The sequence below is a fragment of the Megascapheus bottae genome, chromosome X (genome assembly GCF_031878675.1).
Source record: "Megascapheus bottae isolate mThoBot1 chromosome X, mThoBot2.hap1, whole genome shotgun sequence".
Taxonomy (NCBI): domain Eukaryota; kingdom Metazoa; phylum Chordata; class Mammalia; order Rodentia; family Geomyidae; genus Megascapheus; species Megascapheus bottae.
In genome coordinates, this window is record NC_143547.1 from 83,590,830 (window position 1) to 83,879,187 (window position 288,358).

At 38.5% G+C, this 288,358-nt stretch overlaps 3 protein-coding genes and 1 non-coding gene across 5 annotated transcripts; 2 read left to right on the forward strand and 2 right to left on the reverse strand.

Annotated features, from left to right (window-relative positions):
* Nucleotides 1–496: 496 nt before the first annotated feature.
* Xiap (X-linked inhibitor of apoptosis) lies at nucleotides 497–47,725 on the forward strand. Its single transcript, XM_090325594.1, has 8 exons — nucleotides 497–610; nucleotides 871–999; nucleotides 27,143–28,045; nucleotides 29,008–29,107; nucleotides 31,662–31,740; nucleotides 32,398–32,440; nucleotides 41,116–41,316; nucleotides 45,145–47,725. The coding sequence occupies exons 3-8, from the start codon at nucleotides 27,175–27,177 to the stop codon at nucleotides 45,336–45,338; spliced, it is 1,488 nt and encodes a 495-aa protein (XP_090181720.1). The 5' UTR covers nucleotides 497–610; nucleotides 871–999; nucleotides 27,143–27,174; the 3' UTR covers nucleotides 45,339–47,725.
* Nucleotides 17,734–17,865, reverse strand: LOC150041473 (small nucleolar RNA SNORA51). Its single transcript, XR_016533950.1, has one exon. It is a non-coding gene; the product is annotated as a small nucleolar RNA SNORA51 (small nucleolar RNA).
* A 44,352-nt stretch (nucleotides 47,726–92,077) lies between the features above and the next one.
* On the forward strand, nucleotides 92,078–227,140 carry Stag2 (STAG2 cohesin complex component). 2 transcript variants are annotated; one of them, XM_090326370.1, is made up of 34 exons: nucleotides 92,078–92,666; nucleotides 140,986–141,126; nucleotides 146,495–146,573; nucleotides 150,854–151,018; nucleotides 155,140–155,236; nucleotides 161,693–161,769; nucleotides 164,737–164,941; nucleotides 166,811–166,962; nucleotides 170,923–170,996; nucleotides 171,673–171,796; nucleotides 172,727–172,825; nucleotides 172,911–172,990; nucleotides 175,540–175,647; nucleotides 178,299–178,410; nucleotides 180,664–180,781; nucleotides 181,578–181,681; nucleotides 183,424–183,516; nucleotides 183,634–183,723; nucleotides 184,840–185,043; nucleotides 188,092–188,162; nucleotides 188,466–188,553; nucleotides 188,648–188,728; nucleotides 190,249–190,341; nucleotides 191,201–191,375; nucleotides 195,817–195,956; nucleotides 199,046–199,147; nucleotides 201,932–202,080; nucleotides 205,048–205,176; nucleotides 208,024–208,247; nucleotides 210,979–211,168; nucleotides 211,258–211,368; nucleotides 214,782–214,908; nucleotides 217,311–217,388; nucleotides 223,089–227,140. In XM_090326370.1, the coding sequence occupies exons 2-34, from the start codon at nucleotides 141,083–141,085 to the stop codon at nucleotides 223,110–223,112; spliced, it is 3,807 nt and encodes a 1,268-aa protein (XP_090182496.1). In that variant the 5' UTR covers nucleotides 92,078–92,666; nucleotides 140,986–141,082; the 3' UTR covers nucleotides 223,113–227,140. The 2 variants fall into 2 exon arrangements, with proteins under 2 accessions (XP_090182496.1, XP_090182497.1); XM_090326371.1 differs by lacking the exon at nucleotides 211,258–211,368 and having other exon boundaries at nucleotides 92,079–92,666.
* A 21,929-nt stretch (nucleotides 227,141–249,069) lies between these two features.
* Nucleotides 249,070–250,447, reverse strand: LOC150041475 (actin-related protein T1-like). Its single transcript, XM_090325844.1, has one exon. It carries the CDS (start codon nucleotides 250,253–250,255, stop codon nucleotides 249,122–249,124), a length of 1,134 nt encoding a protein of 377 aa, XP_090181970.1. The 5' UTR covers nucleotides 250,256–250,447; the 3' UTR covers nucleotides 249,070–249,121.
* Between the last annotated feature and the right edge of the window lie 37,911 nt (nucleotides 250,448–288,358).

Sequence of the window (288,358 nt, forward strand, 5' to 3'; positions counted from 1 at the left end):
TTTTCTGTATTTTCATTTTTGTTTCAGGCTGTACTCAATGTCCCTTTGTGATTTCTTTCATTTTTCACTGCTTGGAAATATTCTACGTATGATTTTGGTGAAAAGGCCAAGACGTGATTGAAGTAATTGTAATAAGTTATCTACGTGATACTGGGATATATAACCTGTCTGGGCCTCAAGTTTCTTCTCTAAAATGGGTTTAATAAGAGTGACTACCTCACAGCGTTGTTAAAATACAACAAAGAACATGTTGCACTCGCAGCACAGTGCCTGGTAAAAACGCCCCATGATCATTCCTTTCCTCAGTATTTTCCATCCATTTACCTTTATTCCTACTCTGGAATTCAGCAGGTAAAAAGGATTGAGGACAATTATGTTTCAGTTTGAAGAGGAAAAACGCTTGAGTTAGGGGCGGGGACTGGGAAAGTACTATTGCGCATGTGCAACCGCTCCGTCAGGTTTTTGTTTCGAGCTGGGGGGGGCGTGAATGGGGGAGGTGTGAAAAGAATTTTTTTTCTTGCTCCCCCCCTTCCGGCTCCGGGAAGTGGCGGGACCTTGGCTGTGCCCTGAGCGGGTGTGGCGCTAATCTAGGGACACTGGAGCCTGTAGGGTAAGTTTGAAAATGGCGGAGAGCTGAGGGTGGGGGGAGGAGCTTTGCTGGGCGGGAGCCTGACCTGGGGTGGGGGGGAAGGAGTTGGTCAGGGCCGGGCCCTGGCCCAAGAACAGAACGGACACTACCGGGTGTCGCTTTGAGGCCCAGAAGTGGACATACTTTGTGCCGGACTCTGGCTTCTTTTTTGGGGGGGGAGGGTGACGGACCTGCTGCTCAGCGCGTGAGGGCGACAAAGCGATCTCCGTCTTTTCTCTCAGGCTGGAACGCGGCTGTTGAGTGGAGTTGACATTTGGAGATCCGGACCCGGGCCGCCCCTCCTCCGCGACTCTCCCCCCAGAACCGAGCCGCTCGCTCGCTACTGGCGATTGGGACTGACTCGAGGCGCGGTGGGTACTGTTCCTGCAGGATTTGCCCCCCACTTTTCCTCCCCTCCCCGCCTCCCCTCCTCTCCCCTCCTCTCTTCTCACCCCTCCTTCCACTTCCGTTCCCGCGTTGCTGGGGTGGGCGGGAAGGCTGCGCCCGCCACTGGCTGGGGAAGTCTGTGGGGCCCCTGGCGGGGGTTCTGGGACTGGCCTAGGAAGGCGTGGCGTGGGGGTGGGTGGGTGGGTAGTTCAAGGCCCTTGGGTCTCCCTTAAACCTTGTGACAACTAAGGTAAAGAGAGTCAAAGAACATATATATAATCAAAGGGGACTCCCTACTCTTCTTGTCCCCAATCTGCTGCCTGTGGCTTCTGTGGTGCCCAGTGGTATGTGTCTGGCAAAGGAGTGTGAATCAAAAGAATTGGGGCCAAATTGCTTCCGGAAGAGGACATTAGCGGGTAATTCTTTGCAACCTTCTCTTGCCCTACTCAAACCTACCCAATGCATTCTGTAACACCAAATGGCAATAGACTTTCCCTTTCATTACTTTTAACTGCTCAAAACAATTCAGTTTTTGGAGGCCAGGGGTTAAGGAAGGAAAAGGATGATTTCTAAAATTTAGGAATACCCCTGTGCACCTCCAAACGCCCCCAACCTCCCAAACAAACAAAAAACTCCCAATCCCTGCCAAACCATTGTAAAAAAATCTTTCAGATTTTAATAATCCACGACTTTCCATCCAAACATGGTTGCCACTACTGTCACAACTAAGCCTGGATAGTTAGTGCCTACAAATTTACTCTTGATAACATTATGTATGGGAAATGTTTCTTCTCTTTTTGTTTCATTGCCATTTGTTCAAGAGAACACTGTTAAAGCAATTTTAGAGTTATAACATCTTATAGAATTGGAAAGGATCTTTGCCCAACTCTTTCGTTTTAAGAAACAGATATGTAGGCTCTAGATTCCATGACTTACCAGTTGTCTAACTTCCAGGCCACCACTCTTCTGCCATTGCTTCACATAGCCTCCAAACAAAGTTTTAAATGAATTTGGTTTAACAGTCCTAAAAACTGTACCACTCTGTATTGAACATGCACGGAAAACTAATGCTTGAGGATTTTTTTTTCTGCCATTTAAGAAATACAAATGGATTACAAACATTTATAACCAACATAGGGACATATGCCTATGTAATTAGCTCAAAGGATTTCTTAGAAAATACACAGAGAATAATACTATTGGGAACTTAAAAGAAGAACAAGTAGATGAGAATCTGTACTTTGTACTCAAATAAGGTGTGCTGTGTGTTTATTTTTTTGCCAGTCCTGGAGTTTGAACTCAGGGCTTGCACGCTGCCCTTGGACACTTTTTGCTCAAGGCTAGCACTCTACCACGTGAGCCATAGCACCACTTGCAGCTTTTTCTGAGTATGTAATACCGATGGTGATTTTTTTAAACCATCAACAAGTATTGATTTTGAAAAATTGATTATTGAAAAATAATTCATTTTGCTATCATTTCTCGGTGCCAGTAATAGACTTTGAACTCAGGGCTTAGGAACCATCAGTGAGCTTTTGTGTTCAAGGCTAGAGCTCTACTACTTGAGCCACACCTTCACTTCTGGCTTTTAGATATGAGAATCTTACAGATGCTTCTATCCTGACTGGCTTTGAATCAAGATCTTCACATCTAGCCTCTTGAGTAGCTAGTCTTACAGATTTGACCCACCAGTTTTAAACTGAACATACATATGTGTAGTACCAGCATAAGTATGTATTACTGGTATGTACATATATTAACATATATATCATTGATTTGTGCTTTTAGCTGACATCAGGCTTGATTACTGTCTCATAGTTCTCCTTTGGATTCTATTGCTCTTAATGTAAGATGGTACAAGTGTTAGAAGTCTGTATTTTTGCAAAAAAAAAGGCTGTGTCTTGCTTATTGAATAATGTAGCAAATGATAAATATTAAATTATAATATTAAATCTGCCACCAAAAGAAATATGAATTATAGAATCTTCGTAGATAAAAATAATTTTTTCTTTCATGTACTGGGATTTGAAATCATCAGGGCTTAGTGCTTCTTAGGCTGTCATTCTTACCATTTGAGCCATACCTCCAGCCCCTTTTCCCTGGATACTTGGTTTATGTGCCAGTCCTGGGGCTTAAATACAGGATCTCATTGTTTCAGGACCTGAGCTCTGTCCCTGAGCTTTTCTGATCCATTGCAGCCCTCTGTCACTTGAACCACAGCTCTTCTTCTCAATTTTTGAGGATTAATTGTAGATAAGAGTCTCCAGGACTTTCCTCCCTGTGCTGGCTTTGAACCGTGATCCTCAGATCTCAGCCTCCTAAGTAGCTAGGATTATAGTCATGAGCCTCCAACAGGATGGCTTAAAAATGACTTTTAAAAGGGTAAGGGGTTGAGACTGTATCTTGGTAGCAAAGGGCTTACCTGTTATGTACAAGGCCCTGGATTCCATTCCTAGCACTGGTAAAAAGTTAACACTGGTAAGGTCCTCAGTGATTAGGAATTTCTGTTACCTTTCTTTTTTTAAAGAATTTATTAACATTGATTTTTACATCATATTTCAAATGACGTGTTTAACAAGTATTCAAGAAGGGAATATACAATCACTGGCATTTACATTTTAGAACATAATTAAAATCAGTCTGAGGATTTGTAAGTCATAGATACATATTAATCTATGTAATAAAACATTATGTCTATAGAGTCATAAATTTTTAAGTCTATGTAGTTGTGTTTACATTTCCAATACCATGTCCATAGCATTGGGTATGCAAATATTGAGACCTCGCTCTTGTACCGCTTGGATCTAATAGATATCTTTCTTTCTTTAACTAGACTAATTATAATTTAAAGATGAAAAAGTGAATTGCCTATAGATATATATCTGATTACTAGTGGAATTTGGGCTAAAGTCTTGGATTCTAGTTCAGCATCCCTTGTATTGCTTTCTAGTGCATTCAGTGTTTCCAGATAGCCTAAGAAAGTAATGCTAAAAGTTAAAGCCTTTTCACTGAGCAAGAACTATTGTAATTAATGTACTAGTAATTTGTTTAGTACTTGAAATGGTTTATTAACCTGAATGCTTTGCATACATTTCATTGTAAACATTGTTTTCATTCTGTTAAGTACTTGAAGACCCCAAATACAAAGTAGTAAGATTTCACTATTTTTAAAATTATACTCTCTATATACTCTATAGACATGTTATATAGATTGATATGTATCTATGACATACAAACCCTCAGCTTAATTTTAATTATGTCCTAAAATCTATGTGCCAGTGATTGTATACAGAGAAACCCTTCTTGAATACTCGTTTGTTAAACATGACATTTGAAATATGATGTAAAAATCAATGTAAATAAAATCTTTAAAAATATATATATTTTTGTGGGTCATAGGGTTTGAACTCTGAGCCTGGGTGCTGCCCTTAAGCTATTCAGCTCAAGGCTACCCTCCTACCCCTTGAGCACAGCCTCACTTCCAGTTTTCTAGTGGTTAATTGGAGATTAGAGTCTCATGTTCTTTAGTGCTAGGTTGGCTTTGAATTGTGATCCTCAGATCTCAGCCTCCTGAGTAGCTAGGATTACAGGCATGAGCCATAGCACCTGGCTAAAATTTTGTATTTAAGTATGGGAACAAACTACAAAAAACTATGGTATATAAAATAAACATCAAGAGAACACCGACTGTGTGTTCAGCATCGTGCTGGTAGGATTGCTGAGGTGAATGTGTTGCTGGGCATGGTGGTACATACCTGTGATCCTAGCGCTTAGGAGGCTAAGGCATAAAGATGAAATGTTTGGGCCAGCAGGGAGCCTGTGGCTCAGGCCCATAATCCTAGCTGTTGAGGAAGCTGACATCTGAGGATCTTGGTTCCAAGCCAGCCTGGATAGGGAAGTCCATGAGCTTCTTAGTTTCAGTTCATCACAAAAAGCCAGTAGAGCTGTGGCTGAAATGGTAGAGTGCCAGCCTTGAACTAGAAAGCTCAGAGGCAATGCCCACGCCCTAAATTCAAGCCCCAGGACCAGCACAAAACAAAGCCAAAAAAAAAAACCAAAAGCAAACAAAAAAAAGTGAAAGTAGGCCCAGGTTCGATTCCTTGGTACCACATCCATAGAAAAAAGCTGGAAGTGGTGCTGAGGCTCTAGCCTTAAGAAAGTCCAAGGACAGTGCTCAGGCCTTGAGCTCAAGCCCTGGATTGGCAAAATAAAAGTGAAAGCATTTGAGCCTGCCAAGTCTTCATAGTGAGAAACTCTTTTTTTTCCCATATATTTTTAATTGTAATTAATAGAAGGGTTACATGATATTTGCCAGATAGAAGGTGCATTAATTCACATACATTGATACCCTTTCACATGTCTTAGTCTCCATTTCCCTCCCCCACCCCCACCTCATAGTGAGAAACTCTTAAAAAAGAAAAAAAGCTGTGAAAAAAAGAGATGCCCTTGTCATTTTGAAGCTGGAAGATTATCATGAGCTGTCAATTCTTAAATGTTATCTGTCTGGGGTAATCTGGTAATAGTATTATAAAACATAATCTATTAGCACTATTTAAGGTCTTCATGTGAGGAGATTTGAGGACACAGAAGCAGCAGTAGTAAACTAAAAAATAAATGAATACTGAACTTAATAAATACCATGTGGTACAGCAGGAAGTACGCTGGATTGGATTTTAGGGAATTTGGTCTTTTGCCTTGACCTTTTTTTCAGTTAACTGGGGAACTGTTACTCAGCACTAGCTTTTTTGTTTTCTACAGCTTCTTTGATATATTTATTTTGGTAAATTTAAAATACCCTAAAAGTATACTAAGTATTTTCAATTGTAAGAGAAATGTGTATTTACTGTGGAAAATTGATGAAATTTGGAATTGTTTAAAGAATTAGGATCATGCTGTATGGATATTGTTTTCTCTTATTCAGTATTGCAGACTAATCATTTCCACTGTCATATGTCTTTCTCTCTTGTGTCTCCAAAGGTTTTAAACATTGATTGATGGTACAAAAAAGCCACACTTTTTACATATGGTATTTACCAAATCTACGTGGAATAAATACCTCAAAGGAACAAGAAATTGAGAATACTGTGGGGATGTAAGGTGGACTAGACATAATTTCTTTTTTTTTGCCAGTCCTGGGCTTGGGCTCAGGGCCTGAGCACTGTCCTTGGACTTGAGCCTCAGCACCACTTCCAGCTTTTTTCTATGTATGTGGTACCGAGGAATTGAACCCAGGTCTTCGTGCATGCTAGGCAAGCACTCTACCACTAGGCCAAACTCCCAGCCCTAGACATAATTTCTTTATTTTAATTATGGTGTAATTGATTTAATGTGATTTAATACCTTTTGATATTTGACTATGGTTTGGTATGCATTTTTGTTAAGGCTATCTGTGATTCACTTCATCACAATTGGGTTTTAGTGTACATCCGGAAGTGAGTCACAGTGAAAGGTGAGGTTTGCTTGTATAGAAGAGAATAGCTTCTTCTCATATGGTCAAAGTTCGAACAGAATGAATTAAGGTGGATATTTTAAGACTACTTGTTTAATAAGCGAGCATAGCAGATGCTATAGTTGATTTTTTAGTATCTGTAAATAGATATATGGGATTTGAACTTTTCTACTCCCTTCTGTATTTATTTTATTGACTTTAAAATTCAGGCTTTGTTCTAGGTATGGTCACTTAGGCCTGTAATCCTAGAAGTTGGGAAGCTGAGGCAAGAAGCATTTCCCAATTGGATGCCAGCCTGGGCTACATAGTGAAACTTGTTAAAAAAAAAAAAGTAGCTCTAGTGGCTCAAATTTGTAATCTTTCTACTCAGGAGCCTGAGACCTGAGGATCATGTTTTGAAGCCAACCCAGCCAGGACAGTCTATTAGACTCTTTAACTCCAGTTAGCCAATGAAATGCTACAAATGGAGCTATGGGTGGGTGGTAGCCTTGAGCTAAAAATGTCAGGGACAGTGCCCAGGCCCTGAGTTCAAGATCTAGCTCCCGCACAAAATAAATAAATAAAAAGGAGAGGAAAAGAAAAAAAGGAAAGGGAAAAACCCCCCAGACCTTTCAGCATATTTGCTGTGATTTACCATTCTTCTATGGCTTCAGCTTAGTTTTTTAAGCAAGCCTGAAAAGGAGAGGAAGCCCAGTATTTTCTTGTACCTCAGTGGACTATCCCTTCTATCAATAATTCTGATAGTGATTTCCTTACCTTGGTCTTAATTACTTGGTTTTATGTTTTTGTTTGGAGAGAGGGGGGGGGAGGAGAGACAGAGAGGTATTGATTGATTATACTGGGGCTAGAATATGTGGTCTCACTTGGCTCTTTTGCTCATGGCTGGGCTGGTGCTTTATCATATGAGCCACACCTGTTTCCCCCTTTAGAAAAAACAAGCTTGCTGTGTACTTCATATTGGCCTTCTGCTTGCCATCCTCCTTCCTCAGTCTCCCAAGTGCTAGGATTAGAGATAGGTGCCACCATGCCTAGTAGGTTTATTGGTCACATGACCTTTGATGAATAACTGTCAGACTCACAACTTCCCCATATTATATCTAAGAACTATGACTAGAATTAGATACCACACATGATGACATTAAAGTTGTAAGGCACACTACAAATTTTATTTATTAGCAAGTGTAACAATAAAGGAAAGGTGAACTATATAATTAGATAAGCCAGCGCTTAAATTTTGGAAATTTATAGTTTTTTCCGGCATGTTTAGTGGATTGGAACAATATTTACATGTAGCTGAACAGTAGTTATAATAGGAACTAAGGAAAATGAAATTTATAGATAGCATTTTGTTTATAGACATTAAATGTTGCACTATATTAGTGTATAGTCATGTATCATACAGAACACTTTTTTTAATATTTTTTTATTGTAATAAATAAAAGGGTTACATGATATTTGCCAGATAGAAAGTGCATTAATTCACATACATTGATACCCTTTCACATGTCTTGGTACCCATTACCCTCTCCCCAACCCCCCCATACAGAACACTTTTTCACTATTTACTGTGCCAGTGATAGGGCTTGAACTCAGAGCCTCATACTCTCACTTGACTTTACCACTCAAGGCTGTGTATCGAACACAATGCTACCAGCTTTTCAGTAATTAATTGGAGATAAAATGTCTCTTGGGCTTTTCTACTCAGGCTGGATTCCAGCCTTGATCCTTAGGCCTCTTGAGTAGCTACAATTACAGGCATGAGCAGCCACAAGTGCATAACTATTTTTCCACTTTTTTTGTTACTAGTGTTAGTTTGTTTTTTACTTTTTCACTTTTGAAATCCAAGAATATTTAGAGAAAAGATTTAAGAAATTTTTGAGTATATTGTAGAGAACAGAATTGTTTTCAGATAGAACTATTTTTTTTTTCTTGTGAGGGTGGAGGGGGGGAGGGTGAATGTTGGTCCTGGGACTTGAACCCTGGGCATGGGCATTGTCCCTGAGCTTGAACCCTGGGCATGGGCATTGTCCATGAGCTCTTCAGCTCAAGGCTAGTGCTCTACCACTTTGAGCCATAGCGCCACTTCTGGTGTTCTGGTGGTTAATTGGAGATAAGAGTCTCGTGGACTTTGGTCCCAGGGCTGATTTTGAACCGAGATTCTCAGATCTCAGCCTTCTGAATAGCTAGAATTTACAGGTGTGAGCCACCAGCATCTGGTTAAAACTATTTTTTTGTGGGTCATGGGACTTGATCTCAGCCTGGGAGCTCTCCCTGAGCTCTTCAACTCAATGCTACCACCCTACCCTTGAGTCAAGCCCCACTTGTATTTTCTAGAGGTTAATTGGAAATAAGACTCTCAGGTCCTTTTGTGCTCGGGCTGGCTTTGAACTTTGATCCTCAGATCTCAGCCTCCTGAGTAGCTAGGATTACTGGTGTGAGACACCGTGCCCAGCTAAATTTTTTTTGTTCCAGTCCTAGTGCTTGAACTCATCCTGAGTACTGCCCCTGAGCTTCCTTTTTGCTCAAGGCTTGTGTTCTACCTTTTCAGCAATAGTGCCACTTCTGGCTTTTTCTGAGTAGCTTATTGGAGATGAGTCATATGGACTTTTCTGCTTGGGCTGGCTTTGAACCACTATCCTTATATCTCAGCCTCCTCAATAGCTAAGATTACAGATGTCAACCAGTGCCCTAGGAACCAAGTTTTTTTGTTTTTGTTTTTGCCTTTTTTTTTTGCCAGTCCTGGGTCTTAAACTCAGGGCTGGTCACTGTCCTTGGGCTTTCTCAAGGCTAGAGCTCTACCACTTGAGCCACAACACCGTTTTAGGCTTTTTCTATGTATTTGGTACTGAGGAATTGAACCCCGGGTCTTCATGCATGCTAAGCAAGCACTCTACCACTAGACCAAACTCCTAGCCCAAACTAAGTATTTTTTTGCCAGTTGTGAGGCTTGAACTCGGGGCCTGAGCCTTGGACTTTTTTTCTCAAGGCTAGAGTTCTACCACTTGAGCCACAACACCACTTTGAGCTTTTTTGCTATGTATGTGGTACCGAGAAATCGAACTTGGGTCTTTATGCATGCTAGGCAAGCACTCTATCACTGGGCCAAACTCCCAGTCCCCTGAACTAAGTATTTTTATTGAGATAAAAGTGTAGAAGGATCTTATCAAGAACTTGGTTTAAAGGCTAGATGTGGTAATGCAGGCCTGTAATTTCAGCTCTCAGTATGCTGGGCTGAGTCAGAGGATCACAAACTTGTGATCAGCTTGAGCAAATAACAGAAATGAACTTGTTTCAACACTTGTTTGAAATCTAGACAGTAGCATGGAATAAAATGCTTCATTCTAGGATGTGGGCGTAGCTCTGAGAGAATACTTGCCTAGCATGCAAGAAGCTCTGGGCTCAGTAGACATTACTACAAAATAAGAAAAAAGAATACTTCATTCTGGGGCTGGGAGTTTGGCCTAGTGGTTAAAGTGCTTGCCTAGCATGCACAAAGACCCAGGTTCGATTCCTTGGTACCACATACATAGAAAAAAGCCGGAAGTGGTGCTGAGGCTCAAGTGGTAGAGCTCTAGCCTTGAGAAAGTCCAAGGACAGTGCTCAGGCCCTGAGCCAAGGCCCAGGACTGGCAAAAAAAAAAGAATACTTCATTCTGATTAATATCTAGAACAAGTATCATCCATCTATAAAGTCTTCCACTAGAAGAATCTCAGCATGGCATTTGTGGAACCATCTGAATAAGTACTGCATCTTAGTGTCATAATAAGTTATCTGTTCAAGTAGCAAAGAAGAGAGTAAGTTGCTTTTCATGTCACTAATCAACGTTGTGGCCTTGCTCAAATCTTTGACTTTCTTAATGCTGTAGTTTTTTTTGCCAGTCCTGGGCCTTGATCTCAGGGCCTGAACAGTGTCCTTGGGCTTTACCTCAAGGCTAGTGCTCTAACACTTGAGCTACAGCACCACTTCTGGCTTTTCTATGTATGTAGTACTGACGAATCAAACCCGGGTCTTCGTGAATGCTAGGCAAGCACTCTACCACTAGGCCCAACTCCCGGCCCTGGTTTAGTTTTTTTTTTTCTTTTATTTTTGCCAGTCCTGAGAACTGACGTCAGGGCCTGAGAACTATCCTTGGACTCTGCTCAAGGTTGGTGCTCTACCACTAGAGCCACAGCACCAGTTCTGGCTTTTCTATATATGTGGTACTGAGGAGTTGAACCCAGGTCTTCATGCATGCTAGGCAAGCTGTCTACCACTAGGCCAAACTTCCGGCCCCACTTTAGTTTTTTTTAATGAGGAAGGATGATAATTCTGCTGTCCTGTTTAGCACAAACATTGGAACAAATGTTCTTGTGAGTGTTTACAAAATATAAAGGTCCTTTTTTCAGTTTGCTTGGATTTGAGCTGGCTGCCCTGGATTTGAGCAGGTGAGGGTGGGTCACTCCTTTAATCCTAGCAACTCAGGAGGCTGAAATATGAGGATCATGGTTCAAAGTCAGCTTAGGCAGGAAAGTCTGTGATACTCTTGTCTCTAATTTAACCACCAAAAGAGCCATAAGTGATTTTTGTGTCTCAAGTGGTAGAGTGCTAGCCTTCAGCAAAAGGCAGCTCAGAGACAGTGTTGCAGGTCCTGAGTTTAAGCAAAGAAAAAAAAATGAAAAGAATATTAAAGGAAAACCAGCTCTGGTAACAGGTTAAACAAATAGCCACTTTGAACAGAAATCACTTGTTCTTTCACTTAATTCTGATAATGTAATGTCACAATTTTCAAATAAAAATTAATTATATTGGCAAGAACCCTTTTGGTTTAGATTTTTTTCTTCCCATATATTTTTAATGTAATTAATAGAAGGGTTACATTATATTTGCCAGATAGAAGGTGCATTACGTCACATACATTGATACCCTTTCTCATGTCTTGGTTCCCATTTCCCTCCCCCCCACCCCCACCACTCATCTTGTTTCCCCCCCTTCCCTATCCAATTTCAAATAACCAAATACAAATACATCCAATATATCAGATAACAAAGTGAGATACTGTAACAACATGAGATAACCAAGGGACAGCAAAAGAGATGAGAGATAACATAGTACATTAAGGACAACAATCACTCATTATATGGCTTTTGTTTCTATATCCTAGAGGTCCTTTCATTTAGCGTCATACTATATGGCCTTATGTATCTAGGTTTTGCTCTATTGCAAATCTCTGCTATGAGAGCCCAAGGTTTCTATTGATTAGGACAGATGAGGGACACCATTAAGCCTATGTTCCTTTGAGTCTGGCTTACTTCACTTAAGATGATTTTTTCTAAGTCTTTCCATTTCCTAACAAATGGGGTAATGTCATTCTTTCTGACAGCAGCATAGAATTCCATTGTGTACAAATACCATATCTTGTTGATCTACTCATCAACTGAGGGACATCTGGGTTGGTTCCAAATCTTTGCTATGGTAAATAGTGCTGCAATGAACATCGTTGTGCTAGTGGATTTAGTATGTCCTTGTTTCTGGACAATTGGGTAAATGCCTAGTAGTGGAATTGATGGGTCATAGGGGAGCTGTATGTTTAGTCTTTTGAGTAACTGCCATACTGCTTTCCATAGTGGTTGAACGAGTTTGCACTCCCACCAGCAGTGTAGTAGAGATCCCTCCTGGCCACATCCCCTCCAGCATCTGTTGTTATTAAATTTCTTGATCCTGGCCATTCTAACTGGAATGAGGTGGAATCTTAGAGTTGTTTTGATTTGCATTTCTTTTATGACCAGAGATGTTGAACATTTCTTCATGTGTCTATAGGCCTTTTTTTAGACTTTTTCTCTTTATTAATGTTGATTTTTTACATCATATTTTAAATGACAGGTTCAACAAACGAGTGTTCAAGAAGGGAATCTCTATTTACAATCACTGGGACTTAGTATTTAGAACTTAATCAAAATTGGGCTAAGGGTCTGTATGTCATAGAAACATTAATTTTAGAAAATAAAACATTATTTCTATAGAGTCATAGGTTTTTATATCTATATAGTTATGTTTATATTTCCATTACCATGTCCCTAGCTTTGGGTATGCAGTTATTGAGTCCTCGCTCTTGTACTCTTTGGATTTAATAGCCGCATATTAAGGATACCATGCACCTTTTGTTCCTTAGGTCTTGACTTGTCTCACTCAACATGATTCGCTCTAGATTCATCCACTTCCCTGCTAATGCCATTATTTTATCTTCTCTGTTGGCTATGTAGAATTCCATTGTGTATATATACCACATTTTCTGTATCCATTCATCTGCAGTAGGGCATCTGGATTGTTTCCATCGCCTGGCTATTGTGAATAGTGCAGAGAAGAACATAGCTGAGCAGGTGTCCTTATAATATCCTGGGTTATGATGTTCAGGGTAGATGCCCAGAAATGGTATGGCGGGATCGTAGGGAAGGTCTATTTTCAGTTCTTTAAGGAACCTCCACACTACTTTCCAGAGTGGCTGAACTAGTCTACATTCCCACCAGCAGTGTAGTAGGGTTCCTTTTTCTCCACAACCCCACCAGCAACTGTCATTGTCTGAGTTCAAAATCTTGGCCATTCTTGTTGGGGTAAGGTGGTATCTTAGGGTTGTTTTTATTTGCATTTCCTTTATGACCATAGATGATGAACATTTTCTTATATGCTTTTCTGCCATTTTAATCTCTTCTTCTGATAAGTCTCTCTTTAGTTCCCTTGCCCATTTACTGATTGATTTATTGGTTTTGGGGGGGATTAATTTCTTGAGTTCCCTGTAGATACTGGATATTAAGCATTTGTCAGATGTATTATTGGTGAATATATTTTCCCAGTTGGTTGGCTGTCTCTCTACTTTCACGACTATGTTTTTATCTGTACAGAAACTTTTTATTTTTAGGTAGTCCCATTTATTGAATCTCTCTCCTATCTTTTGTGACCCTGGGATTCTGTTCAGGAATCTTTTGTCTGTGCCTATGAGTTCCAGTGTCTCTCCTACTTTATCATGTAGCAGTTTCATGGTTTCTGGTCTGACGTTGAGGTCTGTGATCCACTTTGAGTTAATGCTTGTGCATGGCTTAAGGCTGGGGTCAATTTTTAATTTTCTGCATGTGGCTGCCCAGTTTTGCCAGCACCAATAATTGAATAGACTGTGTTTGGTCCACTGTATATCTTTGGCTCCTTTGTCAAATACAAGTTGCCTATAGGTATGTGATTCTATTTCTGGGTCTTCTATTATGTTCCACTGGTCTTCTGGTCTGTTTTTGTGCCAATACCAAGCTGTTTTTGTTATTATGGCTCTATAGTAGAGTTTGAAGTCTGGTATTGTAATACCACCAGCATTGCTTTATTTGCCTAGAATTGTTTTGGCTATTCTAGGTCTTTTCTTGTTCCATATGAATCTTTGGATTATATCTTCAATTTCCGTAAAGAATGTCTTTGGGATTTTGATGGGGATTGCATTGAATTTGTATATCAATTTTGGCAGTATAGCCATTTTCACTATGTTGGTTCTCCCTAGCCATGAGCATGGGATGTCTTTTCATTTCCCAGTGTCCTCTTTAATTTCTTTCCTTAGGCTTTTGTAGTTTTCATTGAATAATTCCTTTACATCTTTGGTTAAGTATATTCCTAAGTGTTTTATTCTTTTGGGGGCTATTGTGAATGGGATCATTTTCTTGATTTGGCCTTCTGTTTGTGTATTGTTGGTGTACAAGAAGGCTACTGACTTCTGAAGGTTAATTTTCTATCCTGCCACTTCGCTAAAGTAGTTTATTAATTCTAGAAGTTTGGGAGTGGAGTTTGTTGGGTCACTCAAGTAGAGGATCATGTCATCTGCGAATAGGGAGAGTTTAATTCTTTCCCTATGTGGATCCCTTTGATGTCCTTTTCTTGCCTTATTGCTCTGGCTAAGGGTTCCAGCACTATATTGAAGAGAAGTGGAGAGAGTGAGCATCCCTGTCTAGTTCCTGATTTTAAGGTGAATGGTTCCAGTTTTTCACCATTTAGTATAATACTGGCTGTAGGTTTTTCATATATGTCTTTCACTATTTTGAGGAATGTACCACTTATTCCTATTTTTTTTCTAGTGCTTTCAACACAAATTGATGTTGTATTTTGTCAAACGCCTTCTCCACGTCCAGAGAAATTATCATATGATTCTTATCCTTAGCTCTATTAATGTGATGTATTACATTTATTGATTTGCGAATGTTAAACCAGCCTTGCATCTGTGGGATAAAGCCTACTTGATCATAGTGTATGATTTTTTAAAATTTGTTTCTGGATTCTGTTGGCTAATATTTTATTGAGGAGTTTGTGTCTGTGTTCATTAGAGAGATAGGTCTGTAGTTTTCTTTTTTTGTTGGGTCTTTCCCTGGTTTGGGGATGAGAGTAATATTAGCTTCATAAAATGAGTTTGGTATTGCTCCTTCTGTTTCTATTTCTCGGAAGAGTTTCAAGAGTATAGGTGTTATTTCATCTTTAAACATCTTGTAGAATTCCACAGTGAAACCATCTGGACCTGGACTCTTTTTGGGTGGCATTTCCCTGATTGCTTCCACAATTTCATTGTGAGAGATTGGTTTGTTCAATTTGTTTACCTCATCGTTGTTCAGTGTGGGTATCTTTTAAAAGATACTTTGGTGGGCTGGGAGTTTGGCCTAGTGGTAGAGTGCTTACCTAGCATGCATGAAGAGCTGGGTTCAATTCCTTGGCACCACATACATAGAAAAAAGCCAGAAGTGGTGCTGAGGCTCAAGTGGTAGAGTTCTAGCCTTGAGAAAGTCCAAGGACAGTGTTCAGGTCCTAAGCTCAAGCCCAGGACTGGCAAAAAAAATTCTTTGGTAAATGCCTAGTAGTGGAATTGCTGGGTCATAGGGGAGCTCTATGTTTAGTCTTTTGAGGAACTGCCACACTGCTTTCCATAGTGGTTGAACGTGTTTGCATTCCCACCAACAGTGTAGTAGTGATCCCTCCTGGCCACATCCCCTCCAGCATCTGTTGTTATTGGATTTCTTAATCATGGCCATTCTAACTGGAGTGAGGTGGAATCTTAGAGTTGTTTTGATTTGCAGTTTTTTATGGCCAGGGATGTTGAACATTTCTTCATGTGTCTATAGGCCATTTTTATTTCTTCTTCAGAGAAGATTCTCCTTAAGTCTTTGGCCCCTCTTTTAATGGGATGGTTGTTGCTTTGGAGATTAGTTTTGGAGTGATTCAATTTTTTGAGTTGTTGATATATTTTAGATATGAGGCCTTTGTCCGTTGTTTGATTGGTGAAGATCTTCTCCCACTCTTTAGGCTTCCTAATTAATTTACTAGCTATGTCCTTTGCCATACAAAAGCTCTGCAGTTTAATGCAGTCCCACTTATCCAGCCTTTCTCTGATTTGTTGTAATTCTTGGTCCTTATTAAGAAAGTTTTGACCTGTGCCAAGGAGGCCTAGTGTATCTCCTATTCCTTCTTGTAACGTTTTCAGTGTGTCAGCTTTTACCTCCAGGTCTTTGATCCATTTGGAGTTAATTCTAGTGCAGGGTGACAAAGAAGGATCCAACTTTAGTTTTCTGCAGGTGCTTAACCAGTTCTGCCAGCACCACTTGTTGAAGAGGCTGTCTTTCTTCCATTCTATTTTTTTTGGCTCCCTTGTCAAAGATTACGTGGCCATAGGTTTGTGGTTTAACCTCTGGGTCTTCAGTTCTATTCCCTTGGTCTTCAGGCCTGTTCTTATGCCAGTACCAAGCTGCTTTGATAATTATAGCTCTGTAATGTAGTCTAAAGTTTGGTATTGAAATTCCTGCTGTGCTGTTCTTTCTGCTAAGAAGTGTTTTTGCTATACGGGGTCTTTTATTATTTCATCTGAAATTTTGAATTGCCTCTTCTATTTCTTTAAAGAATGACATTGGGATATTGATAGTTATTGCATTGAATTTGTAGATAGCCCTTGACAAGATTGTCATTTTCATGATGTTGATTCTTCCAATCCAGGAGCATGGGAGGTTTTTCCATGTCCTCAGTTCTGCTTTAATTTCCTTTTTCAGGGTTTTAAAGTTTGGTTTAGATTTTTTTTTTTGCCAGTCCTTGGCTTGAGCTCAGGGCCTGAGCACTGTCCTTGGATTTTCTCAAGACTAGAGCTCTACCACTTGAGCCTTAACCCCATTTCTGGCTTTTTTCTATGTATGTGGTACCGAGGAATCGAATCCTGGTCTTTGTGCATGCTAGGCAAACACTCTACCACTAAGCCTTACTCCCGCCCCTTGGTTTAGATTTTTTAAAGTGTTATTAGCAGCTATCAAATTACTATTTGAATAGTATTTTAACAGCTTTAGATATAATTCAAATACTATAAAATTAATTTAATATGTACAAATACAGCTGGAAACGTAGCTCAGCAGGTGACAGTGCACATTTTTATTACCATGTATGAGGCTGTGCATTTAATCCTTAGACCTACAAAAAAACTAAAACGCATTTAAACTATGTGTATCGGGCAGTGTTTTTAAAAATGTATTTACAAACTAGTACAGTCATCACTAGCTAAATTTATAGAGTATTTTCTCTCCAGCAAGAAACACAGTAACTGCCAGGCACTGATAACACTCTAGTAATCCTAGTTACTCAGGAGGCTGAGTTCTTATCACCATTCAAAGGCAGTCCAGGCATGAAGTGAAAGTCCATGAGACTCTTATCTCCAATTAATCACCAGAAAATTGGAAGTGGCAACTGTGGCTCAAAGTGATAGAGTGCTAGCCTTGAGCAGAAGAACTCAAAGACAGTGCCCAAGACCAGGGAAGGCCCCACACCGAGAAGGGGGGTTGTTTGAGGGGAGAGAGACTCCCTAAGCATTTGCAGTCTTTCCCCATTCTCTATCCTCCCTAGTTGAGTCAGCACTGAATCTACTTTGTGTTTTATTTATTTTAATGTTGCAACATTCTTTTCCTAATGCCTATTTTGGGTCATTGGCTCAGAGGTTTTAAAGGTTCTTAAATTAGCCAAATTTAGACGTCCTATGACATTTTCACTTAGAAAACATTCAAATGGTGGTTTCATAATGTTATGATTGTTCTGTGATGGGAGTTTCTGATCTGGATCATGTCTATGTTTGTACCACTTGCTAAGCTCACTTAATTAGAAGAAATAAAATGGTTCTTTCCAGACTCAAAACTGAATTTGTTTTACTTATCCTATGTGTTAAGAGTTTAAGGCTTTCCGTTGTACAGCTTTCACAGTGGCTCACATTATCTTCTATAGTAACATCATCTTCATCACTTTTTTTTTCCCATGTCTCCCCATTCACAATACAGACCGGGCACAGGGCCGGGGCTGAGGTGTATATGGGGAAGGTTTATTCTGCCTCCTCTTTCTATACAGTCAGTGTAAGAACACAGCCTGTGGTAAGCACACGGAGGCCCTTCATCAGTTTTTTTCTTGGCTCAGAATTTGGTTCAGTCTGTCTTACACAGTAAAAATGACTGCTATTAGTAGGTAGGCTAGCTGTTCCCATCAATGTTATACTGATTTTCAGGTTTTATTGTCACAAGGAGGTTACTGATGTTTACCATAATCATGTCTGTTAGTTGTTTGAGATGTTTACCTAAAACTTCTATACCATTAACTAAAGCAGAATATCATCATTAAAAATTAATACTTATATGTTGTGAGCCAGAACTCCTGAGAGTCCTAGGGAATATTTAGTGTTGTGTTTATAAAGATAAACTCTACAATTAGTTTCTCTACAATTAGAGAACATCTACATCTACAGCAGAAATCATAGGTTAGAAGTCCTGAGGTATAAGCTGGGCGGGGTGGCTCACGCTTGTAATCTTGGGAAGCTGAGATCTGAGGATCTAGGTTCAAAGCCAGCACAGACTCTCTAAAGAACCTGAGACTCTTACCTCAAACTAATCACTAGAAAAGGGGAAGTGGGGTTGTAGCCCAAGGGGTAGGGCTGTAGCCTTCAGTTGAAGAGCTCAGGGACCCAGACCTAAGATTTAAGCCCCATGACCCACAAAGAAAAAGAAGAAATCCCTAGGAGTGCTGGGTGCTGGTGGCTCATGCCTGTAATCCTAGCTCCTCAGGAGGCTGAAATGTGACAATCACCATTCAAAGCCAGCCAGAGGCAGGAATGTCTGAGACTTCTATCTCCAGTTAACCACCAGAAAATTGAAAGTGGCACTGTGGCTCAAAGAAGTACAGTGATAGCCTTGAGTGAAAACGCTCAGGGCCCTTGCCCAGGCCCTGAGTTCAAGCCACATGACTGACAAAAAAAATCTTGAGGCATATCAGCACTATTAGATATGGACTTTCTGTTGACAGAACAACATCCATGGTTTAAAACATTTTTTTCTCTATTTCCTTGGCCTCTGTCAAAGACACTGTTGCCTGTTAAAAATCCTAAATAATGGGTGGCTATTGAAACAGTTTTATGATGTTTATTGTCATTATTTATAGGCTATAATTCTCCTTGGTTGTCTGCATAGCTTACTAAAATGGCAATATTAGACATCTGGTGACCATATTGCAATAATACATAAACTTCTCAGAAATTTTAAGTTTTGCTTTTTTCTAGCATAAATCAGCAAGATTCATGATCAGATCTGCTGTTTACCTCCAGGACATGAGATGTCCCTGTCCTCAGTGGCCATGGTTTGTGCTGAACACATAGCTGCTGCTGAAGAGTAGCAGGCACTTTGACAAACTTGTTATCCCCGGTGCCTGCAACCTACAGACACTTGAGTCTTGGCCTTGACCCCCACTGCCTGCTACTGGCACCATTACTTAACCTTGGCTGTTACTTTATCTGAGTGATCTACCTCTTTGCTCTCTGCAACTTCCTCCACAATGAAGGAGGTACCTACATTAGATATTTCAGTAATAATACTATTTTGGAGAGGGGTCAGTTGTGGGGCTTGAACTTTGCACCTTCACCCTGTCCCTGAGCTCTTCAGCTCAAGGCTAGTGCTCTACCACTTGAGCCACAGCCTCACTTCCCATTTTCTGGTGGTTAATTGGAGATAAGAGTCTCACGAACTTTTTCTATGGGGGGACGGGTCAGTTGTTGGGCTTGAATTCTGGGCCTGGGCGCTGTTCCTGAGTTCTTCAGCTCAAGGCTCCCGCCCTATCCCCTTGAGTCTCAGGGCCACTTACTATTTTCTAGTGGTTAATTGGAGATAAGAGTCTCCTGGTCTTTAGTGCCTGGCCTGGCTTAAGGCTTTGAATCACAATCCTCAAATCTCAGCCTCCTGAGTAGCTAGGATTACAGGCTTGAGCCCCATGCCAGGCGTTCTGTAGGCATATTTTAAGCTCTCACAGAATATCAGCATAAGAAAATCTTCTAACCCCATCATATAAGCATGTACCATTGTTTGCTGCTCATTTTTGTGTCAGTGTTGGCTTTCACTGTATTTTTCCCAGCCACTGCTTCCCTCAAAATTCCTGACTGCCTTCTCTTCTCAGGGCCAAGGTTTTTTTTGATATCTTCCCTGCTTTCCTACCTTTCCATTTACTATATAGAGTCTGAATATGCTTGTACAGAGAAGCATTACATTATATATCAGCACACTCTATTGCACTCAGACCTTTTCACATCCAGAACCTTTTTTATCACCTTCCTCCAAGAGTCATGCATGCCCCATTTTTAAGTATTGTGTGCTGTCTGTATACTCTGTATTTCCTTACCGTTATTGAACTCTTTTACCCTTTCCCATCCATTTCTTTTGGTAGCTTTCTCCAACCCCAGGTTTCTATCATTTGTCAATTATCTTTTACTTTTTTTTGTCAATCCTGGGGCTTGACCTCAGGGCCTGAGTGCTATCCTTGGGCTCTTTCCTTAAGGATAGGGTTCTGCTACTTGAGCCACAGCACCACTACTGGCTTTTCTGTGTGTGTGGTACCAAGGAATCGAACCCGAGTCTTTGTGCAAGTACTCTACCACTAGGCCAAATTCCTGCCCCCAGTTATCTTTTACTATTTTTTTTTTTGTGGCCAGTCCTGGGAACTGAACTCAGGGCCTGTGCACTGCCCTTGGGCTTTTCACAAAGCTAGCACTCTACCACTCGAGCCACAGCACCAGTCCAGCTTTTTTATGTATGTGGTACCGAGGAATTGAACCCCGGTCTCCGTGCATGCTAGGCAAGCACTCTACCACTAGGCCAAACCCCCGGCCCATGTTTTACTTTTAACTTTTGTTAATTCTGTTTTCTCATGCTTCTCTTATAATGTATATGAATATATTATATATTTACATATAATATATATGTCTCAAATAGTTCTTAAGAAATGTCTGCTTTTCAAAATAATAAAATTTTACATCTTAGTATATAAATAACCCCTGAGAGAACAATGCCTATGTTTGTGTGTTTTCTCTTCTCTCCCTCCCTCTCTTCTCTCTCCCTCCGTCCCTTCTCTCTCCCTCTCTCCCTTTCTTCCCCCTTTTTCTCTCTCTTTTCCCCCTTTTTCTCTCTTTCTCTTTTTCCCCTTCCTCTATCTCCCTCCCCTTCTTCCCTGCTCTGCCTCTTCTCCCTTTGTGTTAAGACAGGCTCATGATGAAGCACTGCATAGCCTTGAAGATATGATTCTCCTGCCTTAATCTCCTGAGTGCTAGGATTAAAACAGCATCATGATGGGTGAAGTTTCCTCTTGAAAGCTTCAGATAGATTCCTTTGCTCCTGAATGATGGTGTTTTATCTAATATGATTTGAAATGAGGTAACCACTTGAACCTTACAAAATTATTCAAGCAATCGAACTTAGCTACCTCAGGAAGGTAATTTCATATATTCTAGATTATATTGAATGCTAGTACTTCAGCATAATTACAGACTTAAAAATGACTAGTCAGTCCGTGCTGATTTCCTTGCAGTTATGGTACTAGGTCATCTGTAGTGCAACTCAAGTCATTTTATCTTGCTCTTGATTGTTTTCAAGTTCTTCCTTTATACTGGTTATAATTACACTGGTTGAACTTAATTTTGCTGTTAAGCTACATAGAATTTGGATTCCTTTTCTACTTTACAGCCTTTAGACATCTTAAGGTAGTTATTCTATCCCCTCTACCCCTTTTCCTCACAGTTTTTCTCACTTTGGGATAAATATCTTAAGCTGTTCCAAATATTCCTCATATGATATCATTTCATCATCCTGTTAGCTCTCTAGGGATATTAAACTTTCTTGATGTCCCTTCTAAAATGTGTTTGGAACTGGAAATAGTATTCAATATGTAGCTGAATTGGATGTGGAAGTTGCACATCTGGACATTAATGTAGCCTGCGGTTGTAAGTTTTTTAGCAATCATGTAATGTTGGCTCATAATAATTTGTAATTAGCTGAAATCCCAAGGCTTTAAGTCTGGAACTTTGCCTTCATGTGACTTCATCCCAAACCAAGCCTTCATTTTCCTTTCTTATGTAACTAGTTTATAAAACTTTACCCTTAAATCCATTAAGTTTTGTCTTATTGGCTTATTATCCCTCCTTGGTGGTGTCAAGTCTTGGTTTAATTTTTGTTTATTTGTTCTAGTTCTGAAGCTGGAACTTAGGACCTGGGTGCTATCCCTGAGCTTTTGTACTCAGGTCTAATGCTCTACCACTTTGAGTCACAGTGCCATTTTTGGCTTTTAGGTAGTTAAAAATCTCATGCACTTTCCTACCCACAATCCTCAGATTTTAATTTCTTGAGTAGCTAGGATTACAGGCATGGTGTCTGGCTTAAACAGAACATTTTAGGGGTGGGGGGCCGAGAGTTTGGCCTACTGGTAGAGTGCTTGCCTAGCATGCACGAAGACTAGGGTTTGATTCCTCGGTACCACATACATAGAAAAGTCAGAAGTGGTACAGTGGCTCAAGTGGTAGAGCGCTATCAGTGATGAAAAAACCCACTTTTGGCTTTTTCTATGTATGTGGTACTGAGGAATCGAACCCTGGTTTTCATACATGCTCGGCAAGCACTCTACCACTAAGCAAAACTCCCGGCTCTAGTTTATTTTTCAATTAACACAGCACCTATACATATCTTTGGGGTACAGTGTAGAATCTCACTATGCAGATGTAATGTGGAATGATGGGCAATGTAACTGGCATATCTACTGCCTCAAACATGAATTTTTCTTTGTATTTCAAAATCCTGTCTACTAGCTTTTTTGAAGTAGCTAGCTGTGATCAACTATGGTCATCTACTGTGTTATAGGACATTAGGACATTATTCTTCCAGTATGATATTGTGGTACATGTCTATAATCCTAGCACTTAAGAGGCTGAGGAATGAGGATTATGATTTGAAGCCAAACTGGGCTACATAGTGAGATCTGGTTTCAAAAATCCTTATTGTGTTCAGGTATTTCCTGTTGCTTGATCGATCCTTTCTCTACCAATATCTTTCAGGCTCTGGTGACTACTTTTCTATGCTTCTGTGTGATCAAACCTTTAGCTTCTGCATATGGTGTTTATCGTTTTGTACCTGACATTTCATTTAGCATGACATCCTTCATTTCTATCTGTGCTATTGCCAGTGACTCAGTTTTATTTGTTTTATTCTGTACATAATACCATGTTTACCTTATCCGTTCATCTAGCAGTGGATATCTATGTTGATTCGATATCTTGCTTGTGGCAAATACAGTTACAATTAATGTCAAGTACAAATGTCTCTTTAATTTACTAATTTCAATTCCTTTGGATATGTATGTTGTGGTGAGATTACTAGATCATGTGGTAGATCTATCAAGTTTTTAAAATTTACTTTTATTTTTATTTTTTTCCTGTCCTGGGGCTGAACTTAGGACCTGGGCACTATCCTTGGGTTTTTCTCAAGGCTAGTGCTCTACCACTTGAGCCATAGCACCACTTCTGACTTTTTTTTCTGTGTATTGAACCAAAGAATTGAACCCAGTGTTTGTGCGTGCTAGGCAAGCACTCTACCACTAGGCCATACTCCCAGCTCTCAAGTTTTTTTGGGAACCTCCATGTTGTTTTTGTATGGTCAAATGAGTTTTCATTCCCTTTCTGAGATTCCTCTTTCTCTGCCTCTTCATCAACATTTTTTTTGTGTCTGTGTCATGGTGTTTAAACTCGGCCTGGGTGCAGTCCCTGAGCTCTTAAGCTCAAGGCTACCACTGTACCCTGGAGCCAAGTCTCAGTTCCCATTTTCTTGGGGTTAATTGGAGATAAGAGTCTCAGGTTCTTTTGTGCCACTCTACCCTGGAGCCAAGCCTCAGGTCCCATTTTCTAGGGGTTAATTGGAGATAAGAGCCTCAGGTTATTTTGTGCCAGCTGGCTTTGAACCTTGATCCTCTGATCTCAGCCTCCTGAGTATCAACATTTTTTTTCTTTGCCAGTACTGGGGCTTGAACTCGGGGCATGGGTGCCTGCTGTCCCTGAGCCTGTAGCACTCTACTACTTGAACCACAGCTCCACTTCTGGCTTTTTCTGAGTAGTCTATTGGAAATATGAGTCTTTTGGACTTTCTTGCATGGCTGGCTTCAAACTTTGATCCTCAGATCTCAGCCTCCTAAGTAGCTAGGATTACGGGGTGATCCACTGGCGCTTGGCTCCCAACATTTTTTATATTTATATATATACATATATATATATATTTTTTTTTTTTTTTGCCAGTCCTGGGCTTGAGCTCAGGGCCTGAGCACTGTCCTTGGACTTTCTCAAGGCTAGAGCTCTAACACTTGAGCCTCAGCACCACTTCCGGCTTTTTTCTATGTATGTGGTACCGAGGAATTGAACCCGGGTCTTCGTGCATGCTAGGCAAGCACTTTAACCACTAGGCCAAACCCCCGGCCCCTATATTTATATTTTTTAATTAATTAGTTGTACAAAGGGATTTCAATTCCAAAAGACAGGTTATAAGCACAGTGCATCTTGATCAGTGTCACTCACTTCTTCCATAATTTTCCCTCATCTGTCCCAATTCCATCCTTACCTACAAGTCACACAATTGTTATTATTTTAATCTTTCAGATAATAGTTTTCCTTTTTTATTTGTATGGGTATTAAAATTAGTGGGGCTTAAACTCAGAGCCTAGGTGCTGTCCCTGAGCTGCTGTTTTTGTTTGAGCTAGCGCTCTACCACTTGAGCCACAGCCCCACTCCCTCCTATTGAACTTTTTTTTTTGCCAGTCCTGGCCTTGAGCTCAGGGCCTGAGCAGTCCTTGGACTTTCTTAAGGCTAGCACTCTACCACTTGAGCCTCAACACCACTTCTGGCTTTTTTTCCTATGTATGTGGTACCGAGGAATTGAACCTGGGTCTTCATGCATGCTAGGCAAGCACTCTACCACTAGGCCAAACTCCCTGCCCCTTCTATTGAACTTTTTGTCATCCATTTTTTTAGTGTGTATTAATTGCACTAAGGCCATTTTTTGGGGGGTTGGTTGTGGGGTTTAAACTCGGCCTCGGTGCTGTCCCTGAGCTCTTCAGCTTGAGCCACACTGCCACTTCCAGTTTTCTGGTTGTTATTTTGAGATGAGAGTCTCATGGACTTTCCTGTGCCTGGGCTGGCTTTGAACCATGATCCTCAGATCTCAGCCTCCTGAGTATCTAGGATAACAGGTGTGTGAACCACTGTCACCCACCTTCCAAGGCCATTTTTAATCAGGTTATTTTATTTTTGCTGTTTGTTAGAGTTGTTTTTTTTTAGTATATAATAACTATACAAAGGGGTTTAACTACTTTCTTTTTTTCCTTTTATTTGGTTGGTCCTGGGACTTGAACTCTGGTCTTGGGCACTGTCCCTGAGCTATTCAACTCAAGGCTGGCACTCTGCCACTTTGAGCCACAGCACCACTTCTGGTTTTCTGGAGGTTAATTGGTTTTCTGGTTTTCATGGACTTTCATGCCAAGGCTAGCCTTGAACCACAATCCTCAGATCTCAGCCTCCTGGGTAACTCAGATTACAGGCGTGAGCCACCAGCACCTGGCTTACTGTTACTTTCATACAAGACTACATTATACTGTGATCAAATTAACCCTCTGTATTACTCTTTGTTTTTCTCATCCCCTGAGTTGTGACCATTCTTTCATTTGCATTAGACAATCATATACTGAAAAATGTATGGCAGATTCTGGAGAACCAGAATATGGCTCAAATAGTTTTTTTTAGAAATGTCCCATTGCTAAGTGAGTGACCACATGATCTGATTTACTTGGAACAAACATGACTGTTCCTTGTAATTATTAGTAGCCTCATTTTTCACTTTCAAAAGTATATAGCTTTAGGGGATAATTTATCATGCCATTTTTCTCATAGCTCAACTGACTGATTTTAGTATTTTATCTGGGTTAAACATTACACAGCTATAATTTAGCAGCACTAATGAGGCTGCTAAATTCTCTTTTGAACAGATTGTTCCTTGACCAGAAGTAACTGCAATTAAAGTCTTCTAATACTTAGAATTGTTCTCTAGAGGGCAGTATTTTGTGGTGAGCTTATTCATGTGTGTGTATTCCACTTACAAGTAAATGGATCCTTGTTTATGTATGAATATCAGAATCATTTGATATTTTAAAGAATATGTTAGGATCAATATTCTAAATATTTATTGCTAAACAAAAAAGTAAAAATAAAGGTGGGTGGTGGTGGCTCAGGCCTGTACTCCTAGCTATTCGGGAGGCTGAAATCTGAGGATCACGGTTCAGAGCCCACCCAGACATGAAAGTCCACGTGACTCTTGTCTCCAATTAACCACCAGAAAACGGGAAGTGGCACTGTGGCTCAAGGAGTAGAGTGCTAACCTTGAGGTGAAGAGCTCAGGCCCAGAGTTCAAGTCCCACAACCAACCAAAATAAATATATGTATTAAAATTAATTAATTTGCATTCTGAGTATTCATTTCTCTTTGAATGGTAAAAATTGAACTTTGATACCTTAAATGTACAATGACACATTATAACAATTATGCATACATTATAACAATTATGCATACACTTTAAGAATATGCCTGGCTTATGACCTTTCATGTTTTACATTATAGAGTTTACATGTTTAATACATATAATGCATTCTTTGCCATAGTTTTTATGTTTATATTAAATGAGTACTTAAAATTATTAGTTCTGTTTTACTTGCTCAAGTATTGTTTTCTTTGAAAGAGAAGATAGAAGGTTAGGATATGGTTCAATATTAGGGCACTTGGCTAGTGTGTACAAGGCCGTGAGTTCAAACTTTAGCAATGCAAAAAAAATTTTTAAGAGGTTGGAGTGTTGTCTAGTGGTAGAGTGCTTGCCTTCCATGCATGAACCCTTGGGTTTGATTCTATAGTACCATATCCACAAAAAATAGCCACAAGTGATGCTGTGGCTCAGGTGGTAGAGTGCTAACCTTGAGAAAGCCCAAGGACAGTGCTCATATCCTGAGTTCAATCCCCAGGATTGGCAAAAAATAAATTTAAAGAGAAAAAAAAAACAGGTGGGGCTTGTAATGTAGTTTAGTGGTAGAGCATGTGCTTAGCATTTGTGAGGCTCTAAGTTTAATTCCTAACATCAAAAAAGAAAGAGAAGCAATGGAAAGGCCAGATTTTACTTTAAGACTTGGATAATGTGGCAATCTAGTATTTAGAAGCAGAACATATTTTAACAATTGTATGGTTATTGTATGGCATCCTTGGATATGTTATGAGATCCCAATATCTAAAGTATGTTGCTTATGTTTCCCATTTGGGATTTCCTAATGTAATGTTCTCTTTTTAGGAAAATTGGACAAATCCCATTTTCAAGAGAAGATGACGTTTAACAATTTTGAAGGATCTAAAACTTGTGTACCCAGAGACACCAATAAAGATGAAGAATTTGGAGAAGTATTTAATAGATTAAGAACTTTTGCTAATTTTCCGAGCAATAGTCCTGTGGCAGCGTTAACATTGGCTCGGGCAGGTTTTCTTTATACTGGCGAAGGAGATACTGTGCAGTGCTTTAGTTGTCATGCAGCAGTAGATAGATGGCAGTATGGAGACTCAGCAGTTGGGAGACACAGGAAGGTATCCCCAAATTGCAGATTTATCAACAGCTTTTATTTTGAAAGTGCGGCACAACCTTCAAATCCTGGTATCCAAAATGGTCAGTACAAAGCTGAAAGCTCTCAGGGAAGCGGAAATCATTTTGCTGTAGACAGGCCTCCTGAAACTCATGCAGACTACTTATTGAGAACAGGGCAGGTTGTAGATATTTCAGACACTGTGTACCCAAGGAACCCTGCCATGTGTAGTGAAGAAGCCAGATTAAAGTCATTTCACAACTGGCCCGACTATGCCCACTTAACCCCCAGAGAGTTAGCTAGTGCTGGACTCTATTATACAGGTATAGATGATCAAGTGCAATGTTTTTGTTGTGGTGGAAAACTGAAAAATTGGGAACCTTGTGATCGTGCCTGGTCAGAGCACAGAAGACACTTTCCTAATTGCTTCTTTGTTTTGGGCCGCAATGTTAATGTTCCAAGTGAGTCTGACGTAAATTCTGATAGAAATTTCCCCAATACAACACATCTTCCAAGAAATCCAGCCATGGCTGATTATGAAGCACGGATCATTACTTTTGGAACATGGATATACTCAGTTAACAAGGAGCAACTTGCAAGAGCTGGATTTTATGCTCTAGGTAAAACCTTAACCAAGAAATAACTTGCTAGCTATCCTAGGTCTTTCTTCTAAAAAGTAAATAAATGTCTTTAACCCCTGACTTGGTAAATAGATATAAGCTGACATAAAATAATTTACCAGTATTAGTCTCAGAACAATTTCAAATATAACTTGTGTTAAAGTTTCAGAGGTTGATAAAGTAACTAAAATTTTGATGAGCCAAATAAGATCTATGAGAAAGAATATAACAGTTTTAGATTTTTTTTGTTGGTTGTGGGACTTGAACTCTGTACCTCGGCATTGTTCCTAATCTCTTCACCTCAAGGCCACCGCCCTGCCCCTTGAGCCACAGCACCACTTCCTATTTTCTGATGATTAATTGGAGATTAGAGTCTCTTGCACTTATTGGTGCCTGAGCTGGCTTTGAACCTTGATCCTCAGGTCTCAGCCTCCTGAGTAGTTAGGATTACAGGTGTGAGCCACTGTGCCTGGCTTAACAGTTTTAGATTTTAACATAAAAATTAACTAGGTCAGCCAGGCTATGGTGGTTCACACCTGAATCCTAGCTACTTCAGGAGCCTGAGATCTGAGAATCACAATTCAAAGCTAGCCCGTGCATTAAAGTCTGTAATTCTAGCTACCTAGTTAACGACTAGAAAACCAGAAGTGTGCTGTCTCAAGTGGTAAGAATGCTAACCTTGAGCCCAAGAACCTCAGAGACAGTGCACAGGCCCCAAGTTCAATCCCCAAGACCAGCACAGAATTTTTTTAAAAAAATTGTACAAGTCCTATTTTTAGTTGTCTTCTATAAAATACCTCAGTTAATGTATATATTTCCTCCTTAAATAAATAGCATATCACTCAGATGTAAATGTCTTCTTTTAAGCCATGATATTTAGATGATACAGATTAATTTTTAGATTTACATTTGGTATTTTGTGTATGTAAATGTACAAATACATTTCTCCTTGTCTATCTTAGGTGAAGGTGATAAAGTGAAGTGCTTTCACTGTGGAGGAGGGCTAACTGATTGGAAGCCTAGTGAAGACCCTTGGGAACAACATGCCAAGTGGTTTCCAGGGTAGGATATTTAATTGTTCATTCAGTAACCGGCAAGTTGAAGAGTATGCAGTGGAAAGACTTGAATTATTTTTCACCTCAACTATTTTTGCCTTCACTATGGCTTGAAATTCACACCAGGTTTATAAAAATGGGGTCACCTACTTTATAGCAAAAAAAAAGACACCTTAGCCTTCTTTGGTGACCAAAACACTCACTGCTTATATAGCATATCTAGAATTCATATAGTTCCTTTTTTTTGAGATTGAACTCAGCCAGGGTGTTGTCCCTGGGCTCTTTAGCTCAAAGCTAGCACTCTACCACTTGAGCCACAGCACCACTTTCATATGGTTCCATTTCTATTGACTTTTTTTTAATAATGAGTATGGAAGACCCAGGGTATCAAGCGGAATCCTTAAAAAGCCATCATAGTCTCATTGATTTTTTTTTTGTCTCTCTGTGGCTTCAACTGTCTGGCCACTGTCTCTGAGCTCTTTTGTTCAAGGCTAATGCTCTTCCTCTTTGAGCCATAGCACCAGTTCTAGTTTTCTGGTGGTCAATTGGAGATAAGAGTCCAATGGGAACTTTTCAACCTGGGCTGGGTTTGACTGTGATGCGCAGATCTCAGCCTCCTGAGTAGTGAGGATTATAATTGTGAGCCACCAGAACCCAAATGTCATTGATTTTTTTTATCAGTCCTAGGGCTTGAACTCAGGGGCAGGGTACTGTCCCTGAGCTTCTTTTGCCCAAGGCTAGCACTCTACCATTTGAGCCACAGTTCCACTTTTGGCTTTTTCTGTTTATGTGGTACTGAGGAATCAAACCCAGGGCTTCATGCATGCTAGGCAAACACTACCACTAAGCCATGTTCCTAGCCTGTCATTGACTTTAAGATCTGATTTTAAACCTGTCATGTTTTAAGGTCTTTGAAATAGGACTGTCTTGGTAGGTTATAGTGCAATTGGCACCAGTTTTAGGTGCTATCTAAAGAATTATACTTCTTACAGTCAGTGACATTTTAGGATAAAGTTCTGTAAGTGTCTCTACCATTTTGCCTCTTGTCCAAGCCGAGCACTGATGGCTCACAGCTATAATCCTACTTACCTAGGAAGCTGAGATCTGAGGATTGTGGTTCAAAACCAACAGAAAAGTCCTTGAGATTTGTATTTCCAATTAATCACCAAAAAGCTAGAACTAGAACTCTGGTAATGTACCTACTATCTGGCGAATGTAACAGTAACCCCTCTGTACATTACAATAAAAATAAAAAAAATAACTTTGGCTCAAATGGTAGAGTCAGTGGTCAACACATAGCCTCTGACCAGCCTTAAATTGTAAAATAAAATAGGTACACAAGTGGTAGAAATAGTATAAATTCGGGGCTAGTAGTTTGGCCTAGTGGCACAATGCTTGCCTAGCATGCACGAAAACCTAGGTTCAATTCCTAGGTACCGCATACATAGAAAAAAGCCAGAAGTGGTGGTGTGGCTCAAGTGGTAGAGCTCTAGCTTTGAGGAAACCCAAGGACAGTGCTTAGACCCTGAGCTCAAGCCAGAACTGGCAAAAAGAAAAGGAAAAAAAAACAAAGAGTACAAGTCATAATTATCATTTAGAAAGAAATTTTACCCTTAAACAACCTTAAAAAAGATTGATCCAAGTGTGATGGCTCATGCCTGCAATCCTAGCTACTTTGGAGGCAGAGATCTCAGGATTATGGTTCAGCGTGCCAGCCTGAGCACTAAAGATCATGAGACTCTTATTTCCAATTAACCACTAGAAAATGGGAAGTGGTGTTGTGGCTAGAAGGGTAGGGTGGTAGCCTTGAGCCTGTTCAAAGCCAGCCCAGATACTAAAGATCAAGAGACTCTTATCTCCAATTAACCATTAGAAAATGGGAAGTGGTGCTGTGGCTCAAGGGGTAGGGCCTGGTAGCATTGAGCTGAAGAGCTTAGGGACAGCAGTCCAGGCCCAGAGGTCAATCCCCAAGACTGACCAAAAAAAAGTTTGAAAGTGAGGGCTGGGAATGTGACTTATTGGTAGAGTGCTTGCCTAGCATGCATGAAGCTCTGGGTTTGATTCCTCAGTACCAAAAAGCTGGAAGTATTGCTTTGGCTCAAGTGGTAGCATGCTAGCCTTGAGCATAGAGAGGCTCAGGAACAATGCCTAAGATCTAAGTTCAAACCCCAGGACTGGCAAAAAAAAATCAATGTGAATATTTTATATGTAAATGGTTAATCCTATAAATAAAGCCTGTTAAGAAGATTAACTAGTTTAAACTTTGTAAAAAAATGTCAAGATATTAATGTCATTAACCTTTGCTTAAAAGTTGAAGGTTAAAATCTAAAAAAAAAAGTTGAAGGTTCTAGAGTTGATGTTTTGTTGTATTAACATTAGCATAAGTAGAAACATTTTTTAACTTGAAAATAACAGTTGGATAGCAAATTGGGTAGCATTTTACATTGTAACTCTTTAGAAATAAAAACAAATAAGTTAATGGAATTAATGTGATGGGATTATATCTTTGCTAATACTTTACTAATTTACCAGCTACTAAAGTTTAATCTTCCATTGTTTAGCTGTAAATATCTATTGGAAGAAAAGGGACAAGAATACATAAACAATATTCATTTAACCCATTCTCCTGAGGAGTCTCTGGTAAGTCTTCTATTTATAATAATATATTTTAAAATACTATATCATTTTCATGCAAAATGTATGGTTTAGTGTTGTAAACTAGTAATTTATGGTGTGCTTTAAAGGGAAAAACTTGAAGAGACCCTCTTACTCTTGACATGAAGGGAATTTGTGAGAAGGGAATTGGGATGAGCAGGTTGTAGTATCACTATAGATAGAAATAGGATTGAAAAATGAAATCACCCAAGTCTCTTCTTACTTTTCTGAAATTGAACCTTTGTATAATGTACTTTGCTTTCATAAGTACTTTTTGCTTGCTTTGTGGACAGTATTTAAAGTCATAAATGTACGTAAACAGATAGGATGAACTGGGGTTGCCAATGCATTGGTAAAAATATAGAAAGAACTAAGAAAGTGACGTTGCCACCTTGGCTTTGCCATTCTTTATTTTACCTCCATGCAGTTGTTTAATTTCCAGATTCAGCTTGTGATGAGATTGGATTAGATAGTCTTCACTTCCTTTTGCTCCATCAAGCAGTACTTCTTGTGAATATTCCTGGTTTAAATCAGAATAAAGCCAGTTTATGTCAAACCTAAGATTAATGTAAGTTTTCAAATTGAAGTAATTGTTTTTCTATCAAAAAGAATTTTTACTTATGAGTTACATTTCTATTTTAGGTAAGAACTGCTGAAAAAACACCATCACTAACTCAAAGAATAGGTAAATGTGCTTATTAAAATACAGTTTTAATTTGCTACCAATTTATTATAGTTGTTACTTATGGGGTGACAGAATAAGCAACATAATATTTATTACGTTCGAGTTAAGAATTTAATGAAATGCTTCATAGTTTTAAGTCAGATGTTTCTATATTAAGAATCTTAGTAGAGGAGCTGAGAGTTTGGCCTAGTGTTTGGCCTAGTGGTATAGTGCTTGCCTAGCATGTATGAAGACCTGGGTTCAATTCCTCGGTACCACATACACAGGGGGAAAAAAAGCCTGATATGGTGATGTGGCTCAAGTGGTAGAGCTCTAGCCTTTAGAAAGCCCAAAAAGCCCAAGGACAGTACTCAGGCCCTGAGTTTAAGCTCCAGATCTGGCAGGATGGCTCATGTCTGTAATCCTAGCTACTCTGAGGGCTGGGATCTGAGGATTTTAATTTGAAATCAACCCTGACAGGAACATTTCTGAGGCTCTTATCTCCAATTAACTCCCCAAAGCCAGAAGTAGAGCTGTTTCTCAAGTGGTAGAATGTTAGTCTTAAGCACAAAATCTCCGTGACAGGGCCGGGAGTTTGGCTTAGTGGTAGAGTGCTTGCCTAGCATGCACAAAGACCCGGGTTTGACTCCTCGGTACCACATACGTAGCAAAAAGCCAGAAGTGGTGCTGTGGCTCAAGTGGTAGAGCCCTAGCCTTGAGAAAAATCCAGGGACAGTGCTCAGGCCCTGAGCCCAAGCCCAAAACTGGCAAAAAAAAAAAAAATCTCCGTGACAGTGCTCAGGCCCAGAATTCAAGCTCCCAGGACTGGCAAAATAAAAAGTGTTATTACACTGAAAAAAATTAGAAAATAAAATGTCAGTGTAAAATTAGGAGTGATGGGCTGGGAGTTTGGCCTCGTGATGAATGCTTGCCTAGCATGCACTAAGACCCGGGTTTGATTCCTCGGTACCACATGTATAAAAAAAATTGGAAGTGGTGCAGTGGCTCAAGTGGAAGAGTGCTAGCCTTGAGAAAGCTCAAAAACAGTGCTCAGGCCCTGAGTTCTAGCTCTAGGACTGGCAAAAAAATAGGAGTAATGGTACTGACCTGTAATCACTGTATTTAGGAGGCTAAAGCAGGATGATGGTGAGTTCAAGGTCTTCCTGGGCTACAAAGTGAGTTTGAGCCTGATCTGGGCCACAAAGTTAGACCCTATCTCAAAAAGAAAAAAGAAAAGAAAAGCCAAGTGCCAGTGGCTCATGCTCCTACGTACTCAAGAGGCTGAGATCTGGCCAGCCTGGGCATGAAAGTGCGTGAGACTCATCTCCAATGAACTACCAGAAAACTGGAAGTGGTGCTGTGGCTCAAGTGGTAGAGGATTAGCCTTGAGCTAAAGAGTTCAGGGACAGAGCCCAGGCCCAGAGTTCAAACCCCATGACCAATGACGACAACAACAGCAACAACAAAAAAGTACAGGCTGTGTGCAGTGGCTCTCACCTCAGGCCCCTAACTACTCAGAAGGCAGAGGCAACAAGATCACTTGAACAACAGACTGGGCAGCAAAATGGACCTCTGTGTCTAAAAAAAGTTATATAGCCTGAGGACGAGGCTTAAATGGTAGAGCATAGTTACCTAGTATGCTTGAGGCCTGTGGATTCAATTCCCAGTACTGTAATACGATTAACAAATAAAAAGAGTTTTTTGTTTTTATTTACTTCTTTCAAAGAGGATGTCAACATAGCTTTTGGACAGTTAGATTTTCCATGTTTAGAAAAGCCCCAAAAGTTTTCCTTATCACCCCTTCTGTTAAAGTCACAAAAGTAAAAGAGATGTGTATTTCGTCTGTGAGGCTCCCTAAGGAAGCTATGGTGAAATCTTTAAAAGCAGAAAGTAAGGGAGCCATAAAAACAAATAGAAAGTGGTCAAAGAAGCATAGTGTGTTAAACAAAGAAGATATTTTTTTGTAGGTGTGCCCATTCTGGGGCTTGAGCTCAAGGCCTGGTTGCTTAAGGCTAGTGCTCTATCACTTGATCCACAGCTCTAGCTTTTTTTGTGTGGTTAATTGGAAATGAGTTTCCTGTACTTTCCTGCTGGAGCTAGATTCTCATATTCCAACTTAAGGTGAAGCTAGGATTTCAAAACAAGCCACTAGCACTTGGCTTCTTTTTCCTTTTTCTTTTCCTTTTTTTCAAATCAGGGTCTTGGTAGACCAGACTGACTCTGAATTTAAAATCCTCCTACCCCAGCTTCCAAAGTTCCAGGATTACGGGTTTGTGTCACCACAGCCAGGTTAAGAATATGTTATTAGCCAGGAAGCCCTGGATTCGATTTCTCAGTACCACATAAAAAAAAGCTAGAAGTGGTGCTGTAGCTCAAGTGGTAGAGCACTAGCCTTGAAAATGCACAAGGACAGTTCCTAGGCCCTGAGTTTAAGCCCCAGGACTGGTATCATCATCATCATAAAAGAATATATTGTTATCCTCACTTTTCAGATGAAGAAATGAGAGGTTAAGTAACCTACCTAATCCAGTCACATTATAAATTGTCAATTGAACTAGAACTGTAAACAAGGTCTTCTGAATCTTTTACCTACACTACAGATCTTGTTTTCATTTTAAGAAGCATGTTTCAAAAGTAGAAAGTTTAATTTAGAATGTCTAGTGATTCTTCACTCCTTAGGCTTATAGCATCATCTGTTTAGTATCTTAAGGATTACACGCAAGAGAGTTCTATGTATATTCAAAAATAGGTTTGAGGAATGCTACTTTGATATTTCATGTGGATTTTACAATGAACATAAACAATGAAATTTAAGAAGTCAGACTAGAATAAATTTATTCATAATGATTTTAGGGCTGGCTGAGGCTGAATAGTAGAATTAAACATGCCTAAATTCAGTCCCCAGCACCAAAAAGGAAAGAAACACTTTTTTTTGCCAGTCCTGGGCTTGGGCTCAGGGCCTGAGCACTGTCCTTAGGCTTTCTTAAGGCTAGAACTCTACCACTTGAGCCATAGAGCCACTTCTGGCTTTTTTTTTTCTAAGTATGTGATACTGAGGAATCGAACCCTGGTCTTTGTGCATGCTAGGTAAACACTCTACCACTAGGCCAAACTCCCGGCCTTTTTTTTTTTTGGTCAGTTGTGGGGCTTGAATTACAGGGGCCAGGTGCTGTCCCTGAACTTTTCTGTTAAGGTTATTGCTCTACCACTTTCACCACAGTGCCACTTCTGGTTTTCTGGTGGTTGACTGGAGATAGTTTCATGGACATTCCTGCCTGGGCTGGCTTTGAACCTTAATCCTCAGATCTCAGCCTCCTGAGCAGCTAGGATTACAGGCCTAAACCACCAGCACTCTGCTGGGGCCTAGAGATTTTGCTTGGCTTTACCACTCAAGGATAGCACTCTAATACTTGGAGGCATTTTCACATTTACATTCAGATCTTTAAGCCACTTTGAATTAAATTTTGTATATGTTGTCAAGCAGAAGTCCATTTTTTTTGCATATCAGCTAGTTTACACACAGTTTTTAGCAAGTTGAACTTGAGATACCTGCCAGATACCTAAGTACAAAGATACTAAAACCTGATCCTTCTAGCTACTAGAAAGATTGCACTTTGGAGCTCCAGGGCCTCCTTTATCTCATCCTACCAGATGGTTGGGATCATATACACCTATCCTCATGAAACTATGAGAGCCGCATAGATAGGATTACAGTCCAGGGCTGGCCTTAGGCAGAAAAACAACTAAAGTGAAAAAGGACTGAATATGTGACTAACAAAATTAAATGAAGTTTGTGTTGAGATAATTTGAAAAGGCCTAGGGGAGGGATTGGTTTGGGACATCTAATCTGGTAAGCAGAAGTAAAGCAGAACTAATTTCAAAGTCCAGAGATGGAAGAATCTGACTAGAGCTGCTCTCTGCATAACACCATCTAGTAATCCTAAAAGACAATTAAATTTAGCATCTCTAAAAACCACCCAGCCATTCAGACCAAATCTGCTCCTGGTCTTTTCCCTCCTATATTAGTTAATAACATCAAAGTTCACAAAATCTCCTAGTAATTTGAGTCATTCTAAGGTCTTTGTTCTCCTTAAGACATCTACTTTTAATTAACCAAGTCTGATGGATTCCTATCTTTTTAATATTGTTTGTAATTCACCCCCTTTCCATTGTTGCTGTGCCCATGCAGGCCCTTATTTTTCTTTTTTTTTCTTTTTATTTATTTATTTATTTTATTTTTTTATTGTAATTAGTAAAAGGGTTACATGATATTTGCCAGACAGAAGGTGCATTAATTCACATACATTGATACCCTTTCACATGTCTTGGTACCCATTTCCCTCCCCCCCCTTATTTTTCATAGGACTATTTTAGTCATGTAGGAACTGATGCTATCTTCATTATAACCTCCCTATAGAATTTTTCTTTATTGAAACACAAATCATAGTTTTTTGTTATTCACTAGGAAATGTTCCCTTTAATCAAATCTCTATAGCCCATTTTCTTGTCTGTTTTAGAAAGCATTCCTGATGTCTACGGACATTACATTTCAGTAATGTCCTACTTAGCAACTGTGAGGCCCTGACTTCATACACTGTGACACACACACACACACACACACACACACACACACACACACACACACACACACACACACACACACACACTACCCAGGGGTGAGGTAGGTTGCTCAAGGGTTGAGGGCTTGCTTAAGAATGGATGATGAGGCCTTGATTTCATTCCCTAGCACCACCCACACAAAATGTTTATTCAGTTAATATATGTACAATAGAGTTGTTTTCCATGTAAATACACCTATATAATCTTCCCCCTGATCAGGATCTAGAACATTTCTCCTACCCTGAATGCTTTATCAGCCCCCCGTTCCATTCAGTACCCCTTACTGGAGATTTGTTTTGAACTTACAAATGGAATCATGCAATATGTACTTGTTTGTGTCTGCTTCATTATTATGTTTTGCTTATCAGCTCAAGGCTACCTCCCTACCCTTTGAGCAACAGCACCACTTCCCTTTTTCTAGTGGTTAATTGGAGATAAGAGTCTCATGGTGTTTAGTGTCTTTAGTGCCTGGGCTGGCTTTGAACTGAGATTCTCAGATCTCAGTAGCTAGGGTTACAGGTAACAACCAATGTACCTGGCCTCTTTTTTTCTTTTGCCAGTCCTGGGACATGTACTTGGGGCCTGGGCATTGTCCCTGAGCTTCTTTTTTGTTCAAGGCTAGCACTGTACCACTTGAGCCACAGTGCTACTTGCAGCTTTTTCTCTTTATGTGATACTGAGGAATCAAACTTAGGGCTTTGTGCATGCTAGGCAAGCACTTTACCACTAAGCCACGTTCCTAGGCTGTTTTTGTTTTTCTTTCCTCTTTGTTTGCTATGTACTACTTCATTGTACAATTCATTCATCTGATGATAGGTATTTGAGTTGTTTCCAATTTTGAACTTTTATGAATAATATTTCTGAGTGTTTTTACGCATATCTAACAGAGATAGACACTTTTTTTTGGCCAGTCCTAGGGCTTGAACTCAGGATCTGAGCACTTAAGTGCACGCTAGGCAAGCACTCTACTACTAGACCAAACTCTTGGCCATTGGCACTCATTTTTAATAACAAGAGTGTAATTGATGACTCAGAATCCAGGTCTCTTTTTTTTTGGGGGGGGGGGTCGGTCATGAGGCTTGAACTCTGTGCCTGTGCGCTGTCTCTGAGCTCTTCAGCTCAAGGCTTACTGTGCCTACCCCTTGAGCCACAGTGCCACTTCCGGTTTTCTAGTGGTTAATTGAAGATAAGAGTCTCACAGACTTTAATGCCTGGGCTGACTTAGAACCATGATCCTCAGATGTCAGCCTCTTGAGTAGCTAGGATTATATGTGTAAGCCACCACGTCTGGCTCTAAGTCTCCTAAGCATACATTCTACATTCCTGTTTGGAGTGTCATAAGTCAACATGCAGCCTGTATCAGTGGTGCACCTATAGAATCCTAGTCACTCTGGAGGCTGAGATCTGAGAATCATGGTTTGAAACCACCCTGAGTAGAAAAGTCTATTATATTATCTCCAGCTAACCAACAAAAAGCTACAAATGGAACTATGGCTCAAGTGGTAGAGTGCCAGCCTTGAGCAGAAAAATCTCAGGGATGTCACCCAGGCCCTGTTCAAATCCCAGTACCAGCGCACATACCAAAAGGAAAGAAAAAAAACAAAAATGAGATTGTATTAACTTGTTTTATTTTTTTAGATTCTCCATGTCTGTTTTTACTAGAGATTTCAAATTCAGAAGTACATATATTAAAATATTTCATTACATTGTGTGTATGCAATTAAGTCCTTAGATTTTCAGTCATATTTGGTTTATATACTTTGTCACTGTATGATTTAGAATATCAAAATTTAGCTCTTCTGTTTTCTTCAGTCTGTCTCATAACTGATTAAAGCTTTTGACTTCACATTCCATTTTGTCTGCTATTAGTATATCTCCTGCTCACTCTCTCTCCTCTTCTCCCCCACCCCTTCTGTTTGCTGATACTGGGGGTTTGATCTCAGGTCTTCATGCTTTTTCAATTAGCTTTTTCATTCATAGCTGGAGTTCTACCACTTGACCCTTATCTCCAGTTATGTGTTTTTCTGCTTACTTGGATTTAAGAGTCTCATGGATTTAGCTGTGCAGACTAGCTTCAAACTTTAATACTCAGATCTCAGCCTTCTGAGTAGCTAGGATTCCAGGTGTGATCACCACGCCAACTCCTACTTTGTCTTTTGAGAACACTTGTTGAATATCTCTTTGTCCATCCTTTGATTTTCTTTAAGTATATCATTAGTTTTGCATTAACTTTTATGTGTTAACTATCCCAAGATCTTCAGGTGCCGAAACTAGCTGAATGCTAGGAAACTAGTACATTTCAGATCACAGACTGAAACTTCCTCTGATTTTGCAATTTTTTTGCCAGTCCTGGGCCATGAACTCAGGGCCTGAGCACTGTCCTTGGACTTTCATAAGACTAGAGCTCTACCATTTGAGCTTCAGCACCACTTCCGGTTTTTTTTTCTATGTACATGGTACTGAGGAATTGAACCTGGGTCTTTGTGCATGCTCTACCACTAGGCCAAACTTCCAGCCTCAATTTTTTTTAATGAAAATCCTTGTGTTTGACTTTATAACAAGAACTTAAAACATGTTTTAAGTATTTTTGATTAACTGTTAATGAACACAGTTAATTTGGAAAAGCAGATTTTTGAAGCACTTCTTTCATCACCATCATCATCATTATTATTTTGGTTGTGAGGCTTGAACTCAGGGTCTGGGCGCAGTTCCTGAGCTCTTTTGCTGAACTGCTCTGCCACTTAGCCACTTGGGGTTTTTTTTTTGCCAGTCCTGGGACTTGAACTCAGAGCCTAAGCACTGTACTTGGGTTTTCCTCATGGTTAGCACTCTACCATGTGAGCCACAGCACCACGTTACAGCTTTTTCTATGTATGTGGCACTGAGGAATCAAACCTGGGTCTTTGTGCATGCTAGGCAAGCACTCTACCACTAGGCCAAACTCCTGGCCAACCACTTTGGTTTTTGAGTTGTTAATTGGAGATAAGAGTCTCCCAGGGCTTTTCTGCCTGAGCTGGCTTTAAATATCAGTCTTCAGATCTCAGCCTCCAGAGTAGCTAGGATTATAGGTGTGGGCCATCAGCACCCAGCTAAAGCTTAATCATCTTTTTTGCCAGTCCTGGGCATTAAACTCAGGGCCTGAGCACTGTCCTTGGGCTTTCTCAAGGCTAGCACTGTACCACTTGAGCCACAGCACTACTTCTGGCTTTTTCTGTGTATGTGGTATTGAGGAATCGAACCCAGGTATTCCTGCATTCTAGGCGAGCACTCTACCACTAGGCCACACTCTGGTCCCCTAAAGCCCTAATACTGAATAAGCCATGATACCATAAAATGTATACAACATTTACAGTAAATTATAAAATTCTGGAAGGTATCTTTCAGTGATATATTTCCCCCTCCAAAATTATTCCAAAGCAGCATAAGTCTGGTGCCTTTTGGTTTTATTTACAGACACACACACACACACACGCACACACGTGCGCGCACACATATATTTTTGCTTTCTGCATAAATGTTTTTTCTTTAAAAATAATTTTATTGGGTGAACAAATGCAGCAATGGTCTTCATTGGACACTATGTTGAAAATGAACTACACAACTTCTACTTCTGGGTGGAGATGGGAAGGAAAAACAGAGAGAGCAAGGGAATGGGGTGACATTGTCTAAAAAGAAATATGCTCATTACCTTACTTATTTATCTGTAACCCCTCTATTACCTTTATAATAACAATAATAATTAAAAATGAATTGAATATTAAGGATTTGTACAAAGGGGTTTCAGTACCATCAGGTAATGAGATAATGTCACCCTTTCCTTCACTTTCTCTCAGTATTCCCCTCCCTTCCCAGAAGTTGCATAGTTCATTCTGTTTCTTTCTCTTTTTTTTTTTTGGAGTGTAACACAAGCTGACATCACACTGGTGATCCTCCTGTCAGTCTCTTTTGTTCTAGGCTTAAAGTAGTGTATTCTCACACTCAGATTGCTGTATTATTTTGTAAACTATTGTATTTAGTTGTGTTAGTGAAAATATTTGTTTCAACCATGTTCATTTTTTGTCCAATTTTCTTTTCAGATGATACTATCTTCCAGAATCCTCTGGTACAAGAAGCTATAAGAATGGGATTCAGTTTTCAAGATATTAAGAAAATAATGGAGGAAAAAATTCAGACATCTGGGAGCAACTATGTATCACTTGAGATTCTGGTTGCAGATCTAGTGAATGCTCAGAAAGATAATACACAGGATGAATCAAGTCAGACTTCATTGCAGAAAGGTACGTATGGCTGGTTTTCTTTCTTTCTTTCTCTCTTTCTTTCTTTCTTTCTTTCTTTCTTTCTTTCTCTCTCTCTCTCTCTCTCTCTTTCTTTCTTTCTTTCTTTCTTTCTTTCTTTCTTTCTTTCTTTCTTTCTTTCTTTCTTTCTTTCTTTTTTTTGTCAGTGTGGGCCTGGGCTCTTAAGCTCAAATCTAGTGCTCTGCCACTTGATCCTCAACACCACTTCTGGTTTTCTGGTGGTTAATTGGAGATAAGAGACTCATGGACTTTAGTGCCAGGGCTGGCTTTGAACCTTGATCCTCAGATCTCAGCCTCCTGAGTAGCTAGGATTACAGGCATGAGCCACTGTGCCTGGCCTATGTCTGCTTCTTTAAAGCCCAGAAATCCTAATATCATTTCTGTGCTCATTAATTTCCCTCCTCTCACTTCTTCCTGTTTTTATTTTGTGCCGTTCTGAGGCTTGAATTTAGAGATGACAGATATGAGTCACTGGCTCCCAGCTCACTTCTCCCTGGATATAAACATTTTTAACCTTTATTAATGAGGAGTTTCAAACATACAAAAAAAGATAGAAGACAATAATAAGCCCTCAGCATCAATGATTATTAATACTTTTCCAATCTTATCTGCTCCCCAACCTTTTTGGCTATAGTACTTTAATACCTGACTTCCTTTATATATCTATAAATATTTCAATATATCCAATAGATAAACATTTTTAATGTTATATTGTTATTAAGGTGTTTTCAGGTAATAGTCCATCTCTTTGGTTAATGTCAGGTTAAAGGTATTTCTAAATCTACACTTAATACTGTGTGTTATTCTGCTTAGGCTGCTATAATAAAACACTAGGTGACTTCAACAAAAGACATAGACATCTGATTCTCCCAGTTCTGAGAAGTTAAAAATCAAGTTTCTACATTCCCAATGAAGGCTTGAAGATGGCTGCCTTTTTATAGTGTCCTCACAATGAGAGGTGGTTGTGGAGGTGGGGGTTCATAAATGCTCTGTTCTTTCTTCTTCTGCTTGTAAGGACACTAATTCCATCGTAAGTTGTTACCCTCATGACCTCATTGTTGCTTAACAATGGTGATATGTTCTGAGAAACATGTTGTTAGGCAATTTCATTATTGTGTGAACATCATGGCATGTAATTGCACAAACCTAGATGGTATAAGCTAGTCACTTGCTGTGGCCTTTGAAATAATTAAGAGACTTGGATGTATGATATGAGGCTGCTGCTGGCATGGCATAGCATGCCCCGGTTTTCTAGTGGTTAGTTGGAGGTAAGAGTCTCATGATCTTTAGTGCAGGGGCTGGCTTTGAACTCCAATCCTCAGATCTTGGCCTCCTGAGTAGCTAGGATTACAACTATGAGCCAAAGCGCCCTGACAGCTCATAGCTTTTATTGTGTCCAGAAAGTTGTTTGTTGTGATTGTTATTGTTGTTTGTCCTGGGGTTTGAACTCTGGGCATGGTCGCTATCCCTGAGCTCTTCAGCTCAAGGTTACCACCCTACCCCTAGAGCCACAGCCCCACTTCCTTTTTTTTTAGTGATTAATTGGAGATAAGAGTCTCATGTTCTTTAATGCCCAGGCTGGCTTTGAACCTGATCCTCAGATCTCAGCTTCCTGAGTATCTAGGGTTACAGGCTGAGCCACTGCTCCCCGCTAGAAAGTTGTCTTTAAGAAGAAAATTAATCCTTTTGTCTAACCCCTCACAAGAGAAACCCCTGTGCCCAAGTGTGTCCTTATCTGGCTTCAGTTTAAAACCTATCACCAGGGCCCTTATGATCAAGGCCAAACTGGCTTACTAAATCTTTCATTAGTCTCCTTTCCTGCTATTTGCTGTTCAAAACGAAAGACCAAGCTTTACCTGTACACTTGTAGGCTGTATTTTGTTGGTTAGAAATTGACTTGCTCACTTCTCCTTGTTTTCAGGACCTTCCTCTCCTGGTTAATTCCTACTCCTCTTTAGGATCCAGTCTAGATATAATTTCCTCTAGTAGGCCTTCTTTTATGTGTGCATACATACACACAAGTGCACACTCACCTTTCCTGTATTCTTCATTACACCCTGTAATTACCTTTATCATTATAGCATATTGTAATTTCCTGTTTACTTGTGTTTGTGACTTGTCTATGATCTATTGAGGGTCTGAAGTTCATATATTTTTTCATTGTATCCCTAATGCCTCTAACTTCGTTAGTTTCAGCATTTGGTAAGAAAAATCATACAATTGTTTCGCACACTTATTTCTTGGGATATTAAAAAGACTACCACAAAAAAGGATCTCCATAATTGAACAGAGAAATGCATTGTATTATTCCCAAGCTGACTATATAACATACTGTATTGTACTGAGTATAATGGCAGTGATTCCTAAATACAGTGTGTTTTTAACACTAGAAATATAAAGTTGCTTAAAATGGCACTTCTCAGTGGTAGAATACTCACTTAACCTACAAAGGTCCCTGAGTTCCATCCCCAACACTGACAAGGGAGGAGGAAGACGAGGGGATGGCCAAGAGGGAAAGAAGGGAGGGAAGGAGAAAGAATTCAAGTTATTCGGAAAGTATTAGTATACAGTGATTACAAAGACAGTCAAGATATGTAGTACACTTGGAATAGTGCCTAGCACATAGTATTTATTCTGTTACTGTTGACTACTGCTGCTTCTATTTCAATTATATAGAACCAGGGAGCACATTTTTGTGGCATACTTATTACCATTTGACAAACCGTCTTTTGGAAAAGGCTAAGTTATACAAGCACTTCTGTGTTACCTATATATTCGTGATACTCTCTTTTTCACCCTGGCATCTTTTTAAATAGGACATGGGGCTTGAACTACAGGCCTAGGCACTGTTTTCTGGTGGTTAACTGGAGATAAGAGCCTCACAGTCTTTCCTGCCTAGGCTGGCTTTCAACTGTGACCCTCCATCTCAGCCTACTGACTAGCTAGGATTATAGGCATGAACTACCAGTGCTCTGACTTTTTCCAAACTTAAGGATGATTATCTAGTTCTCTACTACAGTTTTCTTTTTTCCACTCTTGGGGCTTGAACTCAGAACCTGGCCACTGTCCTTGGGCTTTCTCAAGGCCAGTGCTCTACCACAGCACCACTTCTGGCTTTTTCTGTGTATGTGGTACCAAGGAATCAAACCTGGGGCTTTGTGCATGCTAGGCAAGCACTCTACCACTAGGCCACACTCCCAGCCTCTACTGGAAATTTTTGTATACATTCCCTGCATAAATAACCTGAGAATAAACCTGTATAAAATGCCTGAGAATCCTAAATTCCTATAGTTATGACTATTTTAGTTCCTTTTACTTCCATGGTGCTCACATTCAAATACCAAATCTTATTTGTCCCACTGCAGAAATGTCCCTCAAATCCATGTCTTCCTGGAATTAGTCATGCCCTTTCCATATGCTACTTCTTTTACCTAATCCTTTCTTCTGTGTATGGCAGATTGCTCCCCATGTTTAAATGTCACTCCTCCACTCTCCTCTTTCCCTCTCCCATGATACCTTCTCCAACAAGCCTGCATAGAAGAACTTGTTCATCTTGTCTTAGAGTACTTTATACATACCTTTATTAGAGCACTTGTCGCTTTGTACTTTGTGCTTACCTCTATAACCTCATTTCATATACTCTGCCACTAGTGTGCTAGCTATTTAAAAAGAGAGGACATGTGTGTGTGAGTCATCTCCCATCTCCCACCACTTGAATGTCAGGCACACAGTAGGGGTTCAATAATGTCTCAGTGAATTGAAACAATTAAGGAAGTCTAAAATGAGCATATTTCTTTTCTCTTTGTGCAGAAATTAGTACTGAAGAGCAGCTAAGGCGCCTGCAAGAGGAGAAGCTTTGCAAAATCTGTATGGATAGAAATATTGCGGTAGTTTTTATTCCTTGTGGACATCTGGTCACTTGTAAAGAATGTGCTGAAGCAGTGGACAAATGTCCCATGTGCTACACAGTCATTACTTTCAAGCAAAAAATTTTTATGTCTTAACCTAGTACCACAATAGGCATGTTATGTTCTTCTTAAGTCCCTGATTGAATGTGTGATGTGAACGAATATTCAGTAATCAGTATTGAATTCAATTCGCATTTGCTACCAATTGGAAACAGATGTAAATACCATTGTTTTAGTTGGCAGTCTAAGCGTTGAATATCTGGATTTTCAGGTTATTTTGCTGTATCATTTATCCAGTTATTTTTTATTTTCATTCAACTGAAGCCCTTGACTAAGAAGCATTTAAGTGTAGTTGATCACAGTGTGTATTTGTAGCACACTAGCTTAGTTTCTATATATAAGTAAATCGATCATTTGAAATTTTCATTTATTTCATTAATAAGTGGAGCATTCTGTATGGATGTGGAGATTAGTGCTAATCTCCCCAGTCACATAGTTTATTTTGTATGAAATGGAATGAACTTTTCCACACGTGTACAAAGATAGAAGTTATCTTTAGCTGTTTGTCATTATTTTTTAGGCTAATCTTTTCTTTTAAAATTATAAACCCATGTGTATATGACTGGGCAGTACTGTGGCTTAACTCAGTGCTTTATGATTGTTAACAGCAGGCATTCTACTTCTTGAATCATGCCTCTAGCCCTTTTAGCTCTAGTTTTTATTTGGTATGTTTTTGTCTCACTTTCTATATGGGCCACCTTGGACCACAACCCTCCTGTTTACACTTTCAGCTGTAGCTGGGGTGTTGAGCATGTATTACTGGGCCCAGCTTTTTCTGTTGAGATGGAGTCTCACAAATTTTTTTGCCACAACTAGCCTGGAACTGTAATTCTCCCCATCTATGCCTCCATTGTAGCTAGAATTACAGGTGTGAGCCACTGGCACCTAACATGTATAAATGGTTTTATTTATTTTTATTTTATTTTATTGTTAGGGTAATGTATAGAGGAGTTACAATCACATTTATCATGTAGTGGATGCATTAATTCTCGCACATTGATACCCCTTCTCATGTTTTTGTCCCTCTTTCACCTCCACCCCCTCCCTGTAAATTTTTTTAAAGATTCTACTACTTCTAAAAGGATGTTTAATGATAGACTACCATTTAGATAACATATACTGACATGGAAAGATATAAGTGTAAATGAAATGACAAAATAATATGTATAGTGTGAGGTAAATCAAAGTATCTGTGTATTTTGGATGTGTATAGAACAAAATATTTGAAAAGATTATACTACCAAACTCTTAAATGAGATTTTTCTTTTCGGGGAGGGGTTGGGTCATAGTAGGCTTATAGTAGCCCTACACTCTCTGTTTTGTTTGAATTTTATTTTGTTTGAAATTTTGTGTGTGTTGCTTTTGTAATCAGAATTTTTAGGAAATATTTTACTGATTTAAAGGCTTAGGCATGTTCAAATGCCTGCAAAACTACTTATGGCTCAGTTGTTAGTTTTTCATAATCCAGGAAGTCAGGGCAGTTAACCTTTTTGGTGCAAATGTGAAATTCAAATGTTTCTGTTTTACCTGCTTTGTGGGTAAAAATTATTTCTGAGTGGTAGTTTTCTGACAGGTAGACCATGTCTTCTTATCTTGTTTCGAAATAAATATTGCTGATTTTGTAAGATGAAATATAAAATATGTCTCAGATCTTCCAATTAATTAGTAAGGATTCATCCTTAATCCTTGCTAGTTTAAGCCTGCCTAAGTCACTTTACTAAAGTATCTTTGTTAACCCAGTATTTTAAACATTTGTCTGCTTATAGGTAAAGTAGATGCATGTATGAACCCTGCTTGTAGTTATAGTGACAGCTTTCCTAGTTGAACTTCTCATATTGTTGTATCTTACTTTCATGTCAGTTTTTACTGTTAGTATGAATAAAATGTATATATAGAGAACAAAATGTTTAGTCATATATAAACACATATTGTTTTCTTAAGTAGTAATAGCTGTAAATGCTTGTTAAAAATTACCCTCTTGAGATTCTTAAAACCTTTAGGAAATTATGAAGTATTGACAAGAGAAGTATAGTCGCTTAAATATTTTAAGAACTTGAGTCAGACACCAGTGACTCAGGCCTGTAATCCTAGCTACTCAGGAGCCTGAGAACTGAGGATTGCAGGTCGAAACCAGCCAGGGCAGAAAAGTGTGTGGGACTCATCCCCAGTTAACTAATAAAAAGCCAGAAGTGGAGCTGTGCCTCAAAGCATTTGGGCCCTGAATTTAAGGCCAGAACCAGAAAATGGAAAAGAACTTAGTAAGAGTCAGTATGAATAAAATATCCAAAATTGACTTAAAAATGATTTTTGTTCTGGGTACCAGTGGCTCATGCCTGTAATCCTAGCCACTCAGGAAGCTGAGATCCAAAGATCACAGTTCAAAGCCAGCCCAGGCAAGAAAGTCTGTGAGACTCTTACCCCAATAAACTTGAAATAGCATCGTGGCCCAAATGGTATAGCACTAACCTTAAACACAAAGAGGTTCATGGACAGTGCCTGAGTTCAGCCCTGGGTCCAGAAAAAGATTCTTGTGAGAAACAGAGATGAGGGGCCGAGAGTTTTGCCTAGTGGTACAGTGCTTGCCTAGCATACATGAAGACCCGGGTTCGATTCCTTGGTACCACATACATAGAAAGAGCTAGAAGTGGTGCTATGGCTTAAGTGGCAGAGTGCTAGCCTAGAGAAAAGCCCAAGGACAGTGCTCAGGCAATGAGTTCAAGCCCTACACTAGCAAAAAAAAAAAGAGATGATGTATAGAGAAACAGAGATGAGTGGCATTATGTTGCAGAGAATAGTTTGAGAGTCAAACTATTACAAATTATATTTTTGTTGTATTTGCTAAGAGAAAAAAGTATTGCTATGTTCTAATAACCTCTGTGTGGACTCTACTTCGTTATTCGTGGTAAGTTCATTTTCAGCATTGCAGATTTAAATGGAATTAAGTAATGATGGCCTGATTTTCTGTTTGCTTGTTTATTTTTGTGTATATGTAAACCTCAGATTTTTTTCATGTGTGTGTGTGCACATGTGAGTGCATAAAAACCTCAGTTCTCCATTGCACTATCTTCTGTTTAAGTCTAGTTATATAATCATTAAGTTAAATGCAATCTGTATAGACTAAGCTTTAAACTTAAATTTATATTCAAAGCATTCTAAAAGGAAAGAAAAGTGTTAAAATTTTTAAAAATATGTTTCCCATGGCTGCGAGTTTGGCCTAGTGGTAGAGTGCTTGCCTAGCATGCACGAAGACCCAGGTTTGATTCCTCAGTGCCACATACATAGAAAAGCCAGAAGTGGTGCTGAGGCTCAAGTGGTAGAGTTCTAGCCTTGAGAAAGTCCAAGGACAATGCGCTCAAGCCCTAAGCTCAAGCCCAGGACAGGCAAAAAAAATATGTGTGCGTCTGTGTGCGTGTGTTGTGTGTGTGTGTGTGTGTGTGTGTGTGTGTGTTTTCCAGGACACTTCAGCTCCAAGTCACGTAGATAATCCAATGTACTTGTTGGCCAAGAACTCAAGGACTAAATTGTAACGTAGGCTTTTCCTGTTTGGGGAGCCTCAGTTCATTAAACTCTTCTTTTAAAACTTGTGTGTTGAGTTAAGCAAGACCTTTTTTTTGTCTCTATGAGTTGTGAAATTTAATGCATGAAGCTGATGTGGCTAGCAAGTTTATTTTAAGAATTGTTTAGAAATGCTGTTGCTTCAGGTTCTTAAAATCACTCAGCACTCCAGCTTCTAATCAAAATTTTAAAGACCTATTGGATTTTGTCTTATTTTCTTACTATAAAAAAAAGCAGTGGAATTTTTCCATGTAATTTTGCAAAAAATGGACCATTGCAAGGTCAAAGTGTAACGGGATCTAAATCCCCACCCACTGTTGTTCTTATCTACCTGTCAGTGTTCTTTTTCTGTATAAAGGTCAGTCTAGGATTTTTGAAGTCACCACTGTTTTACTATATCTAGTCAGTCATGTGAAGGTTAAAGGCATTTTGTAACAGTCATCTTTATTTGTAGTAATTTAGCATGCTGATCAAAAATTTTGTCTTCTGACAAAATTAGTGTCACATTTATAAAGTAAATTCAGGCTTATTATTTCATGACTGTATTACCTTTACTTCTGAGATTTGGTTTTCCCTCTGGTTTTTGGTTAAGGAGGTAGGGTGAGTGTAGTATGTAATATGATTTGTCTGTATTATGATATTTTCTTTTATTTAAATTTTGGCATTGTTTTTTTCTGTTTCTATTTTAGTGCATAACATTTTTGCATTGAATTTTGAATGGAAAGTACCACCGTACCATTGGTTGCCTATATTGTTTCCATTAGACCCAAATCATTGCTTTGTTTCTGATTATCCAGGTGTTGAGTGAGGAAATCAATTAGAGGAGTTAACAGAAACATCCTTGCCCTTAGACAAATGAGGAAATTTGACAGATGTAGTTCTTTGTAATCAAATCATTTCTTTCTCTGTGAAATAAGAATAATGACTCTCTTCCAGGTTTTGATCTAACCCCCTTATGCCTCCTGCCCTGACTTAGAAATTTGGGATAAAACTTAGAAAAAGTTCTTACATGATAACTTTCAGTTACAATTATTGATCTTGATTTTGTAAATTGTAATAAACAAATTGGTCAAAAGCCTTAGAAATATTATTCTTTTTACAAAATTTATACTTATTAATTCAGCTGAGCTTCTCTAATAGAAACTATTGACTTATTTCCACCTTTGCAATAATCATTTCAATTTGACTCCTCTCACACTATGCATTTCTTTCTCAGCATAATGGAATCACATTCAGAGCTGGAAGCTAATTGATCCCCCTTATTTTTTAGTTGAGGCAACTAAGGCTCAAAAAGAGCTATTTTCTTTAAATTATACAACTAATCAGTGTCAGAGTCCTGGTTGGGACTTAATTTAGAGGTGACAAAACTTTATCATCTTAAATGGATGTATCATCTTCCAGTTGAGCAATAGTGTACTAATTCTTGGGTAGTAAGATTCTATTTTGAAGGCTAAAATTTACAGATATCTTGACATTTGGTACATGCTATTGTGTATTATTAATGTAATGTTTAAATTACTGTGTAAGTATATTTTTAAAATTTCTTCTATACTTAGTAACATTTGCATTTTTATTTTATGTAACAAAAGCTTTACTGTAATTTCTTTTGATTTTGCATTTTTAATTATTGTCATATTTAACCTGACAGAATGACTGATTGTTGTCATTGCATTAGTATTGTGAATAGTCATGTGATAAGATACAGAATACTATGTTTGTGAATATAATTTTTTTCACATAGTAGGAATCTTTCCATCAGTATGGAAAACTAAGAAAATTACTTTCTGTCTGCTGTATGATCTGGCATTTGTTGTAGAGTAAAATTTATTTTTCTGTGAATAAAGCTTATTCAATAAAGTACTATTCTTTAAAATATTTTGTATTTGTTTCATTTTCTTTGAAAAATAAAAAGCCTATTTAAAATATTAAAATGGGTTGGAATCTGGGTGTGGGTGGCACATGTCTGTAATCCCAGCTCTGCCGGAGTTGTAAGCAGGAGGTTATGGCTGGCCGTAACAGAAGTTAGAGTTTATCTAAAATAACATACAGCTGGGAGCCTAGTGGCTTATCCCTATAATCCTAGCTACTCAGGAGGCTGAGATCTGAGGATCAAGGTTCAAAGCCAGCTCAGGCAGGAAAGTTCATGAGACTCTTACCTACATTTAATCACAGAAAAGGCCAGAGGGGCACTATAGCTCTAGTGGTAAAGCAGCACTAGCTTTGAGCAAAAGGATCTCGGGGAATGTGCATAGACCCAGAATGCAGCAAAAACAACAAAGTACAAACAAAAAGTAGTTTGTCTAGTACATCCAGGCCCTGGATTTGATTTCCAGCAAAGCAAAAGGAAGGACAAGGGAAAGAAAATGAGTAAGGAAAGGGAAGGAAGGGAAGAGAAGGAAATAGATCTGAAAGGGAATGCTACCCCTCTCCTCACAAAGACTGGCCAAGAAAGGATTTTTTTTTTTCTAAGTGAAGAGAGCCTGAGCATGTCAGAACAAGATAGCCATTCCCCTGTTCCAATCTAATGAAGGTTTTTAAGAACTATATTCCAGGGGCCAGGAGTTTGGCCTAGTGGTTAAAGTGCTTGCCTAGCATGCATGAAGACCGGGTTCGATTCCTCAGTACCACATACATAGAAAAAACCCGGAAGTGGTGCTGAGGCTCAAGTGGTAGAGCTCTAGCCTTGAGAAAGTCCAAGGACAGTGCTCAGGCCCTGAGCACAAGCCCAGGACTGGCAAAAAAAAGAACTATATTCCAGATTCCAGGTAGGGACTGGTTGTCTAGTCTTTGACAATATCATCACTGTTATCTGAGACAAATTAAGATTCCTGTCTTAAATGTACTCCATAGTTTTCCTTTTTTTTGCCAGTCCTGGGCTTGGGCTCAGAGCCTGAGCTCCAGCTTTTTTCTTCTATGTATGGGGTGCCGAGGAATTGAACCCAGGTCTTCGTGCATGCTAACAAGCACTCTACCACTAGGCCAAACTCCCGGCCCCATAGTTTTCCTTTTTTTGCCACTCCTAGGAAGAAGAAAGATAAAACCACTGGTGTATGTAATCTGAAGCTAGAAATAGGAAGCTGAAGCCTTTAGATCAATTTGATGTTTTCAAAAAATGAGTTTATCATCCTCACCTTTTAAAAAAATTTCCTTATCATTTCTTGCTGACTCAGTTCTGTATTAAACTGCCAACACTTGGAAGTCATAAAAGGCAATCTCTGAAAGTCCTTTCTATTTTTTTTAAAAAGTTCTTGCATGCATATACTCTGACCCTTGTAATGAGAATGCATCTTTTGTTCCTTCCTTGCTTAGTTCACGCTAGCCCTATACTGCTCATTACCATTAAACTATCCTTTAGTTGAGCAAGGAAAGAGTTAAGGATTTGAAGGCTCACTCATAAGTGCTAGTATGACAGCAACTGTTTGAAATTGTACAGAACAGATCTGCAGTTGTAGAGGGAGCCAGTTTCAGTGAACTGTAAGCTGTTCATTTGGAAGAAAGAATTTCAGAGTTGGAAGGAGTGTCTAATACATAATAATTAACAGTCCTGAATTCTTTATAATTCTGAAATTTTTATGTAACTGTGCTACAGATAAACAAGAAAAAAAAATCCCAGTAGGGAGAGGTGTTCGGTTCCATAGATCTTCAGAGTGGTGTTAAGTCTATATTTGTGGGTAGCTCTATTGTGGCCAAAATAAATAGCTTAAGATGTAGGTGAGGCTAGGATAGTTAGTGTATTTCAGTTTTTTTCCCCTATTCATTTTTTTTAAAACCAAAACCATTGGTTTACTTATAACAGATAATCTGGGCTTTGTATCGTTCTGCCTAGAAGGTGTGTGTGTGTGTGTGTGTGTGTGTGTGTGTGTGTGTGTGTGTGTGTGTGTGTGTTTGTGTGTGTGTGTGTGCACATGCGTCTCAAGGCTTGAACTCAGAACTTGGGCACTGTCCCTGAGCTTCTTTTGCTCAAGGCTAGTGTTCTACCACTTGAACCGGAGCTCTACTTGCAGCTTTTTTTTTGTATTTATTGGAGATGAGTCTCATGGGCTTCCCTGCCCAGGCTGGCTTCAAACCGTGATCCTCAGATTTCAGCCTTATGTAGCTAGGATTACGGATGTGAGTCTCCAACATCTGACTGCTTTGAGTATTTTTTTTTCCAGTCCTGGGGCTTGAACTCAGGGCCTAGGCACTGTCTTTGGGCTTTCTCAAGGCTAGTACTCTAGCACTTGAGCCACAGCACCACTTCTGGCTTTTTCTGTGTATGTGGTACTCAGGAATTGAACCTAAGGCTTCCTGCATGCTAAGCAAGCACTCTACCATTAGACTTTGCTCTCAGCCCATGCTTAGAGGGTTTTTTTTGTAAGTCATGGGGATTGAAAGCCTGTCCCTGAGCTCTTCAGTTCAAGGCTTCCACCCTACCCTACAATGCCTGGGCATTGTCCCTGAGCTCTACAGCTTAAGGCTACCACCCTACCCTTGAGCCAAGCCCCACATCCCATTTTCTAGAAGTTAATTGGAGATAAGAGTCTCAGGTCCTTTTGTGCCTGGGCTGGCTTTGAACCTTGATCCTCAGATCTCAGCCTTCTAAGTAGCTAGGATTACAGGCTGAACCTTGATCCTCAGATTTCAGCCTCCTAAATAGCTAGGATTACAGGCTCCAGCCACCACCCCCAGCTCATGCTTAGAGTTTTTAAAAGTTTTTTTTTGTATATTAGTTGTATAGAGGAGGCTTCATTGTGATATGTCCATGCACACACATACACATATGTATATATATAGCCATAAAAATGAAATATTTTCATAGTTTTTAAAAGCCTTACCATAATTAATTTAAATTCTAAGACATCATATGTAATATAATGAATGACAACAGCATAAAATAATCTTTTTCTTGGGTATATACTGGTTAACTTTAAGCTTATGGATAGATATTGGATGAGTACTTTGTAAATAAATAGGGAATAAGTAACCAAGATAAATCAAATTTTGATTTTTTTTCCTAGAATGAAATTTTCAGTGAAAGATTAGAATATAATTAATGTGCTCAAACACAAATCCTATTACAATATATAATTCTTATTTCAATGACCTTTATTGTACCAATATTATATGTGCAGGTGCTTATTTCTGTCGGTGCTAAGGATCAAAGACTAGCAAGTCCTTTACTGCTGAGTTACATATCAGCCTCTCAAAACATGTATTTTACATGCAACATTACAGACGTGTGTTTGTTACATAAACTTTTATTTGGGCAATAATTTTCCTTTAAATGTCAGTATTTTGCGTCTTTAGCTTTATTTTGTTACTAGGTAGTAGGATTTCTTTTTTAATTCCATTAGCTTATATAAGGGGCTTTGCATTTTTTGGCCGAGACATCAAAAATGTATTTTCTCATTAAAAACTGGAATTTTGTTTGGCAGAGATTAGGCTCTGCTTCTGCCAGATAACTGACAACTGTATTGAGGGAGGGGATAAACAACCGACTACATGAGAGCTTTTGTGAATTCCTTACTGATATTTCAAAGGAACTAGTATTCAAAATAAAAGGCTTCAGATCTCCCCCCATACAATTAATCTGAAAGAGAAAAATGCTAAAATAATTTTATTTTTCACTAAAGAGACATTGTACATAGATTTCTTAGTAGAAATTTAACAAAGGCTCATGTTAATCATTAAGTAAAGAGAATGACCTAGCTCATGTGGAAAAACCTGTTTTTTCTTTGAACTAGATTTTGTTTGATTATTAAAATGAATGTACTCTGTGCTGTACTTCTACCTTCCTTAATTTTCTGTTATAAACTTGTCAGATATATTCTATGTGATCTGTTAAAATTAGGTGAAAAGACCTATGTGAAATATGAGTTGTAAAGAATTATTTGCTTATTTATATGAATTAAAATTTGAACATTCGGGGAAAACAACTTCTGTTCCAGGTGGGGCAGGATTGCTGCAAGGCCCATCTGACAAAATATACATGAAAGAGATTCAAACATTAACTCTCTATATAAGCCTGAGAAATCATTCCTCTAATTAGAGTTTATTGAACTAATTATGGGTTAGTATCACAGAAAATGAAACAGTTGTGGACCAATGTCTGATTAATCAAGGGATGTGCAGTGATGAAATTCATTTATGAAGTTCTGGGCTATTAGCATACCTTTCAAAGCCCTTTAATTCTTTTATTTTTTTAAATACTTTCCTCTCTCTACATGGTTACTCTGCATTTAGATCATAAATATATCAGTATTTTGAGGCACCCCTCATGCCTGTAATCCTAACTACTCTGGAGACAGATCTTAGGATCAAGGTTCAAAACCAGCCCGGGCACAAAAGGACCTGAGACTCTCATCTCCAGTAAACCTCTAGAAAAGGGGAAGTAGGACTTGGCTCAAGGGTAGGGTGGTAGCCTTGAGTTGAGGAGCTCAGGGACAGTGCCCAGGCCAAGTTCAAGCCCCAGAACCCACACAAAAAAGAGAAGTATATCAGAATTTTGTCTTGTTTGTTCATTAATCTGTCTTTGGGAGGTGGGGGGAGGCACAGAAACGACGGGACAAAGGATGAACCAATTTAGTAGTGACACTCACTAGACACTATGGTGGAAAATGAACTACACAGCTCAGATACGCAGGGGAGACAGGAGAAAAAACCAGGACAGAATGAGGGAGAGGGTGATACTGTTCAAAAGGAAATGTACTCATGACCTGACTTATGTAACTGTAACCCCTCTGGACATCACCTTTACAATAACAATAGAAAGGAAAAAAAATATATGAGTAGTAGCATTGTGATTGGTATGTATCCAATTGTGCAAGTTCTATTCTTCAACTATGCCATTTAAGAGGCCTTCTTGGGGTAGGGAGTATAACTCAGTAGTAGAGCACATGCCTACCATAGAAGGCCTGGTTTCCATCCATGACTTCTACAGGCAGGTCAGCTCTTTTTCTTTTCTTGTCTTGTCTTTTTGTCGCACCCCCACCTCCTCTCTCCTCCTTCTTTCCCTTTCTCCTCCTTCCCTCTTCCTTCTCCCCCACCTCTCTCCCTTGTTCCCTTTCTCCTGTCTCCCTCCCCTCCCCTCCCTTCCGCTCCTTTTCTTCTTTACATTTGGTTCCTTTTTTCCCCCTGCCTGTACTAGAGTCTGTTAATAGGCGTCCTTTCATTATTGCTGAGCTTTCTTGCTTGTGGTTGGCGATTTACTACTTGCTTGCAAATTGCTGGTTAATTAAAGATGAATTCTAGCAGTCTTCACTGTCTAGGCTGGTTTCCAACTGCAAACTCTGGGGTCTCAACCACCGAATTCGCTAGGCTTAGAGGCATAAACCCGTGGTGACCAGCTCAGCTCTGTTTCCTAATATATTATGAAACAGATGGATTTTGAGAAAATAACTGAATTTTCAAAGAATCCCATGATACATGATATTGATTAATGTCTCTGAAACCAATATTCAAAGCACTTACCTGCAACCTTCCATGAGATCCCTCTAAAAATGGTAGTTTATTGTAAATATTGCAGGGAATGACATCACTGAAGAAAAGTTGGGTGACTTGCTCAAGATCATACAGATAAGTAGAGGTAAATCCATGACAGGAACCCACACATCTACTTTGGAATTCTTACTTTGCACGATTATGTCTCTCCTTTATTATATCCCTACCATCTCTGTAATTTATAGCTGAGTAACCCCAGACATAGAGGTTATATTAGTCATCTCAATCATACAGTGAATCACCAGTGAAGATATTCTTATAGTTAGTGACTGTTTCTAGCTAATTTTCCACCGAAATTAGCTAAATTGGTTGCCTCACTGTCTGACGCATATGTGTCCAAATCCAGCCTCTGTTTTGGATGTCAGGACCAAGCTAGCTGTATGCTACGAAACCATAAAACCAATTTATAAATGAGAAATCTATGTGTGAGATTCTTAAATTGCTTTAATCAACTAGAACTGAATTCTTAAAATAACTCAGAACAACAACATTTATGACTATCTTTCTGATCTCAACAAATTGGACATGGGAGCTGGAAGGATAATAGCTTAATGGTAGAGCACTTCTCTGGTATTCTATATGCCCTGTGTTTAATACAGGCCACACACACACACACACACACACACACACACACACACACACACACACACATGCGCGTGTGCGCGTGTGCGCCAAGAAATGAACAAGAGAATTTTTCACACTGGCAAGGAATACCCTGTAGGGTTCCTAATATGAACCATCTCTTACTAGTTCCTATATGCACAGTAATGAGCCCACTGTCTAGTCCATAAACAATGTTGATTTTTGTTTAGTATATAATACATGAGTGAAAGAATGTAAACTAATGAATAAGTGTTGAGTGGGAAAATCTCTCTACCCAAAAGTTGTGCATTAGGCAGGGTATGTAGCTTACTTCAAAGAGAGTGTTTACCTAGTGTAACTCTGGGCCTAGATGCTGTCCTTGGGCTCTTCAGCTCAAGGCTATCACCCTACCCCTGGAGCCACAGCACCACTTCTGATTTTCTGGTGATTAATTGGAGATAAGAGTCTCACAGACTTTATAGTGCTGGGGGGGGGGCTGGCTTTGAACCCCAATCCTCAGATCTCAGTCCCTGAGTAGCTAGGATTACAGGTGTGAGCCACTGTGGCCAGCTAGGTTTAGGGGTTTTGTTTGTTTTATTTATTTGTTTGTTTCATTTGTTTGTTTTTGCCAGTCCTGGGGCCTGAACTCAGCATTCTGCCATCAGTGTTCTCTGTGAGCACTAGGTCTCTTTGGACACATATTTAAGATAAATTTGGTCTTTATCCCACAGTTCAAGATCATAGGATGAGTTTTGAATTTTGTTTTTTTGCCAGTCCTGGGGCTTGAAGTCATGGCCAGGGCACTATCCTTAGACATTGTCAAGGCTAGTACTCTAGGGATTGAGTCACAGCACCACTTCCGGCTTTTTTCTATGTATGTGGTACCAAGGAATTGAATCCACGGCTTTGTGCGTGCTAGGCAAGCACTCTAGCACTAGGCCGCACTCCTGGCCCGAGTTTTGAATTTTTGAGCAGGAAACTAGTTAGTTGTTTTGTCAGTCACATGACTTGAAATTAGGGATCCTGTACTGTCCCTGAACTCTCTTGTTCAAGGCTACTGTTCTACCATTTTGAGCCACAGCACCACTTTTGGCTTTTTCTGTTTTTGTGGTAGTGAGAATTTGCATGGTAGAGTGCTTACTCTACCACTAAGCCACATTCCACATTCCCAGTCCCTAGTCAGTTTTTTGGTTTTTTGTTTTTGCCAGTCCTGGGGGTTGGACGCAGGGCCTGAGCACTGTCCTTGGGGATTCCTCAAGGCTAAAGTTCTACCACTTGAGCCATAGCACCATTTCTGGCTTTTTCTATGTATGTGGTACCAAGGAATCGAACCCAGCTCTTCGTGCATGCTAGGCAAGCACTCTACCACTAGGCCAAACTCCTGGCCCCTAGTCAGTTATTTCTTAAAACATTTTTTGAGGTATACTGATGGTTACCCACTGGGCAACCATCATCTGTTCTCAGCGTTTACTTGTGTTGGATGAAGTATAGGAGTCTCACATAGGTTCCTTTGTTAGTTGAAATATATATTCAAATTAAGTCACCTTGTCTAATGAGTTTAATGAAACGTTGTTTCACATCCTTCTTAGCCTCTACTATTGTTAGTTACTTAATCTTATTAAATCAAGCTGGATTGAATGCTTGCTCTGTATTCAGAAATTCTGTGACGTAGGATATTAGAAAATAAGTCTGCGGGAGTTGAAGGTGTAGCTCAGCAGTGGAGTACTTGTTTAACATTTGCAAGGCCCTACATTCCATCCCTACAGGGGAGAAAAAACAAAGAACAAAAGAATGTAAGTATGGGCCAGTCACAGGTGCCTCATGCCGGTAATTCTAGCTACTCAGTAGGTTGATATCTGAAGATGGTGGTTAGAAGCCTTCCTGGGCAGGTAAGGTCTGTGAGTCTCTTATCTCCAATTAACTGCCAGAAAACCAGAAGTAGTGCTGAGGCTCAACTTGCTGAGCACCTCAAGCAAAATTGCCCAGGGACAGCACCCAGGCTTGGAGTTCAAGCCCCATGACTGAACAAAAGGAAACAAAAGTTATTTCAGCCACACAACTGTCTTTAACTTGCCTGTTTAGCCAATGGGTAATGTCACATGAATTTTGGAACAGGATTGTGGAATTGTGAATTCAATCAAGTGGCAGGGCCAATCTCAACTATGGTTCTATCTTAAACAGTATCAGTAAAGAAAAAAAATCTGAGCCAGTTCTACCATTTTGAGAATGTAAGTACGACATGATCGAGTGCTGCGTTAGGCAGTCTAGACTATCATCATGATAGGAAGCCAGCGCCACAGCTGCTGGTGATGCCCAACAACAAGTTTCATGAATGTCGTGTCATCAAAGCTCAAGGACTTGCGGATGTTCCGGATCCTAAAACTTTATGAGTCTGTAATGATGGAGGACAAAAAGACCCACTTCAGTTAGTATACTATTAGACTTATATTTTATTTATTTAATGTTTTGCCAGTCCTGGGGCTTGAACTCAGGGCCTGGGCACTGTCCTTGAGCTTTCTTGAGGTTAGAGCCCTACCACTTGAGCCACAGCACCACTTCTGGCTTTTTCTGTGTATGTGGTACTGAGGAATCGAACCCAGGGCTTCGTGAATGCTAAGCAAGAACTCTACCACTAGGTCACACTCTCAGCCCTTAGACTTAAGACTTTTATATGTCTGTTGACATGTGTTTTGAATATTTTAATATGTTTCTCTGCACTCCGTAATAACTTCAAACAACTTCCCATCTTTTAAAGACTTAAGCTTTCCTTGGTCCCAAACAACAACAAAGTAGAAGCCAAAATTCATTCAAAGAGCTGCTCAAGCACCTCCTTTTAGAAATGCTCCATTAATTCAAATGACAAATCAGGAATAAGAGCAATTGAGTGAGTGATTCATGGTCCTTGAAGGTGCCTGGTAAGCTGTCATGGTTTCTTCGTTGGCACTAATGACCTCACAGAGTGGTTATGAAAAGTAATTAAAGTTGGTAATACACTTTGAGATCCATGGATGAATGATACTTTTAGAGGGCATAATTATACACTGTAGTGAGTCTCTCAGACTTACTTCTACTCCCTCCTCAATAGGTATTCAGAATGAAACAGTTCAGGTAGGGTTTTCCCTGTTCTCAGGTTACTATTATATTACTTATTCATCCATAGAAGCTACCTTCAAAAGGAGAAGTAAGGATTACTAAACTCTTTGGATTGTAGGATTCTGTTTTGGAGAGTGTAATTTTCCAGGTACATCTCTTCTTTCATTTCTCAGTGTGTGTGTGTGTGTGTGTGTGTGTGTGTGTGTTGTGTGTGTGTTTTCCACTTCAGTTGGCTAACTTATCTTCTCTGTGACAGCAACCCCTAAAACTTTCAAAAGATCAGCTAAGGCCTGGGCGCAGTGGCTCACGCCTGTAATCCTAGCTACTCAGGAGGCTGAGATCTGATGATCCAGGTTCAGAGCCAGCCAGGGCATAAAAGGACCTGAGACTCTTCAATTAACCTCTAGAAAATGGGAAGCAGAGCTTGGCTCAAGGGCAGGGTGGTAGCCTTGAGCTGAAGAGCTCAGGGACAACACCCAGGCTGAGTTCAAGCCCCATGACCCACACACAAAAAAGAAAGATCAGCTAAAGGGTTTCATTGCATCCATAAAGGAGGTGCTTCTCTTCCTAATTAATCAATTAATTTTTTGTAGTGCTGGGGATTGAACCTGGTGCATCATTGTATGCTAAAATAAGTCCTTTTTGAAATTTGCAGGGATTTCTTGTTTGCTATACTTACTGTTCATTTCACTCCTCCCCCTCCCTCACTCTTTGGAAACACTCAGCAGGTGAAATTCTTTAGATAACTCCACAGCAGGAGCAGAAAACGGATGCTGAAAAGAGAATATTGAGTTGTTCAATTAAGAAAGGAAGGTGACTGAAGTTAACCAAACGGGAAACAAGTGGAGAGATAAGAGCAAGGTGTTAGGGCAAGATCTCAGAAATGGAAACCTAGAACACAGCCAATTGAGAAAAGACTCATTTTGTCCTCTAAACCAGGAGTTCCTACACAATCCATCTGCCTTCTTGCCAGTATTAAGAGAGGGAAACAAGAGAATAGTAGTATTCCTCACCTCTGCAAGGAAAACAAAGAATGAACTTGGATCTTTAGTGGCATCTCTTGTTTTGTTTTAAATTTTTTATTATGGGGCCCGGAGTTTGGCCTAGTGGTTAAGTGCTTGTCTATCATGCGCTAAGACCCAGGCTTGATTTGTCGGTACCACATATATAGAAAAAGCCAGAAGTGGTGCTGAGGATCAAGTGATGGAGTGCTAGCCTTGAGAATGCCCAAGGACAGTGCTCAGGACTTGAGTTCAAGCCTCAGGACTTGCAAAAAAATTATAAAGGTGATTTATAGAGGGGTTACAGTTACATAAATCAGGTAATGAGTACATTTCTTTTTGGACAGCGTCACCTGTTCTCTCGCTCTCTCCCAGTATTTCCCTCCCATCCCCTCCCACAAGTTATATAGTTCATTTTCAACATGGTGTTTAGTATCACTGGCGCTTTTGTTCACTCTTTCTCCCTCCATCTCTGTGTCCTCTCCCTTACCCTCCTAAGACAAACAAGAAGAAGAGAAAAGGAAAACAGCAACAAAGAAAAAAAAAGCATCCTGTTACAATTTCTTCGTGTTCATTTAGATAATTATGTATGCATTTGTTTGTTTGTTTGTCTGTTGGTTTTGGGGCTTGAACTCAGGGCCCGTAAACTGTCCCTGAGTTCTTTTGTTCAAGGCTAGTGCTTTATCACTTTGAGCCACAGCTCCATTACTGATTTTCCAGTGGGGAACTGGACTTTTCTAACCAGGCTTTGAATCACGATCCTCATATGGCTCAAATGATAGAGTGCTAGTCTTGAGCAAAAGAAGCTAAGTTCAAGCCCCTGAACTGGCCAAAAAAAATTGAAGTCTTACAAGGAGTCTGTGCTGGCTGGAACTATGATCCCCTAATTTCTACCACACTAGTATCTAGGATCACAGAAGTGGGTCACCACACCTAGCTGCTTCTGTCTCATATAGTAATAATTATGAAAATTTGTCCTTCCCCTCAGAGGCCAAACATGGTGTATCGTAATTTGCTCCTACATGTAAATCTCATGAAGCAGCCTATAAAGTTACAGAAGGTTAACATTTATGGCTTATTTTTCCAAGTCCCAAGTGGCTGGCATATTCTAGGAACTCAGTAAATGTTTGCTTGTTTAATAAATGAGCATCAAAGCAAACAGCAAAAACGAAAGCCAGCACTAACCTACCCTTTAGGAAAACAACTAAATTCTGAAAGTGCTTCTTAGAAATCTCTACATGATGGCATGGTCATAGAGACCTATCTGTTTTTTTTGTCGGTTGTGGGGTTTGAACTCTGGGCCTGGGCGCTGTCCCTGAGCTCTTCACCTCAAAGTTACCACCTTACCCCTGGGCCTGGGTGTTCAAGGATACTACCTACTCCTTAAGCCACAGCACTATTGCTGGGTTTCTAGTGGTTAATTAGAGATAAGAGTCTCCTGGTCTTGTCTTTAGTGCCCAGGCTGGCTTTGAACCTTGATCCTCAGATCTCAGCCTCCTGAATATCTAGGATTACATGTGAGAGCTACTGTGCCCAGCTTGAGACCTATCATTTCTTTGAGGAAATTTGGGAACATTTCAAAAGTAAAAGAAACATGAGGGAATCAACATTTCTGTGCAACTTTTTTTTTGCCAGTCCTGGGGACTGAACTCAGGGCCTGAGAACTGTCCTTGGGCTTTCCTCCAAGTTTGTGCTCCACCACTTGAGCCACTGAACCAGTTCTGGCCTTTTCTATGTATGTGGTACCGAGGAATCGAACCCAGGGCTTCGTGCATGCTAGGCAACCACTCTACCGCTAGGCCAAACTCCCGGCCCTCTGTACAATATTTTGAGAGGCCAGGTAGCCAACACTCATCATGAAATTACAACTGCTTACCTTTTTCCTCTTCTAGCTTTAGACCCAACATGAAAAGAGCTACTCTTTGTTGTGCAACCACACAATGCCTCCACTATATGCTTTCAGTCCTCTGCACTTTTGCTCACAGCTTTCCTTCTGGTTTCTATTATCTTCATAGAGCATTTCTATTCCCCCTGCAATTGCCAGCTTTTCTTATCCATTGCTGCATAACAAGCCTCCCCTAAACTAAGAGGCTTGAAACCACTTCATGATTTTTCAAGGTTGTCTGGGTTGGGTATGCCATTCTGCTGGTCTTTACTAGCTGACTCTTGTGGTTCCATTCAGTTGGTAGATAATCTGGATCCAAAGCTCAATAGAGAGTGTCACATTTGAGCCAGTCCTCCACATAACCTTGTTTTTGGCCAGAACTGGAAACTTGAACTCAGGGCCTGGGCACTATCCTTGGGCTTTCCCAAGGCTAGTGCTCTACCACTTGAGCCACAGCACTACTTCTGTGTATGTTATCAAGGAATTGGACCCAGGGCTTCGTGCATGGGAGACAAACACTACCACTCAGCAGCACTCCTGCCCCACCCCCTCCTCCCCTTTTTAATTTTGGTGCCAGTCCTAGAGGGCTTGAACTCAGGGCTGGAGTGTTGTCCCTAAGATTTTTCTTCTCAAGGTTGGCACCCTATAGCCATAGCTCCACTTTTGGCTTTTTTAGTGTTTAATTGGCAATCAGAATCTCATGGACTTTCCTGCCCAGATGGGCTTCGAACAGTGATCCTGAGATGTCAGCAGCTTCAGTAGTTAGGATGACAGGCATGAAATACTAACACCTGTTGCACATGGCCCCTTTCTGGCAGGGTAATCTGGACTTCTTTATAGGAAGTTGGGTTTCAAGGAAAAAAGCAGAAGGTACAAGTTCTCCTGAGGCCTCCCTGGACTCAAAAACCTCAGGATGTCATATTGACTGCATGCTATGGGTCAAAACAAGCTATTTGGTCAGTCAGCCAAAGTTTAAGCAGAAGAGAAACACACTCCACCTTTTTTTTGTCAGTCCTGGGACTTGAACTTATGGCCTTGCCACTGTCCTTGGACACTTTTTGCTCAAGGTTAGCACTCTGCCATTTGAGCCACAGCACCATTCAGCTTTTTCTGTGTATGTGGTACTGAGGAATCGAACCCAGGGCTTTGTGCATGCTAGGGGAGCACTCTACCACTAGACTACGCTCCCAGCCCCATACTTCACCTTTTGATAGGAGGAGCAACAGAATCACATTTTAAAAAGGGGCATGGACACAGGCAAATAATTGACTGAGTTATTTTTAATAAGCATACAGCTTAAATATAAGTATATTTATATTATATATACACACATACACTTATGTATTCATTGTACTTTTCCAGTATTTGTTTGTGTTTCAATTTTCTTTGCTATACTTTTGGCATGCTCCTGACATCCAAATAGTTTAAGGAGGCAGGGATTTAGGAAAATAGGTACTCAGTCCAAAAAGGGCAGCTTTTAGTAATCTGAAGTAGGGAAAACTCTACTGGAAACTAATTTTAGACAAATTTGGAGATGTAATTTGGAGCAATCATGGAGGACCTTGAATACTTGAGCATACTAAAGTGTTTCCATTTTATTTTGGCAGCACCAAAAGTAAAACAATAATATATTCTCTCCCGTAGTTGCATTACCTATAGTTCCTGTCCAGGTGAATATCAGAAATAAGCACTCAAACCTCCTGCTCACTTCCTTTATTCAAATGGCTTCCAAGTTGTATTTATCACAATTTCTGAATGTCTCTGGACTCTTCCATTTTTTTTCCATCTACCTTGCCACAACTTTATTCCAGGATCTTGTTATTTATTGTTAGCTATTATCATAGCCTCATAAGAGACTTTCCCAATATCAAGCTTGCCTCCTTATTGTAACTCTATACTTCCACTCAGATCATTTGCTGATAATACCTCCTTCATTGTAAAACTTCTTAGATCCTCATCACACTCAAGGTAAAATTTCTGTGTCTTTAGCAATAATTGTAAGAGCCATCCAAAATTCACCCAGCAGTTTAGGTGAATCCATGTAAGCTATGGGTGACAATTACCTTCCATCTCCACAGTCTCTTTCAAATCCCTTCTTTCCTTCTTTGGACATACTCTCTTTGCCTATTGGATGAGGATCTGGAACCAGTGGTCATGAAGTTACAGATGATACCACAATGTGGGTTCTATCCTCTACCATCTGAACCTCCATTGTCTCCTAAATCCCTGAACAAAGCTTCCATACGATTTTAGTCTGGTATTCAAGTGCACCCCGCTGTGGCCCCATAGACTGCTCTGTAACCCTCTGTCAGAATGACGAATACACAGTCAAGGTCAGCTCTATGATTCTACCAAGCAGGAAGCAATTACTAGACAAAACCTTCACCCCTCTTAAACCAGAATTGGTCTTGTTGTTCTGTGGTGCATGGAAGAGAATTCTCTCCTTGTTAAGGAGATGTGGCTGATGGAAACATACCAAGGGAAAGGTAGAACATGGAAGAGCCAAGTGCATGAAATGGGCTAGATAGAATATAGAAGTGAGTCGAGTGTGCAAAATGGGCCAAATGCAATGCAGAAATAAGCCAAGTGGCAAAATGGGCCAGATGGACTGTGGAAGTGAAAGCTGAGCTTGCAAGATGTTCCTGTGTACATGAAATTCAAATCATGAACTGAGGAAAAAAACAACCAAGCTATAATGTCCACAAAAAAATGAGGCAGCAAGGCCAGGAGCATGGCCTAGTGGTAGAGTGCTCACCTAGCATGCACAAAGCCCTGGGTTCGATTCCTTGGTACCACATACTCAGAAAATGCTGGAAGTGCTGCTGTGGCTCAAGTGGCAGAGTGCTAGCCTTGAGAAAGTCCAAGGACTGTGCTCAGGCCCTGAGTTCAAGCTCCAGGTCTGGCGGCGGGGGGGGGGGGAGGGGGGGAGGGAGGTGGGCACGGGGGAAGAGAAAGATCAAAGGTAACCTAAGGTGGGCTGGGAGTTTGGCCTAGTCGTAGAGTGCTTGCCTAGCATGCACGAAGACCCGGGTTCGATTCCTTGGTACCACATACTTAGAAAAAGCCAGAAGTGGTGTTGAGGCTCAACTGGTAGAGCTCTAGCCTTGAGAAAAATCCAAGGACAGTGCTCAGGCCCTAAGCTTAAGCCAAGGACTGGCAAAAAAAAGTAACCTAAGGTATAAAAGAGGTTACAAAGCACCTGTGACTACAGGCTTGATAACAATTAAGGTATTAATGTACAATGCCGGAGTGGTGTAGCTCAGAGGTAAACTGCTTAAGGCCCATTACTTGAAAGAAGAAAAGGTGAATAACTAACAAACCAAAAATACTAGCTTAAAACTTTATATCCAGCTTTCATTAAGCTAGCTCTTTCTTCCTTTCTCTTTGAAATTTGTTTTTCCTCTCGCTCTCCCTTCCTCTCTCCCTCCCTCCCTCTTTTTCTTTCTTTCTTCCTTTCTTCTGTCTGTCTTTCCTTCTTTTCTGAGACATGGCAGGCTATGTAGCTCAGTATGCTACTTGCTATGCATGAAAGTAGGCACCAAACTCATGATCCTATCGCTTCCTGGGTGCTTGGATTATAGGTGTGTACCATCATGGTTGGCAACCAGATGCATTTTTTGGCAGCATTTTTTATTAATCCTAGGTCCTCTCATATCATATGGAAGCACTGTACCACTGAGCTATATCTCCAGTCTAGGGATATATTTTGAATACACAGTGCTAAATAAAGGAGAACAAATCAGAAAAGAGTATATATGTAAGAATATCATTGATGAACCAAGTACTGTGGCTCATGCCTATAATCCTAGCTACTCAAGAGGCTGAGATGTGAGGATCGCTGTTCAAAGGCAGCCCAGGCAGGAAAGTCCATGAGACTCTTATCTACAACTACGAGAAAACTGGGAGTGGCACTGTGGTAGAGCATTCGCTTTGAACAAAAGAGCTTGGGATAGCACCCAAGCCCCAAGTTCAAGCCCCACAATAACAAATATCTATATCTATATCTATCTATCTATCTATCTATCTATCTATCTATCTATCTATCTATCTATCTATCTATAGATATAGATATATATAATTTCTGAAACTAAAGTAATTATTTCAATTATTTATTTCCTCCTTTGAACAGTTTCTTTCACATATTTCTCACAATGAAAAACGTTTGACTAGCTTGGCGCTGGTGGCTCACAACTGAAATCCTAGCTACTCAGGAGGCTGAGATCTGAGGATCATGGTTCAAAGCCAGCCCAGGAACAAAAGTCCATGAGACTCTTATCTCCAATTAACCACCAGAAAACCAGAAGTGGTGCTATGGCTCAAGCGGTAGAGTACTAACTAGCCTTGAGCTGAAGAGTTCAGGGACAGTGCCCAGAGTTCAAAACCCATGACTGACAAAAAAAATTTGACTAACACATCTCTAATGTAAGTGAGCCACATTTAGCAGTTGAAGGGCATAATTGAACAAAAAGACTTACATACTCTTCCAAGAGTAAAGTTGATGGGAAGGACATGGTCTTTTCCCGCCTTTGGACACAGATGGGAAACATTGGCTCTTTGGGAGTCTGGTGCCTTCTGAGTATCAGAGTGGAATTCCACTATTGGCTTGTTAGATTTCCTGGTTGCTGACTGCACATCTGGACATTCTCAGGCTCCATGAGCATGTGATGCAATTCCTCATAATAAAAAAGGAACAAATATACACATCACATTGATTTTTTTTTTTGCCAGTCCTGGGCTTGGGCTCAGGGCCTGAGCACTGTCCCTGGATTTTTCTCAAGGCTAGGGCTCTACCACTTGAGCCACAGCACCACTTCTGGCTTTTTGCTATGTATGTGGTACCGAGGAATCGAACCCGGCTCTTTGTGCATGCTAGGCAAGCACTCTACCACTAGGCCAAACTCCCGGCCCCCACATTGATTCTTTTCCTCTGGAAAATCTTAAATAATACAAAAATCTTAGCTTCATTTCTTTTCTTTATTTTTTTTTCATCAGTCGTGGGACTTGAACTCTGGGCCTCAATGTTGCCCCTAAGCTCTTCGGCTCAAGGCTAATGCTCTACCACTTGAGCCACAGCGCCACTTCTGATTTTCTGGTGGTTGTTTGGAGATTAGTCTCATAGATTTTCCTGCCAGGGCTGGCTTTGAACTATGATTCTCAGATCTCAGCCTTCTTAGTAACTAGGATTATAGACGTGAGCCACTAGAGTCTGGCTTGTTTTTCTTTTTCTTTTTTTTTTAATGCTACTTTATTATTTATTTATTTATCTTGCCAGTCCTGGGCTTGAGCTCAGGGCCTGAGCACTGTCCTTGGACTTTCTCAAGGCTAGAGCTCTACCACTTGAGCCTCAGCACCACTTCCAGCTTTTTTCTTTGTATGTGGTACCCAGGAATCGAACCCAGGTATTCGTGCATGCTAGGCAAGCACTCTACCATTAGGCCAAACTCCTGGCTCCTTTTTCTTTTTTTGTGTGCTTGAACTCAGCATTGGCACTGTCCCTGAGCTCTTCAACTCAAGGATACTACCCTACCCCTGAGCCAAGGCCCACTTCCCATTTTCTAGAGGTTAATTGGAGATAAGAGTCTCAGGTCCTTTTGTGCCTGGGCTGGCTTTGAACTTTGATCCTCAGATCTCAGCCTCCAGGGTAGCTAGGATTAAAGGTGTGAGCCACCACGACCTGCTTTGTTTTTCTTTTTCTTAAAAAATGTTTATTGTTATTATAGAGGTGATATACAGAGGGGTTAGAGTTATGAGTCAGATAATGAGAACAATTCTTTTTGAACCATGTCTCCCCTTCTCTTGCTCCTTACAGTTATCCCTTCCTGTTTCCACCCATGAGTTATATACTTCATTTTCCATATAGTGTGGAGTGAGTACCACTGTTGTTTTTGTTCACCCTTGGTTCTACCTTTTCTGTGCCCCCTTACCCTCTCAAAGACAAACAAACTAGCAAACAAGACAAAAGGAAAAGGAAACAAAAACAACAGTAACAAAACAACTCCTTTTATTTGAATTGATTATATAAATATTATTTAATATGATCATATGCACATAACTGTTAAGCCTTTGTGATTTGCTCCTATGCATATCATATTTTAGTCTCACTGTGTGAATGTCCAGAGACCTGTATCATTTATCATTCCCAGTGCATTGTTTAATTATTTGGTGCATTTACTTTTAAATTTATGGGCACAAGTCTAGTTATGATAAATGAGAGAAACCATGCAATCTATGTGTCTTTGCATCTGGCTTGCTTTACTTAATATAATTTTTTCCAAGTCTTTATTTTCTTGGTCATGGGACTTGAACTCTGGATTTGGGTACTGTCCCTGAGCTCTTCAGCTCAAGGCTACATCCCTACCCCTTGAGCCACAATGCCACTTCTGGTTTTGTGGTTATTAATTGGCGATAACAGTCTCATGGGTTTTGTAGTGCCCAGGATGGCTTTGAGATGTTCAGATCTCAACCTTCTTAGTAGCTAGGAATACAGGGATTACAGGCATGAGCCACCGTGCCTGGCCCAAGGCTTTATTTTCTAATTTACATGTTGTTGTAAAGGTGATATACAGAGAGTTACAGTTAGATAAAGAAGGTAATGAGTATATTTCTTTTAAAGCAGTGTTACCTACCCCCTTCCTCATTTTCTCCCATCACCCCCCCAAAGTTGCAAAGTTCATTGCTAATATAGTGTCTAGTGATTATCACTGTTGAATTGTTTCACCTTTTATCCCATCTTTTCAGTGATTCCCCTTCCCTTTCCCAAATAAAATAACTTATATAGGCTGGGAGTTTGGCCTAGTGGTAGAGTGTTTACCTAGCGTGCAGGAAGACCCAGGTTCGATTCCTCACTAGCACACACATGGAAAAAAGCCAGAAGTGGTGCTGAGGCTCAAGTGGTAGAGCTCTAGCTTTGAGAAAGTCCAAGGACAGTGCTCAGGCCCTGAGTTCAAGCCCAGGACTGGCAAAAAAATTTATATAGAAGACAAAGGGTACAGAAATAAAAAACTGTGACAATAGTGAATAAACCAAAATAAATAAAAGAAGGAAAAAAGATAATTGAAACAGATCAATTAAAAACCTCTTATTTCCATTTCTTGGAGTTCATTTGGATAAGCATCAGTGAGAACAAATGAGGATATTTTTAGGAGAGGATCACAAAGGCTCAATACCTATGTGCCTATGATCATTTAAAATGATGCTTATTGCTGGGCACAGTGGCTCACGTCTGTGATCCTAGCTAATCAGAAGGCTGAGATCTGAGGATCGTGGTTCAAAGCCAACTGGGGCAATACAAAGCTGAGAGACTCTTATCTTCAATCAAACCGGTAGTGGGGCTGCTGCTCAAGGGTAGGGCAGTAGCCTTGAGCTGAAGAAGTCAGGGACAGTGCCCAGGCCAGAGTTGAAGCCCAATGAACCCCCCCCAAAATAAAATAAAATAATACTTTTTGAAGTGAACTCCAAGTCTTTTCATTTCCATACTAATGTACAATATCATTTTTTCTGATAATGGATGAATAGAATTCCTTTCCTCTTCTCTACTTCCTCTCCTCTCTCTCTGTCTCATGAACCAGGGCTTCTAGGCCTTTTAGGTTGTGGCTCATGTTCTTAACAACTTGAACTAGACCACCAGTTCTGGCTTTTTGATGAATAATTGGAGATAAGAGCCTCATATTTAGATCTCAGCATACCTAGTAGTTAGAATTATAGGCATGAGCCACTGGGGCCCAGTCATATCTTTATCTATTTGTTATATTGGTTTTCAAGAAGGTGAATGAATTGTATACTATATTTATCATTAAACCTACCTTCATGGGGCCAGGAGTTTGGCCTAGGGGTAGAGTGCTTGCCTAGCATGCACAAAGACCCAGGTGCAATTCCTCGGTACCACATACATAGAAAAAAAAAGCCAGAAGTGGTGCTGAGGCCCAAGTGGTAGAGCTCTAGCCTTGAGAAAGTCCAAGGACAGTGCTCAGGCCCTGAGCTCAATCCCAGGACTGGCCAAAAAAAAAACCTACCTTCAAAGAGTAAGAGTTATCAACACTAAATTCTTTTTACAATCAATATATAATAAAACTGAAATGTTAAACAATTGCTCCAGTTTTCCTTTAGCGCCCACATACAGACTTTGCAGAGAAATTATAAAGACAAATGCAGTATTATAACATGAAAGTATTTGGAGCTCCTTAAGACATAGAAATGAAAGGTTATCATTTCTTGATTTTCTACTCACCTTCTTTGCTCAAATCTTCCACACCAAAGGGGTGAGCTCACATACATTGAAGAAGAGAGAGGAGGCAACAAATGCCTCATAAATGTGGTAAGTAACTCTGTTCCCTTCAAGATTTGAGGATATACCAAAACTTGTCTGACCCTTAGAATGTGGAGTGAATATTAGTTTGGAACTTGTTGGGAATTAGTGCTTTAGAAACTTAATTCGTGGGTAAGTAGCTAGATAGTAACATTTGCAGTGGAAAATTCCTAACTTCTAGGTTAAAGGATGGGAGTAATTTTTCTGGACAGGGAAGATGTTCTTTGAACTATATAACTAAGAAGAAGGCTGACAAAAGTTTAAAGGGGGAACATTTTGCATGAAGATTTATAACATCGTGAGCTCTCTTGATTGTATTTCTGAGGAAAACTATATTGTCATGAACGCTATTTGGAAGACTTTCTATGCTACTTAAAAAGACAAAAAGGAATCAAAGTATTGTCTGCTTTCAACAGTGGTTTTAATGTTTTGGTGGTGTTAATGGTAACTACAGTTTTTGGTGGTTGTTTGGTTTTGTATTATGGTACCTGGTTGGAAGACCCTCCTTAAAATCAGGCAAGCACTCTGTTACAGAGTTACAGCTCCAGTATTTTACAGAGTTACAGCTCCAGTATCTCAGCAGTGTTTTGTTTTGCTTTTCAGAAAAACCCTTTCCACACATTGAGAACAATCAACTGAATTTTAGATATCAAGGGGTCTTTTTTTTAACTACTTGAATGCTTGTCCACAAGGAGGCAAAGACAGTATATTCCCTTTTACCTTCTAATCAATGTTTGACGTTTAAGTTAAAATTTTAATATTAGTTGCTACACCAAATGCCTTATTATTTAGTAGAATTTTATACCTTATCAAAGCTGGTATTTGATTCAGATATTTCTGGAATTGGTTTTCATTTTTCCTTATTAGTGTTTGTGTGTGTGTGTGTGTGTGTGTGTGTGTGTGTGTGTGTGTGTGTTGGTACTGTCTTTGTGCTTCTGTGCTCAAGGCTAGTGCTCTGCCTTTTGGGCCACAGCTCCACTTCTGGCTTTTTTTAGTGCTTAATTGAAGATAAGTCTCATGGACTTTGCTTCCTGAGCTGGCTTTAAACTATAATCCCCAGATTTCAGCCTCTTGAGTGACTAGGATTACAGGTGCCTAACTAGATATTACTTTCTTTAAGTACTGTAATATGTAAAATAACAATATTGTATTTAATTCCAAAATGGTTATATGGACTTCTGAGTTTAATTTGGTAATTGTCGATTTTTTATATATGTGATGCTTATATGAAAGTACACTAATAACATTTTGTGAGATTTTTATTACTTTTACTTGTACAATCTGATTTTCTTAACCTATCATTGAGCTTTTATTAACTATAATGTATTTCAACTGAAATTACAAAGGTCTTCTGAATATCACTGTACCTAAGCTTCTCAGCTCAAGGCTGCCACCCTACTCTTGGGACTGGGTGTTGTCCCTGAGCTCTTCAGCTCAAGACTACTGCCCTACCCCTTGAGCCACAGCCCTCTTCTGGTTTTCTGGTGTTTAATTGGAGATAAGAGTTTCTTGGACTTTAATGCCTGGGCTGGCTTTGAACCACGATCCTCAAATCTTAGCCTCTTGAGTAGCTAGGATTATAGGTGTGAGCCACTAGGTTTGGCTGCCTTTATAATTTGTTTTAAAAAATTTATTTTTGCCAGTCCAGGGGCGTGAACTCAGGGCTTGAGTGCAGTCCTTGGGCTTTTCTCAAGGCTAGAGTTCTACCACTTGACTTATAGCACCTCTTCTGGCTTTTCTATGTATGAGGAAAATCGAACCCTGTCTTCATGCATGCTGGACAGACACTCTACCACTAGGCCAAACTTCTGGACCATCAAAAAATCATTTTTAAAATTATGGAATATCCTATGCATAAAAAAGTAAGAATGGCCGGGAGTTTGGCCTAGTGGTTGAGTGCTTGCCTAGCATTCACAAAGACCCAGGTTCGATTCCTCGGTACCACATACATAGAAAAAAGCCGGAAGTGGTGCTGAGGCTCAAGTGGTAGAGTTCTAGCCTTGAGAAAGTCCAAGGACAGTGCTCAGGCCCTGAGCCCAAGCCCAGGAGAGGCAAAAAAAAAAGTAAGAAGCCGGGCACAGTGGCTCATGCCTGTAATCCTACTACTCAGGAGGCTGAAATCTGAGGATCATGGTTCAAAGCCAGCCAGGGTACAAAAGGATCTGAGACTCTTATCTCCAATTAATCTCTAGAAAACAGGAAGTGGGGCTTGGCTCAAGGGTAGGGTGGAAGCCTTTAGTTGAAGACCTCAGTGACAGCGCTCGGCTGAGTTCAAGTCCCATGATCCACCAAAAAAATAATGTTACTTGGCTCACACCTGGTGGCTCACACCTGTAATCTGAGGATCATAGTTTGAATCCAGCTAGGACAGAAAATTCCTGTGCACAACTCTTATCACCTATTAACCAAAAAATATTGAGTGGAACTGTGGCTATAAGTGTTAGAGCAATAACCTTGTGCAAAAAAAGCTCAGGGACATTGATCAAGCCTTGAGTTCAAGCCTTATGACCAACAAAAAGACTGCTACTATGAACAACTTCATACATATTTTCATGAACACATATTTGGGAGATGGTTTTAAATTAAACATCTTTAGACACACATTTTAAAATTAAACCTTTTATTCTGCACAAAGGAACTATGGGTCATCTGTTCTAATATTTTCAAATGCAATAGTCATTGTGTGATTTTCTGTTTGCAGCTATCTATATGAACATCAATATCACAATTAGATTGTATGTCATCACTACATGTAATGGTCATGGTGGTTATCTTAATTTTCTGTAGATTTTACATTTTATATACTGACATCTTTCAGATTCAAGGATGGACTCTGACTCCAATCAAATAACATACTATTGTAAAGTAATGTACAAAAATCTTATTGATGATTATAATTCAAAGTTTTTTTTTTTAAAAAAAACTCTGTTCCATCAATTGGAAGAGATGAATGTCTTTTCAAATTCTGAGCGTTTTGTTATTTCTTCTTGGGAAATAAGTCTGAATTTGTTAAGTGGGTGTTTTATTGGCCTTAACTTCCTGAATGGTAGTCTATAAACCTTAAGATTTGTTTTAACAACTCATAACAGAATAAAGACCCCAGTTAAAAGTCTCTGATGATTGGAATCTTAAATACACTATGAACCACATTATATTGCATCTGTTAGTCCTTTTCAAACATAAAATATTCACATTATATCATACTCTTTTCTTAAAGATGGTAAAAACCTTTTCATTTGACTAGATATTCATTTAAGTATTTTTCTATGCTGGAGATCACTGGGTAGTTACTCTACCACTCCACTCAGCTATTACATCTAGTCCATGAATTTATTTATTTTATTTCTTTTTCTTTTTCTTTATTTTTTTCATATATTTTTATTGTAATAAATAGAAGGGTTACATTATATTTGCCAGATAGAAGGTGCATTACTTCACATACATTGATACCCTTTCTCATGTCTTGGTCCCCATTTCCCTCTCCCCACCCCTACCCCTCACCTTGTTTTCCCCCCTTCCCTATCCAATTTCAAATAACCAAATACAAATATATCCAATATATCAGATAACAAAGTGAGATACTGTAACAATATGAGATAACCAAGGGACAGCAAAAGAGATGAGAGATAACATAGTACATTAAGGACAACAATCACTCATTATATGGCTTTTGTTTCTATATCCTAGAGGTCCTTTCATTTAACGTCATACTATATGGCCTTTTTTTTTTGCCAGTCCTGGGCTTGAGCTCAGGGCCTGAGCACTATCCTTGGACTTTCTCAAGGCTAGAACTCTACCACTTGAGCCTCAGCACCACTTCTAGCTTTTTCTATATATGTGGTACCAAGGAATCGAACCCGGGTCTTCGTGCTTGCTAGGCAAGCACTTTAACCACGAGGCCAAGTTCCTGGCCCCTATATGGCCTTTTGTATCAAGGTTTTGCTCTATTGCAAATCTCTGCTAGGAGAGCCCAAGGTTTCTACTGATTATGACAGATGAGGGAAACCATTGAGCCTATGTTCCTTTGAGTCTGGATTACTTCACTTAATATGATTCTTTCTAAGTCTTTCCTTTTTTTATTTTTTAAAAAAGGGACAAATGACTTTTTTTAAATCTGGGACTGGGACTTGAACTTGGTACCTGCCACTTTCACTCATTGGCCACCTGTATCCACTCAGCCACATCTCCAACCCATGACAAATGACTTTCTTATGTTATTAATCAATACATTTCTCTCTTTGTTTTTCTTTTAATCGGTTATGGGGCTTGAACTCTGGGCCTGTGCACTGTCCCTGAGCTCTTCAGCTCAAGGCTACCACCGTGCCCTTTGAGCCTCAGCACCACTTCTGATTTTCTGCTGGTTAATTGGAGGTAAGAGTATCATGAACTTTAGTGCCTGGGATGGCTATGAACCTTGATCCTCACATCTCAGTCTCTTGAGAATGAATTTGTCTTTTAAGAATATCTTCTTTAAAGATGAGGGGTGGGGGTGGGGGGAGGGAAATGGGGACCAAGACAGGTGGAAGGGTATCAATGTATGTGAATTAATGCACCTTCTGTCTGGAAAATATCATGTAACCCTTCTATTAATTACAATAAAAAATATATGAAAAAAAGAATATTTTCTTTATTGGGCCAGGAGTTTAGCCTAGTGGTAGAGTGCTTGCCTAGCATGCACAAAAACCTGGTTCAATTTGTCAGTACCACATACGTAGAAAATAGCCAGAAATAGTGCTGTGGCTCAAGTGGTAGAGCTATAGCCTTGAGATAGCCCAAGGATAGTGCCCAGGCCATGAGTTCAAGTCCCGGGACTGGCAAAAAAAGACTTCTTTTTAAGTCCTTAGCCCACCTTTTATTTTTTAAATTAATTTTGGGGGGGGGGTCATAGGGCTTGAACTCTAGGCCTGGGCGCTGTTCCTGAGCTCTTCAGCTCAAGGCTACCACCCTACCGTTGACCCTAGCCCCACTTCCCATTTTCTAGAGGTTAATTGGAGATAAGAGTCTCAGGTCCTTTTGTGCCCAGGCTGGCTTTGAACCTTGATCCTCAGATCTCAGCCTTCTGAGTAATTAGGATTACAGGCGTGAGCCACTACGCCCAGGTTCACGTGCTGTTCTTAAGGATTGTTTTTGCTATGTGGGATCTTTTATTATTCCATAAGAATTTTTGGATGGCTTCCTCTATTTCATTAAAGAATGTCATTGGGATATTAGGGAAAGGAGGACAAAACCATGAGAAAATCCTGGGGTATCAATGTGTGAGAAGTAATGGACCTACTACTTGATGAATGTAACTGTATATTATCCCGACAAGAAAAGAAAAAAAAAGAAAAAATAACTTCTTTATTACACTGTTTTACTTTATTGGATGACTTTAAATCAATTCTCAAACTGATTTTATAAGCAATACCGATATCAGAAATAATAAAAACCTCTGAGGCTGAACTCAGAGTTTGTGTGTGTGTGTGTGTGTGTGTGTGTGTGTGTGTGTGTGTGTGTGTGTGCCAGTACTGGGGCTTGAACTCAGGGCTTGAGTGCTGTCATTGAGCTTTCTTGCTCAAAGCTAGAGCTCTACCACTTGAATCAGTTACATTTCTGACTTTTTGGGTAGTTAGTTGGAGATGAGACTCTCTGTGCAGGATTTGAATCATGATCCTTAGATCTCAACCTCCTGAGTAACTAAGATTATAAGTATTTGCCCAGCTGGCTGATCTTATTTTATAATGTGGCATCTAGGTGTTTGGATGGCCTATCATCCTCTATGAAACAAGTCATCAACATTCATTGTTTGTAGCTAGTTCTTCATTTACAGGTTTAAGAAAAATACATGTCACGTTATATAGCTTTGTAAATAAATCAAAAGGCATCTGTGGGAAAAATACTATATATGAAAGGCATTTCAAACTAATGGATATATAAAATATTTATTGATACTTAAGTTTTACTTATTGGGTGTTTACTTTGTTAGAAAGGTGTTCCTAGTGCTTGCCTAGCATGCACGAAGACCTGGGTTCGGTTCCTTGGTACCACATACAAAGAAAAAGCTGGAAGTGGTCCTGTGGTTCAAGTGGTGGAATGGTAGCCTTGAGCAAGCCCAAGGATATTGCCGAGGCCCTGAGTTCAAGCAGAACTGGTTAAAAAAGATATTCCTACTTGCATAATGGATAAGCATACTAAATTTGGCCAGGAAACAGAAAAGTACTATCCTGTATCTAAATCTAGCTTGGAAAATGTGTTCTCCAGTGGTGAAGAGAAGTAGCCTAAGACTTAGGGGTGAGAAGATGAGGATGCTGCTCCAAACCCTTTCCTGGACATCATGTTGTATTTAGGAAGTTAATCTCTTTTTTTAAATTGTAATTTCTTGTCAGGATAATGTGTAGAGGGGTTATAGTTAGGTAAAGTTAGGGGTTAGAGTTAGGTCATCAGGTAGTGGGTATATTATTTCCTGAACCTTGATACGCCTCAGGCAGTTAATCTCTTGATGCTTCAGTTTCTCTTCTGACAAGTGGGTTGGTCTGGATGCTTTTCTATATATTTTCCACTTGATTCTCTGAGCTGAAACGAAGGGCTGTCAGATGTGATGTTTAACATGCTTAACAAAGTCTTGTGACGTAATTGGATGCTTAGCTATGTCTAGGCATAGCTAAATCCAGTCCCATTGCTTGAGGTATGATAAGTTTTAGTTTGCAATACACAATAAATAATAACAAAGCTAACAATGTATACATATATGTGTATAAATATATATATATATCTTTTTGGAAAGATACGTTTGAATGATGCTTTCAGATGATTGGAAGACAGCATTATTAAACTATAGTATTACTATTGTTATTAGGTATTTAGCACAATGGTTTGTTTCTGAAATAGGCATCACCAGCTAGCTTTGAACTTTTGATCTTCTGCATCTCATTTGCTGAGATTGAAGGTGTGTGCCACTCACCTGGGCCACATGGACATTCTCTTTGTTTAATGACAAATATTTTTTGATTTTATTTTATTTATTTTTTTATTGTAATTAGTAAAAGAGTTACATGATATTTGCCAGATAGAAGGTGCATTAATTCACATACATTGATACCCTTTCACATGTCTTGGTACCATTACCCTCCCCCCTAATGACAAATATTTATTAATAACTAGCTGTCAGTGGGGTGGGAGAGCCGCAACTTGTAGTGTTTACTCATTTCTATGGTGAACATGCTCCAAGAATGACTAATTTTTTGTGGGGGGAATCATGGGGCTTGAACTCTGGGCCTGGGCGCTGTCCCTGAGCTCTTCAGCTCAAGGCTACTGCCCTTCCCCTGAGCCACAATACCACTTTCCTAGTGATTAATTAGGATAAGAGTTTCATGTTCTCTAGTGCCCAGGATGGCTTTGAACTGTGATCCTTAGATCTCAGCCTCCTGAGTAGCTAGGATTACAGGTGTAAGCTACCATGCCCGGCAAGAATGGCTAATTTTGAGCTATCAATGTGAGATTATTGAAGAAGTGTTGGGAAGAAAAGTGTATCATCAGCTATTGTGAACTAGCAGGCCCTAGCACACCAGTAATGAAGATATGCATAAAGAATACATTGACGTTGTCTTCTTTTGGAATCATTTCAGGGTAAGATGTAGATAATTAATCCTTTCGTGTGTGTGTGTGTGTGTGTGTGTGTGTGTGTGTGTGTGTGTGTATTTGGTAGTTGTTTGTTTTGAGACATTATCTTACTATGTAGACCAGGCAGATCTCAGAATTGTGCTTCTCCTGCCTCAGTCTCTCAAATGCTGGGATTACAGATGTGCTGTCATCACATGTAATTTCTTTTCTGTTTTGAGACAAAAATCTCATTTTGTTGCCTGTACTGATCTCAAAGTCCTAGGCTCAAAGAGATGCTCTTCCTTTAGCTCTCTGAGAGGAGTAGATAAGTCTACAGGCACACTTTGTTCAAGTCTCTATTTTATTATTATTATTATTATTATTATTATTATTATTATTATTTTGCCAGGCCTGGGCTTAAGATCAGGGACTGAGCACTGTCCTTGGATTTTCTCAAGGCTAGAACTACCACTTGAGCCTTATCACCACTTCTGGCTTTTTTTCTATGTATGTGGTACCAAGGAATCAAACCTGGGTCTTCGTTCATGCTAGGCAAACACTCTACCACAAGGCCAAACTCTTGGCCCTCTGTTTACTTTTTATAGTTATTATAAATGTGATATATACCTGGGTTACATTTATATAAGTCAGGGAAATAGTTCATTTCTTTCTGGACAATGTTACCCTTTCCTTCACTCTCTCAGTTTTCCCTTTCCATCCCCATCAACAAGTTGTATAGTTCATTTTCATTGTCGATTCCTGAAGTAGAAAAGATCCTTCTAGGGGCTGGGAATGTGGCTTAGTGGTAGAGTGTTTGCCTAGCATGCATGGAGTCCATGGTTAAATTCCTTCATACCAAGTAAGCAGAAAAAGCCAGAAGTAGGGCTGTGGCTCAAGTGGTAGAGTGCTAGCCTTGAGGAAAAGAAGCTCAGGGACAGTGCCCAGGCCCTGAGTTCAAGCCCCAGGACTGGCAAGATGGAAGATCCTTCTACATAATCCAAGTACAATACAAAAACAAGGAATTCAACCTACTACATCTAATTCAGGTTCTATAGGTTGTTGGAATTATGTCCTGTGTAGCTTTTTTTCTGCCAGTCCTAGGGCTTGAATTCAGGGCCTGAGCAGTCCTTGGGCTTTCTCAAGGCTATAGCACTTGAGCCACAGCACCACTTCTGATTTTTTCTATGTATGTGGTAACAATAAAGTGAACCTGGGTCTTCATGCCTGTTAGGCAAGCACTTTACCACTAGGCCAAACTTCTGGCCCTATCCTGTATAGCTTTCTTTAAAAAAGAATATAACCCATTGTTGTCTATTTTTTGGAGATAAAGTATGTCCTCTTGATTCTTAGTGTGGTTTCTCCAGCTCTCTTGTGTTTGACAAATAACCACTTACCTTCTCTTCATACCTCTTAATCTTTCCACAGTAATTGTAACATTAATTTTTTGTGTCTAACATTAGAATTGCTATCAACATATAACCGTGAACTTCCTACCAATGACAGACATCAAATGCTGACATTAGTTTTTAAATCTTTTTTTTTTGCCAGTCCTGGGCATGAACTCAGGGCCTGAGCACTGTTCCTGGATTTTCTCAAGGATAGGGCTCTACCACTTGAGCCACAGCACCACTTCTGGCTTTTTGCTATATATGTGGTACGGAGGAATCAAACCCGGGTCTTCGTGCATGCTAGGCAAGCACTCTACCACTAGGCCAAACTCCCGGCCCCTAGTTTTTAAATCTTAACTTATGTTGGTAGCTACTAGTACCAAATACTGTGCTTAAGTTAGGGTAGTAGACTTACTTATTTTCAGTGTTCCTCTTGTAATTAATATTACCTTGGCCTTATAAGCCAAAGTGTTTCAATAAAAGAGTCTTACTGGAGGTTCTGGGCCATGCTAATTTAACCAAATTCTTTGTTTTGCCAGTCCCAGGCTTGAGCTCTTGGCCTGAGCACTGTCCTCAGTTGTTCTCAAGGCTAGAGCTCTAACACCTTAGCCACAACACCACTTCCAGGTTTTCTATGTATGTGGTACCCGGATTGAACCAGGAACAGGTACTCTACCACTAAGCCAAACTCCTGGCCAAACCTTTTTCAGCATTATGGAGAAGGCCAAAGCATGTTTATTTTGGGGAGCAGGGAGAATCTATTATTCTGCTTATTTGATTCCCTCAAATGATTACCCTTTTTATGCAAAAACAATATCTGACCATAATTCCACAACAGAAACATGCAAAATAAAGACGAATGTAGCCAGATACCAGTGGCTCCCATCTCTAATCCCAGTTACTGAGGAGGGTGAGATCTAAGGATCATGGTTAGAATCCAGCTTGGGCAAACAAATGTAAGACACATAACCAATTAACTAGCAAAAAGCAGAAAGTGAAAGTATGATTCTAGTGGTACACCATAAAAAAGCTGAGTAAGAATGCAAGGCCCCGAGTTCAAGCCTCAGTACACACACATGTGAGTGCACATACACACAAAAGAATAATGAATTCATTAAGACATATGAGTTTAACATGACATATTTCCTGAGCATATAGAAAAAATACTACTTTAGAACAAGATCTTCTTAGTTTATGTGACAGATCTGTCTATGCCTTGGTAAATCTTTTATTATTATTACTATTATTATTATTATTATTATTATTATTATTTTGCCACTCCTCGGGTTTGAATTCAGGGCATGGACACTGTCCTTGGACTTAAAAAATTTTTTTTTGTTCAAGATTACCGCTTTGTCACTTGAGCCACAGCACCATTTCTGGCCTTTTCTGTATATGTGGTGTCCAGGAATCAAATCCAGGGCTTTGGGCATGCTAGGTGAGCACTCTACCACTAGGATACACTCCTGGTCTTGGTAAGTATTTTGTTGTTGTTTATTAAAGGTAGGTCCTCAAAAATTGGTGCACATATCAACTTTCCTGTTTTGTCAGTCCTGGGGCATGAACTCCAGGCTTGGGCCCTGTTCCTGAGCTGCTTTTTTGCTCAAGGCTAGCATTCTACCACTTGAGCCACAGTACCATTTCTGGCTGTTTCTGTTTACGTGGCACTGAGGAACAAAATACAGGACTTCCTGCATGCTAGGCAAGCATTCTACCACTAAGCCACATTCCTGGTCCACATATCATTTTTCTACATGAGCAACTATGACATATTTAACTGCTTCATATAACCGTGTCTAGTGCTTGCATTAAGTGGTGAATTTAGTTTATGCCCTGAGTTCAAGCCCCAGTACCAGCACAAAAGAATTAGTTGTTGAGGGCCGGGAGTTTGGCCTAGTGGTTAAAGTGCTTGCCTGGCATGCAGAAAGACCTGGGTTCGATTCCTCGGTACCACATATAGAAAAAAAAAAAAGCCAGAAGTGGTGCTGAGGCTCAAGTGGTAGAGCTCTAGCCTTGAGAAAGTCCAAGGACAGTGCTCAGGCCCTGAGCTCAAGCCCAGGATTGGCAAAAAAGAAAGAATTAGTTGTTGATATGACCCAATTATTGTGGCTAGGATTTTTCAAATGACGTAGCAGAAGTTGAGATTGTTCTTGAAGCGTTCAAATATTCTTAAGTTTAAGATACACTTCTTGGAGCCCAGGAGAGTGAAATATACTCTACTGTTTTATGGAAAAAGGGAAATAGAATGGATTACTAAAGAAAAACAAAACTGAAATGTTCACTGCAATTCTCATTTTTCTTAAGTGCTGAGGTGGGAGCCTAGAGCTTTATACCTGCTAGGCAAAATGTAAGATGACTTAGCTTTACTCCAAGCTCCATAAATCCCATTTGTTTCAAGCTAAAACATATTTAAACATTGACTACTGTTTCACTGCCACTACTTAATTTAGGCCTCATCACCTCTCAGGAGATACATTTCTACTGCATCACCCAGAGACATAGTCATAAAATGTCCATGTAAACATGTCATTTCCCTCTATTGTTTACAGGCTACCGCACTCTTTCCTCAGCATTGTATTATACATAAGGCCCTGGTGAAGGATCTCCAGCATAAACTCCTCTAGTTATTTTAATAATACCCTCTGCTCTCCACACCCTAAGCATTAGGTAAAAGAACCACAATGCTTGGAATTCCAGGAGAGGCACTCTCTGGTTTGACTTTCCGTGCCTGCTCACATTGCTTCTTGGGCAAAGTACTTTATCTTTTCTTTATCTAATAAATAGAAATGTCCTTTCAATTCCTATCTTCCTTTAGGGACTGCTGTCCACATTCTTTTTTTGTGTATACAGTACATCTCAATCTTCTATAATAGCACTGCTTGATTTGACTTCTTTAATCTGTACTGTGTTTTCCTAATAGATTGCAATCTCTCTGAGGTCAAGGACAATAAATTATTCACCTGTGTATCACCAGCCTCTATATTATTGTGCATTTGGCCCATAGAGAACACTCTGAAAATATTATTGTATGGAAAACAACTGTGATCAGAATTTTGTAGAAAGTCCAAACAGAAACTGTATCATCCACATGTTTATTTAAGTTTTAATTAATTCAAATTGGATAAAAATGTAAGGGTCTCAGGATGGGGAATGTGGCCTAGTGGTAGAGTGCTTGCTTAGCATGCACGAAGACCCGGGTTTGATTCCTCGGTAGCACATACATAGAAAAAAAGCCAGAAGTGGTGCTGAGGCTCAAGTGGTAGAGCTCTAGCCTTGAGAAAACTCAAGGACAGTACTCATGCCTTGAGCCCAAGCCCAGGACTAGCAAAAATTATTAAAGTATGCACAAATATGATTGATATTATGACTATTATGAGTTATAAGCAAATCATTAAAAATCCAGTTAGGAAACTTCTAGAATGAGATTATTTCCCAGTAGGGATAGCAGAGAAGGCTTTACAGAGATAATTCCATTTAAATTGGTTATTTTAGGATGGAGAGAATTTGAATGGGGAAAATCTTGGGAAAGGAGAGGATAGCATAAGTAAACATTCAGAAGTGGGGAAGTGCTTGGAAAACATCAATTAATTTATTTTGCTGACAATGTGTGGTATAGAGCTATGGATGTAGTTCAGTGGTTGAGTACTTTTACCAAGCATGTGAGAGACCCTAACTCTGGAAAAAAAAGTATGGCAAGTGACCCTGGTTTAACTGTTTACTTATTCATTCCTTTAATCATACAATAAACACACACACACACACACACACACACACACACACACACACACAGTATGTATTCGGGATTTAACCAGGGCCTTCTATATGATAAATACCCATTCTACTATGAGCTACACTCTTAGGCTATCAACAAATAAATTTTGGGTAACTATTCTATTTCAGAATGTGTATGTATTAGGTGCTAGGTATGCCAACAACAAAACTATACAGATATTACATACACAGAGTTTACAGAAGGAGGAGTTGGATAAGAGTGCAAAAACCAGGGATAGGAGTATGACCTAGCCGTAGATTGTTTGCCTAGAGTGCATGAAGCCCTGGGTTGGACTCCTCAGTTCCATATATGCAGAAAAAGCTGAAAGTGGTGCTGTGGCTCAAGATGTAGAGTGCTAGCCTGGAAAAAGCCTGAAGACAGTGCTCAGGCCTTGATTTCAAGCCCCAAAACTGGCAAAAAAGAATAGGAAAAAAAGTGAAAAAAGCACTAACAATTAATCCAAAGAGTTTACACTTTGCCCTTAAGTTCCTCTCTATTCAAAGTGTGGTTTTTATTTTAATTAATTATTTCTTCAGAGCTGAGGACAGAACTCAGAGCCTTGTACTTTCCAGGTAAGTGCTCTTCTACTGAACAAAATCCCCAACAACAAAGGTGTGGTCTTTAGATCAATAGCATGGGCATATTTTGAATTTCTTTTTAGAAATACAGAATCTTCACACTTGTAATCCTAGGTACTCAAGAGGCTGAGATCTGAAGAGTGCAATTTGAAGTCAGCCAGGGCAAAAAGGCTGTGAGTAAAAAAAGTAAAAATAAAAGCAAATCTTGTTAGTATTTAAAATGTTCTAAAAGGTTTCAGTTATCTGTTTTAGACAAAGCTGATTTGAATGTTTATTTCCTGTTAATGCCCCAGATCTAATTCTGATGTGTTATCAGGCTCTTAATCATGTAAATTCATATAAGTGATCATAAACATTCTGGAAATTAAGGCAAATGTCCATATTCACAAAAAGTTTATTTGTAAATCAAGGTATTGATTCACAATGGTGGCATTTTTTTTGCCAGTCCTGAGGCATGAACTCAGGGCCTGAACACTGTCTTTAGGCTTTCCTCAAGGCTAGCGTTCTACCACTTGAGCCTCAGTACCACTTCAAGCTTTTTCTATGTATGTGGCACTAAGGAATTGAACCTGGGTCTTTGTGCATGCTAGGCAAGCACTGTATCACTAGGCCAAACTCTGGGCCCATTTTTTTCTTTTATTATTAGTTTTTTTTTAATTTTTCCTGAGACAGTATGTTGATATGCTGCCTCTGGTTGCCTCAAACTCCTGGGTTCAAGTGATCTTGTGGCTGACTCTGGAGGAGCTAGAATTATAGAATTATAGGTGTCCCACTGAATTATTTTAATTATTATTTATTTACTTATTATTTCAATGTGTAGATTTGAGAAATTAACATAATCAGGGCATCCAAATTTTTTTTGTCATTTGTGGTATTTGAACTCTGGGCCTGGGCGTTGTCCCTGAGCTCTTCAGCTCAAGGCTACCTATCTACCCCTTGAGCCACAGTGCCACTTCCATTTTCGGGTGATTAATTGGAGATAGGAGTCTCAGTGAAGTTTTCAGTGGCCAGGTTGGCTTTGAATTGTGTGATTCTCAGATGTCAGCTTCCTGAGTAGCTAAGATTACTTGTGTGATTGTTTCATTATCACAAACCAACTTCTTAGTCATGTGATGGGGGCTCATAGCTATGATCCAAGCTAATCAGACAACTGACATCTGAGGAACATGTTTCAAAGCTGGTCCAGGCAAAAAAGCTCAAGGACAGTGCCCAAGCCTTGGATTTAAGCCCCATCTCTCTCTTTCTGTCTCTCTGTCTCTGTCTCTGTCTCTCTCTCTCTGTCTCTCTCTCTCTCACACACACACACACACACACACACACAAAGAACTTGATGCTGGGTATGTGGCTCAAGGATTAGAGCAGTTGCCTAGAAAGTAGAGGCTGTGAGCTGGGGACCCGTAACCCTATTCAAGAGGCTGAGATCTGAGGATCATGGTTGAAAGTCAGCACTGGCACAAAAGTCAATGAGACTTTTATGTCCAATTAATCTCTAGAAAACTGGAAATGGCACTGTGGCTCAAGTGGTAGAGCACTAGCCTTGAGCTGAAGAGCTCAGGGACAGTACCTAGGACCAGAGTTCAAGCTCCATAGCAGACAAATACAAAACAAAACAAAATGACAAAAGAAAAAAGAAAAAGAAAGTACAAGGCAGTTAATTTGAACTCCCCAAACCTTCGGACTGATCTGCCACCTCTGAGAATCCCTACAATTTTGTGCTGAACCTTAACATTCATATGTTTTGTGTGATTGTAAATTGCATCAACCACTAATCTCTTCTCTAGAACTATGATTATGTTAGTTTGAGAATATTTTTATCATAGAATTATAATCTGTAGTTCTTTCAGATTGCTTCCACCCCATACCTGGGATTGATTTCAGTGATTTCTTTGCACTTGGTAAGCAAAAGTGCTTCTATGTATCAATAGTTTCTCATTATCAATAGTTTCTTCTTGTTGCTGAGTAGTATTTTATTGAAAGAATATTGATGGTCATCTGGCTTGTTTAATTTTGGCTACAAAAACACAGCTGCTGCTGAGTGTGTTGGCTCATGCCTGTAATCCTAGCTACTCAGGAAGCTGAAATCTGAGGATCAAGGTTCAAAGCCAGCCAGGGGCACAAAAGAACCTGAACTCTTATCTGCAATTAACTTCTAGAAAACCGGAAGTGGACCTTGGCTCAAGGGTAGGGCGGTAGCCTAGAGCTGAGGAGGTCAGGGACTATGCCCAGGCCCAGGGGTAGGGCAGTAGCCTTGAGTTGAAGATCTCAGGTGCCCTGGTGGAGTTCAAGCCCATGACTCACAAAAATAAATATAAATTTCAAAAAATACAGCTGCTGTAAGCTTTTGTATATAGTTTTTTTGTAGAAACATGTTTTTGTATTTCTAGGATAAATACTCAGGAATAAGCTTTCTGGGTCATACTTTATGTATATGTTTATAAGAAAATGATTATTTTCTAGAATAAACAGTAGTTCTTAAAACCTTAAACTTACACAAGTAACAATTGTAAAAGAAAATGAATAAAGTAGAAAGTAAAACTGCAAGCCATGGAACTCTGCATTGCCTCCTTAGTGATGGATACTTTTTTTTTGCCAGTCCTGGGACTTGAACTCAGGGCCCGGGCACTGTCCTTGAACACATTTCGCTCAAGGCTAGAGCTCTACCACTTGAGCCACAGTGCCACTTCCGGCCTTTTCTGTGTATGGGATTCTGGGGCTGGGGCATTGAACCCAGGGCTTTGTGCATACTAGGCAAGCACGCACCTACTAGGCCACGTTCCCAGCCCCTTACCCCACCCCCCTGCTTTTTTTGGTCAGTTGGGAGGCTTGAACTCTGGGCCTTGGGCACCGTCCCTGCGCTCTTCAGCTCAAAGGTATTGCCCTACTCCTTGAGCCACAGGGCCACTTCCGGTTTCTGATAGTTAATTGGAGATAAGATCTCACAAATTTCATGCCTATGCTGGCTTTGAACCTCGATTCTCAGATCTCAGCCTCCTGCTGAGTGGCTAGTATTACAACTGTGAGCCACCAGTGCCCTGCTTGTGAAGGATTAAATTTTGTTACTTGTCCTAGATGTTATTCAAAAATGTTTTATGCATATGTAAATATATACATTCAAGATGGGGTTCTCACTATGCAAGCTATTTGCAAGTTATCTTTCACATATTTAGTTATATTTGCTCATCAATAAATATACACTCATTTGTTTTAATTTCTTTCATTTTCTGTGCTGGGGATCAAACCCAGGAATATGGTAGGCAAATGCTGTAGTATTGAATTAAATCCTGAACATTTATGTATATATATGTTTAGGTATACACACATATGTTCATATATACACATACTATATATATTTGTTTCAGTGTCTTGATGTGGAGAATACAGACATGTACTACTACACTAGTCGAATGCTGACTCATTGTTAATTTCCTTATTTATTTATGTCACACATAGGACTTGAACTCTGAGCCTGGGTGTTGTCCCTGAGCTCAAGCCTACCACCCTACCCCTGGAGCCACTGCATCACTTCCGGTTTTTCTGGAGGTTAACTAGAGATTAGAGTCTCAAGGACTTTAGTGCCAGGGTTGACTTTGCACTGTGATGCTCAGATCTCAGCCTTCTGAGTAGCTAGGATTACAGATGTGTGGCACCCTGCCTGGCCATTGTCAGTTTTTTTTTTTACAAAGCTGTAATGAAGTCTTCTCAATATATACTTGTGTGATTTGTATGATATAGATTCTTAGAAATGACTTTTTTATTTTTTTTCTTCAGGATTTGGGCACTGTCCAAGGATACTGCTTTACCACTTGAGCCACGGCACCACTTTTGGCTTTTTCTGTGTATGTGATACTGAGGAATTGAACTCAGGGCTTCAGGCATGCTAAGCAAGCACTCTACCAATAGGCCATGCTCCTGCTCCATGGGCAATTTTTGTTGGTTCCTTCTAAAAAAATTTGTTTTGCCAATATTGGGGCTTGAACTCAGGGGCTGAGCATTGTCCTTGGGCTTTCTCAAGACTAGTTCTTTATCAATTGAGCCACAGCACCACTTCTGTCTTTTTCTATGTTTGTGGTATCAAGGACTCAAACCGGGGTTTTCATGCATGTTAGGTAAGCACTTTACCACTAGGCCAAACTCCTGGCCCCTCAATTTTTTGTTTTATGTCTGTTCCAATGGTATATGAGAGTTGCTAGTTCTTCATCAGTACTGAATATAGTGAAAAACATAAATCTTAGGTTTTTACTGGTGGCTTATTCAGGAGGCTGAGATCTGAGGATTGTGGTTCAAAAACAGCCTAAGAAGGAAAGGCTAAGAGACTCATCTCCCATTACCTATCAAAAAAGAAAAGCCAGAAGTGAAGTTTTGGCTCATAGTGTCCAGGCCCTGAGTTCGAGGCCCAGGACGGATACCAACACACACATACACACACACACACAGAAAACAAAACAAAACAAAAAACAAAAAAAGCAAAACTGTGACAAGTTGGCATAGTATTTGATTTGAATTTTTATATATTTAATAACTGCACTTCATCTTCAGTATGTTGATGGTTTTATATCCATCTTACTGTCATGTTCAACATTTTATATTAGGGAAAAATAGCCTTTTTCCTACATGTACCAAATTTAATCTGCAGATATAGTTTACATTTTGACTTTATGGTATTTTGCTATATGTAATTTTTTTTTGCTGGTCCTGGGCTTGGGCTCAGGGACTGAGCACTGTCCTTTCTCAAAGCTAGCACTCTACCACTTGAGCCTCAGCACCACTCCCGGCTTTTTTCTATGTATGTGGTACTGAGGAATCGAACCTGGGTCTTCGTGCATGCTAGGCAAAACACTCTACCATTAGGCCAAACTCCCAGCCTGCTATATGTAATTTTTAATTTCTGTAGTCTCAAATTTATCCATTTTTATTATGCTTCATGTATAGAACAGCATGAAAAATATAAAATTCTAGTATGCTGTCCAGAGCACGAGGCTATTTGAAACAAAAAACTAATAATGAGAAGTTTGCTATATTTCGATGAGTGAAATTAAAGAGAATTACTGGGTTGTTTATTTAGATTATGATGGATCTGCATGGTAGTGACTAGATAATTTTTGAATAAAAAAGTATCTTGCCATGTTATACCTATCAAAAGTTTTAACTATATTAAATATGGAAATTATCCCATATTCTCATATTTTCTAACAAGACACTTAACCATATACCTTAAAATAGTGTGTTTTGGATATGTTAAGGTTATTTTACATAAGTGAATATTTTAATTTAACTGCTCCTTTTTTTCTCACTTTACTCTCAAGTTCAAAAAGTGAACAGTTTTCTTTCAGTATGCTATGAAATAATATTCATTCCTTAGGAGAGGACAGAGGAACATAGCATTGTGAGGTATACATATTACAAGACTGAGAAATAGCTTTAGATAGAGCTTTTGCAGAAAGAAAAGAGGCCACACTAAAATATTTCTGTTATTAAAAGTTTGTCTAAAATTTAAAAATTCCTATAAAATTAATTTCTGATGTTTTACATTATTAATCTTCAGCAGTACTTGTCACAAAGTAAAAACAAGTCTACTAAATAGGAATTCGATTAAATTGCCAATTTTTGCTTAATGTGTAAAATTATTTCGAATTCATGGTTGGTACAGAGGTCAATGGAGAGTGTAAGTTTTAAAAAGTAATGAAAAGTTGGATTATGTTTTATGTGATGTTTGGAGTAAAAAATCAGTTTTTAGCTTATAGTAAAACAGGAAATCATTCGATATCAATTGGTAATAAATTGTCACAATTGAACTAAATTAATGCAAAATGATTTGGTACATAGGCCAATTTTTCTATTATTTCAATTGGCATTATGCATGAACTTATATAACTTTAAAGTTTGAACTATTCCGTATTAATGTTCTAGTTGGACCGTTCTATAACTTGAATTTCTTTCAAAAAAAAAAAAACCCTGTGCAATATCCTACTAAATATGTCTATAAAAGAAAGGGATATTTATTTTGAATGGTATCCCACTCTCCAAAGCTTTAGAGTTAAGTAAAAATGTTCCACAGTTTATTTCTAATATGGTTCTGTTTAACTTTTTACTGTTCGAATTATTATATGTACTATAATTTTTTAAGTTGCAGGGGAAAAAAAACCCCCAAAACCCAGAGGACTGGAGACAGGCGTGGAAGAAAAATAATTTTCAGGATTGAAAATAATCATAATATTGCGTGAGGAATTCTTTCGCCTGTATAACTGGGTGAAATAAACACCATTTACACGGATTTTGTTCTGTTTGCCATTTGTCTTTTTATTCAGTAAGTTGTGTTTATTTTCTTTGAATCTCAAACCTTTTAACATTTAGAAAAACAGGTTCAGTAAAATGAAAAAAAGAAGAAACAGAAAACGTACGAAGTTTTCTACCTAATTGTCTCAGGGCTTCAGGAACTTGTCGAATAGCAATGGAGACTGTCTAATAGGTGACTAGCTTCTGAGTCTGCAAGAGATAACCCTTCCCCACGTTTCCCAACCCAGGGCCAGTCAAAGGTTCAGTCCACTGAATTCTAAATAAACAACCCCAAACTCGGGTGATAAAAGACATGAGTTAACACGACTCGAAGGAGCGGAAGGGGCCCTTTAGTACTTCAAACGGTTTGGGACCCTAAATCCCTAACAATTTGACCAGGCCGGCTGTGGTTTCCCCCTTACCCCCCTCCCCCGCCTCCCTCCCTTCCGCCCCGCATGTTTCCAGGCACACAGTGGACGTAGTGCGGGTTTGGCGGGGGAGGGAGGGGGGTGGAAGGCCCACTCCCCCGACAGTACTGACGGTACTTTTGCTTTTCCCTTCATTTTGCCCAGCCCCATGTCGTCTTCCGCCCCCCCCACCCCCGCCAGTGCCCAATATTGGGGGAAGCGCCTGGCCTAGCCTAGTAGCCTACTTCCTTAAACCTCCCAGACCTTGGGACATTATTGAGATCATTAAGTACGTTTTTTTTTCTTTTGAAGCGGAATAGTGGGTTGCAAAGAATTTTCTTCCCCGTTTCACAAATGCTACGTCTTCCTAGTAGACAATCAGCTTGTCTTTTCTCCATACCCGAAGCTAAAGCACACAAATCAAAGGAAAGCCAAAGCAACAAAACCCCAAGTGCCATGGAAATCAGTTTGAGATCAGGTGCCGGAGGAGTTCGGCGACTTAGGCGGATTTTTTTTTTTTTTTCGTGGGCAGGGGTTAAGCATGGGAGGAAAGCCAGAGGCTCCGGAACTCGAGCCGCAGGCCCCTAGCCGCTGGGGCGTGTCAAGAGGAGGGGACTTCGAAGGGTGATGCCCTACTGGGCTGCCAAGTCGGGGCTGCGCTGTGGGCGGAGGAGCCTGAGGAACAAGTCGCTTGGCTAGTTCGGCCTCGGAATTCCCACAGCCTGCGGCTTGCTCCGCCGGACATTTCTACTTGCTCGTCCCTCGTCACCCTCCTCTGCACCCCCACCCCCCACAATTCCCCGGGAAGAGAGGAACTGTGACCCCCCCTCCCACGCGTCCGCGGCGGAAGCGCTTCTAAACGACAGAGTAAGTGAGGCGCGGGCACGGCACCTTGTTTATCCCACTCGGCGGCGCGCCCCTGCGGGCGCCTCGTTTTACCGGCGTCAGAGACGCTGAACCCTGGAGTCAGTCGGCCACCATTGGTTAGTGACAGGGAGGAGGACGCTGGGTTGGGAGGGCTGGGAGCCAAGCTTTGCAGTGCCAGCTCGCTGCCGGTAGATGCCGCCCCCTCCCAACGGGAGCCAGGCGCGGGTTCGTGGCCGACAGATGGCGCCTGCGCGTTCCATTCGCTTCCAAGTCGCCGAAGAGCGAACACCCCAAACAATCCCGAAGCGCCACCGAGAAAAAAAAAAAAAGGAAAAAAGAAACCCGAAAAAAAAAAAAACCCAGAAAAAAAAAATCCCGCCGGATCCGATCGCCACTTTCAACCCCCCCCTTACCCCCCGCGCCGCTCTAGAACCGCGGGAGCTTCCGTCCCTGAGTAAAATTCGAGGGTGTAAAGAAGAGGAAGGGGGAAAAAATATCTTGAACCAGCCTAGGGGTGAAGAATCCCCCGGCCTGTGAAAGAAGGAAGGAGTGGGGGAGGCGAACAGTGTCGTTGCTGCCTCTGTGTACGCTGAGGGGGGAGGTAAGTTATAAAATGGCGGAGGCGAAGCTTCGAGAAGTTTGGAGGGGCACCCGGAGGGCGCGGGGCCCACGGTGAGGTGCGTGTGGTGGAAATTGCGCGACCGAGCGGCAGGAGTTGGGGGGGTGGGGGTGGGGAGGGAGGAGAAGAGGCTGGGCAATGGGTTGCCGTTCAGTTTCCCGGTGGGGTGCCTGTGCCCCTGTGGTGGGCCGCCTTGAGTGAGGGGTTAACTCCTGGCGGGGGTGTGTGTGCGTGCGAGGGGGGGATCTCCGTCGCTCCCGCTTCAGCCTCTGGCCCTTCCCTCCCCCAAGTCGCTACCCCAACACTTCCACGGAACTTCCAGCCCCCCACCCCCCGTCCTCCCTACCTCCTACTCCTACAGTCGCTTTCTAACGCGGGACTCTTCTTTTTCGACTACCCTCGTGGAAGATTTTTCTCTTCCTTCCCTCACCCAACTCTCCCTCGGGGCCTTTACGGAGGACGACCCCCCCCCCCCCATGGGTGGCCCAAAATGGAGAACGCGGAGCAGCGCAAGATGGAGGCTCAGCTTCTCTGTGTAGCCTTAGACTTAGGTTCTTTTTCTCCGCCAGGCTCTTAAGCCTTAAGGAGAGAGGAAACTGGAGGTGGGGTGGGGTGCGAGTCCTAGTCTGTGGAGGGAAGGCCGCTCGGGCTGGCAGTGTCTGGGGTGGAGGGCCGAGCGCGGTATCGTGGTGAGGGGAAGGAACAGAGCAAAATGGTGGTGCTGGGAACCTGGGGGGGGGAGGGGAGCGTCAGACTCGGTTGTGTATATTTGGGCCTCGGACCGCAGGAGGCGAGGGAAAATCTACTCTGATCACACCCCTCCCTCGTGCCCCCTCCCTTCTCCCTTCCCCTCCTTCCTTTCCTCCCTCCCCTCCCCTCCCTCCCTCTCTCTCTTCCTCCCTTCCTAGAGAGGGAACAACATTCATGTGACGGGCCCCTCGGCTTCTCCCCCGCCCCATCATCTCCAGCGCGTGGTGGGGGAACTGCTTGGGAAAGCGATTGGCATCGATCTCTCCATCCATTCCGAGGCCCGACTTCGGTCAGTTTTCTTAGGGCAACAATTTTATAAATAGGCTGGGGTCTGGCGGCTTTGGCCCCCTCGCGGAGACCTTGCCCTGAAGGGGGCCCTGCCTGTCTGGCATGGGCGGAGGGGGGGAAGGGCGGGAGTAGACGGCTGTTTGTTGGGGGGTTTTGGCGCCACTTTTGTTTTAGTTTTACTGCTGCTTTTTCGTTCCCACCCCCACCCGCACTGTCTTTCTCAAGGCACGAACTGAGCTCATCCTTGCCCCAGGTAGGCAGCCTCTCTTTTTCCCTCCACACTTTTATTCTTGGCTTCAGGGCGACTTTCTCTTTTCTTCTATCACGCATTCGGAGGACCTTAGAGGGCGATTTTAAGACGAAAAGGGTTGGATGGGCCATGGGAGAATGAAGGTGTGGGAAACAGCATCAAGTAGTTCCGCAAAACTTTGAGCCCCGTTCCCATTTTCTTCTGGCCTAGAATGGTAAACGTATTGTTGATTTCGGCCTTCCCCCCCCTCCCGTCGCGGGAACGTCTTGTTTTGCCTTTAGTTTTTTTTTTTTTTTTTTTTAATAATCCGCTGGACTTTCGACATTTATTTTGCGCTCCACCTTGATGTATCTGTCATTTTTAATGTTAAATTGTAATGGGTTCTCGTGTTATTTTTCGTGCTTCGTGGTTCAGCTTTAATTTTTAATATTGCATTAGTAGTTTCATCCGGTTTGTGAGACTTTCTGTTCCGTGGCCTACGATGTTTTTTATATAGTTGTTGCCTTCGGCCCCCTCCTTCCGCCTTCCCTTCTTAGCTGTTGGATGTAGTTTTTAAATTGAGGGTCATGGTTTTAGATTAAATGGTTATTTACAGTTTACATGATGCATCTAAGAGAAACTTTTGATCTGTGAGGTTAGGTTTAAGTAAGGGAGAAGCTTGTGTTGGTTTGCAATGGTTCCTTAAAATGCGCGGGCCGCCTCCCCCCACCCGGCGTAAAGCCCCATCTTCCTTTCACACGGGGTGTAAATTCCATACCCCCTTTCTCCCACGGACCGCCGTATTTCACAGCAGCCACACCCTGTATTTGTCTCTGTGGATTGGACTCATTATCAGCTTAATTTAGTGAGTTAAACCACCATGATGGGACTTGCTTAAGCACGAAGCTTCTTTTCCTGTTTAGTCCTAGTGGTTAGTGTCGAAAGAGGAATAATCGAGGTTTCTTGATGAAACCTGGTGCAGTCCAAACCCTGTTTTTTTTCCCCCCCCCTCTGTTGTCTTTTTTCCTACTCCTGGCGGTTGGCAGTGTCAGCACCGCTGTTGGGGGCGGGGGGTGGAGGGGAGAAAGAGTCGGGTTACCGAAGTGCGTCATTCCTGGCTCTAGCAGGGCCTGCTCGGGAGCTGCTGGTGTTTGTTACTGTCCTCGCAGCACTTTCCTGCCAACCTTCTCTCTCTGCGTATTGGTTAGGAGCAAAAGCAGGAGGCGGTCTCCTAATTCTGTCTGTAGCCTAGCGCGTTGCGTTTTAAGGGTATATGGGAACTTATTTTTTTCAAAAAGAAGGCCCTAGAAAGTGGATATATTTGGATTTAATAACATACAATTCTGGTAGCTTACATTTGCTTTCATATATTTTCTGGGGGGGGTTAATTTTGAACATTTAAAAGCACTTAAAGATAAAATGCCTGGTTTTCCTGCATTTATATCAATCTATAATTAGGGATCAGAAGGACCAGTTAAAGCGTAAGTGTTCAGTGGTTTTTCAAGTGGTGAATTGTAATTTTATGACACAATATGCTGGCTTTTTTTTCGTTTTCAGCTGAGGAGCTTGCTGAATGCAGGGCAATTACAAATGCTTAAGTTCATTTTCATATTCCTGTTGAGTTTTCATGTTAGAGTTCACCCTTTTACGTATAATTTAAAATAAAACGGTTGAATTTTATGGACTTAATTATTTTTTAAAAATTGAATTCTTAAGTAAATTTGTAATGTAATTGTTGTGTAGGGTGTCTACATAGTTATTGTTGGATTCTTGGCTTTTAATTTGGTAGTTTCATACTTTTTTTTTTCACTATACTTATTGGGCACAGTGTTTTCCTTTTCATTCTTTTTAAACCTAATAATGAGGACAGTAAGTGGGTAGGAGGTATGGATGAAACAAAAGTGGCCTTGAGTTATTTATTGTACATAGCTGGATGAGACTTGTTACTCTTACTCTACTTTTGTGTGTGCTTGAAATTTTGCATGGTTAAAGGAAAAGATTTTGGAGGAAAAATTTTCCACATTGTTTTTGTAGTTTTGGTGTAATGATTTATGTTTATATGGCAAAATTATTTACAGCACAAACAGCTTCTGCATAATGGCTGTCATACATACTCAAAAATATTTGAAAAAAATAAGTATAAATAATGTAAACTCATAAGAATTGGTTAGAGCTTAAATGTTTGCAATTTACTGTAAATGTGGTCTATTCAATAAATTTTGCCTCTGAATGATTTAAAAACAGAAAAGGTCCATTTGCAAATTAAAAAAAAATTCTGCTTGGTCCTATTTCATGAAGTTGGAGTTCAAGTGAGTCAGTATGAAAGGGATTTACTATTAATAGGAGGGGCTTTGGCAGTTGGAATAAGTGACAGTGGTGGAAGAAACTGGAATGCCACGGGGTGTATTCCTGGTAGGAAGATCTAGGCAGCTGAATTCAGGTTCACTATTTGCTATTTAATGGCTGGTTAGACAAGTGGATTAGAAAAGAAAATTACTTAGCTATTCTGCCCTACTATGAAAGAACTTATTAGAAACTGACTTAGAAGATAGAGTGGGTTCTTTCTATTTAGTTGATATGGAAATGAGTGCTTATATTTGAATCAATTTACACCATTTTTTTCCAGTCCTAGGCCTTGAACTCAGGGCCTAAGCGCTGCCCTTGGGCTTTCTGAAGGCTAGAGCTCTATCACTTGAGCCTCAGCACCATTTCCGGCTTTTTTCTATGTCTGTGGTACCCAGGAACCGAACCCGGGTTTTCGAGCATGCTAAGCAAGCACTCTACCACTAGGCCAAACTCTTGGCCCACTTCACTTTATTTATTAATGATCTGGAGCTTGAGCTACTTAAAAGATGTATGTCCTTAGGTGCCAATGGCTCACACCTGTAAGTGTAGCTAACTTTGAAGGCTGCATTCTTAGGATCAGGGTTTGCAGCCAACCACTGAAGAGACTTAGCTCCAATTAAACACGAAAAAGCTGCAAATGGAGGTGTTCCCCAAGTGATAGAATGCCATGGTAGAGCTTTGACAAAAAAGTTCAGGAACAATACCCAGGTCCTGAGTTTAAACCTTCGGACTGGTATCCCATCCCACCTCCCAAAAAAAAGTTACAGGAAAGCTTTTATTGTTTTCTTATAAGAACTTTTTTTAACCATTACCATCAACACTAAAAAGTGCAATATATACCCTTGATCTTAGCTTTTGAACTGCTCAAGTGTTTTCTGCAATATTGTATTTTGCCTTGTCAAGTGTACTTCTCTGTGATGTGTTTGTGAATTTTTTATCCTAAAATTCTTTTCTTAATGTGTAGCTTGCCCACTTAATTTGATTTTTTCTTTTCTATTATCTCTATACATCTTAAAATTCTGAAGGTGGTTCATGATAAAGGGTATTTTTTTATGCCTTGCACCCCAGATTGGAAATACATTTTATAATGGTGAATGATGTTTGTATATTCATGTTTATTTCAATTTTAGAAGATAGATTATGTATTTCAGCCGTATTCCTATGCAAATATTCTTAAGTAGATGATGAGGATTGTGGCATCAGAATTATTTTATTGTGGTAAGGCAATAGCTACACTACTAAACCAACAAACCAAGTTTGGTAGCTTTGAAGTTTATTTAGTTTGGATTTTTAAAGGCCAAATACTCATAACATTTTAATGAAATTATATTCTGCATTTCCTTTTCATTGTTTTCCTTTTTTGACTCTTATTGACTCCTATTGTTTCCTCAGGAGTTATGAAGTAAAATTAGGGCCTAAGGGAGCAGAATCTGGCTCAAATTTATTCCTTTGGGTAACTAGGGTTAGATACAAAAATATGCCATGGTCATTTTAGTAATATTTCATGCGGGAAGGCAGTAAGCAGTGAATACCTTAATTCTTTTTGGGATGAGGGTTTTTTTTTTGTCTTGTCAGTCTTGGGGCTTGACCTCAGGGCCTGGGCAATGTCCCTGAGTTTCTTTTTCCTCAAGGCTAGCACTCTACCACTTGAGCCATAGCACCACTTCAGGCCTTTTTCTCTTTATTTGGTACTGAGGAATTGAACCCAGGGTTTCAGGCATGCTTGGCAAACACTACCATTGAGCCACATTCCCAGCCCTGGGGCTGAATTTTTTGTAACACTTCAGGTTTTGATGCTGCAAATTAACTTTTGACTTAAAATTTACATTACAGGAGCGAGGGAAGGGGTGACAATGTCCAAAAAGAAATGTACTCATTACCTGACATAAGTAACTGTAATCCCTCTGTGCCTTTATAATGATAATTAAAACAATATAGTACTTGTGCAGCCTGCACGAAGATCCGGGTTTGAGTCCTCAGTACCACATACACAAAAAAAAGTCAGAAGTGGTGCTGAGACTCAACTGGTAGAGCTCTAGCCTTGAGAAAGTCCAAGGACAGTGCTCAGGCTCTGAGCTCAAGCCCAGGACTGGCCACAAAAAAAAAAAAGAAAAAATTTACATTATAGGCCAGGTACCTGTGGCCCAGGCCTGTAATCCTAGCTACTAAGGAGTCTGAGATCTGAGGGTCCAGATTCAAAGCCAGCCTGGGCAGGAAACTCAGTGAGACTCTTACCTACAATTAACCACCAAAATCCAGAAGTGAAGCTGTGGTTCAAGTGGTAAGGGTGCTAGCCTTGAGTAAAAAAGCTCAGGGACAGAGTACAGGCACAAAGTTCAAGCCCCGGGACTGGCTTGCGCATGCACATGCACACACTCTCTCTCACACACAGCTATATTAGGTTAAATTATTTTTTGTTGGTGGGGGCTTAAACTCGGGGCCAGAGTGTTGTCCTTGAGCCTATTAGTACTCAAGGCTAGTGCTTTACCAATTGAGTCACAGTGCCATTTTGGGTTTTTGGGTGGTTAATTGAAGATAAGAGTCCTATAGGGACTTTTCTAAGCAGGCTGCCTTCAAACTGCAATGCTCAGATCTTCTCCTGAGTAGCTAGGAATATAGGTGTGAGCCACCAGCAACCAGTTTAGGTTAAATTTTATACGGTACTACATAATAGAGTATGTTTTGGGAGTTGGGAGAAAATCAAAAGAAAAGGATAATTCTAATCATACATGAACATAGACTCAAGGACTGGTGGTTCATGTCTGTAATCAATCCTAAACTACTTAGGAGGCTGAGATGTGAGGATTGCAGTTGGAAGCCAGCGGGGGCACGAAAGTTCCTCAGACTTTTTTTTTTATCTCCAATTAATCACAGAAAAATCTGGGAGTGGCACTAACCTCAAGTGGTAGAGTGCTAGCCTTGAAAGGGAGCTCAGGAACAGCTTCCAGGCAAGCCCTGGAATTCAAGACCTAGGACTGCCCCCTCCAAAAAATTTATTGAGATTTCCTTCTTTGACAGAAAGATTAAACTTTAAAGTTTTAGTAATTTTTTTGTGGGTCATGGGTCTTGAACTTGGCCTGGGCTCTGTTCCTGAGCTCTTCAGTTCAAAGCTACCACCTACCTCTGAGCCTGGGTTGGCAAAGGCAAAACAAAACAAAATTGTCAGCTTGAGTTTTCAGTTTTATGAATGGCTGCTTTTGTATTTAATTTGACTAAAGATTGTTTTTCTTCAGTGTGTATGACCTGACTTTGTGGATTTATTTTTTATTTTTATTTTTTGCCCGTCCTGGGCTTTATCAAGCCTAGTGCTCTACCACTTGTGCCACAGCACCACTTCCAGGTTTTTCTGTGTATGCTAGGCAAGCACTCTACCACTAGGCCATGTTCCCACCCCATGGATTTATTTTTATGTGTGTGAATTAAAAAAATTACGTATCTTTAGCAGCTATAGTAATATACATCCTGAACTGTAGTTTTTTCCTGAAATGTGTGTGTGTATGTGTGTGGGTATGCGCGCGCGTGTGCGGGCACGCATGCCAATACTGGGTAGGGCCTGGGTACTCTCCTACGTCTTTTACTCAAAAAAAACTACCACTTAAGCCACAGCCCCACTTTCCTTTTTTTTTTTTTTGTGGGTCATGGAGCTTGATGACCTGGGCTCTGTCCCTGAGTTCTTCAGCTCAAGGATACTGATCTACCCTTGAGCCAAGCCTCACTTTCCATTTTCTAGAGGTTAATTGAAGAGAAGAGTCTCAGGTCCTTTTGTGCCCTGGCTAGATTTGAACCTTGATCCTCAGATCTCAGCCTCTTGAGTAGCTAGGATTACAGGTGTGAGCCACTGCACCTGGATAGTTATTACTCTTTTTACATCTTTGTATGACTAACATTTGTTGTGGTAAAGGGTGACTTGTATTTTTTTCTTGGAAAAAAGTTATTCTAAAACTAGTCTTCATTTTAGTTTCTTTTTTTTTTTGCCAGTCCTGGGCTTGGGCTCAGGGCCTGAGCATTGTCTCTGGATTTTCTCAAGGCTAGTGCTCTACCACTTGAGCCACAGCACCACTTCTGGCTTTTTGCTACGTATGTGTTGCCAAGGAATCGAACCTGGGTCTTCGTGCATGCTAGGCAAGCACTCTACCACTAGGCCAAACTCCCAGCCCTCATTTTAGTTTTCTTTTGAATGTTAGGAACCATGTTTTCACATGAATATTTAATCCTTCACAATTTTACAAAATATAAAAAAGGAAATTAAGGCTCTGGTCTTGAGTAAATGATTTGCCCCAAATCATACCCCAGTTAACCTGTCCTCAAATCCTTTGTATTTTTTTGGTTAAACTCAATGGTTTCACTTATCTGATTCTAGTCTTGAATGATCCACCATCCTCTAAACGTGAATTGTTATTTTAGTTTTGTAGAATCAAGGTAAATGCTGAATTTTATTCAGTCAGCTGAGTTGCTGCTAAATAAAAAAAGTCTGTGTATATTGTTTAATACCTTTATGCTAATAGTTGAAGAAATCTGTGCTTTGTTGCTTGAGTATGCTCATTAAAGTTTATGGGTTATGTAGCTAGGTTCTGGTGAATATAATCCTTAGGATCTTGGAGGCTGAAATTTGAGGATTGCATTTCAAAGCCAGTCTGGGCAGGAAAGTTTGAGACTATTTTCAATTAATAACCTAAAAATGGGGAGTGGAGCTGTGGCTGAAGTGGTAGAGTGCTATCCTTTAGCAAAAAGCTCAGGGATATTGCTTGGGTCCTGACTTTAAGCCCCAAACAGATAGAAAAAGTTCATATTGAATTCTTGAATTGTGGGGGGAGTGAGTATCTTTCTATGGCACGTGGAATGATTCCACATATTTTCTTCATGTCATTTGTGCCGGAAGCTAGTCTCCCAGTCCTCAACTTGTTGAGTTGGTAGGTTATAAATAAATTTGGTTAGGCTAGCTTGTGGGTCATGGCTCTAATCTTGAGGACTGAGATTCAAAGCTAATTTGAGCAGAAAAATACACAACTATTACCTCCAATTAACCAGCAAAATGCCAGACTGGTGGTATGGCTCAAGTTGTAGAATACCAGCTGTGAGCAGAAAAAGCATGAGTTGAAGCTCTATTACCCACACCAAAAATAAAAAAAAAGTTAATCTGATAATACTGTTTTTTTTGTAGTGGGATTTTATTTTTCTTATTTTCTGACTCTAGGGCTTAAAACTGAAGGCCTGGGAGCTGCCCCTGGGCTTCTTTTGCTCAAGGATAGGGATTTATCACTTGATCCACAGCTCATTTCTGGTATTTATTTGGTAGTTTATTGAAGAATGACAGTCTTATGCACTTTCCTGCCCAAGCTGGCTTTGAACCTGGATGCTCGGATCTCTCTCCTGAGTAGTTTAGGATTGCTGACTTGAGCCACCAGTACCTAGCTTTTACTGGTATTTACCGTACAGGTACAATGATATTTAAAATATTTTTTCCTGCTGGGTACCGGTGGCCCATACTTGTAATCCTAGCTATAGCTATTCAGGAGGCTGAGATCTGAGGATCACAGCTTTATTATTATTACTTTTTTGTCCTCGGGCTGTGCACTGTCCTTGGGCTTTCCTCAAGGCTAGTGCTCTACTACTTGACTTGAACCACAGCACTACTCGCTTTTCCATATATGTGGTACTGAGGAATCAAACCCAGGGCTTTGTGCATGGTAGGCAAGCACTCTACCACTAGGTCAAACTCTCAGTCCTTGAGGATTACAGTTTTGAGACAGCCTGGAGAAGAAAAGTTAAAGAGGTAGATTACTCTTTAGCCTTGACCAAAAAAGCTCAAGGACAGTGTTTAAGTCCTGAGTTTAAGCCCTAGAACTGGCACACACAAAATATTCTTCCTTCTGATAGCATATTTTTCTGTTTTAGTCTGTCTTTTACCCTAAGTTTTGTTTTTGCTGTGTCAGGCAAATAGTTAATATTAGAGTCCCATGTTATTACATTAATTACTAATCTGTATCTTGGTCTTAGCTCTTCCTTTCTGCTTCTCAAAAACTGGAGTTTTCTGTGATGAGTGCTAGATGTTGTATATTCTCATATAAATTAATGGAGATGAAATAAAACCATTTCTTTTTACCAGTCCTGGGGCTTGAACTCAGGGCCTGGGCACTGTCCTTGAGCCTTTTCAAGGCTAGCGCTATACCACTTAAATCACTATACCACAGTACTACTCTGGCTTTTTCTTTTTCTTTTGCCAGTCCTGGGCTTGAGCTCAGGGCCTGAGCACTGTCCTTGGACTTTCTCAAGGCTAGAGTTCTACCACTTGAGCCTCAACACCACTTCCAGCTTTTTTTTATGTATGTGGTGCCGAGGAATCGAACCCGGGTTTTCATGCATGCTAGGCAAGCACTCTACCACTAGGCCAAACTCCCGGCCCTACTCTGGCTTTTTCTGTGTATGTGGTACTTAGGAATTGAACCCAGGGCTTCGTGTATGCTAGGCAAGCCCTCTACCAATACACTGTACACTTGGCTGGCCATAAAGCTTTTATTTTATTTTTTGCTGGTCTTGGAGCTTGAACTCCGGACTCTGGGTGCTGTCCCTGAGCTTCTCAGGCTCAAGACTAGTGCTCTCCCACTTGAGCAACAGCATCACTTCTGACTTTTTCTGAGTAGTTTATGGGAGAGAAGAGTTTCACAGACTTTCTTGCATAGGCTGGCCTTGAGCCTCTATCCTCAGATCTCAGCCTCCTGAGTAGCTAGGATTACAGGTGTGAGCCACTAGTTCCCAGGTACCTGGTTAGTAAAGCCAAGTTTTTGAAAATATAATTTTGTTATTGACATGTTATACAGAGGCATTACCATTTCATAAGTCCAGCAGAGTATATTTCTTTTTTGACAATATAAAGCTTATTTCATATGTGTGTGTATGTGCTTCATAGCCACGAGTAAAATTTACATACTTCATGTTGATCTTTTCCTTAAGCTTCATCTGGTAGAAAATAGTTTTACCAAAACAAGATGATTGGGAGGGTGTGGGAGGTGGAAAAGGGGCACAAAAACATGAGAAGGGCTATCAAGGTTCTAGAAGTAATGCACCCACTATCTGACAAATGTAACTGTAACCCCTCTATAAATTACCCAATAAAATATAATAAAAAAGACCATCTTTTTTGGGGAGGTGTCATGGTGCTTGAACTTGGCCTGGGTCCTGTCCCTGAGCTCTTTAACTCAAGGCTCCCACCCTACCACTGGGCCTGGGCTTGTCCCTGAGCTCTTCAGCTCTAGGCTACTGATCTACCCTTGAGCCAAGCCTCATTTCCCATTTTCTAGAGGTTAATTGGAGAGAAGAGTCTCAGTTCCTTTTGTTCCCTGGCTAGCTTTGAACCTTGATCCTAAGATATCAGCCACCTGAGTAGCTAGGATTACAGGCGTGAGCCACTGCTCCCAGGCTTAGCTGATCTTCAGATCATCTTAAAAGTAGAAAAAAAGGAGTGTGGTGGCTCACGCCTGTAATCCTAGCTACTCAGAAGGCTGAGATCTGAGGATTATGGTTCACAGCCAGCCCAGTCACAAAAGGACCTGAGACTCTTCTCTCCAATTAACCTATAAAAAATGGGAAGTGGGGTTTGGTTCAAGGGTAGATCAGTAGCCTTGAGCTGGAGAGCTCAGGGACAGTGCCCAGGCTCAGGGGTAGGGTGGTAGCCTTGAGGTGAAATGCTCTGGGACAGTGCCCAGGCAGAGTTCAAGCCCCATGACCCCCCCCCCCTTAGAAAAAGTAGAAAAAAAAGGAAAATAGTTTCCTCAGGTGATGAACAGCAATTTTCTACCTAAACTGTTGTTTTTCTTTCTCTTTCTCTTACCTTTCCTTTCTTTTTCCCTTTTCTCCCTCTATCCCTCTCTTCCCCTCTTCTTCCCTCTCTCTCTCCCTCCCCCCTCTTTCTTTTTTTATATATATTTTTATTGTAATTAATAAAAGGGTTACATGATATTTGCCAGATAGAAGGTGCATTAATTCACATACATTGATACCCTTTCACATGTCTTGGTACCCATTACCCTCCCCCCACTCACCACCTCCCCCCCTCTTTCTTTATGCTCCTGGTTCTGGAACTTGGGTCCTGGGTGCTTTCTCCATGACTTTTTTTTCTTGTCCACCCATAGTATTGAACTCTGGGCCTGGGTGCTGCCCCTGAGCTCTTAAGCTCAAGGCCAGTACTCTACCACTTGAGCCACAGCACCACTTCTCTGAGTTTTTGCTCAAGGCTAATACTCTGCCACTTTAGTTATTATAAAGGTGATATACAGAGGGGTTACAGTTTACATAAGTCAGATAAGAGTACATTTTTTTGCCAGTCCTGGGCTTGAGCTTAGGGACTGGGCACTGTCCTTGGCCTTTCTCAAGGCTAGAACTCTATCACTTGAGCCTCAGCACCACTTCAGGCTTTTTTCTAAGTATGTGGAATTGAATCCGGGTCTTCATGCATGCTAGGCAAGCAAGAGTACATTTCCTTTTGGACAATGTCATCCCTTCCTTTACTTTCTCCCAGTTTTTCCCTTCCATCCCACAAGTCTGGCTTTTTAGTGGCAATTGGAGATAAGGGTGTCAACAGATTTTCTTGGTCAAGCTTGCTTTGAATCATTATTCTTAGATCTCACCCACTTGACTCGCTAGGATTACTGTTATGAGTTAAATGTTGCCTGGTTCATTTCTTCTATTTCTATTCAAGAACTGATTTTTGATGAAAAAATTATGGTCTCCAGGCACATACTGTATATAAGGTTTTAGTTTTTCCTGTGCATTTTGTAAGATAGTTTGGCACTGAAAGTAGTTCATTTACTGAGTTCTGTAGTTAACCTGAGGAACCCTGGTTAAAAACACTGCCAGAATATTAAGGGACTTAATTTGTCACTAAGCAAGCTTAACTTTTCATTGCCATTTTCCTGTTACTAACCATAATATAGCCTCTATTAAAATTTATATGATAAAATGAATGCAATAGATGATACTGCCATTTTGCACAATAAATTGGTTAGTGTTGATTTCAGACAGTGTTAGTAATTTTAAAGAGTTGAGTGTGGGAAGTAAAAGGGATTATTGGAAGATGACTATTCACTAGACAGTTAATTTTTTTCTTTTTGCCGGGGGCTTGAACTCAGGGCCTGGACACTGTTCTTGGGCTTTTTCTGAAGGCTAGCACTCTGCCACTTGAGCCAGGGCACTACTTCCGGCTTTTTCTGTGTATGTTGTACTGAGGACTTGAGCCCGGGGCTTGTGAATGCCAGGTGAGCACTCTGTCACTAGGCCATGCTCCTGGCACTCAATTTTTAAAAATAAAAAGCCACTGACAGCCGGGCCTGGTGGCTCATGCCTGTAACCCTAGCTACTCACAAGGCTGATATTTGAGGATTGAAGTTCAAAGCCAGCCCGGGCACTGAAAGTCCATGAGACTCTTAATCTCCAGCTAACCACCAGAAAACTGGAAGTGGCACTGTGGCTCAAGGGGTAGGGAGGTAGCCTTGAGCTGAAGAGCTCAGGGATAAGCCCTGTCCTAGAGTTCATGTCCCGAGACCGACCAAAAAAAAAAAAGGCCACTGATAGTGGCTTAGTGGTGGAGTGTTTGCCTAGCATGCATGAAGCCCTGGGCTTGATCCCTCAGTACCACATAAACAGAAAAAGCCAGAAGTGGTGCCGTGGCTCAGGTGTAGAGTGCTAGCCTTGAGCAAAAGTAGAAGGACAGTCCCTAGGCCCTAAGTTCAGTCTGCTGGCCTGGAAAAAAAAGAAATAAAAGAAAAACAAAAGGGAAAAGCCACCAACAGTGACTGTATTAAGAGTATTTAATATTAAGTGAACTCATACTACATGCCAGATATTGTTATAAATACATTAGTTTTAGCTTAATCTTCATAACCTTATGAAGTCAGGTGAGCATATATGTAATTGTTTAAGTTAAAATCCTTTTCAGTGTGAAATGAGACCTTAATGGGATGGCATGCTTGGATAATAGTATAAATTAGGACTGTCCCAGAGAAACTGGGATATATGATGACCCTAATTAATGCCCCCCTGTTCAAAAGAGGATAGTGAAGCTTATGGAAGCCAAATAACTTGCCCAATTAATAAGTGGTAGTGAGGGATTGCCCAATTAATAAGTGGTAGTGAGGAATCCCTAAGAGATTTCTGTGGACATGAAAGTGATTTAGATTATTTAAATTGCTATATTCTCAGTTTACTTTTATTCTTTTGGGGGATTTTTTTTATTGGTACAAGGTCAGTACGATAAGACAAGATATACAGTATTTTATGTTTACAAATGAGGAAAATTCCTAGGTTTTTTTTTGTCAGTTGTAGGGCTTGAACTCTGGGCCTGGACACTGTCCCTGAGCTTTTCAGCTCAAGGATATCCCTGTAGCCACAGCACCACTTCTGGTTTTCTAGTGGTTAATTGGGTATAAGAGTCTCAAGGACTTTAGTGCCCCAACTGGCTTTGAACCTCAACCCTCAGATCTCAGCCTCTTGAGTTGTAAGGATTACAGGCATGAGTCACCTCACCTGGCTTCTAGTTGGGTTTTATCCTTTTTATTTTCTTTCTCTTTTGGTGCTTGTTCTGGGGCTTGAACTCAGGGCCTGGACATTGACTTTGCTGTGCCATTTGAGCCACAGCCCCACTTCTGGCTTTTTTGGTGTTTATTTGGAGGTTAAGAGTCTCACAGATTTTCCTGTCCAGGCTGGCCTTGAACCACTATCCCCTGGCATTCAGCTCTAATGGGCTCTTTTCCAAGTTACTATATATACTTAGGTGATTATATGTTTTAATGTTGAAAAGCAATGTCCTTGAGTTATTGTATCTAAGTAAAACAAGTCACACAAAAGAAAAGCCAGTTAGTTATTCCATCTGAGTTTATTTTCCTTACATATTCAGGATTCCATTTTCTTAAGAGCAAATCTAGATTGTAAATATTTCACAGGGATTCTTCTGAGAAGACAGTTTCAAGAGAAGTGATATTAATTAAAAAGAAAAGGAAGGTCCAGTTTCGAGACAAACTGCATAATTGGAAAGTTAGGACTTGTAGAGGTTGATGTGTAGAGATTGATGTGCACCATTTCTTAGAATCAATAATCCTCTTGGGGTTAGGGATATAGCTCAGTGATATAGCTTAACATTTATAAGGCTTTGGATGTACACACCTACCCCATCCCCCCCACAAAGAAAATTGTTGCGACTTTTTTTTTTAATATAGCTACTTTTTACTTTATGGCTTGTTTTTACTTGATGGCACGTCCCCTCTTTCCAAAATTAGTGATAGTGAATTCAGTAAAATGATTTTGGTACAATTGTTGACCTGTATATTGTAAACTAAGATTCCTCCTCCTCCCCAATCCTCCCTAGTCCCACCCTCCGAGCAGCTGACTGTATTTTCCCCTAGTTAGTTCACTTTTGGAAGTATTGTTGGCATGACTAACTTATCAGTAGGACCAGGAAGGCATTAAGTCCATTCATTCTTTTTTTTGTGCCAATTCTGGGGCTTGAACTCAGGGCCTAGGCATTGTCTCTGAGCTTCTTTGTTCAAGGCTAGTACTCTACCACTTGAGACACAGCTCCAATTTTAGCTTTTTTGGTAATTGATTGGAGATAGAGTCTCATGAACATTACTACTTGAATTGGATACTTTATAAGTTCCTTCATTGGCTAGTACTCTATTTACTGAGCCACACCTGCAGCTTCTCCATTCACTTTTTTGAAAAGTGTTTTAAATTTGATTTCTTCAAGCATTGTGGATAAGAAGACAATAGCTTGAATGAGAACTGCATTTTCTGATCACATGAAGAAATTTGAATCTTTTATTATGTGAAATGTAGCTTTCAGAAGTGGCACTGTGGCTCAAGTGGTAGAGCACTAGCCTTGAGCTGAAGAGCTAAGGGACAGTGCAAAGGCAGGGAGTTCAAGCCCACAACTGGCAAACAAAAACAAGCCTGTATTACTAGTTTTCAAGCTAGAGTCCATGGGTGGGATGGAGGTTGATGAATACAGTGAAATGATGTATAAAATATTTTGTGTACTTTTTATCAAGTTTTCATGAGTTTGTTCATTCATTAAGTCAGCTGGTACTTAAAATGCCTAGCAGAGACTAGAAAATAGAGTAGTAAAGTAGATGACACACAGTTCTGCCCCATGGCAATGTTTTTAGTTGGAATTTATTGCCTTATTAAAAGGTAGAGAGTTCCAATTAAAAAAAAAATGTCACGCACTGTGATTGCTCTTTATTTACTCCTTTTTTTTTGAGTCTCACTATGTAGTTCTGGCTGACTTTTAGCTTACTGCCCTCCTGTCATAGCTTCTTTTCTAGGCAGACAGGTGAAGGTCACCAAGTGTTTTGTGTTGTTTAGTTTTTGTGATGCTAGGATCTTGTTCATTCTAGTTCAGATTTCTACCACTGAGCTATGCATCTAGCCTGCCATCAGTGCACTTTTAATAGTGTTCCTTTATTTTGTGCTAGTACTGGGGTTTGAATTCAGAGCCTGGGTTCGAACTCTTAGCATTTTTGCTCAAGACTGGAACTGTACTGCTTGAGCCACAGTTCCATTTCTAGCTTTTTTTTGTGGTTAATTGGAGATTTTGTTGCATTTCCTGCCCATTCAGACTGTCTTTAAACCATGATCCTTAGATTTCAGCCTCCGGAGTAGTTAGGATTACAGGTGTTAGCTGCTGCCAACCAGAGGCACTTTATTTAAAAAAAATATTTTATTATTATTAAGTAGTTAAAAGAGGTTATAGTTCCAGAAGTTAGGTTATGAGTCTAGTACTCACTGGGCAGTCATCCCTTCCTTGGTTCTATCCTATTGTTTCCCTCCCTCCTTAACTTCAGTTTACATACTTAATCGTTTACATAATGTACATTGAATATAATGATTACATTTGCTCACTCTTCCCCCCCTCCATTCCTGGACACAACATTCTTAATTTGAAATTAGTGACAATTGTTTCAGAGTAAGGCCTTCTCTGGAGATCATTAAGGAAAAACAACTACTGAAGACTTTTTTTTGCCAGTCTTGGGCTTGAGCTCAGGGCCTGAGCACTGTCCTTGAGCTTTCTCAAGGCTAGCGCTCTACCACTTGAGTTACAGCACCACTTCTGGCTTTTTTTCTATGTATGTGATGCTGAGGAATTGAACCCAGGTCTTCATGCATGTTAAGCAAGCAAGCACTCTACCACTAGGCTAAACTCCTGGTTCCTCTACTACTGAAGACTTTTTTTTTTAACTGAAGACTTTTAAGGTAGCCTAGGATTGCTCAGTTTTTGGTGCTTAGTTTAGAACAATAAGACTGTATGATGATGCAGCATAACCACTTAGTGTTACCTAAAGTTTGAGGCCTTTCAGAAGTTATGATTCTGTGTAAAAAGCAACAGGTAAGCCCAGAACCAGTGGCTTATGCCTGTAATCTTAGCTTCTCAGGCTGAGATCTGAGGATCCAGGTTCAAAGCTAGCCCAAGCATAAAAGTCCACAACTCTTATCTCCAGTGAACTACCAGAGAATTGGAAGTGGTGTTGTGGCTCCAGTGGTAGGTAGAACGCTAGCTTTTGAGCAGAAGAGCTCAGGGAAAGTCCCCAGGCTCAGAATTGAAGCCCCATAGCACTCTCCCTCTCTTTCACACACACATACAAACACACAAAAGCAACAGGTAATCAACCTCAACTTTGTTAATGGTGTTCGGTGTGTAGACTTGTACTTGGGAGGCTGGAGCAGAAGGAATGTATAAGCCCAGGAAGCAATCCTGGGTGAAACAGCACCATCAGTAACCTTCTGTGGGATAACCGTCTGTGGGATTTCCTTCTGTGTCTTTATATGAAATTCTAAATTTGTGGTACTTGACATTTTTGGTAGCAGTATATAATATTAAATTCACTTTCAATATATAACACATGACTGACTGAAGTTTGTTAGATATGCCTTGGAATGTTGGAGTGTCATGTAGGAGACAAAGTTTTATTTCTGCAGAATGGGTACAGCCAGTAGCCAAAGTCTGGCAAGCAAGCATACAGAGCATGAAGTTGCCTCTTTTTATCCCTAACCCAGCAGGCTCTGCCCCTTTGCTCATACTGGCTGAGCTCAGATTCACAATCTGCTAAAAGATACAGTTTAACTTATAGGAGCAGGATGTAACTAAAATTCAATGAACTTGTGACAGGATGTCTTTAAAGTATATCAGGAAAGGCAAGTTACCTTGCCAAACTTTTCAGAAAAACAATTTTCACAAGATTGACAGAAAGGAAGCAACAATCAAACAATTATTGATATTTTTTTTGCCATTCCTAGGGCTTGAACTCATGGCCTGGGCAATGTCTCTAAGCTTCTTTTGCTCAAAGCTAGAATTCTGCCAGTTGAACCCCAGTGCCACTTCTGGCCTTTTCTGTTTATTTGGTAATGAAGAATGAAACCCAGGGCTTCATGCATTCTAGGCAAGCACTCTACCACTAAGCCACATTCCCAGCCCCTTGAGATTTTTTTTTTGATAGAAAAGACATCTTTTTTTCCCCCACAAGTTTACTGTATTTAAAGTGTGTCAGGAACGGAATGTATGATATCCTTTGTAGTCTTTTCCTGTCTTCAAAAGTAGAGTTTCCAGTCAGCAGTGTTTCTACTGCCTTGTACCTAAATTGAAAACTAGATGAACTAAATTGTTACTATACAGACCATGTTTAATAAACTTCTTATTTAAAAAGACATGTTTCTGTGGTCTAGACAAATGTGTTAAAGGAAGCTAGGAACACACATTTTTTAGTGCTTCCCTTGTGCACTGAAGAGAGAAAATGTAGGAAATTTTATTAAAACAACAATACTTTTCCCTTGGGATATGACTCTCCCTGTTTCCACCATTCATTTAGGCCAAAAGACATTCCTCAAACTTTTCTTCTGGCAGGAGAATTGAGGAAGTGGTAGCCATGGCTGGTAGGGGAGCAGTAACATGAAGGTATGTATTTGAAGAGCAAGCTTGACAAGGACAAATGGATTTTTCCAATTCTGAATATATGTACTTTTTGAGTTTTTGTATTAAAGATCACTGCACAAGTACTGCTATTCATCGAGGAATGAATACTCAGTTATTTCATATTTAGGTGTTCTAAATATATTTTAAACTTCAGAAGAGTCATTTATATAAGATGGAACTTTTTTCTTTCCTTTTTTTTGCCGCCATTTCTGGGACTTGAACTCAGGGCCCGAGAGCTGTTCTTGGCCTTTCTCAAGGCTAGAGCTCTACCACTTGAGCCACATCACAATTTCCGTTTTTTTTTCCCTAGGTATGTGGTACTGAGGAATCAAACCCTGGTCTTTGTGCTTGCTAGGCAAGCACTCTACCACTAGGCCAAACTCCCAATCCCTAAGATGGAATTTTATTAGAAAGAATTTTATTAGTGAATTAGTTCCTAATTCTTTGAAGTTAGACTGAAGCACTTATCCAAGTGCTACAGAATAAATAACAATCTTGACAGGTAATTGTGTGTGGGTTTATATGTAAATACATAGTGTCTAAATGTATAGTTATAGTGAATATCCAGATTTATGTCTTGTGACTAAATTCTTCAGTCTAGAAATAATATTTTTATCTGAATGTTTGTCTCATTGTGTTGTATATATTTAGACATTTTCAAATGGTTATTAAGATTTTTCCAGAAATATATCCCTCACGGTATTCATATGCAATAGCTATATATTGTAAGAGGCATGGTTCCCCGATAGTCGATATAAATGATAGTTTTTTTTTTTTTTGCCAGTCCTGGGCTTGAGCTCAGGGCCTGAGCACTGTCCTTGGACTTTATCAAGGATAGAGCTCTACCACTTGAGCATCAGCACCACTTCCAGCTTTTTTCTATGTATGTGGTACTGAGGAATTGAACCCAGGTCTTCGTGCATACTAGGCAAGCACTCTACCACTAGGCCAAACTACTGGTCCTGAATTGATGGTATTTTTATTTAACAAATTTAGAATCCTTAAATTACTTGCCAAAGATCAGTCAACTCATAAGTTACAGTGCTTACTGTTTTAAAAATCTAATTCTAATTCTGGAAAACTTCAATGGTTATGATAGGGTGGGATGATTTATACTTATGCCTTTGAGGGAAGAAAACAAAAGACAGGAACCCTAAATGAATAATAGTAGTTACACCTCTCAAAGGTTTACAAAAACTTCACAAAACATAAAGCTTAGGAAGGATGAAAACTTATACTGAGATTGGTAGATAATGTCATTCTCAGTCTGAACTTGCACACAATACATTTTGTATTTCTAATGATGATCAGTAACATTTAAAAGAGGTTTATGTAGGGGAGATATGTTTGTTACTGGACTATTTTAATTCTTGGTAGAGTAATAGTTGAATTGGTGTTATGAAAAGACTAATTCCTTAAAAAGTTTTAAAGTACATGTTATTTCAAAGGTGGTAAGTTCTACTAAACAATGATAGTTTTAGTAGTTAAACTGTGTTCAGATAAATTGACTTAAGTCAGACAGTGTGATGAAGCCATTCTGTTGTTTTGTTTTCATTTGCCCATAGGGCTTCTCTTCCTATTTTCCTTTCCTATCCCTCTTCCTTACTGTACTCCTTTCTTTATCCCTTCCCCCTTTATGTTGCTGAGGGTGGATCCCAATCTAAACTGGGCAAAAGCTCACAATCCTATCCCTACTTGGTTTTTGTGCCAGCCCTGGGGCTTGAACTCAGGTTCCAAGTGCTGTGTCTGAGCTTTGGTGCTCAAGGTTAGTGCTCTACTGCTAGCTCCACTTCTAGCTTTTTTTGGTGTTTTTTCCCCATTTTTTTATTAAAGAATTTATTAACATTGATTTTTACATCCTATTTCAAATGTCATGTTTAACAAACAAGTATTCAAGAAGGTAATCTATATTTTTGGTGTCTTGTACTGTGGATGGAACTCAGGGCCTGAATACTGTCTCTTATCTCTTCTGCTCAAGGCTAACATTCACTGTTACTTGAACCACTGCTCCATTTCTAGCTTTTTGGGTGGTTAACTGAAGATAAGAGTCTCACTATCCTGCCATTGCTGGATTCTCCCCCTCACCCCCCAGTCCTGGGGTTTTTGAACTCTGGGCTTGGATACTGTCCCTGAGCTTCTTTTGCTCTACCACTTGAGTCACAGAGCCACTTCCGGCTTTTTCTGTTTATGTGGTACGGAGGAATTGAGCCCAGGGCTTCATGCATGCTAGACAAACACTCTACCAGTAAGCCACATTCCCAGCCCATTTTTTAAAATATCATTTTCAGGGTGCTCTATATAAGGGTTAACTTACATTCGTCAAGTAGTGAGTACATTACTTCTCAAACATTGTTACCCCTTCACATGTTTTTCTCCCACTTTTCCACCCCCCCAAGCAAATCTTGAAATTGGTTGAGTCTTTGGAAGATCTGTGTAGATGATTGAACCTCTTGAGGTAGAAATGGGGTGGCCGTTAGATCATTCAGTCTAGGGACCTGTCCTTTAACTTTTTGTTTGCTCAAGGTTAGCTCTACTACTTGAGCCATAGCTTAATTGGACCTAAGAATCTCATGACTTTCCTGCCCAGGCTTGTTCCAAACCATGATACTCAAATCTTAGCCTCTTGAGTAGTTAGAATTACTGGTATGAGCCACTGGCACCTGGGCTTTTAATGTAATTTTAGTTATTTTTTGAATTAATATACTTTATAAAATGAGGGAATTTTATTTTGGTAATATTACTTTTGTCTTAGAGGTCTAGTTTCATGAGTTATCTTGAGTTCCAGGAGTAGGATATACCTATAACTCAGCTTCTGGGTTTTGTGGAAACTTTTTCTCTATACAAGGTAATCCTTATTATTTCTATAAAGGTGATGTACAGAGTGGGTTATAGTTACATAAGTCCGGTAATAAGTGTTTTTTTTTTCAATGTCACCCTTTCCCTCACTTTCTCAGTTTTTTCCTCAGTCTTTCAACCCCTCATTTTCCCTAAAGATTCTTTGCATGGGGCCAGGAGTTTGGCCTAGTGGTAAGAGTGCTTGCCTGACATGCACCAAGACCCAAGTTCAATTCCTTGGTATCGCATACACAGAAAAAAAAGCTGGAAATGGTGCTGTGGCTCAAGTGGTAGAGTTCTAGCCTTGAGAAAGCCCAAGGATAGTGCTTAGGCCCTGAGTTCAAGCCCCGGGACTAGCAAAAAAGAAAAAAGAAAAAAAATAATTTTCATGAATATTTATTATTGCCATTCCTGGTGCTTGAACTCAGGGCCTGAGCACTGTCCTTTGGCTTTCTCAAGCCTAGAGCTCTACCACTTGAGCCATGGCACCATTTCCAGCATTTTTCTATGTATGAGGTACTGAGGAATCGAACCCGGGTCTTCGTGCATGCTTGGCAAGCACTCTACCACTAGGCCAAACTCCCGGCTCTGCATGAATATTTATCGTGTATTTGTGCACTATAAATTTGTATAGTGATAGGTACTGTATTGAGGTAGACATGAAGCAAAGGCTTGGCTTTATAAACAGGAGGATACCTTAGGGATTAACACCATATATTTTAACTATGCTTATGTGTATATGTTACAGAATTTCAGCTCACTAAAAGTTTATTATGGTTACCACTTAATATTTTGACAGCAGTCTTCTGATATCTTGGAAGCATACCCTTTCATTCATTTCTATTTTTGAGACATTTCTGGTAATAATACATGTAGTTGGGCACAGTGGTAATAATATTGTCCTGTAGTCTTTCACCAAATGTTTACATTTTGGAGAGAAAGAAATGTTAGCTATTATGGATTTACAGTTCAAGGGTCAGAAATATTATGTGTATATATGTTACTGTTAATATTTTTTGGGTGCAAGACTGGGACTTGAACTCAGTACTTGATGCTTTTGCTTATTGGCTAGCATTCTAGTTACTGAGCCATGCATTTAACCTTCGAGTATGCTATCTGAGAAGACAACTTGTAGAATCGGTCAGGGGTGAATACTTGTTAACTGGACAGAAAGAACATGACTACTAAGGGCAGAAGGGCAGGAGAAAACTAGGATAATGTAGCATATGATCCGTAAGCATCTCAAATTTGTAATGAATCCAGATGGCATATTCTCCCAACTGGGAGACATTTTTAAGTTGTGTACAATATGAAATCTGTTGTTCTTCCAATTATGTCAAGTTAAAATTAGCTTCAAGGCTGATATAGTCAACAGTTACCACTGTGTAGTTTTATTTTCTTTGGACATCTTCTGGTAGTAAGGTTCTTTTTCCAGGTTACCAAGAATAGGAAGATTAGAAATGGTCAGGTGGCCGGGAATTTGGCCTAGTGGTATAGTGCTTGCCTAGCATGCATGAAGACCTGTGTTCTATTCGTCAGTACAACATACATAGAAAAAGTCGGAAGTGGTGCTGTGGCTCAAGTGGTAGAGCTGTAGCCTTGAGGAAGATCCAAGGACAGTGCTCAGACTCTGAGTTCAAGCACCAGGACTAGCAAAAAAAAAAGTGGTCAGAAATAGAAGAGAAATCATATCTGGATTACTGTGTTCCAAAAACTCCAATGAAATTTTATTGGTACTATTTTGTATGAAACATGTATGAATGTGGATGGTTAAAGAATTGATAGTACTTAAGAAGCCTCACAGTGTGGTGGCCCAGGCCTGTAATCCTAGCTTCTCTGTAGGCTGAGATCTGTGGATCAAGGTTCAAAGCCAGCCTAGGCACAAAAGGACCAGAGACTCTTATCTCCAATTAACCTCTAGAAAATGGGGAGTGGGGCTTAGCTCAAGGGTAAGGCAGTAGCATAGAGCAGAAGAGCTCAGGGACAACGCCCAGGCTGAGTTCAAGCCCCAGGCCTGACCAAAAAACAAAAAAAGGTTGTACTTAAATATATGAGTGCTTCTTGTTAAAATATTTCAAGTAAATATTATTGGCATGAAAACTACTCATTTTTTAATTTCAATTTTAAAATTTTGGTGAAATATACACAGATTTGCTGGGAATTAACTTACTGGTAGAGTGCTTGACTAGCATGCATTATGCCTCATATTTGATCATCAGTACCAATAACACACACAAACACAATTTATACCATTTAACAACTTTAAATGTATTGTTCAGTGGCATTAAGCACATTCATATTCTTGTTAAATATTACTGCCACCCATCCACACAACCTTTTCATCCCCCAAATAAAATTATATTTATTAGACTCTGTTTTACCCATTCCAATCACTGCTTTTCTCTGTTTGTATTGATCTATTTTAGGTACCATATAGTACTGGAATTATTCAGTATTTGTCATTTAATGTGGCTGTTTCACTTATCGTGATGTACTTCTAGGTTTATGTATGCTATAGCATGTGTAAGAATTTCATTGTTGCTATGTTTTGGTAGCATTAGGTTTTGAACTCGGGCTTGTATTTGCTTGGCAAGTGTTCTGTTACTTGAGCCACACTACCAGCCCTTATTATTTTTTAAGGCCGAGTAGTATTCTGTTTTATGTTTGTCAGTTGACAGATGCTTGAGTTACTTCTACCCTTTGACTACTATGGATAATATTTACATGAGCATTGGTGTACATATACCTGTTCTAGTTTCTGCTTTCTCATTTTTTAATGTATATGTGGTGCGGGGCTAGAAATGTGACTCAAGTGGTAGAGGGACAGCACATGAAACAAATCAGTTATTGACAGGCCCCGACTGCCTTACAAATGCTAGGCAAACACTCTAAACTGAGCTACATGCCCAGCCCTCTGCTTTCAATTCTGTTGTGTAGACCTCAGAAGATGAAATTGTCCATGAATATTTGAGTACCAGGAATAAGATAGGCACTGTGTTGAGCACTGGGGATATAACAGTGAAGAGGACCTGGTTCTTAGGCTTGTACAGTTTACAGTCTGGTAGGGAAAAAAGTCAAGTAAACACAGTTATGTATAAGTGTTACAAAGTGGGAGGGTAACAGTGTCATAGTGTTTTTAGAAGTATTGAAGTTTGAATTTGGGGACTTTGGCTTGTTTGCTTTAGTTATTGTTCATATAGACCTTTTTCCCCTTGTGCTAGGGCTTGAACCCAGAGCTTTGTGTATGATAGGGCAAGTGGTTCAGCACTGTGTTATGTCCCCCGCTGGCATTCTAAATTATTTGCCTGGTCAGCCAGGACTATGATTCTCCTACATACATCTCCTGCTTTGCTAGGATTATTACTGTTGTAGTACACATCCTACCCAGTGTTTTGGTTGTTGTTGAGATGGAGTCCAGCTAGCTTTTTGCTTGGGCTGACCTAAATCTGTTATCATCCTGATCTTTACCTTCCATGTACCCAGGATTGCAGGTGTGAGCACAATTCTTAGCCCACCATGAACCCTTAAAAAATTCTTGTAGGGGCCAGGAATTTGGCTTAGTGGTAGAGTGCTTGCCTAGCATGCAAAGACCTGGGTTTGATTACTTAGTAACACACACACACACACACACACACACACACACACACACACACACACACACACACACACACATATATATATATATATATATATATATATATATATATATATATATATGAAAAGCCAGAAGTGGTGCGGAGGCTCAAGTGCTAAAACTCTAGCCTTGAGAAAGTCCAAGGACAGTGCTTAGGCCATGAGTTCAAGCCAGGACTGGCAAAAATATCTTGGTAATTGAAACTGTAGTCTTTCCCTTCTCTCCTTTTTTCTCCTCTTTCTTCCCCTTCTCTTCCTCATCTCTTCTGTCCTTTCCAGTCCCCTCCTCCTGTCTGCTCTTTTCTTGGAATACTAGGGTCATAAATCTGCTTGTAAAGCACTCTACAACTTGAGTCATACCTCTAGTACCAGGATTTGAACTTGGGGGCCTGTTGCTAACTCTGACTTGTTTAATCTGTTTGCCATCTACCACTTGAGTCATATTTCTAGCATGTAATCTTGCTGGTAATTTGGAGATGGAATTTTAGGACCTTTCTGCCCAGGCTGGCATTAAATCTCAGTTCTTCATGTTTCAACTTCCTTAGCAACTAGAATTAGAGACATGGGTCACCAATACCCAGATAGTATTGTTTTGTACTATGTTTATACCCATTTAAAGTGCCACCAGTGCTGTGATATATGGTAGCCATGTTATTCCTGCTTTGGAGATATAAATGGTTTCAAGCATTTTTAGTATTTGTACAAGGGGAGTTCTATGTGACTATTCCATATATGCTTACAATGTACCTTGATAAAACTAAATCATGTTCTTTCATCTTTCCTCCTTAAAACATTATACCAGGTTTTCTTGGTTTATTATTTTTTTGCCAGTCCTGGGCTTTAGCTCAGAGCCTGAGCACTGTCCTTGGACTTTCTCAAGGCTAGAGCTCTACCGCTTGAGCCTCAGCACCACTTCCGGCTTTTTTCTATGTATGTGGTACCAAGGAATTGAACCTGGGTCTTCATGCATGCTAGGCAAGCACTTTATCACTAGGCCAAACCCCTAGCCCCTTTTGGTTTATTTTTATGTATGTGAAGTATATTGACCATACTTAACCTCTCCATCACTCCCCATTTCTACTTATCCCCAAATGGAACATGTTTTATGTTTCAAGTGCATATAATTGTTTTCACTGTGATATTTCATATAGTTTACTTTAATCCAATTAACCTCTATTACGTTCTCTTCCCTTGCCATCCCAACCTCTTATTATTCAACAACTTTCAATGGTTTTGTTATGCCATCTACATACATAAATGTAATCCTTTTGATATTAGTAGGGGAGGGGTGAGAGGAAAAGAAAATTATGGAGTGAATAATATTGAAATACAATGAGGATGTTACTTTAAAATTTTTAAACATTTTTTTTGCCAGTCCTGGGCTTGAACTCATGGCCTGAGCACTGACCTTGAACTTTCTCAAGGCTAGAGCTCTACCGCTTGAGCCTCAGCACCACTTTCGGCTTTTTTTCTATGGATGTGGTAGTGAGGAATTGAACCTGGGTCTTAGTGCATGCTAGGCAAGCAATCTACCACTAGGCCAAACTCCTGGCCCCAGGTTTCTTTCTTTTTAATACAGTTACATTTTTTTTTTGCCAGTCCTGGGCTTGAGCTCAGGGCCTGAGCACTGTCCTTGGACTTTCTCAAGGCTAGAGCTCTACCACTTGAGCCTCAGCACCACTTCTGGCTTTTTTCCATGTATGTGGTAGTGAGGAATCAAACCTGGGTCTCGTGCATGCTAGGTAAACACTCTACCACTAGGCCAAACTCCCGGCCCCATTTTTGAACAGTTTTGTCAGTGGTACCTTAGGCTCCTTTAATTTCTTTGATTACTAGATAGCATGAATATTTCACCTCTTTTTCAGCAAGGTATTTTGAATGTGACTGACAACTCTTCAATTTAATCCAAGGGTCTTTTAATTTTGAGTATATAATAATTTTCTAGCTAATTACTGGTGTTTACTTTTTTAGTATTATGTATCTAATTATTTTAAAGTGGATTTATGTATTACTTTGTAGTATCTGATCACTTTTTTGTGGTTCTGCACGTTGATTGCAGCTTATAAACAGCATCTGTTTACAAGATGGACACTAATCTATCCATCCTTTTGTCTAGACCAGTAGCCCTAAATTATATTCAGTGAATATCCGGTTTATATGTAAGCTGAGTTTAAGTGTTTTGTAAATAAGACTATGAAGGAAACAGTGTGAGGAGCCCACATCACTCCCCCCCAACCTCCCTCTTTTTTTTTGTTTGCCAGTCGTGAGACTTGGATTCTTGGCCTGGGTGTTGTCCCTGGCCTCTTCAGCTCAAGGCTATTGCCCGGGACCCCTTGAGCCACAGTGCCACTTCTGGTTATCTGGTGGTTAATTGGAGATAAGAGTCCCACAGACTTTAGTGCTCAGGCTGGCTTTGAACCTTGATCCTCAGATATCAGCTTCTGGAGTAGCTAGGATTACAGGTGTGTGCCTGGCTTTCCGGCTTTTTCTGTGTATACTGAGGAATTGAATGGTTTTCATGTGTGCTAGGCAAGCACTCTACCACTAGGCTCATTTCCCCCCTTTTTTTAGATTCAAGACTGGGATTCGAGCTCTGTATTTGATGCTTTTGCTCATTGGCTAGGGCTCTTAGCAACGAAATCATGCCTCTCTAACCACCAGAATTTTTCTTAACTGTAGTGCAGTTTTTTTAAAATTAATGAAGCCCTCATTGAAATGAAATTTTTTATTAGTACTTGTTAGTAGTAGACATAATGATGGGTGAAAAATTGAAAGTAATTCATCAGGTTATTGGAATACTGTATGTTGGATTTTTTTCTGGAGGGTGCTTGCTATCAAACGTCTTGGGCATGGAAATGGCACTGTGGCTCAGGTGGTAGAGCTGTAGCCTTGAGTGGAAGAGGTCAGGGACAGTACCCAGGCCCAGAGTTCAGGCCCCACAAGCAATTAAGCAAATAAACCTCTTGGGCTTGTGCATGTTAAATTAAGCAGGTGTTCTTTTTTTTATATTTTTGCCAGTCCTGGGGACTGAACTCAGGGCCTGAGCATTATCCTTGGGCTTTCCTCAAGGCTAGTGCTCTACCACTTGAGCCACAGCACCACTCTGGCTTTTTCTATGTATGTGGTACCAAGGAATCGAACTTGGGTCTTTGTGCATTCGGGCAAGCACTCTACCACTAGGCTAAACTCCTGGTACGTAAGCAGGTATTCTTTTTGTTTTTCATAAATTTTTTATTGTAATTAATAGAAGGGTTACATTATGTTCACCAGATAGAAGATGCATTACTTCACAAACATTGATACCCTTTCTCATGTTTTGGTTCCCATTTATCTCTCCCCACCCCCACCCCCATCTTGTTTTCCCTTCTCTCCTATTCTATTTCAAATACCCAACTAAACATATATACAATATATCCGATGACAAGGTAAAATACTGTAAGAATATGATATAACCAAGGGACAGCAAAAGAGACGAGAGATAACATAGTACATTAAGGACAATAATCACTTATTATATGGGTTTTGTTTCTATATCCTGGAGGTTTTTTCATTTAGCATCATCCTATATGGTCTTATATATCTAGGTTTTGCCCTATTGTAGTACTCTGCTCAGAGAAGCCAAGGTTTGTGCTAATTATTACAAATGAGGGAAACCATTGCCATAAGCTGGTATTCTTTAATGATGACTATACCTCTAGCCTGTTCAGATTGATTTTGAAAGATAATTTTATCTAATAGTGAAAACCTAAAGTGAGGTGTTTCCTGTATTGCCGTTCATATTCAAAGGTTCCATGGAAATGTTTAGTGCATTGTTTCTTATACTTTGGGACTTTAATAGTTGTCAGCATTGGCTTTTCACTTCATTAGTAAACTCGGCACATTATCATTCAACTGGTTACATTTTATACTGGAATGTTACTATTTTATTTTCTTGTTTATAACCACAGTAAATAGATTTAAGTATTATGTATTTTTGCATGATAATAGGTTTTGGGGGCGAATCTTCAGCTTTCTGTTGTCACTGACATAGCACTGAAGATTTTAAGCCCTAGTTACATGTCCTTTGCAAGTATTGAGAGAAATCATCCATTATCATCTATGCCCACTGCATGTTGTGTAACTTGTCAACCAACAAAATATTTCAGTACATTCTGCCTTCCAGATTCCTCTCTCTCTCTCCCTCCCTTCCTGCCTTCCTTCCCACCTTCCTTCCTTCTCACCCCCTTACCCCACCAATTCTGGGGCTTGTACTTAAGTCCTGGAACTGTCCTTGGACACTTTGCTCAAGGTTATCACTCTGCCACTTGAGCCACAGCACCACTTCCAACCTTTTCTGTGTATGTGGTACCAAATAATTAAACTCAGGGCTTCATGCATGCTAGCCGAGCACTCTACCATTAGGCTTCACTCTTGGCTCAATTTGTGTTCTTTCTAATTCATTGCTTCCATAAAAAAAAACTGAGGTATTAGTTTGATTCCTTTTTCCATTCCCCTGTGGGTACTATAAGACACAGTGCATCATTGTTTTCTGATTTATATTCTTATTTTAAAAGAAACTTGTTAAATTGAATTCATCTAAGTTTATGATACCATAGTCTGGGTGGTTTGAAAACTTACTGGATTTTTTTTCAGCTTCCAGTTAGTTTAGTTAAGCATAATTTTAAAATGAAGTGTGTGTGTATGTGTGTGTGTCCTGTCCCCATCCTGGGGCTTGAGCTTGCGGAAGGGTCTGGGCACTCTCCCTGAGCTTTTGTGTTCAAGGCTAGTGCATTACCACTTGAACCACAGGCAATTCAGGCTTTTTGGTGGTTAATTGGAACTGAGAATCTCATGGACTTCACTGATGTGTTGACTTCAAACCATAATTATCAGGTCTCAGCCTCCTGAGAACCTACAATTATAGGTGTGAGTCACTGGTGCCTATCCTAAGTTGGAAGTGCTTCTTGTGTGTATATATCTGCTTCTGCCTCACCCCTTTCTCTTTCTCTCCTCCCCTTCTCTTCTTTCTTTTTCCTTTCTCCTTTCCCTTTTTCCTTTCTTTCTCCCTTCCCCCCCTCTCTCCCAATCGCCTCCTTCTTCCATGTCCTCCACATTTTTTTAAAATAGATAAAGCCTCTGGGAGTTCTACAATTGAAGCCATTGACAATTTACTATATTACAATACTTTGAAATATTTGTTTTTCTTGGATTGTGTAATTTTTTTGTTGTGGTTCTGGGGCTTGAACTCAGGGCCTGGGCACTGTTTCCGAGGTTTTGTGCTCAAGGCTAGTTCTCTTTTGGTTTGACCCACAGCTCCACTTCAGGGTTTTTGGTGGTTAATTGGAGATAAGAATCTAACAGACTTCACTGAGTAGATGACCACCCATGATTATCAGATCTCAGCTGCCTAAGTAGCTAAGATTAGATGTGAGCCACCAATGCTTAGCAGCTGTTGTATATTTTATAGTAGGTTAGCCCCCATGACTTCAAAGGACTTTTAAATGTTTAGCACATAGTACTTAAAAGGAAGGGAGAATTACTACTACTAGTACAAAATTAATGGATCCTAGCTCATAGTAAAATTTAAAATATTAAAAGTAAAACATTTCCTTCATTCCAGATTCTTCTGAGGAAATTTATTGCTAATAGTATCTTTGTATTCTTCTAGAAGCATAAGGAAATGAGGTCTCATTTGTATATATTGCTGTTTGTTTTTACTTATGCTACATTTTACAATATCAGCCCATTTTTAGCAGTCTGTATTTGTAGACCTAATTAGTCTCATGGCCTTTAAAACTGGAAAAATTTGGGTGTTATATTGTGAGTTTGCAATATATAACCTTTGAGAAAGAGTAGTGGTATCATATAATTATTTCTTTGTACTGTTATTCTAGACATTATTTTTGTGGGTCATGGGGCTTGAACTCAGCCAAGGCTACTGCCCTACCCTTGAGCCAAGCCCCACTTCCTGTTTTCTAGAGATTAATTGGAGATAAGAGTCTCAGGTCCTTTTGTGCCCTGGCTGGCTTTGAACTTTGATCCTCAGATCTCTGCCTCCTGAGTAGCTAGGATTATAGGTGTGAGCCACTGCCCCAGGCTATCCTAGACATTTTATTGAATGTGAAATATGTGGAACGCAACTTAGGAAATACTTTGTTAAAAGAATGAACTTTAATATGGATGAGTATAGTAATGGTGCTTTTTTCAGAGTTAATTGTGTATAAGATGTAAATTTCCCTCAGTAGTCCACAGTTTTGTGTGTGTGTATGTGTGTATGTGTGCATGTCTGCGTGTCTGCGTGTGTGTGCTTGCATGTAGGAAGGTACCAGAGTTTAAACTCAGAGTTTAAACATGTTTTTTCAAATTTAGATTGGAGTCATCTGGAAGCTATTCCTGAGTTCCTTTTTTTCAATTAAGGGCTACTTCCCAATGACCTGGGTCTTTCTGTGCATATTTATATTTATGTCAGTGTATTATATAGTAATTGCTTGTGTTGGATTTTCAGTGTCTAATATTTAATTCACCCCTAAGAATTCTGTTTAAGATCAATTTTAATTTTTTCACTTAAATTGTGTTTTTATTGTTAGGGCTATCACAATAATGGCACAGAGGTTCTTAATATTTGAATTGACATTCTTTTTTTTTATTGCCAGTCCTGGGGCTTGAACTCAGGGCCTGAGCACTGTCCTTGGGCTTATTCAAGGCTAGGCCCCTGTCACTTGAGCAACAGCACCACTTTCAGCATTTCTATGTATGTGGTATTGAGGAATCGAACCCTGGTCTTTGTGCTTGTTAAGCAGGCACTCTACCACTAGGCCAAACTCTCAGCCCCGACATTCTTGTTTTTTGTCCACGAGCATACTATGTTGAATACTTACTTCATTGAGGACTACAGTAGACTTAGTAGAGATGGAATAGAAATAACTTATGATTATTAGAATAACCTATTGTTTAAAAGTGAAAATAAATGGTGGATACACAGAAAGGGCAGAGCTAAGCCATCTGTTAGAAATAAGATTGGTTACCTGGGTTAAGAAGATAACAGGAGTCAAATCTTGAAGCTAACGTTTCATCCAGGTCTTAAAGGATGAATTAGTGCTGAGCTGGGGGTGGTGGTTCACGCCTGCAATCTTACCTACTCAGGAGGCTGAGATCTGAGGATCGTGGTTCAAAGCTAGAATGGGCAGGAAAGTTTGCGAAACTCACCTCCAACCACCAATTCTCATCCTTAATCAACAAAAAAAAAAAGCTGGAACTGGATAAAGTATATAGATTGCAAAAAAATGTATAGATGGTTTAGGTATGCGGAGAAGCATAGAGAATAATGTGCTAGCCAAGGGATGGAAAATGCTCAAGTATATGCTCTGTATATGACCATAGTATTGAGTAAAGGTAAGAAGCCCTTGTGGGCAAAATATAGTCAAACAGGACAAATGGAAGGAAGGGCTGTATCCAATACCTGTTGCTCAAAGAAACTACTTTAAGCAGGAATTTGTAGAAACCACAGAGAAAAGCTTCCTTATGAAGTCTATAATACATAAAGAGCATTGTTAAGAGTGAGTAAAACTTATCAGACTTAGGAGAATAGAAAAGGAGAGAGCATTGTTTATGGAAAATACAATATTAATGATACTTAAAAAAGAAAATTAGAGGGCTGGGAGCATAGCCTAATGGTAGAGTGCTTGCCTAGCATGCACAAAACCCTGGGTTTGATTCCTCGGTACCACATACTCAGCAAAATGGCTGGAAGTGGCACTGGGGCTCAAATGGCGGAGCACTAGCCTTGAGCAAAATGGGCCGTGAGTTCATGTGCCAGGACTGACAAAACAAACAAACCCAAAACAAAAAAAACCCAAGAAAATTAGAGAAGTGCCAATTAAAATTACAAGTATCTTTTCCTAACAACACTGTTTTAGTACCTGATTTCCTTAGCAAGTGTTCAATTAGGGATGAATATCACACTATTCATATCTTTTTGGTTGATGAGTTCTGAATTACAAGGGATATATTTGAATGCATGTTTGATTTTGAAATTATGTAGTGGAACTTTGAGTAGAAGGTTCACCTATACTCTGATTGCTCTATTTCTCTTAGTTGATTGGCAGAAATTTGTTAAGTCATGAAGGTCATTGTTATAAGTGCCTTAATTTAAAAAATCTTGTCTAGCTCAACACAACATTCAAATACTTTCTCTGGCTTACTTTACCCATATTCAAATTGGAACCTTAAAACTATCTGTTTTAGTTACCTGAACAATATTTAATTACATGTGACATCACATAAGCTGTCTTTTGTATCAATTGAAAAAAATGATGATACTTGAGCAAATCCATATAAAATTGAAATACTAATAAATAATACTAATATTACTCAACATAGATGAAGGCAGTACCAATTTATAGTTTTCTGCCAGTATTGTTATGTGTATAGATCCATCAGATTTTAGGCAATTCTATTTTCAGTTGTCTAACCATCACTACAAGAAACCTATAAAAAGTTTCAATACTTCTATGTCTTAATCCTTCCATTACTGATACTTTGTTCTCTATTTCTTATTCACTTTGTTTTTCTGTTTAAAGATTGTAAATTAACTGGAAGTTATGGTTAGACAAAGCAGGTTACATGGGACTAGCCCATGTAGGAACACATGAAGTAAAACATTTAAGTAAATTGACAAAGAAGAATGGGTCATTTGGCAAATATCAACAGAATAATTTATATGAAACTAGGAGAAGAGAACTTTTATTTTTTTTAGGATTTATGATTAGAAGAGTCAAGCACAATCAAGATGTGGTAAAAGGAGGAAGAGACAGAGGGGGAAGAAGGAAGAGGCATTGTTTAACATAATGAGCATTTTTGAGTATTTCTGGCCAAAGTAGACATAGGGTAAGATAAGAGATCCTTGCACATGAATCTCTTTACACATGTTTTCAAATCTTGTTACACTTTTTGTGAAGTTTGTCATTACAACATATGTTTTTCTGTAGCTAAAATTCTGACAATATTCTTTCCTGAGTAATGACTTAGTAGATAAACCATTGTTAGCAGGAAATATTGTAACATCAGTCTTGGAATGCGTTAATAATTTCTTTTCGTTTTGAGTTCTTTATAGTGTACTTTACGTCTACCGAAGACAGAAACTTTAGTCCTAGCATGCAGTTGTTTTTGTTTTCCAGTCCTGGGGCTTGAACTCAGGGGCTGGGCACTGTCCTTGAGGTTCCTCAAGGCTAGTGCTCTACCACTTGAGTCACAGCACCAGCTCCAGCCTTTTTCTTTTCTGTGTATGTGGTACCGTGGAATCGAGTCCAGGGCTTTGTGCATGCTAGGCAAGCACTCTACCACTAGGCCATAGTCCTTGTTGTATGCAATTGTTTTTTTTTTTTAATTTCTCGCACATTGATACTGCTTCTCATGGTTTTGTCCCCATTTCCCTCCCCCCACACCCTCCCAATCATTTTGTTTCCCCCCTTACCTTCCCTATTTCAAATAAACAAATGTATATACAATATACCAGGTAGCAAAGTCAGGTACAGCAACAACATGAGATTAATAAGGGCAAAAAGAGAGAAGAGAAATAACAGTACATTAAGAACAACCACCACACAAGATAAACCTCTTGTTTCCACATCCTAGGGTTCATTTTGATTAGTATTGTCTTATATGGTCATATGTATATAGCTGTTGAGCTATTGTAATCCTAGGAGAGTCCTAGATGTGTACTAATTATTATAAATGAGGGAAACCACTGAGCCAATGTTCCTTTTTGGATCTGGCTTACTGCAATTGTTTTTAATGGTGTATATATTGTTTGAATCATTTTGCTTTTTTGTAAAAATTTAGTGATCTTTCTGTGGATTTTTTATTGTAATTAATAGAAGGGTTACATTATATTCACCAGATAGAAGGTGCATTACTTCACAAACATTGATACCCTTTCTCATATCTTGGTCCCAATTTCTCTCCCCCCAACCCCACCCCTCATCTTGTTTTCCTCCCTTCCCTATCTGATTTCAAATAACCAAATAAGCATATATATACTATATCAGATAAGGTAAAAACTGAAACAATGTCAGATAGCCAAGGTACAGCAAAAGACATGAGACATAACATAGTACTTTAAGGACAACAATCACTCATTATATGGCTTTTGTTTCTATATCCTGGAGAGCCTTTCATTTAGCATCATACTATATGACCTTATGTATCTAGGTTTTGCTCTGTTGTAAATCTCTATTAGGAGAACCCAAGGTTTCTACTGATTATGACAAATGAGGGAAACCATTGAGCCTATGTTCCTTTGAGTCTGGCTTACTTAATATGATTTTTTCTATCTGTGCATGTTTTATAGGATGATTTAATGTATTTATCATGGATTGGAGGTAGTCTTGTTTTTAACTGTTCTATGAAAGTTTAAAAAATTCAATCTCAAGCCAAGCACCAGTGGTTTAGGTCTGTAATCCTAGCTTCTCAGAAGGCTGAGATCTGAGGATTACTGTTGGTTCAGAGCCATTGAAGGCATGAAAATTAGATTCTTTTCTCCAATTAACCAGCAAAATGAAGAGCTGTGGCTCAAGTGGTAGAGTGCCAGCCTTGAGCATAAAAGCTCAGGGACATTGCCAAGGCCTTGAATTCAAGCCCCATGTTGGGTGCAGAAATATCAGTGGGCATTGGTGGCTCATACCTGTATATGCTCAGGAGGGCTGATATCTGTGGATTGTGGTTCAAATCCAGTCTGAGCCTGCTCTTGATCCCCACTAATATCCCCCCCAAAAGAGTTGTGGCTCAAGTGGTAGAGTGCTAGCTTTGCTCAAGGACAGCCCAGGCCCTAAATACAAGCTCCAGGACTGGTACAAAAAAAAATTAGATCTCTGAGAGGTGGTCTGTCTGATATTATGAAGTAGAAGAAATGTACTCATGAGTGTAAAGAGACACTGAAAAATGGAATTGGTTAGAGGGCACAATATAGAGAACTCATAGTGAAGTCTGGTAGCAATAGCCTCCCTCCCCTCACACATACACATAATATCTCACAGGATTATATCCTTTCTGCTGTTTTGTGTCAGAATCTTGCTAAGTAGTTTATTATGGCCTTTGATTCAATCTTCAGTCTCAGCTTCCCAAGAACTGGGATGACAGGCATATACCCCACTTTGTATTATCTTTTTGGTGTACACTATTTTTTCCTTTTTATGGAATCAGATGTACATTTTACAAGTCAGTGACCGAATTCCTAGTATTGTGAGGTTTAGCGTGCTAAACATTAAATACAGCTTGCTTGCATCCCTGGGGAAAGTGCTTGCTTAAATCTTTTTCACCTTTAAGTTGTGCACTCTTACCTTCTTGAAACTAAGTCTTGGCTTGTATCATTAGATTTTGAACAAGTAAAAAAAATATTGTTAAATGGGTTTCAATATGTTTTCTGTATCTTTTTAGGAAGAGCTACATTGTTTCTTTTGATTTTTTTTGTGGGTTATGGGGCTTGAACTCTGCTTGGTAGTTGTCCCCGAGCTCTTCAGCTCAAGGCTACGGCACCCTACCTACCCCTGGGCCTGGGCTACTGACCTACCTACCCTTGAGCCAAGTTCCACTTCCCATTTTCTAGAGGTTAATTGGAGATAAGAGTCTCAGGTCCTTTTGTGCCTGGGCTGGCTTTGAACCATGATCCTCAGATCTCAGCCTCCTGAGTAGGTATTATAAGTATGAGCCACCATGCCTGGCCTGGCATTGTTTTTATTATATTTAATTTACTGAATTGTAATCACCATCACACTGGGCTTGATTTTTTTTTTTTTAAACCTCATTCTTGTCGCTTGAACTCAGGGCCTGGGTGCTGTTCCCGAGCTCTTCTGCTCAAGGCTAGTAGTGCTCTGGCGGTTAGAGATGTGTCTCACAGACTTTCCTGCTCAGGCTGGCTTTGAGCCTCAATTTTCAGATCTCATGTGCTGAGATTTTATAGGTGTGAGCCACCAGTGCCTGGCTTCTTTAGATATTTTGACACAGGCTTTGGTGTGGTTTTGCCTAAATAGGAAACAAGTCTATCAAAAATAATGTTCTAAATGAAACATCAATTTTTCAGTATCTTATTTAAATTACATCTAAAATATTAATGCCCCAAATATTCATGATCTATATAAAGTATTTGGCATCTAAGATAGTCAAGAAAAATATTTGATTGAAGGGAGTTCCTGTCTTACCTGGTATTTCATTATTTTCCTTAACATTATGAGTACTAGTATTACAGGACTGTACTATCTATCATGATTAGCTTTTATATTTATTTTTTCTTATGGTAAGAAACATAATGGAATTTACAATCTTATAACTGGAAGTGTAGCTCAAGGGATACAGTGCCAGCTGTGGGCAAGAAATCCAAGTGGGAGCCCTGAGTTCAAGTTCCAGTACTAGCACACAAAAAAAGATAAAACATAAAATTTGATGTGAAAAAATACCGTCTTAATTATTTGTTTTATTTTTGTTTTGAGATAGGGTTATGACATGTGGCCCAGATTTGCTTCAAACTTGTGGTCTTCCTGTCTTAGTCTTAGGTTTGTAATACTATATCCTGTCATCTTCATTGTCTTTAAGTGTACAAGTTAACAGCATGAAGCATATGTACATTGCTAGGGAACAGATTTCCAGGAATTTTTTTTACCATGTTAATTCAAAATTTATCCATTAAGTAACTGTCATTTTCCATTGTTTTATAAGTACTGTTCTGTTTCTATGAACTTTAGATGCCTTAGTGGAATAATGGACATTTGTCTTTTCCTGATTGCCTTATTTCACTTAGTTTAATGTTCTCAAGGTTCATCCATTTTGTGGTATGTGACAATTTTCTTCTTAAAATTAAAAGTAAATAGTTCATTGAATGTCTATATCCCATTTTGTTTATCCATTCATCTGTGGATGGGCAGTTGGGTTACTTCTACGTCTTGGCTAATATGAGTAATGCTGCTGTGAACTGGTTGTGCAAATATCTGTTTGAGATGCTGCTTCCATTCCTTTGGATATATATTTAGAAGTAGTATTGTTGAATCATATGGTAGTTTTGTTTTCAATTTTTTCATATATTTTTTATTGTAATTAATGGAAGTGTTACATTACATTCGCCAGATGGAAGGTGCATTACTTCACATACATTGATACCCTTTCTCATGTCTTGGTCCCCATTTCCCTCCCCCCCACCCTCTGTTTTCAATTTTTAAATGAACCTCCATACTGGTTTTTTTTTTCTTTGCCAGTTCTGGGCTTCAACTCAGGGCCCGAGCACTGTCCTTGAACTTTCTCAAGGCCAGAGCTCTACCACTTGAGCCACAACACCACTTCCAGCTTTTTTCTAAGTATCTGGTACCGAGGAATCGAACCTGGGTCTTTGTGCATGCTAGGCAAGCACTCTACCACTAGGCCAAACTCCCGTCCCCCTTGTGTTTATTTCTATTGTATTATTTCTCATGCTATTACGAATGGAATTATTTCTTTTTCAGATTGTTCATTATTACTGTTTTAGTTTACAATGATTTTAGGGTGTTTATTTTGTACCTTGTTGAATTTTTTGGGGGGGAGTGGGTCATGGGGCTTGTATTCTGAGCCTGGGCGCTGTCCCTGAGCTACCACCCTACTTCTTGAGCCAGTTTTTTTAGTGGTTAATTGGAGATAAAAGTCTCACATTCTTTAGTGCCCAGGCTGGCTTTGAAGTGTGATCCTGAGATCCCAGCCTCCTGGGTAGCTAGGATTACAGGTGTGAACCACTGACACCTGGTTCAATTTTTCTTTCTTTTTAAATGTGTTTTATTTTTCTTGCTCATCTGCTTTGGCTACCTCATTCCTGTGTTGAGTAGAAGGGATGAGAGTGTGAATGTTCTTGCCTCATTTCTGATCTTAAGAAAAGGCGTTCAGTGTTTTATTAATGAATATGGTGTTAGATATATGTTTCTCATAGATGGCTTTTATTGTATAGAAATATCGTCCTTATACATTAAGAATATTTATGGTGCCTGGGTGCTGAATTTTTCTTTGCCTGTGTCAGGTGAGTTTTTTTTTTTTTTTTTTTTTTTTGCCAGTCGTGAGCTTGAGCTCAGGGCCTGAGCACTGTCCTTGGACTTTCTCAAGGCTAGAGCTCTACCACTTGAGCCTCAGCACCACTTCCGGCTTTTTTCTATGTATGTGGTACCAAGGAATTGAATCCGGGTCTTTGTGCATGCTAGGCAAGCACTCTACCCCTAGGCCAAACTCCCGGACCCATCAGTTGAGATTTTAATGTGTTTTTTCCCCTTTATTCTGTTAACGTTCTATATTACATTCATTTTTTGCATAATGAACCACCTTTGCATTCTAGGAATAAATCCCATTGGTCATGGTGTACAATAACCCTTTTAATATCCTACTCAATTCTGGTTTTCTACTATTTTAAGTTTTTTTTTTTTTTTGCTAGTCCTGGGGCTTGAACTCAGGGCCTGAGTGCTGTCCTTTGGCTTTCTCAAGGTTAGAGCTCTACCACTTGAGCCACAGCATCAATTCTGGCTTTTTTTTTTGCCAGTCCTGGGGTTTGAACTCAGGGCTATCCTTGGACACTTTTTGCTCAAGGCTATCACTCTGCCACTGGAGCCACAGGACCATGTCCGGCTTTTTCTGAGTATGTGGTACCAAGGAATTGAACCCAGGGCTTCATGCATGCTAGTCAAGCACTCTACCACTAGACCACACTCCTGGCCCACTTCTGGCTTTTTCTACGTATTATGTGGTACCGAGGAATTGAACCTGGGTCTTCGTATATGCTACACAAGCACTCTACCACTAGGCCAAACTCCCGGCCCTATTTTAAAAATTTTATGGGGCATTCTTTGCAGATATTGGTCTATAGTAGTTGTCATTATTTTATGTTGCTCTTTCTGGATTACATTTTATTTTATTTTTTTGTAATGCTGTGGTTTGAATTCAGCTCTGTACTTGGTAGGAAGGTGCTCTGTCACCTGAGTTGTGCCCTAAGATCTTTGTGCATTAACTTGCCTTTGTGTGTGTGTGTGTGTGTGTGTCCAGTGTCATATTCCCATAGGGTTAGTGGGGTCAGGCAGATGGGAGGAGAATAATAGGGCCCTTAGGTTTAGGCAACTCGAGAGACACAGGACACTGTTTTAAAGTGTTTAATGGGCAAGATACCAGTTTGCAGGATGGGGTAATGTGTGTGTATATGTAGATGGAAATTGAGGAACAGGTTATAATGATATAAGCTGGTAGAGCACTGAATCTGTAGGAATAAGAGAGAAGTTTTGTTTTTATTTCTTGTTGAAGCTCCCTTCCTCTCCTTTAAACCCAAGACTAGTTAGTATTAGTTGCTGAGTTCACAAGTGACATTCTAGCCTTTATACAGAAATCAGCTGATGATTCACACTGGGACAAGCTGAGTAGGTAAGTTGTACCAGGTGATCCTTACTGTGGTAAGGATATACTACATTTGGAAATTATTAAGGAATATGGGTAGGCAAGGAAACTAAGGAGCTTGTCTCCTTAGCTGTTACACTCTACTTTCATAGTCTTAAAAATAGGAGGGGAACAGGTGGATGTTTCCAATACTTTCTGGCTTTAGTTTTTGTAGTGTGCTCTATTTATGTAGATTGAACCCCACTTACCTATTCCCCTTTTTCTGAAAGTATGTTTTTTTTTTGAAGTCCTAAGGCCTTTAATATATTGTTAGTTTAGAGAGTACATTTTTTTTTTCTTTTGGCCTCTTCTCTTCCCTTATATTTTTACTTACTTTTTTTGTGCTGCTCTTCTGGCTTGAACTCAGGGCATGGCGCTGTCTTTGGGCTTCTGTGCTCAGTGCTAGCAATCTACAACTTGAGCTACAGTTCCTCTTGACATTTTGTTGTGGTTAGTTGGAAATAAGACTGGGCTGGCTTTGAGCCATGATCTTACACCTCAGCCTCCTGAATAGCTCGGATTACAAGCTTGAGCCACAGGTTCTTGGCTTTTTTTCCTTAATGTTTATAAAGGCAGATATTGGACTTAACTACTAATTACTCAGAAAGTGTAGATTTTTTTTTTCAGAAACCTTCTCCACATTACCTTTTCTTGTATTCTAGAGCAAGGACTAGCATTTTGAATTTTTGGGGGATTGCATCTCTATTTGTGGAAAGAAAATGATGTACGTGATAGCTACAATGCATGTTATTGAGAAACTTTTAGATTTTGAATTTACTCCTGGTCACAGTACACATGATCATTGCTTGATTTGTCATTCTTTGCACTGCATCATTTACTCAGAAGGATAGTGTAAATTAGGGAGATTGCTAGGGGAAGGGAAAACATTTTTGGTTAAGGAACATATTATGAGGGTTGTTAGTCATCAAAGGGGAAGTAGAGCTGCACTGGGGATTGAACCCAGAACCTCACACTAGTTTTTTTTATTATTAAAGAATTTATTAACATCATATTTCAAGTGACTTTTTAACAAACAAGTATTCAAGAAGTGAATCTCTATATACAATCACTGGCACTTACATATTAGAACATAATCAAAATGAGGCTAAGGGTTTGTATATCATAGATACATATTAATTTATGACATAAGACATGTCTATAGAGTCATAAGTTTTTATGTCTATGTAGTTATGTTTATATTTCCCGTACCATGTCCATAGCATTGGGTATGCAAATATTGAGTCCTTGCTCTTGTACTGTTTGGATCTAATAGCCACATATTAAGGATACCATGCACCTTTTGTTCCTTAGGTCTTGACTTGTCTCACTCAACATGATTCGCTCTAGATTCATCCACTTCCCTGCAAATGCCATTATTTTATCTTGTCTGTTGGCTATGTAGAATTCCATTTGTGTGTGTGTGTGTGTGTGTGTGTGTGTGTGTGTGTGTGTGTGTGTATCACATTTTCTGTATTCATTCATCTGCAGTAGGACATCTGGATTGTTTCCATCGCCTGGCTATTGTGAATAGTGCAGAGATAAACATAGCTGAGCAGGTGTCCTTATCATATCTCACACTACTTTTTTTTTTGCCAGTCCTGGGCTTATTTAAGTTCAGGGCCTGAGCACTGTCCTTGGACTTTCTCAAGGCTCTATCTACCACTTGAGCCTCAGCACCACTTCCGGCTTTTTTCTATGTATGTGGTACCGAGGAATCGAACCCGGGTCTTCGTGCATGCTAGGCAAGCTAGGCAAGCACTCTACCACCAGGCCAAACTCCCAGCCCTTCACACTACTTTTTGAGCTATGCCTCCTGGCCTCTTCTTTTGAAGTTAGACATTTATGTCTCATTTCAATTGTGGTTTTCATTTCTTATGCTGCAACTTGCATTGTGTCACTTGATACAGGGATGGTACCAACTTTATTATTTTGGTCAGTCTGAGAGTAAATAACAATCTTCTTTCTGTTCTCAACTGAAAATATAAATAGACTAGTAAAAGGAGCATGCTTTTGCCTCATGTTGCCCTGAGTCTGTAAAGAATATTTTCATTCCTGGGCTAGAGATTTAGCTTTGGTAGAAACTTTGCTTCAAGGCAAATGAATGTGAGTGCTTGTGCAAGGTCCTGGATTCTCAGCCTTAAATAAAGAAGAAAATTCCTATTTGCTGCTAATGTTGAATCAGCAAACATAGGAAAATTTTTATGACCTAAAGTAGTTAATAGTATGAGAACTTTAAGTGGTTTTGTGTAGATAATGTTATAAATTATGGACCAGGAATATGAATAAATCACATTTTAGTAGTATAATTTCATAATTTCTCAGGCTATTCTTTTTTTTTATAAATTTTTTATTGTAAGTAGTAAAAGGGTTACATGATATTTGCCAGATAGAAGGTGCATTAATTCACATACATTGATACCCTTTCACATGTCTTGGTACCCATTTCCCTCCCCCCACCACACCCCCCATCAGGCTATTCTTAAAAAGAAGTTTATTTACTTACCTTTTTATTAAGGTTTGAATGAAGTTTTCACCTGTGCTAGGCAAGCAAATGCTTTTACTACTTAAGGTATACCCCATCCCTAGGGTTTTATTTGTAATTTTGATCCAGTGTTTCACTAGTTTGTATGGATAGTTTCAGTGCATGAATATTAGGCTGAATTGCAATGGTGTACTATCACGAACACATGACTGTCATTTTAATAATTTCTAACTTAAATGTTATATTATGAGGATATTTTCATTTCTTAGATAAACTCTTGATAGGTAGAAGAACATGCTTCTTTTGAGAGTGATATTGGGACAAGGAACTAGCATAACATATATGAATTTGCCAGTTTCTCACTGTTGAATATTCCTTTGTTTTTAGTGCAGAATTATTATACCAGGTTATTTAATTCCCCTCCATTGTGCTCCCCAATGGTATATAGATGCTAAAGGGGATAGTTCCGTTCTTATCTTGAGATCACTTGGAATTACATTAAAGGACAGTTATGTAAGTCAGGTAATGAGTATATTTCTTTTTCAAGTGTCAATCCTTCCTTCATTTTCCCTTCCCCTTTTTCCCAAGTTGCATGGTTATTTATTCATTTATTTTTGTCAGTCATGGGACCTGAATGCTGGACCTGGCAGCTGCCCATGAGCTCTTTAATTCAAGGCTAATGCTCTACCACTTTGAGCTATAGTGCCACTTCGATTTTCCAGTGGTTAATTGGAGATAAAGAGTCTCATGGACATTGGTGTCCAAGCTGACTTTGAACTGTGATCGTCAGATCTCAGCCTCCTGAGTAGGTAGGATTACAGGCATGAGCTACTGGCACCAGGTTCCCATTATTTTTTAATTTAGTAGTTGTATATGAATGTATTCAGCAAAGTTGTGGCAGCATACTATATTCAACAATTGTTAATTATTCATGAGGATGTGTTCTAAGCTCCTCAATGCATGCTTTAGACCACAAATAGAGGTAAACTCTGGTATACTCTGTATTTCTTTATACAAACGTATAATGCATACATACAGTTTATTTTATAAACTATAAATTAGGAAGAGATTTAACAACAATAATAAAAATAGAACAAATTACAAGCAATATATTGTATAAAAGTTTGCAAGTTGGTGTCAGAATAAGGATTGTTTGCAAACAAGTACTGTGATTATATGTGACACCTACTGACTAGTAGATTGGTAGGTAGTATATAGGCATGGGTCCACTGGACAAAAGGATAGTTTATATGTCAGATAGGATGAAGAAAGTGAACATTTTCATTCTGCTACTCAAAAGGGCCTGCATTGTTAAAATGCTTGTTTCTGGAATTTCTCACTTAATATTTTTGGGCAAGTGTTTGATCAGTTTAGTTTACTGTCATTTCAATTAATACTGGATAGGAGACCACTGTGTATGCTTGACCCTAAATTATATTTTTCATATATTTATAAATGTGATAGATTAGTGTTCAGAAAGGAGAAAGAGCTACTTGTTTCTGTTTTTTTTTTCTCTCAAAGGAAAATAAATGATGGTAGCAATGTAAATTTCATTTGAATGTCCTTCATTGTCCAATGTTGAAATGACCACTGTTTTTAGTAGTAGTTACAGAGAATTCCTACGTGTTATAAAGACCTCAGAGTTGTTCTTTGATACTAGGTAAGAGCTCCACCTTGTGATCTTTGAGCATATTTCTTATTTTTCAGTATATTTTTTGAATTAATAACCAGTAGTTCAGAAATGACTATATAATTTCAAACACACTTCTATTTAAACATTATATATTTTTATTGTTTTGGATTTTCCAGCATAGACCAAATGTATTAAGCACATTTAAAGACATTATCAGACATTCTCAGTTCTTTATTTTAAAAGTTTTCATAAAAAATTAGCCTATTTTTCACATTTTTTTTTCTGCATGGGGTTATTCAAGTCCTGGGAAATCAGTTACTTGGCACCTTATCTGAGCTTTTGTGCTCAAAGATAGCACTTCATGAGTTTCACTGACTAGGTTGGCTTTCAACTGTGATTCTTAGTTTTCAGTCTCCTGAGTAGTTACAAGTATGAGCCATCAGCAACTGGATGGTGAAGCATCTTTGTTTATAAATGATGATGAAGGGAATAAAACAGCAGCTAATCATGTACTACTGAACTGAGCTATATCTTTTCCTGCAAAAAGTTTTGTCTTTAAAAAGTAATCTGAACTGTGGCTTCTTGAACTCGAGCCTACGGCCCCTTAACTTTTTTTCTCAATGCTAGCACTGTACCATTTGAGGTATAGTGGTTAATTGGAGATATCAGTCTTTATCAGTCTTACAGATTTTCCTGCCCCAGCTTGCTTTAAACCTCACCCCTTACTTCACAGCGTCCTGAGTAACTAGATTTATAGACATGAGCCACTTTTTCTCTCTTGCCAATTTTGGTGATCTGAACTATTGGTTAGAATAAATTTAGGGTTATGCTTTTCCAGCTTTCTTGGTGAAAAACAAAATTGTTTTCTTTTTAGATATTAGGCAGTATTTTCAGAAACAGAAGTTATGTGTATACGATGACATCAGACCTGTGCTGTACTACTTATATAGTGTGGTCTTGGAATGGAACAATCCTGAGGTAATGATTTAGAGCAAGGGGGGACATAATAATAGTTAAATCTAGTGATTTTTACAGTATGAGTACCTTTCAAATAAAAGACAAAGTAGGAGGATAATCATATCTTTTATCTAATACTTGGGAGGATATTCTTTTTTTGTTTTTGTTTTAATGCTGGTCTGGTCTAGTGAGGGCCTTAATATTAATCTGGAGCTTTTATCATCAACTCTACTTCTGGCTTTTTGGTGATTACTTGAAGATAATTTATGGAGACAGTGCCTAGGCCCTGAGTTCAAGCTCCAGAACTGGCCAAAACAACAACAACAAAACAAAAATGAAACAAACAAAAAAACAGCTGGATGTCAGTGGCTTTTATCTCCAATTAAAGTGGGAGAGTGCTAGCCTTGAGCTAAAGAGCTCAAGGACAGTGCCAGACCCTGAGTTCAAGACCCATGGTGGACCAAAAAAAAAAAAAGTCTCATGGACTTTCTTGCCCAGACTGACTAAATTGTGATTGTTTGTAGTACTCAGTCAGCCTCCTGAGTAGCTAGGATTACAGTCTAGAATGTTACTAGTCTTATGTTTATTTATTTATTTATTTTTTGCCAGTCCTGGGCTTGAGCTCAGGGCCTGAGCACTGTCCTTGGACTTTCTCAAGGCTAGAGCTCTACCACTTGAGCCTCAACACCGCTTCCAGCTTTTTTCTATGTATGTGGTACTGAGGAATTGAACCCAGGTCTTCGTGCATGCTAGGCAAGCACTCTACCACTAGGCCAAACTTCTCTCCCTAACCTAGATTCTTTTACGAATAAAAAGTAAAATAAATGGCTAAGAACTTGAGACCTTAGATTTACTTTGTTACTCTTTTGTTGTAGCCTAGCCATTTGGTATTGTCTCTATTAAAAAGGGCATTTGTGGGTGACATTGTCCAAAAAGAATTGTACTTACTACTTGACTTATGAAATGGTAACCCCTCTGTACAACACCTTAATTATAATAAAATTATATTAAAATGCACTTGTCACTTTCAGTCTTAGAATACTAGCTTTCGTTACAGGTGTGACCCTTTATTGTCCTTTGCAGTACTGACATTTGACCCTAGGAGATCCTAATGTTCACTAGGTAGCAATTCTACCATTTAAACAAAACCTTCTCTTTAACTTTAGTTATTTTTCAGGTAAAATCTCCGTTTTTACCCGGACTGGCCTTAGACCACAATTCTCCTACCTATTCCTTCTATATAGATGGGATCACAGATGAGATTATCACACCTGGTTTTATTGGTTGAGATTAGGTCTTGTCATCTTTTTCCTCCTAATCTCTGCTTCCTAAGTAGCTAGGATTACAGGTAAAAACCACTACTGTGGTGTTTAAATTTTTTTTTCTTTCACATAAGGGATCTATCTGTGTAGCCCAGTCTTGTCTTAAACTTAAGATTCCCCAATCTCCATATCCTTGAACTCAGGTACAAGTGGCATTCTGTGCTGGGGGCAGAACTTAGAGCCAGTATGCTAGGCAACGTATGACATTCATCATGTGCAAATTGTTTGTAGATTCTTTTGAGGAAATAGATTAGATTTGATATATTTTCTTTTTGTTTCTTAAAACATTGTGGTATTATCATGAAGGAGTTATATATTAGTAATCCAGGCTTTGTATTATTTCCTCAAGGATTTAAAAAGTGTTTTAAAATTATATCTTGGGACCTGGGAGCATAGCCTAGTGATAGAGGGCCTTGTATGCATGAAGCCCTGGCTTCAATTCCTCAGTAACACATACACAGAAAAAGCTGGAAGTGGTGCTGTAGCTCAAGTGGCAGAGTGCTAGCCTTGAGCAAAAAGTGTCCAAGGACAGTGCCCAGGCAATGGCTGAGTTCAAGGCCTAGGATTGGCAAAAAAATTAAGATTATATGAGAGAGAGAGAGAGAGAGAGGGAGATAGGATAGGTTTTTTTTTTGGTGCCAGTTCTGGGGCTTGAACTCAGGGCCTGAGCACTGTCCTTGGTTTGTATTTTTTCTCAAGGCTAGCAGTGTGCCACTTGAGCCACAGCACCACTTCCAGCTTTTTCCTATGTATGTGGTACTGAGGAATTGAACCTGGGTCTTTATGCATGGTAGGAAAGCACTCTACCACTATACCAAACTTCAGACCTAGACTTTTTTTTTTACCAGTCTTAGGGCTTTCCCTCAGGGCCTGAGCACTGTCCTTGGGCTTTCTTGATGGTAGAGCTCTGCTACTTGAGCCACAGCACCATTTCTGGCTTTTTCTATGTCTGTGGTACCGAGGAATGGAACCTGGGTTTTTGTGCTTGCTAGGTAGGCACCCTTTCACTAGGCCAAACTCCCAGCCTCCTAAGATTGTTTTTTACTAGCTCATTTCACTCATGTCTTTACACCATCAACAAAAGTTATAATGTTCACGCTTCTAGTATTACAGTTTAAACTTGTCTTTGGATTTCCTGGCCAGTAAAAGCCACAGCTTTGTCAGTTGAACTTTAGCTGCATTTCTAGATTTTTGCTGGTAAAATGGAGATAGTGTCTCACAGTCTTTTCTGCCCTCGCTGGCTTTGTACTGCAACCGTCAGATCTCAGCCTCCTGAGTATCTAGGATTACAGGTGTAAGCCATCAATACCCATCAATTCTGATGAATTTATATCTAGAAACAAATTATTCAAATTCAAAGGTGCGAAATTATTTATGGAAACAGTTGAGCAGACATTGGGAATTTTGCTTTTGATTATGTACATCGTTCTAATTGTTCCATGTTTTAATAAGTATCATTTTCTTCTCTTTAAAGGAATTGTCTTTCTTAGAGGAAGCAAACTGTCATCTTAATTCACATAAATATATGAATATATTTCTGACATTGGAGTGTTCCAGAAGATGATAAAGAAATGATAGCAGCTCCAGAAATACCAACTGATTTTAATCTACTTCAGTAAGTACATTATATTGTCCTTTTTTGAGACATGGTTTACCTATGTAGTCCAGACTGGTTTTGATCTTGTGATTCTCCTGCTGTACTCTGTGCTAAATAATATTATGAAAACCTCACATATAAATATGTATTTTTGAAAATTTTTTTTGTCAGTCATGGGACTAGAACTCTGGGTCTGGGCACTGTCCCTGAGCTCTTCAGCTCACGGCTAGTGCTCTACCGCTTTAGCCACAGCACCATTTCCAGTTTTCTGGTGGTTAATTGGAGAGAAGAATCTCATGGATTTTTCTGCTCTGGCCAGCTTCAAACCTCAATCCTCAGATCTCAGCCTCCTGAGTAGCCAGGATTACAGGCATGAGCTACCCCTCCTGGCTTCATTTTTGAAAGTTTTATCACTGTTTATTGGGCTCTTTAGTTGGTGCTGTCTTGTAAATTTACATACTAGTAACCTTACTGTTTTTGATCAAGTCTCAGCTTCCCTCCCTCCCTCCCTCCCTCCCTCCTTCCCTCCCTCCCTTTGCCAGTCCTAGGGCTTGAACTCAGGGTCTGAGCACTGTCACTGGGTTTTCTCAAGGCTAGTGGTGTGCCATTTGAGACACAGCACCACTCCCAGCTTCTTCAACTGAGGGATCAAACCCAGGTTTTTGTGCATGCTAGGTAAGCACTCTACCACTAGGCCAAACTACTGGTCCTTAAGTTTCAGGGTTTTTTTTGGGGGGTGCTAAATAGGGGGTGTGCCTTTCCTGTCTGGGTTGGATTTGAACCACAGTTTTCAGATCTCGGTGTCGCGAGTAGCTAGGACTACAGGTGTGGGCCACCAGTGACTGGCCTCACTTCCCCCTTTTAAAAGAGGGTGTTACACTTTTGCTCAGGCTGGCCATGTCTCAAAATTTTGATGTGCTTGCCTCAGCCTACTGAGTTCTTAGATTGCAGGTCTGGAACACTATACCTGGCTTGTGATATGGAGGCTAGCCCAGTCTACTTAGATCCTGTCTCAAAAACATTGAAGTCGTTTACATATCAGTAGTTTTCATATTGAGCTCCAGTTCCATAAGGTACCTAAATGAAAAAAAAAAGAAATTTGAAACTGCCTTTGCTTTTATTCTTTACACATTGTATTTCCTATTTAGTACTTTATGAGAATTCCTTTGAACAGAGAATTTTCTTGCTAAGTCTTGAGCATAACAGGTAGATACCACTATATATGTCTGCCCAGTATCACCTTTTGATGATACGTATATTTACATTTAAAATTTATGTTTACATTTAATTTTATGTTATATAATTATAATTTATATTAAATTATATTTACATTTAAATTTATATTTACACTTAAAATTTTATCCTTGGTATCTGTCATGTCTGTGCTGGAATATTGGTAGTATGACTTTCTCCATTCTGGGATCAAGGGTAGGGTACACTATACTAGCACTAAGCTATACCCCAAGCTCTCAAAGTATTATTTTCCATCCCAGTGTATATAGGTTCAGTTTTAAGACTCTTGAGGAAACTTCTTTATTTATGTTTGAGGAAGAACATAGGATAGTGGAGAAAGAAATTGAGGTTTATTTAATTCAAAATTGTCAAAGATATTGGAGTACCTAAGACAGCAGTTCTAGTGAGGATTCTACATAAAGTCTTTGTAAATGTGAATTACTACTTGTGTTACATTTAAGTGCCTGTTCTTTATAGGACATTATATTAGATTCCATGAGGCATTGAAGTTAGATGTTTCTGCCGTTTTAAGAATATAAAGGGTGCTGGGTGCTGGTGGCTCACGCCTGTTGTTCTAGCTAATCAGGAGATTGAGATCTGAGGATCATAGTTCAAAGCCAGCCAGGGCATGAAAATCCATGACACTCTTATCTCCAATTAAGCATCAGAAAACTGGAAGTGGTGCTGTGGCTCAACATGGTAGAGCATTAGCCCTGAGCTAAAGAACTCAGGGATAGCAGCCAGGCCCAAAGTTCAAGCCCCATGACTGACAAAAAAATACATTAAAGATTATTAAAAGGTTTATCTTATAGACTTTGACATTGAACATTAGAATATCTTAAGTAATAAGGTTTTGAAATAGGGTCATGGAAAAAAAAAGATTGAGTATCAACTAACTTGATTGGGTATATGGGATGAGGGCACAATGAAGAAGAGTGTTAGGAAGATTCATTCATGAGATAGATGACCAGCTTTAAACTACAAAATGAATAACTATCAAGCATTTACTATCAACATGTAAACATGTTATTTCATCTTGAATGTAGCTTACTGTTCTTTTGATTTTAAAACATGTAAATAGCATTGGTGAAACATTTAGGAGAATTTTTTCTCTGGTTTGGTGCTACTTTCTATTTCTATTATGATTACTTCCTTTAGTTTTTTTTCCAGAAAATTTTCACTTTGTAATAAAACATCTAGTGGCTTATTTTTGTAGTTGGGATAGTATGAAAGATTAAAAGTATAACTGAGCCTTTGATTACTCTGTGGTCATTGAAATATTGGAAGACTAATGTTCACATTTTTAGCAGTTACTGAGTTAAGAGATCTGATGTCCCACAAATGTTTCAAGATATTAAGAAATATTTTTGCCATTCCATATAGGCATATGAAAAGATTGTCAATGACAACAAAATTTATATATAACAAGCTTGAGTTTTATGGTTAATATTAGTTGCTCTGTTTTTGGTATATTAACTCTAAAATGGTAATTATTGTTAACTCTTTCAAATACATGATGGGACATAAAATTCCCACTATCTTCGATACATTTACTACTTTGTAGAATAAAGGGAGTTACTTTGTAGGTAAGTGTTGTTTTCATTCTAATACAAGTGTTTTAGGCTTATGAAATATTGGCAATCTCATAGTCTTTATACAGCTGGTTGTAATAATAAAAATGAAACTAGAAAAAAACCAGATTGAGAAGACTAACTTTTTATAAAGCTAGCCTTTCACTTTGATTTCATTTATACAAAACTGATAATACATTTCACATTTGGAGTGGTAAAATTATTTTTTGAGTGGCTTCATTCGAAAGTCCAGTGTTCCTCAGAAATCAATGTAAGTATGTCTTGCTTTCAGCATTTAAATGAAAGTATTTGGCTATTTAGATCCATACTTAAACTTACAGAAATTTTCACATGTTAATTCAAATTGATCTGCTTCCTTCTATGTGTGAGAAAATCCAGATTATGTACACAGTAGCACCACCTACTTCTAAAACAAGTAGCAATTTTTAGATGATAGATTTATATGTTGAAGAGTATAGAGATTTTATGGATTGCTTTGTTTGCTGTGTAAGTATGTATGTAGGTGTGTGTGTGTGTGTGTGTGTGTGTGTGTGTGTGTATGTTAAAGATGAGAAAGTTCAAATGTTACTTGTGTAAGTTCACATAGTTACTTAGTTCTAGATTTATTTCTTCTGAATAGCTCAGTACTTTTACTTCCTAAAGGATTTTAAACATTTAGCACATTTCTTTACTGTATATCAAATAATTTAGTTGATTAAGAAAAATATAATATTAGTAGGAAGGTGTGGTGGCTCACTCATGTAATCCTAGCTACTTAAGACACTGAGATCTGAGGATCATAGTTCAAAGCCAGCCCGGATACTAAAGTCCATGAGACTCTAATCTCTTAATTAACCACTGGAAAACTGGAAGTGGTGCTGTGGGTTGGGGTAGGGCCGTAGCATTGAGCTGAAGTGCTCATAAACAATGCCCAGGCCCCAGCGTTCAAGCCCCAAGGCCCACAACACAAAGAAATAAAATATTAGTGTTTAGTTAGTTACACTTATAATTGTTTTCTTTGACAGGTAGGAGAGGTCAGAAGATCCATAGTATTGCTAAAATTCCCTAATATATTTTTCCTTCTTTTTTTTCTATTAAATTTTATCTAATGTTGGGTATTAAAATATATTTTACCCTAGCTTTGTGTTCCTTGAACCAACCTTTACTATAAACTACCACAGGTCCTGGCCAGGAGTTTGGCCTAGTGGTAGAGTGCTTGCTTACCATACACAAAGACCCAGGTTCAATTCCTAGGTAGCACATACATAGATAAAAGCTGGAAGTGGTGATGAGGATCAAGTGGTAGAATTCTAGCCTTGAGAAAGCCCAAGGACAGTGCTCCGGCCCTGATTTCAAGCCCCAGGAGTGGCAACCCTCCCCCCACAGGTCCTAAGCTTAAAGAGCAGTTGGTTTAGTTATTAATAGTTTGATTAAAAATAAAACAGGGGGGGGGCGGGAGTTTGGCCTAGTGGTAGAGTGCTTGCCTAGCATGCACAAAGACCCAGGTTCAATTCCTTGGTACCACCTACATAGAAAAAAAGCTGGAAGTGGTGCTGAGGCTCAAGTGGTAGAGTGCTAAGCCTTAGAAAGTCCAAGGACAGTGCTCAGGCCCTGAACCCAAGCCCAGGACTGGCAAAAAAAAATTTACAGAAAAAATAAAACAGGGGTGAGAGTGTACTCCAAGTGGTAGAATATCTGCTTAGCAAGTTCAAGGCCCTGACTTCAACCCCCCTAATACCCTGTATCCCCAAATTTAAACATACAATATTTAGATATTTGTATTTTAGATTGCTGTCATTGTAATTGGTTATACCTTTTTCTTCTTGGGGCTTTAACTCTGGGCCTGAGCACTATCCCTGAATTCTTTAGCTCAAGGCTAACACTTTAAAACTCTAACCACAGCGCCACTTCCAGTTTCCTGGTGGTTAATTGGAAATAAGAGTCTCAGGGACTTTGGTCCCTAGGCTGGCTTTGAACCAGGCCCCTCAGATCTCAGTCTCCTGATTAGCTAGGATTGTAGGCATAAGCCTATAATATATATTTTTAAATTTAATTTGATTTTATAAAGGTGATATACAGAGGGGTTAGGTTACATAAGTAAGGTAATGAGTATATTATTGAACATTGTTACCTCTTCCTTGTTTTTCTCCCACTTTCTCATGGTTATATAATTTTATGTTTGGAAATTCTACAATATGTTTGGAAATGTTCTACAATATGTTCTATAATATGTTAATCACATAAGTCAGGTAAAGAGTACATTTCCTTTTAGACAGTGTTACCCCTTCCCTCATGTACATTTCTAAGGAAGGTTTTAAATAAATGCTTATCCTTTAATTTTTTTTATTTTCTTGTCAAGGTGATATATAGAGGGGTTATAGTTAAGTTTATATGGTAGTGAGTGCATTACTTCTTGAACATTGTTACCCCTTCCCAAGTTTTTCTTTCACTTTCCTTTCCCCCATCCCCTCCCAAGTTGTAAAGTTCATTTCTCACATATTGTCTTGGGAATATTGCTGTTACATTTGTTCAACCTTTGTCCTTAGGAAGGTTTTAAATATTTGCTTATCTTTTTGCTTCAGGGAGTCAGAAACACATTTTTCTTCTGACACAGATTTTGAAGACATTGAAGGAAAAAACCAAAAACAAGGCAAAGGAAAGGTACGTAGCAAATAGGTAACTTTTTTTGTGGTGGGTAGTTTGTGGTTGTTAGAAACTCCTATCCTATCAGCCTATATCTTGTACCTCTATTTATTTTGGTTAAGGGGGTGTGTGTGTGTGTGTGTGTGTGTGTGTGTGTGTGTGTGTGTGTGTGTGTGTGTGTGTGTGTGTGTGTGTGTGTGTGTGTGTGTGTGTGTGTGTGTGTGTGTGTGTGTGTGTGTGTGTGTGTGTGTGTGTGTGTGTGTGTGTGTGTGTGTGTGTGTCTGTGAGAAAGAGAGAGAGAGAGAGAGACAGACAGACAGACAGACACAGAGAGAGACTGGATATTATTTTATTTATTTTTTTTGCCAGTCGTAGGCTTGAGCTCAGGGCCTGAGCACTGTCCTTGGATGCTCTCAAGGCTAGCGCTCTACCACTTGAGCCTCAGCACCACTTCCAGCTTTTTTTCTATGTATGTAGTACCGAGGAATTGAACCTGGGTCTTTGTGCATGCTAGGCAAGCTCTACCACTAGGCCAAACTCCTGGCCCCTATTTATTTTTATTTTTAATATTTTTTTGTGTGAGTCATGGGCCTTGAACTTGGCCTGGGCCCTGTCCCTGAGCTCTTCAGCTCCAGGCTACCTCCCCACCCTTGAGCCAAGTCCCACTTCATGTTTTCTAGAGGTTAATTGGAGATAAAAGAATCTCAGGTTCTTTTGTGCCCAGGCTGGCTTTGAACCTTGATCCTCTGATCTCAGCCACCTGAGTAGCTAGGATTACAGGTGTGAGCCGCCTCACCTGGCTTCATTTTATTTTAATTAATTAATTATTATTATTATTTTTTGGCCAGTCCTGTGGCTTGAAATCAGGTTCTGAGCACTATCCTTGGGCTTTCTCAAGGCTAATGCTCTACCACTGGAGCTACAGCTCCATTTCTGGCTTTTCTATGTATGTCTTACCAAGGAATTGAACCCGGGTCTTCAAGCATGCTAGGCAAGCACTCTACCACTAGGCCAAACTCCCAGCCTCATTTTATTTTTTTAAATGCCTCTTTTGTGGCCTGACTGGTATGGTAAGACATCTGAATGATTATACATCTTTTATTCTTCTGGACTAAATAAGTTTTGATTATTTGTATGCATTGCCGTAACATTTGAAATTGAGAATGCACCATTTTTCCAAGTGTGTGTGTGTGTGTGTGTGTGTGTGTGTGTGTGTGTGTGTGTGTGTGTGTGTGTGTGTATGTGTGTGTATTTTGCTCCTACCAGGGCTTGAACTCAGGGCCTAAGTTTCTCAAGGCTTGTACTCTACCACTTGAGCTATAGCACCATATCCGGCTTTTTCTATGTATGTGATACTGAGGAATTGCACCAAGGAACTCCACTAGTAGGCCAAACTCCCGCCCCCCCCCCAAGTTTATTTTGTAAAATCATAGTATGCTAAGCAAATCATGGTGTTTATTGGCTTTATTATTTCTTCATAAATGTGCTATAAACGTTCTACTTCCCAAATTACAGAGGAAAATAATACACAAACATTTTTATTATAGAGTACTCTACAGATACAACAGACTGCCATTTTATTACTAATGGGTTACTAGTGACATTCATTTTCCTTTTTTTTTCACAAGTTGAGATAATAGCCCTATGTGACATAGAGGACAGCTGAATAGAGGACTTCTTAGAGACTTAAAACAATTGGTATTGGGATTTTTGAACTCAGAGCTTAACTTTTACTAGGCAGGTATTTCTCTACTGAGCCCTTCCTTCAGCCCTTTTTTGTGCTGTGCCTTTTTTGTGTGTTGGGGGGGGGGGTCCTGGTACTTGAACTAGGCCTGCTTACTGTCCTTGAGCTCTTCAGCTCAAGGTTACTGCCCTACCCCTGGGCCTGTGTGTTGTCCTTGAGCACTTCAACACTAGGCTCCCCTACCCTTGAGTGAAACCCCATTACCCAGTTTTAGAGGTTAACTGGAAATGAGTCTCAGGTCCTTTTGTGCCAAGGGCTGGCTTTGAACCTTTTTCCTCAGATGTCAGACTCCTGTGTAGCTAGCTTGGGCCACCTTGCCTGTCCACAACCACACCGGTCTGTGCTGTGTATTTTTAAGATTGAATCTTGCTTCCTACTTGAACACATTTTGAGATGGAGTTTCTCTGACTATTTTTCCCAGGCTTGCCTTGAACCATAATCTTCTCAGTCTCAGTCTTCCGTATATTTCAAGATCATATCCATACAGCACTATGCTCATGTATGGATTGAGAAGGAGTCTCTTGAACTTTTCTGTCCAAGCTGGCTTTGAAAAACTTTTCTGTTCTCAGCCTTCCAAACAGGTAGAATTTCAGGTATGAGCAGCCACTAGTGTCCAGCTTAAAGATCTTTTTTTTGGTATTGGTTTTTGAATTTAGTGTCAAATAGGCATGATACCACCTGAGCCCTGCCCCCTAGACCTGACGGTTTTTTTTTTAATGAAATATTTTATGAATTTGAATGTGACTCTTGCCACAGGGGCTATGTTAATGTTTTTTTTGCCAGCTTGAACTCAGGACCCAAGCACTGTACTTGGGCTTTTTCTACCAGGGTCTGCCACTTAAGCCATAGCACCACTTCTGGCTTTCCTATGTATATGGTATGTAGGAATCAAACCTGAGCCTTTGGGCATGCTAGGCAAGCACTCTACCACTAGGCCAACCTCCCGACCTGAAAACTTGTATACTTTTATAAAAGAAAACTGAGGTCTGGAGAAGCTCAAGTGTTAAAGGATTTAAGTTTAGGTCTATGCTCTTTCTTTTCTATCCTTTTTTTTTGGTACTGGGGATTGAACCCAATTTATTGTACTTGGTAGGCAAGCAGTTTGCCACTGAGCTACATCTTAGCACTGGTCTGTGCTTTTAATTCCCAAGTTGAGATAATATTACACTATTCTGCCTCCTAAAATATTTTATTAGATGCTGGATGCAGTGGCTCATGCCTATAATCCTAGATACTAAGAAGGCTGAGATCTGAGGATTGTGATTTAAAGCCAGTCCTCGAGACTCCTGTCTCCTATTAACCACCAGAAAACCAGAAGTGGCCCTGTGACTCGAAGTGGGTAGGGCAGTAGCCTTGAGCTGAAGAGCTCTGGGACAGTACCCAGACCCAGAGTTCAAGTTCCATGACTGAGCAAAAAAAAAATTCATTAAAATTTCTTTCTCTGTGTTAAGTATATAGAATACTGTTATAGGCATTTATTTTTTTTTAGGCATTTATTTTAATTAACTAATTCTTTTTTTTTTTTTTGGCCAAGCCTGGGACTTGATCTTACGGCCTGGATTTTATACTTGACTACTTGATCCACAGCTCCATTTCTGGCCATGTTTATTTATTTATACTACCTTGTATTTTCACTTCCTGTACATTTTCTCATCTGCTCTGTACCCTGAGAGTATGATTAGAGTATGGTAAAGCTTGATGATAGCCATTTTCACTTGTGGTTATTTCTCTGATTATACTTTGGAAGCCTTTGTGTGTGTGTGTGTGTTTGCTTGTTTTTGTTTTAGTTTTGCAATGGTTTTCAGACTTCATCAGTACTTGGAGAACTTTTAATGTTATGATTTCACTTGATTATCCAAATTGATTCAGATGTGGGAATTGTTCATATCTAGTTGGTCTTTCCCCCACCCTCAGGTAACATATAACTTCTTTTTTTGCCAGTCCTGGTGCTTGAGTTCAGGTTCTGAACACTGTTCTTGGGCTTTCTTCAAGGCTAGGGCTCTACCACTAGAGCTACAGCACCATTTCTGACTTTTCTATGTATGTGCCACCGAGGAATTGGACCCTGGTCTATGTGCATGCTAGGCAAACTATTACTTGGCCAATGGATATTTTCTTATTTGACAGGTATAATAGTAGTTGTACTTACTGACTTTATTATGTTCTGAATGTATTGCTAATAAACTCCTTGTGTCCTCATGATAGAATCAACCCTGTTATATACAAAGTTTACCTTCCACTTTACAAGTTAGTTAGAAAGAAGCCTCTGAAATACAATGTGGTTAAATAACTTGTCCTAAATCATTTCGATGAATAGGAGGAGAAATTTGGGCCTACTTAATCTGTCAGAAGAGCCTGTTCTACTAACTACATCATATTGTAAATTCATGGTTGTATAACATGAAAAAAATGAAATGGTATATTACATATAAATGGCATTCTTTCACAGGTCAACATTAAGCATAAGTGTGCATTCCATCACTTGTGTTTGCAGTGGCTCTGTTTTCAACTCTCAAGGATAGTGACATAACCATCTTGTATTTTTTTAATACAGACTTGTAAAAAAGGCAAAAAGGGCCCAGGAGAAAAGGGCAAAAGTGGAAATGGAGGAGGAAAGCCTCCTTCTGGGCCAAACCGAATGAATGGTCACCACCAACAGAATGGAGTGGAAAACATGATGTTATTTGAAGTTGTTAAAATGGGCAAGAGTGCTATGCAGGTAATAAGATCTTTTCCATGATTTATTTGTTCATTTTTGTTTTTGCCAGTTCTAGGATTTCAACTCAGGGCCTGAGTGTTATCCCTGAGCTTCTCTGGCTCAAGGCTAGCACTCTACCACTTGATTCACAGTGCCACTTTCATATTTTTATGTCTTCAAAATAGTACAAAGAATATACTGTTTATTTCTGTTCTTAAACCTTTCTGCCTTACAAAGGAAATGCATATAGTGGGTCTCCATGATTTCTTTGAATTTTTCTTCCATTTCAGTTTGCATTTCCACGTAAAGATGAAAGCTTCCACTTAAAGATCACTTAAAGATTAAATTTGCTAGAAGACTCTTGTTTAGAAATGGGGTTTTTCTTATCCTAAAATTACAGCCCACATTTCCTTATGGTATATTACAGTGTGTGCTCCACCCTCAGGTCTTTTCATTCTGCCTGCTGAGATGCCTAGAATAGTTTCTTTTCAAAATGGGCTTGTTTAATCAAATGTCACTTTTCTGAAAAGCATTCTTAGGTATTACTTTGGTGCTCAATTATTAATGTCTGTGTATGTGAATGTGAGTGAGTGCATGTGTATAATGGTACTAGGACTTGAATAATGAGTCTTGTGCTCTTGCTTGCCCTTTCCTGCTCAAGTGTGGCATGCTACCACTTGATTCACAGTTCTACTTCCATATATATTAATTTTTTGATCTAGAACAGTGTGTTCACAAGTTGCATTCCTAGAGTTATACCTATCGTAGTAGGTGATAGTGATTAATTACACTATTGGTCAATGGTCTAAAAATAGTTCAGATATTTTAAGAAAGGAAACTATGCTTTTGTCCCCTATTTTTTTGTAAGTTGTGTGGCTTGAACTCTGGGACAGGTTGTTGTCTCTAGCTCTTTTCCTCAAGGCTGGTGCTTTACTACTTTGAGCCACAGGGTCACTTCCAGTTTTTCAGTGGTTAAATAGGTAAGAATCTCACAGGGACTCTTCCACTAAGAAACTATGATCCTCAGATCACAGCTTCCTGAATAGCTAGAATTACAGGCGTCAGCCACCAGTGCCTGGCTGTATCCTCCCATTTTTATCAAGTAATAGATACTGAATTTTATGGAATAAGTTTTAAACACATTTCTTTCTTTTTTTTTTTGCCAGTCCTGGGCTTGAGCTCAGGGCCTGAGCACTGGCCTTGGACTTTCTAAAGGGTAGAACTCTACCACTTGAGCCTCAGCACCACTTCCGGCTTTTTTCTATGTATGTGGTACCGAGGAATCGAACCCGGGTCTTCATGCATGCTAGGCAAGCACTTTAACCACTAGGCCAAACTCCCGGCCCCTAAACACATTTCTTTGAAGACTATTCACTGAATTTTGTAGCTACCCTAGCAATCTAATTTTAGGTCATTGAACATTCCAGAAGGAATCTCATGTCCCATTAGTGTTAACTTCTCCCTTCCTAGGTCTAAACTAACATCCTACTTCTTGTATTTTTGTCTATTCTGAACATATAAATGAGATCATGTAATTTGTGGTTCTATGTGAGTGGCTTCTTTGATTTAGCATAACAACTACTAAGTTATATTAATTTATAGCACATAGTAAGTACAATGTCCTGTTTGCCTATTCTATCAATATAGTTTGTTCAATTTTGGAGTCCTTTCTACATTTTGGCTAGTATGGACAATTCTTTTTAAGAATTTAGATGTACAGTCTCCTTTCTCTTGGGGTAATAAATACCTAGGAGTCAAATTGCAGTGTCATATGGTAACTCTATATTTAGCTTTTTGAGAGGCTGCCAAACTTTTTCCAAAGGGGCTGTGCATTTTACATTTTTACCAGCTATGTTTAATCTTTCCATTATCATATATCTTTGCCAATATTTGATATTATCTTAAACAATTATAGCCAGTAGATGGGTTCTGGTGGATATGAAGTGTTTATCTCATTGTTTTGATTTACATTTCAATGATCACTTACATTTCATTGATCACTTCTGGTATTGAACATCTGTTCATGCATTTGCTAGTATTCTACATATAGCCTTTATAGGCCTGTCTCGATCCATGGCCTATGTTTTAAATTTTTAGCTGGATTTTATTTTTCTGGTCCTGGGGCTTGAACCCAGGGCCTGGTCTCTCTGTATCTCCATTTGAGCCCTCCACCCATTTTTGGCCTTTTCTGTTTATGTGGTACTGGGGAATCGAACCCAGGGCTTCATGTATACTAGGGAAGCACTCTACCACTAAGCCACATTCCCAGCCATAACTAGATATTTTTGGTAGGGGTGTGTGTGTGTGTGTGGAGAGAGAGAGATTGATTTAACCCAGGATCACTTTCATGCATGGTAAGCATGCATGAACTCTTTAAGAATCTCATATCAAATATATGATTTGTGAATATTTTCTTCCATTTATTGTCATGTTTGAATTTTTTGGAATAGATTTTTTTGGTGGGTCTTGTGGCTTGAACTCTGTGTATGGGCACTGTCCCTGAGCCCTTCAGCTCAAGGCTACTTCCCTACCCCCGGGCCTGGGTGTTGTCCCTGAGCTCTTCAGCTCTAGGCTACCACCCTACCCTTGAGCCAAGCTCCATTTCCCATTTTCTAGTGATTAATTTGAGATAAGAGTAAGTGGACTTTGTAGTGCCTGGGCTGGCTTTGAATCATGATCCTCAGATCTCAGCCTCCTAAGTAGCTAGGATTACAGGCATGAGCCACCACGCACAGCTGCAATAGATGCTTTTGATTTTAAATAAGTTAAGTTTTACTCAGCTTGTATTGCCAGTGTAGTATCTGAGAAGGCTTTGCCAAATACAAGATTATGAAGATTTACTTTTGTATATTATTCTAATGTTTTTGCCTTTCATTTTGGTTTTTGGTCCATTTGAGTTAAATATTATGTATGTAGTATGTAGTGTGAGGTAGGATTCAACTTACATCACTTTTGTTTTTTGCATAAGGCTATCCAGTTGTCCTGCGTGTGTGTGTGTGTGTGTGTGTGTGTGTGTGTGTGTGTGTATGCGTATGCGCACGTCTGCCTTCCTGTCTGACAGTCCACCAGTCTGCCAGTCCTTGGGACTTGAACTCAAGCTTGGACTCTTAGTTTTTTTTTTTTCCCTCAAAGTCAGCACTCTATTGCTCGAGCCATAACTCTATCCCTGGGTTTTTGATAGTTAATTGGAGATGAGTGTCTCACAGACTTTCTTGCCCATGCTGGCTTCAAACTTTTAACCCTCAGGTCTTAGCCTCCTGAATAACAGGGATTACAGGCATGAGGCATTGGCACCTGGCTATCCCAAGAATCACATTTTGAAAAGATAATTTTACTGTTTTGACATGTTTAAAAGCACATAACTATCAATATAGGTGTTTGTTTCTGGACTGTAAATTTTATTTCATTAATTTACATTTCTATACTTAGAACAATATCCATTGTCTTGATTACTGCAGCTTTGTGTAGTGGTTGAAATCATGGGGTATGATTCTTCTAGACTCTCCTTTTTCAAAACTGTTTTGGCTATATTGAGTCCCTTGCATTGCTATAAGTATTTTAGGATAAGATTTTTGGTATTTGTTGATAAGCTAGCTGTAATCTTGATAGTGATTATACATTGATTAACTTTTGTGTCCATTCTTACATTAATATTTAAATATTATTTGTATCTTATTAGTATGCCCAAATTGCATGTGGTCAACACATTGCATATAGTGTGTGTTAATCATTTCTAACCTCCCAAACTACCCTCTTCACCTATCCTCAAGAAATAATCATTCTATATTTAGTTTGAGTTTTAAAATACTATACTATATATAATACTATATATAATATCTAGTGGGAAAGAAATATGACTAGTATTTATTTTAGGATCCTGTATTACTAAGAAATGATACTTGTCCTTTATAGTATTGAGTCCTATACTTAAATTTTGATTTCTTTGTAATGAAAAATAGACAATTATTTTCCTTCATTTTAATGGGTTTTATTATTCAAATTGACTTTGAATTTAAAAATAAAAGCATGAATATTAAGATATTGTGCTACCACATTCTGTTAAATTTTATGATGCTAATTGGAATTGGTTCTTAGAATATGCAGCCTTACTAATGACTTAATTGTTTTTTCCTCTTCTATAGTCGGTGGTAGATGACTGGATAGAATCATACAAGCATGACCGAGATATAGCACTTCTTGACCTTATCAACTTTTTTATTCAGTGTTCAGGCTGTAAAGGTAAGATATATTTACTTTGGAAGGAGAAACTCAAATAGGCACTCTGTTTTCTTGTTCTTCCTAGAAAAATGTTAGCTCTTTACATGGAAATAATGCCAGTATAGTAAATTATTTGCATTATATCTGTATAAAATGTATAAAGGAAAAGCAAAGGACAAGGTGAAATCTGTTTACCAAGTAATAGTTATATGTGAAATTTACCTAAGAACTACAGTTTATAATCAGCGCATTAGTTTTATTAAATATATTTCTGACTTTGAGTTTTTCATTTTAATAAGTTACTGGTTCACCTAACAGGGAATTTATAAAATGTATGGAGTTAAAAAAAGGCATGTTAGCCATGCGCCAGTGGCTCACGCCTGTAACTCTAGCTACTTACGAGGCTGAGATCCTAGGATCGCAGGTCAAAGTCAGACCGGGCACTAAAATCAGTGAGACTCTTATCTCCAGTTAACCACCAGAAAACCGGAAGTGGCACTGTGGCTCGAGTGGTAGAGTGCTAGCTTTGAGCTGCAGAACTCAGGGACAGCACCTAGGCCAAGAGTTCAGGCCCCACGACCGGGGTGGGGGGATGTATGATGATGATCAGTAAATTACTGGTGAAATTGTCAGTTCTTGTGAAAGAAATTTCTAATGATGGACAACATATAATATGATGATGGCATCATCATATAATATGATGATAGCATCATGATGGCATTTCTAATGATGGACAACATATAGTATGATGATGGCATCAGGGAACTTAACTAAATAAAGCTATTGGAATAGTGGAAGAGTAGGAAGAACCAGGAAACAGAACAATAAATGAGGTTAATTTGATTAAATTATAATGTGTACATGTACAAATTACCATGGCAAAAGCCATTTGTTCAATCCATATAGATTGAGAAATAATATATCATAGGAAAGTAAAACAGACTGTGTTGATGCACCAGTACCAGTGGGAGAGTCAAGGGAAATGGAAAAGATGAATATGGTCAAAGTACTTTATGTGGATATATGAAATACAACAGTTAAAACTGTTGAAACTTTGAAACTGTATTAAGAAAACAGAAAGAGGATGGGGTAAACATGGAGAGCTAATGAGTTTGATCTGAGTATATTGTATCTATTTATGGTAATAACACTGAAACTCTTATACAGCAAATATATTCTAATAAAAATTCTAAAACAATTTTTTGAAGTTAGGAATGCAGATTACACAAAATATAGAAATTTCCTTCCTACAGCAGAAATATTAAGACAGGCATTTTTCAAGGGGACAATTATTATTTTTTTTATTTTTATTTTTTTTATTGTAATTAGTAAAAGGGTTACATGATATTTGCCAGATAGAAGGTGCATTAATTCACATACATTGATACCCTTTCACATGTCTTGGTACCCGTTTCCCTCCCCCCACACACCCCCCACCCGTCTTGGTTTTCCCCCCTTCCCTATCAAATTTCAAATATCCAAATACAAATAAATTCAATATATCAGATAACAAAGTGAGATACTATACCAATATGAGATAACCAAGGGACAGTAAAGGAGATGAGAGACAACATAGTACATTAAGGACAACAATCATTCATTATATGGCTTTTGTTTCACTATCCTGGAGGTTCAAGGGGACAATTATTTATTTTAGGTAATTGTCCAATCTCAATGACGTAGCAAATGAGTCAGTCAAGTTCATGGGCAAGTTTTGATAAGTATCCTGTGTTTCTCTAGTACTTGAGTCATCTTTGCTGAACTCCTCGCACGTGCTTGGACAAATATATTTTGTGAACTTTGAGGGGTATTGGTGTTGTGTTTTTAAAGTGGCTTGAAATCAGGGCCTGGGCACTGCCACCGAGCTCTTTTACTCATGGCTAGTGCTCTCCACTTCCAGTTTTTGAGTGGTTGGTTAGTTGGAGATGAAAGTCTCACAGGGACGTTTCTGTCCAGGTTGGCTTTGAACACCAATCCTCAGATCTTAGCTTCCTGAGTAACTGATTACAGGTATGAGCCACCAGTGCCTTGCAGGGTGTTTGATTTTTAATGAAAATGACAGTTTGAGTGGAAAAAATCATTTTATGATGAGGGTCTAACTGTGTTGCCCAGATTATTCTTGAACTCTTGGGTCCAAGCAATTTTCCTAAATTAGCTGGGATACGAAATGTTAGAACAATTTTCTTTTTGTTCTGTTGGTCATGGGGCTTGAACTCTTGGCTTGGGCGCTGTCCCTGGGCTCTTCAGCAACAAGGCTATTGCTCCACCACTTAAGCCACAGCATCATTTATAGTTTCTGGTGGTTAATTGGAGATAAGAGTTTCATGGACTTTTGTTCCCAGACTGTCTTTGAATCTGACTTTGAACAGGAATCCTCAAATCTCAGCCTCCTGAGTAGCTAGGATTACAAGAGTGAGCCATAAGTGCCCAGCAAGTGTTAAAAGAATTTTAAACTACCTTCATGTAATATAGAGCTGCCTGGTTTGGTTGCCTGAGCTAAAATAAAATATAGGTCTAGATTGAAGAGTTAAGACTTCTGAACTGTAGTTGCAGAACAAGGCTATAGTGTATTTTCCCTTTATCCATAGTCATCCTTTGTCTGGATTCAGTTTACAAATAAAGAGTTTACTAACTCAAAATTTGGTCATATGGAGACTGTCAAGAATTCTAAAAATTAAAGATGGTTTAGAAGTTAAATTACTAGGTAGATTGGAGCACTGACATTTGCTTTAGAGTTCAACCTTTCTAAAGTGGAATTTGTCATATAACCAAAGTCAAATTTACACACATTTTGATAGAATTTCGTTCAAGTGTATTCATTTACTTTGACTTTTTTTCTGTTGGACTCAGGGTAGTTGGGAATATCACGTGTGTGTGTGTGTGTGTGTGTGTGTGTGTGTGTGTGTGTGTGCGCGCACGCGCGTGTGTGTTTGTTCCTTGGCCTTGAACTCAAGGATTGGGGGCTGTACATGAGCTATTTTTTGTGGGGGGGAAGCTTATTGGAGACTAGAGTCTCTTGCCAGTACTTTCAGATCTCAGCCTCCTGAGTAGCTAGGATTATAGGCTTCAGCCACTGGTGGCCCAGATAGAGAATGAGTCTTATTACTACAAAATAGGGATACTTTCTGTACTTGTTAAGGCAGGAAGGGGATTATTGGCCTTTTATTTTTGAAATCCTTCAAATTGCTCTGTTGAGGATTCTGTGACGTGTTTTTTGGTTTAGCTTGTCCTTTTCAGGTTAAGAGGGTGCTTTTTTTTTTTTAATTGTCGGAAAAATGTATAGAGGGATTACAGTTACATTTGCCAAGCAGTAGGTGCATTACTTCTCACACATTGATACCCCTTTCCATGTTTTTGTCCCCATTTCCCTCCCCCAGGTTAGCAAGTTTTGTTCAAGCCCCCCCCCCCCAAGTCCTGGGGCTTGAACTCAGGATGTGGGATGTGGGCACTGTTCCTGAACTTTTTTGGCTCAAGGCTAGTGCTCTACCACTTTGAGCCACAGTACTGAATAGTTAGTTGGAGATAAGAGTCTCACAGCCTTTCCTGTCTGGGCTGGCTTCAAATCATGATCCTCAGATCTCAGCCTCCTAAGTAGTTAGGATTATAGGTGTGAGCCACCACACCCCACTACCAGGACACTCTTAGAAATTGAATTCATTCACAGAAACAACATGATGTAGGTGAATGAGACTAATTATATGTGAATTTTCTTTTTTTTTGGCCTCACTTCCTTTATTTTTTTCATATATTTATTATTGTAATTAATAGAAGCGTTACATGATATTTGCCATGTGAATTTTCTTAATGTCTATGTCTTTCATATCTGAAAAGGCATACAGAAAATGTTTATAAAAATAGACATATATGTCTAAATACACATGCCCTAAATAGACATAAATATATCCCTTGGTTATTTGAGAATCTATTAATTATAGTTAGACATTTTTATAAATCCAATTTTAAGAGAATTTTTGAGGATTTTTAAATGAATCTTTATCTTTTGGGAATTTTTATTTACCATATATTTGATAATGGTGCGGGTTAAACAAGTAAATAATGTTGCAATAAAAATATGTTGTTTGAAAGTCCAGTTTCTAGATTTATTCTCCCCTTACTCTTCTTTGTAAATCCCATGATTCCCTAATCAGTGGAAATTTATGTACATCTTGTTTTATCTTCTAATATAACTGTTCACTATAAATCCCTTTTCTGATATTTGAATTTTTATTTGTTAAATTTTACTACTCACAATGTATTCATCTCCAGTCGTTTGAAATTCTGACTTCAAATTATTTTTTTTTGTTTTTTGTTTTTTGTTGTTGTTCGGTTGTTTTGCCAGTCCTGGGGCTTGAACTCAGGGCCTGGGCACTGTCCTTGGGCTTTCTCAAGGCTAGTGCTCTACCATTTTAGCCATACACCATAGCCACAGCACCACTTTTGACTTTTTCTATGTATGTGCTACCTAGGAATTGAAGCCGGGTTTTTGTGCGTGCTAGGCAAGCACGCTTATCACTAGACCAAACTCCTGGCCCCTCAAATTATTTTTCTTTTTTTTCTCCTTTTTTTTTTGTGGGTCATGGGGCTTGAACTCCGCCTCGGCGCCAAGGTTACCACTCTACACCTGGGCCTGGGTGATGCCCCTGAGCTTTTCAGCTCAAATCTACTGCCCTACCCTTGAGCCAAGCCCCATTTCTCATTTTCTAGAGGTTAATTGGAGGTAAGAGTCTCAGGTACTCTTGTGCTTGGGCTGGCTTTGAACCTTGATCCTCAGATCTCAGCCTCCTGAGTAGCTAGGATTACAGGAGTGAGCCACCATGCCCGGGTCAAATTACTTTTCTGTGGAAGTTTTCCTTCCTTCCTTCCTTCCTTCCTTCCTTCCTTCCTTCCTTCCTTCCTTCCTTCCTTCCTTCCTTCCTTCCTTCCTTCTTTCCTTCCTTCCTTCCTTCCTTTTCTCCTTCCTTCCTTCCTTCATTTGTTTTGCCAGTCCTGGGGCTTGGACTTAGGGCCTGGGTACTGTCTTTGGGCTTTCTCTAGCACTCTACCACTTGAGCCAAGGTGCTACTTCAGCTTTTTCCTACATATGTGGTTCCGAGGACTTGAGCCTGGGGGTTCATACATGCTAGGCAAGCACTTCACCACTTTACCATGCTCCCCTCCATGCATTTTTTTCTCTCACTTTTGCTAGTCCGGGGGCTTAAACTCAGGGCCTGGGCACTGTTCTTGAACTTTTTCAAGGTTAGCAGTCTACCACTTGAGCCATAGCTCCACTTCCAGCTTTTTCTGATTATATGGTACTGAGGAATTGAACCTAGGGCTTTATGCATGCTAGGCAAGCACTCTACCACTAGACCACACTCCCAGCCCAACAGTTGTTCCCTCCCCCAAACAAACCAGTTTTAGCTCTTTTTAGTTACTATGTCATTCTTCTTTCTTCATTCTGAGAATTTATTGGTGTTTTCATTTATCAGGGAATTTATTATATCCCATTTTTTTAGTTCCCTTTGTATTTTTTCTTTTGTGGCCAGTCCTGGGGCTTAATGAATTCAGGGCCTAGGTACTGTCCCTGAACAGTAGCCTTGTGTTCAAGGCTAGCACTCTACCCCTAGTGCTACAATGCCATTTCTGGCCTTATCTATTAATGTAGTACTGAGGAATTGAAGGGCTTGATACATGTGAGGCAAGCACTCTACTGCTAAGCCACGTTTCCAGCTCCTCTTTTTTTTTTTGTTGGTCCTGGGACTTGAATTCTTGGCCTGGGCGCTGCCCTTGAGCTCTTCAGCTCAAGGCTACCACCTTACCCCTTGAGCCACAGTGCCCCTTCTGGTTTTCTGGTGATTAATTGGAGATAAGAGTCTCATAGACTTTCTGCCTGGGCTGGCTTTGAACCGTTAAACTCAGATCTCAGCCTCCTGAGTAGCTAGGATTACAGTCATGAGACACAGTATCCAGCTTCCTTTTCCATTTTTGTTCTGGATTTTTTTTAACATGGAGTACAACATAACTCTGTTACAAGGTTCTGGATGAGTTGGACTTACAGGTTCTACTTAAACTCATTTACAACCTGTTCAGTGGATTTAAGGACGTAGTTGATTTGCACACACTACTGGCTAATAAAGAAGCCTGTTTAAAGTGAACTCTTACTTAGAAATCTATTCTCCAGGGATACAAAAGGGATAATTATATATATATATATATATATACACACACATATATTGCAGTTTGAGTAATGTAAACCATATAAAAATTGCCAAAGTCATTTGTGCTAAGAAAAATGCATGTCACAATTGTCATGTTTCCCTGTGCCATGTTGACATTGGTATTTGTTGGTGCCTTCATTTTGGGTTTTTGTATTCTGCCAAATATGAAATGAAAAAGTATCATTTTATTGTGTGACTGTAGACTTACTATTAGAGACTGAGTTATAAATTCATTGTTTCATTATACCATTTATTAACTTCTGACACTTGGAATTTTCAGGAGTTGTCACAGCAGAAATGTTTAGACATATGCAGAACTCTGAGATAATTCGAAAAATGACTGAAGAATTTGATGAGGTAACATCTTATCCTAATGTTTTAATAATTTTGTACATATAAATCTTGAATTAATTGGAAATATTTTGAAGTATTATGTAGTTATGAGCTATAACCCTAATAAAATGATAGCTGTACAATCTTGGTCAAGTTGCCTAAGCATTTGTTTCATCTGTAATTTTTTTTGCCAGTCCTAGGCCTTGAACTTAGGGCCTGGGCACTGTCCTTTTGGGCTTTCTTAAGTCTAGAGCTGTACCACTTGAGCACCAACACCATTACTGGCTTTTTTCTATGTATATGGTACTGAAGAATTGAACCTGGGTCTTCGTGCATGCTAGGCAAGCACTCTACCACTAGGTCAAACTCTCGGCCCTGTAATTATTTTTTATAAGGTTGTTGTGGAAATAGAATTGAATGATGATTAATTGTTGCTTGCATCTTATGATTCCTTATATCAAGAACTTTAAAAATGGTAACCATTATTTTTTGTTGTTGTTAGTTGTCAGGCTTGAATTTAGGGATTGGGTGGTATTCCTGAGCGATTTTGTATGACTAGCATTCTATTAGTTTGAGTCACAGCACTATTTCCAGTTTTGTAGTTAATTGGCGGTAAGGACTTTTCTGCCTGAACTGGCTTTGAACCATGACCCTCAGATTTCAGCTTCCTGCTTAGCTAGGATTACAGACAAGAACCACTAGTACTGAACTAATAGTGCAATTTTTAAAATAAAAACTTTAGGTCAAAAAATTATTCAGAACATAGGAATATATTCTGAAATACTTTATTAAAAAGATAGTCAATATTTGAAGAAATTATAGACAAAAGAATGTGTATATCTTATTGTTTAAAAATTCCACTGTGGAGCCAGGAGTTTGGCCTAGGGTAGAGTGCTTGCCTAGCATGCACAAAGACCCATGTTCGATTCCTCGGTACTACATACATAGAAAAAAGCCAGAAGTGGTGCTTAGGCTCAAGTGGTAAAGTTCTAGCCTTGAGAAAGTCCAAGGGCAGTGCTCAGGCCCTAAGCTCAAGCCCAGGCCCTGCAAAAAAAAAAAACAAAAAAATTCCACTGTTATTTAACTGAGAATACAATAAAAAGAAAATAGGAGGCAATTTTATTATCATTATAATATCTGTGAATTATTGTAACCAATAAACGAATTTGTAGATTGACTAGATTGAAAGCTCCTCTAGGGAAGGGTTTTGTTTGTTTTCTTCACAGCTGTCTATACCACCAGTGGTGTTACAATTTCAAAACTTCTATATTTTTAAGTAGAATCTCTGATCTTACTTGTTTTATTTGGTCATTTTTTTCTTGTTATTTCTAATGAATAAGCTTCCAGGTATGATTCTAAAAGATGGGTTGTTAAAAATGGTTTTAATCATTAAGTTTTTAATCACTCAGTTATTAATCACTAAGTGATATTAATCAGTCTCTGAGTAGTGAAGAGGTAATTTTGAGTAATTGTATATTTTAACCTTTTAATGTTAACTGTTTCAGTGAGAACTTTGCTGAAAAGAAATAAGTATTTAAGATAACCATCTGGTTGAAATATAATTTGAAAATCTCCACAAATGTAGTTGTTAGCAAAGATAATATGTTTCAGTTTATTCACTAAATGAGCTCATCAGAAAATGTGGGACCTGGATATAGCATAGTGACAGTATGTTTAGCATTCTCTATGCTATCAATTTGATCCCATGACCAACCCATCTCCCCAACCTAAAGAAGAAAACCCTTGTGTGATGGGCCTGAGAGTGTGACCTAGTAGTAGAGTGCTTGCCTGGCATGCACAAAGCCCTGGGTTCAATCCGCGCAGTACTATATAAACAAAAAAAGTCAAAAGTGGTGCTGTTGCTCAAGTAGTAAAACACTAGCTAGCCTTGAGAAACCCAAGCACAGTACCCAGGCCCTGAGTTCAACCCCCAGTAGTGGCAAAAAAAAAAACCCTCTTGTGATGAATATGTTACAAATTTGTTTTTAGACATAGTTCAGTTTATATATGACAGGATGTAAAAATTACTTTAGTGATTAAAATTAATTGTTAAAACTTTACTATGCTGTACTGATTAATTACCTTATAGCTCTGAGTTACGTTTATTAATGACCCTGACTTTTCTGTATAATTGTGTTAGTTTTTTAAGCATTTATTCACCTCCCTAACTAGCTAACCATCCAGCCATCCTTCAACTTAATTTGTTTTGCTTGAGAATGGGTTGTACTTAGTATTTAGTCTTATCAGTGACCCATACTTCTTGCCGACCTGAACTGAGTGTCTATTCTACCATTAAGCTATATCCCTAGCCTTGTCTCTTTTTAAATGATGTGGCTGTTTATGTTATCAAACATACTGTAAACTTCTGTTGGTGTGTGTGTGTGCGCGCATATATATATATATCGCATATATATATATCGCATATACATATATATATATATGCGCACACACACACATACACACTTTTTTTTGCCAGTCCTGGGCTTAAGCTCGGCCTGAGCACTGTCCTTGGACTTTCTCAAGGCTAGAGCTCTACCATTTGAGCCTCAGCACCATTTTCGTCTTCTTTTTCTATGTATGTGGTACTGAGGAATGGAATCAAACCCGGGTCTTTGTGCATGCTAGGCAAGCACTCTACCACTAGGCTAAACTCCCAGCCCCAATGTGTATATATTTTTGTTTAGCTAGCTGAGAATATGATTCTGTCATTTTGAATCTACTCAAAAATACAAATTTGATTTAGTTATTTGCTTGTCTTAATGAAATTTAATAAGAATTTCAGTATTGTGTATTTGTGTTCATCAGAAGACTGTTTCACTTTGATGAGTAAGACTTAAAAATTTTAATGTCAATAATTGATAGGTGATTTCAGTGAACCTTTACATTTGTACACTATACATGTGCTTGCCTTGAAGGTTTATTACAGAGGAAGGGTAAGATAAAGGAATTTCAAAAGCAACTAAAAATCTTACGTTAATATTTATGTTTTAGGATAGTGGTGATTATCCACTTACCATGGCTGGTCCTCAATGGAAGAAGTTCAAATCCAGTTTTTGTGAATTCATTGGTGTATTAGTACGGCAATGTCAATATAGTATCATATATGATGAGTACATGATGGATACAGTCATTTCACTTCTTACAGGATTGTCTGACTCACAAGTCAGAGCATTTCGACATACGAGCACTTTGGCAGGTCAGTATTTTGAATGATTTTCTGTATACTGCCTTAAGTTAGTGAGGAAATGATTCTTATTAGAAGGAAACAAAATAGTTGTGAGATTTATCAGTTTAACTTCTAAAATGATCACTGAGAAAACACTCCCTCCGCTCTTCCTTCCAATTTATTCAGAGTAAATTGGTAGTTTCAGAGCTTAGGTTTGTTTGTTAGGAATTACTATGCCTATATTCTCTGAATAGGATGGCACACCAGTTGGACAATGCTTATTCTTTAACTTATATTGGAAATAGTAACTTTAGGTCAGGACAGAGTCTTTCATCTTTAAATTTTGGTGACTTGAATTATATTTTTGCATATCTCACATGGTTAATACTAAAGCAGTAATTTGTTTTCTGCTTCCATGTATCGAGACCCTAAGTTTTTTCTGAAGATAAAGTTGCTGGTAGGCTGTTACTGAATATATATTTTTGATTTCAGTTTGAATAAATCAGATAGGCTTTGTTACAGTATTCTAAGCTTTAATGCCATTTTTGATTTCTTTCTTTCAAAATTTTATTTTAAAGTTCTTGGTTTAGATTATCTCCTAAAAGAATTAGAGCTATGATTCATCATACTTCTGAATAATTCATGTGTGAAAATAAAATGTAGTTTATCATAGGTTCTGTTTTTGTTTTGGGAATTGAATATAGAAAATATCAATGTAGTCGTATTTGACATGATTAAGATCGGTGTCAAAAATTTGGTGTGATGAGTAATTTTAGATCAGAGTGACACACTACTTTGTTGAGGATTTGAAATTACATAGAGTATAATATTGGGAATTTCCTTTTAAGAGAGCCAGTAGCCACAACTGGGAGATGGAGTTTGCTTTGTTGTTTCGTGCAATGAAACCAAGTGTGAGAAATGGTCTAGAGAATACTAAGTAACACATAAGATGATCAGATCTTTAATTCTTAAATTACAAACCCTTAGCCTAATTTTAATTATGTTCTAAAAATTAAGTGCCAGTGATTGTATATAGAGATTCCCTTCTTGAACGCTTGTTTGTTAAACATGTCATTTGAAATACAATGTAAAAATCAATGTTAATAAATTAATTAAAAAAAATTCCAAGCAAAAAAGGTGACTGTCTCAAGATCTAAACAAATAGTGTAGCTAAATTTTTTATGAGAAAGCACTCTATTTGTGACATTGCACTGTTTATACTTTTGAATTTTTATTTACATAGCTCTCTTTTTTTCCTATTTTATCACTATCTTTATGATATATAGCAGAGTAAAGTGAAACATCAATTAATGCTGATAAAACTCTTCAATGTTTTTATACGTGTAATTTGATATAAGGCAGTTAGATCCTATTTGGTTACTGAGGTAACTAAATGACTTTTTTAAAGTGCCACTGGAGATTAAGTCCGGGGCCTCACATGATTGGCAAATGCCATACTACTGAGCTACATACACAGGTCTTAGCTAAATGACTTTCATATGAATCATGATCTCTAAGTTAGGTTTTTGTAGGCGACATTATTAACAATACTAGGATTTAGTCATATTCTAGACTTAGTTTTTATTGCTTTGTATCTTGGTTTAACTAATTATATGAACTTAAAACGTGGGGCAGATTTCTGACCTTCATTTCCTCTGCCCTTACCTTTGAAGGCTGTTGGGAATATTGCAAGATAATGCACAGAAGTTTTTGGCATAGGGAATTTGCTGACATAGTATTCTTTATAGCATGATCTGTTGTTGACATCATTTGTAGCAACTGTATTTTTTTCTATTAGCAGAACAGCCTTTTTTTGCTTAATTTCTCTTAATTTGATCTTAAACTGTAACAATTTGCATCTGTTAGACTAATTTCATCATTTTACCCTTTTAAAAATAGCTATGAAGCTGATGACAGCTTTGGTGAATGTGGCACTAAATCTTAGCATTAATATGGATAATACACAAAGGCAATATGAAGCAGAACGGAATAAAATGATTGGAAAACGAGCCAATGAGAGGCTAGAACTCCTACTGCAAAAACGGAAAGAGGTAAATTTTTACATAGCCTATTTAGACTATTAATGTGTAGCTTAACTTGTTTATCATCAATTATAACTTGTTAATTTTTCAGAATGCTTTTTTTTGGTACTAGGGATTGAATCTAGAGCCTTATGGGAGACAATCAAGTGCAAAGCATTGTTTAAATACCAGTACCCCACAAAAAGTATTTAGTAAAATATTACTCTACTCTTTATTAAAATACTATTCTTGGGTATTTACCCAGAACATTGCAAGTTGGTGTGTGTGTGTGTGTGTGTGTGTGTGTGTGTGTGTGTGTGTGTGTGTATGACATATGCACATTCATGTTTATTGCTGCATTATTCGCAATATCCAAGTTATAGAAACAGCCTAGATTCTCTACAATAGATAAATGAATCAGACACGTAGTACCTATACACAATGAAAAGTTTCTCATCCATTAAATGGAAAGAATATGCTTGTAGGGAAAGGAATGGACCCAGAACAAATGTTAAGTGATATAAGGCAAGTACATGTTTTCTTCCATGTGTGGAAGCTAGATCTAAAATATAGTTGGGGATACGTTGAACATAACAACTTACACAGGACTCTGTATTTACACAAAACAGACTAAAAGAGGATGTACTTCAGGGAGGAACCCAAAGGCATATTTCCTCTGAACATCTAAAATAGTACTTAACAAAACAAATTTCAAGAAATGGAAATGTTTGTTGTTTGTTTTTATTATTACTTTTTTTGGTGGGTTATGGGGCTTGAACTCTGAGCCTGCATGCTGTCCCTGAGTTTTTCAGCTCAAGGCCAGTGTTCTACCATGTTGAGACACTGTGCCACCACTGTTTTCTGGTGGTTAACTGAAGATAAGACTCTCACAGACTTTTTGTCCTGGCTGGCTTTAAACCACAATGCTCAGATCTCAGCCTCCTTAGTTGCTAGGATTTTAGGCATGGGCCACTGACACCCATCTATGTAAAGTATTATAATTTCTCTATCTCCCTTAGCTTGTTGTGTAATGAAGTGAGGTTACACTATGAGCAGTTGCTTTGAAAAACATATAACTTAGCTGTTAGAATCTTAAGTCTTCAGTAGAGTACATTGTGAACTACTCATCCACTTCAGCTTTTTTTTCCATATATTTTTATTGTAATTAATAGAAGGATTACATTATATTCACCATATAGAAGGTGCACTACTTCACAAACATTGATATCCTTTCTCATGTCTTGGTCCCCATTTCCCTTCCCCCATCCCTGCTCCTCATCTTGTTTCCCCCCTTCCCTATCCTATTTCAAATAACCAAGTAAGCATATATAATATATCAGATAACACGGTAAAATACTGTACCAATATGAGATAACCAAGGGACAACAAAAGAGATGAGAGATAACGTAGTACATTAAGGACAACAATCACTCATTATATGGGGTCCTTTTATTTCAATTCTGCTTTAAATGACGAAAATATTTTCAGTCTTATTCTAAAAGTAAAAAAAAAATCATTCACTTGCTTTCTTACCCTCTCACCTTTGCTGGGGCAGTTCTGAACCTCGGAGTCTGGGCTCTGTACTGAGCTTTTGTTCTCAAGGCTAGTGGTTTACCACTTGAGGTACAGCCCCGCTTCTGCCTTTTTGGAGTTGAGAATCTCATGGAAATTCCTACCTGGGTTGCCTTCAAACTATAATCCTCAGATGTCAGTATTCTGTCTAGCTAGGATTATAGGCGTGAGCACCAGTACCTAGCCATGAAACTCATTTTCATATAACTTAAAGTGTTGATACCTCATTACCTTAATTAATGAATTTGACTGGTAATATATACAGCATGTCTTAGTTCTTGAAATTAATACCTTATTCTTAGACATATAATTAGTATAGAATCTATGGAGTAAATTAAGGAGGACTTTGACGTGGAAATTTTTGTACAAATTATATGACAGCATTTCTACATTAGAGCAAAGTTTCTTGTGAATAATTTATTTCATTTTTTGTCTTGCGCTTGGGGTAGAGCGAGAGCCTTGTGTATGTGAGAAAAATGTTCTGTTTCTGAGCAACCTCCTTGCAAAGTTAAGACTAAACATTTTGAAGGACATCCTATACCTTTGGCTGTGTTAATGAATATAAAAAGTGCATGCTTACGTTAGCATTATTTGGAAATACAGGATTGTATTTATGTAGTGAAAAGGAATATATTTTGCAAAAAGCGCATAGAATAAGAGCTAATTTATCCTTAGACTGTAAAAAGGAAACAGTACTCTTAACAACTTTTTTTCTTTTGTGTTTAGTTCTGAGTTTTGACGGCTTTATGCTTTTACTTGGCCTTTTGCCTCCAAACTGGTACTTGTCATTTGGGCTTCACCTCCACTCCTGGCTTTTTTTTGCAGTGTGTGTGTGTGGGGGGTGGTCTTTTAGAGATTAATAATCTTTCAGATTTGTCTGTCCTGGCTGATTTCCAACTGTGATCCTCAGATCTCAGTCTCCTAAGTAGCTAGCCAGCAAGCACTCAGTTCAAATGTACTTTAATTGATGGTCTAAGAGTTAATAGAGAGCCAGGTGCTGGTGGCTCATGCCTTGCAACACTAGCTATACAAGAAGATATGATCTGAGGATCACAGTTCTAAGCCAACCTAGGCAGAAAAGTAATTTATCTCCATTAAACTACCTCTCAAACAGCCAGAAGCACAGCTCAGCTCATAGGTAGAGTACCTAAGTGAGCAAAGAAGCTCAGATTCAGCATCTAGTTCCTGAATTCAAGAAACAGGACTGGCACATACACACACATACACACAACAGTGTACGTTGATAACATTTTTTGAATTTTAAGTATTTTGTTATTTCATGTCAGTCTTTTCTCAATAGTTTTTTTTTTTGTGTGCCAGTTTTGGGCTTGGAGTCAGGGCCTGAGCTTTTTTCTGTGTATGTGGTATCTGTAAGGTCTGCTGAAAGGAAACTCCACGCAGTTCAGGAGAAGAGGGTTTATTGTGTGAAGAAAGAGCAGACTCCTGCCACCCAAGATGGAGTTGGGTGAGCAAGAGAGCTTAGGGCGGGAAGTGAGAGATTATATAGGGAGAGGTGTGTAGACACAGTAGAAGTGGATGTGATCTCAGAGGATGGGGAAATACCTCAGTGGGGACCTCCAGCTGCCCCCAGGCATGCCATTTGCCAGGATTACAGGTGCTGGGCGGGGATTTCCAGGGTGCAGGGGGAGAGAGCCAAGGGAAGAAGACATTTCTTCCAGTCAGACCTAACAGTATCGAGGAATTGAACCAGGGTCTTTGTGCACTCTAACACTAGGCCAAACTCCTGGCCTTCTCAATAGTTTTTAGTAAATAATTGGTTTTTTTTTGTTTTTTTTTTTGCCAGTCCTGGGCTTGAGCTCAGGGCCTGAGCACTATCCTTGGACTTTCTCAAGGCTAGAACTCTACCACTTGAGCCTCAGCACCACTTCCAGCTTTTTCTATATATGTGGTACCAAGGAATCGAACCCGGGTCTTCGTGCTTGCTAGGCAAGCACTTTAACTATTAGGCCAAGTTCCTGGCCTAATTGTTTTTTTTTTTTAAATGGTTATTTTATTCTTTGGGTCATTTAGCAGACACTAAACATGATTCTTCTCTCTTTGACTATAAACATCAAAATAATTAAAAAAATGTTACATGTTCTTGATAAGAATATATAATATATATTATGTAATTAGTGTTATTGCACAATACATATAATAGTAAATTGTATTTCTCTGAGTTTCTCTATATAGTAGAACTTTATGAGCATTAGGAAATAGTTATTCTCCCAGTCACATAGTATGAGTTGTCAGATATTTCAAGGAACTTCAGCTATCCAAATTTTACTGTTTCCTTGTGGTTATTTTTGTTTATTGGAAAAAAGATGTGATCATGAAAATATTGGAGCAACCTGCATTTTGTGGCATTTTTTTCGTTAGTTTGTCAAATGAAAATTAATGATGTGCTTTTTTTTATAGCTTCAGGAAAATCAGGATGAAATTGAAAATATGATGAATGCAATATTTAAAGGAGTGTTTGTACATAGATACCGGTAAGTCAGAACATTGTTATCATAAGTAATATTATTGCAGTTTTGTTAAAATATTCTTTTATTGTCGCATTTCTCTGACTTCAATGATTGAGCCATACCTATAGGATGAATTTAAAATCCTTTAGTCTATGCTAAGTACAGTGAAACATTGATATGCACTTGTAATCTGAGCAACTAAGAGTCTTGGGCTATAAAGGATTATTTGAGCCTAGGTGTTCAAGACCATTGTGGGCAACATTAAGATAACTCTGCAAAAAAAACTCAAATGCTAAAATCATTTAATAATCCTGATAAACTTGATTGCAGTGTTAGAAAGTTGGGCTCAGGGTTGTGTGTAAGTAATTCTCACTTGGCAATGAGTGTGACCTATTAACTTTGCAATATACCAAGTCCAAAAGGTGTGAGCCAAGACTAGGATATGGTCTAGTGTAAAAGGCAAGGATGGGGCTTTGTTTGTAGTTACAGTTAACTTTAAATGTTTATGTTGGTAGCTCTGCTTTGGCAACTGTATTTTAAGGTACTGGTTTTAGACAGCATACTTCAATTATACCTTGTTTCTCAATAATACATAAAATTGTGGTATATTTATAGTAGATAAGATGTAGTTGGCATGTTTTGAATAAACCATATGTTCTATGAAGCAGTGTAACTGATAATTTTTCCTTCATCCATCTAGGGATGCAATAGCTGAGATCCGAGCTATATGCATTGAAGAGATTGGCATTTGGATGAAAATGTATAGTGATGCCTTTCTTAATGACAGTTATTTAAAATATGTTGGTTGGACTATGCATGATAAGGTAAAGAATGCCCTGTATAGAATGCTCCTCTGACTATACATAGACATGGCTATTTTCAATTTTCATTCATAAGTGAATTATCTGAAACCATTCCTTACACCACAACTCCTATAAACCCTTCTCCTTTTCTTTTCTATCTGCTCTATGACATCTGATAAGTAAAGTCTCTCAGATATTTTGTGTGTCCTGGCCATGATTTTATTCTTATTGACTTAGTATTTGTGCTTCAACCCTGGTGTCATGCATATGGTTTTGGCGATACATTTTGTAGAGCCCATAAAGAACCATTATTACTTTGTTAACCTAAGTGTTACCTAAATTTTTCCTCATTTTTTCCAGTGCCAGGGATCAAAGCCAGGGCTTTATACATGCTAGGCAAGTGCTCTACCCCTGAAGCTTTACTCTCAGCACCTCATTTTTCTCTTTTACAAAGCATGTGCCTTAAATTACTAGTTAAAGCTTGATGTTTAAGTTTTTTTCCTCAAACTATCTCCTAACTGTCTTTTCATTAACTTTGAATGCATTTCTTGGATATATTTCTTCCAAATGTTGCAATTTTAAGTATATGAACAAATTTTCCAAACATATTATTTGGGCTAAGGGATAGCAACCCTGTATGTACTTATATGTATGTAGTTTTTCATAATCATGATATTAAGATTTTAAACAAGATCAAGGTTAGAAATACACAGAGGGGCCGGGAGTTTGGCCTAGTGGTTAAAGTGCTTGCCTAGCATGCATGAAGACCCGGGTTCGATTCCTTGGCACCACATACATAGAAAAAAGCCGGAAGTAGTGCTGAGGCTCAAGTGGTAGAGCTCTAGCTTTGAGAAAGTCCAAGGACAGTGCTCAGGCCCTGAGCTCAAGCCCAGGACTGGCAAAAAAAAAAATACACAGAATTTGAATATGTTTTCTCTTCATTTCTTTTAGCAAGGTGAGGTAAGACTCAAATGTCTTACTGCACTACAAGGGCTTTATTATAATAAAGAACTTAATTCAAAACTGGAGCTATTTACCAGTCGTTTCAAGGTTAGTACTAAATATTTAAAATTACTTAAAATTTGAAAATGTTTTCCTTCCTTTTTAAAACATATTTCAATCTTTTTGTTTATAGGACAGAATTGTGTCTATGACTCTTGACAAGGAATATGATGTTGCTGTACAAGCAATAAAATTACTCACTCTTGTTTTACAGTAAGTATGTACTGTATATTACAGTAGTGTTTCTGGTTAGATTTGTCTTGAAAAGAAACAGCTCAGTATATTGACTTCATAAAATACTCAATGCTTATATGAGATAAAATAAAACAAATGCCAGATTAAATTTTTGCCTCAAAGCCATTAATTTTTACACATTGAATAGAAATCTAACAAGCAAAATCAAAAGTTATGAATCAGATCATTGACTGAAAAGAAAAACAAGTCTAAGCATATTAAAAGTTGAGTTTGTTCTCAGGCAAATATATTAGAATGAGTCCATTTTGAATGTATTTGCTTTGGGAAAAAAATGTTAGAAAATACATCATGTTGAAGCTGTGTAAAAATAGTCCCTTCCTTATACATTGTTGATGGGAAAATAAATGGATCTAAACTTGACAATATAAGTCAAAATCTAAAATGTTCACATTCATTAACACAGTATATTTTAACATAGAATTTCTAAAACAATCAAAGTTTATTGTAAAGGAAGAGTTAAAATATGTGATGACAGCCAATAAAAGTACTTTATATGGATTATTTAACTTAATACAGCAACCCTATTAAATGGGTGGTTATTATCACAGTGTATCACAGTTTAATATTTATGAAGTCAATTTTAGATGTATTGACATTTTTCTGAGAATCTATAGAATTTACTTATTATTTATGAGCGAGTCTAACCATGTAGCCCAAGATGGCTTCAAATTCACAATCCTCTTGCCTTAGTCTTTTTTGTTGTTGTTGTTGGTTGTGGGGCTTGAACTCTGGGCCTAGGCACTGTCCCTGAGCTCTTCAGCTCAAGGCTACCACCCTACCACTGGAGCCACAATGCCACTTCCCATTTTTCAGTGGTTAATTGGAGTTGAGTCTCACAGTCTTTAGTGCCTGGGATAACTTTGAATTAGGATCCTCAGATCTTAGCCTCCTGAGTAGCTAGGATTACAGGCATGAGCTACTGTGCCCAGCGGTGAATGTTTGGATCATAGGCATGCATGCATGTCCACTTTCCTTAAGCTGTAATTTAATTTAAAGTTGTATGTGTGTGGTGGCTTATGCCTGTAATCTTAGCTACTCAGGAGATTGAGAACTGAGAATCATGAAAACTAGAAGACTGTTACCTGCAATTATTTAGCCAAAAACTGAGGTGAAGATGTGGCTCATGTGGTAGACTTCTAGCCATGAGGAAAAAAAGCCCAATGACAATGCAAAGCCCTGAATTCAAGCCCAGTACTGTCACCAAAGAATGTTCTTTTTTTTCCTTTTTTCTGTTTTTCTATTAGTCCTATAATTTTAAATTTATCTATAATCGCAAATCCCTAGATTGGTTATTTCATAATAGAAGAATATTGGGAGGAAAGCAGCTGCCAGTGGCCACTATTCTTAATATAGTTCCATAGGAAGAACTCAACAAAGTTTTCACTGCAGCATTGGGCTTCATCAGCTCTACTTAAAAAAATTATTGGACTTGGAATGTGGCCCAGTGATAGAATGCTTGCTTTGCATGCATGAAGCCCTGTGTTTGATTCTTTCATACCACATAAACAGAAAAAGCTGGAAGTGATGCTTTCCCTCAAATGGTAAGAGCTCTAGCCTTCAGCAAAAGAAGCTTAGGGACAGTACCCAGGCCCTGGGTTCCAGCACTGGGAATAGCAAAAAACCCTGATTTACCAAGAAGGGTTTTGTTTAAAAAGATCAAATGGGATGATAGATGTACACCAGCATATCCAGGACTCTTTTTTTTTTTGAGATGAGTCCTAGAAAGTTTTGCTTTGGCTAACCTTGAAGGTATGATCCTCTTCATCTCTGCCTACTGAATTGCTGTGATGATAGTCTACCACCCCTAGCTATTGTTTGAGATGGGTCTCTTGAACTTCTACCTCAGGCTGGACTCAAATCACAGTCCCTCTCCATTTCTGCCTCCCAAGTATTTAGGATTATAGACATAAGACAGCAGCAGATTGACTTTTGTAATGTTTATATGAAATGTATACAGAATGATATCTATGATTATTAACTAAGCTCTGCATGCTGCAAGTTAACATTTCCTATTTGTTTTTGTTGCTTTGTCTTTATTTTCCCTTTAGCATTTATATTTCATTATTCCCTTATCTATTTACTTCCTGTATCCACTACTAAATTTTATACCACATTTATATTTCGTTGTTAAAAAAACTGAGTTCTTTTGTTAAACTCAGGTCTTTGGTTAGCACATCTTCTCCCAAAATAATCAGATTAAATTTATTTAACCCAAAATGGTAAAATGTAGAAACAAGATGTTTTTTCCAGTCCTGGGCTTGAACTCAGGGTCTGAGCACTATCCTTGGACTTTCTCAAGGCTAGAACTCTACCACTTGAACCTCAGCACCACTTCCAGCTTTTTTCTATGCATGTAGTACTGAGGAATCAAACCCGAGTTTTAGTCCATGCTAGGCAAGTGCTCTATCACTAAGTCATACTCCCAACCCCAAAACATGAAGTTTTGTATGTAAATTCTTAGAATTAGGATATGGCTAAAAATCTTCTTATTGCTTATTTCTTTCTAGGAGTAGTGAAGAAGTTCTTACTGCAGAAGATTGTGAAAATGTCTATCATCTGGTTTATTCAGCTCACCGGCCAGTAGCAGTAGCAGCTGGGGAATTTCTCTACAAAAAGTAAATTTGTTATTTTCTAAAGTACATGTTCATAACATTATTTTGATTCACTAGGTATTAAACACACACAACTTAAAAAAATTACTTTATTATCATTGAGGGGTCGCATATACATACAACAGGTAATAAATAACATTTCCTTTTGTACAGTGCCATCTATTTCCTCATTCTCTTCCATTCCCTCCCATCTCCACCCACGAGTTGTATAGTTCACTTTCATCAATGTCCAGTGTGTTCCACGGTTGGACTTTTGCACCCTTTTTCCTTGAGTCATGTGCCTTCTTCCCACCCTGCAGAAGATATTCATGTAAATGTAACATTTACAAGGTAAAGGAAATGGAATCATGGGAAAAAGAAAAAAACACATTAAAAGTCTTTTATTTCCCCCAATCTAAGTAACATAAAAATACTCCATGCAGTAAAAAAAAGGACCCTAAATCTTGTCTACTTAGTAAGAGCATAGCAAAAGAAATTACATAACAGCTACTTAGAATATAACTTCTGGCGTTATTTATATTGTCATAAATTGTTGAATAATATTCTGATGTGTATGTGTATCATGTTTTGTGTAACCATTCATCTTGGCTGTGTAAACATGGTCATGTGAGCATCTTCATGAGATCCTTTTTTGACCTCCTTTGGGTTTATACCCAGCAGAGAATTGTGCACATGACCAGACCAAATATATTCCCATCAACCATCTATACGACTTTTCATTTCTGTATGATTTGGGTTTGCATTTCCCTCATGAGTAGAAATGTTGGGTACATTTTCATGCGTCATGTGATCATTCTTGTGTCTTTTTTTTGCATTCTTGGGCCTATTCATATCCCTTGCCTCTTTTTAAATGAGTTTAATTTTCTTTACTTTTGAATTATTTATCTATCTTCCATTCAACTGAATTTCTTATATATTTGGAGTATTAATCTTTCATCAGATACAGTGTTAGTCAATATTTTCTCCTAATCCATCTGCCTTTTCTTTTGTTGATTTCTTCCATTGGTAGGCAGCTTTGTAATAGAGTCCCATTTGTCTTCCTTTATTTTGGGGGGCCAAAGCTTGTGATAGAACACTAACACCCCCCCCAATCATTGTCACAGTCAAAATTAAAGAACTTTTCTCCTGTTCTCTTCAAAAAAGTCTTTTATTTCCATATCCTAGTTCAGTATATATTTTACATAAACATGAAGAGTTGCTTATGCATTTGAACCTTTGTGATTTTCTTCTAAAACTATCCTCTTTTGGGTATCATTGTACGTGAGTATCTAGAATCCTGTGTAATTTGCCATATCCCAGTACATTTAGACGTAATTTCTGCATATCAGAGACAACATGCTCTGTTTCTCTCTCTGATCTTGGCTGACCTCACTTAACATGATTTGTTCTAGTTCCATATATTTTCCTGCAAATGACATTGTTTTATTCTTTCTACTGGCAATGTAAAATTCCATTGTATATAGGTACCACATTTTTTGGATTTACTATTGTTGGGCATCTGGGCTTTTCCCATATTTTGGCTATCATGAATAGTGTGGCAGTGAACCTGGATAATGCACATATCTTATGAAAACTTTCACTTTACTATATTGCCCCTCTGGTTTCTTTCTTTTCATTTAGATCTTTAAAATCAAACGCATTTTGCCTTTCAAGTACTTTATGTACTTCAATTTAGTAAATACATTGAGTATTTAATACAGTTTGGATTCCAAAAATCCTCCTATAGAGTCTTCAATTTTTTTCTGCTATTTAATTTTCAGATTATATAATATGAACAGTAATGTGACTATCTGATCACAGAAAGTATTCAGGAAATGCTATATGTCATTTACAAAGAACCCTTTGAACCACACAGACTTAGTTTTATTATTTTTAAATGCTCATTTGGGGTTTTTTTTGAAAAAAATGTTAGTATAAAATATCTACAGTTTTCTATAAAAATTTTTGTTACCCAGTATTCTCTTGTTTCTGAGTAAAAACGTCCTGCTATCTAACTCAGTACTATAGAGTAGACTCCTTGGGTCCAAGAAGACGTTGTGTGTGGGAGAACTAAATGCTCAAGATTCATAGAGTTCAAACACAACTGATATAGTGCTCCATCTGACCATTTGAGGAGGCTTCCTCATCAAATGAGTTGCTTAATGTATAATGAGCTTTGTCAAAACCACATATAGTAAACCCATGAAGAAGGCAAGCTTACTATGTAATTAGTTTATCAGTTTCAAGGGACTTAAAAACTCTCAAGACTAGAATGAAAAAAGGTTGTAGCAAATACTTGATGGTTTAATTCTGGATAATTCATCTACCAAGTTATTTTTTTTGTCGGGTCATGGGGCTTAAACTCTGGACCTGGGTACTCCCTGAGCTCTTCAGCTCAAGGCTAATGCCCTATCCCTTGAGCCACAGCGCCACTTCTGGTTTTTGAGTGATCAATTGGAGATAAGAGTCTCATGGACATTTTAGTGTGCTGGCTGGCTTTGCTTTGAACCGGGATCCTCAGATCTTAGCCTCCTGAGTAGCTAGGATTACAGGTTTGAGCCACTGTGCCTGGCATTACCAAGTTCTTTATTACTGCTTTGTTATTATGTCATAGTTAATTGTTTAATAACAAATGCATTTTTCATTTTAGATCATGTATTTTTCTTTGTTCATAGGCTCTTCAGTCGTAGAGATCCAGAGGATGATGGCATAATGAAAAGAAGAGGAAGGCAAGGTCCAAATGCAAATCTTGTTAAGACATTGGTTTTTTTCTTTCTGGAAAGTGAGGTTAGTTTATGTTGTTTAATTACTTTAGATCAGAGAATTTTTGAAATATTATTAAAATGATGTGCCCCTGAAATACCCCACATTGTCACTTTTTTTTTGCCAGTCCTGGGCTTTAACTCAGGGCCTGCACTGTCCTTGGGCTTTCTCAGGGCTAGAGCTCTACCACTTGATCCTCAGCACCACTTCTGGCTTTCTTCTATATATGTGGTGCCGAGGAATCGAACTGGGGTGCTCGTGCACACTAGGCAAGCACTCTACCACTGGGCCAAACTTCCGGCCCCCCCCCCCCACTGTCACTTGAGTGGAATAGAAATCTCCCCACTCCACAATTTTGAAGAATTCTTAAGTCTATGTAGTTCTGGGAGTCGGAAAAACGTGATTTTCAAGATGGTCCTTTTTCCTAGTTTTGTAACCTTGGTTAAGTTACCTATTCATTTAAAGTCTCACTTTCCTAGTAGCAAAGTGTGGAATAATTTCAGCATACATATTGAAATTATGTTGAATAAGTTGGAATTTTGCAGCAATCTTGTATTTCTAGTGCTAAAATCTGCTTGTATGTGTGCATATATATATGTATATGTATATATATATGTGTGAATATCCCCTTTATGTTCATGAAAAGGAAAACACTAATAACAATTTCTAAAAGTGTAGAATGTTTTTACGAATTTTTTGGGGGGGGGAATTTTTTTAAATATATTTTTATTGTAATTAATAGAAGGGTTACATGGTATTTGCCAGATAAATGGTGCCTTAATTCCCACACATTGATACCCTTTCACATGTCGTGGTCCCCATTTCCCTTCCCCCCTCCACCACCCCTCATCTTGTTTTCCCCCGTTCCCTATCCAATTTCAGATAACCAAATACAATTATATCAGGTAACAAAGTGAGATAGTGTAACAATATGAGATAACCAAGGGACAGTAGAAGTGATGAGAGATAACATAGTGCCTTAAGAACAACAATGATTAATTATATGGCTTATGTTTACATCATATTTTAAATGACAAGTTAAACAATTGTTCAAGGAGGAAATCTCTAATTACATTCTCGGGGACTTGGTCTTTAGAACTTAATCAAAATTAGGCTAACGGTTTGTATGTCATAGAAACATCAGTTTATGAAATAAAACGTTATGATTATAGAGTCATAGGTTTTTTTGTCTATATAGTTATGTTTGCATTTCCATTACCATGTCCATTGCTTTGTGTATGCAGTTATTGAGTCCTCGCTCTTGTACACTTTGGATTTAATAACTGCATATTAAGGATACCATGCGCCTTTTGTTCCTTAGGTCTTGACTTGTCTCACTCAGCATGATTCGCTCTAGATAACTTGGTTATACTAAATCCACTAGCACAACAATGTTCATTGCAGCATTATTCACCATAGCAAAGATATGGAACCAACCTAGATGTCCCTCAGTTGATGAGTGGATCAACAAGTTGTGGTATTTGTACACAATGGAATTCTATGCTGCTGTTAGAAAAAACGACATCGCCCCATTTGTTAGGAAATGGAAAGACTTAGAAAAAAATCCTATTAAGTGAAGTAAGCCAGACTCAAAGGAACTTAGGCTCAATGGTTTCCCTCATTTGTCATAATCAGTGGAAACCTTGGGTTCTCCTAGCAGAGATTTGCAATAGAGCAAAACCTAGATACATAAGGCCATATAGTATGACGCTAAATGAAAGGGGGTGGGGGGAGTAGGGGGAGGGTAATGGGTACCAAGACATGTAAAATGGTATCAATGTATGTGAATTAATGCACCTTCTATCTGGCAAATATCATGTAACCCTTTTATTAATTACAATAAAAATATATTAAAAAAAACTTGGTTATACTCGCTCAAGTAAGTTGGGAAGCTACAGAGGCTTAACAGAATGAAGAGAATAATTTGTTTCTAAATCACATTGACAGAATGTATTTCAAATTTTAACATTATTATTCCTTTTCAACTGAGCGAGGCATAATGCTTTATATTAAGTCTGAATAAGCATATAATTTTTTGAAGTATGCTTGTTATATTTTCCAAAATAATTTTTGTGTTAATGTTTTAGTAGTTACTGTAAATAATGTTCAATTTGGCCTAATAAGCTTGAATCATGTATAGCAAGTTAAGGCAGTTTCTTCTCTGTCCCTTCTTCCATTTTACATGAAAATTCAAATCGCTGAGTATTTGTACATGATGCCACCAAACCTATATTCCCTTGAATTGGCTAAGACCACATTGCTCTTTTAAAATTTCAGTTACACGAGCATGCAGCCTATCTTGTGGATAGCATGTGGGACTGTGCTACTGAGCTACTGAAAGACTGGGAATGTATGAATAGCTTGTTGCTAGAGGAGCCACTTACTGGAGAAGAAGGTACAGTTGTTTGTTTGTTTGCTTATTTATTATGATCCTAGGCCTTGAACTCTGGCCCTGGGTGCTGTCACTGAGTTCTTCAATTCAAGGCTACCGCACTACCCTTGAGCCACAGCACCACTTCTGGTTTTTCAGCTACTAATTGGAGATAAGAGTCTTACAGACTTCAGTGACTGGGCTGGCTTTAATCTGCGATACTCAGATCTCAGCCTCCTGAGTACTAGAGTTACAAGCGTGAACCACGCCCAGTTTTTTTAAGCTTTTATTTTATTTTTTTGGTCTTGGGGTTTGAACTTGATGTCTGGGCGCTGTTCTTGTGTACTTGAGCTCTTTTGCTCAAGGCTGGTGCTCTACCATTTTGAGCCATAGTGACGCTTCTAAGGTTATTTAATTATAGCATGTATGTTTCCTAGACACTTTGGAAATACATTTTACTTGTTCTCTTTAGTATATGTGTGTGTTCTGCTTGGAATCGCCACAGCTTCCTACATGTTGGGGATGTACTTTACGCCAGAACCACAACTTCATCTTTGTGTTCTCATATTTATATGTGTATTATACTGAAGTAAGATACAATTGCTGTCAGAATTTAATGTTTTTGTATCTGGGATCATTCTTTGTCAGACACATATTGTTGATAAATTTAGTAAGGTTTCACTTGTTCTCATCTTTTGTGTAATAAATAATGGAATTTTCTTGAGTACGTTAGGTCACGTTCTGTTCATTGACAGAAGAAACTATTACATAACAGTTACAGTTGAGAAAAATAGACTAACTCTGATTTAATTTTTTTTAGCATTAACAGACAGACAAGAAAGTGCTCTGATTGAAATAATGCTTTGTACTATTAGACAAGCAGCTGAATGTCATCCTCCTGTGGGAAGAGGAACAGGAAAAAGGGTATGCCAATGTTTTTCAGTATTCAGAGTTTCATTTCTCTTGTACCAGTATGCTTTGTAAAAGTTCTATGTGTTAAAAGGAAATCTTAAAGCATTTAAAAATTTGAGAAGTTGGCCGGGAATTTGGCCTACTGGTAGAGTGCTTGCCTAGCATGCACGAAGACCTGAACACTGTCTTTGGGCTTTCTCAAAGTTAGAGCTCTACCACTTGAGCTACAGTACCACTTCAGATTTTTTTTCTACGTATGTGGTACCAAGGAATTGAACCAGGGTCTTCGTGCATGCTAAACTCTCTGCCCCTGTCCTGTTTCTTTTTAAATTATTTATTTATTTATTTATTTATTTATTTATTTATTTATTTATTTATCTATCTATTTTTGCAGTGTTCAGTATTGAACCCAGGACATTGTGCATTCTTGGCACATGTTTTGCAATGAGCTATACCCCTATTTTGACAATTTTTTTTGCCAGTCCTGGGCTTGAGCTCAGGGCTTGAACTCTGTCCTTGGACTTTCTCAAGGCCAGAGCTCTACCACTTGAGCCCTAGCACCACTTCCTGTTTTTTTCTATGTATGTGGTACCAAGGAATTGAACCTGGGTCTTTGTGCATGCTAGGCAAGCACTCTACCACTAGGCCAAACTCCCGGCCCCTGACTTTTTTTTTAAAAAAAGTTTCTTTCTAATTCCTGGTAGTAACTTAATTATTTTGAATATATAAGACATGTTTTATTTTACACAGCCTAGATTAAGTTGAAAATGTACTTAATCTCATGTTTAAGTTCCAAAACCACAGCTAGGCACTGGTAACGCCTTCCTCCTAGCATACTCAGTATGCTGAGATCTGAGGATCATGGTTCAGAGCCAGCCAGGGTAAGAAAGTCTGTGAGACTCTTATCTCCAATTAACCACTAGAAAACCAGAAATGGCACTGAGGCTCAACATGGTACATCACTAGCCTTGATTTGAAGAGCTCAGTGACATCACCAGAGCCCAGAGTTCAAGCCCAATGACTGACCCTCCGAAAAAAGTTCCAAACCGACAAATTATAGTTAAATACTTTGATCTCCATCCAAAGGTAGAGTTGGTTAATCTAATTGAACATCAATTTTCCTTATAGGACTATTTATTTGTTATTTCTTTTTTTTTTTGCCAGTCCTGGGCTTGAGCTCAGGGCCTGAGCACTGTCCTTGGACTTTCTCAAGGCTAGAGCTCTACCACTTGAGCCTCAGCACCACTTCCGGCTTTTTTCTATGTATGTGGTACCGAGGAATCGAACCTGGGTCTTAATGCATGCTAGGCAAGCACTTTAACCACTAGGCCAAACTCCCAGCCCAATTATTTCTTATTTTTTAATATAAGTAAGTTATTCACTTTTTTCATTTTTGTGATTGAAGTTTTACAGTAGGAATATTTGGGTGATGTGGTACATTTCTATCATGCCAGTATCCAGAAACCGGAAGCAGGAAGATATCATGAGTTGGAAGCCAACCTATGTGACTTAGCAAAATCTTTTATTAAGAATTTCTTTTTTGTATCCAGCATTTAAAATACAGCGTTAAGGGATATTAATGTGTGAGAATTAATAATGCACCTTCTATCTGGAGAATATAACAGTAACCCCTCTACATTAAAATAAAACATTATAAAAAATTAAATACAGCTTTATTACTTTGTGGGTACATTAAGTAAAGTTTTCAATTAATAACAGGATTAGTAAATATTAATGTAAATCTGTTACTTTAGGTACTCACAGCAAAGGAGAAGAAGACTCAGTTGGATGACAGGACAAAAATCACTGAACTTTTTGCTGTAGCTCTTCCTCAGTTATTAGCAAAAGTAAGTTTGTCAGTAACAATGTCACTAAAAATTAAAGATGTTTTTTTCCAAATGTCTCAGAATATTTTAATGCTTACTTAAAATAATTATGTTTCTCATGATCTTTCTATTTCAAAGTATTCAATAGATGCGGAAAAGGTTACTAACTTGTTGCAATTGCCTCAGTATTTTGATTTGGAAATATATACCACTGGACGATTAGAAAAGGTAAGATATTTTTTGTGTATAAAATAACTTAAAGCCAAGCTCTGGTGGCTCATGCCTGTAATCCTGGCTACTCAGGAAGTTGAGATCTGAGAATTGTGGTTCGAAGCCAACCTGTGTAGGAAAGTCCATGAGACTCTAATCTCCAGTTAACCACCAGAAAACCAGAAGTTGAACTATGGCTCAAAATGGTAGAGTTCTAGCCTTGAGCAAAAAGGATGTTCAGGGACAGCACCCAGGCCCTGAGTTCAAGCTCCATGACTGATTTAAAAAAATAAAAAATAAAAAAACAAAAAAAACCCCAAAACAAAAAAAAGAACTTTGAAGAAAAATTTCATTTTGCCGTATCATAACATGTTTATATTTTAAAACTTTTTAAATTTTTTAATTTTTTTATATTTTAAAAATATTTTAGCATGAGAGAAAGCCTATATTTATTTGTCTTAAATATTTTAAGAGAATAGTACTTAGATTTGCCATTTGCTTTTTTTTAGTTGAAAAAATTCTTATTCTTTCAACTTTTTTTTTGTTAGTTGGGGGACTTGAACTCTGGGCCTAGCATTGTTCCTGAGCTCTTCAGTTTAAGGCTATCACCCTACCCCTTAAGCCACAGTGCTACTACCATTTTTCTGGTTGTTCATTGGAGATAAAGATCTGAGAATCATGGTTCAAAGCCAGCCCAGGCACTAAAGTTGGTGAGACTCTTATCTCCCATTTGCATTTTATTCATAGACATTGTGTGACATTGTCACTGTTAATTTATAAACACTGTCTAACTGGATTAAAGAATCAAGAGCAAAATCAGCTAATATTCATTAAACACTTCAATATATTACAGAAATTATTATAAACTATATGTAACATTCAGACCAAAGCCCTATGGAGGTAATAGTAGTCCCATTAAAGTTGAGGAAATAAGTATGACTGAACATATGTAAAGTGTATGTGCTGTGTCATAAACTTACTATGCTTGAAAACTTACACTGTTACGATATACTCAACACCTATTATATGTACCTCAATGGCCCTTGCACATGCTAAATACATACTAAAGTATTTGTATATATATACTTCAAGACATAAACCCTAGTTTTTACTCAAAGGTATTTTATTTTATAGCATTTGGATGCCTTACTGCGTCAGATCCGAAACATTGTAGAGAAGCACACTGATACAGATGTTTTGGAAGCATGCTCTAAAACTTACCAAGCACTCTGTAATGAAGAGTTCACAATCTTCAACAGAGTAGATATTTCAAGGAGTCAACTGATTGATGAATTGGCAGATAAATTTAACCGTCTTCTTGAGGATTTTCTGCAAGAGGTATGTATTAATTTTAGTATTTTGACAGTTTGGACTTTCCCCTTCAGTCTTGATGATGATCTAGCAGATGTTAAAATCATGCCCAGGGTGTGTGTGTTTGGGGGTAGGGAGTGTGCACATGTGCGTATTTGTGTGTGTGTGTGTGTGTGTGTGTGTGTGTGTGTGTGTGTGTGTGTGTGTGTGTGTGTGTGTGTGTGTGTGTGTGATGTTCCTGGGACTTGATCTTCATGTCACGGGATTACAGGTATAAGCCACTTGTGCCTCACTGTACTCAGGTTTATTATTCTGTGAGCCATCAAGCTACTGGTATTCCTCCACCAAAAATGGAAAAGTGGTATGAATCTATGGGAGAGTTGGAAACAGAACTAGAAATTTTTCTTTGATTTAAAGAAGTGAATTGGACAAATTCCTGGTTTTAGTTAGAGAAAGAGCCTCCTCAGGAATAGAATATTAATGGAACACAAAAATAGGGCTAGTAAGAGACCAAGTAAGGGATTTTTTAGTGTTTACTCAGTGTGGATGACCAAAAGGCCATCATTGTTGTGTTCACTATGCCATAACCTTAATAAGTTGCTACTACGTGGCCATTGTTGGTTTTGAACTTTTCTGTGTTGTACTGTTGTATCTTCTTCAAAAGGTTTTAGACTATTGATAATCAAATGCACTTGTATTATACTGTTTTTTTCCCCGAAATACTTCTGTACCTCTTTTAAAAAAAATTTGCAGTCAGTTGTAGGGCTTGAACTCAGGTGTCTGAGTACTGTCCTTTTGGTTTTTGAGTGATTAATTAGCTATAAGAATATCATGAGGACTTTTCTGCCTGAGCTTACTTCGAACTGTGAGACTCAGATTTGATAGGTGTGAGCCATCTGCACCCACCTCTTTTTTTTTGTTTTGTTTTCTTGGTCAGTTGTGGGGCTTGAATCTGGGCCCAGATGTTGTTTCCGAGCTCTTTAGCTCAAGGCTGCTGCTCTACCCTTTGAGCCACAGCACCACTTCTAATTTTCTAGTGGTTAATTGGAGAAGACAGCCTCACAGACTTTCATGCCTTGGCAGTCTTTAATCCAGTCCTCAGATCTCAGCCTCCTGAGTAGCGAGAATTACAGCTATGAGCCACTGGCACCTGGCTTTTTGTTTTGAGTTTTTGTTTTAAATTTTATTTTGTTGTAAAGGTGATGTACAGAATAAGTAGGGCAATAAATACGTTTTGAACAGTGTTATTCTGTCCCTCAGTTTCCCCTCACCTCCAATATAGCGTCTAGCTTGGTTCGCCGTTTGTTCCACCTTTTCTTTGATTTCCCCTTCCTTTTCCCAAATCAGAAACAGTGGCCATTGGGAATGAACCAGAGGAGAAAAAAATGAAAGACAAAAGAAATAACTGTAAACAATACACTAAAAAAACCCTTCATTTCCATATTGTGGAGATCATTTCAATTAGCACTATTTTATATGGTTATATGTAGATAGCTGTTAGGCTATTGTGACCACTGCTAGGACTACCTTAGACATATACTAATGACTACAAATGAGGGAAAGGAAACCATGGAGCCTGTATTTCTTTGGGTCTGCCTTATTTCAACTCTTTGTACCTTTTAATAAATGGGAATAAAATCAAAAGCTGTAGCTTTTTCCCAGTGGCTGTTGCCTATAATCATAGCTGTTCAGGAGGCTGAGATCTGAGAGTCAGGGTTCAAAGCCTGACTATGCAGGAAAAGTCCATATCTCCAATAAACCACCCAAAAGCCAGAAATGGAGCTGTAGCTCAAGTGGTATAGCAAAGGCTCAGGGACAGTGCCCTTGCCCTTTGTTCAAGCCCTAGGACTAACACCAAAGGGGAAAAAAATCAAAAGGTGTAGCCATCCAATTATTGTTTGTAGCTTTTTCCATACAACTGCTGTTACTCATGGTATAAAAAAAATCATAAAGATTTTGCAACTTGTTTTATCAAGTTATTTAATGTTGTGTTGCTATATTATTCTAGGCTTGTCAAGTTTTACTAATAGAATGCTTGTACAATTACATTGATGTATAGCTTCCACATTCTAGGTAAAAATTTTAATAATTCAATTGTTGGCTGAATATGATTGTGATTAGGACAAGTTAATTTAGTAAGAAGCCATGGTTTGTTAATTAAGTTTAATTACTTTGAAGCAAAATTAATCTTTAAAAAAAAAAACAAGTTTGCCTTTTGAGAGACCTGGGGTTCGATAGGGTAGATTCAGTAGTATTTAAGCAATTTTATGTTTAATATACTAAGACTCAATGATTTTTTTATGCTTGCTACCCTGTATTGAAAAAAATGTGAGAATTATTGATGTACAGCATACATACTAACATTTGTAGATATTATTCAGAGGCTTTCATCTATTTATTTGGGACTGGTTTTGTTAAATCTTTTTCAGGAGCACTATGATTAGTTTACTTAAGTTTTATCCTTTATGTGCTATCTTTTTATGATTGCTTTCATGTAATCTAATGTCTTTTCCTTTACTGTCATATTGCATTTATTCATTTCTTAACTTTTTTTGGCCTGTTCTGGGGCTAGAACTCAAGGTCTGGGCATTGTTCTTGAGCTTTCTCAAGGCTAGCACTTGACCCTTGAGCCACAGTGCCACTTCAGTTTTTTTTCTGTATATATGATACCAAGTAATTGAACCCAGGGCTTTATGCATGTTAGGCAAACACTTTACCACTAGGCCACACTCGTGGCCTCATAGTGCATTTTACTACCAGTAAATGTAGATACCTTTGTATCAACATTCTCTAATAGAAAAAGGAGCAGTGGAGGCAAGGCTCAGTTGGTAGAGCATCTGCTAATGACTAGAAAGCAAGTTCCACTTTGAGTCCTTTCTTGGACCACAGAGAAGAATATCATTTCGTTTTTCTCTGGGGGCACATTGTGGCTCTGTAAGTTTGGCCAGATCTAGTGTATGATGAAGATAATTTGTGCTTGTTGTTACTTATTATTCATTTCTCAAGTTATTATACCATTTTACTACTGTAGTATTTTTTACTTCAGTGGTCCGTATGTGTACTTGATATTCATAGGGTGAAGAACCTGATGAAGATGATGCATATCAAGTGTTGTCTACGTTGAAGAGGATTACTGCTTTTCACAAGTAAATTGAACCTTTTAGATTTTGCTTTCTTAAAATTATGGCAATCAACTTGTGTATTTTGCAGTTTATAATGTTTTCAAATTATTTGCTGGATTTTTTTTTAGGTTTTCAAAAGAAAGTACTTGTAGACTCATTTTGAATTTGAGAGTGTCTGAAAACTATAATACTCTTTAAATAGATACTTTGTTGTAGTGGCATGTTAAGATGCTCACTGTATATACTTTGGTAACATTCTGCTAAAACTGAAGTCCAAAGTGATGAGGATGATGATTACTATCTAATACAACTTTTCTTTTTTTGCAGTGCTCATGATCTTTCAAAATGGGATTTGTTTCCTTGTAATTACAAGCTCTTGAAAACAGGAATTGAAAATGGAGATATGCCTGAGCAGGTTTTTATTTACTTTTATGTTTCATATATATAGTTTTGAGAGTAAAGGCTTGTGACTTAAAGTTTACTTGTATTCTCTTGGTTCTTTATTACAGATTGTTATTCATGCACTGCAATGTACTCACTATGTAATCCTTTGGCAGCTTGCAAAGATAACTGAAAGCAGCTCTACAAAGGTGTGTGGTAGTTCAGCATTGTTTTTATCGCATTAAATATCATTCATGTATATCAGCAAACTTGCATACTTTTAATGAGGCCATTCTTCAATAACATCTTGCTTGTTTTGATTCTAGTATGTGTACAGGTGAACGTTAAACAGTTTCTAGTTTGATGTGTATTTTGTAAAATAGCACCAATGGTTAAATATATTCTAAGGTTATTTACATATGAAGTTAATATAATTCCTAGAACTGGTCACTAAACAGAAAAATAGAATTTTATAAATCATGATGAAGAATTTTCAAACAAGTAGATCTGTTGGACTATAAGTCTTTTTTTGTGGCTTATGGGGCTTATGGGAACTCTGCCTGGGTGCCTGGGCATTGGCCCTGAGCTCTTCAGCTCAAAGCTACCACCCTACCCTTGAGCCAAGCCCCACTTCTCATTTTCTAGAGGTTAATTGGAGATGAGAGTCCTAGGTTCTTTTGTGCCCACTGTCTTTGAACCTTGATCCTCAGATCTCAGCCTCCTGAGTAGCCACTGTCCCTGAGGTTTTGTGCTCAAGGCTAGGTAGGACTCTACTACTTGAACCACAACTCTACTCTTCCAGTTTTTGATAGCTAATTAGAGATTTGTTTGGTGACTTTCTTTCTAGATCTGGCTTTGAATCACAGTCCTCATCTCACCCTCCTGAGTAGTTAGTATTACTGTTGTGATCCACCAGTTTTTGGCAGGACTACTTTTATATAAGTTCTAGTTATAATAATCTTCCTAACATTCATTTATTTGGCATGTAGTATCAAAAGTTGGGCCAAAATTTGTGACTTAAGTAAGCTAATGTGATTGAGCTTTACAGATAATTTTATATTTAACAAATGGGTAGATTCAGTGTTTTAATGTACATTTAAAAGGCATTTTTGAAGGTTTAGTTACTACTATAAAACTTGATTTTTTTACTTCTCTGCTTTTTAAGAATTAGATTTTTTTCCAAATAAGAAAGATGTTAATTTTTTAAATAGTGAAGTGAACACACAATGTATATTTTTACTTACTCTTTAATCATTCTGAGCTGGTTACTTTTGGGTAAAGATAGCAATCTCTATTGACTGGGAGTGTGTACTAGCAGTAGAGTGCTTGCCTAGCATACCCCAAGCCCTGGGTTCAATTCTTTGGTACTACACACAGAAGTGACGCTATGGCGCAAGTGCTAGCCTTGACAAAGCTCAAGGACAGTGCTCAGGCTGTGAGTTCAAGTACTAGGATTGGCAAAAAAAAATAACAATGTATAGTCATTTATCTATTTTAAAGGAATGATCACTTTGGACATAATTATTTAATATCTGATATGCATTAGGTTGCATTTTGGTGAGGTTTATAAGAAAAATAATGTTTTACTACTTATTAAAGACATTTAAATCAAACTACTAGTAGAATTAATATAATTATGTGGCAATGTATTCTGTTACTTAAAATGTCTTAAATGCTGGTTCAGTTGTTTATATAGTATTTTAAATTGCTAATGTTAAACTTTTTCAAGGAGGACTTACTGCGCTTAAAAAAACAGATGAGAGTATTTTGTCAGATATGTCAGCATTACTTGACCAACGTGAATACTACTGTTAAAGAACAGGTTAGTAATTGCTATAGGTCTTTTGTTAGCAATCCTAATAAAATAGAAGCTGCCTAAAACATTTAAATAATACAAAATTTTGGGTTAATCTCATATTGTTACTGTATCTGACTTTATTACCTGGTATATTGTACATACGCTTATTTGTTTATTTGAAATAGGAAAGGAAGGGGGAAAAACATGATGATTGGGAGGGGTTAGGGGCAGGGAAACGGGGACAAAAACATGAGAAGGGGTATCAATGCGTGAGAAGTAATGCACCCACTACCTGGTGAATGCAACTGTAATCCCTCTATACATTACCTCGACCATAAAAAAATTAAAAAAAAAACAAAAAAATTGCCTGGTATGTGATACCTATTTAGATTTCTCTTAGAGACCATATATGAAGAAGAGTACCAGAGACGTTTTATTTGCATTCTAATACTCATGATTTTCTCCTTAGTATTCTTTTTCATTTAGTATCTTTCTTCAAAGATATTAAATTTGTAAATTACTCGCTGTTGGATAATGAGTACTATGAGGAATTTTTGTTCAGTGTGGAGGAAGAGACTAGAGTCAGAAAATTTGTGATTAAGCCCTGACTACATATTCTAGCAGTGTTATAATACTGTATAAAGCACGTCACATTGCTGTAAATGAATAAAAGAATACTTGTGAAATTACTTTTTGCACATACTAATAGTCATTGTTACAGAACTAAAGTTCTCAATTTTAAAATTTTAGAGAATAGTACATGTTTTTTTTTAGTTTAAATGTAGGAAGTTGGTTTTATTTCTGTGCTAATATACATATTTTAAACATACGTTGTTTTGTTTAAAAAAAAAACCTTATAACATGCTTTACTTCATTTTAATAGGCCTTCACTATTCTGTGTGATATGTTGATGATCTTCAGCCATCAGATTATGTCAGGAGGTCGTGACATGTTAGAGCCATTAGTTTATACTCCTGATTCTTCATTACAGTCTGAATTGCTCAGCTTTATTTTGGATCATGTCTTCATTGAGCAAGATGATGATAGTAATAGTGCAGGTAATTTTATTATTATGTTCTTAAGTTTCTGTGCCCATTGTAAGTCACATTAAGTAAAAATGTACAATATTGTGCCACAATATATTTTGGGTTTTTTTTTTAACATTTTTTAATTAAATAATTTATTAACATTGATTTTTACATCATATTTCAAATGCCGTGTTTAACAAACAAGTATTCAAGAAGAGGATCTCTATATACAATCACTGGCACTTAGATTTTAGAACATAATATAATCAAAATTAGGCTGAGGGTTTGTATGTTTTAGATACGTATTAATCTATATAATAAAATATTATGTCTTTTTTTCCAGTCCTGGGCTTGAACTCAGGGCCTGAGCACTGTCCTTGGACTTTCTCAAGGCTAGAGCTCTACCACTTGAGCCTCAGCACCACTTCCGGCTTTTTCTATATATGTGGTACCAAGGAATCGAACCCGGGTCTTCGTGCATACTAGGCAAGCACTTTAACCACTAGGCCAAACTCCCGGCCCTAAAATATTATGTCTATAGCATGTTTGGTTTTTTTTTTTTTTTGCCAGTCCTGGGCTTGAGCTCAGGGCATGAGCCTTGTCCTTGGACTTTCTCAAGGCTAGAGCTATACCACTTGAGCCTCAGCACCACTTCCGGCTTTTTTCTATGTATGTGGTACCGAAGAATTGAACCCGGGTCTTCGTGCATGCTAGGCAGGCACTCTACCACTAGGCCAAACTCTTGGCCCCTATAGCATGTTTTTAAAGCATGAAAACAGGTATGCATTCTAATACATTGTAATTTTCTGGTAACATTGCAAGTACAAGTGTGATTTTGAATATAGATGGCTTTTTTGTTTATTTATTTTGATTTTTATTTTGCTAGTCGTGGGGCGTGAGGCCTGGGTGCTGTTCCTGAGCCTCTCTGTGTTCAAGCATAGTGCTCTACCACTTGAGCCACAGCACCACTTCTGTATTTTTCAGAGTACTCTATTGGTGATAGAGTTGGGTTAGCTTTGAATCATGATCCTCAGATCGCAGCTTCCTAGGTAGCTAGGATTACAGGCGTGATCCATCGGCACCCACCTGACTGTAGAGTTTTGAGTGATACCTCTGCTTATCATTGACTTTGGTTTTGTATGTCTGATTTGTAGTCACTTCATAGAACTGTGAGGATTAAGTAAAACTGAGCAAAGAAACTATAATAGCATTTGGATATATCATAGGTCTTGATTCAAATCCTTCATCTCTGTAGTAATCCCTGTAGTTGACCAGTTAGAGGCCTTTGGAGGAAAATAAAATACTTTAGTTTTTTTGTTGTTGTGCATTTGTGTATACATTTTTATGTTTTGAGTATTTAAATAGTTTGATTGTGGCCGAGAGCATGGCCTAGTGGAAGAGTGCTTGCATGAAGCCCCAGGTTTGATTCCTTGGTACTACATATACAGAAAAACAAAGCCAAAGTGGTATTGTTGCTCATGTAGCAGAGCTCTAGCCTTGAGAAAAACCCAACGATAATGCCCTGAGTTCAAGCCCCAGGACTGGAAAAAAAAGTTGAAAAATAGTTCGATGTTTTTTTGGGGGATGGTCATGGGGCTTGGACTCTGGGCCTGGGCACTGTCACTGAGCACTTCAGCTTAAAGCTACTGTCCTTCCCCCTGAGCCCCAGAGCCACTTCCGGTTCTCCTGTGGTTAATTGGAGATAAGAGTCTCAAGGTCTTTAGTGCCCAGGCTGGCTTTGAACCGTGATCCTCAGATCTCAGCCTCCTGAGTTGCTGGGATTACAGGCATGAGCTACTGTGCCCAGCTAATAGTTTGATTCTTGATTGTTAGAAAATAGTGTAATCCAGAATATTCACAGGAGAATAGTCAACACACATTCTTCTAAGTTTTTCTCCACATCCCAGCTCCATCCAGATTTCTTGCTTATATGTAAGATTTTGGAAAAACAGGCAATTCTTATTGACTTCTTCATTTATGTCTGTCTGTCTGTCTGTCTGTCTGTCTGTCTGTCTGTCTTGGGCCTTGAACTCAGGGCTTTCTCAAACCTAGTGCTCTACCACTTGAGCCATAACACCACCAATTCCAGCTTTTTTTTTAAAAATGTATGGTGTACTGAAGAATTGAACCTGGGTCTTTATGCATGTTAGGCAAGCACTGTACCAGGTCAAACTCCCAACTCCCCCCCCGTCTTTTTTTTTTTTTTTGGTGCTGGTTCTGGAGCTTGAACTCTGGGCCAGGGCAGTGTCCCTGAGTGAACTCTTCAGCTCAAGGCTAGCACTCTACCATTTGAGCCACAGCACCACTTCCCTTAGTGACTGCTTACAGGTTTGTTTTTCATTTGCAATCAAGTAAAACAAAACATCAACATATATCTCATCAATATTATTGTATAAAGATTCTAAATAATGCTAATTCCAGATATAAGCTTATATTACGATAAATAACTTTGTTCTCATCATATACTGAAAAGATTCCAAGAACAGCAACAAACAATCCTGAATAGTCCAAACAATTGTCAAAGCTTCTAACAATATGCTTTGTTTTTTGGTGATAATTTAACATGCTTATTTGTCAGCAGGCAGAATACTTACTAGATGTTATAGGTCAGATAAATTGAGATGCAGTCTCTTTCTCAAGAGTTAAGTTCAATGTGGAAAAGGTATATAAAATAATTGGCAATGTAATTTGATAAGTTAGACATGTACAAAGTAAGGGCTTGTAGAAGAGTTTCTAAGTTGTCTGCATGTTTGGACGATGGTAAACAAGTATTCCTCCTGTTTATGCCTCCCCATACCGTTGCTGGGATGACAGAGACATGCCATTATGCAGAGTCTATTGGTTTGAAATTTGATCTCTGTAACTTTTTGCTTGGATTGCCCTCAAACTGCTATCTTTGATCTGTACTGAATAGCTCAGATTAAGGCATAGGCGCAGATCTCTGGCTTGCTTCTACTTTATAAGTGAAATATATCTTAATCTGGTGGAAGTATATAAGTTATAACATGCTTGTAATGCCCCCTATCATTTATTATTAAATTTAGCTGTACCAGGGTCAGGTATATTTTGAAGAAGTAATCCCATTACTCTTCTTATCTAAATGTAATTGCCATCCTAAATTTGGTGGTTCTCACATTTTTTGCATTTTAATATTTTAAAATGTTACTTGGAATTAACTTTTTTTGCTAATATTTACATAAACAGTATTATGTTGAAGTTTTTTTTGCCTCCTCCTTCCTTTATTTTTTTCTCCTTTCTCCTTTCCTTTCCCTCCTCTTTAAACATTTTTTTTTTGCCAGTCCTGGGCTTGAGCACTGTCCTTGGATTTTCTCAAGGCTAGAGCTCTACCACTTGAGCCTCAGCACCACTTCCGGCTTTTTTCTATGTATGTGGTACCAAGGAATCGAACCCAGGTCTTCATGCATGCTAGGCAAGCACTTTAACCACTAGGCCAAACTCCCAGCCCCTGAACATTTTTTTTGAGATGGGGTTTTATGTAGTCTAGGCTGTCCTTGAACTCCCATTCTCATCACTCATCCTGAGTGCTGACATTATAGACAGATGCCACTATATCTCAATTGTTTTATCCCATAGAGCCAGTATTTTTGTAATTTAATTTGTACTATGTGTTTATAGAAAAATTATTTTACAATACCTTTCCCTTAAAAGACTTCAGCACAGTTTATATTATCAAATAATTACAAACGTTTTCCTATCAGAAATGTCTATGCTCTCAAAAACTGTGTGGTCTACATCTCATATCGTGAATAAGAGCAGACAAATTATTATTTTAAGACTATATATAAGCTATTCTAACATAATATTTAACAGCTATTGAAAGTATGTGTAAGTAAGAGTTGGAGGTGAGGAAAGGTGAGATCATCCTTTGAAATGGTAAGGAAATACCTCAGGTAGTTGTGAGTTCAGGAGCGAGAACCTTAATCAACAAATGCATTGACAAATCATATGTAGGTAAAGGAAAAGAATATATCAGGTAAATTTAACCTGGATTAGTGAAACATTATTTCCTCTTTTTTACTTATATTCCTGTCCCACTATGTATTCCCATTCCATAGTCACCAAGGAAGAAGTCTTTGATTATTATTTAATATCTGGAAAATATAATTATTAGAATAAATGGAATGTTTTAATTTTAATGTCGTTCTTTTTTCACATTCTCTCATAAAAAGGCCAGAAACAGAAAAAAATGCAAAAATGTTTAAAGGGCTGGTAGCCTGGTCTAGAAGTAGTGTACTTGCCTGGCATGCACAAAGCCCTGGATTCGATTCCCTGGTACCACATACACAGAAAAAGCTGAAAATGGTGCTGTGGCTCAAGTGGTAGAGTGGTAGGTAGGCTTGAGAAAGCTCAAGGACAGTACCCAGGCCCTGAGTTCAAGCTGTAGGACTGACAAAAAATGTTTGATGAAGTAAAATGTAAGATAACTCAATAGTTGTAACTTCTTCTCCAGATGGTCAGCAAGAGGATGAAGCCAGTAAAATTGAAGCTTTGCACAAAAGGAGAAATTTGCTCGCAGCGTTTTGTAAACTAATTGTATATACTGTGGTGGAGATGAATACAGCTGCAGATATCTTCAAGCAGTACATGAAGGTAAAATTGAAACATATAACAGGATAGGTTTATTTTGTATTGTAATGTATAGAGAGGTTACAGTTATATTTGCCAGATAGTAGGTGCATTACTTCTCACACATTGATACCCCTTCTCAGGTTTTTGTCTCCTTTTCCTCCCCTCGCCCCTCCCAGTCATCTTGTTTTCCCCCCTTCCCTTTCCTATTTTAAATAAATAACTAAACATATATACACAATGCCAGGTAACAAAGTCAGATACTGTAACAATATGAGATTAAGGGGCAACAAAAGAGAAGAGAAATAACATAGTACATTAAGAACAATAATGACACAATATAAAGCTCTTGTTTCCATATCCTGGAGATCCTTTCATTTAGTCTCATCCTATATGTTTTTAGGTTTTGTGCTATTGTAGTCCTCTGCTAGGAGAGTCCTAGGTGTGTACTAACTATTACAAATGAAGGAAGCTATTGAACCTATGTTCCTTTGGGTCTGGCTTACTTCACTTAATACAAATGGGGCAATGTCATTCTTTCTGATGGCAGCATAGAATTCCATTGTGTATAAATAGCACATCATCTTGATCCAATCATCTACTGAGGAGCATCTGGGTTGGTTCCATATCTTCGCTATGGTAATTATTGCATCCATGAACATCATTGTTCTACTTGCTTTACCCTTTTGGGTAAACGCCAAGGATTGGGATTGCTGGGTCATAGGAGAGCTCTATGTTTAGTCTTTTGAGGAAACACCATATTGCTTTCCATAGTGGTTGAACTAGTTAATACTCCCATCAACAGTGTAGTAGCGATCCCTCCTGGCCACAACACCACCAGCATCTGTTGTTATTAGATTTCTTTGAACATGGCCATTCTAATTGTACTGAGGTGGAATCTCAAAGTTGTTTTGAGTTGCATTTCTTTGTTTTTTAATTTTTTTTGCCAGTCCTCGGGCTAGAACTCAGGGCCTGAACACTGTCCTTGGGCTTTCTCAAGGCTAGAGCTTTACCACTTGAGCCACACCACCACTTCTAGCTTTTTCTATGTATTTGGTACTGAGGAATCGAACCCAGGTCTTCGTGCATGCTAGGCAAGCACCTTTCCCACTAGGCCAAACTCTTGGCCCTTGATTTACATTTCTTTTATGGCCAAGGATAGTTTTTTTTTCCTCTTTTTTTTATTGTAATTAGTAAAAGGGTTACATGATATTTGCCAGATAGAAGGTGCATTAATTCACATACATTGATACCCTTTCACATGTCTTGGTACCCATTTCCCTCCCCCCCACACCCCCCCAAGAATAGCTTTTAATCCTTGAAAGAAATAGAAACACTGGATTCTGTGCTTGGTTACCACTTGGATTTAGAAATACTAAATTAACTTGGTAGTATAAAATTTATTTTAAAATGCTTTAAAATTTCTCATAGCTGCACTGCTGTAATCAGTGGGTATATTGATATATGGGTTATTTGCCTTTGGATTATTGGAAACTGCCTGTACTCCTCAGAACTTGGATTTATGATTTAAGGCAACAGGGTGTACATCAACTCTGAGTTGCGCACCAGAGGCCACATTAAGAGTCAGGGGAACTAGGTAGTCATTTAGACTTTGTAACAATGCAGCTTTTGAACTTGAGTCACTCAATAACTTTTGTTCTGTAAATTTCTTGTTCTACTTGGATAGCTAAGGTTTCATTTAGTTCTCTGAGCCTTATGTGATTCACAACAGGGTTATTCATAATTTCATAAACGTTTGTGAGATACTGTGGAAGTTTGAAATAATATTAGAAAGGATTATAAATTAGCTAACATTGGGACCAAATTTGGAAAGATTTTTTTTTTAAAGTTCTTTCTCAAAAAAGGAAACAAGAAAATCCAATTAGGAATGTAGCATTTGCTTTCAAGGAATAAGTATATCAAAACAACTTAATTCTATATTTGGATTATTTTCCTGCACCAAAGAGCCCTATTGAAATTTATCTTGGAATTTATATAATTTAACGTAGTAAATATTCACAATAAGTTATGAAATTATTTAACAAATTTTAAACCTCACATTAGGTATTCTGGGCCTGATTTATTTATGCATTTTGAAATACTATCTTCATTAGGAAAAAATTGTGTATAATAATGTGGATTTTACACATAAGCTTTTTTTTCCCAGTCCTGGGCTTGAGCTCAGGGCCTGAGCACTGTCCTTGGACTTTCTCAAGGTTAAAGCTCGACCACTTTAGCCAGCACCATTTCCGGCTTTTTTTCTATGTATGTGGTACTGAGGATTTGAACCCGGGTGTTCATGCTTGCTAGGCAAGCACTCTACCAGTAGAGGCCAAACTCCCGACATAAGCTTCCTTTTGCATATCATTTATTTTTACTTTCTATAAGCCAAATTAATAAGTTGTAACCTGGCCATGTCCCACATCATCTTTAGCAACAAATCAGTTGTAAAAGTGTTAATTGTCTACCTAGACACATAAGGCCATATAGGATGAGGCTAAATGAAAGGACCTCTACGATATGGAAATAAGAGCTATATAAAGTGTGATTGTTGTTCTTAATGTATTATATTATTTCTCATCTCTTTTGCTATCTCTTGGTTATTCTCATACTGTTAAAGTATCTTACCTTGTTTTCTGGTATATTGTACATATGATTATTTGTTTATTTGAAATAGGAAAGGGAAGTGGGGAAAACAAGATGAGAGGAGGGTATGGTGGGAAGGAAATGGGGACAAAAACATGAGAAGGGGTTGCAATGTGTGTGAAGTAATAGACCTTCTATTTGGTGAATGTATCTGTAACCCCTCTATTAATTACAATAAAAAATATATGAAAAATGTTTATTGTCTAGCTAGTTCATAAAAAGTACTTTATATCGTTTGTATTGTCTTCTGAAACTAAACGTAACCTAATTATCTTCTATACCTCCTTTATTTAATAGGTGTTTTTAACTTTACTGAAGTTACAGATTATGTACTTAAAATGACCTTAAGATTTACTGATGTTCTTTTTGTGATCTGTCGCATGTTTAGGAGACTAGCCTAAAATTAGTCTTATTTTTAAATAATTTTAAGAGATAAAGCTCCTAATTCATGCAAATTTCTTTTCTAGTATTACAATGATTATGGAGATATAATCAAAGAAACAATGAGTAAAACGAGGCAAATTGACAAAATTCAATGTGCTAAGACCCTTATTCTCAGTTTGCAGCAGGTGAGTATGAGCTTTAGCTAATATAATTTACACTTATTGGTTAATAAGTAGCAGTTAAAGCTGGACAAAAGGAGCGTGGGTATAGATGTAAAATCTAAAATAATGAACCAAACAAGTAGACCTTAAAGCAGTGTGACTTCTTTTTCATTTGACTAGAAAAGATGGCAAAATGTTTAGCTGTCTACAGTTCATAGGGAACAGATAGGGTAGGCAGTTTGGTAATACATACAAAAATTTGTAATGTGCACACCATTTAAGGTAGAAATTCCAAGATAGAACAAGGCGAAGCTCTAAAAGTTTGTGTACAAAATTGTACATCTAGGGCCGGGAGTTTGGCCTAGTGGTAGAGTGCCTGCCTAGCATGCACGAAGACCTGGGTTCGATTCCTTGGTACCACATACATAGAAAAAAGCCGGAAGTGGTGCTGAGGCTCAAATGGTAGAGCTCTAGCCTTGAGAAAGTCCAAGGACAGTGCTCAGACCCTGAGCTCAAGCCCAGGACTGGCAAAAAAAAATTGTACATCTAACTGAGCTTTACTTTGGAGGGGGGATTTTAGTTTAATTTTATTGTAAAGGTAATGTACAGAGGGGTGATAGTTACATCAAGCTTTTTATAATAGGAAGAAATTATCAATAATTCAAAAGTCATCAATAGAATTTTCAATATAGAGCATGTCTCAGAATTGGCCTTATTATGCATGTAGTATTTAAAATTAAGGTAGTTACATAATTATTTAAGTGCTAAATCACCATAGGGATGAGAAAAAAAGGAAAAGAAACTTCAAAAGTACCCTTATAAAATTTACCCTACTTTTCACTGTATCTGGAAAAATAATCACTAAAATGTTAGTAGTTGTTAGCATGCATTGCTAGATTTCAAGTGAATTTTACTTTTTTCTTTATGCATTTTGTGTATTTCTAAACTTGTTTTAGAAAACAATATATGAGTGTTTTTGTTTTTGTTTTTGTTTTTGTTTTGGTGAGTCATGGGGCTTGAGCTTGCCCTAGGTTCTGTCCCTGAGCTCTTCAGTTCAAGGCTACTGCCCTACCCCTGGGCCTGGACATTGTCCCTGAGTTCTTCAGCTCAAGGATACCACCCTGCACATCCAAACCCCACTTCTCATTTTCTAGAGGTTAATTGGAGATGAGTCTCATATCCTTTTGTGCCTGTGCTGGCTTTGAACCTTGATACTCAGATCTTAGCCTCCTAAGGAGCTAGGATTACAGGCGTGAGCCACCACGCCCAGTGAGTTTTATAACTATAAGTTTGTTTTGTTTTAGTAGTGGGAAGGCAGGCTTACCAGGTTAAAGGTGTAGAATACATTTCCCTTCAGAGATCAAATTTGCATACAAAACATATTTTAATACATTTCAGTTTGTTGAAGTTGGTGTTTTATTTGTTTGGGGGCAATACTGAGGATTGAACTTGAGGTCTCCTTTTCAGACAGGTGATATACCACTTGAGGCATATTTTTTTGCCAGTCCTAGGGCTTGAAATCAGGGTCTGAACACTGTCCTTGGGCTTTCTCAAGGCTAGATCTCTACCACGTGAGCCACAGTACCACTTCCAGGTTTTAGTCCATGTATGTGGCACTGAAGAATCGAACCCGGGTCTTAATACCGTCCCTTGAGCCATAATTTTAACTTCTTTCCCCTTTAGATTATGCTTTAGATAGGGTCTCATATTTCCTCCTGGGGATGGACTCAGACTATACTACTCTTTGCTATGCTTCCCGTATACTGAGTATCATAGTGTACCCCACCACACCTAGCTTTGCTTACTGGACTTTTTTTTTTTTTTTGGCTTGGGAGGAACTAGAATAGAGATCTAATGTCCACTGGGCACCTAGAAATACAAGTATGAGCAGCCATAACCGGCCTTGATGAGCTTTCTTGCTTCTTAGAAAAGCATCAAAATTCTTATTTCAGGCAAGTTGTGCTACCTAGCGGTTGTATGCTTGCTTAGCATGCATGAAGCCCCGGGTTTGGTTCCTTGATAAGATATACACAGGAAAAGCCGTAAATGGTGCTATGGTTCAAGTGGTAGCATGCTACCCTTGAGAAAGTTCAAGGACAGTGCCCAGGCTCTGAGTTCAAGCCCCAGAACTATGTGTGTAGGCATACACGCATACACACACACACACACACATTTTTATTTTGTTGGCAAATTTGAAAAATCATTAAAAATTAATAAAACTTAAGATTTTATAGATTGAGCTTTTAGGTGTATGTAGTATAAATATTCTACATGAATTTAAATGAGTATTTGTACATAGAATGAATATTTGTACCTTAATATTACCATTAAGTCTACTGGATATTATTATGTCTTCTATAATTCCATTTGCTTCTTCAAAAGACATAAAAATTCTACTTGTACTACTTTATGGTGAATGTTCTGAGTGTGAAGATAAAACACTTAAGTGTAAATAACAGCTTAACGGTTTTGATGCTACTCCTTTCTTCCTATTAATGCTAAACAAATATGGTTACTTAATAGTTTGGTGGGTTTCCTTTTTCATTATATTAAATGCTCTCTTAATGTCTAATGCCAGCAAAACAACAGTCTGGCAAAAACAGCCTAGATTCTCTGACATTGCTAATGACCTTTTATAAATGCTTTAAATGCTGACAATTTTGGTCATTTGGACCATGTTGTTTTAAAAATACCATTTTTAAAAATCATAAGCACTGTACTTTTTTGAATATTTTACATAGAAATTAGGTATAAGATGCTAATCTGTAGTCACCAGAAAACTTATTAACATACTTTGTTTCTCAACAGCTTTTTAATGAAATGATACAAGAAAATGGATATAATTTTGATAGATCATCTTCAACGTTCAGTGGAATAAAAGAACTTGCTCGACGCTTTGCTTTAACTTTTGGACTTGATCAACTGAAAACACGAGAAGCTATTGCCATGCTACACAAGTAATCTTCAGACATTTTATTTAACACTTGTGAAGTAGTGTGTGTGTGTGTGTGTGTGTGTGTGTGTGTAGCCTTTTCATTTAGAATAGCTAAATTTGTATCATCTATAAATCTATACTATGATTCCTTTTAAGAGCCAGTTTTGATATGTTAATAAGGACTAAGTCCCTTTATAAGAACCTATTTCAGTTAAAACAATACAAAATCTTTACAAATGATGGAAAGTGAGGCTGCATATATTCAACAGGCATTACTAAATCTGTACTCAGCTTTTTGACATAATCTAACTGGGACATTTAAGGTTTGATTATTTTTTTTTTGTGGATCAAGGGGCTTGAACTCTGCCTGGGCTCTGTCCTTGAACTCTTCAGCTCAAGACTACCTCCCTACCCCTGGGCCTGGGTGTTGTCTGTGAGCTGTCCAGCTCAAGACTACCACCCTACCTTTGAGCCAAGCCTCCCTTATAATTTTCTAGAGGTTATTGGAGATAAGAGTCTCAGGTTCTTTTGTGCCTGTGTTGGCTTTGAACCTTGTTCATCAGATCTCAGCCTCCTGAGTAGTTTGGATTACAGGCATGAGCCACTGCGCTCATTTGTTTCTTTAATCAAATTTTTTATGTCTAGTTTTTTTTCTTTTTCTAATTCTTCTAGTTAAAAAATGTTTGTGAAAGTAAGAGGAAAGTTTGTTGAAAAATCCATTTCTGATAGACTGAAGGTGAGAATGGCTATTTTTTTAAAATTTCATAATGACTTGTTCTCTCCTCCTCCTCCTCCTCCCTTTTCCTCCTTCCCCCTTCTCCTCCTCCTCCCTTCTCCTCCTGTCCTCTTCCTCCTCCTTCTTCCTTCTCCTTCTCCTCCTTTTTTTGCCAGTCCTGGGCCATGAGTGCATGCTAGGCAAGCACTCTTACCATTAGGCCAAACTCCTGGCCCTTGTTATCATTTATTGATTCACAATCTTCTTTGTCAAAGTTGGAAATATATATCCTTTTATATTACATATATAATTTATAGATCAATTAAGCTTTTTTGAAGTACAGATATGCTTTAGGGCTTAACCTTAACCAACATTTGTATATTAAATGTCTTCATCCATTAACTATGGGTTAAAGAATCTTATTTGTCTGAAAGGCTTGAGCTCTTCCATTGAAATCTGCCTACTTTATTTTTCTCTTATTAATGTAACTTTGAAAAAGTTTATGCATTGTCTTCCCACAGACAATTTTCTTTTCTTGTTTCTTTTACCCATATCTCCCCTATTTCAATTTGTTTTCTTTTTCATTTCATAATGAAAGTATTAACTTTTTGTTGTCTTTTTCTTTATTGATGACATGTTTTTCTTTTTTGATCAATTGTAGGGCTTGAATTCGGGCCTACGCACTATGCCTGAGATCTTTAACTCAAGGCTACTTCTGGGCCTGGGTGCTGTCCCTGAGCTCTTCAGCTCAAGGCTACCGCCCTACCCATTGAGCCACACCGCCACTTCTGGCTTTCTGGTGGTTAATTGGAGATAAAGAGTCTCACAGACTTTAGTGCCTAGGCTGGCTTTGATCTCAGCCTCCTGAGTAGGATTACCGGTGTGAGCCACCATGCCAGGCTATTGTTGGTAGTTTTGATAATATTTAAAGATGCCACATCTAATAATTATTTTGAGAAGTGATGTATGATTGTCATCATATTATAGCTTTATTTCTTTCCCAGTTATATCTGCATTGTTTTTATTACCCAGTTACTTTTTTCTTCTCTTTGTTCTTTATTCCTGACACTCTATTACTTGACCAATGCTGACATTTGTAGCTTTTTGCTGGTTATTTGGTATTCTCAGATTTCAGTCTCTTGCGTACCTATGGTCATAGGCATGAACCATTAGTGCCTGGCCCAGTTGTTGTCTAGACTTAGGTACTGTCCTTGAGCTCTTCAACTCAAGGCTAGTGCTCTACCACTTGGGCCATAGTGGTTAACTGGAGATAAGAGTCTCAACAGATTTTGAACCATGATCCTCAGATCTCAGCCTCCTGAGTAACTAGTATTACAGGCATGAGCCACCACATCCGGCTCCAGATATACTTTTGAAGAACATAGTGCTGGCTTGTGGTCTTGATTAACTGAGGTATTTAAATTTCCACATAAATCTAATTAAATTGGCCCCTGACTGGAGTTTAATTTAAAATTTTCAAATAAATCATTACAAGTAGTCATTGTGTGCGTGAATGTGTCTATGTGTGTTGGTCCTGGGACTTGAAGTCAGGGACTGGTCTCTGTCCTGAGCTTTTTATGCTCAAGGCTAGTATTCTACCACTTGAATCTAGAGCCACAGCTCCACTTGTGTGGGATTTTTTAAGTTTAGAGGAGATAAGAGTGTCAACAGACTTTACTTCCCAGGGCTGGATTTGAATTGCCATCCTCAGATCATAACTTCTTGAGTAGTTAGTATTATATGTGTGAGCCACAAGCACTGTTTTAAAATTAGTCATATGTGTGTTAGTTCTATATAATATCCAATGTTGTATTGATATGTATTGCAAAATGATATATGTAATTTGGCCTATTTTACATGAGACAGAATACCAATTAAAGTATGTGTACCAGATGTCGTGGCATGCACCTGTTATCTCTATACTTCAGAGACTAAGGCAGTAGGGTACGGAATTCTGGCCAACTTGGGCTCCATAGGAAGACTTTGTCAGAAAACAGTGAAATGAAATACAGAAATCTAGACATATCAAAACCACATTAAACTGAAGGGTAACTGATTTGTATATGTTCAGTTTGTTTAAAAAATTAAGTAGCTTAAAATGTAGCCATTTGTTTAGAGTCATACATGAGCCCTCCTTATTCTCTGACTCTTCAAGTTAAATGCTCGACAGAAGAAATATTTAGTATTAAAAAAATTTCTGAGTGAAATTTCCTTTTTAAGTTCTTACATAATGCAATTACTTAAATATTAGCTTAAATTTTTGTTTCTTTACAGAGACGGCATAGAGTTTGCTTTTAAAGAGCCTAATCCACAAGGGGAGAGCCATCCACCTTTAAACTTGGCATTTCTTGATATTCTCAGTGAATTTTCTTCTAAACTACTCCGCCAAGACAAAAGAACAGTGTATGTATTTGCTAGAAATGTTGCATTTAAATTGAGTTTGGAATTAAGAGTTTCCATTCCACTTGATTTTTTTTCTATGTGCACATTTGTAGGATTACATTATGTACAGAATAAAAACTTTATACTTAAACAGTTATGTATTTTTTTCTCTAAAAGCTCCCACTCTACCACTTGAGCCTCATCTCCATTTCCTTCTTCTATATAATTTTAAGGACTATAGCTATATTCTATCGTATAATATACTCAATTTTAATACTGTAAATTCCCTTCCTAGTAAAATTGTGGCTTTTGGATATTAACTTGAGTACCTGTGTATTCTGATGTGAATTCTTGCCATAGATAAATTAAGGAGGGAACATTTAAGAAAGGATCTATCAAGAGCATCCTAGTTAGTCTTGAGTTCTGGCTCCACTGCAAAGTGGAAATCCTTTAAAAAAATCATTTTACTTTAATTTTCCCATTTTCAACCGACCATTTAGAAGGGAACTTCTCTGGATTAGCCTTCTAAAATCATTATTTAATGAGAGGTAAATCAAAAAGATAGGTTTAAATTCCTTCCCCTTATCTTCGTGTTGCAAAGGGGAGGGAAAATATGAATATCTCATAGTATAATTTTTGTAAATTCACCATTTTGCATTTAAAGACTGTTTCTGCCACTCCTGGGGCTTGGACACAGGCCCTGGGTTTTCTCAAGGCTTGTGGTCTGACACTTGAGCCACAGCACCACTTCTGCCTTTTTCTATGTATTTGGTACTGAGGAATCGAATCCGGGTCTTCATGCATGCCAGGCAAGCACTCTACCAGTAGGCCAAACTCCTGGCCATTTTTAGAATTTTCTATGAAATTTTAAAGATAACAAAAAGTAATCTGTGAACATAGAAACCCCAGTTGTGGTGACTTTTAGGATTTACTTTTTGGATTTATTGAATGAGAATAGACACTAGAATAGTTTCATGGGTCCTGGGAATTTTTTTTATATCTTATAAGTGTGTGGGTTTTATCCATACATATCATTTTAAAAATCATCTAAATTATGTTCTTTAATTTCTGTCAATTTTATTATATATGAATTTATTCCAATTAAAAATTGCATTGGCTGGATAAGGCTGTGTGGGTATGTTTTCTCAAGTATTTGAGAGGCTTATGGAGGCTTGAGCCCTCTATTCAGTGACAGTCTGGACAAAATAGCAAGACCATGTCATTTTGAAAAACAATTCTATATATATTATTAGCCAGAAAAATATGTAATAAACAGTGAAATATTGTTTTTTGTGAAATATTGTTTCTTATGTAACCCATTAGCAAAGATTATGCCTCATAGTGTTAAATATTCCAAGCATGTGGTTCATTATCTCTTTATACACTGCAGGTGACAGTGTAAATTAATATACCACATAGTGAGCCATTTGGCATTATTGAGTAAAATTTAGGATTCACCTTACCTTATGATCTAAGGATTTCTATTTACAGGTTGATCTGGAAGAAGTTGTGAACATGTGCACAAAATAGTTGAATGTTGCATTGTTTGAATAGGGAAAATCACAAAACAATACAATCTATTTATAAGAAAATGACTCAATAGATGGAATGCCATATAGCATTCAGTTGAACATTTTAAATTCTACTATACGTTTGTTTTGGTGTTTATAGACACCTATATCTATATGTGAAATACACCATTCATGGAGATGATAAATAAAAAATTCATGTTAGTGGATCCTCTTGGCTCAGTGAGGAGGAAAAATAAGAATCACTTCAGTGATCACTTCAGTGAATAGTTGTAATATTCCACTAAGGTATATGAATGGTATAGGTCTCCAAATCTCTCTACCAGTGAGCATAGTTTAACTCAAACTTTGTGGTTTGTATTTTCAGACGGGTAATAATTCCCAGATTGCTAGCCTATTCACAGCCACACTGGAGTATTTACTACTTACTGTGTGACTGAAATGTATTATTTATTATTATTATTATTATTATTATTATTATGCCTGTCCTAGAGCTTGAATTCAGGGCCTGAGCACTGTCCTTGGGCTTTTTTTCTCAAGGCCAGTTATCTGACACTTGAGCCACAGCACCACTTCTAGCTTTTTTCTGTGTATGTGGTTCCGAGGAATCGACCCAGGTTTTTGTGCATGCTAGGCAAGCACTCTACCACTAGGCTAAACTCCTGGCCTGACTGAAGTGTATTTATAAATTAAAGTGTACGGGACAGTTTACCACAAAGCAGTATGTGTATAACAATGGTAGTAAATGTGAATTAATTGGAATTAGTCACTGCGGTGGCAGCAAATATTTGAACTGAACATAATCTAAACATAATTTAGCTTTAGTGTTAGATCATGATATGTAAATCATTGTTATGCTACTTATTGTTACTATTGTGGGTATACAGTTTAAAACTTTTCTTAGGATTTCTTTTCTCATCTGTATAATAGAGAGAATTTTTCCCTCATGTAATGGTAGGAATAATAAAGGAACTGAAAGAATGCCTAGTGAATAGAAGTCAGATGAATGTTAGTTGAATTTTCATTGTAAAATTACATAGGAGCCTGGTGATTCTTTGGTTTCAAGGTAAATTTGTGATTTCCATCAGGCTGAATTTTTTTTTCAGATAGGAAGTGTTCACAACTCATCTTTCTGTATTTTCTGTGTTTGGGATGTAGTAGATGTTCAGAAGTATTAATATGAAGTGCTCTGAATTTTTCATTGTGTAAGAATATTGGTAGAGATAAAATTGCTCACCAGTGTCATGCTGACTAGATCAAATTATGTTCCCATAACTAAAGAAGTAGTAGAACTGGTGGTTTTATATGTCAAAGGTAACAATTTATACTTCTCTTTAAGGTATGTTTACTTGGAAAAGTTCATGACCTTTCAGATGTCACTCCGAAGAGAAGATGTATGGCTTCCACTGATGTCATACCGAAATTCTTTGCTAGCTGGTGGTGATGATGACACCATGTCAGTTATTAGTGGAATCAGCAGTCGGGGGTCAACTGTACGGAGTAAAAAATCCAAACCATCTACAGGAAAACGGAAAGTGGTTGAAGGCATGCAACTTGCACTCCGTAAGGATATAACTTATTGTTTATATTCTGGTGGTTATCAACTGAATTGTCATTAACATCCTTAATTTTTCACTTAGGATGTATTGTTCAACAATCATTTGCACCACAATGTGTCATCATGTGTAAATATGGTGCTTTTTAAAGTATTATACAAACATAATCTCAAGCTTATTAACTCAACTCTTCAGGTACATCTTCATTTTTCAGACGAGAGACCTATCACAAAAGAGTAACTTTCCCAAAGTCAGACAAAGTAATTGTTTCTTTTATCACTGTTTTATACTTTATGCACTGGGAAATGGATTCAGTTCGAAAGAACTAGTTTTTCCCTGGGAAATCAGATTATTTAGTTTGAAGCAAAGCAAAAGACTTGGACAAGTTGGAACTTATGAATTTCTGTGAAGAAATAATCTTGGAAGAACTTGATAGAAATTCAAAGCAGTATATATTACACTAAAGATAAGAATGGGTCGTGATGTTTGAGGTTCTTGGAATCCTAGCATTGTAAGATTGGTTTTGTACACATCTAAGGGGTTTTCCTATTTTCAGAAACCTTTAAAAGAAAGGAGCATTTCTCAGAATTTATTGTAGTTACTGTTGCTGAGTAATGAATTAGCTTAAAACTTAGAATAGAGTAGTGCTTATATGGTATGTTGGATGATGCCTGCAATCAAATGGGAGCATATTTGATTTCAGGTAAACTCAGAGCACTTACAAATAACCTCTCAGTACTTGCATTTCACTGACTTCCAAAAGTTAGTATTTCAAAATCTAGGATCTGTATGTTTCATAAGACTTAGGCCTGGATACAGACATAGTGTAACTGCTACAATCACAGAAATTCTAGAGGAAAAAAAAAAAGACATTTTCTTTCTTTCTTTTTTTTTTTTGATAGGGTCTTGTGTCCAAAAAAATCTCTTAAGCCTGGTGGCAGTGGCTTGCGTATGTAATCCTAGCTATACAGGAGGCTGAGATTTGAGGATCGAATTCAAAGCCAGCCCAGGCAAGAAAGTCCCCAGACTCTTATTTCTACTTAACTACTCAGAAAAAGCCAGAAGTGTTGCTGTGGCTCAAGTGATAGAGCCTTAGCCTGGAGTACAGAGAGTCTCAGGGACAGTGTGCAATGTGCAAGCTCAGAGATCAAGCTCCAAGACTAGCAAAGAAACAAAACAAAATAAAAAAACCCTTTCACTCTTTCTGCCTTCCCAGTGTGGAGATTATAAGTATATGCTAAGAAGACCAGTCCTGTATCTGTTAAGATGAGAAGTACTTAAATGATCTTAGGACTGTATTTTTATGTTTTCACAAAATTTATGTAACATTTGTTATCAGATGCACAGTATTAAGATATGATTACCTTTAACTCAGGGCCTGAGCACTGTCCTTCGGTTTTCTCAAGGCTAGAGCTCTACCACTTGAGCCACAGAACCACTTCTGGCTTTTTTTTTCTATGTATATGGTACCGAGGAATCGGACCTGGGTCTTCATGCATGCCAGGCAAGCATTCTACCATGTTGCCAAACTCCTGGCCCCAAGGTTTCATGACTTTATTCTTACAACTTGTATTGTAGAAGTGTATTTCCCCTTGTAGTTAAGAAATTTTTAAGTACGGCATATCAGCCTGCATCTCTTATATTAGTGACCACTCTCCTATTCAGGGCTGTATAATTATTTTCCTAACCGGTCTGCTTACTTAAGTTCACCCTCCACACATTATATTTAACTCACCAAATTTCTTCTGTTTGGTAAAACTTTCAGCAGCATGTTCCTGTCATCTTGGGGTGTAGAGTATGTGTGTCATTTTGGGGTGGGTTGGGATGAGTGTGTATGTGCACGTGGGCACACATACCTGCACCAGTCCTGAGTTTTGAATGCTGTGCCAAGGCACTATCTTTGAGCCTTTGTGCTGTTATTGTTACTCTTTTTTTTGGTGGGTCATGGGGCTTTAACTGGGCCTGGGTGCTGTCCCTGAGCTCTTCAGCTAAAGGCTACACCCTACCCCTGGGCCTGGGCATTGTTCCTGAGCTCTTTAGCTCAAGGCTACCACCCTACCCTTGAGCCAAGCCCCACTTCCCATTTTCTAGAGGTTAATTGGAGATAAGAGTCTCAGGTCCCTTTGTGCCTGGGCTGGCTTTGAACCCTGATCCTCAGTTCTCAGCCTCTTGAATAGCTAGGATTAGTGGCATGAGCCACCAGTGCCCAGCTGTTTACTTCATCTTAGTGCACAGATCATGAGACTTTCTATGTGTAGACTTCTACCTCCCCCTCCCCCCTCTTTTTTTGCCAGTCCTGGGGCTTGAACTCAAGGCCTAAGCACTTCTGACTTTTCTATGTATGTTGTACCCAGGAATCAAAGCCATGTCTTTGTGCATGCTAGGCAACAAACACTGTACCACTTGGCCAAACTCCTGGCCCCTTCCCCCTTTTTTGAACAGTGTCTTGCCACGTAGACCAGGCTGTTCTGATAGCTCAAATTCCTCTTGCCTTGCTGAGATTGCAGATGTGTACCACGTTGCATGGTTACATACTGACTTCTACTTTGTCATTATATTGTAATTGCCTGTTTGCTCTTTCTTCAGAACTAGACTAAAGGTACAGCAGAAACTGCCTTCCATATCTTTGTGTCACCCTGTTTTGGACACTCACATGTGGAAAGCAACAGGGATGTTTGCTGACATGAATGGGTTATATTAGGTATCTGAACTTCATTGCTCTTAATGTTCTCTTTTAGCGGAAGAAAGCAGTAGTAGTGACAGTATGTGGTTAAGCAGAGATCAAGCACTGCACACACCTGTCATGATGCAGACACCACAGCTCACCTCAACTATTATGAGAGAACCTAAAAGATTACGGCCTGAGGATAGCTTCATGAGTGTCTATCCTATGCAGACTGAGCATCATCAAGCTCCTCTTGATTATAAGTAAGTGCATTTGAGCATTTGTGTACTAGAACATTATTAATTACATAGAAAAAAGTTAAATTAAAAGAAGAATAAAATTCTCCTTGAAGCACGCAGGTAACATGGATGTTAGCTCAAAGACAACAAGAGGAAGCAAGGCAACAGCAGGAGAGAGCAGCAATGAGCTATGTTAAACTGCGAACTAATCTTCAGCATGCCATGTAAGTGAGAGTGCCTTATTGTCTGAGTCTAGGAAGTTCACTAATTCATTTTAACATATTTCAATGTGTGCCTTAGCTAAAATTTCAGCAAACTCTCTAGAGTAACTAAGCTGAAATAATCAAGGAACTAAAAATCAGTTTTTCCAACAGAGAAAATGTTTTAAATATTGCTTAGTTAGTTAGAAGACCAATTAATTATAGGTTGATCTGTTGGAAAAAGTTTAAATCTGAGTCCTTGTTTATTTTGGTACACAGAATTAAAAGTACATTTATGTTATATTTTAATTGATTTTCCCACCTTAGTTCAGGTCCTCATTTCCTACCTGAACTATTGTAAAAGGTTTCTAACTGGTTTTCTTCCCTAAGACACCCATTTATCCTCTCACCAAACCCTCCCTTCACGCTTTCCACCACTCCATTGTTCACATTGCCATCAAGAATTACCACTCTAAAGGAAAATCTTACCCGTGTAACTCTTACTTAAAACTTTTCCATGGCTCCATATTGCCTGCTAGATAAAATTCAAACTCCTTTAGCTCATGGCATGCAAGATTTTTTTAAAATATGGCTCCTGCTTATGTTTTAATATGTTCATATCATTCTTGGCAACTGGTACAATCTTTGTGCAAGAACAAGCTCAGGTATCATCTTAAACAAAGCTGCACTCATCTATGCTCCCATAACATGATGGATATTCTTAATTTCTTACAGTACTTGCTATGTTGTATTGTAATTATATCTTTATGAGTTTGTCCCTTTCTCTAGACTGTGAGCTCCTAAAGGGCAGGGACCTCATTCATTTCCTGTTAGTGCTTGACAAATAAAAGTCGCCAAGTCAATGTTAAGTGAAAGAATATATACTCAGTGCTGAAAATTTTTAATTTTCGTTTAAATATTTTTACCGGATTCTATATGAGAATATAACAGTTGCTTCTGAAATCTTTGCTAACTTTGTCTCTAAAACAAATTTCAAACAAGTGGTATTTAGATCATATTTTATATGTCCTGATTGGCTTACAGAGGAAAGTGTGTTGATTCTAATTGTTTTGAGTTTAAAATCATTATACCTTAAATGTATATTTTTTTAATGCTAGGAAGTAATTGTTACCCTCTTGTTTTTTCATTTATATTTTGTTTTAATTTATTGTTCTTAAGATAAGTGTTTTGTGAGGTTTTCTTCAGAAATGATTATTAACGATGAGTTGGTGGCATGTATAAATTAATTTTAGCTATCTTCCTAGTGGTCATGATAACTTCTGTCGAGACACATTCTCTATTACAGGTATAGATTCTGATCATCAGTTGGCTAATATCACTTGGTTTTGTCTTCCTTTCTTTGTTTCTTTGGCCACATTTTAAAATTTGTTGTTATTTTATGCTTGGTCCTACAACTAATTTCTTAGTTGCCACTCAGTCACCAAACAGTGTAAAATTGTGCTATGCAACTATTTGATTTATACCTCTTGCTTCAAACTTGTTCTAAGAATACCAGTTTCCAACATCCGTTAGAGCATCCCATTGTCATTATTCATTTTGTTTACAGTTTGTTTTAATTCCAAATTACAGGTAATAGCTCCCTGACAACTAAAAAGGATTGACTGAGTTAAACAACTGTTATTAGAGGATATTTTTGGTTATTTTCTCATAAGTAGTTTGTTGCCTGGGATTGTAGAGTACTTGCTTATTTTACATTTTTTTTTGTAATGGTATCTGCCCTTTAACTGAAAATACTTTCCAGTTGTAGTTTATAGCACATAGTAAAATGATCTTTTATTATCCTGAACTGTTAGGACCATTGTCAACATGTTTGTCCAAGTAGCCTGGATCAATTATCATGTCTTATTAGCTTTACCGTGTGTGTGTGTGTGTGTGTGTGTGTGTGTGTGTGTGTGTGTGTGTGTGTGTGTGTGTGTGTGTGTGTGTGTATGTGTGTGTATGTATACACGTGTACGTGTGCATGCGTGCACATGCACTCACATGCTAATAACAGGGCTTGAAGTCAGAGCCTGGGAGCTGTCCCTTAGCTTTTTGCTCTAGGCTTGTGCTCTACCACAGTTGAGCCATAGTTCTACTTTTGGCCTTTTGGTGATTAATTGGAAATAAGTAGTCTTACAGACTTCCTTATCCTGTTTGGGTTTGGACTGTGATCCTCATATGTTAGCCCCCTGAATAGGATTAGAGACATGAGCTACCAGCACCTGGCTCTATCTTTTTTTTTCATATATTTTAAAATTGTAATTAATAGAGCGGTTACATTATATTCACCAGATAGAAGGTGTATTACTTCACATACATTGATACCCTTTCTCATGTCTTGGTCCCCATTTCCTTCTGGTTCTATCTTTTTTGAGATTCAGTGTATTACTGTATTCATTGTAAGCATTTGATAATCATTAAAGTTTTCATAGGTTTATGGTGGTAAAGGGATCTTTGACAAAAGTATGTTGGCCAAACTGAGAAACTAAGAAGTCACACTCAACATATGCTGATTTGGGCTAATTTGTGAGCTCAGTTTATTTGCCCCATAATTATATGATCAAACAGAGCTATTGGGTTTAACTTTTACTTTTTGTTTCTTTCTATTTGACTCTTAGTTTTGAGTTTCAAATTCTTGAGTACAAGAATTCAAGTTTTGGCGTCCTTCCTCCTGAGGGAGAGTCACTTCTTTTTAGTATATCTTTATAGTGCTTGATACACAGTTCTGCTTTTTGTCATAATTGTTTACTTACTCATAATAGACTGTGAGTTCCTTGAGGGCAGGAATCATGTCTTATCCATATTTTTTAGCATACATGGAACATAGTAGAAGTTGTCACAGAACAGGTACTAGTCAGTGAGTGATGACACACATTATTTTTTTTCTTATATTTTTTATTGTAATTAATAGAAGGGTTACATGGTATTTGCCAGATAGAAGGTACATTAATTCACATACATTGATACCCTTTCACATGTCTTGGTCCCCATTTGATGACATACATTATATACTGAGTGAATGGGTGAATGATGGATAAACTAAGCATTATATATTATAAAATACACGTAGTCTAAAAATGACATTTCTTTGGTCTCTGTTTTATGTTTGCTTATTAATTTGTGCCCTGCCTACTTTCAAAAAGGATTTGAGGTATCTTGTATGTTCCTATGTGGAAAATTTTCATTGAACTTCGTATCTGACATATCAGAACATTAAGTGTATAGAAGTGTAATTAATATAGAATAAATCTAAATCCTTAGCATTTTTGAATAAGTGAACATTGGGATTTCGACATCATCGATGACATGGTCAATGCCTAATCATCTGCCCTGACCTTTAATTCCATCATTTTCCATTATAGTTAAGTATATTTAACCACATAGTTGTAGTATTCATAACATGGTTCAGATCTTCACTTTGTTTCATATTTCTCTAGTCGGCGTGGTACAAGTCTAATGGAAGATGATGAAGAGCCAATTGTTGAAGATGTTATGATGTCCTCAGAAGGAAGGATTGAGGATCTTAATGAGGGAATGGATTTTGATACGATGGACATAGACTTGGTAAGAAACTTGTAAGATTTTCAATTTGTACCCTTTAGAAATAAAATTACTTAAACAAAAATTTAATTGCTATTAAAAGGTGATGTACAGAAGTTGCAGTTATAAAAGTCAGGCAAAGTACATTTTTAATTTTTAAAAAAGGAAAAATAAATTATGCAAAGTTAATGTAAAATGATATAGTTTACAGGGAAATATGTTCTGCATAAATATAACTTTCTACTCATGCTAAAAAATATACAATTAAAGTGATAACCTGTTGAGACATGTTTTTATATCAGATAATAGTTAAACTTCAAGAAATAGTACTTTGTTAATAATTACATATGTGGCGATACATAAAATACTTATACATAAATTTCATTTTTCCAGCTTTCTCATTCAACTTTGTGAGGTAATTTGGGAAGATTGAGGTTAGAAAGTCTGAAAAGTCAGCTTGGGCCTGGAGTTTGGCCTAGTGGTAGAGTGCTTGCCTAGCATGCACAAAGACCTGGATTCAATTCCTCAGTACCACATACAGAGAAAATGCCAGAAGTGGTGCTGTGGCTCAAGTGGTAGAGTGCTAGCATTAAGGAAAAAGCCCCAAGGACAGTACTCAGGCCTTGAGTTCAAACACTAAGACTGGCCAGAAAAAAAAGTCATTTTACTGAATGACAAAAATACAGTAATCAGAAAAACTGAGGTATACGATTCTAGGTCCTATGATTCTAAGTTTTAGTATACCATGGTATGTTCTTAAAAGATAGAAGTCATTCACTGGAACTCATAGGCACAGGCAAAACTTCCTGAACAGAGTCCTAGGGTCAAAACAGATTGGAGAGAGACTCGATAAATGGGACCACCTAAAAATAAAAAGTTTCTGCACAAATAAAAGCATAGCTACTAAATTAGAAAGACAGCCAGCCAACTGGGAAAAGATATTTACCAATAATACATAAGACAAATGTTTAATTTCCAGTATCTACAGGGAACTCAAGAAACTAATCTCCCCCAAAGGCCACAAACCAGTCACTAAATGAGCAAGGGAACTGAAGAGAGACTTATCAAAAGAAGAGATTAAAATGGCAGAAAAGCTTATGAGAAAATGCTCATCATCCATGGTCATAAAGGAAATGCAAATAAAAACAACCCTAAGATACCACCTTATCCCAACAAGAATGGCCAAGATTCTGAACTCAGACAATGACATGCTGGTGGGGTTGTGAGGAAAAGGAACCCTACTACACTGCTGGTGGGATTGTAAACAAGTTCAGCCATTCTGGAAAGCAGTGTGGAGGTTTCTTAAAGAACTGAAAATAGACCTTCCCTATGATTCCACCATACCAATCCTGGGCATCTATTCTGAACATCATAACCCAGGATATGATAAGGACACCTGCTCAGCTATGTTCACCTCAGCACTATTCACAATAGCCAAGTGATGGAAACAATCCAGATGTCCTACTGCAGAGTAATGGAAAAAAAATATATAAATATATATATATATGTATGTATATATATGAATTCTTCATAGCCAACAGACAAGATAAAATAATGGCATTCGCAAGGAAGTGGATGAATCTAGAGCGAATCATGTTGAGTGAGACAAGTCAAGATCAAAGGAACAAAAGGTGCATGGTGTCCTTAATATGTGGCTATTAGATCCAAACAGTACAAGAGCCAGGACTAAATATATGCATACCCAATGTTATGGACATGGTATTGGAAATATAAACACAACTACATAGACATAAAAATTTATGACTCTATAGACATAATGTTTTATTACATAGATCAATATGTATCTATGACATACAAACCCTCAACCTAATTTTAATTATGTTCTAAAGTCTAAGTGCCAGTGATTGTATATAGAGATTCCCTTCTTGAATACTTGTTTGTTAAATACGTCATTTGAAGTGTGATGTAAAAATCAATGTTAATAATAAATTTTTAAATAAAAAAGAAGTCATTTAAAAGGGTTTCTCTTTAGAAAGATATAATTTGGCACCTTTGAAGGAAAATAATTTGAAGAGGGATTATTAAGGTAAAGTTTGAGTGTACAGTATTTGTTTTTTAATTTTTTTTTGCCAGTCCTGGGGCTTGAACTTAGTTTCTGGGTACTGTCCTTGAGCAATTTTGCTCAAGGCTAATGCTCTACTACTTGAGCCACATCACTGCTTACAGTTTTTCTTGTGTATGTGATACTGACTACTTGAACCCAGGGCTTTGGGCATACTAACTAGGCCAAGCACTCTAGCACTAGGCCACATTCCCACCCAGAGTGTACCACTCAGGGATACACTTGAGATCATGTAAAGCACACTTATAATCGTATAGGTCATACACCTAATGATAATTTTTATGGATATTTTAGCTGATTTATAGATACAGCATCTGTCAACTCACTTTTTTTTCTTCCTTAGCCACCATCAAAGAACAGACGAGAACGAACAGAACTGAAGCCCGACTTCTTTGATCCAGCCTCAATTATGGATGAATCAGTAGGTTTAATTTAAATTTACCCCAGGATTGCAAAATCAAAAGTATATTCAATAACTGCGTTTGAAATTGAAGAATTGGGGCAGTATAATGAAAATGGATGAAAACAAATTGGAGTGGAGAAAACAGAGGCTGGCAAGTAGAATTTCCATAGGGGAGGGTGAATGCAGTACTGGTACATTCAATCCATGCACCCAAGGCTCACACCTGTAATCCTAGCTACTCAGTAGACCAAGACCTGAAAATTATGGCTCCAAACCAGCATAGATAGGAAAGTCTGTGAGATTATTATCTCCAGTTAACCACCAAAAAGGAGGACATGTAGCTGTGGCTCAAGTGGTACAGTGTTAAAATTGAGCAAAAAAGCCCAGGGACAGCACCTGGCTCCCCTAGTTAAAGCCCCTGGATTGACACAACATACAATTCTTTCAAATCCTGAGCCAATTAAACAATTTAGAACTTTACTGTAGATTTAGGTTTCCAATTAAATTATTTTACATGAGAATAGCTAGGATCAAATGTATTCCAGAAAGACTTCCTTTGGATTTATGGGTGGTAGAATGGTTTGATTAATAATAATATAAAAGCATGGTGAAAGGTAGTAAGAATTTGATGCTGGCCATGATGATGCATGCCTCTAGTCTCTACACTGTAAGACTGAGGCTTTAATTTTGAGGCCAATCTGGGCTAGTGTGATCTTTCTTAAAAAGAAAGAGATGGGAGAAAAACGTGAGCAAGAAGTCAGTTACTTTTTTTTTCTTTTTGGCTCCCTAAAGTTGGGTTTCATTATACCTACCACTATATATTCCAGGCTGTATTCAAACTCTTTATATAACACTTGAACTGCTGATACCTCCTCAGCCTTCCAAGTGCTGGGGCTACAGGCATGCAACCTTAATACCCGCACTTCTTCATCTTCAGTATTACTGCCTTGTGTCATATTGTCCCCATCAGTGCTTTAGTTCATAACCTCCTCAGTTATCACCTGGGTTATTGCAGTTTTTACACAGATGTTACCATCTCACTCCTCTTTTTCTCTTAGAGAATTACCTTTTAACAATCTTTTCCCCTCTAAGTCTTTTTTGAAAAGTTTTCCTCCATTTTGATTTAGAAAAAAAATACTGCCTCCTTAGCCTAGTAAACAAAACCTTTTCCACTTTAAACTTGGTCTTTTTCTTACGTTTGCATTGTATATTACATTCTAGTTTGTAGTTTGTCTCTATTGTACTGGGCTCCTTTTTAATTCTATAACTTTTTTGGCTTTTTTATTTAAAGAATATATTAACATTGATTTTTTACATCATATTTAATTCTATAATTTTTTATAACTTGCTTTTCTCTATCAGAAATGCACCTTCCCTTTTCCTCCTAGTGAACAGTTCCTTTAATACTCAGTTCTGATAACTATGATATCTTACTAATCTTTCCAGATAGATACTTTTATTCTTGAGCCCTCTAATACTTCATATATACATTTTAAAATTCTTGATCTTTTATTATATTCTCTTTGTCTGTATTGTCATATGTACTTTCATTGTGATAATTACTACCTTGTTATAGTGTTAACCCATTTGTGCTAGTACTTCCTTCTGTTGGAGACTATTGTGTATGATCCTTGACCCACCATCCCTCTCTTGCCTTGTTCATGTGCCAGTCTGTTTTCAGGGAGTTGCTGGGAGTATTAAATTTTAAAAATTTATGCTCTTGGAAATACAGCAAACTAATACACACTAACATTGATGAAGGCAGATATTTGATCCAAAAGAGAATTTCATAGATCAGTAGTTATCAATATATTTTATTTTCTAATGTGCCTTTGAGCCATCCGGACATCTTATGAAACTAACTAGTTTCTGGCTCAAATAGGCTTGGAATGTTGGCCTTACATGCTGTAGATTCTACATCGTTTAACCTGTGCTGTTGATGCTTCAGGTTAGATCAGCAGAGCATTTTTTTGAGTAGCGAGGCTTTATAGAACAGTGAGGACCCATCCTACCCATAATGTTATCGTTTAAATGAGTATTGAAATATATGGTTTTTCTGAGAATTTGTTAATAAAGCATGTCCATGATTATTGTGATAGGGATATAAAAGTAATCTTTTTAAGCAGGCATGAAATATAGTCATTCAGTAATTCACTGAGATAGAAGTTTAGTGATGAGTAAGATACTGCCTACAATTACATATTCTAGTGTATCCTGGCTATCCATTCAAAAATGGAAGTACAGAAAATGGTATTTGACAATACTCTATCCATATTTTTTCCCTTTTTTATTGTAATTAATAGAGAGGTTACAGTTATATTCGCCAGATAGAAGGTACATTACTTCACAAACATTTATACCCCTTCTCATGTTTTTGTCCCTATTTCTCTCCCACACCCTCTCCCCTCCTCTTGTTTTCCCCCTTTCCCTTTCCTATTTCAAATAAACAAATGTATTCTCCCAGAAACTTTGTAAGGAAGACAACAAGATACTCTTATAATTAAGCAAACAGATAACAGAGAGGTGGTTTGAGGACTTACATAAAATTATGCAACTAACCCCAGTTTCTTTTCATAATCCCATGCTGTTGGTACTAGTTACACTTGCCCAAACCAGAACCAACCAGACCTCATTTCAATGAAACACCCAAAAAATTAATTAGGAAATTGAAATGATTCATCATAATCAAAATATGAATACTGAGAATGCTCCATATTTTTATGTATTCATCTATCAGAACTGTAAGCATTTGTTTCTATAGTTACATACTAGATTTGTAAAAAGATGTTCTACAGAAACAGATTACTAAAATATGAAGCAGTAATATAAAGTGTTTATTTTTTGATATTTCACAATTGGAAAATGTTTCAACCTGCATTTAGTAAAATAGGTAGTTACTATTTATATATAGCAACTTTATGACAGTATCCTGTATATTGAAAATGTTCTTATGAAAGGCCTGTATTAATTTAATATTTTAGCTGCCTTTACTACTAAAATAAATACATGTATCATGTCTGTAATTTTATAGCTTTACCACATGATGGCAGCAGGCACATAAGTGCTCAGTAATCTTTAAGGTTTCAGGTACCTTAAGAAGTCTTCTGTATTCTCTTTAAAATGTGTATGAGTTTATTTACTTTTATTATATCTTTATTTTTGTGCTAGAACAGCAGCTTAAATGCAGGACCTAACTCTTCATTACTTGACTTTTCTTCCTATCCTTGGTTGGTATTTTACCACTTGAGCCACACCTCCAGCTCAGCTTTTTTGCTGGTTGACTGGGGATCGAATTGCACCATTTTTCTGCCTCAGATGGCTTCAAACAGTGATCCACAGATCTGAGTTTAAGTAGCTAAAATTACAGATGTGAGACACCAGTGTCTCACTGAGTTTGCATGTGCCATTGTGTCTCAACCATATCTTAAATAAATAGGATAACAGAAAAATCTCTTTGCATTAATAAAATAGATAAAGTACAGTTCAAGCTTATGACAAATGAGTCATCAAGGTAGAAACTGGGATTTAAATTTCTTAACTCCCTGTTCTGATATTCTCAAATTATTATTATTTTTTTTTGTCACGTCTGTGGCTCGAACTTAGGGCCTGAGCACTCTCCTTGGGATTTCTCAAGGCTAGCGCTCTGCCACTTGCTCTGCAGCACCACTTCCAGCCTTTTCTGTGTATGTGGTACCAAAGAATCGAACCCGGGTCTCCGTGCATGCTAGGCAAGCACTCTGCCACTAGGCCAAACTCCCTGCCCTGATATTCTCAAGTTCTAAATGAACTTAATTTAGTACACCTTACTATACAGATAATCCAGGTTACTACTCAGTAAATCATAAGCTTGTCTTAGATAACAGGATTTTCGTATTATCTAAGGGTGGTGATAAAAGAAAAAAATAGGCTATATCATTTTGGGGTTGCATATGCATCAGATTGTAGATTTATGATATAGTTGACTTTATATTTGGATACAAGATTTATTTATCCCATAAAATTGATAAAGGAAGCATTCAGTATAATACTCTAGTTTAATTTTCTTGTATGTATAGCAGAAAATTTCAGATGTTCATATACTTTCTAGTCAGGCACTTTGGAAAGAACATAAATTCATCCTGATGCCATAATCTGCACTAAGAATTGACTGGCTAAAATTTTATCCTTTCATCATATCTGTCCTTACCCAGAGTCACAAGAGTGTTTTGACCAGAAAGGACCCTTAAACATCATCTAGATTTCTTTAGTGTAAATATCATAACCATCCAGACTCTTGAGTTTGGCCAACTAAAGAGAACCCTGAACTTCTTTTTAGGAGCATTGAATATAAAGAATAAGTAGTGTAGTGTAGTTATGATTAATGGGAGTTGTAAGAAGTAGGGCATATAAATCCTCTTTGTTTTCATTACTGGAGGCTCTCAACACTTCACTTGGTAATTTATTACAAGCAGATACATGTTTTCCTGGTTTAAAAATACAGAACTCAGGGCTGGGGGTTTGGCCTAGTGGTAGAGTGCTTGCCTAGCATGCACGAAGACCCGGGTTCAATTCCTCAGTACTACATACATAGAAAAAAGCCGGAAGTGGTGCTGAGGCTCAAGTGGTAGAGCTCTAGCCTTGAGAAAGTCCAAGGACAGTGCTCAGGCCCTGAGCTCAAGCCCAGGCCTGGCAAAAAAAAAAAAAAAAACAAACAATTCAGCCGGGTACAATGGCTCAAGCCTATAAATCCTACCTACTCAGGAGGCTGAGATCTGAAACCACTAGAAAATTTGGAAGTGGTGCTGTGGCTCCAGGGTTAGGGTGGTAGCCTTGAGCTGAAGAGCTCAGGGACAATGCCCAGGCCGAGAGGTCAAGCCCCAGGACCAACCAAAAAAAAATACTGATTTCTTCAGATTTTACGAGTTTTTGACTTTTGTTCAAGTTATATTTGACTGAGTCTTTTGTCGTCTCAATGTTAGCTCATTACCTCTGGCTTTGCTAGGAGTTCTTACTAGCTAATTACAATATCTTGCAGTATTGCTTAATTGTGCTTGAATTTTAATTGAAACACCTAACTTAGACTATACAGCAAAAACTATGTGCCACACTGATTTAATGAATGCGGAAGAATTAATAGCTATTCACCACCTACTTTTACTTACAGTGAAAAGTAACTATTAGATTTTTACCTAACATTCTTTTTCCAATTGGAATTCATAGAAAAATATCAGTGCAAGTTCTTTTGCCTACATTCACCTTACTTTCTTGCTTTATTACAATTTATAATTCTCTTTGTTAACTCAGGACCAATTTTCTTAAAAAAAAGGTTCCTGTTTTAGCTACATGCTTGTCTTATTCTTGGCCTTTTTTTATATGCATGCTCAAATTCCATCTTAAAAACTGCATCCATTTCAGATTGCCAATATCCAAGTTCATAATACTTTCTTAAAACATATTACAATGATCCTCCATGCCAGAAGTGTGCATCAGGAAGCATGTTCATTTGTTCACTCACCACGAGTGCGTATATCTTTAGGGCTTTAGGAATGTGTTATAGTATGTCAGCGTTCTTTGTAAATCAATTGCTATCTTCACAGTCACATGAATTTTGGGTTATGTATCTGAAGAGAGTACTTTTATTAGCATTTTATTTACTATAAAAGATTAATGTAATAAGTACCTAAAATATATTTTATGAAGAAATGAATGACTAATGAATCTTTTTTTCTTTCTTATTAGGTTCTTGGAGTGTCCATGTTTTAATGCCAGTACACAATTAAATCTGTGGTGAAGTCATTTTCTAAGTGGAAGAAGAAATTTTAAAGTAAAGTGTGAAATACAATGAAATCCTGTACAGATTTTTCTCTAAGGAGAATATGAAAAGCTTATGCATACCAAGATCAAATTAATTGAGGGGCAGTTTTGTTTGCCTGAAAAAGTAAAGGACAAGTAAACACTTTGATGATAAGCTACAGTTTTTCTTAGAAAGTAAATATTTTATTTATGCTCTGTTAGTTGGCTTTGAAATCAGTTTATTTCATGCTTTTTTACAAAACATAACAATCTGAAGAGGCATTTGGTACAGATAAGAAATCTCTCACGTTTATTTACTGGTTGTATTAAGTAATGATGACCTTTGCTGGATTTCTGTTTACATCCAAGAATCAGAAGTTTAGGATGGTTTATTCCCTGACACTGAAATTGTAGGATAGAATTGTTTATAGCATTCTAAATTCAGATGCTTAAAACACCAATCAAAACTTTGTTTTAAATATTGTAATTGTGGAGAAAAGTTAAACTTATAAGCAGAACTTTTACAATTTTTTCATCTAAAATGTATTTTAAGATATTTTTAAAATCCAAGAGCTTCTCTATACTTTTCAGAAATATCCAGATGCAGTGAACTGCCAGAAGGTAACCAGTCTCAAACATATGCTTATCCCATTATCACCCTGAAAGTTTGCTTGTCCTTTAAGATAAAAATGTAATGTTGTGATATTCCTTCCAGTAGTGCCACTGTATTTTGTCTCCAAATAAAAGAAGCTTATTGTAGTATGTTTGCAGAAAAATTCTAAACAAAAATTATACAGCTTATTAGAGTGTGGGAATAGGGATCTAAATTTTAAATAAAATTATATATATATATAAATTGGTGCTGATTTTATAATTGCGCAGTTTGTTTAGTTTTTTCTTACTTTTAAATTCCAACTTAAAATTATGAGGTTTCAGAAATATATTGAAAGTTTAACAATGTTTAAAATAGAAAAGCATGAGTGTTCATGCTTTAAAATGATTTTTAAATTTGTATTTTATATTGTTTTATCTATCTGTCTTTGCAAGCAGTCTTCAGGTTAAAGATACTTCTAACAGGTTACAGTACATTTCCTCTGTATGTAAATTAGATGGGATAATAGAATTCATAACCCATAATATTCTTTGAAAGCTAAGCTTTAAACTTCATTATGTCCTTTCACAAATTGAATTAGTTTAAAACAGAAAGTGGCTACTTGCCATTTTGACATCAAACTCATTTTGCGAGGCTTAGGCAGCTAGACATCGTTTAAAACAAAATATTAACTTATATTACATGTGTATTTTTCGTCAGTCGTCTCTCAGTTCTTGAGGTATATTATTTTAATCATTCCATGCCTTAATATGCTTGCAATACAACAGTATCTTCAGATGAGTAAAAACCAAAAGGCTTCCAGATTTTAGAATCGGAAATCAACAAGCATTGGGCTGTGGTAGCCAAAAACCATAGGTTAGGTAAAAGATCAGGATAAAATACAATTATTATATTAAATCCTGGTTAATAACAAACGAAACCAGACTTGTCTAACAGATTTTTCCATCAACAAATATTGTTATGTGCAGAAGTATTGCATATGTTGTTTTACACACCACTGCATTTACTAGAACTGCTGAGAGGACTGTATATATGATTTCAAACCTAAGTTGATTCTTTTTCTCACTCTTGAAAGGAGTACTTCTTTGTGAAAGCAGTTCTTACAGCTTTGTTTTCAACCAGCTAAAAATGTTTTATATATTACTCTAACCTGTTGTCCTCCACATTCTATTGTCCTAATTGTACTGTTTTCTGATTTGTATTTATGTCTTGAGACAGTAACTTTTTGAATAAAAATAAACCTACAGTATGTTGTATGTTTTATCTCTTGTAATCAGAGGGGGAAGATGGCTCTAAATGACTTACAAATCATATCACATATTTTAATGTCTTTTTTTGAGTGGAAATGTTTATAGAAAACATCACCATTTTACATTTCAATAAATCATATGTATTTAAAAATGAGATTTAAATCTCTAAATATGAGTAATCCCACAAGCCATTGAAGCTACTTGATAATAAGGATATAACACATATAATTGCATAAAGATAAAATGGCATATTATTGTGCCATGGAATCCAGCTGGCTACTGAATTGAGTGGTGTGAATAAACATTGTTCTTAGTATGTCACCCAGCTGGCTTCTCTGAAGAATGTATAAATTATATCTGAGTTCTGAGACTTCTAGTAGTTAATGGTTTTAAAATCTTTGGATGTGAGAAGAAAGTAGGATAACATAAGGGAGACATTTTCAGTATTATGCCACAAAAGGAACTCGAGGATTCATGTGGATGGGTACTAGGTTAGATGGATTATTCTGGTAGCTGTTCAGCAAAAGAAAGTGAACCAGATAAGTACAAGACCTTCGGTTATGAGCAAACTAGGTGATAAAGTTCACTAAAGTCAATTTTTTTTAATTGTTGGAGATACTGAAGTTTGAATTCAGAGCCACATGTTTACAAGACAAAGGCTCTACCACTCATCCCTATTTGCATTTAGTTTACTTTTCAGGTAGAGGCTCTCACTTCTGTCCCATGGCAAGCCTTAGATGTTTAACCTCCTCCCTCTCACACAGCTAGGAACACAGGCATATGTCACACAATTGCCACTACGTTTCTGAGATAGGATCTTGATCGTTTGGTTGGTTGGTTTTGGGTTTTTTTGGGTTTTTTTTCTGCTTAGTCTGGCCTAAGATACTTTTTATCTTTGAGACCCTCGTAGCTAGCATTATAATGTGTTGTCTCTTTGCCTTGCCCAACAGCTTCTATATGACTCTATGTTTGCCTGATCTTTTCCTAGCTGCTGGGTACCCAAATTCTATGAAGATGGACTTTATTTTGAAGTTGCTTATCGTTTGCAGGGATTGAGATAGTTAGTTGCAGCATTATAAAAAACTGAATTATGTGTTGAGCACAGAGTAGGAACACTTAAGTGAATGTACTCAGAAATCTTCTAGTTGTATAAAATGGACAAAAATTGAATTTTCCCCAACATTTTCTTGTGAAAAACATATGTGTATAAAAGGTGAAGGAATTTTATAATCAAAAACATTATACTTGGTATTGCTTCCTATCTAAGAGTTAGTGTTCACTGTTTTTTCTTTTTGGTATAATCATATACAGTAATTATATAAACTATTTTTTTATTCTGAAAAATAATTGAAGCTGTTTAACCCAATACTTCTCAGAGACACTCACATTGTCACCAATCCAGAAAGATTATGTTCTCTAACCAATTTGTGCTTCCATCCTTTCTGAATAGGCAAAAGCTGTTGTTTCTTTCAATCATAGATTAACCTTGGCTGTTCTAGAACCTCATAAGTGGAATCATGCCGTATTTTTTTGTGTATAAAATCCTGAGCTAAGCAGAATGTTTGAGTTTTGTCTACATTGTATATATGACATTATTTCCTTTTATCCCCCAATTGTGTTTTGTTGTAAAGATATATACTCCAGTTTGTTTATCAATTCAATTTAATGATTTGGCTATTAGGAATAAAATAAATCTGTCACTTATGTTGCATCTTAAAAACTGCATCACGGGTGATATGGAATGGGATGACTGAGACTGAGTTTCAGGCAAAAGCAACAATATAAATGACTCTGGAATGTAAGCTTAGGCCTGGGTGGAGCAAGAATGAAAGCTTTGAAAATAAAAGAAGTCTGTACAACTGGTTCCTTCATTATCTTAAGCAGGTACTTAATCTTTACAAGAATTTGAGAATATAATTCGTGTTTATAGAGTATAGTTTAAACAGTATGTATATATTTGTGGTGAAGAAAATTGGCATTTCCTTAAATGTTTGTCATTTATTTGAGGGGATGCTTAGAATGCCGGTGTAACATAAGAATTCTTGTTTTACATATGATGTTCTTGCAAATGACAAAAGTATAAGGGTAATTACCAGTGTGTCCTGAAATAAATTGTGATAAATAGATTTAACTAATTTAAATGTTTCACATTAGACTTTATTCTACCATTGTGGGAAATAATACACTTTCAACAGTTTTATCATTTGCGCAGTTGTAGCAGTTATATGAACATCATAAGAATGAAACTATGCTATTCCCAGAAAAATGAATGGACTGGAGAATATCATGTTCAACAAAATACGCTAGTTCTTTTTAAAGAAGGGAGGATTGGGTGCTAGTTATTCATGTCTGCAATCCTCGTTACTCAGGAGGCTAAGATCTGCAGATGGCAGATTAAAAGCCAGCCCAGGCAGTAAAGTCTGTGATACTCTTATCTCCAGTTAATCACTAAAAAGCAGAAGTGGAGCTGTGGCTCAAGTGGTAGCTGGCTAGCTTTGAGCAAAAAACTGAGTTCCAACCCCAAGACTGACACCTCCCCCCTAAAAAAAGTAAAAATAAAAAAGGAAGAAGAAGGGGATACAGCAATGGTGGGTACCTTTCATGTAATGAAATCCAGTGTAATTTTATACTCTTATCTACTAAGAAGAAAATGAATTGATACTGCCTCCACAAATGCTGTAAATTTTTGAAAATAGATTCTTCAGTTGATGTTAGTTTGGGATTGATAATTAAAATGGAGGATGGATTACTATAAATTTACTTAAAATTACATTTCACTGATAAAATTGCATATATCATGTGTAAATAGTGTTTTAGGAAACACCGTGATGTGGCTAAATTCAACCTAGCATGTATACCTTGAATATGTATTGTGGGGTAAAAACAATTTTCAGTAATACCATACGTTGTCATTAGACTTATTGCCATGCTGTGTAAAAGATCTCTTAACACTTATCCTAATTGAAATTCTGTATTCTTTAGGCACCTCCCCTAAGCCACCTTATACCTTGAGCCTCAGGTGATCACCACTCTACTCTGCTTCTCTGAGTTTGATTTTTAAAAAATCCCACAAGTGCCTGGCGCTGGTGGCTCATGCCTGTAATCCTAGCTACTCAGCAGACTGAGATCTTGAGGATCGCAGTTGAAAGCCAGCCAGGGTACTAAAATCCATGAAAATTGGAAGTGGTGCTGTGTCATGTGGAAGAGCACCAGTCTTAAGCTGAAGAGCTCAGAGACAGTGCCCAGGACCAGAGTTCAAGCCCCATGACATTTCCCCCCCCCCCCCCCCCCGCCCCACAAAAAAAAATTCCACAGTTGGTGGCTAGGAGTGTGGCTTAGTGGTAGAGTGCTTGCCTAGCACACATGAAGCCCTGAGTTTGATTCCTCAGTACCACATAAAAAGAAAAAGCCAGAAGTGATTCTGTGGCTCAAGTGGCAGAGGACAGTGCTCAGGCTCTTGAGTTCAAGCCTCAGGAATGGCGAAAAAAAAATTCCACATGTAAGTGAAATTGTCCTGTTTTCTTTCTACATCTGGCTATTTTTTTGCCAGTTGTGGGGCTTGAACTCAGGACTTGAGCACTGTCCTTGGACTTTTTTTCAAGGCTAGAGCTCTACCATTTGAGCCACAGCATCACTTACAGCTTTTTTTCTATGTATGTGGTACCAAGGAATCGAACTTGGGTCTTCGTGCATGCTAGGCAAGCACTCTATCACTAGGCCCCAGTGGGACTTTGTTTTTATCTCTATTTCTTGATGGATACCAGCTGATTCTATGTCTTGGCTATTATGAATGTTCCAGTGAACACAAGAGTACACATACCTTTTTAACGTCTAAAAATGGATTTGATTTCCAGGAATATATAAATAACCACAGTGGGATTGCTGAGTGATAGTGGTGGTTCTTTTTTTTTGATTCAACATTTTTCATATGTGGGAATTTCATTGCAATATTTTCATACATGCACAGTACACTTTGAACAAATTCATGTTTTACTCCCTTTACTATATTTGCATTGCTTTCCTCACCCTTTTTCAAACAGCATTTAACGGAGTTTAATTATGCTGTGCATGCATATTGTGCATGTATGTAAACTTACATATATATGTATATGTAGGCACATGTATAATATCCTTTGATCCTGTTTACTATCTCTCATTTTTTCTCTTTTCCTTCCACTTGGTGATCTTGTAGACAGTCTACTCTTTACATCCATGTCCCATCATAATCAAAACCACCATAATCACTTTAGCACTGCGAATGACTGAGAACATGGGGTCCTTGCGTTTTTTTAGCTCATCTTGTGATATTCAGTTCTATTTCCTGCTAATGGCAAGTTCATTTTTATTTACAGATGAGTAGCAATCATGATGTTTATGTGCATATACACAACACACATTTACACACATATACATCCATGTCTATTCCTTGGTTGTTGGACACCCTGGCTGATTTCAGTTTGGCTGTGTGATTAGAACTGCAATAAACATTGTTATCACTCTTGTATATTGATTTCAAAATATGCCAAGAGTGGTATGGCAGAATCTTAAGGTAGATTGATTTTTAGGTTTTTTTTTTAACCTCGATGTATTTTCGAAGATGGTTGTAGCATATTTGTTTTTCTTGACATTGCAAGGATTCCTTTTCTCCACATGCTCACCAAGCATTGAATTTGCCATTTTAATAATACACACTCTAACAACTTTATGGTGTTGATTTGCATTTGCCTACCAATTCAAGATGTTGAGCACAGTTTCATAGTTTGTTGGCTATTTGTGTATCATTTGCGAAATTTCTATTCAGATCCTTTGCCCAGTTTTTAGTCAGGTTGGTTTTCCACTATTTTATGAACTTTCAATACATTTTTGTATATTATCTTTTTACCAGATATATGGATTACAAGGACTTTCTCCAACAGGTTGTCTTTGGTTTAACCCCATTTGTACATTTTCACTTAACAAAAAAAGTTTGCTAGTTGTTTCGCATAAACATGGGACATGCCCAGGAATGAGTAGTTTTCAAATAGGTGGTTTTGAGTTCTAGTTTGTTCAGTTTCTTCCACAAAGAACTGTGCTGTTTTAGAGAAGAAAAGACAGTATAGAAGGACTGCAGCTCTCTTTAGGTAGCAAGTTGGGTGAAGACAAGTAACAAGATAAAAAGGATTTAGTAGTGCTTTCTTTAGTAACAGGTTCTCCTGGTCCTGTGTCCAGGCTGGTGGGGTATTATATTTCTTTCAGTAGTTAACCTTCCTTTGCTTTGGCTGACAACGTGATCAGGTGCCATTTGTCTTTGTGATTTTATGTCCTGCTTTGATGCCAATGGAAGGAGGGAAAGTTGTTCTCAGCTTGAAGAACCCATGGATTTTGGGGAGGCACATTTCTCTCCCTGCTTCACCTAAACCCAGCCACACTCACCTGTTTATCTCCCCCGACCCTCAGGGTACTGCAACCCCTGAAGTGAGCAAATGCAATGGAGACACAACAGTCATAAAAGTTTGTCTGACAGGGCCGCGAGTTTGGCCTAGTGGTAGAGTGCTTGCCTAGCATGCACAAGGACCCGGATTCGATTCCTTGGTACCACATACATAGAAAAAAAGCCAGAAGTAGGGTTGTGGCTCAAATGGTAGAGCTTTAGCCTTGAGAAAGTCCAAGGACAGTGCTCAGGCCCTGAGCTCAAGCACACACACAAAAAAGTTTACCTTACATTGTTCTAGTACCTTAAGAATTTGTTTTGTTGGTTGTGGAGCTTGAACTCTGGGCCTAGGTGCTGTCCCTGAGCTCTTTTGTTCAAGGCTAGCACGCTACCACTTTGACCCACAGCACCACTTCTGGTTTTCTGGTGGCTATTTGGAGACACAGACTTTCCTGCCTGGGCTGGCTTTAAACCATGATCCTCACATATCAGCTGCTTTGAGTAGCTATGATTACAGGCATGAGCCACTAGCACCCTGCTTAAGAATTTTTAAGTGGTCATGTGGCAGTATTTTTCCAGATGAACGACTAATAAGATTAAAAATTCCTGAAAAGGAACATGTAACCTTAAGAGTAGTTTCGTTCTGTAGGTATTAAGCTTTACTCCCAACTTGTTAATGATGATTAAAAATGCCTGTCTTTGTGTGGTCTAAATGTGTAGTACACAGTGACACTTTCAATTTTCATAGAAACTGTGTTACACTGAAATATTTAACAAAGTAGAAACTGAGACAAAGAGCAGGTAAGTTGTTTATCAAAGTCCATACAGCTAGTACGTGGTAGAGTCAGGTTTTGAAGTATCTCCCAAGTGCATGTTTAACTCAGATGTTTTCTTGAATCCTGCAGGCCATGTGCAAATAGAGGTTGCTCACGCAACCTCTGACAAACAGAGGGAGTACAATTACATGTGTCAGGTGATGAGTACATTTCCTTTCATACAGCATCTTTTCTCTTCCCTCACGCTCTTTCAGACCATCCTTCCCTTCTCCACACGAGTTGTAAAGTTCATGTTCATCAGTGTCCAGTCTGCTCCACTGCTGCATTATCACCCTTTTTTCCTCAAGATCTCTGTTGCACCCCCCCGAAGATATACATGTGAATAAACCATATACAAATGCATATTCATCAATAATTTTTTATTTAAATAGATCTTTTGTTTACATATCTTAGAGTCGTCCCTTGCTATATCATTCTTTTCTTATTGCAGCATCATTGTGGGTTAAAAAAAGTAGTGATCCCTCACCTATTATGTTTCATAGATCCCTACCACAGGTGAAAATCAGTGAAGTTGTAATAAATAACAAATGCTGCTAATTTTTTATATTCTTATAAAGAGGCATGCAGGAATTGCACCTTTGAGTTTCTCGCCTAAGAGTCTTTGGTCTCACTGTGTTTATGCAAATAGTTGTTACCTAGACCTGTCAAGGAGCTATGTTCTTTATTTTTTTGCAATAGTTTGTGGTCTTAAATTTTAATTGTTAGTCAATACTGGGTTTTTTAAAATATGATCTGAAATAAGGATTTAAGTATATTGTTCTCTGTGTCATTACCCAGTTTTCTCAACATGGAAGAGATTGTCATTACTTCACTATGTGATCTTGGCAGTCAGTTGAGCATAAGTCTGGATTTGTTTCTAGGTTCTCTGTCCTATTGGTCTATTTATGTGGTTTTATTCCTCTAGCACTATTTTGATTAATATAGTTTTGTGGTAGATTTTGAAGTCAAGTAGTATGTCTTCAGTTTCGCCCTTTGCTCAAGATGGCTTTTGCTGCCTTAAGTCTTCTGTGACTCCATACAAATTTCAAGGTAGATATGAAAGATCTGTAAATTGCTCAGGGTACTATAGATGCTTTAATGTTGATTGATTATTGCAGTTCATGGACATGGGAAATTACTTATTTGCATCTTCCGGAATAATTTTAGAAAATTATATTGATGGTGCAGAAAATTTTAATATAACTCCAACCATTTTTCATTATTGGGTTGAAGCACTCCTATGAATTATGTCATACTTGTTTGACTGATCATTTGAAATAACTGAAAACATACTTGGGCAAAATACTAAATGATCAAGTACCAGAATTAAATAATGCTAGCATAGAAAAAAATTCTGGAAACCAAAATGGTTTAAAAAATTTTGTTTTTCTAAACATTTTATGTGTAAATTTTTATTATTATTTTAGCAAACACAATGTACATATCTCATATTTCATTCTATCTATACCGTATACAGTGGTTTCTTGTATATATATGGAGGTATTAAACTTAGTGAAAACTGGTTATATGAGAATTTCCTGCACCATCAATAATTTTTTTAAGACAAATTATTCCAAAATTTAAAAGAATTAAACAACATCTAAGGTTAGAGAAATCTTAGAAGGCTAGTGAGATTTTGGATGACAGTTGCTCTCAGTACAAAGCAGAGCCAGATGGGAAATATGTAAGAATGGCTCCAAATATGGACCAGAAAGTAATGTCATGGACTACAGTAAAACAAAAAGAAACAGAGGGATAGAATAACTTCAAGATACAATAAATTTGAGGAAAGTATTTCAACAATAACATGTATACAACAATGAAATATCAAGTCTTAATTCAAATTTGTTCTTTAATACACCTTATCTTTTAATATTTTACCAATGCTCAATTAACTTGAAATTGATATTTGTTATCTTTGGAGGTAACAAAGATAAGAAGCCAGAAATGTATTTTTCCTTCTCTTGAGATGTGGACTGTGGTTAAACCATACTTTTTATCTGAGACCACTGTTTTATACTTGATAGACTTCATAGTTTCTAATTTTGTATTGAAAAATTAAAACAGCTTCAAAACTGAATAAATGGGGATTGCATCCAACTAAATATCTTCTGCACAGGAATGAAAACTAAAAAGACAAAATGGAAGGTATTTGCAAATTGCATATATTATAAAGAATTCCATGGTTGGAATGTTTGTGTTGCCCCCAAGTCATATTGAAACCTAATCACTGATATGATTGCATAAAAGACTGAGGCATTTTAGGAGTCAGGAAGATAGCATGATGAATGACATTAATGTTTTTGGAAAAAAAATGCCCAAAGGATCTTGTTTGCCCATGTGAGAATACCTACAAAGTGCCATGCTTGAGGTATAAACCCTTATGAGACACTTGTTATGCAAGCACCTTTATCTTGTTCTTCCCAGTCTGTAGAAGCATAGGTTTTGATGGTTCATGAATCATCCAGTATAATCCAGATTAAGTATAATCCAGGATAATCCAGATTAAGACAAGGATCTGTTATCAGAAAACCACAAGTATGAGGATCCAGTTGGACCCAAGCCCAGCTCCTTTGAGTTGTAATTGCCATTATTTCCCTAGAATTACTCTCGCCTCTTTCTAAACAAAATTATTGGAATAGGATAAGAACCTAGTGATTGAATCCTAGTACCAGGAATTTTAGAGGACATCATATCAGTTTTGCACCCATTTAATATGATGTTAGCTGTAGTTTGTTACATCTTAGCCTTTGTTATATTAATCTACGTTCCTTCAATTTCCTAGTTTCTTTACAACTTTTGTTATAAAAGGATATTATATTTTGTCAAAGGCTTTTTTGGCAACAATTGAGATGATTGTGTTGGTTTTGTTCTTGGTCTTGTTAATGAGCTGTACTTCATATATTAATTTTTTTGCCAGTCTTGGACTTGGACTCAGGGCCTGAGCACCGTCCGTGGACTTTTCCCAAGGCTAGAACTCTACCACTTGAGCCACAGCACCACCCCCAGATTTTTTCTATGTATGTGGTACCGAGTAATCGAACCCAGGTCTTCATGAATGCTAGGCAAGCACTCTACCACTAGGCCAAACTCCTGGCCCCTCATATATTAATTTTTATGTATATTGGACCATCCTTGAATCCCTTGAATGAAACAAACTTGATATGGTGTATGGATCTTTTAAAATGTGCTTTTTTATTTTAGCTTACAATAATTTTATGGGGAATATTTTTGTCTATGTTCATTAACCAAATTTGTTTGTAAATCTCTTTATTGTGTGTCCGTGTCCAGTTTGGAATTAAGTGTAATACTCTCTTCATTTAATGAGTTTGGTGAGATTACCGCCCTTTATATTTTATAGAACATTTTGAGGGATATTGGTATTTGTACCAATTTGAAAATCTGATAGAATCCAGTAGTGAATCCTCTGGGTACCATGTTTTCTCTGTTGGGATACAAATCTCAAAAGAAGTGCAAGCCAGGCGGTGGCTCATATATATGTAATCCTAGCTACTCAGGAGGCTGAGATCTGAGGACCAAGACTCAAAGCCAGCCCAGGCACAAAAGGACGTGAGACTCATCTCCAACTAACCTCTAGACAATGGGAAGTGGGGCTTGGCTCAAGGGTAGGGCAGTAGACTTGAGCTGAAGAGCTCAGGGATAGTGTCCAGGCTGAGTTCAAGCACCATGACCCACCAAAAAAAAGTGCAAATAACAAATCAATATATAGGGAAATGTTCAGTATCTTTCATGATAAAATGCAAACCAAGATTCCATTGCACTCCAATTTTTTGGATATCACTAAGAAAGCAAACAACAAGCTGGGTGTGGTGGCACGCCTGTAACCCTAGCTAGTCAGAAGGGAGGCTGAGATCTGAGCTGTCAAAGCCAGCCCAGACTTAAAGATGGTGAGACTCTTATCTCCAATTAACCACTAGAAAAGGGGAAGTAGCATTGTGGCTCAAGGGGTACGGTGGTAGCCTTGAGCTGAAAAGCTCAGGGAGACCGCCAATGCCTAGAATTCAAGCCCTATGACCAAAAAAAAAAAAGAAAGAAAGGAAAGAAAGAAAACAATCTTAGTGCGTGTAAAAGGGAAGAAACCCTTAGACACACACACACATATGCTTTTTTTTTTGGTCAGGCATGGGACTCATCAATAGATCAATATGTAAAGAAAATATGGTACATATTCAAACATAGAAGAACAAAATTTCCAAGCACTGCCTATAATCCTAGCTACAAAGAAGGCTGACGGGTGGGGGGAAGTATGAGAATACGAGGGAGGGGGGTAACACTTTGAAAAAAATGTACTCATTACCTTACTTATATAACTGTAATCCCTTGGTATAGCACAATGTTTTGTTTTGTTTGTTTTTTAAAGGCTGAGATCTGAGGGTCATGGTTCACTGCTAGTCCAGGCAGAAAATTTCATGAGATTCTTACCTCCAGCTAACGAGCAAATGTGAAGTGAAGTTGGTTTCAGTGGTAGAGCCCCAGCCTTGAGTGAAAAAGACAGAAAAGAGCAGGAGGTCCTTGATTCAAGCCTCAGTACTAGCACACACATGTTCTTATGGGCACATACACACATTTACAGGATAATGGATAGAAATGTTGATCATGTTGTTAGGAATTTTTGAACAGCATGTTAACTGAAATAAGCCAGACTCAGAAAAATAAGTTTGAGGGGCTAGGAGTTTGGCCTAGTGGTAGAGTGCTTACCTAGCATGCACGAAGACCCAGGTTCGATTCCTCAGTACCACATACATAGAAAAAAAGCCAGAAGTGGTGCTGAGATTCAAGTGGTAGAGCTCTAGCCTTGAGAAAGTCCAAGGACAGTGCTCAGGCCCTGAGTTCAAGCCCAGGACTAGCAAAATAAAAGAAAAATAAGTTTTATATTTTCTCCTCATGTTTATAATCTAGAATTTAACAACATAAAAGGACTATTTGAGTGGAAGGTGATAGAAATACATTATATGCATGTGTAAAAAAATCATAAAAAATTCACTTAAAAACTTAAAGAAAATTAAGAAAAAGAGGGATTGAGTGAGAGGGAATAAAAACACAATAGGAATGAAGATGAACAAACACACATACAGAAATATTGGAATGAAGCCCTTCACATTTTATGATTAATGTATATCAGTGCATTTTTTTTGTGGGTCATGGGGATTGAACTCGACCTGGGCCCTGTCCCTGAGCTCTTCAGCTCAAGGCTAGCACCCTACCCCTTGAGCCACATCCCCACTTCCCATTTTCTAGTAGTTAATTGGAGATAAGGGTCTCATGTTCTTTAGTGTCTGGGCTGGCTTTGAACCTTGATCCTCAGTTCTCAGCCTGCTGAGTAGGATTACAGGTGTGTACCACTGCACCTGGCAACAATAATTTTTTTATAAGTTAAAAAGAAGTATGCACAAATTGCAACAACTCTAATAAATGGGCCGGGAGTTTGGCCTAGTGGTAGAGTGCTTGCCTAGCATGCATGAAGACCTGGATTCGATTCCTCGATACCACATACATAGAAAAAAGCCGGAAATGGTACTGAGGCTCAAGTGGTAGAGCTCTAGCCTTGAGAAAGTCCAAGGATAGTGTTCAGGCCCTGAGCTCAAGCCCAGGACTGGCAAAAAAGTAAATAATTAAGCCAATATAATCTAGTTATGCTGGTGTTTGTATATATTTCCTGAAGCTTGAACTCAGGTGCTGGGCTCTATCCCTGAGGTTTTTGTTTGTTTGTTTTTGCTTGAGGTTAGCTCTTCACTACTTGAGATATAGCTCCACTTCTGGCTTTTATTAGTGCTTAATTGGAGATGAGTGTCATGGACTTTCATACCTGGACTGGGTTTTAACCACAGTCCTTGTATCTCACCCTCCTTAGCAGCTAGGATTGTGGGTATGATCCATCAGCACCTGTCCTGCCAGTGCATTTTTAAAGAATTTAAAGGAAGCATATAAACTAATCACAAGAGATATCTCTAGGAAGAGAAATAGAAGTTGGAAAGGAATGATGATTATCTCATTTTACTGTGTCATTTGAACTTTTGAAACAAGAGTGAATTCATTTGGCTCAAAAACTTGCCTAATTTAAAAAATGTGCTTGAGAAATGGTTTTAAACAATGAAAGCACTTACATAGAAGATACCAGAACCTAAATAAGATTGTGAATCACACCTTTAAGAAATGGGATTTGTACAGGCTGATACAGAGAACAAAGTTCAGGGTATAACCTAGGTCTCCTTAATATCAAAGGAAAACTGGATTCTAAAACTACAAGGGAAAGTTACAATGCCAATGGAGACCAATTATCTACTGTATCTGAAAAATGTGTAAGGGGTCAGTTTGTGGCCCATCCAGTCTTTCATTTCAGTAAAATGTAGAGAAAACAAAGGCCCAAGTATTATAATGAGATTCCAACATATCAGCTCCAAGTATTCAGTATTTCTTTTCTTTAGCACTTCCCATTGCTAGTACCTGCTACTTAGAATTCACCAATAAGTTATTTGACAAATAGAAAAGGAAATAAAATAAAGTATTTTGTCAGTATCTATGGTGACATTGCCTTAAAAAGAGCCCATGCCACATTTAGTGCTTAGACGAAGCAGCAATAACAAGCTGTCTTTCTCTGTAAGAAACACTTGTTACTGCTTTTTTTTGCCAGTCCTGGGCTTGAGCTCTGGGCCTGAGCACTGTCCTTGGACTTTCTCAAGGCTAGAGCTCTACCACTTGAATCTCAGCACCACTTCTGGCTTTTTTTCTATGTATGTGGTACTGAGGAATTGAACTCTGGTCTTGGTGCATGCTAGGCAAGCACTCAACCACTAGGCCAAACTCCCGGCTCCACTTGTTACTGTTTTACATGGCAAAGCTAGGAATGGGGTAATAGAAATCCAACTCAGAGTAATTGAAATACAAAAGCAATTTATCAGGGTGATGTGGTCTCTAGTGATGGGTGGATGTTTAATATTCAGCTTTTCAGAACAAAATGTATCTGATTTATTCTGTTTATTTCTATTATATAAATTCTTGCATCATGGGTGACTGAAAGTCCCTAGTGGGACTGTGTTAGTCAGCTCTCTGTCACTGTGACAAAAATGTGTAAGAAAACCAACTTAAAATGAAGAAAAGCTCATTTTGATTCATGGGTTCAAATGTTTCAATCCATGGTCCAGTTTATTTCATAGTCTCTAGGAAACAAATATAGGAAAGGACCAAGGTCCCAAGACTCACTGAAAAGGCACAGCTCCAATTAGAAGAAAACCTCCCACTAGACCCTGTCTCTTAAGGTTTCCACCACCTCCCAGTACAGCATTTTGGCAACAAGCTTTTAGTTTTTCTTATTATTCTTTGCCAGTCCTGGGGACTAAACTCAGGGCCTAAGTACTGTCCTTGGGTTTTCCTCAAGGCTACTGCTTTACCATTTGAGCCACACCACCACTTCCAGCTTTTCTATATATGTGGTTTGAGGAATTGAACCCAGGTTGTTGTGCATGCTAGACAAGCACTCTGCCACTAGGCCACACTCCCAGCCTGGCAGCAAGCTTTTAACACATGGATTTTGGGAGAGAGGGAAACATTTTGAACCTAAACTATATCAATAGCATCATCTAATTCACAAAATTATTGAAAGAGTAACAACAGGCTTTCATGGCAAAAGGAGAAAGAATGAAAGGTACTGTGGTAGCCTTTTATTGCTATGCTAAATAAGTGTGCATTAATTTCTACATGTGTTTAGGAAAGTATATTTTGGCACACAGATTCAGAGGCTTCAGTTGATGGTCACTTGAGCTTCAATGCTGTGAACCTGAGGTGAGGCTCAACGTCATGGCAGGGAGCATGTGGTGGGGCAAAGCAGTTTCCATCATGGTAGAAGAGAGAGAGGAAGAGAGGGAAGAGGAGGACTATTTTTTTCCAAGACACTGCCCCAGTGATTTAGTTCTTCCACCTTGGTTTTAGAGCCTTCATGATCCAACCACCTCTCAGTGGCTTGATCCATCTCCCAGGGACCAAGCTTTCAATGAGTAAGTTTTTGGTGAAATCTCATATCCAACTCAATAGGGAGGTCAATCAGTATGGAGAATTAGAGGATTTCCATAATAAGAAACTCAACTGGGGTGCAAATGTAGCTTGGTACTTCAAACCACAAACAAACAAAACCATTGACCCAACAGTGTTGTCAGGTCATCACCACACTGGCTTCTGTGTGCAGATTTCTCCACTTCTGTCGCCATGTACCATAGACTTAGCTCTGTAAGGCCAAAGTCACTGATTCGCCTCATTATGTACAAATGAATGATACCAAAGTAATGATGTATGCCATGCACTATAGCTATATCTCAAAATAACCGTAGTAACTGACTTGCAAGATGCTACAACACAGAAAACAACTTTATAACAAAACATTGGGTGATATCTGAATTGTGACTTCTTCCTTCCTTTCCCCCTTCCCTTCCTCCCACCCTCCTTCCTTCCTTCATCTTTAAAAATCATTTTATCTCAAAAAATTAACATATACACACGTAAGAGAATAGGGCAAGAAATCCACATTCTCTGTAACCATCAACAAGTAACCAGCGTTATTATAATCCTATTGAACTTAATGAAGAATTAAAGCACCCCAAGCAAGGTTAGATGAAGGGTTAGGACTGTTATTTGGAAGTGGAATAACCTGATGAGACACTAACAGTTGCGATTGTGTGAGTAACTGCTATGATGGCATCCTTAAGCAGATGAGTCAAAAACTTAGACTTGCCTAAAATAAAAAAGGCATTAAATGAGTCAGAATTTAAATTTGAATGAATACAATTTATATAGTAGCCAAAGCATTAACAGTGGTTACTCTAGATATTGGAATTATGGATTTTAGTCTTCTTGATTTTGCTTAGTTTTTCTGAGCTCTATGGAATTAATAGCCCTGATCAGTGTATCAATGCAGATATTTTAATGGAAGCTATGATGAAAACAGGCTCACTGATTTGCTGCTAGTTCATCCCCCTGAGGCAAGTCCAAGAAATGCTATTTAAATAGCCTTCTGGGATTTGTGGGGGGAGTGGTGGTGGTGGCAGAGGCAGGGAGGTGGTTGATGAAGCTCTAGGAAGAATGGAGCCTAGTGGTCATCATGAAGCTATTTCTACCATGTTCCTAAACGTGCTCTGACCTTGGTAGACTGTATGTGGATTATCACAGCATCCCAGGCAAAAAGTGATGTGCTCTGTTCTGTGTGGAGGAGCCCCTGTGCACCATTGCTGCTATCAGTTCAACTAAGAAACTAACATGGATGGCCATTTGTAGAGAGCCCATGGGAATGGATCAATTTTTAAATATCCACTCGGTGCTACACCTTCAGATACAAGTCCTCTCCTCTAAAAGGTGACTCATGTCATACAACATAGAACCCAAGGAATAGCTGAAGGAACAAGAAAATATTGTTGAGGAAAGAGGTGGCTCCAAGGTGGAGGGGAAGGGATGAGTTTAAACAGAGTCTAAAGCTTAAAGTCTCGAAAATGTTCCAATTGGTAGGATAAGTCATACTTTGGTAACACAGAAAGACATAGTCCACAAATAGCACCAGGAAAAGCTTCCCTAAGAGAGTTAGTTAGGACCCCTGTAACAGTATAGAAATAATTGATAAAAGATAAGCTTATGGTTGTTCTGTTATTACTGGTGATAAACCAACTGTGTAGGCATGAGGTGAACAGCTCTGCTTTATTCATCTAGCTTCTGCCCCCTCTGGGTTTCTAATGATTTTATGGGATTATTAGTTACTAGTCTTTTTCTTCTTAAACACAAACATGGACAACTGCTAAAAGATAGGAGTCATACAAGCCAGTGGTTTAAAGAGATGTTTATGGATTTTACTTTCCTGGTTTCTTCCCTACTAGTTCCTCGTGTGTGTGCTGAGGTACAAGTATCCACTGCACAGACCCCAGTGATGAGAACAGGAGCCTAAAGGGGGCATGAACCTCAAGTATGCAGTGGCCTGCTTGTCAGAAGTAGGTATTGAGTTCAGAAGTGACCCAGCAGGAAGAGTAGCCAGAGGAAAGTCTAGAAAGTACTGGTGTTCTTAAGGCCTGTGATTAAGGTAGGTCCTTTAGTTTGGAACAGACTGAAGATGAAGCTAAGGGGCCTGAGAAGTACCCTGGTAAATGACTGTTAGCAAGGTCAGTACCATGGTCAGAGTTTACTTTAAAGACATGAGAAAGGGTATCAATGTATGTGAATTAATGCACCTCCTATCTGGCAAATATAACGTAACCCTTCTTTTAATTACAATAAAAATACATGAAAAAAAAGAAAGCTTAGGAAATGGAAAGATATCCCATGCTCATGGCTAGGGAGAATCAACATAGTGAAAATGGCTATACTGCCAAAATTGATACACAAATTCAATGGAATCCCCATCAAAATCCCAAAGACATTCTTTATGGAAATTGAAGATATAATCCAAAGATTCATATGGAACAAGAAAAGACCTAGAATAGCCCAAACAATTCTAGGCAAAAAGAGCAATGCTGGTGGTATGACAATACCAGACTTCAAACTCTACTATACAGCCATAATAACAAAAACTGCTTGGTACTGGCACAAAAACAGACCAGAAGACCAGTGGAACAGAATAGAAGACCCAGAAATAGAACCACATACCTATAGGCAACTTGTATTTGACAAAGGAGCAAAAGATATACAATGGAATAAACACAGTCCATTCAATTATTGGTGCTGGCAAAACTGGGCAGCCACATGCAGAAAACTAAAAATTGACCCCAGCCTTTCGCCATGCACAAGCATTAACTCAAAGTGGATCACAGACCTCAACGTCAGACCAGAAACCATGAAACTGCTACATGATAAAGTAGGAGAGACACTGGAACTCATAGGCACAGGCAACAGATTCCTGAAGAGAATCCCAGGGTCACAACAGATTGGAGAGAGACTTGATAAATGGGACTACCTAAAAATAGAAAGTTTCTGTACAGATAAAAACATAGTTGCAAAAGTAGAGAGATGGCCATCCAACTGGGAAAAGATATTCACCAATAATACATCTGACAAATGCTTAATATCCACTATCTACAGGGAACTCAAGAAACTAATCCCCGAAAACCCAATAAACCATTCACTAAATGGGCAAGGGAACTAAAGAGAGACCTATCAGAAGAAGAGATTAAAATGGCAGAAAAACATATGAGAAAATGTTCATCTATGGTCATAAAGGAAATGCAAATAAAAACAACCCTAAGATACCACCTTACCCCAACAAGAATGGCCAAGATTTTGAACTCAGACAATGACAGTTGCTGGCGGGGTTTTGGAGAAAAAGGAACCCTACTACACTGCTGGTGGGAATGCAGACTAGTTCAGCCACTCTGGAAAGCAGTGTGGAGGTTCCTTAAAGAGCTGAAAATAGACCTTCCCTATGATCCCGCCATACCACTTCTGGGCATCTATCCTGAACAGCATGACCCAGGATATTATAAAGACACCTGCTCAGCTATGTTCATCTCTGCACTATTCACAATAGCCAGGTGATGGAAACAATCCAGATGCCCTACTGCAGATGAATGGATACAGAAAATGTGGTATATATACACAATGGAATTCTACATAGCCAACAGACAAGATAAAATAATGGCATTCGCAGGGAAGTGGATGAATGTAGAGTGAATCATGTTGAGTGAGACAAGTCAAGACCTAAGGAACAAAAGGCGCATGGTATCCTTAATATGCGGCTATTAAATCCAAAGAGTACAAGAGCTAGGACTCAATAACTGCATACCCAAAGCTAGGGACATGGTAATGGAAATACAAACATAACCAAATACACATAAAAACCTATGACTCTATAGACATAATGTTTTATTTCATAAATTGATACGTTTCTATGACATACAAACCCTTAGCCTAATTTTGATTAAGTTCTAAATACTAAGTCCCAGAGACTGTAATTAGAGATTCCCTCATTGAACACTTGTTTGTTAAACTTGTCATTTAAAATATGATGTAAACATAAGCCATATAATGAATGATTGTTGTTCTTAAGGTACTATGTTATCTCTCATCACTTTTGCTGTCCCTTGGTTATCTCATATTGTTACACTATCTCACTTTGTTACCTGATATATCGGATATATTTGTATTTGGTTATCTGAAATTGGATAGGGAATGGGGGAAAACAAGATGAGGGGTGGCGGTGGGGGGGGAGGGGAATGGGAACCAAGACTTGTGAAAGGGTATCAATGTATGGGAATTAATGCACCATCTATCTGGCAAATATCATGTAACCCTTCCATTAATTACAATAAAAAATATATGAAAAAAAAGAAAGCAAAGCCAAGCTGGGTGATGGTGACTCATGCCTGCAGTCCTTGCTACCCCAGAGGCTGAGATCTGAAGATTAAGGTTGAAAGCCAACCTGGGCAGGAAAGTCCTTGAGACTCATCTTCAATTTGCACCAAAGAAAGGGAAGTGGACTGTTAAGCCTTGACCAAAAACAGCTCAGGGACAGTGCTCAGGCCCTGAGTTCGAAGCCCTGCAACTGAAAAAAAAATTTTAAAGCCATACATATTCATGGCAGATTCATGACAGAGATATAACATGCAATTGTGAGAGCTAGGAAAACAGTCTCTGTGTCACTTACAATTGTTTTTGCACAAAGAAAGATAAATAGTTCATTCAGATGTTAGATAAAGTAAATATTCTGTTTTATCATTATGCCATATAAACATGTACTAAAATACTGCTTTCATCATGGGCATACAATTATGTGTTAATTAAATCTTTTTAAATTAAGACAAGAAGTGTATGAATGTTAATATAGTGTTGTATGATAATATATATAATATAATAGTGTATATAGCCATTTCATTGATAGGGAAAATGAGGCATAAAGGGGAAAAAAGTTTTTCATGTCACCAAGCTCAGTAGAATTTGGTTCATTCATTCAACCAATATTGACTACTGGCTATGCCAGGAAGACTCTTGGTGAGTTGTTAGGGATGTCGTGGCTATGAAAGCATATACCCTTTGCCTTCCCAAAGCTTTCAGTATAGTGTGAGAAAACACAGCTATAATCAGTGAATCACAGAGGAGGAAAGGAGAGAGTTAACAAGAAACAAACAGCAAGACAAACAGCTGAAATGCCACAACAGCTGAGGTTAGACAGTGTCTTGGCTCTTAACCCAGGCAGCAGTTTCATGACCTACATGATATTTCTAATTCCAGGGAGAAGGAAAGAAGGCAACACCCATGGCCTTGACCCTGATCTCAACATTCCTTTGTACTTGGCTGGTTTTATTTTCATGTTCCTCAGGAAGACTGAAGGTCCAGCAAGAAGAACACTTCAGTAAGTTCATGAACAACTGTCAGATTAAATCTAGAAATTTGAACAAATACAAGAAAAACCAAGTATGAGGAAAAACTCCGGAGTTTTATTCTACTTTGCCAAGGGCAAGCAGGAGGAAGAATGCTTCCCGAGATTAGTTGAGAGCTTCCTGAGGAAATTGAGGTTTACAAGGAGACGTGCAGTTTGTAACAGTCACAAGAAATAGAAACAATGTCCTAGTTTGGTTTACTACTTTACTTTAACATGTGATCATATCTATCTTTTTCGCTTGTTGTTGTTGGTCATGGGGCTTTGGATTCTGGGCCTGGGCACTGTCCCTGAGCTCATCAGCCCAAGGTTACCGCCCTACCCCTAGAGCCACAGCACTACTTCTGGTTTTCTAGTGGTTAATTGGAGATAAGAGTCTCACAGTCTTTAGTGCCCTGGCTGGCTTTGAAATATAATTCTTAGATCTCAGCCTCCTGAGTAGCTTCGATTATAGGCATAAACCACCATGGCTGGCTGTCATCATATCTATCTTATCACCACTTGCGTTAGAATCTAATAAAAACTTCAGGGTGGTATGTTTTGGGAAAGAACGAATATGACATATTTATATATAAATGTTACATATTACATAATTAAAATTATACTTCATATAAGTATATGTAACATATGTATTATATATTTATGCATACCACATTTTATATATTATATAATTTATATATACATATATATTATGTATCTCTTGAAGTAAAACAAATATGGGTACTAGCCCCTCGTTTTAGCTATGATTAGGATATTTTTTTTCCCTTTTCCAGTGTGTTCCATCTCACAAGTGTTGTATGAATAGCAGGAATGTATACTCATATGAAGGGGTCGGTACTGGTTCCTTGAGAAGAGAGAACACTGAAAGCTTGTCCTGTGAGCACAGGAATTATATTTCCTCAGCTGTTGTCACTGTTGCCACAACACAGCAGTGCTAGGAGTCCAGCAGGCCAGTCTCACTCTGATGCCACCGAATGAGGCTTACACAGGCAGAGCAGAATCCTCTTGAAGTGTCGGGAGCAGCCTCAGAAGGAATGGCAAGGCCACACCACCCACAAGCTGTAGCATCAAAGCTTGCCAAATTGCCATCTGAATCCACAGAGAGAAACCAGAACGCTCGCAGAGATGCCGCGGACACGTTGAAAGAACGTATTAGTGCAAATGGATGTTATGTCCCTCTTGTGAAAGCCAAGAATGTGGTGCTTTTCTCATGTTCTTGTATAGTTCCAGTGAAGGATTTAATAGATAAAGCAGAGCTTCCTAAACCATGGGCTTTGTCCTTGGAGCATTGCCAATGGATTATAAGTAGAGCAAGATGTACTGATCCTTTTACACTTTGGGACGCACAGAGTTTGAGGGATCCAGGGTCTACATACCAGTTGCTAACAGCTGCTCCCATGCCAGTTGAGCTTTATTTAGAGGATAGATCGTGTGGAACGCAGTCTGAAATTTTGCCTTCTATTCTCTGTAGTCAGCCATCCTGAAGCCATTCCTGGCTCCCACTAACTATTCTAATATTTCATGCTGAGTATACACTCTAAAGTGGTCAACATCAGAATACCTCTTTCAGGGTAGAGCAGGGAGTGAGGAGAGAAAGTGGCTGCACTTCTGGGTATCCACCTCAGATCCATATGTTGAACTCCTGTGCTTGATGTGAAAGCTCATATGGATTTGGAATTGATTTGTATCATTATATTTCTTCATAGTACCAATCAAGGAAAGAAAATGAGGGCCTACTAGAGTATTATTTATTCATTTTTAGCATGTGTAGTGGTGATGCTGGAACTCAATCCAGGTCTTTCAGTATGCTTATGTAAATACTACATCACAGAGACACTCCTTAGCCAGAGTGTTTAAGCATAATTCCATGTCAGGGAGGGAGTTTAGTGATAGAGTATTGGCCCAACATGTGCAAGGCCAGAGTTCTATCTCTAGCACTACAAAAATCAATAAATAACATGCAAACATACAAATAAAATGCATACTGTGGTAAATTTTGATATGATTATTAAATATTTAAGAATAATTTTCATTATGTACTTGTGACAACCAAAATTTTCACCAGTGGTAACAGGAAGAATTCAGTCATTTTTACAGCCTTGCTAGGGAATTGTATGCATTCATTTCAAACACAACACCTGATATAAAAGGCTATATTAGCTAGGCACCAGTGGTTCACGCCTATAATCCTGGCTACTCACAAGACTGAGATCTTAGGATTATGGTTCAAAGTCAGCAAAGGCTCCCAAAAGCCAGAAGTGGAGCTGTGGTCCAAGTGATAGAGCCCTAGCTTTGGGGAAAAAAAAGCTAAGGGAGAGTGGCCGATGGCTCACGCCTGTAATGCTAGCTAGTCAGGAGGCCGAGATCTGAGTGGTCAAAGCCATCCCAGTCACTAAAGACAGTGAGAGTCTTATCTCCAATTAATTGCTAGAGAAGTGGAAGTGGTACTGTTGGCTCAAGGGGTAGGGTGGTAGCCTAGAGCTGAAGAGATCAAGGACAGTGCTCAGGCCCAGAATTCAAGCCACATAACACTCCCCCTACAAATAAAAAAGCTAAGTGAGAATTGTGGCCAAGTGGTAGGGTGCTTGCCTAACATTCATGAATTCTTGGGTTTGATTCCTCAGTACCACATATACAGAAAAAGCTAGAAGTGGTGTTGTGACTCAAGTACTCAAGTAGTAGAGTGCTAGCCCTGAGAAATCCCAAGGACAGTGCCTAGATCCTGAGTTCAAGCTCCAAGATCTGTGTGTATGTACACACACACACACACACACACACAAAAACATCAACACACATATTAATATTGAAGGAATCAGGAAGCTAGTGATGTTGTTTAGACATAGATCACCTAAGAGGCCCTGAGTTCAAACCCCGGTATCACTGAAACTTACATTGAAGGAATTTTTTCCTGACTAGTTGGAAAGCATCCTATTTTTACAGTCATCAGACATTTCCTAGATGTTGAGGACTCTGTGTGTAGTAATCTTCAGGCATGGGGAATTGCTTTGTCCAGCCTGTATAATGTGACCGACCGCTAACCACGTCCTTCACTGCTATTATGGCTTTGAATTTTCAGCTTGCCATCATCTAAGCCCCTCCCTCTCAATAGCCATTTCTCAAGGCTATTTCATGAATGGTACTTGTTTTCCAAACCCCAAAGATGTGGCTCGGGTTTCTAGGTCTGCCTGGCTTCAGGCTGCTTGCAAGGATGGATCATTCCAGTCACTCCTGCAATCAGCAATAAGCAGAGAAGCCTGCCCATTTTCTAAAATGTCCTTTAGGCCAACCACTGATGTTCTTTTGTTGTCTCTCTTATTTTTAGTGGGAGCCTTCAGCTTGCCTGAGTCATGATATTTTAATTGTCCAATTTGTGTTTATATAATCAATATTTTTATGATTGTTAACCTTGAGTAATTTTCTCCAAATGATTAGTCTTATGATAATATACACCAATCAAGCTGGGCAAAGAGAAATGTATAAGTGTCCATGTGTTTTGGCTTAAAAATATGATAGAACAAAGATTCCTTCACATTTTCCTTTTTTCTCAAGAATGTGGGAAAGTAAAAATAAATTAAGGAGTATTTCTTTATTCATAAGTCACTTAGTAATTACTTATTGAAAATCATTAACGCTTTCTACTATTTTACTTCTGTCAGGAACATGCTATGGGTATTCTTGAAGTAAACAAATGGAAAAAATACAATAAGCTATTTGAATTGTTGATTATAAATCTTTCCATTTTGGAGTACAATCTTTGATCTTAGAGCCTTAACAAATGAAAATTCTTGTGCTCAACATTCTTTTGCATCTATTAAAGTGACTCATTTCATATAAAGAGCTTTATTGTATGAAGACAAACATAATGAAGTGGTTTCTGAATCCTAAGAAGAGGATAGCATTCCTTCTTCTACTTTATTCCATGCCCTCTGCCGCACATTTCTCTGTGATTCTATCACTTGTTAATATATCTATCAGAGCCAATCAGGACAATAATTTAAAATAAAGTTTCTAAGGACTTGAACTTCAAGTTTCTAGGCCTGAATTTCAGGCATCTGATACTACAAACCTAGTAGATATGTCAATATGCAACCCCAAATTTCCTGAGGAGAAAGCAAACTTCAGATGTCCATGGCACAGGAAGGGTGGAATAGAATCTCTTAAAGATTCATGACATAGGGGCCAGGAGTTTGGCCTGTGGTAGAGTGCTTTCCTAGCATGCACTAAGACCTGGGTTCGATTCCTCAGTACCACAATACATAGAGGAAAGCCAGAAGTGGTGCTGAGGCTCGAGCAGAAGAGCTCTAGCTCTGAGAAAGTCCAAGGACAGTGCACAGGCCCTGAGCTCAAGCCCAGGACTGGCAAAAAAAGATTTATGACATAGATCAGCTATTAGTCTAGAACTACAAAGGAGGAGCTAAAGGTGGAAGCATGAAAATACGTTTATTAAAGGAGCAACCTTCATTTTCTCCCATGCTTCCTCTCTTCTGGCATCTTGAGTCCCCCTCCGTCCCCCAGGTTCAATACTTGTTTTTTAGAAGCATTTTTTCTGAACTACAGACTTTCCAAACTCCTTAAACTCCGCAGCAGTGACCCATCTCTGTTTGAATGTGCTCATACACGTTATGACAGATGCACCAATCCACGTGGAGAAACTTCGATCAGGCGAAGCGGTGATCCTGATGGTTTTTCGTGGGGAGGTCATGGATTTCAGTTCCTTCATGAGCCTTTCACCCAGGCCAGGGAATAGAGTGTTACCTCCTGACAGCACGATGTCACTAAAGAGGTTGTTCTGGATGTCCAAGTCACACTTCTCAATGCTGCTACACACCATTTTGGTGATTCCTGGTTCATGGATGCCTAGAAGTTCTGGTGTAAAAACAGCTTCGGGCAAGCGGCACAGATGTCTATCCAACTGAATGACATGTCCATCTGGTAATTTGTAGTATCTTCGAACTTCCTGCTGGCTGTTGTCTTCAGACTCCATGGCAACAAAACACATCTTCTCTTTCATCTCATCGATAAAGGCCTTGTTGAATATAGATGAAAATACATAGCGTTTCAGGAAAAGCAGCTGGATGAGACGTGTCGTTATATCCTTCCCGGCTACAGACAGCTTGGTGACAGCATGGGGCAGGGGGTGACCCTCATAGATGGGGACCGTGCAAGTAACCCCATCTCCACTCTCCACCACCATGCCCGTGACACTGGCAGAGGCATAAAGTGCCCCCACCGCGTGGTTGAATAGGCACATGGCAGGGACATTGTATTTCTCAAACATGATTTCAGTAGTTTTCTCTCGAATCGTCTTTGGGTTGAAGACATGCTCAGTTAGCAGTACCGGTTGTTCATTAGGTTTGACTTGGAGTTCTCTCTTGAAAAGATGATCCCAAAGCTTTTCCATGTCGTCCCATTTCTTCACCATTCCACGCTCAATGGGATAGTCTAGACATAAGCTGTTGTACCGCTTCTGGGCTTCTTCCCCTACGAAGTACATCTTCTGTTTGATTTTCAATAGCTTCTCCAAAGGTAAGTTTAATTTAGGGTAGCCCACAACAGAATCAATGACAGAGCGAGGAACAATATCTCCAGAAAGGCCTGCTTTGCACAGTCCGGAGCCATTATCAAATATTACAGCGGGCAAATCCAACACATGGGAATAAGACATGTATGCCCCGTGATCTGCACTTCCAAGTCCAATGCCTGGAAATCTGGGTAGTTCAGGTAGTTTCAGAGACACTAGGAGGTTAAAGTTCTCAGTCTGTCACCCAGGTGAAGCTAACAGGCACTCGATTTCGCCAGGTCACCGCTAGCCTTGGTAAAATGTCTCTTTTCTGCTGGCCTAGAGCCCACTGAACCAAGTGTCTGTACATAGAGATAGTTGCTAGGTATGTAACAATGTAACCATGGCAACAGTTGCGCTCAGTGATACTCAGAGAGGGTGGGGCTTGTGTGTCATCAGAACACACTCTGTAATGAGATGGAAAGCAGAGGAAGGCAGACTGTACCACTACAGCTTTGAGTAGCCTGAAAAACCTCAAATTGGCTGACTTTCACAGCAAATTGAATCTACTCTGTTACATTAAAAAATACTGGTTTTACACATAGAGTCAGTGAATATGTATACATATATACACACATATATGTAGATGTGTATGTATGTGTGTATACATAATCAATGTATATCCAATGTATGTATTCTCTCCCTCTGCCTCCTCTCTCTTTATAATATATGAAACATTTCTCTACTTTTGAAATAAAAAATAACCACAATACCACAACTGAGAAAGGAGTTATGAGGAACAGAAGTTAAACTATATCACTGAGATAAATAGAGCTCTAATTATTTCAACCTGATAACAGATATGTAAATACATAGGTGAGACAGGAGTGGTATGTAGTGACAACTTTTTTTACCTATCTACCATAACACTGATTAGTCTTAGAACCCAAACTGTAGCCTGCGACTTATCTCAGAGAACTGCTATATTTTTCTTGTTGAGTTGCTATGACAAGTAAAAAAAATACACTTCACTAAAATGAAATCCATTTAGAACAGTCCTTTTATTTGTCTTTAAACTTTTCTTCTTCTTCTTCTTCTTCTTCTTCTTCTTCTTCTTCTTCTTCTGCTTCTGCTTCTGCTTCTGCTTCTGCTTCTGCTTCTGCTTCTGCTTCTCCTTCTTCGTGCCAATTTTGTGTCTTGAACTCAAGGTTTTTTTCTCTCAAAGCTAGTGCTCTACCACTTGAACCATAGCTCCCCTTTTGGCTTTTTGATGGTTAATTAGAGATAGGATTCTCATTGACTTGCCTGCCATGTCTTTGAATCATGATCACCAGATCTCAGCCTCCTAAGTAGCTAGGATTCAGGTGTCAGCCAACAGTGTCTGGCCATTTTCTTGTTTTTCCTCATATAAACTTATAGGAAATTTTACAGGAAGAATAGGAAACATACTAGGGCTCTTTGGCACAGGGTAAAACTTAATAAATGCCCAGATGCACAACAAATTAAAGAAAGTTTGGACAAATGGGACTGCAATAAACTGCAGAGCTTATGTATGGCAAAGGATGTAGCTATCAAGTTAAATAGAAAGCCCAGAGAGTGGGAGATCTTCACTAGCCATATAACAGACAAGGGCCTCATTTCTAAAATATTCTTACAGCTCAAAAAATTGAATCTCTCAAAAACAAATCCTCAAAGAAACAATCATCCCATTAAAAGATGAGCTAAAGATTTGAAGAGAGACTTCTCTGAAGAGGACACAGAATGGCCAACAGACATATGAAGAAATGCTCCACATCTCTGGCCATAAAAGAAATGCAAATCACATCACCCCCTTTGTAAGGAAACGGAAAGACTTAGAAAAAATCATATTAAGTGAAGTAAGCCAGACTCAAAGGAACATAGGCTCAGTGGTTTCCCTCATTTGTCATAATCAGTAGAAACCTTGGGCTCTCCTAGCCGAGATTTACAATAGAGCAAAACCTAGATACATAAGGCCATATAGAATGACGCTAAATGAAAGGAATTCCAGGTATAGAAACAAAAGCCATATAATGAGTGATTGTTGTCCTAATGTACTATGATATCTCTCATCTCTTCTGCTGTCCCTTGGTTATCTCATATTGTTACAGTATTCACCTCATTATCTGATATATTGTATATATGCATATTTGGTTATTGAAGTCGGATAGGGAAGGGAGGAAAACAAGATGAGGGACAGTGGTGGGGGGAGGGAAATGGGGACCAAGACATGAGAAAGGGTATCAATGTTTGTGAAGTAATGCACCTTCCATCTGGTGAATATAATGTAACCCTTCTATTAATTACAATGAAAATATATATAAAAAAAGAAATGCAAACCAAAACAACTTTGAGATTTCACCTTGCTCCAGTTAAAATGGCCAATATCAAGAAACCTAATAACAGATGCTGGCAGGGATGTGGCCAGAAGGGAATGCTACAACATGTTGCTCCTCTCCGGGGCAGCAACACGGGAACGGGGAGGGACACACAGGGCCAGCCTGTAGTCCCCCGGGAGCCGAGCGAGATGGTAAGTGTCGAAGACCCAGCCCTCCCCCAATCACCGGGGAAGAAAAAACCACGCTGAGTCAGAAGCAGTGTTAACCATGAAAGCGCATCAGATCTCTCTGCTGATCTCTGCTGATCTCTCGTTCTCTCTGATGCTCTCCTCTTTATTGCGTCAGACAATTAGTTATATACTGTTAGGGTAGGAGAAGGTGGGCACTGGGAAGCTAGCCAATAGGAAGAGGGCCTCTGTGCTACCACTAAGGGTCTGGATGGGGCTTTCAGGTAGTGGGCAGGACAGGTGCAGGAAAGCGCGCGAGACTTGAGCTGCTGCGAGACCCGCGAAACTTCGGGGGGTTCAATCGAGTCACGTACACAGAGATGCCTTAAGAGAGGTATGCAAAAGACCGAATGCCTAGACAAAGCCCTTTAATTGCAGCTGAGCCAGAATCAGGCTTCAGGGATGGAGGCTAGGCCCCAACAACTACACTGTTGGTGGGAGTATAAACTGGTTTCACCACTCTGGAAAGCAGTATGATGGTTCATCAGAAGACTAAACAATAGAGCTCCCCTATGATCCAGCTATCCCATTCCTGGGCATTTACCCAAAAGTCCAGAAACAAAGATATATTAAAGCTACTAGCACAACATTGCAGAAATATTTACCATAGCTAAGATATGGAACAAATCCAGATGCCCCTCAGTAGATGAATGTATCAAGAAGATGTGGTATTTATACACAATGGAATTCTATGCTGCCATCAGAAAGAATGGCATTGCCCCATTGGTAAGGAAATGGAAAGACTCAGAAAAAATCATATTAAATAAAGTAAGCCAGACCCAAAGGAACATAGGCTCCATGGTTTCCCGCATTTGTATTTATTAGTACACGTCTATGATTCTCCTAGCATAGCATCACAGTAGCTCAAAATCTATGTGGATATGGCCATATATGATGAGGCTAAGTGAAATAAAACCCAGGCTATAGAAACAAGAGGTTTATCTTTGTGATTCCTGTTCTTAATGTACTATGTGAAGTTATTTCTTTTCGATTTTCCCCCCTTACGATTTATCTCATGTGGTTACTATATCTGATTTTGGTACCTGGTATACTGTATACACATTTGTTTATTTGAAATAGGGAAGGGAAGGGGAAAATCAAAATGATTGGGAGGGGTGGGAGGAGGAAAAATAGGAGAAAAACATGGAAAGTGGTATCAATGTTCATGAAGTAATGTACCCACTACCTGATGAATGTAACTGTAACATATATCACCCCAACAGTAAAATTCAATTTTGTTTATTTTTCATATTTTTAATTGTAATTAATAGAGTGGTTAAGTTATATTCACCAGATAGAAGGTACAATACTTCACATACATTGATATCCCTTCTCATGTTTTTGTCCCCATTTCCCTCCCTCCACTCCTTTCCCTCATCTTGTTTTCCCCCTTCCCTTTCCTATTTCAAATAAACAAATAAACATATATACAATATACCAGATAACAAGGTAAGATACTGTAACAATATGAGAATAACCAAGGGACAACAAAAGAGTTGAGAAATAACATAGTACATTCAGAACAATAATCACACTTTGTATAGCTCTTGTTTCCATATCCTTGTAGTCTTTTCATTTAGGCTCATCCTATATTGCCTTATGTGTGTAGGTTTTGAGCTATTGTAATCCTCTGCTAGGAGAGTCTAAGGTTTGTACTAATTATTACAAAGGAGGGAAACCATTGAGCCTATGTTCCTTTGAGTCTGGCTTACTTAACTTAATATGCAAAATCCAATTTTAAAAACGAATATTTTCCCTTATAAACTCTCACAGGACTCTTTAGTTTTTACCCCTGATTATACAATCCTTCTTAGCCCTTAAGAGCTAAGAAGATATTTTGTCTCTGTAAATGTTACCTTTTCTTCTTCATCTACATGAAGTGATATGCAGCCTTTTATTTCTATATCATTCACTCTACTAAATGCCTTCAATATCTAATTCTCGTTTTGTTATACTGCATTTTGTTTATTAATCAGTTAATAGATATTTAATATTTTCATATCTGGTTTACTATAAGATATGTTCCTAGAAGCAATCCACTATATGTTCTGTGTAGACTTATGCTTTCATTTCTCTTTATCAGGTACAGTTACTAGCATCCATAGGTAGAGGAACAGGAGTTACGCATTTTACAGCTCTGTGAAGTACTACTAAAGGACTTTTTTGTGCTTGTCAGTTTTGGAGCTTAACTTCTGGACCTGGGTACTGTTCCTGGGCTCCTTTTGTCAAGTCTAGCACTCTATGACTTTGAGCCATAGCACCACTTCTGGCTTTTTCTGTGATTAACTGAAGATAAAGAGTCTCATAGACTTTCCTGCCTGGGATGACTTCAAATCAGGCTCCTCAGATTTTAGCAGCCTGAGTAGCTAGGATACAGGTGTAAGCCACCAGGACCCAGCTCTACATAAACAAACAAACAAATAAACAAAAAACCCACAACAACAATAGCAACAAAAATGCAACACAAAAACCTTTTGATGCTAATTATGAACCTTTGTTAAAATCACTCCTTTAAATGTTTACTTTTTCTCTAAGTGAGCCTGAGGCAATTTGACTCTTTGATTAACAACTCTAAGACCCTGTCTGAAGGATTATCACTCAAGTAGCCAATTGAAATGCCCTCATGCCAGCACTAGCTATTTCAACACTCCATACATACCATCAGGAACCTACATACTGAAGTAGAGCTCTGTCTGCTGAAGATATTCTACCATCAAATAGCTTGCGCAGGATTTTTTGGCATTATAAACCTCAGTGAACACTAAATGATCGTGAATCTATTTCTATTCAGGTCAGTCAGTGGTGGAACACTTCCTCTAGTGGCCCAACAGAAGACTAGCACTTGCTGTAAAACACAGAACCTCATTTGCATAAGTAACTATTATGATTGGTGCAAACCTGGTCCCCCATTTGAATAAAGGGCTACTGCAGTCATTGTACACATCCCAGCCCCCTCCCCGCCCTTTCTAGTTACATAAGCAAGCTGTTCAAGTTATTTTCTTTTTTGAGCTTCTGGGAGCATCCCTCCTGTGCTGTCCCTATGCTATTGCAACATTAGTTCCCAGTAAACTCATTTTTCTTACTATTGCTAGGATAATATGGAAAATAAATTAAAGAGAAGATGCAATGGCAGTGAAAGAAGCAGGTAGAAAAGAACTGTAATGTTTAGCACCCCAACATGAATCTCAATGCCTGAATCTGTGTTTCCTCCACACCCGTCAGTGGTTTTGGTCCAAAATGTCAAACTTACTTGAGATTGTTACCCTAGTTGTCAGTGGCCTCAGGCCTGAACCTGAGTTGTCTGCTGTCCTAGCTGTTGAAGGTCCTCAGCTGTGGCTGCCCACTGTCATCCACTCTGTTACCTGCAAATACTCACCAGGGCATGGACTAACTGGATGAGCTTTTCCTCACATGCTCATGATTTCTGTATGGGTAGAGTAGGATCCAAACCCACTGTTTTATGATATATGTATGAGTGGTACTGCTATGTCATATGAAGACTCTATGTCAAATTAGTTTATCTACAATAGCTCTTCTTTCTAAATTGTTTGTGACCTAAACCATGGAATTCCTATATTTTATACACGGTTCTCAAAGCTGTTATCTGATTTTAGGCCTTTTTAATATGTCTAATGCTGGGTTTGTTTCATATTCTTATTGACTGATGTTGACAAGAATCTTTCCATGTGCTTATTGACTATTTGAATATATTCTCTGGTGAAGTGTCTGTGCAGATCCTTTGTTCATTTTAATTCAGATTGTCTATTAATTATTAAATTGCAAGTATCCTTTATATATTCTAGATAGGATCATTTAATGGATATACTACATATATTCCCCCATTGTTGAATTGGTTTTTTTAACTGTGTTAACAGTAAACTTAGAATCAAAAAAATTTTTTTAAAAATTTTATTTTATTGTTAGGGTGATGTATAGAGGGGTTACAGTTAAATTCGCAAGGTAGAGAGCACATTACTTCTTGAACATTGTTACTCCTTCCCATGTTTTTCTCCCACTTTCTCCCCACCCTCTCCCAATTTCATTTCCAACATAATTTTTTTTAGGTCATGGGGCTTGACCTCTGGGCCTGGGTGTCCTCCCTGAGCTCTTCACCTCAAGGCTACTGCCCTACGATTGAGCCAAGCCCCACTTCTCATTTTCTAGAGGTCAATTGGAGATAAGAGTCTCAGGTCATTTTGTGCCTGGGCTGGCTTTGAACCTTGATCCTCAGATCTCAGCCTCCTGAGTAGCTAGGATTACAGGTGTGAGCTACCATGCCCAGCTGGGTTTTATTTAACTGTATTATTTCATCTTTTCTTTTTTGGTACAGGGTCGGGATTGAACCCACTACTCTGCAATTCTAGGCAAGCACTTTGCCACTGAGCTATATCTCAGCACTGTAAGAGCTTTTAGCTTTGTTACAGTTTGATTATTTTACCTTTCATTCTGCAATGAACCACTTTTACCTTTGAAAGTTGACTTCTACTCTGATAAACTATGCTCTATTCTAGAAAATAACTTTATATTAGTCCAATTTGCTATTTTGTCATTCATTCTGACATATATGCATTATGGGAGTTTTTTTGCCCAAGTGCTTAATAGTAAGATCTTCTTTTTTTCTCAACAAGAGGAAATTAGGAGTTAATTCTGTATGTTTTCCTTTTAATTCCCAGGGAAGAAAAATCCTAATGTTGCACAGAATAAATAAATACCAAGCAACAATCACTAAATGAAGTTTAACAGAACTAAGGGAAAAACCTCAGCATTCCAGTTTTAATTTTTTTGTTGCAGTGGCTTTAGAAATCATGATTAACCTGGGCACAGTGGTCATGCTTGTAATCCTAGCTACTCAGGAGGCTGAGATCTGAGGATCATTGTTCAAAGCCAGCCAGGCACCAAAGTCCATGAGATTCTTATCTCTAAATAACCACCATAAAACTGTAAGTGGCCCTGTGGCTCAAGGGGTAGGGTGGTAGCCTTGAGCAGAAGAGCTTAGGGACAGCACCCAGTCCTAGAGTTCAATCCCCATGCCCCCCCCCGAAAGAAACCATGATTAAGCTTTGTATTACATTAGAGAAATCTGTTATTCTCTACTCAGGAACTTGGTGTTGCATCTCTGTCACAAACCATTGCCAGTTATTTGGAGCATCTACACTTGAGATTTAGTAATACCATGGTGAGAGGCAGATAGTCAATGGGTATGTTAGGTGTTCAAAGATGAAGGTGGAATTTGAGGAGATGGATAGTTTGAAGGAGTTAAGTATTGGTTTTTTCACTATTGTAGCATCTTGAAATAGTACACGCTGAATGTTGCAGGAATTTTGGATGCTGTTCCATTTAAAATAATTTTAGAAACTTTGGAAGCTGAGAAATTGGTTCAAACATGACCTTTTTCATCAGAGCATCTAGGCTCTCCTTTCAGATTCCAGACATAGAATAGAGGTTCTTTACATAGAGGTTCTTTGAGCTTCAACTTAAAAGCACCATTTTCTTTAGCAGAATGATATGAATTAATTTTTCACATATTTCTTGATGCTGATCAGCCAGATGCTTCTTTTTGTTGTTGTTATTATTATTATTAAGTAGTTGTACAAAGGGGTTGCAATTCCTTAAGTCATGTTTTGAGCACAGTGCTTCTTGGTCAATGCCACTCCTTTCTTTGTTCCTCTCCCTGCATTTTCCTCCTCCTGTCTCCACTCTCAAGTTATATAGTTCATTTTTCGAACTATCCATTGAATACAATGACAACATCTATTCACCTTTCCTCCCAGATGCCTCTTTTAAGTTGAATTTTGTTTCAATTGTGAAAGAACATGATTCTCCTATTTTCTACCAAGTGTTCTTTTCATTCAATCTTGAAAGAGATTGTCTTTCCAATTTCTAATGTATGAAAGTCTCATTTAAATTAGATTTGCATCTCTGTGAAAAAACTCTTATTTAAAAGTGTTCTTGGTATACAGACACATGAAGAAATACTCGACATCTCTGGCCATAAAAGAAATGCAAATCAAAACAACTCTAAGATTCCACTTTACTCCAGTTAGAATGGCCATGATTAAGAAATCCAATAACAACAGATGCTGGTGGGGATGTGGCCAGGAGGGATCACTACTACACTGTTGGTGGGAGTGCAAACTCGTTCAACCACTATGGAAAGCAGTATGGCAGTTCCTCAAAAGGCTAAACATAGAGCTCCCCTATGACCCAGCAATTCCACTACTTGGCATTTACCCAGTCGTCCAGAAACAAGGACATACTAAATCCACTAGCACAACGATGTCCATTGCAGCACTATTTACCATAATGAAGATATGGAACCAACCCAGATGTCCCTCAGTAGGTGACTGGATCGCAAAGTTGGGTTATTTATACACAATGGAATGCTATGTTGCTGTCAGAAAGAACGACATTGCCCCATCTGTAAGGAAATGGAAAGACTTAGAAAAAATATTAAGTAGGGGGGTGGAGGGGAGGGTAATGGGGACCAAGACATGTGAAAGGGTATCAATATATGCGAATTAATGCACCTTGTATCTGGCAAATATCATGTAACCCTTTTATTAATTACAATAAAAAAGAAAAAATATTAAGTAAGCCAGACTCAAAGCAACATAGGCTCAATGGTTTGCTTCATTTGTCATAATCAGTAGAAATCTTGGGCCATATAGTATGACCCTAAATGAAAGGACCTCCAGGATATAGAAACAAAAGCCATATAATGAGTGATTGATGTTCTTAATGTACTATGTTATCTCTCATCCCTTTTGCTGTCCTTTGGTTATCCCATATTGTTACATTATTTCACCTTTTATCTGATATATACGCTTATTTGGTTATTTGAAATCAGATAGGGATGGGGGGGAAAACAAGATGAGGGGCCTGGGTCAGGGGGCAGGAAATGGGGACCAAGACATGAGAAAGGGTATCAATGTTTGTGAAGTAATGCACCTTCTATCTGGTGAATATAATGTAACCCTTCTAGTAATTACAATAAAAATATATGAGAAAAAGTGTTCTTGGGGCTGGGAGTTTGGCCTAGTGGTAGAGTTCTTGCCTAGTATGCACAAAGATGTCAAAGGCCTGGGTTCGAGTCCTGGGTACCACATACATAGAAAAGCCTGAAGTGGTGCTATGGCTCAAGTGGTTGAGTTCTAGCCTTGAGGAAAAAGCCCAAAGACAGTTCTCAGGCCCTGAATTCAAGCCCCAGGATGTCAAAAAAGAAGTGTTCTTGGGTGGGTGCTTTTGGCTCAGTTCTGTAATCCTGGCTACTCAGGAGCTGAGTTCTGAGGATTTGTAGCTGAAGTGGTAGAGCATGAACCATGAGCAAAAAAGCCAAGTGAATGTTTGAGATTCTGATCAAGTCCCAGTGCCAGCACACAAAAAATTCTCCTAGTAGCTTGAAAATAAGATTTATTCATTGTTGAGATGAATGTTGTGACATTTAATTTCGTGTTTGGAGAAATTAATTTCAATCGTTTTGAAAAATGGGTATATAATTTAAACATCCTCCTTAGTCTATGGCGTTTTCGAAAAATTCAAAAGATAAATTTCTTGCACTGGACTTGTAGCTCAGAGATGGTAAGCTTGTGTATAGCACCTATAAATTCCAAAAAGGAAGTCAATTTCTTTCTTTCTTTCTTTTTCCAGTCCTTGGGACTGAACTCAGGGCCTGGGCACTGTCCTTGGGCTTTCTCAAGGCTAGCACTCTACTACCTGAGCCACAGAAGCACTTCTGGCCTTTTCTGTATATGTGGTGCCCAGGAATGGAACCCAGGGCTTCGTGCAAGCTAGGCAAGCACTCTACCGCTAGGCCACGCTCCCGGCCTCGGAAGTCAATTTCTTTAACTTACCTCCTCCAGTATTGTAGGGTGATGGATCGCAAAACTGATAATGGAAAGAAGAAAATACTCAAAATGTTCTAAAGTTCCCCCCCAAGTAAATTTTGCTAATGCAGTCAAATCATCTCTTCAAATATAGCTCCCAAGTTTAGTAAAAGCTATATAGATTATTTCACACGATGAGGAGGTATTATTTACGTGTAGGTACATCATAAATTAGTTACACTTCTTACACTTCATATGTGATCTGGGCAGTCAGTGATGGCTCCTCCCCCCGCCCCTTTTTTTTTTCTTGACTCCTGCTAATCCCCAGTGCCTCCACCAGAGGGCAGACGGTAAAAGAGAAAGAAGAGGACATACAGGTTTTTCCTATTCACAGAAAGAACTAAAAACTACCTTAGCCCATCTGAAGGCATGCTTCTCAGATTTTGGTAGGTCTAGCTTTCATGAACAATGTCAATCTCGTAGGCATACTGGGGGTCAAAATCGTGATTCAGTCACTTCATCTGGTGTGGACTTATTTACCTGAGTGTTTGATATGTGCACGGTCCTGTTTTAGATTTTGGGTGTAAGCAGTAAACAAGACAGAAGAAAATATTATTGTTGTGAGCATTTAAACAGGATACAAAAGCACCTAACCATTTATTAGCTCTTAATTTATAGTCTGTACTAATTTTATATAGTGCAGATACAATTTTATTTTATTTTTCAGGCTACATATAGTTTCATGCATTATATTATTTGCCATATTTTACAGCCTATACATTTATGTATATATTTACATATAAAATTTTGCATTCTATTTGGCATCAGCTCATAAGTACTTTTCTTAATATGAGTACTTCTACTCAGTATTTTATTTTTATTTTTTTTGCCAGTCCTGGGCTTGAACTTGGGGCCTGAGCTCTATCTTTGGGTTTTCTCAAGGCTCGAGCTCTACCACTTGAGCCACAGCACCACTTCTGGCTTTTTCTATGCATGTGGTACCGAGGAATGGAACCCGGGTCTTCATGCATGCTAGACAAGCACTCTACCACTAGGCCAAACTCCCGGCTCTACTCAGTATTTTAATAGGCAAATATTTCATGTGTTAATTTATTTTACTACTTAAGTATGATTGTATATAGGCTCCATGGTTTCCCTCATTTGTAATAATTAGTACACATCTAGGATCCTCCTAGCAGAGGATCACAGTAGCTCAAATGCTATGCATATATGGCCATATAGGATGAAACCAAGTGACATATATTCAAGATATGGAAACAAGAGTTTTATCTTTGTGATTGTTGTTCTTAATGTACTATGTGCAGTTATTTCTTTTCTTTTTTCCCCTTAAAGGATTATCTCATGTTGTTACTGTACCTGACTTTGTTACCTGGTATATTGTATATACGTGTATTTGTTTATTTGAAATAAGGAAGGGAAGGGAAAACAAGATATTTGGGAGAGGTTGGGGGAAGGGAAAGTGGGAGAAAAACATGGGAAGGGGTATCAATGTTCAAGAAGTAATGTACTCACTACCTGACAAATGTAACTGTAACTCCTCTACATATCACCCCGACAATAAAATGCACCACCACCAATAATAATAATAATAAAATCCAGAAGTGGTGCTGTGGCTCAAGTGGCTCAGGGACAGGCCAGAGGGCCCAGGCCCAGAGTTCAAGCCCCATGACAACAAAACAAAATCAACACATACACACACACACACACACACACACACACACACACACACACACACACACACACAACATGGTTCTATCATATGCATGGTTTGTAGTAGGTTTTCAATGAATAATTGTTGGAAAAATACATGAAAGAATTAAAATATACTTTATTTAATCTTTTGAGTAATTTCTGATAAAACTTCTAAAAGTAGGATTGTCAAAATGTATGAGACAATGCATCATGGTTTCATGTTTTCCAATCTATATCACTATCATGATGCCTGAAGACATAGTAGTAATTTTGTGTTTTTCTTTTTCTTTTTGCCAATCATGGGGCCTGAACTGAGGGCCTGGGCACTAGGCACTGTCCTTGAACTGAGTCACAGTACCACTTGAGGCTTTTTCCTTCCTTCCTTCCTTCCTTCCTTCCTTCCTTCCTTCCTTCCTTCCTTCCTTCCTTTCTCCCTCCCTCCCTTTCTCCCTCCCTCCCTTCCTTCCTTCCTTCCTTCCTTCCTTCCTTCCTTCCTTCCTTCCTTCCTTCCTTCCTTCCTTCCTTCCTTCCTTTTTCTCTCCCTCTCCCTCCCTCCCTTCCCCCCTCTCTCTTTCTTTTTTTTGTTGGTCATGGGGCTTGAATTCGGCCTGGGTGCTGTCCCTGACTTCTTCAGCTAATGGCTAGAGCTCTACCATTTAAGCCACAGTGAGTGTCACTTCTGGTTTTCTGGTGGTTAATTGTATATAAGAGTCTCACGGTCTTTTGTGCTCTGGTTGGATTTGAACTGTGCTCCTCAGATCTCAGCTTCCTGAGTAGCTAGGATTACAGGAATGAGCCACCAGTGCCTGGCTCTAGCTTTTTCTGTGTATATAGTACTGAGGAATTGAACCCAGGGCTTTGTGCATGCTAGGCAAGCACTTTCCCACTAGGCTACACTCCAATCCTAGTAGTAATTTTAAATAGATGTCTACTTTATTCTTTATTAAGATAGATTGTATTTATTTGGTTTTCCTGTTATCAAGCCTACCTGTGTATGAACCAAGAAACTACGGAAGAAAGACAGGGAAAGTGCTCTATGCAGGGTATCAACTGAGAAATTCAGCCTCAAAACAACTATCAGAGCTTTCAGGACATCAGCTGCCAGTAACTTGGTGACAGAAGGCAAAGCAATGTAGAAGATAAAAGGTACTGTAGATAGATGTTCCAGTTTTTTGAAACTAAGAGATGACAGATAGAGGCTATTACCACAGAAGAGTACCTCTCTGTTACATCACTTCACTGGTTGAGTTGTTTTGTACAATAAGCACCTGTGGTCCTAGCAGTGAACTCAGCAAACCCTGGTGTTTTGGTTGGCATCGAGAGTGCTGATGTAGCAGCGGACATGGAAATTTTGATGAATTAGTATGAATTGGGGCCTGGTTTACAATATGATTTGCATATCTGTGGTTTGGGGTTATGCCTGCCATACCTTTACTTCTTTGCTCTGAAGAGCAGAATTGGTTGACTAGATGAAATTAAGCAGTGAATACTTGATATGAAATGATTTGGTAAAAACAAGTCAATGTGTGGTTGAATTAGAAAGAATATATTTAAAAATATTTTCAAATCTTCAGAAAAGTTACACATGTAGTATGAAAATTTTCCATATCTAAGATGGAATTGATGATGTTGATCAATATGCATTGTCCTGAGGTAGAGGTTTGTTTCAAATGATAGACTACCAGAGAAAGCCAAGTAAGAATGGTAGGCCCTGAATTCAAGCACTGGTACTGGTATATATATGCGTACATACACACAAGATGGATTGTATTTAGAAATTGAATTAAACCCCCTTTTTGCAGGTATTTAAAGATAATAATAATATAAAAATTTAAATTTCCATGGCCCCCTTACTTAGATTCTGGACTGTTACTATTTCACTGCATTTCCTCAGTCTTTCCTTTTATCATGTACATTGATTTATTTTCTGAAACAAATTGAGAATAAGTCAAAGACATGATGCTAAATCATCCCTAAACATCCACTATGTAATCTCCAAAGCAAGTTAATTCTCCTAATCTACCAGCAAACAAATCCAACCCAGCAAATCCACATTGGTAAAACACCACAATTTAATCTGCATACCCCAATGACAATTTTGCCAACTGTTTCAACAGTGTCTCATTTCTGACCTAATATTTCATTCAGTGATCCTTGTCAACAATAGCCTCCTAGCATGTACATGCTGTATCATTTGTGTGTGTGTGGGGGGGGGTCATGGGGCTTGAACTTGGCCTGAGTGTTGTTACTGAGCTCTTCAGCTCAAGGCTACCGCCTGACCCTTGAGCCAAGCCCCACTTCTTGTTTTATAGAGGTTAATTGCAGATAAGCATCTCAGGTCCTTTTTTTCCTGGGCAGGCTTTGAACCTTGAACCTCAGATCTCAGCCTCCTGAGTAGTTTGGATTATAGGCTCCCGGGGATGCTACATTATTTTAAGCTCCTCCAATTTGAGATAGTGACATGGTCTTTTCTTGGCTGTAGAAACTGGTGATTTTATATTTTGTAGGATAACTCATGTGTCATCCGACTAGACTCAGGCCATGTTTTCTTGTGTAGAATATCCCAGAAATGATACTGTGCTCTACTCAGTGAATCACATCAGATGGCCCACCATTTCCACTGGTAATATTAATTTTGATTATCTTATATGTTGAAATCTGTTGGTTTCTCCATCACAAAGTTACAACTTTTTCTCTTTGCAGTTGCTTATTATTTCATATGAGCATATTCCTACATCATACCAATACCCTGTTGCTTACCAGTCTACCATCACTAGTTTCTTAAATCTAACAGTTGTGTCATGGTGGCCAAATAATAATTCTTCATTTCCATCACATTTTGTACATTTATTAGGGATTCTCCTCCATTAGAGGTATCAAAGTAGCTCAAAATTTAGAGGCTTAAAACCATTTATGTCATTCCTGAATCAACAATCTTTGTTGTCCAAAGAGTCTTGGAAAGGTGATATATAAACTGGGACACAGGATGCTCAATTGAAGGATTTACTTTTAAGTGGGTTTACTACCATGGCTAACTAATTGATGTTAGTTTATGGCTAGGAGATCAACTGGCCAACTAGAATCTTTGTGTGTGGTGATTGGATCTTATCCCAGTATTGTGGCTGAATTTCAACAACAAACATTCAAATATTTCAAGAGAACAAGCTAGAAGTTGATGGCTTTTTGCTGCAACAGCATCAGAAATCATGTGCCTTTTACTTCCATTATAATTCCATCGATTGAGACGTCACTAATGTCTATGTATGTTCAAGTAGAAGGATCTTAAGCATTTGCCAGTAGGGAAAATTGTTTATATCACACTGTAAAAACAGCCTATATGAAAAGTGTGTTGTGGTGGGAATTTTTGTAAAACTTTGTCCACCTTACTTAACATTTATTTATTCAGTTATTTTAATGTAATGTTGTACTCATAGATTCCTACGTTATATGGCTCATTATAATCCATCATTATCATTACTTACTTTGATGTCCAAATTGTCTCAGATTTTATTATTGTGACATGTTCAAGGTATTTGTGTCATTCTGATGTTTTCCCACCACTTTTTGAGTACTTCTTTTACTTGTAGGGTGGTATATAGACACTATAATCTGAGCAATTGTTGTGCTTCTTACTAATGAGCTACTATTGTTTGTAAATCCTCTACCTAGAGAGAGCTAGGAAACACTTGTTTATACATAAACTCAACACTTTACAATGGTTAAATTTAACTTTTTTTATTAAAGAATTTATTAACATTGATTTTTACATCATATTTCAAATGATGTGTTTAACAAACGAGTATTCAAGAAGGAAAACTCTATATACAATCACAGGCTCTTAATTTTTAGAACATAATCAAAATTAGGCTAAGGGTTTATATATCATAGATATGTATTAATCAATGTAATAAAACATTATGTCTATAGAGTCATAAGTTTTTATGTCTATGTAGTTGTGTTTATATTTCCCGTACTATGTCCATATCATTAGGTATGCAAATATTGAGCACTTGCTTTTGCACTGTTTGGATCTAACAGCCACATACTAAGGATACCATGCACCTTTTGTTCCTTTGGTCTTGACTTGTCTCACTCAACATGATTCGCTCTAGATTCATCCACTTCCCTGGTATGGCGGGATCATAGGGAAGGTCAATTTTCAGTTCTTTAAGAAACCTACACACTACTTTCCAGAGTGGCTGAACTTGTTTACAATCCCACCAGCAGTGTAGTAGGGTTCCTTTTTCTCCACAACCCCACCTGCATCTGTCATTCTCTGAGTTCAAAATCTTGGCCATTCTTGTTGGGGTAAGGTGGTATCTTAGGGTTGTTTTTATTTGCATTTCCTTTATGACTATGGATGATGAACATTTTCTCATATACTTTTCTGCCATTGTAATCTCTTCTTTTGATAAGTTTCTCTTTAGTTCCCTTGCCCATTTAGTAAATAGTTTGTTGGGTTTGGGGGGGATTACTTTCTTGAGTTCCCTGTAGATACTGGATATTAAGCATTTGTCAGACATATTATTGGTAGATATCTTTTCCCAGTTGATTGGCTGTCTCTCCACTTTTGTGCCTATGTTTTTTAAAACTCTATGATGGTGGAAAAGCCATACCATTTAGTAGAAATCGTTTTTGAGGACATTTAATCCAAGCACAGCTAACGTGCTATTAAGGTGCCGAAGATGCTGAACACAGGCATTAAGCTGGAGTTAGTATTCTGGGCATTGAGACCTCCAGTCGGCCTTCCTTGGTTCAATTCCCCAAACACTATTAGCCAGGTTATACATGCCAAGCAAGAGACTGGAAGATTCTATTTGGGGAAACAGAATGAACAAAGGAAAAGAACCAAAGATAATACTGGAAAAGAAGACAGGGTGTGAAATTACATAGGGTTTTATTTTATTTTTATTTTTTGGTTGCAGGAAGGGATATTTTATTGTAGTCTAAAAGCCAGAAACATCATCCAGGGCTTTTAGATGGTAGAAAACATAAGCAAGTTTGCATTTCAGACAGATGGTTTTAAAAAGGAGCAAGTATGCATGTTCAGAGAGAATTCAAAATAATATTCTGGCCAGTGTTAATTACATTAAAATGCAATACTTTTCCCTTTGCTTTCCACTACAAGCTTGAAGAAGTCAATGATAGTGAAGAAGGCTGCCATATTGAGATCTACCAATGGTGTGTTTGCTGGTACCTAAGGATAGCAGCAGACGACATGCTTCAGTATGGAGGGATGTCAGTGGCCTGCTAACTACTTGCCATGGCCTTTACATCATATTTTCCATCATTGCTCTTTGTTTTTCTTTCTTTTGTGAGACTGGAACTCAAACTTGGTACCTGATGCTGTAGTCACTGGCTGATACTCTACCTACCATTTGAGCCACACCTCTAACCCCACTATTGCTCTTTGTATATCACCTTCTTCAACCACCATTTTTTAATTTTTCAGTTTAAAATGAGTTCCACTATGACCTTTAAATGTGGGATTATAATGCATTTCAATCTACAAGGGCTTGGAGGGGCTGGGAAGCAGGGACCTAGGTGTGGACCTGTGGAACAGGGACTTCATCATGGTGGGCTAGGATTTATGGCTGCTGCTCAAGTGGCAGATAAGAGGTCTGCAGGTGCTGAGATTTGAAGATCACTTTAAGGGGATCTTGTTGCCTTATGTGGTTGTAACTGCCCCAGAGGAGTGCCATCTCAAGGTAAAAGTAGGGAAGAGGCCAATTATTTACTGCCTATAACAAATGGGCCTAATGTTGCCTGGGAGAAGAGCATACTAAGCTATGAAAAAGCAGCCTATTGGAATAACATTCATTCTTTGTGGTTGAACAATACTCCATTGTGTATATTCACCATACATTTTAATTCATTTATCTTTTGGATATTCATATGTCAATTCCATAATGCAGGTATTGTGAATGTGCTTTTAAGAATCCATCCCAGCCATCCTTGGAGACCATGCAGAGACAGTTATGTATAAGAGAAGGAGGTTTATAAGGAGGTTTATTAGTGGGGCAATTTGGTACCTGTCCCCATTCACATGGATCCTTGTAACACCAAGGCTAGAGAGGGAGGTACTTTACGTGTACAGCGAGGTATGGGCAAAGATTGAGAATGCCCACCTAACCTGGAGGGATCCTCAGGGTAAGTTCTTTGTGAAGGACTGGGAGGGACTGATGACCTGATATGGAGGAAGTGCTAACATTCCCCCCTTTGTTTTAAAATAATAACTAGGGATCCTGGGCCAGGAGTAGGGGCAGAGATCATTTCTTCCGGAGCTACTTCCTGCTGTAAAGGGGCAAAGTAGTCAGGGGTCCCTGATTTGTTTGTTCGACTGGGTACTGTCCATAAACATGGCTGGATGTGAAATTATCTTTATTGTATTCATTCAGGCATATGCTCAAGAGTGGTATAGCACGATTATATACTAGTTCTGTCTTTAGTTTTCAGAAGAAACTCCACACTAATTTTCAGTTGCCTACATTCATACACATTACTATCAATAATATATAAGGCTTCTTTTTCCTCCTGTATTCTTACCAGCATTTGTTGTTATTTGTTTTCTTGATGATATGTATTCTGACTTGGGTTATATGGAATCTCAAACATGCTTGATTTTCATTTCCTTTCTGGCTAATGATGTTGAACATTTCTTCATGTAATTTTTGCCATTTGAAGATTTTGAGAAATATTTGTTTAATTTCTTTCTTTTGTTTTTGTTGGTTGTGGAGCTTGAACTCTGAACCTGAGTGCTGTCCCTGAGCTCTTTAGCTCAAGGCTACTGCTCAAGACCATGTTGAACCACAGCGCCACTAATATCTGTTTAATATGCCCATTTATTAATTATAATATTATTTTAGTGTTTACTGCTTTGATCTCTTCACACACACACACACACACACACACACACACACACACGCAAATCTGATTAATCATCATGTTTCTTCCTTTATACCAAACTCCTACTTTCAGGCTAGCCTAAATTCCTGAGCCATTTGGGACTGCCAGTGTAAAGAGCTTACTTGGATTTCAACGTCCTGTAAACTATTAGTCAGTTACTACTAGTTTATCCACTATTTGTTTTCTATATTTGCATATCTGTGTGATATCTCTGCATCTCTGTGTGTGTGTGTGTGTGTGTGTGTGTGTACTGTCTTGTCTATTGTATCCTTTCCTGTTACCTTTGAGCTCATAGCCTTTTAATTTTTTACTGTTTTTGAAGAATTGTAGGAAGGAGCTAAATGTATCATATCTGTTCAATTCACCAGATTCAACTGGAAGTAGAATTGATTTAAATAACAGCACCCAGTTCATTTTAAAGCATATTCCATGAACAGAAATTGCATTTCATAGAAGCATGAAATATTGTAACTAGAAATGTTCATCCAGTAAAATGGTTCTTGGTTTTTTTTTTCAACCAGGTACCTCTTTTATTATATACCCACACCTGCTTCTCCGTTGTCTGAACCTATATTCTAAAAGACAAGCTTTTAAACATCATTTTAGGCAACTTTATTCAAGTCAGTACCATCATTCTACAGATGAACAGACGGAAGTACAGACAAGAGCAGTGCACAAGTAGTGCAGGGCTAACATAGGAGGGACGCCCATATATCCTGTTTCTTGTCCTATTGCTGCTTTTATATTCAGGATGAGAATTCTGGCACATAAAACTGGTGGAAAGGAGAGTGAAAACTTTGTGAGCCAGGTGCTGCTGGCTCTTGCCTATAATCCTAGCTACTCAGGAGGCTGAGATCTGAGGATTGCAGTTTGAAGTCAGCCCACATAGGAAAGTCTGTGAGATTCATCTCTAACTAAGCATCAAAAAATAGAAGTGGAGCTGTGCTCAAGTGGAAGAGCCTAGAGCAAAAAAGGCTCAATAACAGTGCCCAGGTCCTGAGTTCAAGCCTCAGAACCTGCACAAAAACAACAAACACTCCTTAATTTCTGACTTTATGAGTTTGTATTTTCTCATCAATTTCACTAGTGACATTTAGCCAGTATTTTTTTTGCCAGTCCTGGGCCTGAGCACAGTCCTTGGACTTTCTGAAGGCCAGAGCTCTACCACTTGAGCCTCAGCACCACTTCTGGCTTTTTTTCTATGTACACAGTACTGAGGAATCGAACCTGGGTCTTTGTGCATACTAGGCAAGCACTCTACCACTAGGCCAAATTCCCAGCCCCCTCAGCCAGTATTTTTATTAGTTCCCTTCCCCCACCTTGAATTCCACAGATGGTCAAATAGTCTGTGAAACTCTAGATCTCTCTCAGAAGAACAGAATAATTTGTTTAAAATATAACAAAACTTCCTTTATTTCAGATATGGAGAAGATGCAGTGTTAGGGACATTTCAAAAGCAGTATGGTATCTCAGTGCAGCACCAATCTGCAAGGTGTGATCTCTTTACTATGTTGAAAGATAGCAGGGACATACAACACCATGAGCCTGAAGTGGCTTATGATCAAATTGCAAACCAAACATGAACCAGTTGGTATTTTCTTCAAAGCTAAGACCTTCGCTTCCCCTAATTCTTGTGAACTTTATTGTGATGGGTCTCCTGCTGGATCTATGTGAGTTACCCATGCATTAATAAAGGCTTCTTTGTGGCCTTATTTTCTTTTTCTAAAGTAGAAAATGACTATATATATTTTGTTTAGTAAACTCACTGTCTTCAATAGGATTCTTTCATACTGGTAAAGGTTCAATTTTGCTGTTCTCATGAATCTTTTGAAAATATCTCCTACAAATGAGGAGGCTAACAATAAAATCCCTGCTGTTTGTAGAGGCTTTGTAGTTTACTGTGATCTTGTTTAATCTCCTATCTTTTTCCCCCTCAGTGCTTTGTACACAAATGTTATTGATTCCCTCCATAGTCAGCCATGTGTGGTAGGATAAACAGCAGGAAGCTGGAGTTTTAGCACCCACATCTTCAATTATGTGAATGTTCTTAGGCAATAGACTCCCCCTCCCTGGGCCTCAGTTTACCCACATACAGGGGGAAAAGGTTTGGATTATGGAAAATCTAAGGCTCCTTGTCGTTTCTAATTGGAGTCTACTGCCATTGTGTGCTTTCTGTATATGGGCACTATTGTTCCAAACCAAAGGGCAAGGACAGGATGCAGTCTGATGATCAGGGACAGAGGAGTGACTTAACAGCTTTGCACAGTTTTAGGTTTCCCGTCTCTGCTCTTCCAGTTTCCCAGACTATTTAAGTTCAGTATCCCAGTGCACAGGGTGCCCACCCCTGACCACACACCATCTCTTTCAGGGTTTCTTTCCCATGGTCTGCTTTAAAGCTGTGGAAGATTTTCAGGCGACTTAGATATTATTTCTTGCCCTCTTGACATCTGAGGTCTGAAAGGAACTTGAGTTGCTTGCCTAGGCAGGTTTCCGGAGGCCCAGCCTTCAGTCTTTGGGGCAGGGGCTGGTGGGTGCCTGAATGCAGGCTCTCATTGTTTGGATAGTGACTCAAAGGAGCAGAAGCTACAATGCACAGAAAAAAAGAAACGATGATCTCATGACAGCTAAATGAAAAGATTCTTATCTTGCAAACAGCAGTTTCTTATGCAAAGCAGGGGTGGCAATGTGATTGTGACTCACAGAGTGCATTCAACAACAGGGATTTCAAACAAGTAGCTATTTTGCATACCTAAGGGACCAGTAATGGGCCAGATTGTTCATTAATTAAAAAGAGGGGAGAGGCAACCACTGCTAAACATCAAGCCTGCTGCAGAACTAAAATAATTCATTTTCCTTGCCCTCAGTCCCAGTTGCTCATTGAAAGACAAATGTTTCCTCAACCTTAGTCACCTCCAGAGAAGGAGGGTGAGGGAGAATGGCTGTGGGAGGCAGAGGAAGGGATGGAGTAGGAAGGGTTAAGGAGTCACATACAGAACAGAAGAGATCTCTCAACCCTTTCTTTTTGGTATTCAAATGCATTGTACAGAGATTGTGCTGTGTGTGTGTGTGTGTGTGTGTGTGTGTGTGTGTGTGTGTGTGGTGTGTGGTGTGTGTGTGTGTGTGTGTGTGTGTGTATTCATTCAGGGGATTTACTGTCTCAGCTTTGATTTCATATGAAAGAACCCTGAGCAAATCCTACAGTGATGGAAGAGAAGAGAAAGGAAGAAGCAAGGATAGAAGAAGTCAGGAATACATTGTTTCACTGTCCCTCCATTTTCCCAAGTCTGACATGTGGTCCCCTGAAGGGAAGGACTAGAATTATGACTATCCTGGAAATTCCAGAATACAGGTCATCTACTAAGTGAATGCTATTATAAATGAAGAGTAGACACAAATATGGTTCTGGGTGTGAGGCACCAATGCTACCCACATATCTTTCCTACCAACTAGTTTTCTCTCCTTAAATCCTACACCATCTTGATTTAGTAGTAAAAATAGTTATCATTTATCAAGGCCTTTATATACTTTACCTCTTACATTGTTATCTATCATGTGTTATACATAGATGCCAAGCAGTTTCATATTAGCTTGTTAGAGCTTTTAATTTAGTGTAAGAAATGAGTTTGTGTTATTTCTTCTTCTTAGAAATGAGGAAACTGGGCAGCTTGACAATTGTTGTTTTAGAATAATAAAGAAGGAAGCAGAGAGGAAAAGATAAATTCATAAATAGGGAAGAGGAAGACAGATCAGAGACACCTAACCCTTATCTGTGTCTCCACACGATGGAAGCAAAATAACAAGTATACAGCAGAAGTAGAGCTGAGATATCAAGGAAAGCTACTGGATTATAGCAGTAGTCACTGATCAGAAATCTAGTAATACTGTACTTTGAATTGTAAGAAAAAGAGGCAGCTCTGACAATAAGCACCAGTGGGAGGGAAAAATACCTCTTATCAGGGCTAAAGGCAAAAAAGAGGAATGTTTCAGTCTTTTTTTTTGCCAGTCCTGGGCTTGAGCTCAGGGCCTGAGCACTGTCGGTGGACTTTTCTCAAGGCTAGAGCTCTATCACTTGAGCCTCAGCACCACTTCCGGGTTTTTTCTATATATGTGGTACTGAGGAATTGAACCCGGGTCTTCGCGCATGCTAGGCAAGCACTCTACCACTAGGCCAAACTCCCAGCCCCTGTTTCAGTCTTATACACACAGAATTCACAACCTTGAGCAAACGAATCTAAGACAAGAGATTTGCTATCCATGCAGCTACCTGACACTGGAGATGGAATCTTCTGAATTTCCCAGCTTAATCTTAGGTGCCATAATTGGGAACTATCTTAAGAGGCTCCCTTATATTCTGACCCTACTTATCATAGGGAACAGAACCCATATATTAATGTGTTTGCAAATCTTGAAATATTCTTCTCTTTATTGGCTTCAGTGGTTTAGTGGCTGAGAAAATGTTACTTAGACACAAGTTCTTAGACATAAATCTACACAGTAGGAAGTTCTGTCTATATTACAGAGACAAGTGGAAGATTATAGTCCCTAATATACACTTGTGGTGAGAATATACATGAATATGGCCATTATAGAAATCAGTACAGCGGTACCTTTCACAAAACTAAGACTAGAACTATCTTTGAAAAATACTGGAAGCTGGGGCCGGGAGTTTGGCCTAGTGGTAGAGTGCTTGCCTAGCATGCACGAAGACCTGGGTTCGATTCCTTGGTACCACATACATAGAAAAAAAAAGCCGGAAGTGGTGCTGAGGCTCAAGTGGTAGAGCTCTAGCCTTGAGAAAGTCCAAGGACAGGGCTCATGCCCTGAGCTCAAGCTAAGGACTGGCAAAAAAAATACTGGAAGCTAAGAACAGTATCTACTCTCTTACAAAGGAAGGCTTATCTAAACAACAGTCAGGCTCTCAGCAGAACCCTTAAAGGCCAGGCAAGTTTGGAAGGTGGTATTAAAAGCCCCGAGGGAACATTACTGACAATCAAGATTATGATATCAAGAAAATAAACCCTTTACAATTAAAGAACAGATTAAAAACCTCTCAAGGTAAGACTAACAAAGGAATTCATGCACACTAAGCTCACATTACAGAAGATACTTAAATGAATATTATACACAGAAGAGGAAGAAAATATATACAATTATAAGAGTTCAGGAAAGAAAAAAATCTCACTAGAAAGCAAACATATGAAAAGATAAATAAGAGGACAAAAACCCCAGAGTATTTGAAGCAAGGAAAAAAAATACTGAAAATATCAGGACTTAGTACATATCCTTTTAAAGACATTAACTTTTCTATATCCTACAGATTTTCATTTGAGTCTTGAAAAATTTTTTTTGCCAGTTTTGGGGCTTGAACTCAGGCCCTGAGCACTATCCTTGGACTTTCTCAAGGCTAGACCCCTTTCACCTGAGTCATAGCACCACTTCCGGCTTTTTCTATGTAAGTGGTACCAAGGAATCGAACCTGGGTCTTCATGCACGCTAGGCAAGCACTCTACCACAAGGCCAATCTCCCACCCCCTTTCCAATTTCTTCAATGACCTAGTGATCTATCAAAAGTGTATTGTTCAATCTTCTTATGTTTGCACATTTTCAGAATTTAAGTTGTGGTTGATTTGTAGTTGGAAAATGGAGACTGGACACAGAAATGGACACAGAAATGGACACAGAACAGAAACAGAAATCTTTTAAAAGTGGATCCCAACTTCATGATAAATAGGTCATACACTATGATCAAGTTTGTCTCACTCATGGTTGCAAGCAAATAAGTAGACTCATGGACAAAAAAACCAAACAAACAACTAACACTTGATTGCCCCAACAAATACAGAGAAAGCCTTTGTAAAATTAGACATAATTTCACGATAAAAACCCTAAAAGAAACTAAATATAGAAGGATCATGCCTCAGCATAATAAAAAAGCATATGTTTCCCATACTGAATGGGAAAAAGCATTTTTTATAAAATCAGAAACAAATGTGTCCATTCTCACTACTCCTATTTACTATAGTTTTGAAAATACTAGCCAGAGGAACATAGAAAAGAAAAAAAAGAAGAGATACAAATATGAAAGGAAAAGTCAATTTGTCTCTATTTGTAAATGATTTGCTTGCAAACTTAAAAATAACCTAGACTTCACCAGAAGCCACTTAGATCTGATAAACACCTTCAGCAAAGTAAGATGATACAAAAATCAATATACAAAAGTAGATATTTTTATACCAATAATGAACTTACTGAGAGAGAAATGATAAAAATAATCTCATTTACAATAGTGCCCAAATAAAATTCTTAGGAATAATCCTAAGGATTTGAAAGACCTGTATAATGAAAACTATGAAACCTGAAGAAAGAAATTAAAGAACTTAGAAGATGGAAATATTCATGTATCCGTAGAATTAATATCATGAGTATGGGCATATCACAAAAGTAATCTTCACATTTGACATAAAAATTGCAATGATAAGAATATCATTTTCACAAAAATAAAAAAACTATACTAAAATTCATATGGCAGCCCAAAGATCTTTATTAGACAAAGCAATCCTGAGTTAAAAGAGCAGTGCTAGAAGCAATACAATGCCTACCTTCAAATAATACTGTAGAACTATAGCAACAGCATGGTACTGGCACAAAAACAGGTCTGTAGATACATGGGATAGAATAGGACACAGAAATAAGCTCAAACAACTATAGCTATTTGATATTCAATGAAGACAACAAAAACATACTGGTGAAGTGTCTCTTCAACACATGGTTTTGGGAAAACTGGATATGCACTTGTAAAGGTCTGAAAGTAGAGGTCTTTTATTTTCTACTAATATCAATTCAAAGTGGATCAAAGACCTTACTATAAGAACTGAAAGTGAAATTACTACAAGGAAAATTCTTTGGGGCTGAAATCGTAGCCTAATGATAGAGTGCTTGCGTAGCATGTGTGAAGCTCTAGGTTAGATTCATCAGTGTCACATACATAGGAAAACCTGGAAGTGGTGCTGTCACTCCAGTGGTAAAGTGCTGGCCTTAAGAAAGCCCAAGGACAGTGCTCAGGCCCTTAGTTCAAGCCTCAGGAGTGGCAAAAATATTTAAAAATGTAGACATAATTAATGAATTTCTACATAGGATTCCAATAGATGAGGAAATAATAAGAAGTGACAAATAGGACAGCGTCAACCTAAAATTTCTCTGCACAGCAAAGGAAGCTATCAATAGATTGGAAAGACAGGCTACATAAAGGTTGTCCTTTGCCAGCTATTCATTTGACAAGGATCTCAAAAAACTAAATACCAAAAGAATGAGTTATCTCACAGAAAATGGACAAATGAACTGAACATTAATCAAGAAGCCACACAAAGATCAATTAATATATAAAAAACATTTAGTGTTTTTAGCCACCACAGAAATGTAATCTGAACTATACCGAGATTCCATCAGATTGGCTATTATCAAGAAAACAAAAACTGCTGGTAAGGATGTGGGACCTTTTATGCTATCAGTGGGAATGAAAAATTTGTATAACCACTTTAGCAATTGGTATGGGCTTTCTCCAAAAAATAAAAACAAAGAGACCTCCCATCCAAGGTGGCCCAGGGCCAGATGGATTCACAGCTGAATTCTATAAGGTCTTCAAAGCAGAGCTCATACCAATACTCCTCAAGCTCTTCAACAAAATTGAAAATGGGCCGGGAGTTTGGCCTAGTGGTTAAAGTGCTTGCCTAGCATGCATGAAGACCCGGGTTCAATTCCTCGGTACCACATACATAGAAAAAAGTCAGAAGTGGTGCTGAGGCTCAAGTGGTAGAGCTCTAGCCTTGAGAAAGTTCAAGGACAGTGCTCAGGACCTGTGCTCAAGCCCAGGACTGGCAAAAAACAAAAAACAAAAAACAAAATTGAAAATGAAGGGTCTCTCCCAAACTCATTCCACGAAGCCACCATAACCCTCATCACAAAACCAGACAGAGATTCATCAGAGAAAGAGAACTATAGATCCATTTCTTTGATGAATATTGATGCAAAACTTCTCAACAAAATACTGGCCAACCATCTTCAGCAACTCATCAAAAAAGTTATACACTATGATCAAACAGGATTCATCACAAGGATGCAAAGCTGATTCAACATACGCAAGTCAATTAATGTAATTCAACACATCAACAGGAGCAAGGAAAAGAATCACATGATTGTCTCAACAGATGCAGAAGAGGCATTTGACAAGACCTAACATCCCTTTATGCTAAAAGCTCTGGAGAAACCAGGAATCTATGGAACATTCTTCAGTATAATAAAGGCTGTGTATGACAAACCCACAGCTGGCATTATACTTAATGGCAAAAAGCTAATGCCATTTCCTCTAAAATCAGGAACGAGACAAGGATGCCCACTCTCTCTACTCCTCTTTAACATAGTATTAGAATTCCTAGCCAGAGCAATAAGGCAAGAAGCAAGCATAAAGGCGATCCAAATAGGGAAAGAGGAAGTGAAACTTTCCCTCTTTGCAGATGACATGATTCTGTATTTAAAGAACCCTACAGACTCCACTCCCAAGCTGGTTGAGCTGATTCAAAACTTTGGTAAGGTAGGAGGGTATAAAATTAGCCCTCAAAAATCAACTGCCTTCCTATATGCCAACAAAGAGAGGAACGAAGAAAAATCAGGAAATCAACTCGTTTGCAATAGCCTCAAAGAAAATACAGTACCTAGGAATTAAATAAGAATGTAAAGGAACTTTTTGATGAAAACTTTAAAATTCTGAAAAAGGAAATTAAAACAGAACTGAGAAAATGGAAAAACCTCCCATGCTCCTGGGTTGGTAGAATTAACATCGCGAAAATGGCAATCTTGCCAAGGGCTATCTACAAATTCAATGCAATACCCATCAATACCCCAATGTCATTACTTAGAGAAATAGAAGAGGCAATAAAAAATTTCATGTGGAATAATAAAAGACCCCATATAGCAAAAACAATTCTTAGCAGAAAGAACAGCGCAGGAGGAATTGCAATACTAAACTTTAGACTCTATTACAGAGCTATAATTATCAAAACAGCTTGGTACTGCCACAAGAACAGGTCTGAAGACCAATGGAATAGAACTGAAGACCCAGATATTAACCCACAGACCTATGGCCACCTAATCTTTGACAAGGGAGCCAAATAATAGAATGGAAGAAAGACAGCCTCTTCAACAAGTGGTGCTTGCAGAACTGGTTAAGCACGTGCAGAAAACTAAAGCTGGATCCTTCTTTGTCACCCTGCACCAGCGATAACTCCAAATGGATCAAAGACCTGGAGGTAAAAGCAGATACACTGAGAACTTTACAGGAAGGAATAGGAGATATAGTAGGTCTCCTTGGCACAGGTTGAAACTTTCTTAATAAGGACCAGGAAACACAACAAATCAGAGAAAGTCTGGATAAGTGGGACTGCATTAAACTGCAGAGCTTCTGTATGGCAAAGGACACAGATAGCAAATCAACTAGAAAGCCTACAGAGTAGGAGAAGATCTTCACTAACAATACAATGGACAAAGGCCTCATATCTAAAATATATCAACAGCTCAAAAAATTGAATCACTCCAAAACTAATAATCTCCAAAGAAACAACTATCTCATTAAAAGATGGGCCAAAGATTTAAAGAGAGTCTTCTCTGAAGAAGAAATAAGAATGGCTTATAGACACATGAAGAAATGCTCATCATCTCTGGCCATAAAAAAATGCAAATCAAAACAACTCTAAGATTCCACCTCACTCCAGTTAGAATGGCCATGATTAAGAAATCCAATAACAACAGATGCTGGTGGGGATGTGGCCAGGAGGGATCACTACTACACTGTTGGTGGGAGTGCAAACTCGTTCAACCACTATGGAAAGCAGTATGGCAGTTCCTCAAAAGACTAAACATAGAGCTCCCCTATGACCCAGCAATTCCACTACTTGGCATTTGCCCAATCGTCCAGAAACAAGGACATACTAAATCCACTAGCACAACAATGTTCACTGCAGCACTATTTACCATAGCAAAGATATGGAAACAACCCAGATGCCCATCATTTGATGAGTGGATCAACAAGATGTGGTATTTGTACACAATGGAATTCCATGCTGCTGTAAGAAAGAACGATATCACCCCATTTGTAAGGAAATGGAAAGACTTAGAAAAAATCATATCAAGTGAAGTAAACCAGACTCAAAGGAACATAGACTCAATGGTTTCCCTCATTTGTCATAATCAGTAGAAACCTTGGGCTCTCCTAGCAGAGATTTACAATAGAGGAAAACCTAGATACATAAATAGGGAGGGAAATGGGGACCAAAACATGAGAAAGGGTTTCAATGTTTGTGAAGTAATGCACCTTCTATTTGGTGAATATAATGTACCCCTTCTATTAATTTCAATAAAAATATATGAAAATAAAAAATCAAAAAATTAAAAACTAAAACAAATGTGGAAAATGTGACTCAGAGACATTAAGTGGACAACTCATTTTCTCACAGTTCACAGATAGCATTTTGAACCCAGATGTATCTTTGTTTTTCAGGAGGAAGGAGCATTTATTTAGGTCTCTGGCCCTTTTTAGGGACTTCTTTCCTGCCTGAGCTGGCTTTGAACTGCAATCTTCATATATCAGCCTCTTCAGTAGCTAGGAATACAGGTATGAGATACAGCATCTGGTTAGCTTTACCAATTTTTATCTCCCCTCCCTCCCCATTTCCAAGTCAACAAAACATTGCAAAACACAGCCTCATTTCTTGTATGTGAGTTAGCTAATCAAATAAGCAAAAATTCAGGTGGAGATGTAAGAGATACTTAGAGAGTGCTTTTGTTGAGTCACCAAATTAATAAAAGTAAGAGGAAAGTTTGGTATCACTGTTTCCATTTTTAATCTGTCTTCGCTTTTTTATTTATTAATGAATATGATTTTACGTCATATTTCAAATGACATGTTTAACAAACAAGTGTTCAAGAGGGGAATCTCTATACATTCACTGGCACTTAGTTTTTAGAACATAATCAAAATTAGGCTAAGGGCTTGTATATCATAGATATATATTAATTTATGAAATAAAACATTATGTCTATAGAGTCATAGGTTTTTATGTCTATGTAGTTATGTTTATATTTCTAATACCATGTCCATATCATTGGGTACACAAATATTGAGTCCTTGCTCTTGTACCTGTCTTTGCTTTTACCCTTTTTCTCTGCAGTTATTTTGCAGCATCTTCTAAAGTGAGAACTTATCACTGATCACTAACATCTTTATGGGGACTGACATTACCCCTAAGGAACAATCATTTCCTCAGGACAGACCATCCGTCTAGCAACAATGACATTTAATATTGACCAGCGATGATATGATGGCAACTTTTCTGGAATCTTTCCAAACTAAAGTCTGGAATAATGATCAATCAGGCCATATCTTAACTAGGACTGTTTAATAATTATGTGTACCTCTCTCCTCCTTCCCTCACTTCCTTGTCTATAAAAGCTCATGGCTGAAACCCAAAGATGGGTGAAGATGTATTTCCATGGAATACCTATGTTATGTAATTAACATCCTTTCTCTGCCCTTCATCATGTCCCTTTATTAGGCATGTGGAATGCATACCTGGACCTGATATGTGGCACTCCTAGAATTTGACTCTAGGGAATCAAAATGTCAATTTCAGAGAGATTAACAGGCATATCTTTTTGTAAGCTTAGGGCAGGCTTGAATGATTTCCTGAGTGCCTGCCCACACTGTACCCCGGGTTCAGGATATGCTGAGGGAAACTTCACTAAGCTTGTGAATGGGAGCACTTTCAAATCATCACCTTTACTTAGCAAAGATTTGAGTGTTCTCTGTAGTACTCGGAGTATTTAACAAGCATTCTGGTACTGACTAATGATTATAGCTGTACATAAAATAGAAAGATTAGAGTCTCAGTTGTCTGCTTAATATGTAAATGTATCCAGTTATGTGTGAAAGCTTTTAATGAAGTAACTTGCCCTTCTGTTTCCTACATTGAGAGTGACTGATGGAAAAATACTTTACAATACCATCAGAAACAGCCAGCAGGCCATTTGAAAGAGTGTGCTGTGTTGCTCCCTGGCCTAGGGCTAGGAGGCAGTAGGGTGGGTTTGAACTCTGGGCCTTAGGAAGTAAATTTTTTTATCCTCATCTGAGCTCACAGAATTATTTGGGGGTGGAATGACAAATAACTACTCACTCATATACCTACGGTCAGCTCTTCCATGTAGGAATGTCTATTATAGCAGCTGTGAGGCACTGTGCTTTGCTTATATTTATTTCCCTGAAACAATCACACTAATCCTAGAAGGCATGAATTACTATATCCTTGCTTTGTAGAATAGAGAAACCAGCTCAGAGAAGGGAAGTTTTTTGCTTAACTTCACCCTTTTAGTTGGAGCTAGGCTGGAATTTAAATTCAGATCTCCAGGACTACTTATCTCAAGCTGTCATCATGACATGGCATTGACTTTTTCACTGCTGAGAATAGTGATATCTGTCTTCAAGGTTTATTTTATTTACTTGAAACCAGATGGGCTTGGAAAAACTAGAAGTGTCTGTGGGTAGATGCGCACAGAGGATTGGGTTTAACACCTACCACATGCGTTCTCATGTACACACACACACACACACACACACACACACACACACACACACACACACACACTACTCTCAGCCTTTCATGAGAAAGATGGTGATTTGAATAGCATCTTCCCTGAAGTCTTTTTATGAAAACTGCATGACTTTCACCTGTTATTTGTGTAGTCATGCAAAGCATTCTTTTCCTCTGTAGAGACCTTACAGTGCTAGTCAATTTCGCTCTACAAAGTATAGCTAATTGGAAAGGTTATAGACACACACACACACACACACACACACACACACACACACCACACACACACACACACACACACACACACACACCACTTACTATGCAACAGAAACACCTCTAATCACTATCTACACAAGTACATTTACATCATTCTCCCAACAGAAAGGGGGCTCTCTATTAAGAATCATTATATTTCCATTTCATACACAGATAAAGCTGAGACATAGAGAGGTTCAGCTAAGTTCAGCTATATTAGGGAGTAAAACTTGGATTCGAGTGCAATGTGTGGCAACTCTAGACCTGCCCTGGTTCAGAAGGGAGCCACTAGCTCCAGGTGGCCCTTTATATTGAAATTAATAGAAATGAAGTTGTAAAAATTTAGTTTCTCAGTGATACCTACCATATTTCAAACTTGACACCAACATGTGGCTAGTGGCTAGTGTAGTAATTGGTGTAGAGAGAATTCTTCCCTCATCACAAGGAGTTGGCTGTGCTAAATCTATGCTTTAACCAATTTAAAAGGTACTTAGGTGTTTCAACCCAGTCAAAAAAACAATCATCTGAGTATATCGTCTAGTACATCATCACCTGTTTCTCTCCCCAGTTTTCTATTCATCTTTTGTTAGCTTGATTAAATGTTAGGAAGATATTTTTTGTCCTTTAAATATCAAGCTTTAAAATCTGACTTAAGTTTAACTACCTAACCACCACCATTCTGATCTCAGACCCCTACGGGGACTTTAAAATTTGAAGAGCTACAATCTCTGAGTAGGATTTTACTTTAGGTTTGGAAGCCTCAAACATGTCAGGAGTCCCTTCTACTTCTTTCTCTAGACTTTGGCCTTTATCATCTCAATCTGTTGTATTGCCTAAAGAGGGGGAAAAAAAGAGAAGATTTCAAGTAAGTGTGGTAGAAGTTTGTAGCAGTTCTGTGCTACACTGATGTGTTGGCATTATGACAAAATCCTGGGATAAACAGGACAGATGATTGACAATGACTTCCAAAATTTATTTTTGTAGTTATCTTTGTGTAGGATGGGGTATTTTTTGGGGGTGAGGGGATCAACAAGACTTAACATTCCTTTACCCATAAAATAAATTTCCCTGTGGGCCTTTCAGATAGTGTGTAATGCCTTCTTCCCTTTAGATGGAAGGCATGATGTTTGCTCATTAACTCACATTAGAAAAGCTTAGTATTGCCAAGTCTCCCTCAAAGACACTGAGACAAGTGCAATTGGGTATATTTGAATGAGAGACGTAGAATGTTGCAGACATACCAGACACATTGAAGTTTGTTCTTTTTTAAGCTTGTGCCCCTATCTGTATGTTCAAACTCAAGAGGGAAGATTTGTAAAGACTCGCTCCCTCCTATAATGCCTGCCCTAGATAATTGCTTGTCAGGAAAATGAGGACCAGGATTTCAAGAATAACCACAAGCTTTCAACTACAGTGGCTATTTGTAGATAGGATTAGCATCTGTGCTTGATATATAGCAGGTGTTTTGCTGCCATATTGACAGAAGTACTGGCAGAATCTCTTATCAAGCAGGACTTAGGTGAGAAGTAACTGGGAAAGCACATATGTGAGTCACTGATGGTCTTCTCTTTTTGTTCTTTTTTTTTTAAAGCAACCTGTTGCCCTGATGTGTATTGTTATAAAACCTTTCTTTCAATGTGCCTTACACAACTCATCATAATAGGACTATTAAGCTCTTCTGTCTGAATGGCCAGTTGCAGTGTGGAAGTATTTCAAATCCTTTACCTCACCTCAATCTCACACATTTTCTATGAGGCAGGGAGGACAGCAGTGTCCTCTCCTTTTTAATGGCAAGGAGATTAGTATATCTGGTTCTTCTCTTCGTAGCAAATAGTTATGATAAACCAATCACAGTCCCAAGGCGTTGGAATTGTTTCTTGTCTGCTTTCTTGTGAGTATTCCGGGCCAAAGGGCTTCCTTAGTTTCTACCACCAAGATCCAGAGTAAATGCTTATTTAAATGATGGGAATTTTAGGACTTCACTGTTGAAGCTCAAAAGAAATTCCCATCAAGGAAAGCTAGTCCTTAAGAAGGACTCATGTATTAAGCAACTAGATGGGGTCATCAGGTGAAGTATAGCAGGCCATAGAGGGTACATGAAGCCTTTGTGTCTGGCAGAAAATCTCTTCCAAGGGCTTGTTAGACAAAAAATATTCAGATACTTCTTAGGAAGATTTAATAAGAAAGGCTTTGTTTAAGAGTGTTGCAGTAGGGGACAGTAATAGAACTCAAGTTCAAATACAATAAGGCCAAGTGGAGATTAATAGCAAAAAATTAGAGTAAGAAGATCAGTGAGTGGAAAATTATTAAAATGAGTTGACATGACATTAAGGCTACAGCTATTCTCATTAGGCTTATTTAATAGCATTATAGGCAGGCCTGGGACATTTTTCTTCTGGAAGTGTCTGGGATTGAACCCAAGGACTGGTGTAGGACTTACAAATCAACACTGTTGGCAGGAGGAGAAGAATCTGATAAGGTATTGGATGTGGGATATTTTTTGCTAAATCAAGGAATTCAGTTTAACAGCATTCTTTGCTAAAGGTAGGCGAAGTGTAGAGAGAAAGATGAGGCCTCGTTGCAAAGGCTAGAGGACCTTGACTGAAGTGTTGTCAAGAAGGAAGAGTTTGTGAAGCCTAGTCTTCTGGAGTGGAGCATAGTTTGGATTATGAAATTTGACATTGGTCACACCATGGTAACCACTATTTGCCTGCTCCATTCATAAGTATATGTAGTAGGAAACTGCAGGCAATGCTAGGGTTTGCCAAATAGAGATGCTGATGAAAATCATATAGGGAACAATTAAAAAATACCTAGGCTCAAGTCCTAATAAGACTCTATTAATGAAAGGAGGATGAGGCAACTTTGTTTAATGAGTTTTTCTGGTATTTCTCAGCATGAACTAGGTTTGAGGTGATAAGGTTATACTATGGATTGACTAAGAGGGTAATAAAGAGGGAATGGGTGCTGGCTATTTGTGGAGGATAGCTGGAGTAGAAGAGGCTGGAAGGGATCTCACTACTTGATCCCTTTCCCCGGATATGGGATTCTACTATGGTTGGAGACTACTAGGACTTGTGTTGTCATCAAAACGGCAATTTAGGTGACTATTATTTGTAAAATTAGTCACCTGGGCTTCCTAGGCCTTTTATCCTCCACCCTTTTGGGACCTCTTTGGTCATCTGACATTTGGTACCATTCCATTATCTCTCTTTAAGCTCTTGAAAGATCATTGTTCACTAAGGTTCATACTGCTGCTAAGGACTGGTATTCTTTTTTTTTGCCAGTCGTGGGCTTGAGCACTGTCCTTGGACTTTCTCAAGGTTAGAACTCTACCACTTGAGCCTCAGCACCATTGCTGGCTTTTTTCTATGCATGTGGTAGCGAAGAATCAAACCTAGGTCTTCGTGCATGCTAGGCAAGCACTCAACCACTAGGCCAAACTCCCGGCCCCAGGACTGGTATTCTTATAAAGGCATAAACCCAGAACAGACTAAATGGCTGAAATAGAAAATTCAGATATCTGAGATGGGGCAGCAAGGTTTCGTGTGTGTTTCTGCCTAGAGATGGGAGAAGAAGGAAACATGGATTGCCTTTTGCCTTTGCCTGAAGTCATATATTTTGGCTATGCCCTAGATTCATAGAACTTTTTAACAGATATTAGACACAGTTCTATCCTTTTCCTAAAAGGAAGGAAAAATGAAAGCTTAAAAGTTAAACCCCGACTCCCAGGTAAGATGCAACCCTTCCTGAAACAGCACAATGTCAGCATAACATGGTGTCATTGGCTCATTATCAAGTGAGGACATTATTTCTAGCAGCTTCTGAAAGCCGTAGCCTGTTCAGGAAAATGAAAATCTTCCTGAGGATTTAATGCTGCTTGCACTTACTTGTTCTTGGGAATGCTTTAGATAGATCTGCAACTTTTCTCTCTTTTCTTGGGCCTCCTTTTAAAATGCTAATTAAATTTGCTTGATCTCTGCTATCCCCTCCCCCTCAGCTAATTTTGGAGATTAAAAACAGAGCTTGATATGTATAAAAGATGTGCTTGTCTTTCCACCTGAGCTACCTTTGTATTTCATTTCCTTTTATTGCAGGAAATTGTGTCAGGGCCCTAAACACTAACATACATAACATTGATTGTATTCTGCATAACAAATTGGATTAGGATAATTACCACACAGATGTTAAAAAACCCTGAATGCAAATCAATGCAATTAGTCATGACTTAATATACTATAATTCACACATTGGAATGTCTTATTGTGATTATACTATTTTAGAACTAAATGCTTTAACAAAAAAAAGCAGGGGAAGAATAGAAATTTTTTGCTCTGGTGCTGCACGTGTTCTGAACAAGAAATTGTCTTATGCTAATTTGGAATTTCACCACTAAGAATTCTTATTAACTAATCAGATCCTTGAATTTCTCTTGCCCCCTTTATATATAAAGAGCTGCTTCTTTAGCAAGACAATTTCATGCACAATTCAACTTGAATGCCACCATTATGAACAAAGAAATTTGCACAGAGATTCTTTTGACAAACATGGCTTTGGAAAATGGAGCTGTGTGTGGGGGGGGGGGGGGGTGGGCAGGCCCTCCTCCGAATGATGCCTGGCCCATGAAACAAAGCATAAGAGGGCATAAGCAATTAGAATGCATTCAAATAGCCAGCACTAAGAGGACCTGTCACCAGGGCAAGTGGACTCTGAATTGCCACAAAGGGCTGTGCAGCTTGTGCTTAGCTGAGCGGGTGAACAAGGAATGAATTCCCGCCCCAGAGTCTTGCTCCAAGTTGTGCAACAAATTCAGAGCTGCATTTGACACAGGTAAAAGTGCCTTTTTCTAATTTAGACAAAGGTGTCTTATGAGTACAAGGCACGATTTTGGTGCAAATACCATTGGCAGAAATGGAACTCCTTGGGTTTGAACTCCAGTCCAAATTCTAATCTGTTTTGGTTGCTCCTCCTCTGGCTGCTTTAAGCTTGCTTCAAATTGCTGACCGTTTATAGTGCACTTAGCATCTACATTTTACACTCGAATACAATGCTATTTGGAGTTGTTCTGTAGTTTGTTGTATGTCCTAATTGATCTTGGGGGACCCTCTTGGCCTTGTGTCATCATCTCCCATAAGGCTGTCAGATTTAGTAAATGAAAACATATAGTGCCAGTTAAACTTGTATTTTAGATATGCACACAAATGTTTTTTATTTAACACAAGTAGTCCCTGTGCAATATTTTGGACATACTTATATCATAAAAATGTCATTTATCTGAAACTCAAGTTTAACGGAGTGTTCTCTGGTGTACCACCAGAGTACCAAACATGGAGTTTGGTAAGTAATTTTCACAGATACACCAGAGCCGTGATATAAATGCTGTCTTAATTCTCTTTCCATACCTTCTTTCTGTGCCCCCTTTGTATCTATATTTTATCCTTCTGTTCTTACATTAAACAAGCTTTTTTTCTATTACATATTAGAGAAAACATGTAACACTGCCCATGTTTTACATTTAATAGATTTAGCCATCCAAAAAGAACAAATATTCTTTTCTTCTTTTCAGTAGCTCTATAGTATGTTTTATTTCTTATTTTAGTCTATAATTCATTAAATAAATTTAAATTGTTATTATAGAGGTGATATACAGAGAGGTTACAGTTACAAAATGTTTTATTTGTAATTGATGAATATTATATATATAATATGGTATAAGCTATGATGTTTTGAAATACATATGCATTTTGGATTAGTCAAATCAAGTTAATAAATACCTTGTCTCACATATTTCATTTTTACTTATGAGAATACGTAAAGTCTATTTCTTAGCTGGGTACCAGTGGTTCATTTTTATAATGGAGGAAACTGCTTGGAATTTTTTATTTTTTTTGTTTTTGGTGGGTTGTGAGACTTGAACTCAGTGCCTGGGCACTGTCCCTGAGCTCTTTGTGCTCAGAGCTAGTGCTTCACCACTTTGAGCCACTTCAGGTTTTCTGGTGCTTAATTGGAGATAAGAGTCTCATGGACTTTTCTTCCCTGGCTGGCTTTGAACTGCAATTCTCAGATCTCAGCATCCTGAGTAGCTAGGCTTATAGACATGAGCCATCTGTGCCCAGCTGCTTGGAAGCTTGAAAATGTGAACATCTTGCTTTTAGGCCAGCCTGGGCAGTAAAGTTTGTAAGACTCCTTTTCATAGCTATGTACAATGCCATGTGCCTGCCATCTACAGTTATACAAGAGGTTGAGATTGGGATGATACTCGTGCCCTCGGAAGGGAATTTTTGCAAAGGCTTCTTCTCAGAAACATGCTGTTTTCAAGAGACCAAGGTCGCATAAAAATTTCATGGCATTG

What these genes read in the sequence shown, in the direction of transcription:
- Xiap (XM_090325594.1), top strand. Translation starts at nt 27,175, where the DNA reads ATGACGTTTAACAATTTTGAAGGATCTAAAACTTGTGTACCCAGAGAC. An exon ending in AGCTGGATTTTATGCTCTAG is followed by an intron (nt 28,046 to 29,007) that starts GTAAAACCTTAA and finishes TGTCTATCTTAG; the next exon opens with GTGAAGGTGATAAAGTGAAG. An exon ending in TCAGACTTCATTGCAGAAAG is followed by an intron (nt 41,317 to 45,144) that starts GTACGTATGGCT and finishes CTCTTTGTGCAG; the next exon opens with AAATTAGTACTGAAGAGCAG.
- Stag2 (XM_090326370.1), top strand. Translation starts at nt 141,083, where the DNA reads ATGATAGCAGCTCCAGAAATACCAACTGATTTTAATCTACTTCA. An exon ending in GGGGAATTTCTCTACAAAAA is followed by an intron (nt 175,648 to 178,298) that starts GTAAATTTGTTA and finishes CTTTGTTCATAG; the next exon opens with GCTCTTCAGTCGTAGAGATC. An exon ending in TTCCTCAGTTATTAGCAAAA is followed by an intron (nt 183,517 to 183,633) that starts GTAAGTTTGTCA and finishes TCTATTTCAAAG; the next exon opens with TATTCAATAGATGCGGAAAA.
- LOC150041475 (XM_090325844.1), bottom strand. Translation starts at nt 250,255, where the DNA reads ATGTCTTATTCCCATGTGTTGGATTTGCCCGCTGTAATATTTGATAAT.